The 288,358-nt window shown below is 41.0% G+C and overlaps 3 protein-coding genes across 10 annotated transcripts; all 3 read right to left on the bottom strand.

The window, feature by feature from the left end:
* Positions 1 to 23,506: 23,506 nt before the first annotated feature.
* Positions 23,507 to 39,095, bottom strand: LOC140913133 (opsin-5-like). The gene is made up of 5 exons (XM_073348925.1): positions 38,869 to 39,095; positions 38,392 to 38,491; positions 30,195 to 30,299; positions 29,348 to 29,571; positions 23,507 to 24,077 (listed from the first exon to the last, which is right to left on the bottom strand). Exons 1-5 carry the CDS (start codon positions 39,031 to 39,033, stop codon positions 23,622 to 23,624), a joined length of 1,050 nt encoding a protein of 349 aa, XP_073205026.1. The 5' UTR covers positions 39,034 to 39,095; the 3' UTR covers positions 23,507 to 23,621.
* An 11,565-nt stretch (positions 39,096 to 50,660) lies between these two features.
* On the bottom strand, positions 50,661 to 175,160 carry SCFD1 (sec1 family domain containing 1). 3 transcript variants are annotated; one of them, XM_073348922.1, is made up of 25 exons: positions 175,062 to 175,160; positions 169,578 to 169,648; positions 167,947 to 168,035; positions 167,075 to 167,165; positions 165,757 to 165,879; positions 163,970 to 164,057; positions 160,848 to 160,937; positions 157,199 to 157,254; positions 154,853 to 154,938; positions 150,983 to 151,082; positions 144,680 to 144,819; positions 143,345 to 143,435; positions 136,061 to 136,134; positions 130,001 to 130,082; positions 118,517 to 118,613; positions 109,509 to 109,579; positions 98,815 to 98,894; positions 98,022 to 98,084; positions 94,228 to 94,303; positions 83,887 to 83,940; positions 74,677 to 74,729; positions 65,456 to 65,489; positions 63,385 to 63,450; positions 52,207 to 52,275; positions 50,661 to 50,902 (listed from the first exon to the last, which is right to left on the bottom strand). In XM_073348922.1, the coding sequence occupies exons 1-25, from the start codon at positions 175,090 to 175,092 to the stop codon at positions 50,879 to 50,881; spliced, it is 1,899 nt and encodes a 632-aa protein (XP_073205023.1). In that variant the 5' UTR covers positions 175,093 to 175,160; the 3' UTR covers positions 50,661 to 50,878. The 3 variants fall into 3 exon arrangements, with proteins under 3 accessions (XP_073205023.1, XP_073205025.1, XP_073205024.1); XM_073348923.1 differs by lacking the exons at positions 50,661 to 50,902; positions 52,207 to 52,275; positions 63,385 to 63,450; ... (1 more) ...; positions 74,677 to 74,729; positions 83,887 to 83,940 and adding an exon at positions 93,430 to 93,495; XM_073348924.1 differs by lacking the exons at positions 50,661 to 50,902; positions 52,207 to 52,275; positions 63,385 to 63,450; ... (3 more) ...; positions 98,022 to 98,084; positions 98,815 to 98,894 and adding an exon at positions 93,338 to 93,495.
* Positions 175,161 to 183,932: 8,772 nt separating this feature from the next.
* G2E3 (G2/M-phase specific E3 ubiquitin protein ligase) lies at positions 183,933 to 240,767 on the bottom strand. Of its 6 annotated transcripts, none has more exons than XM_073348915.1 (18): positions 240,645 to 240,767; positions 233,315 to 233,418; positions 231,316 to 231,378; positions 224,122 to 224,219; positions 214,852 to 215,028; positions 213,691 to 213,792; positions 212,476 to 212,600; positions 210,941 to 211,106; positions 210,062 to 210,168; positions 208,369 to 208,485; positions 205,277 to 205,401; positions 203,419 to 203,551; positions 199,757 to 199,903; positions 192,394 to 192,704; positions 191,296 to 191,477; positions 190,793 to 190,965; positions 189,647 to 189,846; positions 183,933 to 189,364 (listed from the first exon to the last, which is right to left on the bottom strand). In XM_073348915.1, exons 3-18 carry the CDS (start codon positions 231,350 to 231,352, stop codon positions 189,132 to 189,134), a joined length of 2,433 nt encoding a protein of 810 aa, XP_073205016.1. In that variant the 5' UTR covers positions 231,353 to 231,378; positions 233,315 to 233,418; positions 240,645 to 240,767; the 3' UTR covers positions 183,933 to 189,131. The 6 variants fall into 6 exon arrangements, with proteins under 6 accessions (XP_073205016.1, XP_073205018.1, XP_073205019.1 ...); XM_073348917.1 differs by having other exon boundaries at positions 199,757 to 199,888; XM_073348918.1 differs by lacking the exon at positions 214,852 to 215,028.
* Positions 240,768 to 288,358: the final 47,591 nt, after the last annotated feature.

Below are 288,358 nucleotides of genomic sequence, written 5' to 3'. Positions count from 1 at the left end.
TAAAGGAAGAAATAATGCATAGAACATAAGAAAACACAGTAGAATTACATGCAGTCGAATGGCACAGCAAAATAAAAGACACAGACTATGTACAGGAAATACAGTGATTTCAATGTAACAAGCATATAGAGGACCTGCATACAGAAAGGCTTTTAGTTCTAGTGATACAATCTAATCCTATACTTAACACAGTGTAACATGCTTGGCCTCTATACACACACACAAGCACATTCACAATTTAAAACAAATACTTATTAACATTGATACTTAACATTTAATGCATTAGCTATTTACATTAATATTGACATTAAAATCCTGTGAGGTCTGATCAGGCTGTCACAGAATGGGTAGGGGAGATCACTCTCATACACAGGCATCCAGCTTTATTGACAGGCAAAACCCATATGCTCTTTAACAATAAATAGGAGGAAAAAATCAGACTTACACTCTCTCAATCAAACTGATTCATCTGTTGGTCCTTTTGCTCTGTTAATGCTGCTGAGTTGGTGATCGCTGTGGTGATTGAGGCTGGGGTCTTCCCAGTTACTGCTGCTGCTGGTGGTTGCTGCTGGCTGGTCTGGTCTGGAAGCCATTGCCATAGTGACTTTAGAATGCTGCTACTGCTGCTTCTTGCAGGTAGCTGTTCTTCAGAACCTTCAGTTCTTCTCCTCAAGTGTCTTAAGGATCCCAAGCCCACAGCAAGTTCAGCCTGCTAGCTGTCAGCTTTATATACTGGTTGCTCACTCAGGCTCAGCCAATCAACTTCCAGCTTTCCAGCTCCTTCCCTATGATGTCATACCTATTTTAGGTAGGACAGCCTCACCCTTATGATGTCCTACCTATTCTTAGGTAGGAAAACACCACCTCTAGTGCCACCTTGGATTTTAGAAGATCCTGCTGAGTTATTCCCTATCAGTTAACAGAATTTTCCACTATTCCACTCAGTATCTTTCAGGGATGGAATCTTTCATTACATCATCCCTATATCCTCCATTTTGGCCAGCCATGTTGCTGTTGGATTTTCTAAATTTAAACTAACATTAATTTCTACTTAATTAGTTTGAAGATTAAGGTTCTAACTACTGTTTTATGCAAACTAACGTGTCTCAAGGCTGTCAACACTCTTTTTATGTCCAATTAAGAGAATTGTAATTTTACAATATTTAAACCCATTTCAAGGTTTTTCTGAAGACTTCAGTCAGGATGCTGCCGGGTATCCTAGATAGAAGTACCACCTTAAACCTTAGTTCCTCCTGTACTGCTGACATATCAGGCACTGCAGGTCCTCCACTGAGCATGGTCACTCTGGTGGTACTTTCCAGTTGATGCCAGCACATTCAATGTTCTGTGTTGCTATCTTCTGCCAGGTCTTCCTTGGCCTGCCTCAATTTCTCTGTCCTCTCTTGGGTACCCAATTCAATGCCTGCTTCCATACAGTGTACATGTCCCAACTACCTGAGCAGTCTTTCTTTGATGATATTTTATAAAATATCCTGTTCTGTTAGATCCCTTACTCTCACATTTATTATTTAGCCTTTCTATGAAATATGTAATATCTTCTATCACCATCTGTGCTGGGCAGCTTCCAGTCTTCGTTATCAACTGTCATTGGCCAAGTCGCTTCTCCAAACAGGAGTGTGCTCAGTACAGTTGAGTGGTATAATCTGACCTTTATTTTGGCATGGAGACCTCTGTTTGATCAGATGTTGTACATCCTGCCAAAAGTGATGTTTGCTTTTCCTAAACTTTAGCTTAGCCACCTTCAAATGTCATCACCCTCCCCAGATAGCTGAACTCTTCTGGCTGTTCAATTTCTCTTCCATCCATGTACATCTTTGCATCTGTTGTTCAGTTTCCAACCTTCATCATATTGGTGTTCTCTGCATTTACTTTCAATCCAGTATATCCCACTTCCTGTTCTACCTCTGATGTAAGGGCAGTCATGTCACACAATGTCATATTTAGTAAAAGAATGTCATTGACAAAGTCCTGGTTGTGTAACTTGTCTCCACTAACCCATTGTAAGCCACCCATAATGTATTTTGTTGCGAGAGATCTGGTGGAATATTGCTATAAGCTACTTGATACCAGACAAGCTAATCAACATAATAAGTTTATATAATGGAAGTAGAAGCACAGTAAGATTAGAGATAGGCTTTTGTGAGTGGCTCAATATTGTGAGTGGAGTTAGAAAAAAGTGTGTGTTTTCACCAATCGTCTTTTCATTAGCAATAGATTGCGTGATGGAGTGGGCAACAAAAGACACCAGGGATGGTGTAAAATGGGTTAGCAGCGATGAGTTACAGTGTTGAAGTATGATGAATGCTCTAAAATAATATTTTAGAATGCTACTTTTAAAATATGCTTTTCTTTTTCTCCTCACTTTCTATGGTAAGATAGATGCTCATTTATCCAGAATTACAGGTGATTTTCACCCTTTACAGCTACCAAAACTAAAATATTTCATCTGATATTTCACCTTCTGCCAGGGCAGGCTTATTCTGGAAAATAGGCATCAAATTAAAAAACTCTTTTGGGAGAACTTAGAGCTCCAGAAAAAATGATGTGATCTCACTGCTTGAACATTTCCTAACTTTTTTGGCTCACCATAACTCCAAAACAGCCCTGCATAGAAGCTCCAAATTGATACGTTGATTTATTCTGTTGGTCTTGGCCAGTACTGGTGATTTTGACTGGGCAATAGTTAAGCTGTTGGTGGAATTACTGAGTTGCTAAAAGCAGTTTCCATGTACTTATGGGCTATAAGAGCTCACAAACAAGGTCAGTATATCCATTGGTTATATAGTGATGGCTCCCCAAATAAACCCACTTTGATTACCCATCCCACATAGCACTCTCCTTGTGATGAGAAGAGTGGGAGGTAAGGGGCCAGGTGAAGATCAGAGGGTCCACTTTGGGGATCGGGAAGGAGGTTATCTGGGGAGAGATACGATGAGCAGTTTAATGTATCCTTAAGCAGCCTTCAGGCTACAGAGTTTCCTGGCACTGCACTATACCTAAACATATTTTTAAAATTGAATAAATTCCTGGGGGTCTGGGACAAAAGGCCCTTAGACAGTTACTTAAGGGGAAAAAAATCTTAAGAGCTCTATCTCTGTGGTTTTCTTTAAAACAGCAATTGTTAGAGAGACTGGCCATTCAAAGTTAAAGTTCCACTTAGAACTGGATAACCTAGTTTCAGTGAACAATTTTATTCAATGAATTTAGTCACTCATTCTATTTGTGAATTAACCAGACACTCATTTATATGAATTGTTTTTATTCAAAATTCTTCTGCAATTTTTTTTCTCTTTTCTGCTACTATTGCTTCCAGTGGACTTGGTGCTTCCACTATTTGCAATGGACTACTTATTGTGCCTCTTATCGCCTAACTATGTCATGTGCTCTTGTTTCTGCTTCCTGATTGGATGACTCCCAAACCCACAAAGAGCTTTCAAGCTAGCCATTGAACACTTCTGTCAGGAATGCAGTTGCAGATACAGCATGTCCTGAGTCTAAATATTTGCCAAAACTGAATAATGGGGGCTCACAGATGTCACAGAAGTGATGCTGATGTTTTTAATTTGAGCGTTTGTGAATAGTTATTTGTGATATTTGCCGTATTCTAGTTACACTTGGTGTACATCTGCACTACCAACTGTACACGTGCTCATGTGTGATTTTTTGCCATCACCCCTCCCCATTGTGCATACTGAACCCCTCCGAAGCATGGTCTCAAGGTGAATAGACAGCAAGCAAGCTAGCATGCCCGTGTGGGTAAGCACATATGGCAGTTGTGGCACAGCCCTGTATCCATGCCAGTGTGCAGCATGGACAGGGGCAAGGGGTGAGTACCAGGTCTCGAGTTTCAATAATCCTCTACCCCCAGTCCCTCGGTGCCCTGAACCCTTATCTTCCAGACCCTTACATAATCTCTAAGGGTCTCCCTGCTTGCTCTTTTCACCGGTAGTAGCATGCTACACTGAGCACAGCAGAACAACTTTCAGCGGCACACGTGACAGATCAATACAGGTGACAATGGATCCAGTACCGAGAGCAGATGCTCAGCCTGCTGAGTACACCTGGGTGCTGATCATGACAGGGAGGTGAACATCAGCATCGTTCTATGCCAACGGGAGACCACAATAAAACTGCCTTCTTGAGTGGCAGAAGCTATGTCGGGGGGCAGGTGGGAAAAGGTTCTCCCACTGACCTAGCGCTGTGCACGCAAGCACTTATGTGGGTATAACATATGTTGCTCAGGGGTGTGTGGTTTATTCACACCGCTGAGTGACATAAGTTAGCCAACAGTCTGTAGTGAAAACACAGCCTAACAGTGTCTGGCCCTGGTCTCTGCCTTCTTCCCGCAGAGAGCCAGGAGGAGTAAACTGGGGGAGTGGGGAGAGAAGGAGTAAAAACTGTTTAGTGTCCCTCTCCAGTTGTGTTTAGCAAAGGCTTTTAGAGCTTTGCTTGGTCCCTGGGAACTTTCCAGAATTAGTGGTTGTCTCTGCTCTCTGGCCTATCCCCACAGAGAAACATGCTGCTAAAGTGGGGTGGGGGGAATGGGTCCAGTGCCAGTTATAGAAAATGCAGTGCTGTGTCCCCTTCCAGTTGTCTGAGGTGAAGACTTGTGCTGAGCTGGACTTTCAGGACACCTAAGAAAGTTGTGGTGTAGCTCTCCTTCCCTGTCCATTTCACCATCATTAGGCAGGCACAGGGGCAGGATTTTCTGGTGGAGGTAAGAGGGGGGGAGTCATGGGTCAGATCTCCTTTTGCATGAAGCATGCACATATGACATCCTTCATTTCCCTGGCCTGCTAGGACTTGTGTTCATGTGTGGGAGATCTGGCTGGCTGTCCAGCATTTCCAAACCAGATATGTCCTGAGCCCACTTGGGATGGAAATACTTTCTTTTTTTTCCCCTTCACCCTCACAAATGTTGTGCAGTGCACATCAGATGACAAACATATGAACTGCATTTGCCACCTTAGCATCAAGATGGGTGTGTATGTAGCACCAACAAGCCTTCAACCTATCAAACATGCATCCCACAACCATTCTTCAGCGACTTAGTTTTAAATCGAATGCCCTTTTCCCAGGACCCTTGATGCTGGGGTATGGTTTTGTAAGCCAACGCAGGAGTGAGAATGCAGGATTCCCTAAAATAACAATTGTCACAGCTCCATCATACGCTGCAAAATTGTTTCTGAGGAATAAGTCCCTTCTTCCCTCCCTTTAAGTACAGTTCTGATCTCCTCTGTATACTCGCATCATGAACCTTTCCAGTGTTCCCCACGTTAGTATACCTGAATCTGCCTCTGTGGTTCAGTAAGCCTTGCAGAATGATGGAATGGTAATCTTTTTGTTTCACATACTCACTTGGCCCTTGTGGTGGGCAAACCATTGGGACATGAGTGCCAGCAACAGCTCCTACACAGTACAGAAACCCCAATCTCTAAAAAACTGCAATTATTTCTAGAACTTTTCATTTGCTAACCACCCATGAGTAAACCACAGTGTTGATTGCCTCAAACACCTGCACTGCCGCAGATCTAAAGTGCTTTGTCCTGCACCTACAGCTTCCACAGGGCAATCGCAACCTGCTTCTGAATCAGTATGGCTTTTATGAATCAAGTGTCCTGCCACTGGAGAGTTGGAGCAAGCGCCTCACAAAGCTTCATGAAGGTCTGTTTCCTCATGCTAGAATTATGAACCCACTGTTGGTCAATCCAGATTTCCAAGCCAGTGTGATCCCTCCACACTGTGCTGGTTCTCCTGCAACAGAAGTGACAGGCAACTAAAGGGCATACCATGTCAATGCCAGCATTCAACATTTGTGACATGAATGAATTCTCATTGATTTGCAAAGGCCAACATTTCTGATGTGTCAGAAAATGCTTAACACATTCCACCCAGCATCTTGTCAAGAGCCTATGCCACTGCATAAACATTAGTCCTGCAATAATGAGCAGCAGGATCAGATCATTATACAACTGAGCCATGCGTTTGACTGAATTTTGCAGGGAACAAAAGTGAGGGAGTGACGTGATCAGGAAGTGCCATTAGTAAATGCACGGTAGCCAGGGAACAGTATCAACACCACACAACAAAATGGTTCCTAGAGCATCCCCCTTTATATGTTCTAAGGCATTTGAAAAGATGGCTGGCTGGCTGCTTGATTATAAATCCCAAATAAAGAATTTTACTAATCAATCAAATCTATAATATGAATGGTTAAGTATCTTAATACTGAAACCAAATTATTATTTAATGTCTGGAGCACAACCTCAGAACAAAGTATAAAGCTTCCTTCTTAGATTTTAATTCTTATGTGATGGCTCTCTCCAGTCTTCCCTCAACAGTGATATTACAATGCAGACTCTTGATAAGCTGAAGTTTGACAACTCTTATTAACCAGGAATTGTAGATGACAATCTCTCAGGACTTTTCGACACAGAACCCACTTAATTAATATCTTTATGAAACCATATTTAAGGCTGTTTAAACCTCAGGAACATTTCTTTCTGGCACCTTCCACATGACATGGACACACCACACTCTCTGGCACTCAGTAAAAAGGCTGGGGATACCTCCCAGTTAATAAAAAAACCCTAAGACGAGAGACGGGGAAAAGGAACAGTAAGGCTTTGGTTACACTGCAGAGCTTACAGCGGTGCAACTGAACTGATGCAACTGCGCCACTGTAGCACTGTTAGTGCAGCCTCTTTAAGCCGGCAGGAGAGAGATCTCCCATCAACTTAATTACTCCAGCCCCCTTGAGTGGCAGGTAGCTATGTCCACAGCGACGCTTAAGGCTGTGTAATTTATGTCACTCGGGGGTGGCTTATTCACACCTCTGAGCAACATAAACTTAGACCGCCATAAGCTGTGGTGCGTACGTAGCCTAAGATACTTAAGAAAATGAGGGGTTTGCAACTCTTCAGCTCTCACAGTCTTCTGGATGCCTGTGACGTAGGAACTGGACGTGCAGTCAAGGAACCACAAAGTGATGTTCTTCTTGTCAGTGCTTGATGTGCTTCTTGTCAGTGGGCCTCCTTCAGGTGCAGGGAGAGACTGGTTAAAGGCTGGAGTGGCCCAGTTTTTGATGTTGTGACTTCCTGGCCCCAAGTTGATCTGTTTTGGAGCTTCTGGAATGTTGGTGTCGGTCTTTCCTCAGGTGGTTTGTTGACAAGAAAGGTAATATGTCTTGGCCTTACCCTTGGTTCTTATGGTTTATGAATTTCTCTTCCTCTGCCTTGCAGCACCTCCCTTCAAGGTCTTGGGATAAATCAGATGCTGCTAATTTGGAGCAACGCAGCTTGGTCCAATCAGATTTGAATTAGATTATCATTAAAGCCAGTCATATTTAAGCCAGCAATTTAAATAATAGTCTGTGTTTTGCATATCAGAGCTCATTGGTCTGTGAACCCCCCATAATATCAAAATTCCACACACGACTTTGAGGACAATGGTGTGGTCTTATCTGGGTGAAAGGTTTTAAGATGATATTATGTCATCCATTTATGGAACATTTGATATAAAATCCCTATAGCAACAGCAACTAGGAAATACGATAGCACAACAAAACAAGTTTGGAACTGGACTAACAGGTCACAACTGTTTAACTTCTGAACTCTAAATCTTGTGCAGTCCTCAATGGAGGAAATGTCAAAAAGACAACCACACTGTGTCTGGAGGTGGTGTAGGGAGAGAACGACATGTGGAGAAGGCTGATCCAGGAGGCAATTATGTGAAAGGTCGGCAAGGGAGCAAGCAGCTTGTGTGATCTGAACTGTTCACTTGCCTGCGTTCTAGTGTTTGGGTATATAACTGTAACCTTAACTTTTAATTTTATGGCATTCTAATATTTGTCGGTTTTGAGAAAAGCGAAAAGCTCTCTGATAGTCTCTCCTGAACTCCAGCTTCATTCAGGTTTTTTCTTTTTGGCTGTGAATCAATGTATTTATTTTCCTACAAAAGTTGTGTTTAAGCCCCCTCCTCCCCCCAATATTGGTAACAAAGCAGTTTGGTCTCCTATCACTCACAAACACCAGACTTCATCCTGGAGATGTATGATTCAGGTGGTGGTCCCACATGTTCTAATTACAGTGGAGCCCATTTATATGTATAATACCAAGAGTGCATAAGTTTACCCAGTGAAATGTGCAGCCAACTCCTCTGATGTGGAGCAGAGACTCTTGGCTCCACAACAAATAAGATGATCTCTTTTCCAAACAACATTAAAAAACCCCAGATAAACAAAAGGGATCCTGTAATGTCTCAGGCCGGTATAAAAGCCTTTATTTATGTATGTTTACACCATGTATTTAAAGGGTGAGAGCCTAGTTTAAAAGGCTATTGCCACAACTGATAGTTTCTGTTTGTAAAGTTCATGTTATAAATTTTTTTAAGAATCTTCTGATGGATCAAGTCAAAATATTCCCTGGTATGGCTGTTGATACTAGCATACTCTCCTGAAATCATTAGGGCAGAGTGGTGACTCATAACAAATGTATATTATTTTTTAAATAGACATTGCATTAGTTTTTTTAGGATTATTATTTTATTCTGCTTCTGCGTTTGTACTGTGATTTGAAGGAAACAAGATTTCCTCCTTGTTTTAAACTGTGGTGGATCCATTTTTGATGAGTGCCGACTAAAGATTTGTAAATGAGAAATTAAATCTGTGAGGAAAAAAAAGTTAACTAGAGAACAAGCTGAGAGGGAAGGAATTAGGGCAGAAAATGAGAATGTGGTGGGGTGGCCTGCCTAGAGCAAATTCATAAGCAAAGGGTGGACACCCTCAGTACTAACAGAGGCTTTGTTTTAACCTGTTTTTTTAATTTAATTTCCTAGATGTCAGAAAATAAAGGTAACCAAATTAGGTGCAAAAGCTACAGCAGCAGATTATGAGTAATAAGTGTATACATGGGGTCATAGTATTTTGTTTTGTTTTTTTAATTTTAAAGACACTAGATTCTCTCTGGGATTGAATTAGCTTCCTTTCCACCAGTGTGGTCTTCTACACATGTCCAGTACGACCTGAAGGCCAACAGCAGACACTCTGTTACTGTGGGCTGGGATTTTCAAAGGGGCCTAAAAAATTTAGGCTTTCAACTTCCTTAGGCCCCTTTAAAAATCTTGCCTCAAAGGCATTATCTCTGTATAGAAGTTGCCCCTGTTTAACAAAATTGATTTCTAAACTGATGTAGTTAAACCAGTGCAAATCCTTACTGTGGACACTCAAATTGGTATACTTTGCCTGTGTGCTGGATGATGCATAATGGGATTTTGGGCCCCTTTATTCTGTGCTATTTCTTTTATTCAGCATAAAGGGGCCAGAGTGAGGGTCAACATCTCACCCTGTGCACAGCTGTGCACCCACATTACATGAAGTGGGATTTTCAAAGGTGCTTAGTATTGGCTTATAGGCTTGTCTACATAGAGAGTTACAGCACAGCAAGCCAAGATGTGGATTGACAGCGCAGCAGCTCGGTGTGCACTAACATCCTGTGTGGACACTACTACAGCTCACTGAGACTTACTGGGTACAGTTTAGTATACTATGCTTTCATGTACAGGATGCGAAGATACACTGTGGGACTTTCACTGAGCTGTAGCAGTGTCCACATGGATGTTACTGCCGGGCAAGCTGGCGGACTGTAGATTCACAGCCCAGTTTGCTGCATTGTAACTCACCGTATAACTATGGCCTAACTCTGCTCCCATTGAAATCAATTGTAAAACTCCACAATTAGCATCTGAAAAATAATTGGACATTCATCTACAGAACAAGGACATCCAGAGTAGTAAACGCTTAAAAAAAAGAAATTGTTGTCGGGAGGGTTATAAAACCTTCATGCTTGAAGAATGAATCCCGCCTCTAACTACTGTGGATTAGCAGGAATTTTGTTTTAGGGGCAGGTTATCCTGTGAAATTTCTTATGCCTTCCTCCAAAGCATCATGTACTGGCTACTAGAGCCAGGCTACTGGACTAGATGAATCACTGGTCTGATTGAATATGGCAGTTCCTATTTCCTATGTTTCATTAACTTCAATGGGAGCAGACGTGAGCCAATGGTGAGCATTTTTGAAAATTCCACCCATAGTATCCAGTGTATGCATAGATATACACTTTTTTTAATTAAAACAACTAAGCCATCTGCAAATGCTTTGAGTTTTCCTTGCAAACATTTAGAACACTGTGAAACTGCATGACTAAGTGATGATGAAAAGAAATGCAAAACAGACATGAGATATACATAGTTTTAAAGATGTTACATAATTAAGGTTAGTAGGCCAAAAATGTAACCTGCTTTGACTGCGGAACCATCTGTAAAGCCATCACTGTAGGTGTCAGTCTTTGAGTTAAAAAGAAAAGGAGGACTTGTGGCACCCCAAATTTATTTGAAAATAAGCTTTCGTGAGCTACAGCTCACTTAAGTGGATTTCCACTGAATGCATCCGATGAAGTGAGCTGTAGCTCACGAAAGCTTATGCTCAAATAAATGTGTTAGTCTCTAAGGTGCCACAAGTACTCCTTTTCTTTTTGCGAATACAGACTAACACAGCTGCTACTCTGAAACCAGTCTTTGAGTTGTTTTCATAATTATTCCCAATAGTACGAATATATACTTTTAGGCTCAAGATTTAAAAAAATTGGTGCACTTGTTAATATACTTTAAATGTTGCTAAAATTTGTAATTAGACGTGGAATGAAATGACTTCCTAAAAGCAAGGGATCAGTTTATGGTGTATTTTATATTGACACACATGGTAAATATTATCAAAGTCAATATATATTCTGAAATTTTTATTTTCAGGATTTTTTGGCTAAATCTATTTGTCTAATTCATAATTTTCAGAACCTTTAAGTTTAGATTTTACTACATTTGAATTAAAGGAATAGTGTTCTTGTAGTCATTAACAAACCTACAGTATTGTGTTTAGGATTTCACGTAAGTCGCTAAATGCCTTCACAAACACCCCTGTAAATTGAGGATAGGATTTTTCAGCAAGGTTCGGTATTTGGACATGTTTATCACTGTGACACAAATGGGTACTTTCACTCTCACACTGAAGAACTAGATCCACTGGGACAACTGCAGGATAAGCTTGAAAGGGCTCTTTTACCAGGGACAAAAAAAATAAACAAACCTGCATCTCTACTCTTAAGCAATTTTTAGTAACTAGACACCTGCATTTTAAATATTATACAGAATATGCATTTGAATATTTATAAGCCAACTGCTGCTTAGCCTGGGTTGAGATTCCAAATAAGTTTTTTGGTTTCACCCTGCAAAAACACTAGTTGTGCAGAAGCGCTAGGGAGTAAAAATCCTCTTCCTCTCCCTCCCCTCATTTTGAGCTGTGATGAGTCACAAATCAGTAGAAATACTTCAGGTCTGGTCCACGGGGAGCAGGACAGGTTGTGGAAAAACCTCACATGAGGTCTTGGCAGCACTGCCATTAGGATGGCCTGTGGTCTCCGAACTGCATGGTGTTACCGCCCACGTGTAAGGAGGAAGAAGCTGCAGACACTTCTACAGACTACGGATTGCAGTAATGGCCACAAACTGGCCATACAAGTGCCCTGTGGCCTGGAGCCAGATTGAGCAGACCCCATCTGTATTTCCCCCAGGCAAAGCCCATTTGTTCAGGCTTCACGTGGGAAAAGAGAGTTACCTTTTCCGTAACTGGCGTTCTTCGAGATGTGTTGCTCATGTCTATTCCACAATAGGTGTGCGTGCTCGCCACGTGCACCGGTGCTGGAAGTTTTTCCCCTACCAGTACCCATGGGGGGAGCATCTCCCGCGACCCCTGGAGTGGCGCCTGCCTGGTGTGGTATAAGGGGAGCTGTATGCTCCCCCCACCCTCAGTTCCTTCTTGCCAGACAACTCCGACAGAGGGGAAGGAGGGCGGGACGTGGAATAGACATGAGCAACACATCTCGAAGAACACCAGTTACAGAAAAAAAGTAGCTGTCTTTTCTTCTTTGAGTGATTGCTCATGTGTATTCCACAGTAGGTGATTCCAAGCTATATCTGTTGGAAGTGGGTAGGAGTTCACAAGTTCCCAGGACAAGGGACAGCCCTGCCAAACCCAGTGTCATCTGTGGTTTGGGGGACGATTGCATAGTGCGAGGTGAACATATGAACCAAAGACCATGTGGTGGCCCTACAAATGTCCTGAATGGGAATGTGGGCCACGAAGGCAGCCAATGAGGCCTGCGCCCAAGTCGAGTGTGCCCTCACAATGGGTGGCAGAGGGACACCTGCCAGCTCATAACAGGAGCAGATGCATGAAGTGATCCAATTGGAAAGCTGCTGAGTGGAAATCGGCTGGCCTTTCATGCACTCAGCTGAGGTGATGAAGAGTTGCGAGGACTTTCTTAACGGCTTGGTCTGCTCGAGGTAGAAAGCCAGAGCCTGCCGCACATCAAGCGTGTGGAGATTGCGCTCCTCACTGGACGTGTGAGGATTGGGGCAGAGGACAGGTAGAAAAATGTCCTGACCCATGTGGTAGGCAGAGCTCGCCTTCTGGAGGAACGTGGGGTGTGGGCGGAGCTGGACCTTGTCCTTATAGAATACTGTGTATGGTGGCTCAGAGGTCAGGGCCCTGAGCTCTGAGACTCACCTGGCTGATGTGATTAAAACCAGGAAGGCCAACTTCCATGAGAGGTGAGACCGGAAGCACGTGGCCAGTGGTTCAAACAGGGGCCCCGTGAGACGAGCCAACACCAGGTTTAGGTCCCACTGCAGGACTGGGGGTCTAGAATATGGAAAAAGACGGTCCAAACGTTTAAAGAACTGGCCAGTCATAGCATGGGAAAATACCGTGTGCCTTTGCACTGGCGGATGGAAGGCCGATATGGCTGCCAGGTGTACCGTGACTGACAAGGGCGCCAGGCCCTGGGCCCTCAGGTGGAGGAGGTAATCAAGGATAAGCTGGATAGGGGCGGCCACAGGAGAGACACCCTTGTCCACCTTCCACCGAGAGAACTGGGACCACTTCGCCAAATAAGCACGGCAAGTGGAGGGCTGTCTACTTTTGAGGAGAACACACTGAACCTGTTCTGAGCACGTCCTTTCCTTTCCACCTAACCACAGAGCTGCCATACCGTGAGGTGAAGAGCCACTAGGTTGGGATGGAGGAGGCGGTCCTGGTCCTGAGAGAGCAGGTTCAGGCAGAGCGGCAAGTCATTGGCGTAGCTACCGCCAGGCTTGTGAGGGACCAGTACCAATGCTGGGCCATGCTGGGGCAATCAGGAGGACCAGAGCCTTGTCCGTCTTTATCTTCTCCAGGACCCTGCTGATTAGAGGGAATAGGTCCACCTGGGGAGTTCCCCACCTTCAGAAGAGCCAGTGGGCCACTTTTGGGTGGAGGGGCCACTCCTCTTGCGAGGAAAAGTCCCTGCTCAAGCAACCCGCCCTCTCGTTCCGGGCGCCCGGTAGGTGGAAGGCCTGCAGATAGATGTCGTGGGCTAAATAGAAGTCCCACAGCCTGAGGGCTTCGTGGCAGAGGATTGGGCCCCACCTTGCCTGTTGATATAGAACATCAAGGCAGTGTTGTCCATGTGGATCCAGACTACCTTGCCCTCCAGGTGCAAGCGGAAGGCCATACACGCCAGCTGCACTGCCCTGAGCTCCTTGACGTTTATGTGTAGAGTCAGATCTTGAGCTGACCAGAGGCCTTGGGTCTGAAAGTTCCCCACATGGGCCCCCCAACCCAGGTCCGACGTACCGGATACCAGCTCCAGCGATAGGGCCCTGTCCCTGAACGGGACCACTTGAAGCATGTTGTTTGGGGTGGACCACCACCATAGGGAGGTGATCACAGAGTCTGGCATGGTGAGGACCTTGTCCATCCTGTCTGTGGCCTGGGAGAACTTTGAGGCCAACCAGAGATGGAGGGGCCTCATCCTGACTCTGGCGTGACAGACCATGTACATGCATGCCGACATGTGACCCAAGAGCTGCAGGCAAACCCTGGCTGTTGTCACTGGGAACCTTGTGACTGAGACAATGAGATCTTTCAGGGTCTCAAATCTGACCGGTGGGAGAGAGGCCCTGGCCGATACTGCATCCAGGAGTGCCCCAATAAACTCTATGCGTTGGACCGGGACTAAGTGGACTTGGTGTTGTTTACCAACAGGCAGGAGGAGCAGGGTGGACAGGAGGAGCATCACATGATCCCTCACCTGCAACCGGGAGGTGCCCTTGACAAGCCACTTGTCTAGATAGGGAAATATCTGTACCCCCCGCTATCTGACATAGGCCGCTACCACCGACATGCATCTTGTAAACACCCTGGTAGCAGTGGACAGACCAAACGGGAGGACCATGAATTAGTAATGATGCTGTCCCACCACAAAATGGAGGAAGCACCTGTGCCCCTCGAATATGTGGATGTGGAAGTACACATCCTATAGATCAAGGGCAGAGTACCAGTCCCCGGAATCCAGGGAGGGGATGATGGAGGCCACGGAAACCATGCAGAACTTGAGTTTCACCATGTACTGGTTCAGACCTCGCAGGTCCAGGATGGGCCTGAGCCTCACTTTGGCCTTCGGGATAAGGAAATAACGGGAGTAATACCCCTTGCCCATGAACTCCTCGGGCACCACCTCTATAGCTCCTAGTCCTAGGAGCCGCTCCACCTCCTGCTCGAGCAGAGCTTTGTGCGAGGGGTCTCCCAAGAGGGATGGGGGCGGAGGGGGAGGGGAGGAAGTAAACTGGAGGGTGTAACCGCGGGAGATGGTGTTGAGGACCCATTGGTCCGAGGTTAGCTGAGACCATTCTGGGAGGAAAGCACACAACCAGTTGGAGAAGAGGAGATTTATTGGGGGTGGATCCCTGAGGACGACCAGCAGGGTGCCCCTGAGTGTCCCGTCAAAAGCGCCTTTTCCCCGCCTGCTTGCCCTTGGAGGACCCAGGCTGGGGGGCAGGCAGAGACCGCCTCTGCGGGCGTCTCTTATAGTCCCGCTGCTTCTTATGGGTGGTCTCATATTTCAGGAGGGCGGCCTGGGTGGGAATCTGCTGCGGCTTGAACTTAGGTTTTCGCTGGCATCTCACCATCACGGGTGTGCCCATTGAGGCTGGGACATAGAGGCCCAGAGTCTGTAGGGTCATGCAGGAGTCTTTCATGCCGTGCAGCCTTGTATCTGTTTCTGCCACAAACGGATCTCCCGTTTGACGGAAAAACTCTTGCATGGAAGACTGAGCCTCGCTGGACAGCCCAGAGAGCAGGAGCCATGACGCCTGTCTCATGGATACCGCGGAGGCCATGGATTGTGCGGCCATGTCCGCAGCATCCGAGGCTGCCTGCAGGGACTCCCTAGCGGCTGCTGCCCCTTCCTTCACTAGTGCCTTGAACTCCTTCCTCTCATGCTCCTGGAGGGAGTCCAAACCTGGGCAGGGAGCCCCACAGATTGAATTCGTACCGGCCCAGGAGAGCCTGATGGTTTGCCACTTGTAACTGGAAGCTCGAAAACGAATAAATTTTCCTTCCGAAAGAGTCCAGCCTCTGAGAGTCTTAATTCTTTGGGGTCAGGGCTGGCTGACCCTGCCGTTCCCTGTGCTGGACCACTAGGGAGTTGGGCACCGGGTGGATATACAAGTACTCATGCCCTTTAGTGGGTACAAAGTACTTGTGTTCCGCCTTCTTAGAGACGGGGGCCAACGAGGCCTGTGTTTGCCACAAGGCATTTGAACTCTTAACCACCCCTTCATGGAGGGGCAAGGCCACCCTACCCGGTGCCGATGGGAACAGCACGTTAAACAGAGAGTCTGAGGGCTCCTCCATCACCTCTGCCTGGAGGTGAAGGCTTGCTGCCATCCTCTTTAAGAGTTCTTGATGGGCCCTGAAGTCCTACTGCGGGGCGGAGAGGGGCGGGGCCGCAATCACCTCCTCCGGGCGTGGCAAGGAGGCCAGTGTGGTGCTCTGGATATTGGCCGGCACCGTAGGGTCCACCACCTGGTCGGACTCCGGGCACGGTGCCGAGGATGTAAGGCCCACCGATTCCTTTCTCGGGGGTCTGGAGAGGGAGGCTGACGGTGCCTCCGAAGCGTCAGCCACCAAACGAGCTCCCACCAGAGGCCACAGTGCCCACTGGTACCATTGGGCCGGCCACGATGCTCGGTGCCACTGCACCTTCTGTGGCACTGGCGGGGTCGGCTGTTCGGGTGGCTGGCCTGGCCCATTGAAGGACTGCTACGCATGGAGACCGGGCTGGAGTAAGATCTGCTGCTGTCATAGAATCATAGAATATCAGGGTTGGAAGGGACCTGAGGAGGCCATCTAGTCCAACCCCCTGCTCAAAGCAGGACCAATCCCCAATTAAATCATCCCAGCCAGGGCTTTGTCAAGCCTGACCTTAAAAACTTCTAAGGAAGGAGATTCCACCACCTCCCTAGGTAACGCATTCCAGTGTTTCACCACCCTTCCTAGAGAAAAAGTTTTTCCTAATATCCAACCTAAACCTCCCCCACTGCAACTTGAGACCATTACTCCTTGTCCTGTCCTCTTCTACCACTGAGAATAGTCTAGAACCATTTTCTCTGGAACCACCTCTCAGGTAGTTAAAAGCAGCTATCAAATCTCCCCTCATTCTTCTCTTCTGCAGACTAAACAATCCCAGTTCCCTCAGCCTCTCCTCATAAGTCATGTGTTCCAGACCCCTAATCATTTTTGTTGCCCTTCGCTGGACTCTCTCCAATTTATCCACATCCTTCTTGTAGCGTGGGGCCCAAAACTGGACACAGTACTCCAGATGAGGCCTCACCAATGTCGAATAGAGGGGGACAATCACGTCTCTCGATCTGCTCGCTATGCCCCTACTTATACATCCCAAAATGCCATTGGCCTTCTTGGCAACAAAGGCACACTGCTGACTCATATCCAGCTTCTCATCCACTGTCATCCCTAGGTCCTTTTCCGCAGAACTGCTGCCTAGCCATTCGGTCCCTAGTCTGTAGCAGTGCATTGGGTTCTTCTGTCCTAAGTGCAGGACCCTGCACTTATCCTTATTGAACCTCATCAGATTTTCTTTGGCCCAATGCTCCAATTTGTCTAGGTCCCTCTGTATCCTATCCCTGCCCTCCAGCGTATCTACCACTCCTCCCAGTTTAGTATCATCCACAAATTTGCTGAGAGTGCAATCCACACCATCCTCCAGATCATTTATGAAGATATTGAACAAAACCGGCCCCAGGACTGACCCCTGGGGCACTCCACTTGACACCGGCTGCCAACTAGACATGGAGCCATTGATCACTACCCGTTGAGCCCGACAATCTAGCCAACTTTCTACCCACCTTATAGTGCATTCATCCAGCCCATACTTCTTTAACTTGCTGACAATAATACTGTGGGAGACCGTGTCAAAAGCTTTGCTAAAGTCAAGAAACAATACATCCACTGCTTTCCCTTCATCCACAGAACCAGTAATCTCATCATAGAAGGTGATTAGATTAGTCAGGCATGACCTTCCCTTGGTGAATCCATGCTGACTGTTCCTGATCACTTTCCTCTCATGTAAGTGCTTCAGGATTGATTCTTTGAGGACCTGCACCACGATTTTTCCGGGGACTGAGGTGAGGCTGACTGGCCTGTAGTTCCCAGGATCCTCCTTCTTCCCTTTTTTAAAGATTGGCACTGCATTAGCCTTTTTCCAGTCATCTGGGACTTCACCCGTTCGCCACGAGTTTTCAAAGATAATGGCCAATGGCTCTGCAATCACAGCCGCCAATTCCTTTAGCACTCTCGGATGCAACTCGTCCGGCCCCATGGACTTGTGCACGTCCAGCTTTTCTAAATAGTCCCTAACCACCTCTTTCTCCACAGAGGGCTGGCCATCTATTCCCCATGTTGTGATGCCCAGCGCAACAGTCTGGGAGCTGACCTTGTTTGTGAAGACAGAGGGAAAAAAAGCATTGAGTACATTAGCTTTTTCCACATCCTCTGTCACTAGGTTGCCTCCCTCATTCATTAAGGGGCCCACACTTTCCTTGGCTTTCTTCTTGTTGCCAACATACCTGAAGAAACCCTTCTTGTTACTCTTGACATCTCTCGCTAGCTGCAGCTCCAGGTGCGATTTGGCCCTCCTGATTTCATCCCTACATGCCCGAGCAATATTTTTGTACTCTTCCCTGGTCATATGTCCAACCTTGCACTCCTTGTAAGCTTCTTTTTTATGTTTAAGATCCACTAGGATTTCACCGTTAAGCCAAGCTGGTCGCCTGCCATATTTACTATTCTTTCGACACATCGGGATGGTTTGTCCCTGTAACCTCAACAGGGATTCCTTGAAATACTGCCAGCTCTCCTGGACTCCTTTCCCCTTCATGTTAGTCCCCCAGGGGATCCTACCCATCTGTTCCCTGAGGGAGTCGAAGTCTGCTTTCCTGAAGTCCAGGGTCCGTATCCTGCTGCTTACCTTTCTTCCCTGTGTCAGGATCCTGAACTCAACCAACTCATGGTCACTGCCTCCCAGATTCCCATCCACTTTTGCTTCCCCGACTAATTCTTCCTGGTTTGTGAGCAGCAGGTCAAGAAAAGCTCCCCCCCTAGTTGGCTCCTCTAGCACTTGCATCAGGAAATTGTCCCCTACGCTTTCCAAAAACTTCCTGGATTGTCTATGCACTGCTGTATTGCTCTCCCAGCAGATATCAGGAAAATTAAAGTCACCCATGAGAACCAGGGCGTGCTATCTAGTAGCTTCTGCGAGCTGCCGGAAGAAAGCCTCATCCACCTCATCCCCCTGGTCCGGTGGTCTATAGCAGACTCCCACCACTACATCACTCTTGTTGCTCACACTTCTAAACTTAATCCAGAGACACTCAGGTTTTTCTGCAGTTTCGTACCGGAGCTCTGAGCAGTCATACTGCTCCCTTACATACAGTGCTACTCCCCCACCTTTTCTGCCCTGCCTGTCCTTCCTGAACAGTTTATAACCATCCATGACAGTACTCCAGTCATGTGAGTTATCCCACCAAGTCTCTGTTATTCCAATCACATCATAATTCCTTGACATCACCAGGACCTCCAGTTCTCCCTGCTTGTTTCCAAGGCTTTGTGCATTTGTATATAAGCACTTGAGATAACCTGCTGATCGCCCCTCATTCTCAGTATGAGGCAGGAGCCCTCCCCTCACAGACATTCCTGCCTGTGCTTCCTCCCGGTATCCCGCTTTCCCACTCACCTCAGGGCTTTGGTCTCCTTCCCCCAGTGAACCTAGTTTAAAACCCTCCTCACTACATTAGCCAGCCTGCTCGCAAAGATACTCTTCCCCTGTCACTGGACCGGGAGGAGCGGCATTGTCAGGATCTACATTGGCCATGGGACAGCGATCTCGACGTGGAGGACCTGTACTGACGGTAACAGCCGCTTTGCAAATGGCCTCGATGGGTGGACCTGCGATGGCGAGACACCAGCAATCGATGCCCGGGGCTGCGGTGTCTTGGCGGAGACTTGGAGTGGGAGTTCGAGCGGGAATGGCGTCGACAACTGTGCTGTGACCGACTGCGGTACCCACTACGAGACAAGGACTGTTGGCGACACCTGCTGCGGTCCCATCAATATTCGCTCCTTGAGGACGAGCAGTGCTGAGAGAGGCCAGACAGTCTGGTCAGTGTCGAGGGTGGACTCTGGACTCTGCCCCCACATGGACTCTGCCCCCAATGGTCACTGGACAGTGAATGCATCGGGAATGTTCCCTCGTCCGAGACTGGTACCAGGCCAGAGGCGACTGCGGAGATCCCAGAGGCAACTTGCCTCTGGAGTGTGAGGCCAACATTGGTGGCGCTCCAGGCACCGGCATGGACATAACGTCCCAGGCCGCCTGGAGGGCTTCAGGTGTGGATGGCACCTGGACATCCAGAGAGGCCTGTTCCGAAGGGGCCGGGCTACTCCACTCAACATGAGTTGGAGGCCTGGGGCCCGGTGGGGATCGAGGACTGCCCAACATGGGTCTAGCCTCTGTCCCAGACTTCCCTCACTGCTGCTGCAAAGTGGGAGTCTTTGTGGCCCTCTTGGCATGCCCCGTGGACAGGGAATGGTGCCAATTGGTCGATAGCACCAGAGAGTCGCCGTGCACTGATGCCGTGGTGCTGGGTACTGGTTCGGAGCAGCGTGCTGGAGTCAGGGTCAGTGCCAACTCCATCAGGATGGCCTGGAGCCTAATGTCCCTTTCTCTTTTGGTCGGAGGCTTAAACGACTTGCAAATCTTGCACCCTTCGCTGATATGGGTCTCTCCTGAACAGCGCAAACAGTCTGCGGGCAGGTCACTTCTTGGCATAGAACGCCTACAAGAGCCACGCAACTTAAATCCCGGGATGCGGGGCATGCCCTGGCCTGGGCTCACTGACTAACTAAACAGCTAACTAACTACAGGTACTAACACTGAACGAACCAACGGATCTGGGGACGAGCGACAGCAAAGCTGGAACAGAGTAGTTTGGCAGCAAGAAGGAACGGAGGGTGGTGGGAGCACAGAGCTCCCCTTATACCGCGCCAGGCAGGCGCCACTCCAGGGGTCGCGTGGGGCACTTCCCCCCTACGGGTACTGCTAGGGGAAAAACTTCCAGCACCGGTGCACGTGGTGAGCATGCACTCCTATTGTGGAATACACATGAGCAATCACTCGAAGAAGAATTCAGTTAATCCAATGGCTTCATTTAACATACACAGATAAAGCAGATTTCCGCATTATGGACCATGCCACTGTGTTAGTACAAGCCTGTTTAAAATGAATTCTATCAAGAGGTCACCTCCAGTTCACAACATCATCATTCATCTCATGAAAGCAAGTCCAACAGGAAGCCCATTCAGACACCTGATTGTTGCAAAAATATTTTCGTAAAGCAAAAGCTTTTCTTCTGTGTCCTAGCAATGTTGGTTTTGAATTTAAGTGAAATACATTAGTTCGCTAAGGCTGCAGACCAATGTATGAAAACAGATAAGGCTAGCACTCTTTGTTCAGTCTGTAGAAATGAAGCATGTTTTGCTTTCGGAGGTTACCTTGCTTTTCCTTAAACAAAAAAGTCTTCAGCTACATATTTTAAGATCTGAAGTATATTTAAAAAATGATAATTTAACCAGTGTAGCCAAAATAGCTCTGTTCTGAAACAATTCACAGCATGATCTTTAGAGCAGAACACCCAGCTACTAAGCTGTTCAATGTCATCTCAAAACATTTGCTGAAAAACAAGCGTATAGTAGATGCATTGTTCTAGGATGAGGGTATGTGTTTTTTTTCCCTTCTTTTTTAAAAGGCTTGTTAAATAGCCTGTGCTTAATTCCAGGAGAATAGGGTCTTTTTCTCATTCCATAGGAGAAAGGTTCTCCCATGAAGGATATTGTAATTTTAGTGACACATCAGTCATTTACCTGCTGTTTGTGCCAACAATGGCAAACTCTACTGTGGCTACACAACTAGATTATCTGTATGCAAAATGCTAGGGAAAAACCTCACTACAACAGAAATTCAAACTAACAAATATGGGAATGCATTTCCTCAGCCATTATTTTTATTTCCTTCATCTGAAAATTCTAATAATCTCTATCCCAATTCTCACCCCTTCATTTCTGCCTGTGTCTAATATTGTCTCTTCTCCCTGGGGAAAAAAAAAAGCATCTCCTTTTCTTTCTACAACCTGTTTGCCGTTGTCCATTCTCTTGCAGTTCCCCCCGGTACACTCTGTCTGCACTTGTTTCCTCCCCACCTCCACTACTGCTGCTTCTCTCTCTTCCCTTTGGCTCCCCCTGTAGCCTATTGTCCCCCCACAACCCTCGCCCATCTCTCTCACTAAATAATAAAATAAGTGATGCATTCCAAGCCAATTTGCTTCTCATACTAATGTGCTGCTCCCCCACCAGAGGGGCGCAAATTGGCTGTACAGTAGCAGAGAAGGTAGCTCAATTAATTAGTCTGTGAAACTGCTCTCATGTTCTCCTCCAAATAAAATAATAATAATAATAATAATAATAAATAATCAGAGTGATCATGGCCCTTGTATGGATCATGGACCCCAAAGGCTGAGGCAGGAATGTCTGCAACAGGTAGAGGTTTTTAGGAAAACTTAATGACAAAGTTTCAACCCAAGCAGTTGGTTTACACTTTCAATATAAATTACTTTATCTTTGCAATGATAGGGCTCAAAGCTTACTTGTCCAGAAATGGAAACTGAGATTAGCTTTGACATATTTAAAATAGCAAGTAGGGGTGCATCAAGGATGGGGGGCAGAGGGCCCAACCTCCTCTCTTGGCCCCTGACTGGAGCTGGAAATTTGGCCCAGCTGCCCCTCCATCACGACGCTAAGTGGCATTACAACCCTGTGTTCCTGCTTGGCCCCCTACCTTTGCAGTCCTTCTGTCACTATGGGCACCAGACACCGCCATTTCTAGGGAGAAGCAGAGCAGGGGCACCAGGGAACTGTAGTCCCCAGAAGGGTGGGAGGATAGGATCCAGGCTTTTGGTACTTCCTGGGCAAGTGGAAATGCAGGAAGAGGTGAGGGTCTGGGGCTTGCAAAACTACTTGGCCCTTGGTAGTGATGGTGCTCTTCAGCCTGTCTGCCTCTTTGGGTAAGAGAGCTCAGGGCTGGGCGCAGGATGGGGAGACCACAGGACTGGGTGAAGGGTGGAGAGCACAGATCTGTGTGCAGAGGTGATGGAGGGAGGCATATGTGGGGTTGCATGCAGGGCCGTGGAGGGACAGCTCTGGGCCTCCTCCTTAGGAAAATTCTTGTTGTGCACCAGGTAACAAACTACCTAAGAAGGAATGTCCCTGACCAGTGAGGCTAGTAAAATATGCTTTATTCCGCTGAAAATCTCCCTCTTGTGGAGTGGTACAAAGCGTGCATAGAGCTGTGGCAGTTTGGGAGACACTGGAACTGTCACTGGTCACTAGCATAGCTGGGCTTCTTTAGCACTAGTCTTAGGTCTTGTCTACACTACAGGGGGAGATCAATAAAAGTTATGCAACTTCAGCTATGTGAATAATGTAGCTGCAGTTGACGTACTTAGATCTACTTACCGCGGGGTCCACACTACGCAATGTCGACTGGAAATGCTCTCCCGTAGACTCCCTTTTTGCCTCTTGTTCAGGTGGAGTACAGGAGTCGACGGGAGAGTGATTTGCGGTAAATTTAGCGGGTCTTCACTAGACCTGCTAAATCGACCATTGATGCATTGATCGCTGCGCGTTGAACCCCGGTAAGCGTATACAAAGCCTTAGACTGTATACAATAAGAGCCTGGATTTTGGACCAGTATGTAATCAAGCTATATAGGGAAATAGAGTAAAATAGAAATAGAGTTGGGTCCATGTACAGGACGCATACATTGATATGCACAATTTGTCAGAAATAAACAAATACCTTCATTTTAGTAATGTGCTAATTTAATTTTAAAAAGAGAAAATAGGCAAAAACTAATCTCCGTGAACCAATTCTAAGTTTTGCTATGCTTTTTATAGTCATTGGGAAATTGTACATGAGAACACTCGTAAACATCTGTGAAATATTAGCAGACTGATGAGGACAAGAGACAATGGTTGTTTGCTGTGGCAATCTAATCTTCAGAGAAAAAAATAGTCCTTATTTCACCTTCTCCAGATCAAAATCAGCCAGATCCACTTTGTTTCCTTTGAATTGTTTTTACTCCAAAAGTGGTAAGTTGATTAGAAACAGGAGAACAAAATGCAGGGTTTGGATTGTCTCTGGGCACTGAATCCATGTCTAAGCCTGGTGTTTCAGCCTCAGGAACTTTGGACGCAAACTCTCTCTGTGGTTTTAGGAGGATAGCTGCCTCATTTCTTTGATTGAACATCTGTACTGGCATTTGTAGGGCTGAATCCTTGTCTCGGTTGAGACACTGGAAAAGGTTTCTGACGTCCTTACGGAATTTAGAGCTCATTCCCATGTAGATGAGTGGGTTGTAAAAACTGGCAGATTTGGCAAAAAGGCTGGCTAGGACATTGGTGAGTGCTGGCACTTGAAACCCACATGCTGACCACATAGAGATTACTGCATAAGGAGACCATGCCAGGAAAAAGGCAAAACAAATTACAAATGACACCTGAGAAGGAAAAATAACATGAGATCATCAAAACTGTAAACACCACATTTCTAATGTCACGATTCTAGAACTACTTCAGCTTTTGGAAGAGCGTCTGCATTTTGTAACTACTAAAAGAGCTACTCACCCAAAAGTCATTTTCACAAAGCTCTAGCCATTATCTACCAAAATTAAAGGAAAAGTCTTCCTCACTTTCTCGCAGCTAAATAGAATCAATTAAGAAGCTATGGAAGAGAGTCTGGGTCTCCTTCAAACACACTGGGACTATAATTTTGGTCATTCATTCATATTCTGATGGCTGGAAAATGGGTTTGGAAAAGGAGGACAATTTAAGTTTTAACTCCAGTGAATAAGGAAAAGCTTCCATCAGAATAATTTGCACTGTATGCATCAGTTAGATAGAACACCATTGACACTCTTATAAAGTACATTGATTTTGGTAGGCCAATGTGAATACTCAAATGTACAAGCTATTTTGTTTAAATGTACTATATTTCATAATCAAAATGATTTATCCTACAGGACTGGAAATAGTAAAACAAAATTTTACAGTGGAGACCTTTTGTTGTTGCCAGTAATGTTGTACGGCCAGCAAATTTTGCTGTCATTTAAGGAATGTTTCAGGAGATACATTAACATGCAATATGGTGGTTATAAGAGGAGAGCAAATCTTTAATCAAGTACAAAAAACATTGAAAAGTCTAATTTAAACCAGAAATGACTCTGAATGACCAGAAGTCCCTGCTTTGGCTGCTTCTGCTCCTATCCATTGGAGTCTTTGACTGGTTCCACTGCACTTTTTCCTCAAGGTCACCTGGAGTCAGGGAGGCACCAGCTGGATCCTGGTGCCCACAGAGCATGTGCGAGATCTCCCTTGAACAGTTCTGGGTCCAAGGTGGTGCTGAGAGAAGGGAGGAACCCCATTTTAATCCCTCCAACCAGTGCAACTATCCCTGCTTTGTCTGCTTCTATAGCTGCAACTACACGCTGGACTATCTGGCTGGTTCCTATTTGAAACACTCTGTGTAGTATCTTAAGAAAAGAATAGGTCATAGTTAAGGCTACATTTTAGTCATGGGTATTTTTAGTAAAAGTCATGGACAGGTCACAGGCAGTAAACAAAAATTCATGTGACCTGTCCACAACTTGTACTATACCCCTGACTAAATTGGCAGTGCTCATGGGGACTGGGTTGGGGGGACGACTGTGCATGCTTGGGGGATGGCCTGGGGGGTGCCCCAAGTGCTGGGGGGGTGCCCTAGATGCACGGGGGTTACAGGCATTGCAGGGGTGGTCTGGTGCGCACCGCAAGTGTTCAAAGGGGTGGTCCCGGGGGCACTGCAGGTGCGAGCCATCCGGGACCCATGCTGGTGCTACGGAGGTGGGGGTGGGGGTGGGGGTTGGTAGGCTCCCTACCCGGCTTCTTGGAAGCAGTGACATGTCCCTCCCTAAGCTCCTCGCTCCGTGCCGCGCACTGCTAGCCCTGCAACTCCCATTGGCCAGGAACAACGGCCACTGGGAGCTGTGGGGGGCAGTACCTGTGGGCAGAGGCAGCGTGTGGAGCTAGGAGCTGAGGAAAGGACATGTTGCCGCTTCCGGGGAACCCCCTCAAGGTAAGAGCTGCCCCTCCCATACCCCAACCTCCAGCTCCCCCACCCAAACTCCTCCTGCTGCTGGGGGAGAGGGGCAGTGATCTGAGACTGCCCCAGCAGTGGCAGGTACGACTGGCCCAGGGGGCTGCCCGAGCTGCTCAGGGAGCTCCGGCACCAGCCACACCGGCTGTGACTTCCTTGACAAACTCGCAGCCTTAATTATGGTATAGATCAAAAGAAGAGATAATGGCTGTCCTTCATATGGGGAATCAGAGATTAGAGACACATTAAACCATCCAGTTTATCCTCATGCAGTTAAAGGATTGTTCCGTGCATTTCAGGGTATGGCTATGCAGACGTCCGAGATGGGAGTGCAGCATACGTAGCTATACCCAAGCTAGCTTTGATCTAGCTAGCTCAAATAGCAGCAGTGAAACTGCAGAAGCACGGGCTGTATAGCCCCACCCAGGACTTTGGGGAGGTACTCAGTCATCTATTCCATGTTGTTATCCATGCTCCCATGGCTTCACTGCTCCTGTCATTTGAGCAAGCTGGATCAAAGCTATCTTAGCTCCGATACCCTTAATGTGCTTACTGTAGTTTGGTTAAAATTATGATTCAGGATAGAGGAGGGAGAGGAATATAATCATTTAAAAGTATTTGAAGAACATTAAGACCATGATAGCTCATGGTTCAAGGGGTTTACTATGGATAGGGTTGTTGAAGGGTCCAAACAATAGGAATAATGGTATCACACTTTAGTGAAGGAAAATTTAGGCTGAATACAGTTAGGAAGTTTTTCCTAATGTCCAACCTAAATCCCCTTGCTGCAATTTAAGCCTATCGCTTCTTGTTCTATCCTCAGAAGTTAAGAAGAACAATTTTTCTCCCTCCTACTTGTAACCACCTTTTATGTACTTGAAAACTGTTATGTCTCCTCTCAGTCTTCTCTTTTCCAGACTAAACAAACCCAGTTTTTTGTATCTTTCCTCATAGGTCTTGTTTCCTAAATCTTTAATAATTTTTGTTGCTCTTCTCCAGACTTTCTCTAATTTGTCCACATCTTTCCTGAAATGGGCACCCAGAACTAGACACAATACTCCAGTTCAGACCTAATCAGTGCGAAGTAGAGTGAAAGAATTACATCTCATGCCTTGCTTACAACACTCCTGCTAATATGGCCCAGAATGATGTTTGCTTTTTTTGCTTGTGATCTATTATGACCCCTAGAACCCTTTCTGCAGTACTCCTTCCTAGACAGTCATTTTTCATTTTGTATGTGTGCAATGATTATTCCTTCCTAAGTGGAGTACTTTGCATTTGTCCTTATGTAATTTCATCCTATTTACTTCAGACCATTTCTCCAGTTTCTCCAGATCATTTTGAATTTTAATCCTATCCTCCAAAGCACTTGCAACCCTTCCCAGCTTAGTATCGTCTGCAAACTTTATAAGTGTCCTCTCTATGCTATTACGTAAATCATTGATGAAGTTATTGAACAGAACTGGACCCAGGACCGATCTCTGACGTACCCCACTGGATATGCCCTTCCAGCTTGACTGGGAACTACTGATAACTACTCTTGGGAATGGTTTCCCAATCATTATGCAGCCATCTTATAGTAGCTTCATCTAGGTTGTATTTCCATAGTTTATTTATGAGGCGGCCATGCGAGAGAGTATCAAAAGTCTTAGTAAAGTCAAAATATACCACATCTACTGCTTCCTCCCTATCCACAAGGCATATTACACTGTCAAAGAAAGCAATTAGGTTAGTCTGAATGATTTGTTCTTGACAAATCCATGCTGTTACTTATATTATTATCTTCTAGGTGTTTGCAAATTGATTGCTTAATTATTTGCTCCATTATCTTTCCAGGTACTGAAGTTAAGCTGACTGGCCTATAATTCCCCGGGTTGTCCTTATTTCCCTCTTTATAGATTGGCACTATATTTGCCCTTTTCCAGTCTTCTGGAATGTCTCCCGTCTTCCATGACTTTTCGAAGATAATTGCTAATGGCTCAGATATCTCCTCAATCAGCTCCTTGAGTATTCTAGGATGTATTTAATCATGCCATAGTGACTTTAAGACATCTATCTGGTCTAAGTAATTTTTAACTTGTTCTTTCCCTATTTTAGCTTCTGATCTTACCTCATTTTCACTGGCATTCCCTATGGTAAATGTCCAATTACCACTAACATTTTTGGTGAAAAACTGATATAAAAACGTCATTTAGCACGTCTGCCATTTCCCTATTTTCTGTTATTGTTTCCCCCCCTTCATTTAGTAATGGGCCTACCTGTCCTTGGTCATCTTCTTGCTTCTAGTGTGTTTGTAGAATGTTTTCTTGCTACCCTTTATATCTCTAGATAGTTTAATCGTTTTGTGCTTTGGCCTTTCTAATTTTGACCCTACATACCTCTGTTATTTGTTTATATTCATCCTTTGTAATTTGACCTAGTTTCCACTTTTTGTAGGACACTTTTTGAGTTTCAGATAATTGAAGATTTCCTGATTAAGCCAAAGTGGTCTCTTGCCATACTTCCTGTCTTTCCTATGCAGTGGCATAGTCTGCTCTTGTGCCCCTAATAATGTCTTTGAAAAACTGCCAGCGCTCTTGAACTTTTCCCCCCTCTGACTTGTTTCTGATGGGATCTTACCTACCAACTCATTGAGTTTGCTTAAGTCTGCCTTATTGAAATCCATTATCTTTATTGTGCTGTTTTCTCTCCTGCCATTCCTTCGAATCATGAACTCTACCATTCCATGATCAGTTTCACCTAAGTTGCCTTGCACTTTTAAATTCTCAACTAGTTCCTCCCTATTTGTTAAAATCAAATCTAAAACAGCCTCTGCCCTAGTAGTTCCACCTTCTGAAATAAAATATTGTCTCCAATACAATCCAAGTACGTGTTGGATAATTTGTGCCTTGCTGTATTACTTCCCCAACAGAAATCTGGATAGTTGAAGTCCCCCATCACCGCCAAGTCCTGTGCTTGGGATGATTTTGTTCGTTGTTTTAAAAAAGCATCATCCACCTCTTCTTCCTGGTGAGGTGGACTGTAGTAGACCCCTACCATGACATCACCCTCGTTTTTTACCCCTTTTATCCTTACCCAGAGATTTTCAACAAATCTTTCTTCTATTTCCATCTCAAACTCAGTCCAAGTGTATTTATTTTTTAATATATAAGATAAGGAAGACCTTATTTCATTTGTGTCATTTACAAACATTACAAATGTAAGGGATCAGATGGGTTAGCGGGTTTAGTAATAAGCCACCTTTCCTCTAGGTCACCAGTTCAAAACTGACCTGACTCAGTGGGGACCAGGGGTGTTCAATAGTCTAGATGAAATGAGGTGGTGGGTTTCAATTCAGGTCACAGACAGGACTCCACATCACAACTGGTGCTTATTAATATCCTTATTGGCAGGCTCAGGAGGATGGCTGAAGATGGAATGAGCAATGAGACCAAACTGTCCTCTCATCTCTAAAATGCTTAGGGTACGCTGGTAAGGAAACATGGGGGAAATTTTGCAATATCGGTGGTGTGCTTGTTCCAGGGATAACTAAAGGGATTTTCATTTTCTTTTCTCTCAAATCTAGCATTGTTCTAAGAGTTAAATTACATATATGTATATAACCTGCTATATTGTAGGCAAAGAATTGTCCGTTACCTGAGTAATATTTCGTTTCATGAGCCGCTGCCTTTGGCTAATTTTTTTACCTCTTGTGGTCTTGTGACTTGATTTAACAGTCTTTATTATGGACACGTAACAGAAAACCATGATGGAGACAGGAATAAAGAAGCCAAATATAAAGACTCCAATCACATAGGACTTATAGACAACAGAAAATGTTGCCTTGATCCAGTCTATTTCACATGTTCCATATTTGTGGTCTGGAAAAATTGAACAGATTAAGTATGAACAAATCCATTTATCCGAAACAGTTATGGATTGTATTAACTGATGTGCACTTTACAAAGTCTTTAGAGAGGTTTATACAAGAAAAATCTGCATTTCTCATCACTTCTATATCACCTATTTAAAACAAAATTGATTCCCCATTTAAGATGTACAGAAAATGTTATTTTCTACAATTGACAAATTGTTTGTAAAACAAAATTCTCATTTACGTGAAGGCTGTATTTACTCCACTCTAACAGTGTAACAAGGCCTTAAAGTAAGCATAAATTAAGTTTAAACTACCAGAGTGTTCTAGACGGGACTTCTTGCAAATGAGATTCAGACATTTCTGTCTTTATGTATAGAATATTATGTACAGAAATGTATATTAATTCCTTGCTTTGCCATTCATCAATCACATTACTCAACTATCAAAGGAATGTAGCATGCAGGAAATAAAGTAACTATTGGTTTCAGTATTATCTAGGTTACTCACTCTTACACTGTCCAGTAATATTCTGCAGAATTGCACAATGATTACTACTGTTTTTAATGGACACAGATGCTGGATAAGATTTTTCTCCATATAGGTAATTCTGTAGAAATGAACACTCACCTGTATAGCTACCCCACCCTAGAAGTGGTGCACTGGCCCAGAAAAGAGCAGTTGCCCATATCACAATCATGGTTAATGTAATATTTTTTCTATCAATTTTGTGAGCTGTAAGTAAAAGATAAAGATAACAAATTTGATCTCCAAAATAGATTAACAAGAAAGATTGTTTGCAGCTACACCTGAATTTTAGAAGAGAAAATGTTTAAAAAAATTAATGTTGTAAGAAAATAGGTATATTGAATTGTGCAATCTAACAAATGTTAAGAGCTGACGGAAATATTTCTTCACTTAATAGATTATATGAAAAAGAGCAGTTCCATTAATGAAATACTGTTACCGCCTTTTTTGTAAATACAATAGTTCAGATCAATGTTCCCTCTAATTTTTTACATCTGTGTACAGAATGAATTTTGTTATGTGCACCAATATGGAGGTGATGTCTGGCAGGAGTGGGGCCGAGGGGTTTGGAGTGTGGGAGGAGGCTCAAGATGGGAGGGAAGAGGTTTGGGATTCAGAGGGGTGGGAGTGTGGGCTCTGGGGTGGGGCTGGGGATGAGGGGTTTGGGGTGCAGGCTGCCCCAAGGCTGCAGCAGGGAGAGAGGCCGCGACAGTTCCGGCGGGGCTGGGGAAGAGGCGCCTCTCCCCAACCATGGCAGTTCCGGCAAGGGCTGGGGGAGAGACACCTGTGCACTTGTGTGGCTCTTATATCCTGCTGCACGGCCACACGGCCTCTCAGTTTAGAGGAAATTTAGGTCCATATTCCCATTTACACTGAAGCCCCTCTACATTGCTTTGACAGTATAAAGAGGGCTTAATGTGGGGGTAAATTTACAATAAACATTTACAAATATTTGTTTCCTTTGCTTTACAAATAAATAAGTAAAAAGGAATTTTCTGACTGAACTTGCAAAGATTTACTTCTTAATACTGTTGCCTGATCTGTAGAATACATATTAATTATATTGATTACTTAAGAATCCCCAGTTATCACTTTGAAAGGGTTGCCAGGTTCTTCCCCCGAGATAGTTGGGAACCCTGATGTGCACAGTTGTAACACTCACACTATAGGAACTCTTTTATATTTACAAATGTAGTTTATTAATACATTTAGCACAAACACCCCAAGTCAGTAAGGTAGATAGATATACTACAGAATATACACCTGCACACCCATATACTCACACCATCTCTTGTAGCACAACCTGAAATGTAGCCATCATCTTCCTCATCACCATCACCCATACCCGTCATTCTGGCACCTCCCAAGGACTACATCTCTCTCTTCTACCGCCCTAGGCTGGGATGCCACTTTTATATGTTACACTAGCACTGCTATGTTTGATGCATATTCAAGAGGGGATTTGCTCCCTTTTCCTTATTTGTATGCCCTTACCTTACTAATGTTGGAGTGTCTTTTTCCTATAGGTTAGTATATCAATGATCTCAACTTATCATCACATACGTCAGTTTGTTACCATGGCCCTTTTGTGATTAGGTATCACGTTTGTTATTTTTGTCCTAATTGGTTATTTCGGTTCTTTCCAAGTTCCAAGATGTGATGTACCTGTTAAGTTTAAAAGGGTATGCACTTAGGAAAGCCCCTGTGCCAACCTGCTTTAACGCATCTTCTATGTTAAAGGTTGCAGCCACACATGGACCTTATGCTTTAGCTCATTACCATGTATCTAGGTGAAAGATCCCAAACATATGTATGCTAACTTTGCCTTAGGTAACATACAGCATGTGGCCTGCAGGTTCCTTGTGTTAAAATATACTCTAATGTAAACCTGTAAATCTATTATAATAAAACAAATAATCAAACCCATAAGAAAATAAGGTAGTTATAAGAAAAGATATATAGGGAAGTAAGCAGGCTACCCTTAGATGTATCTCATGTACCTATAGTCAGAACTTCCCCTTAAACTCTGTTTTTGGCTCCCCAAATATCTGGGGTTTTTTGTTAGACCGTTTATCTGTCCAAAGTTCATAGGCCTCAAGCCTTATGTTAACTTGCTGAAGTTAATGTCTTACAGGATACAGGCCTGTAAGTTTCTTGCATTACTGCTAAATATAATGTAAAACAGTAAATATAATAAAGGCAAGCTTGCCCACTGGCTACAGTAGCAGTGAATATGACAAAGGCAAATTAGCCCACTGGGCAACAGTACCTTTTGATATATTTAAATCTGGTATACTTGTTAGGTGGTGAGGTTGGCTGGTAGCAACCAGTGAATTTTAACTCATGCCAGCATAGCATTTAGGAGAAATTTTCTGGGAACTTGCTTGACAAAAGAGAGATTTGGCTTCATTTCCAGGTGTTATCAGTATCATTGACTACTTGAGGACCCTTTTCTTTTGAAAATGAAGGACATACTGTCTTTGTCATATATTGAATAGGAACCTTCTTGTGGCGGTGATGAGGACGAACTCAGGCTCCTAACTCTGGCAGGAAAGTATCAGAAAACTGCTTGACTCTATTTGAAAGAAAGAGTCCTCTTCTTCATTACTTCCTTTGGTAATGGATGATCGTGTAATGTTCCTCCCTCACATCTTTCCCTAAAAGCTTTACATCTTTCTCCTAGTTTTATGTCTCCATCTGTTCTCTTGTGTGCTTTCCATGGTTTCCTTGGTAACCCTGTGTGACAGAGAGGCACCTTGGCAATGGGTCCTCTGTTCTTTGTGAACAGGTTTCACCTCAGACCTGACAAACACATATCTTGCAGGGTATTTATCCATAAGGGATGTCATATGAGGTGTCTACAGAAAGCTCATTATTTGTCAAGACTCAAATCTTTTCAAGATGTGTGTATAGCTAACATCGAAGGAATAATGGGTTTATGTTGAAAGTATGCTTTATGGACTTGGAGTAGAAATTTATGACCAGGAGTTGATGTGCCTAGGGTAGGGGTAGGCAAACTACGGCCTGTGGGCTGGATCCGGCCTGCCAGCCATTTTAATCCAACCCTGAGCTCCTGCTGGGGAGTGGGGTCTGGGGCTTGCCTCACTCTGGCACTCCTTCTGGAGAGCAGGGTCAGGGGCTACTCCACACAGCTCCCGGAAGCAGTGGCATGGCCCAGCTCCAGCAAGGGAGCAGGGCTGGGGGTAGCTCCATTCAGCTCCTGGAAGCAACAGCATGTGCCCCCCCCCCCCCAGATCTTATGCATAGGGGCAGCCAGGAGACTCCGCTCTGCACTCTGCCTCCATCCCAAGTGCCAACCCCGCAGCTCCCATTTGCCAGGAACTGCAGCCAATGGGAGCTGCAGGAGTGGTGCCTGCGGATGGGGCAGTGTGCAGAGCCACTTGGCTGTGCTTCTGCATAGGAGCCAGAGAAGGGACATGCTACTGCTTTCAGGAGCTGCTGGAGGTAAGCGCTGCATGGAGCCTGCACCCCTGATCCTCCTCCTGCCCTCTGACCCCCTCAATCCCAGCCCTGATCCTCCTCCTGCAGCCCAAACCCCTCATCCCCCGCGCCCGCAATCCCAGCCGAAGCCTGCACCCCTGCCCCAGCCCTGATCCTGCTCCTGCCCTCTGAACCCCTCAATCCCAACCTGGAGCACCCTCATACATCCCAAACTCTTCATCTCCAGTTGCACCCACAGCTGGCGCCCTCACCTCCACCCCCGCTCCTCCCCAGCTGGAGGCCCCTCCCGCACCCTGAACTCTTCATTTCTGGCCCCAGCCCAGAGCCCACACCCCCAACCAGAGCCTTCACCCCCTTCCCCAACCCCAATTTTGTGAGCATTCATGGCCTGCCATACAATTTCTATTCCCAGATGTGGCCGTAGGGCCAAAAAGTTTGCCCACCCCTGGCCTAGGGGATGGCCCATGTAAGCAAGAGGGAGTTGTCACTCCTCCCTAATTAGGTGGCGAGCTAATGCAAGACTCAACTGACCAGCTTTGCTCCCTCCCAAAACTATCAATGGAAAACCATCATAGGCACCACCAAACAAATGAAGCCTCCTTGAGGTGAAAAAGGAATGTTACAACAGACAGAGTTTTGCCTTGGCTGTAATTAGAAAGTAAAGGCTGTTTTCAGTATAGCACAGAGAAGGGAGAAGCACTCTGGATCCACTTTTTGGAGGTTTTATGAACCTTGTGTTGCTTTCCTGATGTTTGGGCCCTGCTCCTTGTTAACCCAGCCAGCTCTGCAAAAGACTGAGCTTTTTCAGGAAAACCTATTTTATTACATAGACAAGGTAACTATTGATAAGTGTAGATCCAAGTTCAAGTTTTATGATTTTGTTTTGTGTTGTCATCAGTTGTTTCCATCTTTCTCTCATTTCTAGTTAGATCTTTATTCTTTCTTAAATAATCCTTTGTTTTAAAACATTTGTTTTATTGTAAGTGCTCACAAGTGCAGTTTAGTTTAGAGAAGTCGTGGCTAAAGATAAAACTGGGGTACACAGCAGCTCTGGATAGATGGTATCTGGAATTTCTGTGAGTAGCCAGTCTCAGGGTGTTGTCTGATATATTGATTATGTATTGTTATATCGATTACTTATAAACCCCAATTAACACTTTGAGGTTTGATAGGTTCTTTTCCCAAGATCGGGCCCAGTATTATTTGAATTACATTTTAGTTGGAAGCCCCTATGTGTACGGCAATGGCCACAACACCCAAACTCAGGGAAGGCCTTTTGAAATTGTAAAATGTTTATAATTACTATAACTAGTCTTTAAGTAAAACAATCCAAACAAATAAGGTGAAGTGATACAGGAATGTAATAATGCCCAGCACCATCACATATGCATACTCACTCTATCCTTGGGGAGGACTCGAAGGTTGAGACAAATCCCAGTCTGAGTCAAGGGTCAATTCCAGTGGCCTAACCCATAACTGGATGTTTTATAGGTCTTGATGTTCATCATGCATATACATGAGAGGTTCCTCCCTCTTTTACCATATCACAACTTCCTCACCCTCATAATGTTGTGCTGTCTTATCCTATAGGTTAGTATATTCATTCATTTAAGCTTATTAGCATATGTCAGTTGGTTACTATGGTTACCTATGGTTGAAAATCTGCTGATGTTTTTCCCTCCAAAAATACCCCGAACTGGTACTGACTGACTTCTTGCAGTTATCAATCAGTAACTTTATGCTTAGTTTCAGCACTTCTGAATATTGCAAAACAAGCAAAACAATATCTTACACCATCTTGTGACTTAAGGACACTGCTGGCTTATGTATTTATGCTAATTCTATTAAACAGTGTACTTCTACTATGGCTATTGGGCCTTTCTGTTATGCTAACTGCTTACGCTAATCTCTTATAGACTTGGTACTATAGGTTTCTTGTGTTTCTGCAATATTATTCCTATCTTTTACCATACCAGTATGTGGGCTACAGAGGCTGGATATCACAGGGGAATGATTCAAAGGGATTCAGGGATTGGGGTGCGTGACGGGATCCCCGGGGTGCAGTCTGGGACTGTGGCACTGCTGTGCACCCCTGAACTCTCTCCGGCCTGGGCTGTCTCTGACAATGTCTTGCTAGTGACCCTCCCCAGGTGCTGTTATCACTTAGCACAACCACACGTGGAGCCCCATACCCAGCTAGATTGCATGAATGCTCCCAGACCCACTCACGAATCACACAGGAAAAGGCATCAGCCAGATCCCCCCAGCTCCCAGCACTGTACCCCAGGAATATACCATCTTGCACTGCTCAAAATGAGCACTGCAAATTTATTAATTGGTTCACCACTTCGTCAATGGAAAGTGGACATACACAAGCCTTTGTAAACCTGAGCAGTTTTGCTACACACTTCATACAAACTCACTGGTAAAGATAAACAGTAAAACAAATTTATTGACTACAAAAAGATAGATTTTAAGTGATAGGCAAAAAGTCAGAGTTAGTTACCAAAATAAAATAAATTATAAGCATGCAGTCTAAACTCTCCACCCTATTAGACTGGCCAAGATCTAGCTTAAGCAGTTTTTCTCACCCCACTTGATATTGCAGTTCATAGTATGCAGATTTCACCCTTGAAACCTGGGCCAGTCTCCTCTGCTTAAGTCTTCTAGTGACTTGTTGCTTGCAGCATGGGTGGGGGCAGGAGAAAGGTGAAGCATGGGCCTGCTCTGTTCGGTTTTATACCCCCAGTTTCATGTGCTTGGGGAACACACAAGTCCAGGAATGCCTGGTAGGCATTAGAGAGTCTCTAGGCAAGGTTGAGCAATTCCCCTGGTGTGGCCTCATGCAGATGAGTCATTGAATTATAACTCCCTGGCTGGACAATGGCTCTTGATGAGTTGTTTGATACCCCGCCCAGGCACTGGTTACTTTCCTTGCTGTTGCCTCTGGGGAACTAATATCTGGCGGACTCCCCAACTTACAGCATATTTTAGTGACCACCATGCAACACGATTCTCATAACTTCATATGCATTAACAATATACATATATGGATAGAAAAATCACTTTCAGCAGATCATAACCTTTTCCCTGATACCTCACACAGCCTGCTTTATATGCAAGATCACAATCATATATAAATGAGGAACATGGGGGTTACAGGGTGCTCCCCCAAAGTACAGAATGTCAGAGGGTGCACCTATTGTTAACCTGTAAGGCGAAGAAAGGGATGGTATTAGGCCAGAGGAGAATGTTTGAGTGGCTGAAGGGCTGGCAGCATCAGAGAGCGGAGACCCAGCTACCACAAGACAGACTCCCTTTTGCTAGAGGCAGGGAGTAACAAGGTGACTCTCAATTCTGGGTACCCTGAGAACCATCACACTCTCAAATTAGCCTGTACACTCTCAGGAGCAGAGACTAGGGGTTCAGATTCTGATTTCACGCTGCTATAAACTGGACTGAAATCAATACAGTTACTAACTCATAGCTTACACTAACGTCAATGGGATTAGAATCAAACTCCACATTGTATTCTGCATTTGTAAAACATCATGCACAGGTATAGTGCAATATAATTACATACCCAAAAGCCCTATGTTTAAACTATGTTATGAAAGTAGTAATATTCTAACTTTACAATGTTTGACTTTGCAACTCTAACAACAGTCTTTCAATATACAAAAATATATATATATAATTTCCCAAGTTTTTAAAAGAACATTCTGTTATGCACTTGACATACTCTGTCATAGGATCTCTTCATCGCAACCACAGATCAGCACAATTTGAACTCTGGACCTAGCAGCACTGCCGTTCAGACCTCTACCACTTGAGCTAAAAGACTATCTACAATAGATGGCAACATGAGTAGGCTGGTGTCCTATGTGGACAAGCCACTAGGAGGACAACACAACACACAACGGACTGAACGAGTAGCCCCATTTTACAGACACCAAGCATACTGCACACTGTCTGATAAGCCAGGCAGCAAACTTGATAAGACTTGTATATGATATATTAGAGACCTGGATTCTTTTTATTGACAGCTTCTATAACCTTGCACTGGAGTAGGAGACCTAGCTCAATAAATAAGGATTCTGAAGGACACAGAATTAGTAACACTGGTCAGTAGAAGAGGTGAGTCAAGAACTCATGGGATGGTGACTCCCAGCTCAGGGTTGCAAGGGTTGGAGGAATATTGTGTGTCCCCCATCTGGAGTTTCAGCTCAGGGGAGCTGCTTCAGAATGATTCAGGGAGTCACTGGGGAGCATGCTCAGTACCACTGGGGGGGGGGGGAAGTGTAGTGTAGGGAATGTTCAGAGATTTCAGCAGCAAGCCTACAATAAATTGTATTAATCTTAGGTAAATGAAGATTTTTAAACAGCTTATAACTTGGCCAAATTTGAACAGGTTTTCATAGACACAGCAAGAAGTCTCTGACGCCAGAACTATCTCCCTGGCAAATTTCGGATTCCTGTTTCAAAACAGAGGCACAAGAGCTCTTAAAAGTGGTTTGAAATTTTTTTTTAATGGGAAGTGTTAGGCGACCTTAATATATCAGTTGCTACCATAGGTCCTATAAAAAGTGTTTTTTGGGAGTGGGACAAATATTTAGATTTTCGTAAAAGAACAAAGCTTAGTATTGTATTCACAAGTGCACCTCTAATTATACTGGAAACATGAGTTTTAGTAAAGTAAAATAGACAATTGTTTGTATATTTTCAATCTAATTCTTTGGCTTGATTTTAAAGATTTCAAGTGTATAATATTGTCAACACATTTAATAAAATACCTTTGAGGTAGTGATTTGATGTTTGGCAAAGAAAGCAGACATACCTTGGTGGAGCTGGCATCCTTTAATGTATCTGATGACACTGATGGCTGTCAGGGTATTAATACTGATTAGACCAAAAAAGAGTATTATAAATCCATCCACCTGACAAGGAAAGAGTGGAGAGAAGAAGAAAAAAAATCCAAACTCTTGGTATAAAGGGCATATTTCAAAGGTAGAGAACACAGAAAAAACATGACATTTATTAATATTGAATATGTTTCTACTAAGTATTCTGAAAGAGTTCTCTTTAATATTTATTCACACTTTCAATTCTAGGCTGTGTTTGATCTTGCATGCACAGAAACAACTTAAGGACAGCAATTGAAAACGATTACTTTTTTTTTTGCAGGGGAAAAATCCAGGAGAAAGACTAAAACAAACCCAATGTCACAGGAATCTGTACATTCTCCTGTTACTAAATTAGGGTCTAAGTATTCAGAAAAAGATTAAGAATCTGGAATTGTAAATAATGCAGTTACCTTGCATGTCCATACTGAAGTGATTAGAAAGCCATCATCTCTAAGAACATTAAACAGCTCTAGAATGCCCCTTGAATAGCCGAAGAGGGAAATGCCTGCATCTGAGACAGCAAGATTGAAGGTGAGATAGTCCTGAGGGTCCAGGGAATGTCGTTGGTTGTACATGATGAAGATCACCCCACCGTTGCCAAGCCAAGAAAGCCAACCTATGCAATTAAAGTCAGTGCTGTAGGACAACTGGAGAACAATTTGAAAGAAAAATACTAATTGGTATTTTGCACTTCCTCTTTTGCAGGACAAAATGGGTCATGCCATTGGCTCGCCACTTTCCATAAGTTGTGGCATTGACTGACACTGTCTTGGAGCCCCATCAATTTTGAACTACAGGATGATGGCTGTGACAGAAGAGGTTAGACAAATATATTGAGCAATAATGGGAGGAAATCTCAGAAGTCCGACAAGAGCATAGAGAGCCTCAGGTGGTTGCCATTATTAAAATTAAACTTTCATTGCAAATAATCTCCTAATTAATTCACAATTTGTGATGAACATTCAAAAGACAAGTTGACTGAATATGGAGAGACTGGGATAATCTCCCTAAGACCGCTGTCCTGTCAGGATTTTCCAGTAGTGCACACATCTCACCAGTAATACATGTGACCATTGTACATAACATATTTTCATAAGAATATTTTTGAATGAAGCTGGAACAGATCTGAATAGTTTATATTACATTGGACATTTCACAAAAGCGCCTGTTTTTAAGGTTCACATACAAAATAGCAGTTGATCAGACCTTGCCCAGGAATTAAGGAACAGAAAAAAATCAGAAAACTGCCATTGTCTTTCTGATTTCTGCCGTTTTGGGGCAGAGAATTCACTGCTACTAAAACAGCTCTTTTGTAACAATGAAATACTCAGAGAGGAGTTTCCAGTACTTAATGGGCTTTCCATAACCTGGAACTACCTGGAGACTCAGCACTGCAAAATACCCCGAATGGGCTTTCCACATATCTAACCTCAATGAAAGAATCAAAGCCACTTTAATCAGTTTATGAGGAATCTAGAAACAGCACAAGAAGCCTTTCCATCAGGCTGAAACATCTAGAATGGACCGTCACTCTCCCAAAATACAAAGAGAAAAGGGTTTCTAGAAGTTTGACCAAAATGAATTGGGCTTTTGAATACACAGAACAGGTTTTTACACTCTGACCCACAGCCAGAATTGCTATTGCACAACACCTGGAATGTTCCATGAGAATCTCAAAATATATTGCAACTTTGAGAGGTGGTTGTTTATATGAGAAAAGGGGGTCAACTTCTCAGCTCTTTGCAGTCCAGAAATAATGGGTAACCCCACATGATTTCTGGTGACCCATTTCTGGAGGGTAGGGATAGGATACAGAGGGACCTAGACAAATTGGAGGATTAGGCCAAAAGAAATCTGATGAGGTTCAACAAGGACAAGTGCAGAGTTCTGCACTTAGGACGGAAGAATCCAATGCACCGCTACAGACTAGGACAGAATGGCTAGGCAGCAGTTCTGCAGGGAAGGACCTAGGGGTGACAGTGGACGAGAAGCTGGATATGAGTCAACAGTGTGCCCTTGTTGCCAAGAAGGCCAAAGGCATTTTGGGGTGTATAAGTAGGGGCATTGCCAGCAGATCGAGGGACATGATTGTCCCCCTCTATTCGACACTGGTGAGGCCTCATCTGGAGTACTGTGTCCAGTTTTGGGCCCCACACTACAAGAAGGATGTGGAGAAATTGGAGAGAGTCCAGTGAAGGGCAACAAAAATGATTAGGGGACTGGAACACATGAATTATGAGGAGAGGCTAAGGGAACTGGGATTGTTTAGTCTACGGAAGAGAAGAATGAGGGGGGATTTGATAGCTCCTTTCAACTACCTGAAAGGGGGTTCCAAAGAGGATGGCTCTAGACTATTCTCAGTGATAGCAGATGACAGGACAAGGAGTAATGATCTCAAGTTGCAGTGGGGGAGGTTTAGGTTGGATATTAGGAAAAACTTTTTCACTAGGAGGGTGGTGAAACACTGGAATGCGTTACCTAGAGAGGTGGTGGAATCCCCTTCCTTAGAAGTTTTTAAGGTCAGGCTTGACAAAGCCCTGGCTGGGATGATTTAGTTGGGATTGGTCCTGCTCTGGGCAGGGGGTTGGACTAGATGGCCTCCAGAGGTCCCTTCCAACTCTGTTATTCTGTGATTCTATGATTCTATATACCATATTCTAGCCGTGTCTGAAACTGTTGGGGTTTTAGGAAGGGTATATTTTTAGTCTTGCCTCATTATCAGCTGGCAGTTAAATCCAAATCTTTAGGCATGTATTATGTATTTTTGCAGAAGATACTGGCTTCCATAAACTGGAAATTGTCTGTTTGCTGTTGCTTGCAAAGTGTATTAAAGAATAATGGCCAAAGTATGATTCTCCCAAACCCGATCAAGTGACTGTCAAAACTGTTCCAGTTTTGGACTTCAAAAATTAATAAACTTCTTTAGAGATCATGTCCCTAGCATGACTCTGTTTAAGGAAACCAGTGAAGCCATATTAATAGCCTCGACACAAACCTTGGTCATGAAAACAGACTACAGTAAAAAAGTAAACATGGCTAGGCTAGGTAGAAGCAGCTCTAGGGAACATAAGTTATAGGCATAGAGTCTCCAGAATCAAAACAGGGCTGGTCAAAGTTAATTAAGATTCTAAAAGGCCTTCTCAAGGTTATTTCGAGTCCAACTCAGTCATATTTGGCCCGGGGGAGGCATGATGGAAAAAATGGCTTCACACATATTCCAGATGTGAAAGTATTTTTTTCACAAGTTAGACAATATCCTACAATTCCAATTCACTATTATAGACCATGTGAAGTTAAAATATAAAAGTAAACTAATTTGATAAAAAAATGTATGTCTAAAGACTATGAATAGATTTCTTCATTCAGTATATGAAGGAAGGAGACAGGGAGTTGTCCTGTGTATTATTCATAGTCTCAAAATCCTGTTAAATTTGCTGTGATTTTCACTCACTCCATGAATTAAAGTAGGTTTGTGTTTGCTATTTTATGAAACCATTCATGCACATAGCTATCATTTATTATATATAATTGAAACAGAATGTAAAAACTACTTAATTCAGCTTTAGTAGTAGGGCTTTCAGTATCAAAAATATTTGATTCATATCTATAACAATAAACAAAGATCTTTTTCCTTTTAACAGCGTTGTAAGTTTGCGGTTTGTATTTTGGACAAAAAAGAGCAGATGTTTTTGATAATCTACTCAGATTGTTACAAATAATGTGGAACAATTCCTGGAGTTGACATCTTCTAATTCTAAGGGAAAGAAAGAAATGTTGATTGTATCGTTGTGAATTCCTTAGGATGGTGTAGTACTATGCTATAAAGGGCATGTATGTAGAGAACTGGTCTTCACTTTTCATTTCCCACCCTACCCCAATTCCAGTTTCCATTTTACATTATTCAATTCATGTTTTAAATCTAGACTCTTTCTGAAAGCTACCAATTTCTCATTTATTTTTAGCTGGATTTTTATAATGATAAATTAACCTGAAATATCTTCAACAAAGTATAACAGCTGCAGCAGCAGCAACAAAAAGTAAATAAACGATCAGTGTCAAACTGTGAATTAGTCTTTGCATAACAAATATACAAGCATTATGGTAAGTAAAGTCCATTTCCTTTGTTTTTAAGTAACTGCAATTTCTAAACATACATAAGATTCAACTTTACCCTGGAGAAGACACAGGTATTCCGATTTTCCACACTCATGATGAGCCGACTGCACATCTCTCTTCAGAGCAAAGAACAGAAAATAAAATTTGAAACACAGCCTGAATTTGCTTTTCACTTACCTAGCGTGAGCAAGTAAACCCCAATGATGGTTTCCCAATCCTCTGAGACAGCAAAACCAGACTTGTTACTGTGCAATAAGCTGGAGCTGTCCATCAGCACCACTCTCTCACCTTCTGGAAAGTTCTGATTCAGAAAACACAGTCGTAGATGCAACTATTTCTCTGGCTCTCTTTTAAATAAGTGTCTCACAGAACGTCTTTGACTCTTCTTTAGCAAGACTAGGATAGTTACTTCTTTAGTAAGACAGCAGGAGCAACTATGTGGGAAGTGCAAAAAAGGAAGCTGAGCAAGGAGGTAAGACAGTGCTCTACCATCTACTGAGCCTCAGCTGCCACTCAGCATCAGCATAATTAGCAGCATCAAAAGTGCTGGGATACTTGGTTTAAAGTCTCAGGGTCTGATCCACACATGGCCCAAATCTGTCTTTTACATAAAGGGCTTTGAGACTGTAAAGGACAAGGTCACTGGATGAAAACTGACTGACTTTGCCAAGGAGCTTGTGCTTTCTCTTAACCTCAATGGCCCCTAGAATGACAGAGGAGACAGTCCTGCTAAAGATTTTCCTGCATGATCTCTTGCATTCCTTTTCTACTGCTGATCTCTTTTGGAGAAAGGCCACTTAACAGGAACATGTAATATTCCAGTGATGGTAGAAAGGACCAGTGAATGCTGTAGGAATTTTCACAAAGAGATGCCCCAGTGAAATACAGTAGAATCTCAGTGTTATGAACACCAGTGTTACGAATTGACCGGTCCTTTGGAGCTGGAAGTACACAATCAGGTAGCAACAGTCACGAAAACAAACAAACAAAAAGCAAATACTGTACAGTACTGTGCTAAACATAAACTACTAAAAAAAATATAAAGGAAAAGTTTAAAAAAAGATTTGACAAGGTAAGAAAACTGTTTCAGTGCTTGTTTCATTTAAGTTAAGATGGTTAAAAGCTGCATTTTTCTTCTGCATAGTAAAGACTGAAAGCTGTATTAAGTCAATGTTCAGTTATAAACTTTTGAAAGAACCATAACATTTTGTTCAGTCATGAACATTTCAGAGTTATGAACGACCTCCATTCCTGACATGTTTGTAATTCTGAGACTCTATTGTACTTTGTTTTGATGCTGACACAAAATATGAGGTATGGAATGTATCAAACATGAAAATCAAACTGTGTGTGTTGTGCGGGAACTATACATTTATTTAGAAATATATTAAAGCTTTATTTAATAATAAAATATATGCACTGCTCAAGTAGCAAATGACGAAGTACATACAGCAAAGCTTTAAGGAGCCTCTAGATGCTTGGAAGATAGCAAATGAATTTTACTGAGTATTTGACAATATGTCCCATGTCTAAAGATTTAAACATTCTCCCTTTTTGAAACGTTGTTTATTATTAATTATTATTATTATTATTTTACAAGCGAGAGAAACAAGTTAAGGAGAGAACAGATGACACAATAAGATATCCCATATGGTTGATTTCTATTAATCCCAGTGAGCAACCAAAGAGAAATCAGAATTTATAAGGTTGCATGAGAGATAAAAAGGTATGAGAGCAGTGGATGTAACAAGTGGAAGCACAACTATAATGCTTTATACAGTACTAGTCACTGCACTGTGGAAAGGACTTTGCAAAAATTGAAGAGGTGTAGCAGAGGGTAATCAGACTCAATTTGGCCTGCAAAAAGGGGTGGTAATTATAAGGAATGGTAAATTTGGTTGTGAAAGCTTGGTTAACTTGGTTAACCCAAGTTAACCAGAAAAAAATGACAATGTGAATCACACATGGAGCAATACATAACTCCAGAACATGTGAAATGGAACTAAATCTGCCTAAACTGTGCTTTAAATATTGAACAAACTTTGAAATCCGTAAGAAAAGCCACCTGGCACATATTAAAATTGAAAACAGTCTTAACCAGATTCAAGCCCATACATTTGACACTGAACCCAAGCAAACAGCAGAGTTTGTGCTGCTTGACAATGGAAGGCATTTTGCAGTAACAGTGCAGTGTCCTCTGAATATACACACCCACAATTGGTCAGTTCAGTCCACAGTTTAGGAGTACTCCTGGATTCCTTGCTGATGCTAAGTGCTCACATAACAGCATTCACGGATAATGCTCTTTGTCAGCCACATCACCCAGGCTCCATTATACACGTCCTGGCTTGAACACAACCACATCTACTTCTGCATGAAACCCTCAGCTATCAGGACACTCCAGTTACTGTTGGATGCAGAAGCACATAGCCTCAGCAATCTGGGCTACAGTGAGCCTGAGTTATCCTCTGCTCATTACACTGTCTTCCTATAGAATAGTGTGTCCATTCAAGATGTTGGTCCTTTTTTCCTCAAGGTGCTCAGGATAGCTAAGAAATTGCCAAAAGAGCTGGGATGAAATATGTGGTCAACAACATTGCTTCTCAAGCACTCAAGTATTTCACCAGAAGGGCAAAGCTCACCTGTGCAGGAAATGGAGCTTTCTTAAAGGCTGGCCCAAGATTTTGGAACAAACTCCCACAGGAATTAAGAACTACCTCAGAACTCACTCCCTTCCATTCCAGGTGCCAGATGTACTACTTTGACCTCGTTTTCACTAATCTTCACTAGTATAAACACATAGCACAGCATAGATATAATTTATTAAAAACAGACGAACAAACAAAACCTGCACGTGCAATTTCCCCTCTGGATAGAGAATGAGAGCAAGGATGAGATACACATAACAGATGTTCCAGAGTAACAGCCGTGTTAGTCTGTATTCACAAAAAGAAAAGGAGGACTTGTGGCACCTTAGAGACTAATCAATTTATTTGAGCATAAGCTTTCGTGAGCTACAGCTCACTTCATCGGATGCATTTCATCGGATGTATTTTCCATAGTATGCATCCGATGAAGTGAGCTGTAGCTCACGAAAGCTTATGCTCAAATAAATTGGTTAGTCTCTAAGGTGCCACAAGTCCTCCTTTTCTTTTTATAACAGATGTTAGTCATGTTGCTCTATGCACTACTGGTGCTCATATACTTTAGGCGCCTAAGTAGAAACATAGAATATCAGGGTTGGAAGGGACCTCATGAGGTCATCTAGTCCAACCCCCTGCTCAGAGCAGGACCAATCCCCAAATTTTGCCCCAGATCCCTAAGTCGTCCCCTCAAGGATTGAACTCACAAGCCTGGGTTTAGCAGGCCAGTGCTCAAACCACTGAGCTATCCCTCACTTCGGATGAGGTTAGTATAAAAATTGGAATGAAACAGAGTTTTTTTTTAAGATGGGGAGTGCCAGTAGTTACCGGTACTAGACCAGAGGTGGGCAAACTACTGCTCGCAGGCCGCATCCGACCCGTGGGACCCTCCTGCCCGGCCCCTGAGCTCCTGGTCCCTCCCCCACTGTTCCTCCTCCCCCGCAGCCTCAGCGCGCCATGCTGCCAGTGTAGTGTACTAAACTGCTCCGTGTAGGAGTGTGCTATGGGTAGCAGTTACGGAGAGCAATTTACTACACTACACCGCCCTGGGCGGCCGGGCAACACTCTGGGCCGTGCGGCTGTAGCACTGCCAGCCACCGGTGCTCTGTGCTGTGCTGTGCAGTAAGGTGGCAGGGAGCGGGGGGGGGAGGGGGTTGGATAGAGGGCAGGGGAGTTTGGGATGGTGGTCAGGGGGCGGGGGTGTGGATGGGGTTGGAGCAGTCAGAGGACAGGGAGCTGGTGGGGTGAGAGGTTGAATGGGGGCAGGTGTCCCAGAGGGGCAGTCAGGAAGTGGGGGGGGTTGGATGGGGAAGTGGGGGGCAGTCAGGTGCAGGGGTTCCGGGGGCGGTCAGGGGACAGGGTGTGTGTGGATGGGGCAGGAGTCCTGGGGGGGCCTGTCGGGGGGGCAGATAGGGGGTGGGGGCACAGCTTCCCCTAACCGGCCCTCCATACAATTTCCAAAACCCGATGTGCCCTCAGGCCAAAAAGTTTGCCTGCCCCTGTATTAGACAGACTGCTGAGTTGAGAAAATGAAAGAGTGCATATGTTGATTTTTATTTCCAATATTTCCTATGGATAAAATGGCACTAAATGATGCATTTGTTTTCCTGTACTACTTTGTACTCATGTTTTAAGGAGTAGATGAAATGCATTACTTGTGTGGGGATTTCTAAGAATTCACTGGTATCAGAAAAGGATTTCCCTTTGAACAAAATTAATGTTACAAAAGAAGGTAGTTGAAAAATTCAAAGGTTGTGGGAAGAAGCACCCTGAAATATTCCAATCATTAAAGCAATGAATCACAGAATCTCATAGTTCTTAAATAAAAATATTAAAATATGTATGTGTGCACACACAACACACATGTGAGATAGTTGCTTCCTTTCCCCCAAAGAATTTCACTTTTTCAGGAAGTTAGAACCTCCCTTTTGGTATGTTGTGTAATTATTTCATTTGAAGAAATGTTCTCCTCTCAAACTGTACTGATTTGGTCAGAGAGCATTCATTTCTCTAAATAGGGCAGGCTGAGACTCACCTCCTGTAGAGGTATACTATTTTGGGGAAGTGGCAATATTAATCCAGCCATTACAGGGCTGCTCTAGTTAAGAAACTCCCCTGTGTACTCTCTGGCTAAGTCCACCTGAGAAATTTGCATTAAAAAAAATCCCCTGAACCAGCATCCATCATAAAGTGCTATAATTATAATGTATTTCAATTTTAGACTTACAAAGCATTAAGAGCTGTACTGTGATTTTGTTTTAGTGTTCATTTAGAAGTTACATTTGAAACAGTTTCTGCTACAATATCCCAAAAAAACAGTTACACATTTAATGATCATGCAAAAAAGATAAATGTGAGTTAAGAGGACCATGGATTCTACCAGTTTCATGCTGAAATTTTGACTGGGCAGGCAGATGAATGGGCAGGTTAACAGCTGTAAAAATTTTCAGAATCTTAAACAGCCAAGTGAACTGCAATGAAGGCTTCTGAAAAACTGATTAGCGAAGACCGTGCACAGACATAAAGAGACTTGTAGCTGGGGCTACTTACAAACAAGGAAATACAGGACTACCTGGCAAAGCAAAAGATGGAACAAAGGCACACTATAAACCCTGAAGATATCTGTGGGAAAAAAGAAATAAGCTTCTGCCTATAATGAAGGCTTCTGTAGATGGCAGATGGGAAGTAAGTAGGCACCCAAGAGGTCATGAATCTTATAAGAATGATTAGAAGCATGGGAAAGCGCCCATATGACAAGAAACTGAAAAGAGTGGGACTGCTTACCTTCCAGAAGGGACATCCTAAAATTATACAAAACAATGAATGGCCTAGAGACAGTAAATTGGTATTTTCCATTCATCCTCTCTCATAACACACGAAAAAGGGGACATTCAGTGAAACTGAAGGGTGTCGTTAAAAAATGATAAAATGAAACATTTTTACTAGGGTTGTCAAGCAATTAAAAATCTCGATTAATCACACGATTAAAAATTAATCTTGATTAATCACGCTGTTAAACAATAACCAAATACCATTTATTTAAATACTTTTGGATGTTTTCTATATTTTCAAATACTTTGATTTCAATTACAGCAGAATACAAAGTGTACAGTGCTCATTTTATATTACAAATATTTGCTTTGTAAAACACAAATGAAATAGTATTTTTCAATTCACCTAATACAAATACAGTAGTGCAATCTTTATCATGAAAGTGGAATTTAAAATGTACAAAATTATGTACAAAATGTAATTATGTACAAAAAATAACTGCATTCAAAAATAAAATGATGGAAAACTTTAGAGCCTACAAGTCCACTCAGTCCTACTTCTTGTTCAGCCAATCGCTCAAATAAGTTTGTTTACATTTACAGGAGATAATGCTGCTCGCTTCTTGTTTACAATGTCACCTGAAAGCGAGAACAGGCATTCACTTGGGACGGTTGTAGCGGTGTCAGAAGATATTTAAGTGCCAGATGTGCTAAAGATTCATATGTCCCTTCATGCTTCAACCACCATTCCAGAGTACATGTGTCCATGCTGATGATGGGTTTTGCTCAATAACAATCCAAAGCAGTGCGGACCAATGCATGTTCATTTTCGTCATCTTAATCAGATGCCACCAGCAGAAGGTCCATTTTCATTTTTGGTGGTTCGGGTTCTGTAGTTTCCACATTGGAGTGTTGGTCCTTCAAGATTTCTGAAAGCATGCTCCACACCTCATCCTTCTCAGATTTTGGAAGGCACTTCAGATTCTTAAATCTTGGGTCGAGTGCTGTAGCTATCTTTAGAAATCTCATATTGGTACCTTCTTTGCATTTTGTCAAATCTGCAGTGAAAGTGTTCTTAAAATGAACAACGTATGCTGGGTCATCATCCGAGACTGTTATAACACGAAATAAACAGCAGACTGTGGGTAAAACAGAGCCAGAGACATACAATTCTCCCCCAAGGTGTGCAGTCACAAATTTAAATAACACATTTTCTTTTAATGAGCGTCATCAGCATGAAAGCATGTCCTCTGGAATGGTGGCCGAACGATGAGGGAAATATGAATGTTTAGCACATCTGGCAGGTAAATACCTTGCAAGTCTGGCTACAAAACTGCCACGTGAATGCCTGTTTTCATTTTCAGGTGACTTTGTAAATTTGAAGCGGGCAGCATTATCTCCTGTAAATGTAAACGAACTTGTTTGTCTTAGCGACTGGCTGAATAAGAAGTAGGACTGAGTAGACTTGTAGGTTCTAAAGTTTTACATTGTTTTGTTTTGGAGTGGAGTTACGTAACAAAAAAAAATTTATATTTGTAAATTGCACTTTCACAAAAGAGAGACTGCAGTACAGTACTTGTATGAGGTGAACTGAAAAAAACTCTGTTATTTTTACAGTGCAAATATTTGTAAGCAAATATAATAATATAAAATGAGCACTGTACACTTTGTATTCTGTGTTGTAATTGAAATCAATATATTTGAAAATGTAGAAAATTTTCCACAAATATTTAATAAATTTCAATCGGTACTCTATTGTTTAACAGTGCAATTAAAACCGTTTAATCATGATTAATTTTTTTAACTGCCATTAATTTTTTTGAGTTAATCACATGAGTTAACTGCAATTAATCAACAGCCCTATTTTTTATACAAGGCACAATTAACCAGCAGAACCCTTTGGTACAAAATATTGAGTCTAAAATTAAAAAAAAGAACTGGGTATTTATATGGATGACAAGAATATCTGAAGTTATAAGAAGAAATATTACAGTTTTATAAATTCACATATTTCAGGGCACAAACTGATCTCTATCACAGGTTAGAAACACAAACTTTGTGTAGGGTAGATTTATGACATAACCATTTTCTGCAGAGCTTGTTGCACCTTCTTCTGAAATATCTGATTCAGGCCACTGTAGGAGAGGGAAGGTAGTCCAGATGGACCACTGATCTGATTCACTATGGCAATTCTTATGTTCTTATGAAATGCTTAAAAACATTTAAAACAATTATCATTTATAACTGGTTCTGAAAAATTAATTTGGGTTCTACAAAACATATCCATGAGGTTCTTATGATTTTTGCTATTTCCTAGTCTTGTGGCATTGTTACTGGAATTTTCCGCTGATAAGCATACAGGCCTAAAAATGCAGTTTTGTCTTCTTCCATTTTCTAACAAAGATAGTCTGGCTTTCAAGAGGAGAACATATTTCTATAAGTTAAAGCAATTTTCTCTTAATTTTTGAATTTTTGTTTAAAATGGTTGTGTCAATTACTGTAACAAGAACTAAGGAATACATATGGTACCTGATAAATACTATTATCTGCATGTAGGCCTTGCATATACTACACTTTCTACTGCACTGAAGTCCCAGACATACCACAATTACACACATTTGCAATCTGAAAATGTAAAATGCACCAACCACAGAAATGTAGCAGCAGACAGAATATAGATTAAGTTTTATTTTCTGAAATGTAATTTTGTTATTCGTATATACTATGTTAAGTACAGGCCTTCCTTCAAAATTATCAGATTAATGGAACGGTTTAAGTTTTAATGTTATAACAAGGTTATAGATATGAAGGTGTCAGCTGATTGTTGTCATGATGTTTTTCTTCACACTTCCAAATTGCCAGGTAGTTTCAAATAATGGTGTTTTTCAGTCCTATTTCTGCCCAAGTTGGGACAGCTAAATACAAAGAGAGACAAAAGAAAAAAAAATCACATTGCCAGTATTATTTTTTAGCCCAATAATTCAGTTTAAAGCGCAAATTTTTGGTTTTGTCACAATATTTGGTTGCTGTTTACAAATAAAAGCATGCTAGTTAAGAGAAAAATGTAAAGTATAAAAAGCATTGGTTTATTTTTTCCTGAAAGTACAATAAAAATGAATAGCTCTGGAATGTCTACTAAAAAAACCAATCTTTCATAAAAAGAAAAATCTATAGTCATACAGTTGAGTACAGAGCTGTCGGCTTAATAGTGTACACTAAGTACTCTCATCCCTATGCGGTAAGAATGTGCTTAGTTGTGCCAGATGTATTTAAATACCAATTGATTTGCTTTAACTACCATGAAATGACTAACAAAGGAAGAAATATAGGTGATGGGAGGCACTGAAGTGCTAAGAAATGCTCAACAATGTCAACTAGGCTGAGCAGTTGTACATCGTTGGAAAGGAGTGCGGAGAAATTGATATTATTGTTAATTAAGTCTCACTGTCATTTAAGGGCTTATTCCAAAAGGTATGGGGGACCTGCAACTCCCACTGCAGTTCATGGGTGTAGCACTCTCAAGGTCAGGCACGCTGCTGCGATTGATGCACCGGGAGTCAATTTAACAGGTCTAGTAAAGACCTGCTAAATCGACTGCAGAGCACTCTCTGGTCAACTCTGGTACTCCACCGGAATGAGAAGAGTAAAGTAAGTTGATGGGAGAGCGTCTCCTGTCGACACAGCAAGGTATAGACACCGCGGTAAATCGAACTAAGCTATGTTGACTCCAGTTACGTTATTCACGTAGCTGGAGTAGTGTAACTTAGGTCGACTTACCCTGGTAGTATAGACAAAACCTAAATGTGCAAAGCTTAAGCCAAAGCTTTCAAAACAGTGTCAGATGAGGTGTTTACCCTCTTGGGGTATTTCAACAGATAATATGGATTGACATGCGAATTTGGAAGAGTTCTGTGAAATCAATCCCTCTTCTCCATAACAGTTTATGTTATTCAGAGACATTTAATTAAAGCATACTTAATTACAAACCATATTAATCTGTTATATGTGTACTTGCTAAATACACATTTACAACTCAGGCTTCTTAAATTTTATTAGAAGTTTTTTTTTTACTTTTACCAGTTGATCTATATTTCAATTTGCGTTTAAGTGTTTAAAATAGTTCACTTTCTACAACTGAATCCAACAAAATCAGCAATGGGATATTAAGGCAATTAACTCAAAATACTGAAAATTTAAAATGATATTAGTGGTAACTTACCTGTTTTATAAACTGTGCAGCATTAAAAAGTTCACTGCAGCCATATAAGACATGTTTGCCTTGTTTGCCCTGTGCAAAGAAAAGATAAGGAGAGATCAGTTTTAATAAAACAACGTGGGTGATTAACTAGTTGTGTACAAAACAACAACTTTAGCAGTCAAAATCATTTGAGGAACTTGTTCTTCTAGTATAAAACATATGTTGCTGATCAAGGTAGGAAAAGTAAATGCCTCACAAGAAAATAAACAATGCTGATTAAGTGGAAGAAATGCGGAAATGATGGGACAAAGTCAGAAAGCAGTGAAAAATGAGGCATTCTTCACACACGTAAATCAATAGAGGGCTGTCTAAACTGGGAAATTAATTTGGGTTAAGGTAGGGTGTGAATTTAAAGCACCCTAATTAATTAATCAGGACCAATTAATCAGGACCAGCCTCCCATACAGACGAGCTCAGAATCTAATTGCCAATCCTTTGTTACAACTTTTAAAAGGATATAAAATCTCCATCCGAAGGGCTTCCTCCCAAGCTCCCACAGAAAAAACATACATCCTTGTTTTATAATATTATAGGAATGGTAGCAATGCATTATTATTTGTATTACAGTACAGCCTAAAACCCCCAATCTACAGCCCATTGCATGACAGGGAAAAGTCTAATACCATAATACATTGACGATAAAATCCTTTACCCAAAACCAGAGGCACCACACTTATGCCAATCTACTACACAAGTCTTGCTCATTTAAATACAGTAACTTTGGATAAAAAATTTTCAAATTGCAGCGACTATAAATTGTTTTTGTTCCAGCAATATTTTCCTCATAGTTTCTAAGTCTGAAAAATCATCTGATTTTTTCACCTCCAAAATGCTAATATAAAATATATACGAAATATAGAAACAAAGAGAAAATATTTCCAGTATTAAACTGTTAACCAAATCCCTTCAAAAACTAGACCCACAAGTGCAGATTTGAGATCCTCCAGTATTTTTAAATAACTGTGTTGATGTTATTTTGCTTTTTCTCACTTTATATCCTATTTACAGTGACGAGGAGGAGGGGTTCACCTCAAAATGTTGTTTGCCACCTACGAAAACATGTAGGTCTACACTGGCTGTCTGAAGAAAGAGTGGTGTGCCAAACCTTAGGGAGGAGGCAGCCTGGCACCTTGCTAAAACATTTTATGTTTTTTTTAAAGACAGGGAGATAACAAAATATGTCTTCCAGAGAGAGTTAACTAGTTAAAGACACTGGGCATTCAATGTGTATTTGCATGTCTCTTTCTTTGGGGGTACTGCAAGTCTTATAGTAACGAATATAATGGAATGAAGAACCTTTTAAACTATGTCATTAGCTGAAATATAGCTCACTAGTCTGATCACTGACATTGTCATCAAATTTATTGTTATTTGAAAGCAGTTTGGTGGCTTTTTTGAGATGAGTTTGGGTCTCAACACGGTTCCTTATAGACAAATGCCCACATCATAAACATTTCCAAAAAGGGCATTCTTACTAGAGAATAAAAGATTAATAGCTCTGGAGAACTGATTACTCCAGATATAGTCTCTAAGAAGGAAGAGTTGTGGATCATTGGTGAAGCACTGCAAGGAAATTTGCACGGCTTCTACCCTGTGTTGTTTCTGTTCCATAGAGAACTACAATACCTGTGAGTTTAGTGCTTTTGATCTAGCTTTCAAATAAAACGGCTACTTGTTGTAACTGCGGTTCTTTGAGATGTGATAGATGTGATGTAGACGTGTATTCCAAGTAGGAGTGTGCGTGCGCCAGAGTCTTTTGCCTAGCAGTACCCATAGAAGGGTGGCACTCATGCCTGTAGCCCCTCCCCTGGCTATATGAGGCAGTGCCACGCTGACCCCCCCTCAGTTCCTTTGCACTGAATGTCCAGAGTCTACCTAAGCAAGGACTGCTCTTCTGATATTAGCGTCTGTTCTGGAAGAAGCAGTGATTGCATAATGGTCCATAAATGTGTGTACAGACAACCACGTGGCCACACTACAAATGTCCAATATGGAAATGCCATTAAGGAATGCCACAGATGTTGCTTGTGGTCTCATCAAATGCATCCGTATCCGCTGAAGAGGCATAGCCAAGGCCATCTCATATGTACACTTGATGCAAAACGTTGTCCATCTAGCGACGTTCTGCGCAGAGACTGCCTGTCCCTTTGTGTGGTCCGAATATGATATAAACAGATGAGGCATTAGGGGGAGATGGTTGGGAGATGTCCAGGTAATCTCCCCGCCAGAATTTAGCATTGAGAGGAAAGAAAATGAAGTAAGAAAGGATACAGCCGTGGGTAGGAGGAAGGGCAGTGTAGATACCAGTCTAATAGGTTATACTGGTAATAAAATGACCGTGCCTAATAGGGTACAGAATGTGACTGAGGCCAAACAGCAAAAATTAAGATGTTTGTACACTAATGCGAGGAGCCTAGGTAACAAAATGGAGGAACTAGAGCTACTGCTGGAGGAAGTGAAACCAGACATTATAGGGAGAACAGAGACCTGGTGGAATAGTCGTCATGACTGGGCTACAGGTATTGAAGGGTATGTGCTGTTTAGGAAAGACAGAAATAAAGGTAAAGGTGGTGGAGTAGCACTGTATATCAATGATGAGATAGAATGTAAAAAAATAAGAAGCGATGAAATGGATATGACTGAGTCCGTCTGGGCAAAAATTAAATTGGGGAAGAAAACTATTAGAGCCTCCCCTGGGATAGTGCTTGGGGTGTGCTATAGACTGCCGGGATCTAATTTGGATATGGGTAGAGCCCTCTTTAATGTTTTTGATGAAGTAAATACTAATGGAAACTGTGATCATGGGAGACTTTAACTTCCCAGATATAGACTGGAGGACGAGTGCTAGTAATAATAATAGGGCTCACATTTTCCTAGATGCGATAGCTGATGGATTCCTTCACCAAGTAGTTGCTGAACCAACTAGAGGGGATGCCATTTTAGATTTGGTTTTGGTGAGTAGTGAGGACCTCATAGAAGAAATGGTTGTAGGGGATAATCTTGGCTCAAGTGATCATGAGCTAATTCAGTTCAAACTGAATGGAAGGAGTAATAAAAATAAATCTGCAGCTAGGGTTTTTGATTTCAAAAGGGCTGACTTTCAAAAATTAAGGAAATTAGTTAGGGAAGTGGATTGGACTGAAGAATTTATGGATCTAAAGGTAGAGGAGGCCTGGGATTATTTTAAATCAAAGCTGCAGAAGCTATCGGAAGCCTGCATCCCAAGTAAGGGGAAAAAATTCATAGGCAGGAGTTGTAGATCAAGCTGGATGAGCAAGCATCTCAGAGAGGTGATTAAGAAAAAGCAGAAATCATATAGGGAGTGGAAGAAGGGAGGGATCAGCAAGGAAAGCTACCTTATTGAGGTCAGAACACGTAGGGATAAAGTGAGACAGGCTAAAAGTCAAGTAGAGTTGGACCTTGCAAAGGGAATTAAAACCAATAGTAAAAGGTTCTGTAGTCATATAAATAAGAAGAAAACAAAGAAAGAAGAAGTGGGACCGCTAAACACTGAGGATGGAGTGGAGGTCAAGGATAATTTAGGCATGGCCCAATATCTAAACAAATACTTTGCCTCAGTCTTTAATAAGACTAAAGAGGATCTTAGGGATAATGGTAGCATGATAAATGGGAATGAGGATATGGAGGTAGACATTACTATATTTGAGGTAGAAGCGAAACTCAAACAGCTTAATGGGACTAAATCGGGGGGCCCAGATAATCTTCATCCAAGAATATTAAAGGAATTGGCACAAGAAATTGCAAGCCCATTAGCAAGAATTTTTAATGAATCTGTAAACTCAGGGGTTGTACCGTATGATTGGAGAATTGCTAACATAGTTTCTATTTTTAAGAAAGGGAAAAAAGGTGATCCGGGTAATTATAGGCCTGTTAGTTTGACATCTGTAGTATGCAAGGTCTTGGAAAAAATTTTGAAGGAGAAGGTAGTTAAGGACATTGAAGTCAATGGTAAATGGGACAAAATACAACATGGTTTTACAAAAGGTAGATCGTGCCAAACCAACCTGATCTCCTTCCTTGAGAAAGTAATAGATTTTTTAGACAAAGGAAACGTAGTGGATCTAATTTACCTAGATTTTAGTAAGGCATTTGATACTGTGCCACATGGGGAATTATTAGTTAAATTGGATAAGATGGGGATCAATAGGAAAATTGAAAGGTGGATAAGGAATTGGTTAAAGGGGAGACTACAACGGGTCCTACTGAAAGGTGAACTGTCAGGCTGGAGGGAGGTTACCAGTGGAGTTCCTCAAGGATCGGTTTTGGGACCAATCTTATTTAATCTTTTTATTACTGACCTTGGCACAAAAAGTGGGAGTGTGCTAATAAAGTTTGCGGATGATACAAAGCTGGGAGGTATTGCCAATTTAGAGAAGGACAGGGATACCCTACAGGAGGATCTGGATGACCTTGTAAACTGGAGAAATAGTAATAGGATGAAATTTAATAGTGAGAAGTGTAAGGTCATGCATTTAGGGATTAATAACAAAATTGTAGTTATAAGCTAGGGACGTATCAATTAGAAGTAACGGAAGGGGAAAAGGACCTTGGAGTATTGGTTAATCATAGGATGACTATGAGCCGCCAATATGATATGGCTGTGAAAAAAGCTAATGCGGTCTTGGGATGCATCAGGAGAGGTATTTCCAGTAGGGATAAGGAGGTTTTAGTACCGTTATACAAGGCACTGGTGAGACCTCACCTGGAATACTATGTGCAGTTCTGGACTCCCATGTTTAAGAAGGATGAATTCAAACTGGAACAGGTACAGAGAAGGGCTACTAGGATGATCCGAGGAATGGAAAACTTGTCTTATGAAAGGAGACTCAGGGAGCTTGGCTTGTTTAGCCTAACTAAAAGAAGGTTGAGGGGAGATATGATTGCTCTCTATAAATATATCAGAGGGATAAATACTGGAGAGGGAGAGGAATTATTTAAGCTCAGTACCAATGTGGACACAAGAACAAATGGATATAAACTGGCCACTAGGAAATTTAGACTAGAAATTAGACGAAGGTTTTTAACCATCAGAGGAGTGAAGTTTTGGAATAGCCTTCCAAGGGAAGCAGTGGGGGCAAAAAATCTATCTGGCTTTAAGATTAAACTCGATAAGTTTATGGAGGAGATGGTATGATGGGATAACATGGTTTTGGTAATTAAATATTCATGGTAAATAGGCCCAATGGCCTGTGATGGGCTATTAGATGGGGTGAGATCCGAGTTACCCAGGAAAGAATTTTCTGTAGTATCTGGCTGATGAATCTTGCCCATATGCTCAGGGTTTAGCTGATCGCCATATTTGGGGTTGGGAAGGAATTTTCCTCCAGGGCAGATTGGAAGAGGCCCTGGAGGTTTTTCACCTTCCTCTGTAGCATGGGGCATGGGTCACTTGCTGGAGGATTCTCTGCTCCTTGAAGTCTTTAAACTACGATTTGAGGACTTCAATAGCACAGATATAGGTGTGAGGTTTTTTTTTGTAGGAGTGGTGGGTGAAATTCTGTGGCCTGCATTGTGCAGGAGGTCAGACTAGATGATCATAATGGTCCCTTCTGACCTAAATATGTCAGATAAATAAAAATATCTATGAGACGAAACATGAAACTGTTCAGATGCAAGGATAGACAGTATCTAACATCTAGCGTATGGAGGCCATTGGTGAGGCCTCATGTGGAGTACTGTGTCCAGTTTTGGGCCCCACACTACAAGAAGCATGTGGAAAAATTGGAAAGAGTCCAGCAGAGGGCAACAAAAATGATTAGGAGACTGGAACACATGAGTTATGAAGAGAGGCTGAGGGAACTGGGGATGTTTAGTCTACGGAAGAGAAGAATGAGGGGGGATTTGATAGCTGCTTTCAACTACCTGAAAGGGGGTTCCAAAGAGGATGGCTCTAGACTGTTCTCAGTGGTAGCGGATGACAGAACAAGGAGTAATGGTCTCAAGTTGCAGTGTGGGAGATTTAGGTTGGATATTAGGAAAACCTTTTTCACTAGGAGGGTGGTGAAACACTGGAATGCGTTACCTAGGGAAGTGGTGGAATCTCCTTCCTTAGAAGTTTTTAAGGTCAGGCTTGACAAAGCTCTGGATGGGATGATTTAATTGGGGATCCGTCCTGCTTTGAGCAGGGGGTTGGACTAGATGACCTCCTGAGGTCCTTTCCAACCCTGATATTCTATGATTCTAATGCAAATTGGGGAAAAATACTGGTAAATACATCACTTGGTTCAGGTGAACTGAGATACCACCTTGGATACAAACTTTGGTGTGGCTGAAGCATCACCTTGTCCCTGGAGAACTGCCCGACCATCAGGACCTACAACTCTTATACCCCCCTGGCAGAGGTAAAAGCTATCAAGAATGCAGTCTTCTGAGACAAGAGGGGCAGCAGGCAGGAAGCAAGGGGCTCAAATGGAGGCCCCATTATAGCTGCTAAAACCATGTTCAGGTCCCACAAGGGGGGCAGCTTTCTGACTGGAGTAAGCAGGCGGAGGAGAGCTCTCAGGAATTTTGTCACCATTGCATTGGAGAAAACAGATTTCCCCTGGATACGGGGATGAAATGCCAATATTTGGCCCAATTCCTAAAGGTGCTACAGAATGTCCTGGATGGAAGTCTCCATTGGATGGGACTGATGGGCCAAGGACCATGCAGAAAATCTCTTCCACTTTGCCCTGTAGGTCATTCTAGTGGAAGGTTTCCTGCTGTTTAGTAGGACCTGTTGGACAGCCTCCAAACAACACCCTTCCTCCTCTCTAAGCCATGCAGCAGCCATGCCACAAGGTACAGAGAGCTGATCACTGGAGCAGGGTGCAGCAATGATCCTGTATGAGGCTACAAATTTGTGAGGTTGTAGCAACAGCCTCACAGAGCTCCGACTATACCTGACAGGAGGTAAGAAGGAACTGAGTGGGGTCGAGGCAGCGCTGCCTCTTATAGGCAAGCTACAAGCATGAGGTGTGAGTGCCTCACCTCTGCGGGTCCTGCTGGACAAAAGGCTCCAGTGTGCAAACATCTACTTCGAATACACGTCTGCATCTAGCCAAAGAACCACCTCAAAACACACTTGTTTAAAATTACAGTTGTCATGTTGCCAGTGGTGCCACAGTCCTGGGTTTGGGACATCAACATTTCTTCCGTGCTGATGAGTTCTGATTCTATAAATATTAGATTGAAGTATCAATGAATGACTCAGACAGAAGAGTAGAAGAAGAAAGTCTTAGAGAATAATACTTCCATTTACAAAGACAATTTGGAATGACTGGAAAGAAATAAATGGTATTTATGCAGGATTTGAATAGGATTCTAAGAAATAAATGGTATTTATGCAGGATTTGAATAACATTCTAACAAAATATTAGGGTCAAAATTTTCAAAACTGTAACAGCAAGTGTGACTATTTGAGGTCTAATTTGCATAGACACTAAACTGCTTGTGTAACTTCATTTGTTTTGCATTCAGAGAACCTTAAATAAGACATGTATACACATGGGTAATTGTGCAAGTGCAATTTGGAAAATTTACTCCTAATTTTGTTCAACTTGAGTCTGGCTGTAGTTCTTTAAACACACTATGTATTTAGCAATGCAACAGCTGTTTGAATGAACATACAGTAGAGCTAATCAGAATATTTTCAGCAAAATAAAGTTTTGTCGTACTGTATGCTGATCCATCAAAGCCGAAATTTTTCACACAGACATATCAGTTTTGATGAAGTTTTTGTTGGATAGGTAGAGATACAGAGGCCCATTCCATAGACTCATGTTTAGGGTACTAGCCTGGGATATGGGAGACCCTGTTCAAAGTCCCTGCTCTGTCTGATTAATCTAGGATGAAAAACCCTGAATCAGGCAGGTTCAGGGACTTAAACCTGAGTCTCCCACATCCCAAACCAGTGCCCTCAACACCAGACCTCATCCACACCTTACCAAACAGTTCATATTTTGACTGAGAAATGGACATTTCAACAATTCTGCTTTTTCAAAAACAAACAAAAGGCTTTGTTTTCATTCCAGTGCAGAATGAAACATTTCAAAACCTCCAAAGTTGCCATGAAACAGAACTGTCATCCTTCAGTTCTCCAACTACACTGGATCTAAATCTCCTGTGATACAGCATACTATTTGACAGAGTTAAGGACTTCAACTTAATGCCATTCAGTCTTGTAAACAGGGATACAGTACCTTAAAATGGCTTAAGACTAAGAGCTTTATTACTAATACCCAATGCACAAAATTTTGTCTTTTAAATAGATCATCAAGACTAGTGATCTGCAGAGCCTATGACCAGAAAGTTTTACAACAGAAAACACAAGTTGCCTTTTTATGGAGTTGAAAAAGATACTAGGGAAAATGCTGTGTTTATGCCTATTAACCTTATGCAACCTTTTCTTCCATTTCCATATATGCATCAGATTACTGTGATTCTCTTTAATCCCTGAGGGCTGATTTTAACCTTCTTTTGAAGCTTAGTAAATGCTGCTATAGGCAAATCAGAAGATGAGAGAGGCAAAGCTATCCTTTCCTCAGACAGGAACAATCCTTGTCTGGCTATGCTGAAGGGAGGACAGGAGACACTGGATGTGGTTTAATTCAGGGGCTCTCAACCTTTCCAGACTACCGTACCACTTTCAGGAGTCTGATTTGTCTTGTGTACAACTGTTTGAGAACCACTGGTTTAATTAGCCTGCAACTTTATTCCGACACGTCTGGGGGTACTCAACAGATAAATGTGTACAGTGCAGGTAATTCCAACATTGTCTTTTTTCTGGGGTACAGGATCTGTGGATTGATATACCAGCTGTGTATCTCTAAGAATCTACTCTATCTTTCAAGAAGCCTGATTGCTCTTTAACACATTTTCATTTGCTAACCATACAGAATAGTGTCTGAGAGCATTTGTGGTGATCTTCACTTGAGTTGGTTCCCCTTTAATGCTTTAAACTGAAGTGTCTAAAACTAAGTTTCTGCCAGCAGCCCAATCCTCTCACCAGACTAACTTAAGCATGGTTCCAAAGAAGCAACCTCTCAGGGAAGCAACTGCTCCCAAATCCTTCAAGTGATTGGCAGCAGTAGTTGGCCTGGCAGTTTTGGTATTAGCTGGGCTTCAGCAATCAGCTAAGAGGAAAATATACATAGTTCATTTTCTTTCAAAGCCTTCAGAGCAAAACCCCTATTTGTGGCACCTCCTCCCCTTGATTTGAGGTAAGTAGAAATGTATAGGAGAATCTCAGCTTTTATTTGAAAACTAGTTTCTAGCTTCTTTTTGAGAAGAAAGCCTTGAACACAGTGTTTTGGTAAACTAATCACTACTGTACTCTAGTTCTGCAGAAAGTGACTGGGCTGAGTCCTAAAGATCTGCTTTGCCAATTCAAGACGTATTATGTAAAATGAGTCAGTTAAGTTTACATTATACCACAAAGAACCACCTTGCTAACCTTCTGAAGGAGTCCAGGCTCTTCACTGCAAAGATGAAGTATCCTCAAATAGCTTCATTTGCCATTTCTTATAATTATCGTTTACAGTATCCTGACATTCTTTTTAGTGTCTTCAAAATATTTCCTTTATTCACCTTATCTCCATTCACCACCAATTAGTTCACCAAAGATTAGCTGTTTTGGTGCTTGTTTCTCAACAACTTGTGGGACACAACTTGTCCATTTGAGATGCACATTCAACAGCATTGCCTGTATTCCAGCAAGTCCAACATGAACCAGTACTTTTACTTTTTTAAAAATTTCTCTTTTCCAACCTCAAGCAACTGGAAGCTAGTTCATGTCTTTGCAGCATATAGTACAGATGGAAAGCACTCCTATACTATACAGTTTGTTCTTTGGCAAAGCCAAATGTCATGTTGCTTGCACACAATCATACAAACAATCCAATAAAGCTTTCTAGGTAAATTACTTCAATACATTTTTTAGTGAAGACTCTTTCAAGGTGGGCTGTCACCACACTTACTGCTATACTGTTAATCCTCATGTGTATTTCAACAGCCTGTTTGGTGTTTGCAATATATTCAGCATTAGAAACTGTCACACCAAAATGAGGCTATTGTAAAACAAGATGCCATTATCTGCAGACCCTGCTCTGAGTAGACTACAAGTGCAGAGCAGTTTGCTAATAAGAGCTTTTGATGCATGCAGATTAAAGTTAATGAAGAAGATTCCTGAGTAGCATCTAATCTTTACTCACAGGTGGCTACAACTGCTTTATTTAACTACTACCAATCCAAATTTATCAAACAATGTTGTGAAATAGCATCAAATGCGATGGGGATTGGATATGTCCTACACAGAGTATTCCAACCATATTATATGACGATTTCATATAATTCAGGAAAAAAGAAAAGGAGTACTTGTGGCACCTTAGAGACGAAACATATAATTCAGGGTCTTTTACCTAGATCTTCATATTTCCTAGTGACTAGCAAAGCTGACAGTATTAAAGCTATTGACAGGGCAATACAGTTATGTATAAAGATCTCTGTTCCCTAAATATTTCTGACAATTACTAGGCCTCAAATATTATTTTAGTAGTGATGTATTGCAAATGAAAACTACACTGTGACTCAAAGCATCCGTGATGATGGTCAACAGTCAGTTGAGAAGAACTCTTGACAACATTGTCTGCAGTGTATATTTGAGTAATTCCTCTACAATTACAGTTACTCTTTGAGCCTTTTCAGCTGTAAAGAGTGATGAGGTCAACATTTTATCTAGAAAATACTTTTTCCTTGCTTCTGAACAGCAAAGAGAAATGAGGTTAATGATCAATTCATCTCATCTACATTTACAGATCTCAATTTCTCTATTATGTAAAACACTACTCTAAGGTGAAACAATGAGGAATGTAGAATGAGCTAATTCTCAGCTATACTGCAAGTTTAGTGGTAATAAAACTGCAGTCAGAGCTTATATGCATTCACCATTTCAAGACCAAAACCCAAATTTGCTATTGATATCATTTTTCTACATAATTTTTTTCACATCGTGTATAAACATAAGCATTCCAGGTGAACTTAATATAACAAACTCCTACAAGATTGAAAAGATAAGTTACATAGGCTAGAATTAATTATAATCAATTAATTACAGGATATAATTGGCAAAATGTACTTAACCTTTATGTAGTCAACAAGATTTTGATATTCAATGTAGTTGCCTCCTCCAACTACAAAAACAATTGCCTAAAACACAAACACATAGAAGAGGAGATAATTAGAATATGCAATCAAATTCCTATATAGTATATGGAGTTTAATAAAAAAATGAGACATAAATCAGATTTATTAAACAGCACCCTTTTTTTACATGGAGATTTCAAAAGCAAACAAACAATGAAGCAATAAATAATTTGGGCAGCTTGTGAATCTTACAAACTGAATTCTGCTTAAAGGATCTATTACTAAGGATATTACTTGAATTACCAATACTGCAATTACTATAATTTAGGGGACAGAAAACTACTGGCTTAGAACACAAAACAGGGCTGTACAATTTTCCTTATCTAATTTAGCATTTCAGAAGCTTTAGACATTTCAAATAATTTCTTGATCGAAGAAAATGGAATACTCTGAGTCTATGAGTTACTAATTTTTACTGTTGGGCTGTTAGAAATACAATCCTGTCCTAATAATGCCTATCACCACCAGATAAAGATGGTAAAAGAAAACGTAGTTTAATAGCATCCTGTCTGGCAAGAAATCACTTCTCAATGGTTTTGTGGTTGTGAAACCCTCATTTCTGTATGTTTTATCTTTATGGCTCCCACTTTTCTATTGTTAATTTGTCTGGTTCTCTAATTGTTTCTGTCTGCTGTATAATTAATTTTGCTAGGTATAAGTTAATTAGGGTAGTGGGATATAATTGGTTAGAGACTTATGTTACAATATGTTAGGATTGGTTAGGTAAATTTCAGTAAAATGATTGGTTAAGGTATAGCTAAGAATATTACTATATAAATTAGGAACAAACAGGAAGTAAGTTGGGATTCGAAAATAAGGAAAAAGGAACTTGGATGTAAGCTTGCTGGAAGTTCACGCTGATAAACATCAAATTGTTTGCACTTTCGGACTTCAGGTATTGTTACTCTCTGTTCATGCGAGAAGGACCAGGGAAGTGAGAGGGTAAAGGAATAAGCCTTCTAACAACGATTAAAAATACTTCCACTAATGGTTAAGAATTAATTTGATAAAGACGCTCTATCTTCTAACACTGCTGTTACTATTAAGATATTTTAACCATTTTTTATTTTCTTTTAGATTCTCATTTAATATTAGTAGGTATAATAATCTAAAAACCACCTAAGAATAGCAACATTTTCTGGGCTGTGTTCAAGAACACTGTAGAGGTGGATGAACTATGAGCCTCTTTTCCCCCACTATTCATCAATTATCCATGAACTGATTGATTTTTACTAATTTGTTCAATGTTCAAAATTATTTGAATACTTTCTGTGAACATATTTCCGTCTATAAGTTATTTGCAACATATTCACTTTGACTATTTGCTAGTTATGATGTATGGTTAGCCAAGTCACATGGTACTGTTTTTGGTCTCCAAGTGAATACAAACCAAAAGAGAAGGGAAACCAAAGACATTTCAAGATTGCTGTTCAAACATTTTCACCTCGAATCTTAGCATGAATGTGTTAAAATAAATAATCATGAGATTTTTTTTTTTTAAACAAACATCACTGTGAAAATAAAACATCCCTACCACTTTCCACAAATGTTTGTGGAAAATGAATTAAAAAGGCAGCAAATGATTAAATTTGAGTTGTTATTGGAACTATTGCTTAAAAATACTGTTTTGCAGCATTCAGCTGTGTGTAAGGACTTATGGATGACTAAATTTAGAGAGGTAGTGTGTTCTAAAGGACTAAGTATAGGACTGGGAGTTTAAAACTGCTGTGGTCTAATTATGGCTCTATCATTAAATCACTAATAATTACCTTGCAGGGGTATTGTAAGGAGTAGTTAATGCTTATACAACCCTTTGAAGATGAAAGGAGCTCTCCAGCACAACTGCTAAGTATAATTAATAATGAATATAATTAGACTAGTGATTTTGAAAACAGACTCTCCCATTTTCTGAAGTCATGACCATCAAATGACTGGAACTTTAAAAAATACTGATACTATAATACATAGACCCTGATTTGGAAAAAAATATGATTTCTACATGACTTACCTCCTGGAATGGATTTTTGTTTCTTGGAACTGAGCTGTAATAAAAATGAATTGCATTATAAATGGAATCATTATGGTTTTAACTACTGATATAAATATAAAAATATTAAACGAGTATATGTATACGCACAAAATTTGCAGGGTACATTCTGAAAGTTGGTGGTGTTTTGTTTTTTTACATATAGTTATAAAGACACTTTAAAAGTCATATTTCTCAAAAAAGATTTGATATAGAAATTTCATTCATTCAATTAGCTCAAATATATAAACCTTTTATTTCTTCAGTTTTGGAAGACAAGTGAATTTTGGATTTTTTTTTAGTGATGTGTGAACAGGTGAGAGCTCCATGGATTTTGTAAACTGTGATGCAGCTTGTGGAACTAATAAATTCTGTGACATAAATCACTAGTGTTCATAGAAATCAGTTAAATCTGTGACTGTTCGTCTCAGATGAACTGGGTTTCTGATTCACATTAGAAGGGTTAACAGGTTTTCCAGTCCATCAAAGGAAGATTTATGGGATAAATTAGACTGTCTCACACCAGAATAGCGGAAGATATTTCTGAATATTAGGAATAAGCTACAATGTGACCTCCGTATCACTGTAGGTTGCTGCAAACTTGGATCACTGAGTCTCTGGAAATAAAGTCTAGATGTTGGTATCTCTGAAATGGGAAGGAGAACAGAGGAATAGAGTGTGGTTGAGTTGGTAGATCACACTTTTTGGGTAGTGGTTTATGAAGATTTATATATAGAAAATATACTTGGGCAGAGGTTGGGTGAATATAAGCAGGCTGATCAGTGCACAAAGGAGAATGTAACAGATAAAGGGATGGATTTTAAAACAGGAGGTTGCAACTTTATTAGTTTTCTAAACTTTACTATGTGTGTGAGTGTGAGAGACCAACCAACCCTCAGGCTTTACTTCAGTCCCAGTGTGTATGTTAAATGGCCTCCATGCCAAATAACCAATGTTAATGGCTGGCCCCCTTCAGCCTAATTCCTAGGATTCAGCTCACCTCATAATATTCTTGCCCTTTCTCCATAAAAGGGGATGGGGGTAAATATAAAGGGTACCTCATTCTGCAAAAAATACATGGTCTGCCCTTCTTCCTGCAGGCTAATAGGTCCTACAAGTTATTCCGAGTCTCTTGCTCAAGTTGATTTCTGGGAGTTGTCTCTTTGAGCCTCTTATCCACACCGGACACCAACTTCGCAAACTTATAAACTTCACTTATAAACTTACAACAATTCCTGTCCTTACTCTTCGTTAACCTGAAACCAGGCCTCCTGAATGCTGCAAGGAAGGCAAAAACAACTGCTAGGCATCTTGTGAATCTTGCCCTGGGGGAAAAAATTCACTCCTGATCCCTAAATCTGGTGATGTGGTCAGACTCTCAGCAAACTATATTTCCATTGCAGGACAGGGAAAGTAGGGCTGCTGCATGTCCAGAGAGCTTCAGGGACAGGGAAAGCACACAAAATAATCAACTAACTCCCCCAATTGCCTAGCCAACAGACAGCTGGGAAAGTGAAGAAATCTCTTCCTCCCCTAAACCCCCTTCCCTGTACATTGTAAGGGAAGGTGGAGGGAGGAAAGAGATGGCTCTGGAGCAGCACAGCCTACCCTACCTTTCCTCACTCTTATGTCCCCAGAGTTTAATCAAACATCCCCCTTTCTGGCTCATAGATAGGTTGTGATATGGAGTCAGAGTTTATGGAATGTTGGCCATATATTCAGTAACTATAGGCTTCTAATAATGTTCTGTATAAATGTCCTTTTTTACAACTGTACAGTAACCCTCTGTCTTTTGGTCTGGAAATATGCAAACACCACAGAAAGGAACAAGAGCCCTAACCAAAAACAGTGGAATAACAAGCATGCAGATAATGTAGTTTTCAGAATTTACAGTTTGCAAGTTATAATGATTCCAAGAGAGGTTTGAGGAAAGAAATATATGACAAAGCAAGAACAAATTAGGATAAAAGAAAAAAAGAGTGAATTGATTTCTCACTCTGTTTTTTCAGGAATTCTTCCCAAATCCCTCAAAATTGCCTAGCCAATAGGCAGCTGGGAAAGTGAAGAAATCTCTTCCTAGATAACAGTTCAATCAATATTGCCATTCCTCAGAAGAAGCTCATTCTCCTATACACAGGAATCTATCCTTTATTACAGGTGGACTGACATTCTGGCATGAATGCAGTAGTAGCCTCTTCATTTACAACGTTGCTAATATAGTTCTCCCTTATTTAAATATGATCTATAAATACACATATATTCAACTTCATCCTTTTGGACAAGTCTCACAAATACTGACAGAGGTATAACGTGGGAAGAAAAATTTAGCTTTGCTGTGACTGGATTAGGTTAACATAATTCCTGTATACTTTTAAAAGTAATAAGTAGAAACTCCAACAGTCCACAAAGCAAAAGGGTATGTTGGAATGAAATTAGTTTTGTGTTAAGGAATACCTGAAAGACAACTTAATAATGGCCTTTCAGTAATCATACTACTGAACATCAACATTTTAAAGTTGAGTTTTTGGCAACTAGCTGGACTAGTTTCTTGGATCATTTTCAGCTTCCATCCAGGACACACCACACGATCCACTGTCTACAGCCAAGCTCTAAGATACAACCGCATTTGCTCCAATCCCTCAGACAGAGACAAACACCTACAAGATCTCTATCAAGCATTCTTAAAACTACAATACCCACCTGCTGAAGTGAAAAAACAGATTGACAGAGCCAGAAGAGTACCCAGAAGTCACCTACTACAGGACAGGCCCAACAAAGAAAATAGCAGAATGCCACTTGCTGTCACCTTCAGCCCCCAACTAAAACCTCTCCACCGCATCATCAAAGATCTACAACCTATCCTGAAAAATGATCCCTCACTCTCACAGATCTTGAAGACAGACCAGTCCTCGCTTACAGACAGCCCCCCAACCTGAAGGAAATACTCTCCAGCAACCACACACCACACAACAAACACTAACCCAGGAACCTATCCTTGAAACAAAGCCCGATGCCAACTCTGTCCACATATTTATTCAAGTGACATCATCATAGGACCTAATCACATTAGCCACGCCATCAGGGGCTCGTTCACCTGCACATCTACCAATGTGATATATACCATCATGTGCCAGCAATGCCCCTCTACCATGTACATTGGCCAAACCGGACAGTCTCTATGCAAAAGAATAAATGGACACAAATCTGACATCAGGAATCATAACATTCAAAAACCAGTAGGAAAACACTTCAACCTCTCTGGCCACTCAGTAAAAGACTTAAGTGTGGTAATTTTGCAACAGAAAAGCTTCAAAAACAGACTCCAACGAGAAACTGCTGAGCTTGAATTAATATGCAAACTAGATACCATTAACTTGTGTTTGAATAGAGACTGGGAGTGGCTGGATCATTACACATATTGCATCTATTTCCCCATGTTAAGTATCCTCACACCTTCTTGTCAACTGTCTAAATGGGCCATCTTGATTATCACTACAAAAGTTTTTTTCTCCTGCTGATAATAGCTCATCTTAATTAATTAGCCTCTTACAGTTTGTATGGCAATTTCCACCTTCTCTGTATGTGAATATCTATCTATATCTATCTATCTATTTTCTTACTATATGTTCCATTCTATGCATCCGATGAAGTGGGCTGTAGCCCATGAAAGCTTATGCTCTAATAAATTTGTTAGTCTCTAAGGTGCCACAAGTACTCCTGTTCTTTTTGCAGATACAGATTAACACGGCTGCTACTTGGAAAGAATATTGTTTGATCTGCGTAGTACTGTTCAGAAGATAAGGATGACTACAGACAAAAGCCTGTACAGCCATATTTATTCTGCTGTCTCCTTCATCAGACTTGGTTTAAAATGAGTTGGAACCTTTAGTCACTTAAGAGTAAAATTTGCAGCCCCCTCTAGTCATATACACAACATGCTTAAGATTATTCCTACATGTTTTATGGGAGGAAGAAAGAGACAAGAAGTGGTCTCCAAGAACTAATTTTTTCTGAATTATGTGCACACAACCTTGCATCTGCACTGCATGTTCCAGTATGATGATGCATGAATATGATAACACATGAAAGCACATATCTTTACTAACAAATTGTAATATGAACACACAAACTGTGATACCTGTGGTAGCAAATTAGGTACTAAAATCAATGTATATTTTTGTAAGAGAAAAAAAAATCAAGCTTGGCTTGATTTTAATAAGTTAAACAATTTTCTGTTCTAAGACAAAACTGCACTAAAACGAGATGTTTCACAATAGCAGAATAAAACAGGCTGAAAGATGCTGCTATATTTAAAAAAGGAAAACATACAGCACTGCCAATTTTAACTTTGACAGCTTTCAGCACTCTTTTTTAATCCCTAAAGCTACTTTTGAAAGTGCACGTGCAATGTATAAAACAGATACTTATACTATGAAAATCATTTTTCATTATTGTAAATGTGCTCATCAGGAGTGAAGAACACTGGAAAGGGGACAGCTGAAATTCTTATTGAATGTAAATGGCCAAGGACAGTGTTGGCCCTGCCTTCCCCAATGATAAAGCCCACAAATCAAATGAACTTGCTGTTCTCCCAGAACTGAGTTGGATTTTATTAAAGTACATTAAAACCAAAGATCTTCTCTATTTCTAGAGAGTGCTATTGCTGAGATTATCAGCTACAGATATTATTAATAAAAGTAGCAGTTCAAGAAACACTTTATGACATTTTTGCTGTAAGCACTACAATTTCTTCCTTTTTCTTTTTGCAAAATGTCTAGATAATTCTCCATTTCACACTCAACAAACAAGAAATCTATATGTTACTACCACTGTAGTTTACAGAACTACTATACAATGACATCAAAATTTGAGGTTAAAAATGGATGAAAATATTTACTTCTTTAGTAATAGGTAGGGAAGTTTAAGTACATTGTTAATGACCTATGACTTTAAGAAGTTAGAGTATGAAAAATTCTGAGATCAAACAGTATTTTTGTCAATGGTTCTAACACTCCAGAGTAAAAAAGTATCATGAGAAATCCTGCTGCTAAACATTAGGACCCATTCCTTTATCTGTGCTGACTATCTGTAAGGTATTAGCAGCATTCTCAGTCAGTGGAATGAGTGTATCAAACGCAGTATTACATAAATCCAGGGTGGATAAAAATCAATGATTAAAAAAAAATAATAAAAAAACCCAGAGGTTTTTAATTTAAATTGGATTTTTTTTATAAAATGCTTTTGAGGAAAAAACCTATCTAAAGATAGTTTTAATTAAGATACATTATAGCTCAAAGATATCTCATCATGGAATAGGGATTATAAATTCTAATTCTATAGTATGAGACAATATATTCCTGTAATGTTTAAGAAAAATTTGGAAAATGAGTTCATATAGCTCATGGATTAGAGACCCAATCTTATGGGGTTCCAAGGGCTTCTGTATAGATTTAGGTTACTCTTTCTATCTACCCAATGGTGCTCAGTCTAGAAGATACCATCAGAGATGCTTAGTTTTGCAGTTCTCAAACTGGATTTGTGTCTCCAGAGATAACAGCAAAAATGTTTTTAAATAAATAAATACACAATATATAGAGGTGAGAAATAACAGACCTCAACCCTATTGTCCCTCTGCAAATTTTTGTACACAGAGTCAATCCCTTACCTCTCTGTAAAAGTGCAAAGTTTCAAAAAGTTCAATTAATTGTTGGGGGGCGGAATAGATCTGGACAAGGAGAAGTCTGGAGATAAATGTGAGAAGGGAGGGACAGGCAGTAGAAACAAAAGTGAAACTGTTTGAGCAGCATATTCCAGAAGTCTTGAGGTCTTTCTGAGTGTAGCCCTCATTGATTTGAGATCTACCATACCATTCTCTCACTAGCAGGGAAAACCTATAATGGCAGCAGGCCATAAAAAGAGACCCAGTTTGGGAATATTTTAATGAAGTTCCTCTACCTGTGGGCAAGACAGGTATGCGTGCAAAATGCAAACAGTGCAACAAAGAAATGCAAGGCCTGCTTGCCTGAATGAAACAACATCATGAGACATGTCCCTTCTCAGGAGGAAGCTACATTGAAGATGATGAAAGGAACATGTCTGAACATGCAGGATCTTCAGGTTGGTAAACTTTTTTATTTCATACTTCTTTCTTAAGGACTGCCTGTCTTCCTTCTGGACTATTCTTGAATTCTCATGTTTGAGCAAAAAATATAGTTGTTACTCTATGGTACTATCATTTAGATGTAGTTGCGATAAAAAATAAATAGCTGAAATAGGCAGATCTTCTTTTACAATTTCACCTTTAAAGTAGTACTGTGTCAGTGAATGCAATGAGTGAGTAATACTAAATGAGCAGTGTGGTAATAATACTTAAATAACTGCATTGGCTTATTTTGTTTAGGAGAATCCATCCTCAACATATCAGTGAATGCAATCAGTATATCAGTGAATGCAATGAGTGAGTAACACTAAATGAGCAGTGTGGTAATAATACTTAAATAACTGCATTGGCTTCTTTTGTTTAGGAGAATCCATCCTCAACATACAGGATTCTGAAGACCATCCACCTTCAAGTCTCCATAATTTTCTATAGTTTCAGAGTTATCTGCCAATGCTAAGTGTTTCAGTCACATCATATATGTCACATAGCCACAGTATATCACTTGTAGCAAAAAGAAAAAAAATCTCCATCAACCAGAAACAACCATAGATAAGTTTGTGATAAGAACCAGCAGATTACAAAAAGAGGTAATTGATGAAAAAATTGCCTGGTTTGCTATGCAAGAAACTGTCCTTTCCGTATGATTGAGAACCCACACTTCATTAACATGGTTCAGTCATTAAGACCTGGATACAGTCCACCCAACAGAGCAGATGTCGCAGGCAAATTGCTGGATAAAGTGTATGAAAGAGAAATGGAGCAGTGTGCAAAAGGTCTAGAGGGTGAAATTGTTAACCTGAGTCTTGATGGATTGAGCAATGTCCACAATGATCCTGTTGTATGTGTCTGTGAGACAACAGAAGAAGGGAATGTCTTCCTTAAAGAAACAACTGATACATCAGGAAATGTACACACAGCAGAATACTTACAAGTAGCAGTAAAAGCTATAACAAACTGAAAAAAAATTCAACTGTCTAGTATGCAGCTTGGTCACAGACAATGCTGTAAATGAATCCAAGATAAGAAGAAATTATTTAGAAGAGAATCCCAAGCTAATAACATACGGTTGAGGTGCTCATTTGAGGCACCTCCTAGCCAAAGACTTCAGTGTTCCAGAAGTAAAGGCTAATGTTGTTGAAATTTCAAAATACTTCAGTAACAACCACTTTGCAGCAGCAGCTCTGAAAAAAGTGGGAGGAACCAAGCTAACGCTCCCACAAGACTTGCGATGGAACTCAGTAGTGGACTGCTTTGGGCACTATATCAAGAACTGGCCTAATCTGATGACAGTTTGTGAACAAAACTGTGAAAAAATAGATGGCACTGTCACAGCCAAAGTTCTCAACATCGGGCTTAAGAGAAATGTTGAACACATGCTGAGTACCCTGAAGCCTATTTCTGTAGCCTTGAACAAAATGCAGGGAAATAGCTGTTTTACTGCTGGCACTGTTGAAATTTGGAAGGAACTGAGTGAGATCTTAAAAAGAGAAATATGCAATGACAGAGTTAAATTACAAGCATTAAATAAATAAATGGGACAAGCACTATCTCCAGCTCATTTTCTTGCAAATGTTCTCAATACTCGGTACCAGGGTCAGACCTTAATTGCTGAAGAAGAGGAATTGGCTATGTCATGGACATCCAACAATCACCCCTCCATAATGCCAAGTATAATAAACTTGAGAGCTAAGGGTGAATCATTCAAGAAATATATGTTTGCTGATGATGTTTTAAAGAAAGTCACACAAGGGAACTCGTGGAAGTCACTTAAGCACTTGGATTTAGAGACTGTTGAAGTGACAATCTCACTTTTAACAGCAGTAGCTTCTTCCTGGTATAGAAAGAATATTTTCTTCCTTTGGACTAATTCATTCCAAATTGAGAAATCGTTTGGGACCTGAAAAAGCAGGAAAGCTTGTTTTTCTTGTCCAGATTATGAACAAACAGGAAAATGAAAGTGAAGATGAGTGAGTTAGCTGCTGAAGCCAATATTTTAAGTTTCTCAGGTTGACCTGACTGACATAGTCAATTTAATTTTTGATTTTTTTTAAAAATATTGCATTTAAAAACAATTTTAACAAAAACAAACCTGATTTTAAAAAACGTGAATGTTTAACTAAATTCAAAAATTCACATGCTTGTTTCGTTAAAATACTACAGGTTTGCTGTTGAATAAAAAAAATCCAGACTACATAACATTGTTGTTTTAGTTAATTAAAACAATTTAAATGTTTGTCTGCTGATGTTCTCCTCCTAACACAGCATGGCAAGAAAATCCTCCAAATATTAATGATTAACCTGTTAAATTGGAGATAGTTTACCTCCCAATAACTGCATAAATACCTGCTTCAGTTACCTTTGGTAAATGAAATAACCAAACCATCATTCATTTTCTGATATAGCTGTAAAACTAATCTGAAAAGTTTTCAAAATAAATCACTTTAAAAATGTATAATGTGTACTTTCTAAAAATCAAACCTATATCTATCTCTGAGTTGTGAATAATATGTATTAAGGTTATAACAACCATCAAGAATGCACCTTTATGTAGAAATCCATGATTAAATTGAGTCTTCCTGGCTAGTGATTTAAATCAAATGCACCCTGCAGAAATCTCTCTGGGGAGTCCAGACTCCAGGGAATTGCTTTTGGCTGCAAATTCCTCTAATATCAGCTGTCTGACTTAGAGGTTCTGACTATCATTTCAAGCAATTAATAAGAAGGGAAAAGTTGAATTTAAAAGACAAAAAAAGTGTGCCAAACAATAAAACTTATGGTGAGCAAAACACCCCAAAATAATTTTAAAATGCATGCCTTCCTTCTAAAAAAAAGTATACTTGTGATTTAAAGCACCATGTAAGTGCACAAAACTACAGAAAGTAGCTGCAAAAGATTCTGCAGAAAGTACTCTTGTAAGAGAATATTTTCTATAAAATAATGGAACTAATGCAGTTATGTTATGATCCAAATTAAGTACAAAATTCTTACAGTAGCTGCTCCAATATATAGAAAGTAAAAAAGAAAAAAATCATGGTAAACTCACCTGTCACTGCCTCGCAACATCTTGGGGTCAAAATACCTGTAGTCATCTGTCTCCTATTAAAAAGAAGGATTGTTCAAATCAGTACATTTTTATCTTAAACACTGTAACTTTGTTTGTGATTTTTTTGGGTAAAATTTTTCATTACACCATTTTCAAATCAATGTATTTTTACATTTAGAAGCTACATTATATAAAGTAATAAAAATTATGGGACCCATGTATATTTGCAATGTTTGTATTTCATTGAAAAAGGACTGAGAAATACTCATTCTCCCACAGCAATAAAGATGCTATGAAAAGGTGCTATTGAGCTGAGTTTTTGTTTTTGGTTCATTTGAAATTCATTGCAACCAAACTATCCAAAATACACTAGTTGCTTAATATATCCCAACAGCAAAAGCAATATGCAAAAAGAAAAACGAAGGTGTCACTAGCTTTAGGGGTAAATACTGTAGTTTGTTCCAGAAGTTAAAATTTTTCCAGGTCACAATAAGACCTACTATCTATTTATAACAAAAAAACCTTGTGGCACTGAATACTAAAATAGAGCACAGATCAAATCATCAAGTTTCCACTTGTACAATTTCATGTCATGATTTATGTCTCCTATTAAAACAAAAAGTTTGGGTACAAATGAGAGGAGTTATACAAAGGCTTGAAAAGTTTTGACTGGTTGAAGTTATTATAGGAAAGGATTTTTTCTTCATTCAAAGCATTTCCAAGACATATCCAATATTTTCATTGGCAGTGAGCAAGACTTTTGTCAAATACCGCAGGGGAAAAAAGGAAAAAACGCAAAAATTCTACTTAACTGTTTCTGACAGTTAATTGGCCTTCAACAATTTCCACACTAACTTTCATACTCATACTGCAAGGCGTAACGTGTGGATGGATAACTGTGCCCAGGCAGGACCCCATTAAACTTCACTGAGATTACATGCAGCTATAGCAGTCTACTCATGTGGTGGTATACATTGCAGGATTGGGGTCTCTGTGTCTTGTTGATTCACTATAGCATAGCAACTCCAGACCTTTACCCCCAATGATAACACAATATTTTATATACATATGCACAGAAGATATTTTAAAAATTTTCTTATTTTCTTTAAGGATCACAGAATAATTACATGAGCTTAAAAAACAGTATTTTACCCTAAAAATTAGGGCTTTCAAAACTCAATTTAGATCTAGTGTCACCCTGAGTCTCTGTATAGAGGTTTAATATATTCTACTGGGAATTTCAGCAGCACGTGCGAGGTCTCGCAAGATTCATGATTTTGGCAGGCTCATATATGCAGGTGGTATACCAACTTCAAAGTAACAACATAGTCTAGTAATATCTGTCAATGCCAAACTCTAAAATTGAGAAGAATTTATGACACTTTAACCTTGACAAAGAATTTCAGGTTTCCTGCTAATTGGAACTCATTACAGATTAATGCTAGGTAAAAAGCATACTTAAAAATCAATGCTATAAACAGTCCCAATGAGAATATTATTGTTGTATGTTCAGTGTAGCGTTCAAAGAGAAAATTGCTGATTCAAAGTCAAACATGAAAAGCAGATCAGTGGACTAGAAAACTGGCTGGCTAAATAGTTTAAATATTTACTTGAATGCTGCAGAAATCAGATCTTAGCCTGAGGAAAAAAGGTTACTCACCCTGTACCCTAACTGATGTGATGTGTGTTCCTACAGGTGCTCCACTGTAGGTGCAGTAGCGGCCCCTGCACCTAGGATTGGAGATCTTCGGTAGCCCTGCCCATTGGGCCGCACATGTGCTCCTCCCCATCTCGTGCTGTGACGTCCAACCGACCTCAGTTCCTTCTCCACATTTGAACTCCAAAGCAGAGGGGAGGAGAGCAGGTAATGGAGCACCAATAGGGACACACATCTCAAAGAGCCTTAGTTACTGCAGAGGGTGAGTAACCTTCTCTTCTCCTTCGAGTAGTGTCCCTGCAGGTGACTGTACAGCAGTGCCCCTAGAGGGAAGGCTGGGGCTTCAGAGTGATGTGTACCAAGGACGATAGGACAGCATGTCCTAGTTGGGCACATGATGCCTCATCATGGGTAATGGCATAGTGTTGGCTAAAAGTGTCTGTGGATGCCTGGGTGGCCACTTTGCAAATATTAGTAATCAACACATTGTTTAGAAAGGCAACTGAATGGACAGCGAGTGAGTGGAATGTGTTCAACTTCCATGTGGGGGTCACAATTTGTGTCATTAGTAGCAAAGGTAGACGCACTCTGAGATCCATTTGGAAGGTGTTGTTTGACTACGGCTGCCCCTTTGATCTTTCAGCAATAGAGGAATAAGCGTGGTGAATGCCTGAAAGATTTAGTTCTGTCAAGGTAAAAGGCTAATGGTTGTCTGACATCCAAGATGTGTAATGTGTTGGTTGCCATGTGGCTTTGGGAAGAAGGAGGGAAGGTGGACGGGTTGGTTTTGATGGAAAGAGGAGGGCACCTTAGGTAGGAATTTCGGGTTTGGTCATAACGTGACCTTGTCTTTGTGAAAGATTATGTATGGCGGTTATGCCAGGAGAGCACCCATTTCTCCTACCCATTGGGTGATGTGATGGTGATGAGAGATGCTGTTTTCATGGATAGGTATATGTAGGAGTACGTTGCCATGCTCAAACTGGGGGGCCAGTGAGACAGTGCAAAACTAGGTTGGAATCCCAAGGTGGGGTGAGGTCTTGTATTTGAGGATACAGGTTTTGAAGGCCCTTAAGGAATCTTTCTGTTACTGTGCGGATAAATATGGAATAACTTATCTTGGGGTGCAAAGCAGTGATGGTGGCCAGGTGTATGCGAACGGAGCTTGTGGAGAGTCCTGATCTTTTAAGTTCTACCTTGTAGTCTAGAATGAGAGGCAAAGGAGCACTCATTGCAGGGACATGTTTGGTGTCACATCAAGTTCAGAATCTTTTCCATGTATAGAGGTAAGTAAGGTGAGTTACTTACCTCTATAAAAGACAAGAGAACTATTAAACACTTTTGGTACAGTGAGTACATTATATATATATATATATATATATATATTTAGCTCCTTTGGCAGCTGACTTTAAGTAAAGGAAGGAAATGGATAAGAAGGAATTAATGTTCATCCCCCTTGACCATGGGATACATGATTCAGACTTTAGTTATCTAATCAATTGGATAAGATATGAACGATTCACTATAAGATTTCTGCAAGATAGGAAAACTTGATTTTGGATTTAAAGTCCAGGCTTCTCTGTAGAGCTTCAAAAGCACAGCTTTTAAAACTGTTAAAAATTCCTAGAAAAGCTAACTAAACACTCCCCTTCTCCCCCACTCCCAGTTACAAGATACTTCTAGAGGAGAGGTCTCATGAGTCATAAATACTGAATGAGTGCCAGTTGCCTACTAAAAGTAGGGCTGAATCCAACTTTGAGCAACTCAAAATACAAATTAAGATTTAAAAGTAAGAATATAACACCTCAGTTTTCAAGATGTAAAAGTTTTAGTTTAACAGCACACATATTCTTCCATTCCAGATTTAAAAGATTTTTCTAGACAAGCGATTGTAAAAGCTAACATTACTAATTTGATACAAATAAGCTCTCTGTTTTAAAAATAATTATTTTAATATACATAAGATAGATATGTATATGTCACAGAAGATGCATAATAAACCTGAAAGATATTACATTCATTGCAAGGGATAATATTTCTTCAAAGTCATATTCTTGAATACATCCCATTCAGGTATATCACTGCTTTAAAAAGCCTTCATTTTAACTATGTGGGAAATCAGAAATGCAAATAAATACAGGTTGAACCTCTCTAGACTGGCACTCTCTGGTCCGGCGTGATTTTAGTTAACCAGATGTCCGCTTATCACAGGAAATTTATCACCAAGTTTCCCGTGGTCTGGCAAAGTCCCGCCAGTCCTGGCTCTCAATGTTCTGTGCTGTTATTTAGCTCTAATTTACCCCTAAATGTGTCTTCTAAGAGACCAGCAAGCAGTAGAAGTGTTGGTAATTCTGCTAAGTGTAAGCATGTGTCAATATCCATACAGCAAAAAATGGAATTGCTGCAGAAATTAGAAAAGCTCACATCGGTACGTGCCTTGTGTGAGTTTTACAATGTAGGGTCACCTGCAGTGTATGATTTGAAGAAGCAAAAGAATCAAAACCTTAAGTTTTTTGCTGAAAGTGACAGTAAAAAAGTATTAGTGTTCATAAGACATTGAAGGAGGGGAAAAGCAGCGATTTAGATAGTGTGTTTATACATTGGTTCAAGCTTCGTAGGAACGAAGGTGTTAGCATTTCAGGCGAGATGATGATGGCACAAGCAAAAATATTCCACAAAGAACTTAACCTGCAACATGAGCGTAACTATTCACAAGGAGGGCTTCAGAAATTTAAAAACAGGAATGGCATTAGTCTACATCGTGTGTGCGGTGAAAAAAGAAGTGCAGATTCAGAAGCTGACACTAAGTACATTGAAGAATTTGCACAGTTAGTTGCAAATGAGAAGTTATCCCCACAGCAGGTATACAATGCCAATGAAACTGCGCTCTATTGGTTTGTATGCCTAAAAAACCATCGGCTACTGATGCAGAGGGGCCACCATCTCTTATGAAGGAGTCGAAGGAGAGGGTAACTGTCCTTGGTTGTAGCAAAGCAGCAGGCACACACAAATGCAAGCTCATGGTTATTGGAAAAAGTGTGAACCCAAGGGCATTCAAAGGGGAGGCGGGTTAAGGGCTGAAAACTTTCTTCTCTTTGACAGTATAACATGTTATAACCATATTACCTTTTCTTAAGATGAATATTTTAACAAACTTTATAACATTGATTAAACTTGCAAACATTTAAGCAAGTTATCCCTAAACAACACAATTAATTTCTCCGCACTAAGATTTATGAGTTAATTATCAAGAATTCTCTTAAAAAACAAAATCCTGAAGTTGTGACTTTTTATTTACACCAATATCTAGGACAGTGGTTTTCAAACTGCGGGTCGTGACCCATTACTGGGTCGCGGTGGCTCTGGTCAGCACTGCCGACTGGGCCGTTAAAAGTTCTGTCGGCGGTGCTGCCCGGCTAAGGCAGGCTAGTCCCTACCTATTCTGACACCACACTGTGCCCCAGAAGCGTCCAGCAGAAGGTCTGGCTCCTAGGCGGGGAGGGGGGGCCACAGAGCTCCGCGTGCTGCCCCCTCCCTGAGCACCAGCCCAGCCAATGGAAGCTGGGGGTGGGGGGGTGCGGTGCCTGTGGGTGAGAGCCTTGCAGAGCTGCTGGCATGCCTCCACCTAGGAGCTGGACCTGCTGCTGGCTGCTTCCGGGGCGCAGCACGGTTTGCGGTGCCAGGAGAGGCAGGAAGCCTGCCATAGCACCCCTGCTGTGCCACTGACCAGGAGTCGCCTGAGGTAAGCCTGCACCCCAACCCCAGGCCCCAATCCTCTGCCCCAGCCCTGAGCCCCCCGAAACCTGGAGCCCCTTCCTGCACCCCGAGCCCCTCATCCCCGGCCCCAACCCAGAGCGTGCATCCCCAGCCCAGAGCCCTGACCCCCTCCCACACCCCACACATCCCCTGCCCCAGCCAGAGCCCCCTCCCACTCTCTGAACCCCTCATTCCTGGCCTCACCTGGCAGCCCTCACCCCCGCACCCCAAGCCTCTGCCCCAGCCCTGAGCCCCTCCCACACCCCAAACCCCTCTGCCCCAGCTCTGTTGGGTCGTGGGCATCAACAAATTTTCTTCAACTGGGTCACCAGAAAAAAAGTTTGAAAACCACTGATCTAGGAAATATATGGTAAGGCCCAAGACAACAGAACAAATCACTCTAAAGTCATCAACAAACGACGTTACTGAACTAATGTGTTAAAATATTCTAAGAAAAAAGTGCCATTATAGTCAACCAACGCAGGCATAAGTTAAAAATATTAGAGGGTAGTGTTACTGCCCCTAAGAACTACTCTTAAGTTCCTGTTTCCGTTGAAAGGATCAGAAACCATAGGTATGGGGCTCATTTCTCCTTCCTGGTAGCTGTCCCTTTGGGAGAGGACAATCAGCAGGGAGGAGAGTATTTGAGAAACACACAATACCATATTTGAGGAGGATTTAAGAGAACTCTATATCTGTTTTGCTCAGCAGAGTTCTGAAAGTCCACATGGCAAAAAAAACACTGCACTCTGAAATGTATTCCAGAATAATTTAAAATTACAATTGACAAAGTAATATTTGTGGACACCGATAGTAAAAAAGCTTTTACATTTCACATTACTTTAATGTAGCATTTTATATTTAGCATGTGATTTGAATGTAGCTATATAATTCACAATGATTAATGTATCATTTCTATGTAGATAGTATTTTATCTAGTTTCTATGCAAGACGGACATTTATATCTTATATGTTTCACACATCTACTACGGAACCTAGCAGGTAAGAGTCCAATGCATTAAATGGAGATTTCCTCAAGTTCTGTGGAAAAAGTCAGCTTTTCAGCTTTCGTTTCTGTATCTTATCTTTTGCCAGCAGGAGAAGTGGCTATTTTTGCCTGTTTTGGGGATGGGAAGGACCCTATGCATTAGAACATGAACAAAGGTCACACTAGTGTAATTCCATGTGTCATTAATTTTTCCTTCCAGATACAGTTTTACTTTTCTACAATTGATGCTCCTATTGCAAGCCCAGATATATGACATCCCCCAAAGGCTACTTCATGCTTCTCTTTTAATCAGCCCAAAGGGAGTACTTGTTCAGCAAACTACTGGCGGCCTTTCACATAGAGGTTAAAAGAGTTGCTTTTTGGGGCTTGTCTGGTCTCCATTGGTTTGGAGAATGGGATTCCTGATTTTGGTCCTGAACCCTAGTCTCCAACATGGAAGCAGCTCATGTAAATCTCCACGGGATTGAATCAATAGTCCCCATGTTTTAATATGATCTAGTCAGAAGGTCAACATGAAATTATCTAAGTGATCTTTGCTATTCTCATGTCAGTACAATGTGAAAATACCAAGCCAGCAAAAATAAAGTATATGAAATGCGACCTTTTCCAGACCAGTTCTTAAACTTGTAGACTGAGGAAGCTGAATGTTTATTCAAAACTTTCCATTTTTCGTTTTAACTCACTTGTCTGTGATTTCTTAATTTTGGTTTTCCACTTTAATGCTCTGAGTGACACCTACTGGTAGATTATAGAAATATTCTATGAAGCATCTTGCCTTTAGAAGTTACTACAAGGTCACCTATACCTTTCCTGAGACACAACCTCCTTTCTTGGTTTCTTTCATTGACTGTGTTAGCCAGAGAATTTGTTTTTATTGTTTGTGATTTAGCAGTCAATTACATTTACAACAGGCTAGTTTGTGTGTTCAATTATTTCTTGGCACTTGTTTTAGTTATTCCCTGCACATCCCCACATGACTGATATTTGGGTGTGGGGAAGGGCTTCAGAAAAGCAAAATGATGTTGTTTTCCTGGGTTTGCCCAGCTCACCACTCTGTGCAAGAGGTGGAGATGGAATGGTGGGTGAAAGTGGCCCAGTTGTGAGCATCCCCAAAAGTGTCAACTAACTAATAGAGGGGGATAAAGTTCCTGCAAAGGGTGTAGTAATATTCTACCTTGTATTTTTTAAAGCACACAGTTCTTTGGGGAATCTGGTGGATTCAATTTACAAAAATTTGCTCAGATGATCCTTAGAGAGGATGATTTAGCAACATCCAGAGGAGATAAAGTCTATCACAGGCAAGGAAATCCCCCTCATCTCCTCATCAGCTTGAACAATGGTTTTTGTGAGATATTACATTTGTATTTCTGGCTATTTCTCTTTTTCGGTATGAAATCCCACCTGGATTATAGACAGAAAAAGAAGTAGAAATACAAATAAATTTGAAAACACTAGAATTTCCTGAAGTAGTTGCCTGTAAAAACATGTGGTATATATAGAACAGAATGGTGTGGTACAGAAGTTCAATTAGCATTTGTGAGTAATATGGGGATATGTCAAACTCATGCTGACAAAACCTAGAAGTTGAATCATACAACACTATCACATGTTCGTTATATACAATAATGGCAGATTCCAGATTATAGAATTTTTTAAAGCAAATATTTTCTGTAGCGAGGGTCATTCTGGGAAGAGCAAGGCAAAGAGGCAAATCTTGCATTGCCCTTTGAACATTGTCATATATGGGTTTGTTCTAATTTTTTCCAGTACAGAACGTGTTTGATGTTTTTCTCCTTCCCTTTCTTCCTTTCATTTTTGTTTGATTGTCAGCCTTGGTTTTTTTACCTCAGTCTCTCTCAGCATCTCTCTTTACTTCTCTCTAACCACTCCATATTTACCTTTACTTTTCCATTCCTTCCTTCTATCACCTTTCCCTCCAGTCTATTGCATCATCATGTCATCTTTTCCCCAAACTCTCCAATTATCCCCACTGCCAATCAAGAAAAGGGTTGCTGGTGGCAAGAAGCTATGGTGGCCTGGACTGGATTCCAACAGGAAAGAGGCAGTCCTAACCTGAACACTGTTCTTAGACTTGGAAAGGTCAGGAATTCCAATCCCCATCAGAGGAAAGGAATGAAATAGAACCACAGAAATATACTCTCTCTTTCAAGGATGAAGGGAGTTAGGTGGTGAACCATCTGGCTCTTTCCCTTTCCTCTTACACCTTGTTAATATGTTGTCTCTCCCCTCCCCCCGCCCAGCGGGCCCCTGCATCTTCCTTTTCCTTGTAACAGTGTGTGTATTTGGGGAAGCTTTAGGCCCAGACACCTGTGTACCAACGCAACATAGAAGTCTGGACTTGCCAAATTTGTAGATATGGTTACAGTTAGATCGATGAATGGAAAAAAGTTTGTTATACTATTACATGCAAAAAAACTATGGTAAAGAACATTAAGGTTGCAAAAATCAAGCACTCAAAAGTTAGCAAATGCCAGAATTAAAGTTACCTGTGAAACCTTAATTTGGATCCCTTATGAAGATGCATTGTAATACAGTCTTTAAATACATCATAAACTACTGAATGTGATCAAATTATTTTTGACTCGGGACCCCTATAGAAATAATACAATAACTGTGAAAACTGTTATAGTTTAAATCAAAATACAGGGAGACCAGAATTAATTGTTACTACATTAACAACAGCGTGGCAGCCATATTATGTGTACCACAATTGAAAAGATCTGGTTTTCCATTTCTCTCTGCCTAAAATGAATATAATTATACTCACAGGATTTGACTTCATCTCCATAAGGTTGTCGAGGATACGTGTGACTGGCAGATTCTGTGGAAGAGAATTTGAAACTTGAGTTGCAAAAATATTTACTAAGAAATACGCAGAAGCTGTTCTGCAGCCCAACCATATTATATGGACTGTTGAATTTTGTAATTTATAGCACACTCAAATTTGTTACTTTGAGCTGCTTTACTGTAATGTTCTGCAGGGAAAATAACTGTTCTAGGTTATTTTCTGTACAGAATAGTTAATAGGTCCAGAAATTTTAAAGTAACAAATAAAATACCAATGATTTTTTAAAAGGAGTAGGTAAAATTGCTTTTTAAATAGTAACCATATACTTGCCATATAAATGACTTATTTTATATTAAAATAAAATGAAACAATGAAGAACTATACTAAAATCTCCATGGAAGAGCACAGTGCATCTCCCAGAGCAAGACTACATTTGAGAAACATGCTCCTTCCCTTTCTTTTGCTATTCTTCCCTGGTCAAATAAGCAGCTGCCTCCAGAAAACAACAGATTTAAATTTCAATGTATTTCACAACCCCCACCACCCAAATCATAACAATTACGCAAGTACATGTACCACATGCTTGAAATGGTTTGCCATACCATAGGCCTAGTGAGGTTGGTCTTATTTAGCAGTTTTCAAGCAGTGCAAGGACATGCTTTAAAAACTTGATTTGTTTAAAAAATCTGCAGTTTGCTTCTTTAGACATACAGCAATTCTTTTTTCCAAAGATTGTGGCTGAATCCTTAGCTGCACTCAGTAAGCTGAGGCAGGAGACACAAAGGAGCCATTTACAACTTCTGAATCCTAGGGCCTGTTCTATCCACTGCACGGTTTAGGACAATCCTAGCTTATTTTGGCTTGTAACAGTCCCTAGAGATTGATATGAGGGTCGAGGATGGCAACAACCCCCCTCCAATCTGGTGCAACCAGAATTTTCCTGAGGAGGGGGCCCAGAGCTCTCCCTCTACTGCACCTGCACCCAGCCCTGAGCTCTCCCCTGCCACTTCCCCATTCCCCGGTCTGAACTCTCTCATGATGCCTCTGCAAGCAAAACTGTGCTCTCCCCACTGCACCCAGCTCCCTCCTGCTGCCTCTCACTCTTCCCCACACATTGCCCAGTACCCAGCCCCAAGCTCTTACCCAGATAGGTGGTCATGTTGAAGAGCACCCTACCCACTAGGGGTCAGGCAGTTCTGAGAGCCCCAGACCCTATACTCTTTCTAGATCTCTGTTGCCCCAGGAAGCACCAAAAGCCTGCATCCAGTCCTCCCACCCTCCTGGTGCCCCCTGGTCTGCTTCTCCCTGGGGGTGCCCAATGTCCATAGGTGCTGAAAGGAGTATAAGAGTGGGGGGTGGGACGCACACCAAGCAGGTGCATGAGGTTGCAGTGACATTCAAATTTAGCCTGGTTCCCCCTCTGTCATGATAGAGGTATGGCCAGGCAAAATTTGAACAAGTGGCTTTCAGACCTGGTGCAAAGGTTTGCAACACCACTCAAATTTGAACCGGTTGCCATTCCGTCATGCCAACAGGGATGTTATTACACCCCTCATCTCCAGTTGGCGTCTCCTTGCCTTCCTCCTCCCCTCCTCTGGTTGCATCCCTGCTCCATGGGGTTAAGGAGGCTGGGAGACAGTGGAACAGAGCATCTCCTCATGACAGACAAATCCTCACCTGCCACCTTAGTATAGCCACGGGACAAGGAAAAGGCCAAAATTTTCTGTTAGGAATTACAAAAGTTAACAAAATATACTATCAAGTTTATGAAAGACATTTATTTGTTAATATCAGGTTCTTTCATCATTCATGCCACAGATGTTCTCTGCATAAAGAGCAAACAGAAGTTCCATGTAAATTTGCAACACTGGCAGAAGATATAACAACCAAGTGAAGACAATGCTGATACAATAAATGGTTAACACTTTTATAGAATGCGTGCTGCTGTTGAGCTTCTCCTGTAAGCCAAACTAGTTGAATTTCAGGAAATGTGTTCAGCCAGCTGAAGGATCTGATATCCAAGTGTATTTACAAAGTTCTTTTCTAATGGCCAACAGAAATATAAGCCTTGAGCAGAACTCAACTGAGTAGCTTTAATTCTATTTGCCTGGGATTAGCTAAGAAATCAGCCTGCAAAATAAAATCCCCCAAATTCTCTTGATAGACCATTATCTTTGGTCCTAATTCTATTTCAATATCAGTGCAATATATAATGAGCTGTGTGTGTTTATTCAAATATTAATTTTTTATCTAAGTCATTGTTAAAAAGCAATCTACTGAACTTTTTACTATTACTCTGCTACTGCTTCATTGTCTTTACCGTATCAAGTGAAAAGCTCTCAGTGAAAGCCAGAGAGGTTTTTTTTTTTTTTTTTTAAATTATTATTATTACAGTACAATATACCCAAATGAAAAGCCAACTCAACAATGTAGGATGGGATTCTCAGTGAAATCTATGATCTTTATCCATTCAATATTAAATATGCCTTATAATTCAAGTTTTAGCTGTACCTACTTTTTGTACTCCTAATTTGCCATAAACACACCACCTACAGGTGGCAATATATATGTGCCATATAAAATGTACCACATGGTTCTGCACTTTATCATACAATTTTGATTGCCTCATCTGCATTCTGCTCACTAATCCATAAAACTGAAGTATAACAAATGAAACAGAAGAGGCAATGAGAAAGCCAGGAGCAAGTGACACAGGACAAAAGATTTTTTCTTTAAGCTAAATAGAATGCAGTTTGAGACCATTCATCACTACAATGTTATAGCATCAGGAAAACAGTGAGTCTCAAGGTTAAAGATAGCAACAAGGTTCTTTCCAGATTGTTTTAACTCATTTTTTATCATGAACCTCAAAATTTGGAGAACCACTGATCTGAAGGCATGAAAAAGATGTGAACAAAGTGGTAAGATTTTAAGTAGGAGATGGGAAATCTGGAGATGCTAGATGCTTGCTCTGTAAATGAACAACAACATAAAAAAGACAAACTAAGATGAAAAGGCTAGGAATATGGTAAAACAAGCACAAAAAATGTAGCCTTGTACTGTTAAAGGGTGAAAAACCAAACTAAATGCATCCAAAGATATTGTGCTGGAAAGGAGGCAATAATTCCCCTTGGAGATTTGCTGAGAGAAGGAAGGTCAGAGAGGAAGGACAGTCCAATGGCTAGGGCACTAGCCTACGACTTTGAAAACCTGGATTCAATTCCCTGCTCCACTAGAGACTCCTGTGTGATGCTGTGTGTCACTTAGCTTCTCTGTACCTCACTTCCTCATCCAGAAAATGGGGATAATAGCACTTCCCTACCCCACAGGGAAGTTGTGAAGATAAATACATTAGGTGCTTAATGACTTTGTTTCAGTTTTCACCAAGAAGGTTGGTGGCGATTGGATGTCTAACATAGTAAATACCAGTGAAAATGAGGTAGGATCAGAGGCTAAAATAGGGAAAGAACAAGTCAAAAATTACTTAGAAAAGTTAGATTTTTCAAGTCACCAGTGCCTGATGAAATGCATCCTAGAATACTCAAGGAGCTAACTGAGGAGATATCTGAGTCATTAGCGATTATCTTTGAAATGTCATGGAAGACGGGAGAGATTCCAGAAGACTGGAAAAGGGCAAATATAGTGCCAATCTATAAAAAGGGAAATAAGGACAACTTGGGGAATTACAGACTAGTCAGCTTAACTTCTGTACCGGGAAAATAATTAAGTAATCAATTTGCAAACATCTAGAAGATAGTAAGGTGATAAGTAACAGTCAGCATGGATTTGTCAAGAATAAATCATGTCAAACCAACCTGATAGCTTTCTTTGATAGGGTGACAAGCCTTGTGGATGGGGGGAAGCAGCAGACGTGGTATATCTTGACTTTAGTAAAGCTTTTGATACTGACAGGTTTCAGAGTAACAGCCGTGTTAGTCTGTATTCGCAAAAAGAAAAGGAGTACTTGTGGCACCTTAGAGACTAACCAATTTATTTGAGCATAAGCTTTCGTGAGCTACAGCTCACTCATGAAGTGAGATGTAGCTCACGAAAGCTTATGCTCAAATAAATTGGTTAGTCTCTAAGGTGCCACAAGTACTCCTTTTCCTTTTGATACTGTCTCACATGACCTTCTCATAAACAAACTAGGGAAATGCAACGTAGATGGAGCTACTATAGGGTGGATGCATAACTGGAAAACCGTTCCCAAAGAGCAGTTATTAGTGGTTCAAGGGCATAACGAGTAGGGTCCCACAGGGATCAGTTCTGGGTTCAGTTCTGTTCAACATCTTCATCAATGATTTAGATAATGGTATAGAAAGTAAACTTATAAAGTCTACGAATGATATTAAGATGGGAGGGGTAGTAAGTGCTTTGGAGGACAGGATTATAATTCAAAATGATCTGGACAAACTGGTGAAATGGTCTGAAGTAAATAGGATGAAATTCAATAAGCACAAATGCAAAATACTCCATTTAGGAAGGAATAATCAGTTGCACATGTACAAAATGGGAAATGACTGCCTAGGAAGGAGTACTGCGGAAAGGGATCTGAGGATCATAGTGGACCATGTGCTAAATAAGAGTCAACAGTGTAATACTGTTGGAAAAAAAAAACAAACAAAAAACCAAACATCATTCTGGGATATATTAGTAGGAGTGTTGTAAGCAAGACACGAGAAGAAATTCTTCTACTCTACTCTGCACTAATTAGGCCTCAACTGGAGTATTGTGTCTAGTTCTGGGCACTATATTTCAGGAAAGTTGGGGAGAAATTGGAGAAAGTCCAGAGAAGAGCAACAAAAATTATTAGAGGTCGAGAAAACAAGACCTATGAGGGAAGATTGAAAAAACTGGGTTTGTTTAGTCTGCAAAAAAGAAGACTGAGAGGGAACATAACAGTTTTCAAGTACATAAAAAGTCATTACAAGGAGGAGGGAGAAAAATTGTTCTTCTTAAACTCTTAGGACAGGACAAGAAGCAAGGGCTTAAACTGCAGCAAGGGAGGTTTAGGTTGGCTATTAGGAAAAACTTCCTGTCAGGGTGGTTAAGCACTGGAATAAATTGCCTAGGGAGACTGTGGAATCTCCATCACTGGAGATTTTTAAGAACAGGTTAGAGAAACACTTGTCAGGGATGGTCTAGATAATACTTAGTCCCACCATGAGTGCAGGGGATTGAACTAGATGACCTCTCCAGTGCTATGATTCTATGATTAAAACTATGAGGGGGCCATATAAATAGCTGGATAGCTTCCCCACTAGAATGAGGAAGGAATGGTAGAAAAATGTTTGAGGGAGAAAGAAAAAGAGCCAACAGAGTTGGAATGGATTGATAAGGATCCTGATAGAAAACAAACATAAGGAGGTAAAAGACTTAAATTGAGTTTAGGGTGCTTTCTCTCTGCAAGGAGATGTATTCTACATAACTCACATGAAAATGTTTGATTTTGATGTAACTTAAATAAGATCGTTTGACAACACTCAAATTCCTCAAACTCTGAGGGAAATGTTTGGGATTATAGGTGCTGGAACTAGGTTTCAAGTGGTTTCCATCATATACAGGGTTTACAGTTTTGTAAATGGCTATCAGCATCCCCACTATCAAAATTGTTCCAGCACCCTACAGTTGGGATAAAAGAAATCTAAAGTTGTTATAACAGGGGTCTTGATATCTGGGTTCTGTTCCCAGCTTTGCCACTGATTTTCTGTGGGTTTTTTTTGTTTTTGTTTTGCTTTTAGCACCTTACCAAATCTTTCTGTTCCTCTCTAACTATTTGTATAACCTTTTCTCATTTTCTTAATTTTAACCCTGGTTTGTTTTTATTATATATGCATCATTATGAGTTTCAGATAAAAATATCTGAAGTTAAATTTTACATAAATATAAAACTAGTACCAAAAATGTAAAATTGACTACTAATTAGCAAGTTGAAATTTATATGGAAAAACTGCTTCTTTTCAAATTCCTTAATGGGGTAAAAATATACAATATCACCATCAACTAGAAGGCAACTGGTTAGCATTTACAAAGGTATTATTGTTTTCTAGTTCTTCGGACACTTTTGTTTTAAAAAAGTATTAAAATTAAACAGGAAAAATACAATGATTAAACAAATAGAAAATAACCTAACTATACTAATATAACTTCAATAAAAGTGACTTCTTTTTAAAAGAATAGATATGAATGATGACAGGAAGAAGCAAAATGTTAATTTTACTATCACCATATACTTTGATTTATGTTTTAAAAGCACACATCTAGAAAAGTGAAATGATTGGTAACATTTGTATGTCTTATTCAGTTATGAAAGGAAAGGATATTATTTCTTATTTATATTATTTTCTATTATTCTTTGTTTTACGTGAATTAGAAACATAACACAAGTATTAATTTTTATAAGTACCCAGTATAAAAGAAGTTTGAGAATAAAAGACTTAATTATTCACTTTCCTTACATTAACCTTACGTGAATTTTTTGTGTTATTTTAGCTGAATGTTATTTAACTGGCACTAAAGATGTTAACACTAAAGTTGTAATGAAATTTCTGCTTATGACACTAGCCAGCCTTCAAAGTTAACTGTAACTGTTAAGTGAGGTAATTTTATTAACTCATGTTTACATTTGATTACATTTACACTTGTTGTGCTTAAATTGTTTGTGAAGCTAATTTTTCACCACTGAATAGTACTGATGAATTAAATCTTGTATTTTACTTTTAGCAGCCTTAACCCATAGTCTTATCTTGAACACCGTAAGTAAAAGTGGACTTTTCGTTATTATTATTTAATATTTATAATCCAGTAGTATCCAGAAGTTGTGGTCAAAATCAGGTGCCAGGATTAGTGCAAATGAAGATAGACATGAGGGCCTGCTCTTAAGAACCTGCAATCTAAGAAGGCAAGTAGCATATTAATCTTGGGATAAAGGGAGGCAAATATACACAATCTATGGCAGTTGCAGCCAGAGATTAAAAAACCCCCACTCATTTGTTATTTTACTTTTTTTTGTTTTACAATTATTTAAATATCAACCAACTGCCCCTGGTCCTATTCATTCCAAGTGGCTGATTTCTCGTATGTGTTGTGGCAGAAATAGGTTTCGAGTAGAGAACTGAGGGAAGAAAGGACAATAGCCTTACAGGTCAGTTCAAGGGTGATAATTATTAGTAAACATTTATATTATGTTTAATATAATTGTCCAATCCCCACTGCACTGGGAACTCTCTGGACACAAGTACGAGATCATGCCTGCCCTGGTGGGCCCTCAATCTAGAACACCCCAAAACACACATATATGTTGATGAATTGGCATAGCTTCGTTAGTTATGTTTTGTTGTTTTTATTTTACTTTTCAATTTTTTAAATTGGAAGTGGAGGTGGAGGGAATGGCAGGAATGGGGAAGTTATTAGGAGTAAGGGAGCAGGAAAAAGGAAGGAAAGGGAAGAGGGACAGTCACAGCTTATCACATGCCTAGCTATAACTGGACATCACAGCAGAAATGAGGGATTTGAAAGAGTATATGGTAAGCAGCTGTATAGATTATATCATGGAGCTTTCCATGCAAAAGGGGCATATGGAAGTAAGTGTGGAGATGTTTATGGGAGGTGCAGACAGGGCTGGCATCACTGATGGAGCAAGAAGTTGGGGTATGAGAAAGAAGCATAATACAAAAACAGGAATGAAAAAGTATGGGGCAGAATTCAAGGGTGTGCAGATACTATTGTGATGATCAGGATATAAGACCCTAAATAGAATGGAATGCTTTGAAGGTTAGGACAAGAAGCATGAATTTGATTTGGTGGAAGAATGAAAGCCAGTGTTGGAATTCTAAAAGGGAAGCAATGTTGTCAAAGTCATAGACAAGGAAAATGATCTTAGCAACTTTGTTTGGGTAGACTGGAGGGTAGTGATGTGGTTGTAAGGGAGAAGCGGTTGTAGTAATCAGGATGAGGGCCTGAGCAAGAGTTACAATAAGCTTGAGGAGAATTTAGATAATGACTGAATTGACAATGTCTTGCTGAAAGAATATACATCAGAAAAGGAAATTCCAAAGTATAAGTTAGATACCAATTAAATTGAAAAAGATGTTGAACAAAAAAGAACATAAACCCCTGCCTGAGTGCTGCCCCAGAAAAAAAAAAGGCTAACATTAAAACAAATGCCCCCCCCCAAAAAACAACAACCTTGCAGCATGCTTAAAAATCATGCAAAAAGGCATCTTATTTGGCTATCCCAAGGAGTCTTAACATATACAATACTGGGCACAAGAGTTAAAAGCCAGATCAGAAACCTTATAAACCTGCATTTTACAGCTTCTCAATCAGTCAATGAATCTCCAAAACAAAAAAGTCAGACAGTAAGTTCTGTTTCAACTTGTTGTCAACTAAGCTATTAGGTTTTAAAGCCAGGTATGTGTAAAAGCTTTTGTAATTTCCCTCAACAAGAGTCAGTCACAGTGGGTCTCATATGAAATATCACTATTAGACATTGTTGCAAGAAATAAATGTTTTAAACAGGTCTTTGGCAAACAATGTAAAAGCAGCACTTTTAAATTATTTTCTTAACTTATAAATATTTCATTATGTCTTACTGATCCTAACTGTATAATCTAATGCATAACCTCTATTCACAATCATATTCCTGTAGAATTAGCCTCACAAATTGCCTTATAAAAGCTATGGAAACCCGTTAAAAAGCTTTTTGTGACAGTTAATATTTTTGATGCACAAAAGATATTCTGATCATAAAGCAATAGAGTGAAAAAAATACTTAAGATCAGAAGAAAAATCAAATTGATTTTTTTTTCTTTTGGCTTTTGCTCAGCTACTAGATCAGCCTATACTAAGACCTTCTATTTGGAAAAAAAAAGTTTTAATTTTATTTAGTTCTTAGGTTGCAGAACCAAGGCTATTTAAAACAAAAATAAATGAGAAATTCAATGTATTAAAATCTGTTTATTCCATTCATTCTTCTATGGCCCATCATTTTAATGGTATTACTGCAACATTTTCATCATAGGTTTCAGAGTAACAGCCGTGTTAGTCTGTATTCGCAAAAAGAAAAGGAGTACTTGTGGCACCTTAGAGACTAACCAATTTATTTGAGCATAAGCTTTCGTGAGCTACAGCCGATGAAGTGAGCTGTAGCTCAAATAAACTGGTTAGTCTCTAAGGTGCCACAAGTACTCCTTTTCTATTTTCATCATACAATGTTCAGGAAATTCAAATGAATGTTTCCTATAACAATTTAGCCAATCTAAATCCCCCCAGGAGTTGACTTTTAACTTATGATAACCATAACCTGAGTTTAAGATTTCAACCACAAGACTGAATTTACATATAAACTGTATAAAGGAGTGATGATATTTTTGAGACAACTCATGATTGGCAGAGTTACAAGTGAGTTATACTATGAAATATTTTTCTTAAGTGAAGCTAAATGTCATAAGAGAAGGCAATGTGGCCTAGTCGATAGCACACTAGACTGGCACTGAGACAACCTGACTTCTATTTCCAGCTCTGCTGCTGGTCTGTTGGGTGACCTTGGACAAATCATTTCATCTCTGTGTGACTCGGTTTCTCCACCTGTAAAATATGGATAATGATATTTGACCTCCTTTATAAAGTTCTTTGAGATCTACTGTTGAAAACTGCTATATAAGACCCAGGTATTATTATTAGACTTGTTACTCTTTTCCATGCTACAGTTCTTCAAGGCTGAGGTTGTTTTATATTTTAGATGTGCTAAATTAGAAGTGCCTGATATGTGAATGAACAGAAGGATCAAAATAGTATTAGACTTTCAATAATTTTGGAATGGTTACTGACAAAATATGAGATAATCTAAGGAAAAACAGCACATGTCCACATATTCTGTGTTTATGAAGGTTATGGGTATTTATTAAAAAATACCTAAAGATGCATATTTACTCCTTTCATGGTGTTGAAATTAGTTTGCAGAGGGAACTGGTGGACCTAAGACATTTATTACACTTTTTGGGAGCAAATGCCCCTTGAGCATAGGGCCTCACAGGGATAATTTAGGATATTATTCATGGACGATAAGCTTCTCAACAGTGAAAAATAATCTGTTTACAAATTAAAAGCTATAATCAAAATATAAAAAACAAATAATGTATTTATACTATATGCATAAGGAGTCTTAGAGAAGGTCTGTTATGCTTAATTTTGTATCCTTAGCACCATTCATTTTAATAAAATGTATTACATGGATAAACTATGGTCAAATATTTGTCTGAAATGTGCCATCAAAGCAGTCTAAAAATATCATTTGTTGTTTTCCATTCTTAAACTCACTTGTTGTTTCAATACCAAATTCTTCACTCCTTCCATCACAAACTGTGAGCCCGTATTCATAACACGTGAAAACAGACTGAAAAACAAAGACAACACAATATATGAATTTGACAAGTCTGCAGAACTTTCATATAATTTTAACCTGCTATCCATTAAACAAAATGGTATGCTGTAGTAAAACTGTGCCCTCAACCATTATATTAAGTTTTTTTTTTGTTGGCAGACTGAACAAAACCAGCAGTTTTTAATATTAACTTTGTGTTTTCTCAGATGCTACTCCATATGCACATCCCCAAAGCCACTTCTTTGTCCTTACAGCTCTCCTCTGCCAAGTGCTCTACAAAAAACTTGACAATAGTTAGACAGCCAGTGTGCTGCGACCATCGCTTTTCATGATGTTCAGTTTGGTCTCATTGTTACCTTTTGCTCCACCTGTCTGCTGTATCTTGTCTTAGACTGTAAGCTCTTCAGAGCAGGGATCTTCTTTTTTGTTATGTATGTGAGCAGCATCTGGCACAGAGAGACCCTGATCCATGACTGGGTCCCCCAAGGTACCACAATAAATAAATAAATAATAAATAAACAAACAAATAAAAATAATCAGCTGATATGACTCAATGACAAGAATAAGTTCGAGGTACGTTACAGATTGTTGTAATAAGCCACAAATTCAGTGTCTCTGTTCACCCTGTGGGTGAACACTTTTTACAAAGCAATCTCTCTGTATCTGACCTATTAGTCGTTATCCTTAAAGGAAATCTGCACAAACACTTTCAAAACATGAGCCTGGGAGCTTAAATTCATAAGTCTGCTAGACACTAAAAATCATGGACTGGCCATAAATCCAGTATCTCCATTCAGTCCATGATTTTTAGTGTCTAGATGGTAGAGCTGAGTGGAGGACTGCTTCCCCAAAGGAAGCATCAGCAGAGGAGTCCTGCACCGAGGTATAATGTCTTACAGACATGTGAGCAAAGCTCCACATGACCGCTCTACAGGTATCAAGGAGAGGCACCTCCTGAAGTGATGCCATAGTTGTTGCTTGTGCTCTTGTGAAATGAGCTTTTACCCCCTGGGACAGCTGATAGCGGAGTAGAATGCAGCCAGAGATCCATTTGGAGACTCTCCGAGTGGCGATGGCATGCCCCCTGATTCTTTCTGTTATAGTGACGAATAGTCTCAGGGACTTCCTGATTGGTTTTGTTCTTTACAGGTAAAAGACCAAGGCCCACCAAATATTGAGGGAATGGAGTCTTCATTCCTCTGAGGAAGCATGCAGTTTTGGGAGAACACAGGTAAGTGAATCGATTGGGTGTGAATTTGGGGTATAGATGCAAAGAATCCTTATCCTTATGGAATATAGTGTAAGGAGGATATGCCATCACCGATCCAAGCTCGCCAAACCTTCTAGCTGAGGTAATGGCTACGGGGAAAGTGACCTTCATGGAAAGGAAAGACATGGAGCAAGAAACTAAAGATTCAAAGGGGGGACTTGTAAGTACAGAGAGAACAAGGTTCAGGTTCCACTAGGGAGCAGGCTTCTGAACAGGTGCGAACATTCTGATTAGGCATTTCCAGAATCTAGTGGTCACTGGATGTGTGAAGATCGAGTAGCCCTGAGAAAGTGGATAGTATGCACTGATTGCTGCCAAGTGGACTTGCAAGGAGCTAATGGACAGGCCTGATATCTTCAGAGAAAGGATATAATCCAAGATGAGAGGAATATCTGCAGTTTCTAGGAGAATGCTATTTTGATGTGCCAAGAAGAAAAGCACCTCCATTTAGCAAGGTAACAACTTCTAGTAGAGTCCTTCCTACTATAAGAAAGGATGTCTCGCACAGCTGTGGAGCATGAACATCCTAAGGATGACGCCCAACCAAATATCAAGCCCTGAGAGGTGGAGCAAATGCAGACCGGGGTGCTTGATCCTGGTGTTCCACTGGGTCAGGAGCTCGGCAAACATTGGGAAGATGACTGGTAGTCGGGATGCCATTAATAGGAGGTTGGGACACCAAAACTGTCTGGGCCAGTAGGAGGTGATCAGGATGACCCAGGCCCTGTGCTGCCAGATTTGTGTAGAACTCATGGCAGGAGCTGTAGTGGAGGGAAGGCATAGTTAAACTAGTCCGACCAGGGAAGCAGCAGAGCATCACCCTGGGAGTGGTGACCGTGGCCCCTCTGGAGCTATATGTTATGCATTTTCTCTTCATCTGAGTGGCAAAGAGATCCCTGGTTGGGGTTCCCCATAGAGCGAAAATATTGTGCAGGACCAAGTCGTGGTGCTCCCACCCATGGTTGACTGCAAAATGTCTGTGATGGAGCCTGGAAGCACATTTTGCTTCCCCGGAAGGTAGGCTGCTGATAGGTGATTCAACTGCTCACACACCAGCTCTATAAGCTGACTGCTTCTGTACACAAGGAGATGGTGTTATCTCTCTGGAGATGGAGGGGCCCAATGAAGGAGGGAATTCCAGATCTGGGAAAGTGAAAATGTCCTGTGGAGTTGCAACAGATTCAGATCTCCCGGGTGTGAAAGGGATTTTACTTGTTCAAGCCATTGGAGCTGGGGCAGACTGTGTAGCTACCAAGGCAGAAGGTGCTGTGGTTAGGTGAAACTCACGATGATTGGTCTTTGTTGGTGCTGGCAGATCCCGGGGTTTGGGAGGTACTGACAATGATGGTATTGATGGTTCATTACTGATGTAGCCCAATGCTTATGGGCTTTCTCGTCATGACTCTGGGACTTAGTACATCCTAAGTTTTCAGGGCTCTGAGCTGATGGGTGTGCTCAGAGCCTAATCTGACTTCCTTGAAGTGGATTTAGAGGAAGAATTAGTCTCATGCTTATGAGAGTGTTTCCTGGATTCTTACCAAGATCCCCCTAGCGGGTCTGTGGGGGCAGGTTCTCCTGCACCAGGGTCAGACTTCACAGTAGAAGGCACACGCCTTGCTGAATCAGGCTGATGTATGAGGTGAGAGGCGTGTCCCTGGTCTGGGTCCAATTGAGGCCTCATGACCTTCTCCATGAGGTATTTCTGGAGACAAAGTTCCTGCTCTTCTCGGATATGGCTGGGGAACAATTGGCAGATACTGCATCTTGCTGTGATGTAGACTTCCCCAAAGCAGGACAGGCAATGCTGGTGGGCGTCGCTGACTGAGAAGGATATTGGGCAGGAAGCACAGTTTGAAGCATGGAGTCCTGGGCATAAGCTGGTACTTGAAGGGGGTACGCCGGGGAGGAGGGGTGTCCCCCGAAAACACTAAATGTAAACTGTAAGAAGTCTATAAAATAGCAAATTGCAATCTGTAAAAACTGTACAAGATGTTAAAACTATGTACAAAACTCAATCTCATTTTGTAAGATGAAGCCAAAGCTATGAAGAACTGGAAGTTCCAACCCAGACCATGCAGCAGTGAGAAGGAACTGGAGAGAAAGTCATTTTGCCTAGCTCTTTATCCCCTCCGGTGGAGGTACAAGGTAAACCAGGGCGCATGCGCAGAACAACAGACGCTAATTTCAAATTCTTTGGCTCGGGGTACATGCGTACACCCATGCTGAAATGCAATAGGAACCATCACTCAAAGGAGAACTAAAAGATTGAGCTCATTTTTTTTTAAACTACACATAGCTAAATTTATTTCAACTGTAGTTTCAGCTTTATTATGTGGAATCTAATAAAAAACAGTCATTTTAAAGGTTATTTATTACTGAATGCTCTCAGTGCTTATAAAATAAATTAATAAATAATACAAGATTTACTAGGAATTTTGGTAAATGAATTAAAAAACTTACCCCAATGGTTTAGCTGTAGCATTTCCATAGCTGGTAGGAGCTGAAGCCATCTTGGCAAAAGCCCTATTAAAGAAATGTTATAATCAAGTGCTGAATTTGTTTTCACTGTTATACTACTACATCTTCTCTTTCTATGAAGACCATTGTGGAAGACCTCCTGGCCATCTGAGAATGGAAATGGCTCTGCCTCTAAAATCTGTCATTGGATAATTGAGCAAATTACAAACATCTCTCTCCTTTTATTAAAAACTGAATGCATCCCTTTCATAATAGCTTTTGCCATTCTCAAGCTTATAGCTATAATGAGATATAGTTAGAAACCCAAAGAAATTAGAGTATAGTACCTAGAATTAGAATTAGAATTCAGGATGAGGATGGATGAAAGATAGATTTCTCCTTTTATAAGATCTAATATTTCATACATAGATAAGCAGGATGGCCCACAAGACTGAACCAAGGATCAGAAAGCCAGGAATTCTGAATTTAAACTAGGCTCTGCTACGGAGTCACTCAGTTGCCTTCAGCAAATTACTCATTTGTGTCAAGAAAAACATATCAAGTGTATTGTTCAAAATCAAGTTTAATACCATTCTCACGTATGTTAGAGTTCGATTTAGAAGTGTTCACATGTATTGTAAAACAAGTGACAGCAAAATTATGTAAGAACCACAATTCGTTAGACATTAAAAGTAATACACAATTTGCACAAATCCTGGCTGCAGTAGTTTATGTATCTGTTTTCAACTTCCCCACAATTATCTGCAGTTTTATGAAGAAGAAAAATTTAACTTACTTCCATTGTTTTATATAGTTCAAGGGAGTAAGATTACATCCTGCATCCATCAATGCTTTTTTGTATTGCTCCAAATCAGCCTGAAATCATATATAGGAGAATTACAACTGCTTTCCACTATTCTAAATCAAACTGTCCTTGCATAGACAGATGACAAAATATGTAGATATTTTTCTCCCCTAAACATGTTAAATAAGCAGTATAAATGCAACTTATTTTGCTTTTGAAAAGAAAATTTAAAAAATTCGAACTAACTTTAGGAGCTGGCAAATAAAAACTACGTTTAGAGATAGTTAAGATTATGGCAGGACACATCCTTCAGGTTTTCACTTCCATCTCCAAGGGACACCCAAAATCAGTATGTACTCAACTTGCTTGAAATGCAAATCCTTCACAGTGAGTGACCTCATATGTTTTTCTATCAGTTAGATCAAGGAGCATGTGACTAACACATTCAATGCATTTGCGACATTATTTGGTGTCAGGTAACTATTACGGTTTTGAACTAGAGTGCAAGTTGTATGGGAATCTTATGCAACTACTGTACCATTTCCCCACACAGACCAGAACCCCCTAATCTTCATATCCCTAGCATAAGCCCTTACTATTTGAACAACAGGAATAACTGCTAGCTCTTTTGTTGACCAGCCAGTGGAGGAAGAGTAGCCACACGCTTTCCCAATGGGTTACACAATTGCTTGCCAGTATTCTATTCCTGACTCATAATCTTGGATTCTATCCATGGATCGTGGAGAGGAGTGTAGTTTATAGTGGTTAGAGATAGGATAACCACAAGTAATTTAGTGACTGACAGGCAGTGTGGCATACTGGATAAGATAAGGGTTGGTAATGTTCGAGACCTGAGTTCTGCACGTTCAGTGACCTTGCAAAAGCTCTCTGTTAACTTATTTAAAAGATGGTGAGAGGAGACAGGGCTCAGCAGCTCTTCTATAACTGTCACTTAGATTAGGGTTCATGGCTGTGTGTCATAAATATAAAGGGAAGGGGTTAAGATGCTCTGATACAGTACTATAAAATCGTCTTACCTGTAAAGGGTTAAGAAGCTCAAGTAACCTGGCTGGCACCTGACCAAAATGACCAATAAGGAGACAAGATACTTTCAAATGGGGAGGGCGGGAAGAGGGTGAGGCTTTGTTTGTCTCTGTGATACCTCTACCCGGAGACAGATCAAAAAAGCAAGCAATCCAAATCCTATAGAGTTAGTAAGTAATCTAACTAGAAAATGCGTTAGATTTTATTTTATTTTTGGCTTGTGAAATTCGCTGTGCTGGAGGGAATGTGTGTTCCTGTTTTTGTGTCTTTTTGTAACTTAAGGTTTTGCCTAGAGGGATTCTGTATGTGTTGAATCTGACTGCCTGTGAGATCTTCCATTCTAATTTCACAGAGGTGCTTCTTTTACCTTTTTTCTTTCTAATAAAGTTCTGTTTCTTTTAAGAGCCTAACTGATTTCTCTATGATCCTAAGACCCCGGGGTTTGGGTCTGTGATCACTTTGTAACCAATTGGTTAGGATATTATTCTCAAGCCACCCCAGGAAACAGGGTGTAAGGCTTGGGGGAATAGGAACTCCAAGTGGTCCTTTCACAGATTCTTTGTTAAATCATTTGGTGGTGGCAGCATACTGTCCAAGGGCAAAAAGTTTGTGCCTTGGGGAAGTTTTACCCTAAGCTGGTAGAAATAAGCTTAGGAAGTCTTTCATGCGGGTCCCCGCATCTGTACCCTAGAGTTCAGAGTGGGGAGGGAACCCTGACACTGTGGTTAATAAGCGCAGTAAATTGCTGGCTAACAGTTGAAGCTAGACAAATTCAGACTGGAAATAAGGCATACATTTTTAAGGGTGGGAGTTATTAACCATTGTAACACTGTACCAAGGGTCATGGTGGATTCTCCATCACTGACCATTTTTAAGTCACATTGGATGATGTTCTAAAAGATATGCTCTAGGAATTATTTTGGAGAAGTTCTGTGCCCTGTTTCTATACAGAAAGTCAGACTAGATGATCACAGTGGTCACCCTTCTGTCCTTAAAATCTCTGAAAGTTGCACTGGTCTTTACTTTTCTCTGAAATCTGGGGGAAAGCAGAGACCAGGAGTTCAAGTCTTACCTCTAAGTGTTTTTTAAATTCACATGCAATTTACTGAGCTGTAGCTCACGAAAGCTTATGCTCAAATAAATTGGTTAGTCTCTAAGGTGCCACAAGTACTCCTTTTCTTTTTGCGAACTGTTAGCCATTGGATCATGTTATAGCTTTCTCTGCTAAATTGAAAAGCCCATTAAATATTTGTTCCTCATGTAGATACTTGTAGACTGTAATCAAGTCACCCCTTAACCTTCTTTTTGTCAAGCGAGATGGACTGAGCTCCTTGAGTATCACTAAGGCAGGCTTTCTAATCCTTTAATCATCCTTGGGGCTCTTCTCTGTACCCTCTCTAATTTATCAACATTCTTGACATAGTCTTCCAGCAGCAGTTGCACCAGTGACAAATACAAAGGTAAAATAATGTCTCTACCCCTACTTGAGATTCCTGTTTACGCATCTCAGGATTGCATCAGCTATTTTGGCCACTGCATCAAATTGGGAGCTCATGTTCAGCTGATTATCACCCCCACCCCTAAATCTATTTCAAAGTCACTGCTTCCCAGGACAGTCTCCCATCTGTAAGTATGGAGTATGTTCTTTGTTCCCAGATGTACACATTTAGCCTTAATTCAGCCCTCCTGGACATATATATGATGGTCTTTAATTACATGATCATATACTAATTGGTCCAGAGGACCCCTGCCTCATTCAAAGCCACAGAAAAGACAATGCTCACTTAATGGTCAGCTATTCAATATTTTGTTTTTTCCTCATTATTCCAGTTGTGGCCTATGCCTTATTTACTGCACACTATTCAAAACCTGCTCTGAAGACAGAATTATTAATTTCCTCATGGGCTTTTCTATGGCGCTCATCACTACAGCATCTAAGTGCTTCATAAACATTAATTTATGTTTATGACAACTATGTGAAATGAGGTAGCATTATCACGCCCATTTTGCAGATGGGGAACTAATGCACTGAGAAGATTTGCCAGTCCCATCTGTAAAAACTGCCTCCAACTACTGTCTATCTCTTCACCCATTCTCTATAGCTAGAGTGGATTAATTCACCACTAGCCCACAGACTTCCTTTATCCCAAATGCTACTTTCTTCTACCATGAATCCTGGGGTTGAGGGGTAAAAAATTGCAGGTAATTACACAGTAATTATCGGTTTCAGAGTAACAGCCGTGTTAGTCTGTATTCGCAAAAAGAAAAGGAGTACTTGTGGCACCTTAGAGACTAACCAATTTATTTGAGCATAAGCTTTCGTGAGCTACAGCTCACTTCATCGGATGCATGCCGTGGAAACTGCAGCAGACTTTATTTATACACAGAGATTATCCTGGGTCTTGCTTTGTACATTCTTACCACACCTCCCACACAGCTAGGGGATTGAAATTGCACTTGGGGCTTTGTGTCTTGGGTAGGTGGCACAAAAAAATCTTAGACCTATCAGACCCCCAACATAAAGTGTAAATGAACTTATGAATATTTGAAAGCAAATAAAGTTAACAGACTGTTTTCGGTGAAATCTAAATCTAAATCCTCAGTCTCTTCCACATCTGCCAAAGAAAAGCCATCTTCACACAATTACTCATGATCAGAATAGCCGGTAATAAAAGTAGCATATTTTATTGTGTTCATACTAAAAGCAAAGCACATTCAGAAAATCAAAATCATATTTATTTTTCTTTTGTGCAGAATAAACTGATTCTTGTTATGTAAAAAAGAGCAACCAGACTTAAAACACTGGCAGAGAGTAGTTTCCATCAAGAATATAATTTATAGGATTACATTCTAAAAGTCACTGTATAACATTCAAGTGATGTTACTGAAATATAAATTACTTTCATACTAGGTAAATATCTAGCACGTGACAGCCTATTTGTCACTTGCAGGATTGTTGATAGGAGAAAGGAGAGGACAATCACCTTGTGCAGCAACTGGAGTTTTTTGAGATGTGTACCCCTATGGGTGCTCCATTTCAGGTGTGCATGCGCCTCATGTGCCTTTGATCAGAGACTTTCAGTAGCAGTGCCCATTTGGCCCATGCACAAGCTCCAAACATACTCATGGCTCACACAGAGGATATACGTAGCTGCGTGGGTGAACCACCCTCCCTACTATAAAGTCCCACAAGATGAAATGCTGAAGCAGAAGGGAAGGGGTGTGTGTAACTGAACACCCATTGAGACACACATCTTAGAGAACTCCAGTAATTGCACAAAGTGACTAACCTCTCCTTCTTCGAGAAGTGTCCCTATGGGTGCTCCACTTCAGGTGACTTCTGAGGATTAGCCACTAAAGGAAGAGGGGGCTTTGGAACTGGATCCAACACTAAAGAAAGGACTGCATACCAACAGCAGTGTCTGATCTACACGTGTATACCAGGATGTAGTGTTTGGGAAAAAAGTGTGCAGTGATGCCCAGATTGCTGCTTTGCAAATAGCAGCAACTGAAACATTTTGTAATAGTGCCATGAAGGCTGCCTAAGATCTTGCAGAATGGGCTATTATTCTGGTTGGGAGGGAGGGTGGGGCCGAACATTAGTAGCCTGGTAACAAATAAGAATACAACTAGAAACCCACTTTGAAAGTCTTTGGGTGGAGACTGTGGATCTGTTGGACCTGTTTGCAATTGGTATAAAAGCTCTAGGAGACTTTCTAAATGGATTGGTTCTGTACCAATAGAAGGCTAATGCCTTTCTAATGTCCAAGATATGGAGAGCATCTTCCTGGTGTGGCTTTGGGAAAAAAAAACACAGGAAGGCAAATAACTTTGTCAATGTGACAGGTTTCAGAGTAACAGCCGTGTGAGTCTGTATTCTCAAAAAGAAAAGGAGTACTTGTGGCACCTTAGAGACTAACCAATTTATTTGAGCATAAGCTTTCGTGAGCTACAGCTCACGGAGGTTACTTACCTATAACTGGAGGTTCTTCAAGATGCGTGGTCCCTATTTGTATTACAAACATGGGTGCACATATGCACAATACGTCGGAAGATTTCTGTAGCAGTATCTGTTGACCCACACATATGTCATACGTAGCCTTGTGTTCCAGGAGAAGTTATGAGGGTGTGCGGGATGGCGCCCCCTCAGCCACCCTCTTAACATTGAGCAGTATGGTCTGCAGCAGAGGGGATGAAGGGTGGGTATTGGAATACAAATAGGGACCACACATCTCAAAGAATCTCAGTTACAGATAAGTAACCTCCTCCTCTTTGAGTGAGGGTCCCTATACGTATTCCAAATGCGGGTGAGTATTACGCAGTGATCAGTGTGGAGGAAGGGGTGCAAGGATGCAAGAGGTATTGCAGTCTGCGCGATGGCATGGCTCACAGCTGCAAATTATGCTGCCCTCTGGGTGGAGTAATGGGTGGTTAAGGTATGCATTGAATGCCACGTTGCTGCTCGGCAGATGTTGTGCCAGGGAGGCAGATGTGACCACTTGCACCTGTGTAGAATGTTCCATAATCCTGCCAGGCAGTGGAGTGTTAGCCATGTATAGCACACTTGGATGCATGCAGAAACCCACTTTGAGATGCACTGAGAATATAGGGCTTATCCCTGGGGTCTGTCCACAATGGCCATGAACAGGCATGAGTTCTGTTGAGGAAGAATGCAAGCACATAGCAGACGTCATAAGTACATATGAACGGCTATACTGGGTCAGACCAATGGTCCATCTAGCCTAGTATCCTCTCTTCTGACAGTGGCCAAAGCCAGATGCCCCAGAAGGAATGAACAGAACAGATAATCACCAAGTGATCCATCCCTCGTTGCCCATTCCCAGCTTCTGGCAAACAGAGGCTAGGGACCCCATTCCTGCCCATCCTGGCTAATAGCCATAGATGGATCTATCCTCCATGAACTTATCTTGTTCTTTTTGGAACTCTGTTATAGTCTTGGCCTTCACAACATCCTCTGGCAAAGAGTTCCACAGGTTGACTGTGCGTTGTGTGAAAAAATACTTCCTTTTGTTTGTTTAAAACCTGCTAATAATTTCATTTGGGACCCTTAGTTCTTGTGTTATGAGAAGGAATAAATAACACTTCCTTATTTACTTTCTCCACACCAGTCATGATTTTATAGACCTCTATCATATCCCCTCTTAGTTGTCTCTTTTCCAAACTGAAAAATCCAAGTCTTATTAATCTCTCCTCATATGGAAGCTGTTCCATACCCCAGTAATTTCTGTTGCCCTTTTCTGTACCTCTTCCAATTCCAATATATATTTTTTGAGATGGGGCAACCAGATCTGCACGCAGTATTCAAGATGAGGGCGTACCATTGTTTTGTATAAAGGCAATATATTTTCTGTCTTCTTATCTCTCTCTTTCTTAATGATTCCCAACATTCTGTTAGCTTTTTTGACTGCCGCTGCACATTGAGTGGATGTTTTCAGAGAACTATTCACAATGACTCCAAGATCTCTTTCTTGAGTGGTAATAGCTAATTTAGACCCCATCATTTAAAATGTACAGTTGGGATTATGTTTTCCAATGTGCATTACTTTGCATTTATTAACACTGAATTTCATCTGCCATTTTGTTGCCCAGTCACCCAGTTTTGTGAGGTCCTTTTGTAGCTCTTCACAGTCTGCTTTGTACTTAACTGAGTAGTTTTGTATCATCTGCAAATTTTGCCACCTGTTTACTTCTTTTCCATATGATTTATAAATATGTTGAAAAGTACTGGTCCCAGTACAGACTCCTGGGGACACCACTATTTACCTCTATCCATTCTGAAAACTGACCATTTATTCCCGAGTGAGTGCAGGGACCTATCCACAAGAATGGCAAGCGGCTTAAGACAGAAGACTGGGAAGTGAATCGATTTGTTGAGGTGGAACTCAGAGACCATCCTCAGAAGGAATTTGGGTTGAAGGGTGTAAGGAAATCTTGTCTTTATGAAAAACCACATGTGGGGGGCATGCACAGTTGGCCATCATAGCTGCTAATTTGCTGACTCGCCTAGCAGAAATGATAGCCATGAGGAAGATGACCTTCATGGAGAAGTGGGAGAGGGAGCACGTGGTCAGATGCTCAAAGGGGGGGCCCGATGAGGGCGGAGACCACAAAATTGAGTTTTCTGGGTGGGGGGGAAGGGGTTTGAGCACAGGCGGGAAGCTGTTCAGCACCTTTCAAGGTGCCTTTCAAGAAGTGGGTGGTGGTGGGATGAGTAAATACCACGCACCAATCCACAGGTGGACCCGGACAGGCCTGAGAGGAAGGCCTGATGTCTTCAGTTCCAGGAGGTAGTCCAGGACAGTAGGGATCGAGATGGTGTTGAGGTGATGGCACTGAGCCCAGGAAGTGAAACATTTCCATTTTGCCAAGTGGAGACATTTTTCAGCTTCCAGTTCTAATGGTGGTACTATCGGAGCCAATGGAAGAGTGTAAAGCATCGGTGCGAAGGGTGAGGGAACCCTTATTGGAAGCAGTCTCTTGGTGGAGATATAATCACTGTAGAAGTGGTCTGGCCTGATGGAGGGGGAGATTCTGGATCCAGGAAGGTCTGGGTCCAGCTACGGTTTCGGATCTCCCTGGTGAGAGGCACTCTCTTTCCCAATTATTGGTATCAGCACTGTGATCTTTCCTGGTGAGAGACGGTCTTGTGTCTTGTGGGGTGCCAGAAATGGTGGTACCAAGCGTTGGTGTCCAGAACCTCTGGGTTCTATTGTTTATGTGTTTTTCTCTCATGCCTGTGGGACTCAGAACGTCCTCTGTGTCCTTGGGCCGAGTGGGTGGAAGGAGAATCCATCTTCTTTGATTTGGACAAAGATTTAGTCCCATGCTTATGGGAGTGTTTCCTTTTCTCCCAACTAGAGATGAGGACACAGAGTTCTGATCCAGACCATGTGCGGTGTGAGAAGGAACTAAAGACTTGGTCAGTCTGCCCGACCCTTTATCGCCTTGGATGGAAGCACAGGACAAGCGAGGGCATATGAATGGACCTGTTAGGGAAAAAGGGTTCCCCTCCCGTCTAGGGTTAGGAGGGTAGCCTTCCCTGGACTTCTGTATTAGCCAAACAAAACACAGAGTCTTGGCTCTTTGATAAAGTGAGGCACTTTATTGCTAGCAAATACGACAGCTGAAGGGCTCACCAATTCCTTTTCAGAGGAAAATGGTGAAGCCCCGAACAAAGAACAGGGATGAGCTTTTATAGCTTGGTTCAACATACATTGTGATATCTCTTCCAGTTCGAACCGGTTAACCCAGTCTGTTTGAAGTTCTGGGGTAGGTACGAGCATGGAGGCTTATCTGTATAAGGAATTCTCTCCCCAAAAGCAGGGAGTGCAGGTTACACACAGTTCACATTCTTTCTATCCATAAACAAAGTAGAAAGGACAGATAAGCATAGAAAAAAGACAGCAGCGTAGCTTTACATGATTATAGGGTCGTTTTCTGGGTTTTTTCCCTATCAGACCAATGGACACTATTTTCAAATTTTCCAAATCTGGATGCATGGTGAACATGCATAAACCTTGTGGAATACAATAGGGACCATCACTTGAAGAAGAATAAGAACTTATAAATAAAAACAAGTGACCATGATCACCACATGCCAGTGAAGAAGTCCTATTCACACTGAATTAACTTTTGTAAAGTGTTATATTACAGTTATCACTACAAAAAGAAACAACAACATTCTATCACACTCTTCATGGTGACTTATTTTGTTCAAATATTTATTCTACTTTTCTCTATCTGAATTTATCAGAATTGTTTCAATAACAGCTTCTAGAATCACCTGATATATTGTAATGAATTTTAACACTGGATTATTTTCAGTATTGACAAAAATTATTTCTGTATATTCTACTTACCATATTAAAACATTAAGTGGAATTAGATATATAGTTTAAATAAAATAACAGCAAAAAGTGAAGACAGATTTTAGAAAAATCTAGGCTGCTTCTGAGATAGCCAAATCTTTCTAAACTTTTCAAGCAGATGTTCAAGCAGTTACATTTATTTGAAAATTGTAAAACATGACAGTACAGAACACATTGCAGAACTATCTGCATTAAAATTTTTTCCCTGCAGCTGCTGGCATTGTTAAATGAGCTATTCTTTATGATAAGCTAATTATTTAAGATATCAACAAATCCCAAGCTACAGTTTTGGTAGGTAAGAAAATAAGGAAATTATTTCCAACTATTATGATTTCTAACAATGCTTGAGAGCTTCACCTCCATTTGTTCCCTTCATTTCACATAAAAGGGCAAAAGCAGCATAAAGAGACCCTAAAAGCCCTGAATCTGGCTTGGGGAGATGTCCCCTGTAGCACACTCTGATGAACATAGCTGTAAACCTGCCTCCTAAAGATTCCTTTGCAAGCCCCAGTGAAGGATGTATGCTGGGAGATGCAGCACTCAGCACTGCAGAGATTTGGGCAGTGCTACTGCCTGTCGGGTAACTCAGACAGGGTTGTCTAAGTTATGCTGGAGATCTGGTCAGTCCCTGGAGCAACCCAGGATCAGAAGGGCATAAGACTGCTTAAAACCACCATATGCCTCCACACTCCCTGAGCTGTGAGTTCTGTGCTGAGCCTCTTAGCCACAACATAAGAGCATAGGACTTAAAATGTCTTAAAAAATAAGTTGGGATTTTCAAAGAAGCTTAAGGGAGGCAGGCATTGAAATGGCAATGAACTTCAAGGTGCCTAACTACCGTAAGCTGTTTTGAAAAACCCCAACTTTAGTTATTATGTTATTTAATGTTGTAAATAATTCACACAATTAAAACATCACCAAAATATGATTTGTAATTCAGGCTGGATCTATTTTAAAACCTAGTTTACATTATACTGGAATTTGACACAGTAGAGTTTAATTAAATGTATTTAACAGGAGCCATATGGTTAAATCCTGTGCACTAAGAATTAGCGAATGTGTCAGATTAACATTTAATAATTACACAGCATGGTACGGCTTGTGTCTTGTGGGGTGCCAGAAATGGTGGTACCAACACACTGGTGTCCAGAACCTCGGGTTCTATTGTTTATGTGTTTTTCTCTCATGCCTGTGGCACAAAAACAAACAATAATAATCTGACACAGATTAGTTTCAGAAGAAATATATGCAAAAAATGCTTTCTGGGTTACTAAGGGATCAAAGCGTTAGAAACCATTTTAGTGCACAGTCCCAAGAAATATATTTGTTGTTCAGTAAATGCAACTCTTTCTGGATAGTCACGGATGGAGTAAAAAGTGGAAAGTGTTTTGTAATGTCCATCTCAACTGAATAATGTACCCCAATAGCAGAAACTGTACCAAATTTTGCTGGTGTAAACTTGATTTAAATATTTTAAAAAGTGACATTCTTACTATTTGAATCATAGCCACATTATAATGATCCAAGTGTTTAGCTATATTTTATAACTGTGCAGTAATATCCCTGGTGGTAATAAATATGTCTGTAAAACTTTGACTGTAAATAGATTCAATCCTACAAGACTGTACTATATTTTTCTTGAGAAGAAAAAATAGGTGTTTGGCATAGGCATTCATTTCATTCCTTATGAAATACCAATTTAGCACAAATTTTCCCAATTATTTTTGTTTTATTAAGATACAAAGAACATACCTCTGACGGTGCCTGCACTGAGTTTATGTAATAGATAAGAAACAATCGCATCTTGTCTTCTGGAGTTCCAGCTATGGAAGAAAACAAGGGTTTCTTTTTTTCAAATCAAGTTATAAACTATTTTACTATGTAGTATACTATTCTGTATTACATATATTGAGTCCTTGGATCATAACAAAAATTGTAATGAGTTTAGAAAAGGTTATACAACAAAAAATGTTTATGTTGTCTATAAAGTGATAAATACCCACTCAACAACTTTACTGAAAAACTGCCTTAGAATAGCTCAAAACCTCTGAAGAGTAGTTATGTATAATAACTGGCTTGGCTTGGACTAGTTCTGCTGGGGTAATCCATGATGTACCAAACTTCTGTAGTAGAAGACAGACCATATCATAATTACTTTTACTCTATGAGTTATTCAGTTTTGAAATGAAATCTTTACCCTCATAAACGTCAGAAATTTACATGAGGCTTTGGCAAAAAATAAATAAATAAATCTTAATATCTCCCACACGTTTATAGGGTTTTTTCATTTCATTGCCCACGGGAATGTCATACCATCTGGAGCCCAACAATATCTAGGATTTCATAATTTCCTCTGTCCTACTCATTGACTCTGTTCTTCACCTCTCTTATCCATGAGTCAAAATGTAAATACTCTGTCACCCCCATAAGTGTCTGTACACACACAAGTGCACAGAACAGAATATAAATGCATGAAACTTGGAAATGGAAATGCAACCAAAACAGACGTGCTTAGCAAAAACAAGGATGGCACACAAAGTTGTAAAACTCTTTCCTAAAACTGAAATGTGTGTTTTAGGATGGGGAAGAGAGGTGGAAGATACAAGTTCTGATTTTACTGATATCTCTAGAAAAAATAATACAAATTTCACATAGAATTAGGGTGACCAGATGTCCCAGTTTTACAGGGACAGTCCCGATATTTGGGGCTTTTTCTTATATAGGTGCCTATTACTCCCCACCTCCATCCCGATTTTTCACACTTGCTATTTGGTGACCCTACATAGAATGGAAATGGTACCTGAAATATGACAGAGAGTCCTGCAGGTATCTGATACAAATAAACAATGCAAACGTCTGGCATATAGAAAACGACTGTCAACTCTTTAAAAAATAACGTATTGATGTTGTTGCAAAAACAGAGTAAACATAAGTAAAGTATCAGTGGCACAAAGGAGAAAGTACAAAGTTAACACTTTAAACACTTAATTCCAGATATGTTTAGAAAAGCCCACCTACATATTTTATTGGACTAGAGTAACATTTTACTTTTCAGTTAAAATAAGACTACTGAACAAGAGACATTTGGTACTGCTGATCACTGTCTATTTGGAAATTTACTGAAGCAGGTGTCCTTGGCTAGACATTATTCAAGCCTCCCTACTTACGTCAAGCAAACACTATAAATACAGCCATTTTGACCTTTTTCCACCACCACCCAAAAAAAAAAAAAAAAGTTTCCAGCTCCTTTACTGCATATGTGGATATGCTAACAAAACAGACATTCTGTTAAATTGAAAAAAACATTGCAGAATCAGATGAAGTTACTCAGACTTCTTTCCAAATGCCATAATAGCTTTAATAAGCAAAGTCAACGTAAGGAGGACTACAATATTCTTGTAAAATAGGAAGTAAGCTTAATATCATTTTTATGCACATTTGCATGAGGCTCAGACTATGGCACATTTTTTGAAATAAAACAATTTTTAACAATGTAACAAATTTGTTGGTAGGTTAGCTACCAATTATGTATAAGTATGTTCCAATTCTGAAGACCATTGCAGTTTTCGCTGAGGAAAATTATATAACATTTAGACTATGAAAGTTGATAATACAACATGTCTGGATAAAACCTTTATGGATAAGTTGTTACCAATTACACTCAAATGCAAGTCTTTCAGAGGGAAAATAAAATGATATATGGCACAAACTCCTTCCCACTATCCTTGTCAGTCATCTGCACTTCATTTCAAGCTACCTGTAAGTCTGATGCACATTGGAGTCAAGTCTTAGCATCAGCATCACCACTACATTCTTGTGCATCTATTCTCATTTAGAATCACACACCTAGCATTCATTAGCATAATTAAGTTATTTATGTGCAAAAATGTGATTATTTGTGTTGTGGTACTGCTTAGGAGTCCCCATCACTGACCAGGACCCCATTGTGCTAGACACTGTACAAACATGCAGCAAAAAGACAGTCCCTGCTGCTGTTGTAAGATGGTCTGGGGCCAAAATTGGGATATGTATGCCATCTATCACTCTGCTGCAGTTAGGGAATCCCATTGCTGCAAAGCCATCCACTATTTCACGCACATTATCAAGAGTCACAGTCTTTCGTAGCAGGATGCAATTAATGGCTCTGCACACTTGCGTTAAGCGCAGCCCCAGTGGTGGACTTCCCGACTGCAAATTGATTTGTGACTGACTGGGTAGCAGTCTGGAGTTGCCAGCTTCTGGTGTGCTTCTCCACCGAGAGGGCAGCTCTCATTTGGTGTCCTTGCATCGCAGTTCTGGGCGAGCTCCACACACAGTTCCTGGAAGGTGATTTTCCACATCCAAAAGTTCTGCAGCCACTGCTCGTCGTCCCAGTCCTGCATAATGATGTGATCCCACTACTCAATGCTTGTTTTCTGAGCCCAAAAGCGATGGTCCACCGTGTGCAGCTGCTTTGTGAATGCCAAAAGTAATCTGGTGTTGTTTCTTTCCATGGCACACAGCCGGCAACTCTGATCCTGTTCAGATTGGGAGTTCACGATACACTGCATGACCATTCACAATGTGTTCATAACAGTGACCACAACAGGAGAATGCAATGTGGGATCCATCTTTTCAGACAGAGATGGCAGGTGCACAGTAAACAGGGGCTGTTGAAAAATGCCATGAAACCCAGTCGGAAGCCCATCGAATGATCAGACGGAAAAAACTGCATCATGGGACATTGAGCCTGCGCCCATGCTGCACTGTGATCCACTCCACCTTCCCACAACTCCTAGCTACAGAAGGTGGCAAGTAGCACAATTGAATAGCTACCCACAGTGCACTGCTGTCACTGTTGATGCTTGAGCACCAACCGCGGACGTGCTCTGCCAACACGCACAAGTGACGTAATTATAGCAGTTTTTGATCGTTGCGTTGACAAACCTGTGTAGTGTAGACAAAACCTCAGTCTCACTATCTTTCTCTGACCCAATGACTATTCATTGACAATTCATAGTCAGTTATGATGACACTAAATAAGCTAATGGGCTAGGACAGATAGTGAGAATGTTTCCTTAGCCTGGTGTCTAGAGAATTCACCTTGGATTTGGGACATCCCTGCTCCAATGACTATTTATACAAAATATAACAGCTCCAACAGGACAGACTGAGAAAGACCCACATCAGAATATCCCAGTGCCTAGGGCACGATCACAATGTGAGACACCACCTCCTCCTACTGATGTTTTCTGAACCCAGTTTCCTTCACTTGTTAAAATGCCTAAAATCTAAAGAAAAAATGCCAGGTTTAACTAAACATTTCATTCAACGTGATTCAAAATGTTTTCCAACTTTTCAATTCGCCAAAAATTTCAAAAACATTTGTTTTCCATTAGACCCAAAACAAAACTTTTTAATTTTTTCAGAGTTGCCAGAGAACTGAAACATCCATTATTTGCGGAGTTTTACTTTACACTCCTTCTGCTCTGCCACTGGTATAGTCAATCTCACTTTCACCTGCTGCTCCTTGCCCTCCTCAACAATCATTACTGTACACAAGTTTCATATCCCATAACTTCCACTTGCTTGCTATCACTGAAACTTTACTGTCTACCTCTCACTGTTTCAGAAGCTGCACCGTGGGAGTTCTACTCTTTCTCATTCTCCCGTACTGTAAGTAGCAGTGGCCTTGTTTCACTTTTCTTCTCATCTGCCATTTTCAGTACATCCCACTTCCTCCCTTCCCTGGAAGTCTATTCTAACAAAACTCTTCTCTCACCTCTCTCCTTGTCAGTATAATTAACAACTTTCTCCTGCTCTTGATTTCAATGTCAGGTTTAGCTCGTCCTCTATATCACCATACTGTCTCCAACTTAATTATGGCTCCACCTGTCACTTATTCTTAATCAAGGACTGGATCTTCTACCTACTGAGGTGGAACTCAGTTGACCAGTTCATGGTGAAGACATCCTCTACTACCTTCCCCCAACTCAGAGTTCCCTTTTGTCTAATCACCACCTTATCTCCCCCCCATATTTTTAATTTTTCCAGTCACTTCCACCTTCTGGGACCACCAATTTTCTGATTTTCTCAGCTCTCATTAGTCTTCCTTCTTTCCCCTCTTAACCCATCATCTGGGTCAGATCATCATACAAACATCTGCCATCTTTGTCTGTTTGAGGTGGTACTAAGGTCCACCTGCTTACTATCTTTGATGCAATCCATTCATTGCTTCCTCGGCATTCCTCAGGGTCTCTTTCCTACCACCCTCTCCTGCCATGCTATCTTCCCCAAGTTCTCTTTATTCATCCGCTTTATGTGCCTGAACCAGTGAAGTCATGCTTCCTGGATTTTGCCAGCCACACCATGAACTTTGATTTCCAACCTAATGCTTTCAATCTGTCCCTTCGTGTATCTCTTTTCAAACACCTGTAGACATTGAACCTGCCATTTGTTTACAGCCCAGGCTTCTGCACTATATAGTATAGAGGGGTAAAACTGTTTTATATAATCGGGATTTCAGTTTCAGTGGCATATGCTTGTCATATACAACATCTGGGATGTTATTCCTCACTCTTCCAGCATTCTCCAATCTAGACTGTATCTCACATGCAAGCTCATTGTTTTCTGTTATCCAGCTGCTCAGGTGCTTGAACTGCTCAGCCAGGCTGAGTCATACTCCATTAATCTCTATATCCAGTTTCCCCGTGCACCTCTTCTGACCCAAATGACCTCAGTCTTAGTCAGACTCATTTTTATTCCATGCCTACTTAGTTGTTCATACCACTGGTTTACTATTTTCTCTATATCTTCTTTTGATGATGCCCTCATTACTTTTGTCATCTCCATGTAGCAGCATCTCACCTTTTCTCATTGGAATCTTCCTGCTGATTAGGTCCATCAATAGGATAAACAGCAGCAGGTTTAGGGCCAACTTCTGGTGCAATCTGACTTTCACTTCAAAGGAGCTTTCTGTTTCAAAACATTTTTGCATCACTATATATATAGCATTCACTATAGTTATTAAATCTTCAGACACAATCGATTTTCTCAGCACCACCGTGAGCATCCTTCTGCCCACTTTATTGTATGCCTTTTCTAGGTCTGTAAAAGCCCAGAAGCTATCCTGCTGGTGCTCTAGCCACTTCTTTATCACTTGCCAGATTACAAACATGGAATCTGTGGTTCCTCGTTCTTTTCTAAAGTCAAACTGTTCTTGCTCAAGGAGGGGTCCCACCATCCACCTAATCTTAGCATCTAACATGTATTCCATAATCTTCAGCCCGTATGACAGTAACTTTATCCCTCAATAGTTTCTGCTTTCATGGATGCTTCCGTTCTTACGTATTAGGACCAAAATAGGCTTGTGATTGATCTTTGGGAATGCTTTTGTCTTTCCATAAGGCTTTAACCACTATGCTCATCCATTTTATTCTTCTCTTGCCCAGGACTTTCACCCGACCCACTGTCATGTCATCACATCCAGCTGCTGTAACAGTCTTCGTTATCTGGTCATCTTTTACAAATAGTGTTGCAATAGCACCGTCCTTCCCTTCACATCTCTTTGCAATGCTATCCGTCCTTTTGCCAGTTACAGGTCATTTACAAGGTAGCTGCACAGGTTATCTAGAGCATTCTCTTTGACCTCCTTCACTTCTTGCTTGGCAGCTCACTTTGCTTCTTTGTATTCACTTTAATTTATGCTCCATGAATTTATTTATTTTTCTTTACATGCCATTTTCTTGTTTTGGATTGTCACCTGCACTTCAGTCTACCATCGTTCCTCTGTTTTCCCCATCCGTACTGTCCACGAGCCTCTTCCACAGCCACAAACCAGCTTTCCTCTTCAACAGATACCAAATTTATTTCCCAATATTTATCCTGTACTGCTTGCATGAGCTTCTTTGCTGGTCTTTTCCCTTAACAAGCCCTTCTATAATCTTTTTTGCTTTCATGAACAGAAATTGGTCTCATGAAAGGTATCTCACCCACCTTGTCTCCCCAATATCCTGGGATGGACAAGGCTATAACAACACTACATACTTTAATCCTGTTTCTTTTGAGCTTAGTTCCTTCCTAACCAGGTGCTGAACTGCAGTCTTTGCCACAAGAGGCTTGTGCTGATTTCTCACTAGTTATCACTTTGCAGTCCATAACTCCACTCCGCTGAGATTTCCTCACTAACCTCTTATCGATCTGGCTTTTGTTTGCACCACTGAAGTACAGAACCACATGATTCGTCCCCTTTTGGAACCATGTATTGGTTATCATCCACTGGTTGGCAATATATAATATCTAGTATCACTTTCCCTTCCTCATTCATAGTGCCTAAGTTGCATTTTCCTAAACATGTTTCGTTTTTTTGGCTGTGCAGGACACTGCTTTTCGCCTCACTCTGTTCTAACCACTGGTCTCCAACTCTTTAGAGGACAGTTCAGACGTCAGCTGCTAGGCTTGATGGTGGCAAACTTCTGGCACAGGAGTGAGATGTCCTCCCACTGTTAGCAGTAGTGGCTGGCAGGCATACAGGCCAGACTCACTCCCACTTATCACCAGTATCGACTACTCCCCTTAGACAACTTGCCAAAAAGAAAAAAAAAACTGCTTGCACTGTCATAGTCACCTTGCACCAAACCTCTATAGTGTATCAGTTGGCATCCCTGACAGAGTGCAGTATAAAGCAGCCTTTTCCCAGCTGAACTTAGAGCTTGACTATGCTACAAAGTTAAGTCGACATAGGCAGCTTACATCGACCTAACTATGGAGGTATACACAGTGCAATGCTCCTCCCACTGGTTTAACTCTCCTGCTACGCCAACATAATAAAACCACTTTGAGGAGGCATAGAGCTTAAGGTGATGTAGTTAGAAAGACACAGCATCAGTGTAAATGCTGTATTGCTTATGTCACCCTAAGTAGCCTCCAGGAGGTATCCCACAATGCCCACCGTGATCGCTCTGGTCACCGTTTTGAACTCTGTTGCCCTCCAGCCGGGTACCTAGGCATGCGCCCCTCCCCTTTTAAAGCCCCAGGAAGTTTTGAAATTGCTCTGTTTGCTTGCTGTGGAGAGCTCACATAGCAATCATCCAGCCGAGCATGCCAGCTCCATACAACTCCTGCCTGGAGTGTATGGGAGGTGCTGGATCTCCTGGGTCTGTGGGGAGATGAGGCTGTGGGTCTGTGGCTAGAAATCACAGTAGGGAGGCAGAGGGAGAGAATCACAAGGACTTCCCTACATCCCACCTCCCATTCCACGTATCTTCTGGGGCCACAGCAGTACCCAAGGCACTCCACCCCACAGAAGATTAAATATGACAGCCGCATGTGCACTCAGCTGTGAGAGCCTCATTGGTATACAGGCTTGTGAATTCCCTGTTCCATCCCCTTTAAAGATACTCTCCCCTGCATGTATGAAGTTTACCTCAGCATTATATAGGTATGTTTGCATGGGTGTGGAATAAAAATCTACTTACAGAAACTGAATTTATTGTTATTATTCATCATCACATGGTGACTGCTGCTAACATTCAAGACAACAGTAATAGGTGTATGTGCATTGTTACAGTTGGGCACATACAGCAATCATTACAAGGCTCATAGCACGGTGCAAACAAGCAATGCCAGGCTCAGCACACTACTGTAAAACATATTACTGTGACTCATTGGTAACATACTCCTTCAAGGCCTCCCTCAGCTCAGTAGTTCCCCCGCTGGACTCCTCTTATAGCCTTGTGTTTATAAGGCACAGTACAATACTGAAGAGCAATTGAGGATCCATGCTTTCTGACAGAGATAGTTGGCTTGCAGGTTACCAGGGCAGGTTACCAGTTGAAAGGCATCTGGAAACCTAGTAGGATGCCCATGGAATGATGGGATGGAGCACCATGTGATGCTGAACCTGCTCCTATGAGGCATTGCAAACCCTTCCCAAAACATTCTCCTAACTTCTCTTTAACCAAGCTTATCTCTTAACCTCTCCATCCTTCACCCACTCCCAATATAGTGCCTTCTTTCATGCCCCAAATATGCTTTGAACAGACTCCAAATTAAAGTACTACAAGCACAGTTTTAGTTACTTCAAATATTGTTTAAACACACCTATTTTGCAAAACATATTATTTTATGTTGTACTGCATTTTAGCAAGTAAGCTCTTTTGAGATTTTGTGGCACAGTTAGTTATCTCCAGTGCCATATATACTGAGAGTACAATGTAATCATAAATATTAATTGTGGGTAAAATTCAATGTCAAAAATATTTACTTGACCCAATAAGCTTTGATCCACGGTAACTGTCTTTATGAGACTATTTTATAGATTATATATTGATAATTACTTACGTTCACAGCTATCAATAGTGATATATTCATGTTCAGTCATGAATAAATTGTTACTATTTCCAGTCTTTACCCAGCATAATTTTCTGTAAAGCTTTTGCACAGACCTCTTACCAGTCAGCTACTGACTTATTTTTCTTGCATGGCTTTCTGCCTTTTCTCTTAGTATTGTCACTTGACAAGCTCTTTTGGTGCGAGAGCCAGAAAAGGTTTTGTAGGAGTGGCAAAATTCCTGTCATGATTTTGGATTTAGTCTAAAGAGTGACTTTCCTAGCTGTTTTAAAAACCTCTTCTCATTACAAGTCTAGTGTATTGTATATGCACTCCACTAATCTGACTGATCAAGTGAGATGGAAAATTACAGAGTCAATGGGCCCCTACTTGATTCTCCATCAAAAACAGAGAAAATTGGTTTATACCGAATTCAGATTTTCAGTACTTACCATCAGGGTCAGAAATCATGTCCAAGAGAGATTTATCGAGAGTGGACTTGCTCATTATTTTTTCCTCATACTCAAAATACACATCCAGTTTCCGTGCCTGTTCAAGAATAAATGTTAAAATTAAAATGATTACATTGTGAAAATATACTTCCCTATTTTAACATGTAGATAAATTAGTTGATCACAGATACTTTCAAATTATTCACTTTTTCTACTTACTGAAGGAAAAAAAAATAAATCACTCAGCATGACAATCACTCAGTTTTTCATTATGATGTTAACACAAAAATACTTCTGTGCCTCCTTAGTGCAGAAAATCAATCAATCCTCTGAATAATTTTGTTCAATATCAGTAGTACTCCTTTGAATCAATATATTAGGGTGCAGCACAAAAAAATCTTAAAAACAAATGACCAAAAACTTATGGGTTGGGGAAAAGCCAGACATAAACTGTGTTTTGAGCTGGACAACAGGCAGCATTGTATCGTTACCTATGGTGCTGTATCACAATTGCCCAAGCAGCCCTATCAGAATGTTGCAATAAATCATTGTGAAAGCTTAGGTTAAATCTACAGCATATTTTAAATAAGTCTGTCAACAAAGCAATTAGCAAATGTGCTATCCAGATAAACATAGCAGGTCCCCAGACATAGGAAGACATGATTCCAGAGAAAAAGTCTGCAGTCTTCCATACAAATGATGAAGGCTAGCATTAAGATCACTATGCCATCTGACAGTATACCAAGAATTCATTAATATTAAGGCAGAAGACTTTGGAATAAGGTCATTTGGCTTAAGTTGGAAAAGATGTCTCTCTATTTCAACACCAAGTTTTTACATAATCACTAGGCCAAATTCTGGAGACCCTTTCTTAGGGGAAACTGGGCATCCATCACTTGCACTGAGCAAGTGGATGACCTGTGGATAAAATGGTATGTTATGTGATCATGTAATTAAAGACAGTATCATAATGCCTATGCACAAGAGGGCCAAGTTAAGGATGAATAGGCAACCATACAACCAGCATTTTCTATCTTTCAAGTGCTTGATTTTGTAAACTAAGTAAGGTAATCAGGCATCCCAAATCCAGCAGTAGTGGCTGGGTAGCTCTGACTACGTAAGTAGGGTTAGAGCTGATCCCTACTTGATAGGAAACCTATCTAGCTACTGCAAGAAGTGGTGATGACAGCTGCGTAAGATGAGCTTTTTTTAATTTTCTTTTCCTTTCTTTTTTGCCAGAAGGGCAACAGGGGATGAATCACTTGATGATGACCTGTTCTGTTCATTCCCTCTGGGATACCTGGCATTGGCCACTGTCGGAAGACAGGATACTGGGCTAGATGGACCTTTGGTCTGATCCAGTATGGCTGTTCTTATGCTTTGAACTTAATTTTCGAATTATTTTAGGAAAGAAAAATGTAAAAAATTCTATTATGTGCAACTGAAACCCTCATCATGTGTCATTAAGGTTTACAACCTTTAGCTTTGCAACAGACTGCTACCACTTGAGTTACAAGACCAAATACATTGGCTGGCAACAGGAAAAAGCTGTTATTCCAGAGAAGGGATGGATTGCTGAGTCCAGGTGCTGAGTTCTAGGGGTCGTTGGTGTTGGGGGAGCCCAGCCAGGTAGATCCAGTATGTGTGTGCACGTGTGCACACATGAGAGACACTTTATCACTCTCTTCACCCTCCTGCCTTGGGAGTTGGGGGAGCTCCTACCCCACAGATACCACATGGGACTGCAGAGCACTTATGGGGGAGGCTGGCCCAGTTTTTTCTTCACGTGGGTATGGGTCACTGGAATCATGTGCTGGCACCTTCAAGGCTCTCCAAGTACGGTAACTGCTACTGCTGCTTTGGTGATGGCAACATGAACCCAACCTTAGGAAGTCAGTGTTAACAAGTTTTGGCATACTGCCAAAACTTTCATGAAGACTGCAAGTGAAAGAAAGAAAAAGGCGACTTCTCGTAGTTTGTATCTCAGTGAAGCGGAACTAAACTTCATAGGACAAAAAGGCACTTCTCTAGTCCAAAGGCATTTCTCTTGCTGAATATCAAAGATTTGCTGCAAACAACAGGTACGAGAACTACCCAAAAGAAAAGGCTGCAAGAATCCTTTATAATGGAAAGTGTTAGGCAACCTAAATACAGGCATTGTTACTAGTTCCCCCTATAATATACAAGCACTAGCAATAATCCTCACTAGCTTCCACCAAGCCTTCATTTATTTAGGAAAACAACTATTTCCAGAACAGCAAGCCCAATTAAAGTCCCTGTGCAGCTGAATTTCCACAGTTATTGGAAATACCCATTTCTGTAAAAATCAGTCTCTGACCATTGTTATGTCCAACTATATTCACTTGTTCTCAAGGCTCTAAGCTGTGGCCCTCAAGGGCAACTGTTCTAAAAAAAAATAAAAAAAAAATGGGTATTTGACTACAAATTGAAAATGTATCTTCTGAGCCATGCTGTGTATTTTTAAAATAGAAGTGTTTGAATCAGACCCATCACTACAGAGAGAAGGTAGACTGCACCATCTTCTGCCACTTTTCTCTGCAGCCCGAGGAGTAGTTCTGGTATGAACTGGGAGTTCTCTGAAGAGCAGCTGTGCCTTCCCTGATGAAGCTGCTCAGCAGCTCCCCTGCTGGCTGGCTGCTCCATTGCAAGGCAGGGAAGAGAAAGCAGCTCTGGTTTCTCCTTTGTCTGCTTTCCTGCGGAGCGGTAGGAACCTGAGGAAGAGTAGGACAGGTGCTCAACTAGCTTTGCCTAAGCCTACGGAAGCACCACGTAACAAAGGATGTCTCCCTTCCCTCCCACAGTCTCATACAGCAGCCCAGGAGAAGAGAAAAAAGAGAAGCTGAGAACCCAACAACCAGTTAAAGCTCCCAGACTCTCTACCCTGGCCCAGGTTAGGGGCTGCTTGAATTTGCACCAGATAGCAATGGTTTCTTAAGGAACTATATGACAACTAGGGCTAGCTAGAGTGCAACATGCTCCACCCACTCTCCCTTTCTCTGTATCCAGAGCAAAAAGGGCACAGGAGGAATATTTCTGTAAATTCATGCACATAAATCCTGAGGCAAATTTTGCCCTCAGTTATATCACTGTAAATCTGACATAATTCCACTGAAGTTATTGTCAATTACTCAGGATTAACTCTAGTGTAACAGAGCAGAATTTGACTGCTGGCTTTTAACCTCTTGATCCTTACTGCAGTTCCAACCTAATATCCTAAATGAAAAATGTGCTGAGTCAGAACACACAAATATAATTTAAGAAATCATAGAAATACAATTCTACATCATCCCATTATACTCCTTGATAGTCTCCCATGAAATCTTCCAATTTATGTGGCGACATGAAAAACAATTATCTTAGACATTTGCAGCTTTTCTAGTCTACCCTGTATGTTAACTTTGTCGCCATATGTTTGACTACATTTCTCTCTGTGGCATCTAAATTCCACACACCTTTAAAAATGCAATTTCCCCCCACTAACAGAAGGTGTCTGGTAAGCAAAAGAATTTTGAATAAGACATGAAACCTTTATCTAATTAAAAAAATGCTTTAGTGTTGAATTTGGCATCAAGAATAATGTGTTAGCTGGCATCCCAGCTGAGACTGATTTGTATCATTGTAGTATGTCAAAAATGAACAGAATAACCCATTAAGAGTATTTGGTTGATGCTCAACTTTACTTTTTTTTAAATAAAATGATATTCATCGTTTCAAGGATCAGATGGCATATACACGCACACTTATCAATCATAAAAATATGGTCACAGTTCTCAACTCATTTTAAACTCACACTGAACACAAGTTCTTCTTTCAATCCATGAGTAGTTTTAAACTGTTTGGCAAGGTGACTGATCGAAATAGGTTACTACAATAAAGCAAACCCACTAGTAGTGATTTAAATATACCTTTTAGACTCCAAAAATGTAACATCAGCAGCAATGGTACAGGGACATATACTCCCTTCAAAAGCTTAAGCTAAGGATTTTTAAATGTGAATTTGATGCTAATGAAAGAAGTCAGATTGAAACCCTGGTGAAGGAAGTTCTTGATTGATGCACGCAACAGGTCTATAGCCTGAGTAGCAGCAGTGCAAACTTCCCTACACTGCTAATGTGTCAACTTCCGGCCAATATGTCCCAACCTTGAACCTAGAAGGGGGTCAAAAATCTAGGGGTGAAAGAGTAGTTAAATCTCCATGCATTCTCAACGGCTGGCCTGTCAAGACTGCCATTACAAGGGTGTCAAGTAGTGTAGTGTTTTTTGTGATGCTGATGCTTGTTCACTTGGAACTGGAATGAAATCAAATTAAATTTCATAAACTTCTGGATAACTACAGATGCTACTAACCACCCTGTGACATATGTTGTAGATATGCCTTATCAATCCCTCAAGACATCCACTTCCCCATGAACTGACAGTTCTCAGAAGTGCTGATATAAAGCAGATAGTGCTTACTTCATTTAAGCATAACAGCTGCTCATTCGTTTGGATGCATGCAGACACACTAGAGGGCAGGAGTAATCTTCTGGACTCTGACAACAGGCAGAGACAAAGGAGAGATCCTGATGTGCAGTGGGACTAACAGTCAGGATGAGGCAAGAAATGACTGGCCAGGGCCCTCTGGTAACTTAAAATTATGGATTTCAGCTTTCTGATCTATTTAATTATTGTAATTTATATGCTATCATTGATAGGAATGCATCCGATGAAGTGAGCTATAGCTCATGAAAGTTTATGCTCAAATAAATTGATTAGTCTCTAAGGTGCCACTAGTACTCCTTTTCTTTTTGTCATTGATAACATAAATAATTTTAAATTTTGTTTTCCTTTTCTCTTCCTGGGAGAGGCCTGGACCCTGGTTCCGCATCAGTATGGCAGAAGCTGTGCTACTTGAATATCACTCTGAGTTGCCATTTACACAGCGGTCTTTAAATTATGACTCTAGGGAACAACCAAAGATGACTTTGAGCAGTATTGCACCACCACTTGGTAAAACAAGACATTTTTCTCTTTACATTTATCATCTTTGCATACAGCACTGTCTATATTTTTAATGGAAACTTTCCCAATGTATACTTAAGCTATTTTTTTATTTCCAATAGAAGGAGTTTAGATGTTATTCCAACAGCAAACTGTGGAATAACAAGTTTCACTTTTGTTACTTATTCATTCTTTAGAGTATACTGATAATGGTATTTGTGTTTTCAATTCATTGTTTTTCCAGGTTCTTGTATAATCAAGAAGAAGAAAAAACACACCAGCAAGTCCTGACACAAATCACAGAGCAAGAGACTAGTTATATAGGAGAAGCACTGAAATAATCAAGTATCAGGGAGTAGCCGTGTTAGTCTGTACCCACAAAAACAACAAGGAGTCCGGTAGCACCTTAAAGACTAACATTTATTTGGGCATAAGCTTTCGTGGGTAAAAAACCACTTCTTCAGATGCAATAACTGAAATAATGATACAAGTAACAAAGTGGGTGGTATATATTTTGTATGAATTCTGTACCGTTAAGGTGTTGCCATGCAGTTAAATATACTACATAGATGTCTTTTTGATGCTTATAATTTTCCTTAACTAAGTTTTCACAAATTATTTATTGCTGGAGATACTTGTAGAAATTTTTCCACTATGAATTATAATGCTTGCTTTGAGAAATACTCAGTGATAAAGAAGGGCATAATACGGTACACAGTACACTGTATCAGAGACCAATAAAACCAGTACTGGTGCTAGATTATGTTGAAAATAAGAAAGCAGTGATGAGCAATTTGATTTCCAATAATGTTTATGTGGATAGTTCCAAAAAAGTTATTAACATCTCCACTTCCACCACATCATTACCAATAAAGGTTAGAATCAGCTATACGCAATATTTAGAGTAGTGGATGTAAGTAACGCAGTGTTTACACAGACACTGCGTCACCCTAACTATACCGACATAAGCCTTATGCCTCTTGTGTAGGAGGAGTTATTACGTTGGTGTAGTAGGGCACTTACATTGTGGGAGAAAGGCTGTAGCATAGACAATGACATAATTAGGTCAACATAAGCTGCCTTATGTTGACCTGTATAGTGTAGACCAGCCCTAAGATTCTGTATCAAGGTATGAATCACCAGCAGAGGTGAAGAAGTCAGTTTTCTTTGAGACTACAGATATTTATTCACCTCTCTGTCAGATATAAATTAAGCATTGTAAGCTAACACAGTGAATGCCAATTTACATGCAAAGTCATCGAAGAGATGTGAAGTGAACAGGGAAGTAGTGCACAGGAAAAAATAAGCCATGGGTGTCTATCTTCAGTGATGGAGAATTCACACAACTCTCGGTAAAATTGTTGTGATGGTTAACTACTTTCACTATTAAAAATGTATGTCTTATTTCCAGTGTGAATTTGTTTTCTAGCTTCAACTTCCAGCCACTGCTAGGCTGGAAAACTCATTATTAATATTTGTTCCCACGTAGGTATTTGTACTTAATTTACCTCTAGCACTAATCAATTTCTCATAAGGACAGTTTCTTCCTCTTCCTCTAGTTTAAATAAAATGTTTCAAGATTAAATATCTCCTATTGGAGTGGGTTTTTTTCTGTTCATAAGATGTTTTATTGTAAGAGATTTATAAAGAAATAAGATAGTCCTTGGTCACACCCATTAAGGTTTTCCACTGACTGCCCTGCAAAGTTTGGGGTAATTTGTGTTCAAAATATGAATGATGTTTATAACTTTCTACCCGTAACTTGTGTTCAAGTCTTAGATTTACTGATACTTGAATATTTACTGGAGTGTGGTCAGACCAAATTTAGGACCTAATTTAACTTATGGGACTGACGAAGAATTTGAGACTATTCTTTTGAGTAGAGATAATAGTAATGGAATGTAAAATAAGAAGTACACTCTTTGGCACTTGAGGAAATTTCTCCAAAGCATCCAAAGAGAAATTAACCCCCTCTAAAAAGAGGAGCATGAAGAGAGCAACTGAAATCTGTTTCGGGAAAGTTTGCCAGCAGGCTTAAACTCTTACCCCTAGAAGTGCGGGGGAAAGTTGGACAAGATCCCTATATAAGCATTAGTCATTTCAGGATTCTGGAGTCCAGCCAATGTTTACATGTAAACCACTTAAACCATTCAGAAACATGCACAGAGCCAGTTGGGAGTGAGTTGTGGGGCATATTAATTGAAGAAAACTATTTTTTAAATTTTTCATTAATTCCTTTCTCATAACAGAGAACAACTAAAACTATTAGTTACTTTTGTGGTGAAAGTTGTTGGATGGGATTGTTCACATGGTTTTTGTACATGAAGAAACCTTTAGCTTTTATAAATTTCATTCATTATAAGAGAAATTTTTCTTCATAGATTTACCCGTGAACAAGCAGGTTACAATAAGGCATAGCAGACTTCATAGCTTAGTAGTTTACTGTCAGCTTCCCACAGAGGCTTCCATTTTCTAGCAAGAGAAATCCTGAAATAGGAGAGTTCTTTTCTCTCTTTGGAGGTGGGTCCCCCCCCACACCATGAAAGCTGAGGTACTTCAATAGGATTGGCTTGAGTCTGTCTCCCAGTTAGGACTTTCTCAGCCCTTATCCATTATCAGAGACGAAGAGAAGCTAAGGTTTCTTTAACATAACAAAATATATTGCACCTCATTTATTTACCTGTATGTATATCCAACAATACGCACACTGGAACAGTGGTAAAAATTTTCAAGATCATAAATTCTATTTTGCAGTAACTTTTTTCTCTTCTCTCTCATGCAGTAAAGTATTGATGCAGTTTAGAAGCAGCTTCTGGTTGTCAATTCAGATATTGGCTTTGTACTGAAATTATATCTGCACACTTTATGTTATTGTGCCTTTTTTCTGTATTTAAAAATCTTGGAAATTTTAACAAATTATCTCTAAGAGTAGGCTGCCATGAGCTGGAACTACTTTTCTGTGACTGATATTGGGGGAAACTTTTGGTGCTAATGCAACCTATCCTACACTGCACTCCCAAACACCTGCAAAATTCCCTCGAGTGTGGAAGCTGGAGCAGGAGCCATTTGATTTTGCCAGTGGGGCCACTCAATTCATTAAAAGGACTGGGATCTACCATTTGACTAGGGGAATTGCCAACTCTCTTCAAAAAACTTCCATGAAGAACCTCTCCCTTCTGGAGAAAGGGCACACTGGAGGAGAAAAGGAGAAAATTTTCAATGAGAAAAGAAAACTAACTGGAATAAATTTCCCAGGGGAAAAAAGTCCTTGCTAAAGACTAACAGAAAGCAATAGGAAATAACAGCTCCCTTCATGAAGTCAAAGATAGTGAAGAGGGGGTGGTCAGTTCTGCAAACATGCCCGCAGGAGGAATTTTTCTTGATGGAGGAGACAGACAGACAAAAGATTCTGCCTCTGTTCTCCTGAGTCGTACAGAAAGATCCATGACTAATGATATATGTTAAGTACAGTGGATTAATCCCAAGAAAAGCTGTGATTTTAAGGAAGTAAATCAGCTGGGAATGATCAATATCTTCTATATAGAAATAGCCAGTTATGATTACTAATAATTTTAAGGGGTTTTAGCGATTGTACTTTTTCGGCTGGTAAGGTAAAAATTTTTTTTACTTGTCTTAGAATAGTGAAATAGCTTTATTTTGTATAGTGGAGTAAGAAAGGAGTTAGAATAGTTTTACAAGCTAAGGGCCACATTCTACTATCAATCCATACACAAACTCTCCCACTGAAGTTAACATATAGAGATTGATACTAAGATATGACCTCACATTAACACATTAGTAAAACATCATGGGTGGGTACATTTTGTTTCCAAGTGGTAATTTAATACATTCTAGTATTCAGAATAAAAATACATTAATATTGTCAAACATAGGTATAAAATAAAGCTTTAAATAAAATTCCCAGAATACTATGTAAGAGCAAATCCATAATTTTATTCTTAACACTATTAACTTCAGGCTACATTTCTTAGGTCACCAGCCTCCTAAAAGCAAAAACAGTGTAAAACAAGTCTTCATTTGTTCAAAGCTTCAGTGATAAATATTTGCTAGTCTACTTTGTGAAGAACTGGTGCATTCTTTCCAACTTTACACTAAACAGATATACCAGAAAACTACCAGGACCCTACAGCTGGTGATTAATTTCTGGTTTCCTCTTGGTGTGTCTTAGAAAATGATCCAAGGCAATGCGGAAAGCAGCTGTAACTGGACATCAAAATCATGAACACTAAAAATAAAAATTAAACTCCTGAAGTATACTAGCAAACAAAATGTGAGCTACACATTTCTGACAGTACAATAGTTACTAAGGAATTTTCACACTCATTTTCATAAGAGATAAAAATATTTAAATAAATATTTATAGTAGATTGAAGCTGAAACAAACTCTAATGTACAAAATGGACAAATGTATCTATTTTTAAAATGTAAATATTCTTCTAGCTCATTTAAAAAGTGAATTTGCAGAATAAATTGAGTAGAGCACAGATATATGTGCTGAATTGCCTAAATAACCTGTACATTCACCATTCTGCCCTGTTCTGAAATCTTTGGTACTTCCTGGTTTATTATTTTATTTATTATAATTTATACAGAGCCCATTACCACAGTATCTAGGTGCACTGGGAATTTTATTAAAGTCAAAACATTTCCAAGGGGGCTAATACCCTACCACTCCCACCTTTATGTACCATAACTTTAAAAGGACAGAGACTAGAAAGGCCTTGTCCATAGAAAAATGACTAGGAAAAACAACTCGCAGTTACAGTAATGCCATATATCAATCTTTATGTCACCAGACTTAGATTTAGGTAATTCCAGAGACCAAGCTCTATCACCTGCATCTTATTTAGATTGGGTTTAAGATACTCAAACTTAACCCAGGCCTTTATCAATGCCAATTATTTGGAGAGCAAGGAAATGGCTCCTTCTGGATCTAACAAAAAGGACACACACAAAGAAGTGTTGTTAGCAGATTGATGATATTGCATGTCTTTTGTTTCATGATTTGCTCCAGCAGCTGCACATACACAATAAGGTGGTAAGAATATTGAGCTTCTTGAAACCCCACATCTGAGAACCATCTAAGAGGAAAATAAATCATCCTTCATCAATCTCTGGGAACTTTCCAATAGGAGGAGAGAGGGGGACCAACCTAAGGTAATTCCTGCCACTCCTGATAAGTCACACAAGTGAGTCAATGGCACCTAATGGAAAATTAGCAAGAACATATGACTTCTATCCATTTCCATGAGGGGAAAGTCAACAGAGACTAATGTTACTTCCATTCTACATCCCCCTCTGAAAGCTGGCTTATGTCCAAAGAAGTAGAAGATGTAAGATGCTGCTGGAGCTGGCTTGCCACCACCTTCTCAATTATCTTTCCAAGAAAAGGGAGGTTACTGACAAGACTATCATATAAAAAGTCGACACTGCCAACTGTCGTTTTCTATGAAACTACTGTACTGCCTTTCAATTACTGAGTGTGAAAGCTGGCATGCCCGACTCCATGCCAACTATTACAAGAAAACATACTACAGGTCACCTGGTAGCTGAACCAAATTCAAAGAAACATTAACATTCAAAACAAAAATCAACATAGTGATAACTCATTCATAGACATGATGTTTAAAATAACTTGAATATCATCTTGCACTGAAGAGCTCAAAACACTTGACAAATGTTAGTGGAATTAAGCCTCAAAACATCCTACCCCTTGTGAGGCAGGTAAGTAGTATTGAGTAAAATTTTCTGAAGTGCTTAAGAAACTGCTGCATCCACATGGAACCTTACTGACTTCAATCGGACTCCATGCAGACACAAGGGTCTGCCCAGTCAGATGTCATAGGATCAGGAACCAAGTGATTCATTCAGCAAGTCTTCTGCAGAAACAGGAATAAAACCAGTTTCCTGATGCCCTGGTCTACACCTTAACCACAAAAGACCATCCTTCCTTACCCCCTCCCTATGTGGTTTACCATATAGTCATGAACTTCTTTCATATCAGCACTTTCAGATTACTAATACAAGTCCATTATATAAAATGTTTTGAGAAAAACCATTAACTAATGACCTAATCTTAGCCTAACTAAAGCACAGCAAAAATATGCTTTAAAATATCATTGTAACAGGCTTCACCCCACATTAAAATTTTAACACTAGAATTTAGCCATCACAGATAAATGAACTAAATTTGTGAGCAATTTTGACCCAAGATTGTCATAATACATTTATTTCACCCTGTTGTGCATACACACTGAAATTAAAGTTCCTCCCATGGTTTTATCTTGCAAGACCAAATGATGTCATACAATGTGTAACTCTTTCCAAGGTATTATTTTTGAAAAGACATGCGATTCTGATCTATTTCTCCAGTTTTAAGTAATGTCAACCGTATTGTGGTTTGACAGAGATAAGATGATTTATAAAGGAGTTCTATATTTTTTTAACAGACAGTAGGGATACCTTTATATGCTCCAAAACAGCAGTTGCAACGTTTGTATGAAGATCGATGAGCCTTTTCTTTTCAAGTAGTTCTGGAAGAGAGCTGAAAAAATTAAATATAAAGTAAAACACTGAGTTGCACATTCTAGTGGAATTGTTCATTCACTATAATAAATGCATAAAATTATGAGAAGCAATGGTGAAGGTTACAAACTGAAAAACAAAGGAGTCAGGAAATACAAGAGTTAAGGTTCTCATAGAAACATTTACAGTATATTCAATGTGGGTAATTTAAGTAGCTGTAGTTTAGTGATAGAAAACAACTAACGTATATACAGTATGGGGAAAGTAATGCACCTAAATGTAAATGTATACAACTAGGAACAAAGAATACAGACCATACTAATAAGATGGGGGGACACTAGTCCGAGAAGCAGTTACTCTGAAAAAGACTTTTGGGCACAGGATAATCAGCTGAACATGAGATTCCAGTGTGATGCTATGGCCAAAAGGGCTAAAGGCTTCCTCGGATGCATAACTAGGGGTATCTCAAGTAGGCGTAGAGAGATCGTATAACCTCTGTATTTGGCACTGATGCAACCACTGCTAGAGTACTGTGTCTAGTTCTGGGGTATGCAATTCAAGAAGGATTGATCAGATACACTGTACTGGTGACTCATAGCCCCATAGAAGGTGCTCGGCACTGTGGCATCTGAATAATCACTTATTAGTGATTATCCTTGATCACAGGGATAACTAATAGAGGTCAGGACCTAATTTATCAATAGGAAGTGGGAAGAGTGTGCAGCCTAGCCACAGGCATAAATTTAGAGGCCTCCTGCAAGTTGAGTGAGCTGCCAACATAAGGAAAGTTTGGCTGCAAAGAGAGAAGGCCAAGGGATAACAATTAGAAAGGCACCAAGTCCCCAAGAAAAGTAACTGACAGAAGAAACAGAAAAAAAACCCAATACACCTAACAAACATACCCTAAATGTAGGCTATATAAAAAAAAGCCACAAGAGTAAAAAAACAAAAAACAAAACCAAATAAAACACCATAGGTAGAAGATCAGCAGCAGAGTGGGGGCTACCCATTTTAGAGCACTTAGTGCAACATGTATGACTACTTGCCTTGGGAGCAGGTGGTGTATGTACACATGCGGTGCGAGCAATTCACATCCATCAGAGACAGAGTATGGGCTCTTGAGGCCAGAGTGGCTGAACTGGAGGACAATGAGAGACGGTGGGGTATACAGAAGAGACTTTTAGAGACAAAGTAGGGTGGTCCCACCTCCTGTCCAACAGCCCCTATGCTGTTAAGGAGGATGAAAATCTTGGGGCAGGAGAGCATCAAGCTGGAGTAGAAGGAAACAGTCCCATAGTTGGGACCCACCTTCCAGATGATGTCATGATATCCTCTTGCACTGAGGATATCCCTCCGGGGTGCAGGGGCTTACTAGGAAGAGACAGGCAATTGTAGTGGGGATTTGATTACTAGAAACAGATTATGATAACCAGGAGAACTGCATGGTAAATTGCCAGCTGGATGTAAAGATAGCAGATCTCACGAGATATTAAGACGGCCCTGTAGGTAGTGCTGGGGATCAACTGGTGGTTGTGCTACATGTAAGTATCAATGAATTGGGAAAGGTAGGAGAGAGGTACTGGAGGGCAAATTTAGGCTGCTAGGTAACAGATCAAAGTCCAGGACTACCATGGTGGCATTTTCTGAATTACTTACATTTCCACATGCAGGGCCAGTAAGACAGGCAGGACTGCAAGGTCTCAATGCATGAATGAGATGATGGTACAAGGAGGAGGGATTTAGGTTTATTAAGAACTGGGGAACATTTGGGTAAGGAGTAGCCTATACAGGAGAGATTGGCTCCACATAAAAAAAAAAAAAACGGAACCAGACTGCTGGCATGTAAAACTAAAAAGGCTGTAGTGGATTTTTTAAACCAAGGGATGGGGGAAAGCTGACACGTGCATAGTAGTACACTGTTCAGGCAGACAGTGGAGTGGACGAAGATCTAACTCTGGAAGGAGAAAGCAGTAAAGAAAGATTTTCTAAATGGGAGCCCAAAATGGCCAAGATTGCATGCTATAATAGTACAGGGCTGGAGGACATGGGGATAGAAACCAAAAAGAATGTTTCCCACAGGAACCCTGACATGTGCTTGGAAAGATGATCTGGGCTCCCTATCAGATCATACAACTCCCAAGAGAACAAAGTATATGGGTGGCAGATATCTTCCAACTATGTTTTGAAGAGATGGAAGAAAATGAACACTCAAATAGCGAAGTCACACTATTCGGGTGTTTTAGGGCCTTCCCGAAATCCAGTCACAGTTTCAATTCCAGAACTCATCGGTCCAGAGGCAGAAGCACTTAAAATGGCAGATAAGGATAGCAGGGGTGACTCTAGCTGTGTCATCACCATAAGATGACTCAGTGCAGGAAACATCTTCAGTATTGAGAAAGTCTGCACCAGAGACATCTGAACCATGAAGGTCGGTGGCCAAGTCATGGGCTCAGAGATGATTGCTAGCAAGTGTTACAGTATTGACACTAGTACTGAGGAGTTATTACTGGGGAAAATATGGTCCATCGGTACTCTGTGACCAGTTAATACATCACAGGGATCCAGTCAGGGCTGCAAACTGCTTTTCCATTGAGGGGCATGAGCCAACAGAGAGACATGGCTCATCTTACTAGGCACTAGGGAGGGTGACCTTTGTCTATGCTTACCCTGGGAACTCTGTTCCTTCCCACCCCTTCCTGACAACAACTGGGCGTAGACTCAGTGACCTAGGGGTTCAATGTCTTTGATGAAGAATGAACACAGAGACTTGGTGTACGGCTGCATCTCACCAGAACATTAGCCAAGAGCAAATGAGCCAGCTTGACAGGATTTTTAGCTTCAGACTCTGAAGAGGCCCTTTTTGATAGCTCCAGAAGAAAGCTTGAAAAGGGCTATCAGGCCTTTCTGCATTCTTTTGGAAAAGGAGAGACAGATTAAACATTTGTCAGAGATGTGTCCCTCACTGAGACAAAACAGACACCTGGAGTATTCACCATGGTGTAAGTATGGACCACAGTTTCAGGTGGTACCTGTGGGTACTTGGTGACCAGCCATTGCACGAGAGGGACACAATATGGGCCATAAGGCCATATACCAGCCTTGCAAGAGGGATATGTTTAAAATGTCAGGGTTTTGGCTCAGCCATACTGGGTCAGACCAATGGTCCATCTAGCCCACTATCCTGTCTTCCGACAGTGGCCAATGCCAGAAGTTTCAGAGGGAATGAAAAGAACAGGGCAATCACCAAGTGATCCATCCCCTGTTGTCCACTCCCAGCATCTGACAGTCAGAGGCTTAATGACAGCCAGAGCATGGGGTTGTATCCCTGACCATCTTGGCTAATAATAGTCATTGATGGACCTATCATCCCATGACCTTAACTAATTATTTTATTAAACCAGTTATAGTTTGACCTTTACAACATCCCACTGCAGTGAGTTCCATAGATTAGCTGTGCATTGTGTGGAAAAAGTACTTCCTCATGTTTGTATTAAACCTGCTGCCTATTAATTTCACTGGGTGACCTCTGGTTCTTACATTACATGAATAATCCCTTATTCACTTTCTTCACGCCATTCATGATTTCATAGACCTCTGTCATATCCCTCCTTAGTCATCTCGTTTCCAAACTGAATAGTGCTAGTCATTTTAATCTCTCTTCAGATGGAAGCTGTTCCCATACCCTTAATCATTTTTGTTGCACGTCTTGGTAACTTTTCCATTTCTAATATATATTTTTTGAGATGGGGTGACCCAAATTGCATACAGTATTCAAGGTGTGGATGTACCATGGATTTCTATAGTGGCATTATGACATTTACTGTCTTATCTATCCCTTTCCTAATGGCTCCTAAACTTGTTAGCTTTTTTGACTGCTGCTGCACACTGAGTGGATGTTTTCAGAAAACTATCCACAAGGACTCCAAAATCTCTTTCTTGAGTGGTAACAGATAATTTAGATCCCATAATTTTGTATGCATAGTTGGGATTATACTTACTTTGCATTTGTCAACATTCAATTTCAATTGCCATTTTGTTGCTCATTCAAGTACTTTTGTGAGCTCCCTTTGTATCTCTTTGTCTCAGCTTTGGACGTAACTATCTTGTGTACTTTTGTATTGTCTGCAAACTTTGCCACCTCACTGTTTAGCCCTTTTTCCAGATCATTTATGAATGTATTGAACAGCAATGGGCCCAGTACAGATCCATGGAGGACAGAGCTATTTACCTCTCTCCCCTCTGAAAACTGGCCATTTATTCCAACCCTTAGTTTCTTGTCTTTTAACCAATTACTGATCCATGACAGGACCGTCCCTCTTATCCCATGACTGCTTACTTTGTTTAAGAGCCTTTGGTGAGGGACCTTGTCAAAGTTAGTATTTTTGCAATTTCGTATTTGAGTTCCTTCAAAACTCTTGGGTGAATACCATCTGGTTTTGGTGACTTATTACTGTTTAATATATCAATTTGTTCCCAAACTTCCTCTACAGACACCTCAATCTGGAATAGCCTCTCAGATCTGTCACCTAAAAAGAATGTCTCAGCGGTGGGAAACTACCTCACATCCTCTGCAGTGAAGACTGATTCATTTAAAAAGAATTCATTTAACTTCTCTGCAATGGCCTTGTCTTCCTTGAGTGCTCCTTTAGCATCTTGATTACCCATTGGCCCTACTGATTGTTTGGCGGGTTTCCTGTTTCTGATGTACTTAAAACGTATTTTGCTGTTAGTTTTTGAGTCTTTTTCCTAGCTGCTCTTCAAATTCTTTTTTTGGCCTGCCTAATTATACTTTTACACTTGACTTACCAGAGTTTATTCTTCTGTTTTCCTCAGTAGGATTTGACTTCCAATTTTTATATGCCTTTTTGCCTCTAACTGCTTCTTTTACTCTGTTGTTGAGCCATGGTGGCATTTTTTGGGTCCTCTTACGATTCTTTTTAATTTGGGGTATACATTTAGTTTCAGCCTCTGTTATGGTGGTTTTTAAAAAGTTTCTATGCAGCTTGCAGGCATTTCACTCGTGACTGTTCCTTTTAATTCCTGTTTAACTATCTTCCTCACGTTTGTGTAGTTCCCCTTTCTGAAGTTAAATGCTACTATGGTAGGCTTTTTGGTTTTCTCCCTAACCCACAAGGATGTTAAAATTAATTATATTATGGTAGCTACCAAGAAGTTCAGCTATATTCATCTCCTGGACCAGATCCTGTGCACCACTTAGGATTAAATCAAAAATTGTCTCTCCCCTTGGGGGTTCCAGGTCTAGCTGCATCAACAAGCAGTCATTAATGGTATCTAGAATCCTTATTTCTGCATCCCTTCCCGAGGTGACATGTACACAGTCGATTTGGGGTAGTTGAAATCCCCCATTATTGTTGAGTCCTCTATTTTTATACCTCTCTAGCCTTCCTGAGCATCTAAGTACCCGTTACATGGGGTAACTTCACACCTAAACGGAATTCCTAGTGATTAATCTTATCATTTTGCCAATGAGTGTTAAACTACAACAACTGTAAATTAATGCTAACTACACTAATTATTCAAGTATAATAAACTAGCCTAACAACTAGTTTCACAGTGTGAAGAGTAAAGTGCGTGGTTCGGTGTCACCCCCATAGGTGGTAAAAAGGAAGTTAAGGAACTGAGGGGCAGTTGGGCCCACTCCACACCTTTAGTCCTTGGATGGGGGTGTGGCATGTGACGACATCTAATCCCAATGGGTTCTGCTGGCCAGTAGAATCCAATCTCACACGAATGGACTGCATGTGCACCAGAAGCAGAATCCAAGCAGATAATCACTGAAAGAACAATCTCCTCCAAAGTCTATTTTTTGAGGTTTTGCCATACCGGGCAACAAACATCTAAATTCTTGCTTAACATTCCAATTGATATTTTGAAAGTTGGTAAAATCATCAGGAGATATTAAAATCAGAACAGCGGAAAATATACCTAATGGAAAGCTATTTTATCTACACTACTAGTGCTTTATTAATTACTTACCTAACAGCTGAAGTTAGCTTAGCTGTATTATCAGAAAGCATACTTATTGCTCCTTCATCCTCCCCTTCAATTCCCTGTGGAAAGAGTTTCATTAAGGTACATCCATGTATACTGGAGACACAAAACCATATTTGTAAATATGTTAATTTATTTCTTCTCTATTTTCTCACACTGACAGTGTCGGGAGAATAATACTTCTACTACGCACATCCATAAAGAACTTATTGGCCAAAAAATTTTAATTAAAATTATAAATGAAAAAGTCTAGGAGTTAGAAAAACCACATTGTACAGATGTCATTCGAAACAAAGAGGAAGGTGGGCTTCCTAAAGGCCATAATCCATTTTAGATAATAATTTGAAGAATTTCACAGATCATGGAGAAGTCCCTGACCACTTTGGATATGGTGGTACAGAAAGAACATTATCAAGGTGTTTGGATCAAGACCAAAGTCTATTACCACCTTACAACTAATTTAGGAGGGGCTGTTTTCAACATGTTTGTCTTCAAACCCGACTCAGATTAAAATTGCTGTGCATTTTTGGAGTGGCTGTTAACATATGAACCTGGTTACCCCACATTACAATTTTTTTCAAATACTTAAATAATTAAGTCTCTTATACATATTAAGAGATCAGTGTTGTTAAACTGATTATTTACAACAGCAGTCCTGTAACTCTGTGAGTCACTGAATACTTTTATGAACATATCCTTCTGAGTCTCATTTGGACATGCTGCATTATCATCACAATAAATTCAGGCACATAATCATGTTTACGTATTTACAATAGTGCATTCACTTCAAAGGATGAAGTGATATTTCACAATGGCTTGAAGTCTTCCACATGCATGATCTTCTTTTATTAATATAAGTTTTCTAAAAACCTGTTTTTAAAGTATACTTTATCTGGCTGCATGCTAAAATGTTCATTTTCCCCCAAATTCATGGCACCCTTTGCCCTATCATCATTTTACATCCAAAGTGCTTCCCTTCCCAGAATGTGACGGTCAAGATAGTGAGAACTGGCATAAGCTAAAGGAGAGGGGGTTAGTTACTATAATTGGAAGTTCTTCAGAATGCGTGGTCCCTATGTGGATTCCAGCGTGGGTGCGCATGTGTGCCACGTGCTGAAGCCGGAATTGTTCATAGTAGCATCCATTGAGCTGCGCGTGCATAGTGCATCGCCGTGTGGTGTGTCAGAGGCTTTAGGAGGCTGCGTGGGTTGACGCAGAGAAGCCCGGAGCAGAGGGGAAGGAGGGCAGGATTGGAATCCAGATAGACCACACATCTCAAAGAACCTCCAGTTACAGTAAGTAACCTCTTCTTCTTCGAGTGATGGTCCCTATTTGGATTTCAAGCATCAGAGAGTAGCGAGCAGCGCTCAGGTAGGAGGCCGGCGCAAGTGCTCGAAGAAGTGCGGAGAACAGCATGGCCCACTGCAGCATCCATTGATGTGGTAGAAGCAATGGCATAATGGGTGGTAAAGGTGTCGACCGAGGCCCATGTGGTTGCTCTGCAGATGTCATGTCATGGGACGTCTGCCAGGAAGATGGATGTAGCAACGTGAGCCCACATGGAGTACAGGAGAGCATGTAGCAGTCCGTGATGCAATAAGGGAAGCGTTGCGACGAAAGGGCGCAGCCACGGCAACGCTCCGCAATGGCAATAAAAAGCCAGGGGAAGGCCCGGAAGTCATGGGTGTGCTGGAAGTAAAAGGCCAATGCTCAGTGAACATCTAGGATGTGAAAAGCACATTCCTGGGAGAGGCATGTGACTTAAGGTAGAAGATAAGGAGGTGCATACACTGATTGAGGTGAAATGGAGAGGCGATTTCGGGGAGGAATTTGGGATGGAGATGTGGGAAGACCGTGTCCTGGTGAAAGACTATAAAGGGGGGCTCCGCCATCATGGCCACCAGTTCACTAACTCATCTTGCAGAGGTGATGGCCACCAAAAAGATCACCTTCATGGAAAGATAGGCAAGGGAGCAGCTTGCGAGTGGCTCAAATGGCAGTTTGGTGAGGGTTGAGAGGACGAGGTTACAGTCTCAGGAAGTAGTAGGCTTCCAGACGGTGGGAAAGGCACTGAGAAAGCCGTGAAGGAAACGGGAGGTAATCGGGTGAGTGAAGATGGAGAAAGCATCCACAGGAGGAAGGAAAGCACTGAGCACTGCCAGGTGGATGTGGACAGAGGAGTGGGCAAGACCTCACTGCCAAAGATGGAGGAAGTAATCCAGAATGGTGGGAATGGAAACAGAGTCCAACTAGAGCTGGTGGTGCTGTACCCAGGCAGTAAAATGGTGCCATCTGGCTTGATAGATGGACTAGATACAGATCCTAGTGGATGGACGGTGACTATGCGTAAGGATGTCACGAATAGGAGAGGAGCATATGTTGTCTATGCGTGAGCCCCATCCAAATACCAGGCCATGAGATGGAGAGGACTCAGGATGGGATGATGCAGATGGCCGTGCGCTTGTGTGAGGAGATCTGGAACGTCTGGGAGATGGATTAGAGGACGAACAGAGAGATGGAGGAGATCCGTGTACCAATACTGGTCAGGACAGAAGGGGGCTATAAGAAGATGATTCGCGTGATCGTGCTGCACTTTGCGGAGGACTTGGGGAAGCAGAGGAATAGGCAGGAAGTCATAGTGTAGCCCGGGGTCCAGGGATTGAGGAGGGCATTGCCCTGGGAGCTGAGGCCGAGGGCTCCCCAGAGCAAAAGAGGGGAAGCTTGTGGATCTCCGGTGTGGCGAAAAGGTCCCAACTTGGCATGCCCCACGGGCGGAAGAGGGACCAAAGAGTGGGGTAGTGAAGTTCCCACTTATGATTGGCATGGAAGGAGTGGCTGAGCACGTCAGCCAGGGAGTTGCTGCTGCTGGGGTGGTGAACAGGTCTTCAGCGTGATGTTGTGCCGAGGCACCAGTTCCACAGGAGGATGGCCTCTGTAGAAAGGACTGGGCTCCGCCTTGTCTGTTGATGTAAACAACTGCTGTCATGTTGTCTGACAAAAGTTGCACATGGCGAGATCGAAGGAGGGGCAAGAAAGCCCAGCAGGCAAAGTGGACGACCTGCAGTTGTAAGTTGCTGATATGCATCTGCACCTGCCTGGGTGACCAGAGGCCCTGAGCCATGTGGTTGGCCAGATGAGTGCCCCATCCGATGAGTGAGGCATCTGTCATGACGGTAAAGGGAACGGTGGCTAAGACTGTGGATGGGTTGCACCACCAGGTGAGAACTGGTGGGGGAATGAGGACCTGTTTGTTGAACTGCAGGTTGTAGACAGAGTGGAGCCACAGTTGGAGGCAGCGCAGATCGAGATGGGCGTAGTGTGAAAGACGTGCAGGCCGCCATATTGTCCAGAAGGGAGAGGCCGTGACGGATGCATGTGCGAGGGCGGTGGCAGAACTGTGCGATAAGGGCGGGGAGACCAGTGAAGCAATCGGAGGGAAGGAAAGGGCAGGCCACGACAGAGTCCAGGCGAGCACCTACAAAGGTGAGAGAGCGGTTGGGGCGATGATCGTCTTCTCCCCGTTGATGAAAATTCCTAGGGTGTCAAGGACGGCACACAGGATATGAAGAGTGGTAAGAAGACGGAATAGGAATGATGCTGCGAGGAGCCAATAGTCTAGGTACGGAAACACCGAGTGACCTAGGTGGCGCATGTAAGCTGCCATGACAGCAAAGACCTTTGTGAAGATGCAGGGGGCAGTAGCAATCCCGAAGGGCAGAACCCGGAACTGGTAGTGAGAACAGTTGACCGTGAAGCAGAGGAATTTGCAACGAGCAGGCTGGATGTCAATATGGAAATTGTACCAAGAGCTGTGAACCAGGCTCCATGGGAAAGGGAGGGGATAATGAAAGGGAGGGTGACCACCCGAAAATGGAACTTGCAAATAAATTTGTTCAGAGGTCCAAGATAGGGCAAAAGCCATCCCCTTTCTTTGACATGAGGAAATAGGAGGAATACAAGCCGTGGCCATGGCAGCACTGTGGAATGAGTTCTATAGTGCCCTTCTGGATGAGGGCATCCGCTTCCTCTCAGAGGAAGTTAGAGTGTGATAACATGGCAGGGTGCTCCTGAGGTGGGCAGCGAGGCGGGAAGGAGAGAAATTAGATGACGTATCCCTGGTAGACAATGTCCAGCACCCAGCCGTTGGTGGTAATCTTTCCCCAGTTGCGAGTGATGAGGCCAAGGTGACCCCCGAAAACTACCCGTGGAGTAGTGAGCAGAGATGGGGGAGGTTCGTGGGTCTTGGGGAAGGAGGCAAAAGGGCTGCTTGAAGGAACCTTGAGGCAGCGTGGAAGTAGAAGGAGTAGCAGTAGTAGAGTAGCGAGGTAATTGGGAACACAGACGATGTTGAGAAGAATATGGTGGGTGCTGGTGGTACGGGCTGGTACGTGGCATAAGGTGGTACTAGAGTCCTTGAGGGAATGGAAGGACTCGTCAGTTTTGTTTCTAAACTTGTGGTTGTTGAAGGGGAGGTTCTCAAGGGTGGTTTGGACCTCTTTTGGGAAGCCACTAGATTGGAGCCAGGAGTCCTGGCAAAGTATGAGCCCAGATGCCAGAGAGCGGGACGCAGTATAGGCAGCATTGACCATGTCCTGGAGAGTGACCTTGGCCACTAACTTGCCTTCATCCAGTTGACGTTGGAAGTCCTGCTGCCTCTCTGGAGGGAGGAAGGCCTGGAAGTCCATGAGTTTGGAGTATGAAAAGAAGTCATACTTGGCCAGGATGGCCTGGTAGCTGGCAATGTGGAATTGGAGGCCAGCAGAAAAGTAGATCTGGTGTCCCGTTCTTGGCGGCCTGACCAGGGGGCTTAGATCGTAGGTGTTGCTGGCGGGTGTGCTTGGTCACGGCTTGGACCACCAGGGAGTTGGGGGGCATGTGGGTGAAAGGAAAGTCTGTGCCCTTAGAGGGCATGAAGTACTGGTGTTCTGCCTGTTTCGGTGTTGGGGCACAGGGGTGTGCCAGATGGTCTGGGCCGGTTGTAGAAGGGTGTTGTGAACAGGGAGTGTGGTACACGAGGGTCCAGAAGATTGTAAGATGTCTAGGAATTCGACAGCAGACTGAGGGATGTGGCCATTGACCAAAGTAAGTCCTGGTACGGCATGAGGTTGGCAGGAGGTGAGAGAGAGGAGAAAATGATAGCATCGTCCCAGAGACGAGGAGGCGCCCATATGGACTGGTGCTGGCGAAGGTGCCTGCTGGTGCCACCAGAGCGGAGATGGCTGAAGGGTCCTCGAAGACAAAGGGAGGGGCTGTGTGCATCAGGGACACCCAGTGCCATGAGTGAGATGGCATTCCATGCTCATGATAGGGCTTCCAGGCAGCCCAATAGAGCCAGGCATAGGGGTCACCAGGCAGTGGTGGTGACAAGGTGTAGGGGTACCACGGGTCGGCTGGTGGGGCATATATTGGAGGGTACAGTTGGCACCAAGGGTCCAGACTGAAGGACCGCATGGGTGAGAACGTGGGGTCTGGGTAGGAGGATCTTAAACTTAAACTTAGCCATCAGTGTGTGTGTGTGGGGGTGTAGCGGGGTGGTCACCTGCTCCAGCCTTAGAGGGCTGTGGCTGGGAGCAAGCAGTTCCCAGGCTGATTGGGGAAGCAGGCTCAGCTGTGGCCACGCCCCAATCAGGGCCCAGCCGGTCCTTATAAGAGGGCACTGGGCCAGGAGCATATGTCTAGGGAGATGGGCCTGGCTGCTGGGGAACTTGAGAAGGTACCTGGAGTGGGGCAGGGCTGGGGAAAGCCAGAGGAGCTGGGAGGCTCCAGACTGGAAAAGCCCCAGGCTGCAGGCCTGGCAGACGGCCTAAGACAAGATACTGGGGTTGCAACAGAGCAGCCCACGGGTAGGCCAAGGCAGCAGGTCCAAACCCCTCTTGCCTGTGATGATTGGCTTATACATTGCAGTCCGCCCCAGTGTGCGGGGGCTCAATGTTGACTGGCAGTAGCCAAAACCTGAGGCAAGGTGGGGATAGCAGGTGGGGGTTCCCTGGGGAGGGGAGACCCAGAGACTGTGGGGGTACTGCCAGGGGGCAGCACCCTGGGTAAAAGAGGTCTGGGGGTCCGGGAGGGACACGGGGCCAGCGGCAAGTGGGACACCGGCCTGCAGAGGGCGCTCTGGAGGCTGGAAGAGCTAATTCCCTGAGAGACCAGCAGGAGGCGCCACAGGGGTGAGTCCCGCACCGTGACAGTGGGGGGACAAAAGTCCTGGCATGCACGGCACCAGGCAGGCAAGTCCAGACAGGGCCGGTGGAGTGGACGGAACTGGGGGCACCGGCGGTGAGCCAGTCACTGGGGCTGGCACCAGCACAGCTTGGACTTGTGCTCGGAGCGGGACTTCTTCAGAGCGGGAGTGTCCAAGTTGGCGCGCGACTTCTTACCCAATCTGGCATGGCTTGAGGAGGCAACACTGAGCTTGGGGGCTGTCCCCGTTGGGGAGCCACCCTTGTGCCCATGGATGCGCTTTATGTGCACACGGTGGGCTTTTGGTGGGTGCACCAGTGCTGGGTGGGAAGACCCCAGAGAGGTGCTCACGCCGGTGTCGAATGCCATTCCAGTGGATCCATGGGTCCTGGATATGGGCATGCACTTGGGCGCATTATCTCTTCCATGAGGTGTTTGCGGAGGCACAGTTCTCTAGCCTCCCGGGTGCATGGTGGGAATAATTGGCAGATGGAGCAATGGGCAGCAATGTGAGCCTTGCCAAGGCAATTAAGACAAAATTGGTGCTCATTGCTCACAGAGAAGGAGCACGGGCATGAGGCGCAGTATTTAAACCCGGCTTACCAGAGTACAGTCCCAGAGCTGGGGGGGAGGGGGGAAGTCCCCAGAGAGAAGTCCAACGGAAAGTAACCAGCCAATTAATTAATAATGAACAGACCACTACTAAACTAAAGAAAAACTATGTACAATGGACAAAAGCAGTTCTTTTATCAAGCTAAGAGCACCGAGGAAGAGAGATTCCAACTCTGGCCATGCAGTGGTAAAAGGGAACTGGAGCAGCGTTGACCTGCACAGCCTCTTAAAGCCTTGGACGTGCCACGTAGCTGATGCACATGCGGATCAATGGATATTACTAGCAATAGTTCCGGCTCCGGCGCATGGCACCCATGCACACCCATGCTTGGAATCCATGTAGGGACCATCACTCAAAGAACAACATTTGTTGATGCTGATGTTTCCAAAGCATGGAACAAAGCCCTATACAAGTATTCTCATAATTTATATAAAAACAAAATATGTTAAACAAAATATATGTACGTTAAACCTTACCATAATACTTTTAAGCCTTTTGACCTCATCTTCTTGAGCTCTGTAGGATTCCAGCTCTTGCTGAACAGACTCTGCTACCTCTGGGAAAGGACTAAAGCAATATTACATATCAGGTTCTGTTAAACAGTCAAATTTAAGCAGAACCACCATATGGTTTGTATGATCAAAATAACGGTTGAAATGCCTTTCAGATAGGTTTATGAAATACCAATTCACTACTATAATAATGAAGCATCAAACATACAGAAAATAACGAATATATGAAATTAATCAAACATATGATTAAGCTTTCAGTACAAATATCCATTACTTTTTATATGCTTTATTAAATCCACTTATAAAAATTAATACATAGTGATGGCACCATAGATGCATACTCTCTACATAATAAAAAAACCCCCCCAAAGCAGATGAATACGAAGAGGTAAAATTACTATCCCAGCAGATCCACTAACATCAGTGTTTCAAATTGCTGAAGACATTATCTGTATTTCCACAAAACCCTAAAAGTAAAGCTACTGCAATAGGTAAGGATTAGTAATAAAGCAATTCCTCAACTATTTTACCTGAAGGAATTAAATCTACTAGTCATGAGGTCTCTATCGTAAGTAATTTCATTTTCATAAACATTCGGAACAGTAAAATACTGGGATATCCAAATGGATCAGATTGACATCTTTCTTTAAATCTAATAATGTGACCAGACCACACTACACAGCAGAGTTTCAGTTTCCATTTTTTTATAGCTTTAGTCACATAAAACTTTCTTAGCATATCCAGTGCACTCTACTACCTTGTTTATGAATCATAAGAATTAAGTGATTATGTTTAATTTAGCATTTTCCGTATTATCAAAGAACTCCATTTCTCCCTATAGATCCAATCTGATTTTCCCCCTGAATTGGGAACACATTTCAAAGCTTTTTCACAGATCAAATCTTACTCCACAGGTACATGAGAAACTGGGCTAACAGTACCTTTAGAATTAAATAGAAAGCATCTACTCAATTTGCAAACAGATTTGTCACTTGTACGCTTTATTCAAAAGAACATTTAAACATTCCTAAACTAAGTAAAACTGCTAGTGAATTCCTTAAAATGAGATTAATTCCTCTACGCTATTTACATAGATTGCACTATACCAGACATACCTAATTTTATGAAATTACACAAAGTTCTTTGGGTAGAGTAATGTGGCTTATGACCCTCATTTGCACAGATATGACCCTCTATCAAGCTTCCTCAAAGATATGGAAAAAATATTAGTATGTTAAGGGTAATTCTTCATTAGAAGTTGACTAATTTAAATATAAAATCTGGAATTGTTCCGCTCACCTGCCTTTATGCTTTTGCCAAAATTTATCAGCTGGAGTTAAGTCATATGATTTTTTATTCTTTTTCTTTGGTCTAGCCCCTGCTGGAGAATTTTCCATTCCTGAAGATTCCTCTAGATTAACTCTGTTCAAATGGAAATCCTAGAAAAGAATAATCTTAATTAAACATCCACAATTTCAATCCAAAACTGAGAATCAAAAATATTCTTATCATGAATCAAAATAACTAGAAGACCTCTATATGTTTATTTTGATGAAATCCTATGATAGATCTTCCAAATGAAATGGACAATTCAAATTATTAGCGGGCTTATTCCTTCACCCACTTACTTCCCTGGTCCTTCTCGCATGAACAGAGAGCAACAATACCCGAAGTCCAAAGGTGCAAACAATTTGATGTTTATTGGGGTGAACTTCCAGCAAGCATGATTCCAGTTTCCTTCCTTAGTGTCCCCCTTCCCAGCTCTGACACCACAGAGCCTTACACCTGTGTCCCTGTTCCCATTCCTGCCCTTAGCCAAACATGATTCCAATTTCCCCACCCCCATTCCCTGTTCCCATTTCCCCCACACACCCACTCACTTCCTGATTGACTGCAGACTATATAGTAAAACTTGAGTTCCGCTTAGCTATACTTTAACCAATCGTTTTCCTGAAATTTAACTAACCAATCCTAACATATTGTAACATGATCATATCCAATTATATCCCACCACCTTAATTAGTTTATACCCAGCAAAATTAATTATACAATAGACAGGAACAGTCACAGAACCAGACAGAGATTATACAGACAAACAATAGGGAAATGGGGACTACAGTGACAGAACAACAAAGACATGAGGATTTCACATCCCAGCTATTGATAAGTGAGTTCTTGCCAGACAGGATGCTATCAAACTAAGTTTCCTTTTACATTTTCTAGGCACTTCCCTTTCTCTGGAGGTGACAGGCATTATCAGGACAGGAGTGTATTCCTAACAGCCCAATAGCACCTTCTTTCAATGTGACTAGTTTGGAATGTGAGGATGTGACCAGTCGCTTCCCAGCTTATGGCTGCCTCTGTTGCTTAGCCGAAGATCTTAGCCTAAGAACAGAACCTCACACTGTCACAGTAAGAGAAGGACCTTACACTGGCAGACAGTGATTTTGATTCTTTCTTTTATACCTTTAACTAGCCAAGTGTTAAGAATACACCTAAATTCTTAAAGTATAGGCCTTTAGAGACAGGCCTGAATATCTATATCCTAACACAAATCCTCTCTAAAAATCTCTAGGCTGTATGTATAATCTTTCTTCCTTAATGTTTTAAAATAGACTATTTTGCCACCAGTCTTTTCCATTGAGCAAATGTTTTATTTTACTATTTATTCTAGGGTAACCAAAAGCACCTATTTTTGTTAAATATCTGTGCACCAGCCCGAAGAAGTTTACTAACCAACCTAAGATAACATAAGCAGAGTTAGGAGCCTGGTGTAGTTTATTCAAAGTCAAAGTAATTTAAAGCTATAATAGAAAAAGAATTTCCAGTGAGTGCAAGCATATTTGTCCTGTCCAATTCACATTCAAGAGCACACACAGAGATTTCCTAAGTAGACATGATAACCTACTTTGCTTTCTGTATGTAAACTGGAGTTGTCTGACTTAAAATGATTCTATAAATGCACTGTAGAAGGTGCACAGGTTTTCATATGGGATTTGTACAGGCAATTCAGTAATTTAGAACGTATTTGTACAGGGCTGCCTTAGGTTTCCTCAGTGTTGTAGAGAAATGTTGTAGTCTAATGATGATGATCCAATTACACCAAAATTGTGGATGCAGTACTGAGAGACCAAGTTTTTCCCTGCTGCAAAAACCTGAACAAGATGGACCTGGTGGAGATCACCGAGAGGAAAATTCTATGGTTATACTCAGTATTTTCAACAGATGATTCTGTCTGAAGAATCCACATGGAAACAGGCGAGATTCTGACCCCAGAAACTACAGATCTCATTCAGAAGACATGGCTGTCTGAATGTTTCCAAAAAGCCTCTTGTAACCCTCTCCCCATTCCCTTGTCAGTATGGCATCTCTACATTGACTATAATGATTGAATGGATTCCCCCTGGTTGTGGAAGTAAAAAATGTAGGTGAGCAAATGAGTCACACTCACTCCCTACAAACAGATCTCCAATCCTGAACACCATCTGGAGATAGGGCCGCAATGGTGACACTCCCCCACTCCACTCACCATGTATGGTGAATCCCTTCCTCACAGAGTTTTGAGATTAATTCATTCATGCTGAATGATTAATTATTCCTCTCTCCCCCCGCCCTCATTTTGAGTGATTGGGGAGGGGAAAATTCTCTTTTAGACAAAATTTTAAATTCTACACATGTCCTCTGCTCAGCCTTCATAACTTTAGAGGAAAATGGGTCACCTTTGGGTTTCATAAGATTAAACAAACACCTTCTTTAAAAATATGAAAGGGGCTTGTAGGGTTGCCAGGTGTCTGGTTTTCGACCGGAAAGCCCAGTCGAAAAGGGACCCTCGGGCTCTAGTGAGCACCACTGACTGGGCCGTTAAAAGTCCGGTCCGCTGTGCATCGGGGCTAAGGCAGGCTCTGTGCCTGCCATGGCTCCGCGCGGCTCCCAGAAGCAGCAGCAAGTCCCCCCTCCAGCTCTTATGCCCTGGGCAGCCATGGGGCTCTGCGTGCTGCCCCATCTGCAGGTGCTGTCTTCGTAATTCCCACTGTCCAGGAACTGGGGCCAATGAGCTGTAGGGGCAGTGCCTGTGGATGGGCAGTGTGCAGAGCTGCCTGGCCGTGCCTTCACGTAGGAGCAGGAAGGGGGACATGCCGTTGCTTCCGGGAGCTGCTTGAGGTAAGTGCCGCCCGGAGCCTGCCCCCCCCCCGCACCCAAACCCCTGCCCCAGCCCTGATCCCTCTCCCACCCTCCGAACGCCTTGATCCCAGCCCGGAGCCCCCTACTGCACCCCAAACACCTCATCCCCAGCCCCACTCCAGAGCCTGCACCCCGAGACGGAGACCTCACACTCCCCCCGTGCCCCAACCCTGATCTCTCTCCCGCCCTCCAAACCCCTCTGTCCCAGCTTTGCACCCTCCTATACCCCAAATCCCTCATCCCCAACCCCACACCAGAGCCCGCTCCCCCAGTCAGAGTCCTCATCCCCTCCAGCACTCCGAACCCCTCGGCCCCAGTCCAGAGCCTCCTCCCGCATTCTGAACCACTCAGCCCCAGCCCAGAGCTCCCTCCCACACTCCAAACCCCTCATTTCTGGTCCCACTCCAGAACCCATGCCCCCAGCTCAGAGCCCATACCCCCCCACCCCCTCGGCCTCAGCTCGGAGCCCCCTCCCGCATTCTGAACCTCTCAGTCCCAACCTGGAGGCCTCTCCCACACTCCAAACCTCTTGGCCCCAGCTTGTAGCTCCCTCCCACATTCCGAACCCCTTTGCCCCACCTCTGAATCCGCATCCCCGCCTCAGCCCGGAGCCCCCTCCCATACTTCGAGCCCCTCAGTTCCACCTCCCAGCCCAGAGCACCCTCCTACACCCCAAACCTCTTATCCCTGGCCCCACCCCAGAGCCCGCACCCTCAGTCGGAGTCCTCACCCCTCTCCCGCATACCAATCCCCTGCCTAGTGAAAATGAGCGAATGAGTGAGAGTGGAGAGAGCGAACAACAGAGGGAGGGGTGGGTTATGACAGTTGGCAGTTTGGTGAAAGGTCCCACACTCACCTGCGGTGGGAAACGGAACGCTGCGGCTGGGAGCTGGCGGAGTGGAGCGGGCTGGGCTGCTCCGCTTCCGCCACTGCTGGTGAATGCGGGGGGGAATCCCTTCCCCCAAACCACCTCCCCTGAGCGACACGGCTGGGGCTGGGGCCAGGGCAGCAGAGTGGGCTGCTCCCGGCCCCCTGCTAATCCCCCGGGCCACTCTGGGACTGTGGGGCCCCCAAAAGTGCCCCCACACAGCTCCTGTCTCCCAGACCTGGGGGAAAGGGGAAGCCCCTGATCACCCCGAGACCCTTTGCCCCTTATCCAACCCCTGGGCACCGGCCCGGCACCCTTAACACGCTGGTTGGAGCTTTACCACATTGTATGCGAACCAGCATTATATTGGGTCACGTTATATAGGGGTAGAGGTGTACTTATAAATGTCTATAAATCTGGCCCTAGGTTTTTTGTTTTTTAAACTTTTTCAAAATACATGATGATTCTGAAACAGTGCAGGAATTGCAAACTTCACCCAAAAAGTACTAGAAATGGTTTTAACACAAACCATATCTTTAAATCCTTTCATATTGGAACTTGGATTTTTCCTGGCTTAAAGGTGACTGCAGGCAATGGTGCCCCTAAGCCACAGGCCCCGTGGAGTTGAACTTGGCAAGACATCAGATGTAAACAAATTACAACATGCAAAGAAATGGGAAATGGTGAAGATGCTTTCACATACATTTTCATAAAGGTTACTCCATTCAGGAAGGATATAAACAGATTATCTTAATGACATTGTGTACAAGATATTTGGAAACTAAATACTAGAAAATCTGATGACTTTTGCTGGAGAGTGATGTCACTGTCACCTAATCATCACCTTGGTAACTATTTTCCTATTACAATTTAGAACCCTGTCAACAAAGTCATTCAAGCCATTTCATAAAATGTTGTGCTCATTCAGTGAAGAGCCTGGCATGATTTTTTTTTTCAACTGGATACTGCGCCTGCTTTTGAAATTAAATTTTTCCCCTTGATACTAAACTAGAGATCACTCATGTTTCCAAGGGGTGTACAAACTTTGCTAACAGGTTGAACTAGACATTTTAAGAACAAAACATGCATATTCAACAAATGTTGACTTTACAAACAATCTTACAGCCTCAAAAAGGCAGTGACTTTCCATCAGCTGAAAAGTGTAAATGCAAAATACACACCACATGCACAATTTCTATAAAAAGAATTCTATAAAACCCCACAAGAGATTAAAAAAATGTCACCTCAGTGATGCAACAGTTTTCAGACAACTCTATGTGCCCGTACATAACTCACAGTAACTGAGCATGTAGGAATGTATATTGCACTTTTAGCATGAACTACAGATTGTGGATGTATATCACAACCTCAGCAACAAATACAAAACACTAACTCAGAGAAGTTACATTAGTAGGTCACGTGACATTCATTTTAATATATGTTAAAGAGAACTAATATCCTTCCTGATTTTTTCTATGCAGTTAAATAAAAATTTTATTAGCATATTTTTACATTAGGTTTTTATAGTTATGTATTTTACATATATATAAATAAATTTCTCCAGTTAAGTAACAAGATTTCCTTCTATTAAAATAAATTTCCAATATAACATGCAGCTGAATTAGGAATTAGGTTGCATATCCTTTTCACCATTAACAATGGAGCTCTAAGACATATTAGGTCAGCCAGACATTTATAGAACTATGTTAAAAAAAAAAAAAAAGCCTTTAATTGCAAGTTGTTTTATAAAATCAGCTCTGGAAGATGTAAATGTTCTAAGCTCCATGCGACTTCCAAAACAAAATAAATATTTATGAAAGTTCTTTCAGCAAGTTCATTTACCAGCTGGTATTTCTCTATATAGAACATCTACACCATCTTGTGGAGAAGAAAGGTAAAGTAAGAAATCTCTAAAAACTCAAACTGATACCAAGAGCTGTTTTAAAACTTACTAAAACAATACAAAATATTTACATTTCAGAATAGATAGAATTAAACCATTATAATCTGTACATTTCATAAAACATCCAAAAAGCAAGCTAACAGCAACCTCCCATCATGACAATTTAGTGTCATAAGCATTTGTCTTTGTAGATGGGGAATGAGAGAACACAAGATTTGTATAGGATAGCTGCAGAACAAACCTCAAGTCTTCTTATCTTAGAAAATGACAAACATGAAAATCAGTGACAAAACTTAGATCTAACTGATTTAAGACAAATTTTTGCATTAAGAGAAATAAAGCTAACACAAAAAGTATGATTCCAAACTTCTGAAAAACAGCCCTGCATAACTGAATTACCAGTATCTTAATAACTACAGCAACATTTTAAATAGTAAATGTTTTAAGAAGGTACTGCAATGTCAAAACTCCCAACCCTTTACAATAAACCTTCCAGATTTGTTTTAGATGAAATAGCTTCCAAATAAATTCAGTATATAAAATACGATTTTGATTAAGGGCTGTTACTATAAGGGCTGTTACTATATTTAAGAGTAAACTGAAAATGCAACTGTACTTTCAATAATAAAAATGAAGTTTATTCTCCTACCAGTACGTCATGCACTAAGGCCTGGTATGTCCAAGTATGGTGTAGAGGAGTTGCTAAATCTATGTTTCTGTCAACAAGGACTAACAAAGGCCTTTGGAAGCTGTAAATAAAAGACATTTTGTCAGTAACTCTTTATACATATTTGGAGGAGTCTCTCAGTCTCTTCAGAAATATCACAGATATTCTTTGCAGTTTTTCTGTACTGCCAATCTCTTTAAAATCAGTGACCTCACACCTTAGTGATTCAGGGGCCAAATTAGCAATCAGCATTACCCAAAAGAGTAACAGTATTGTGAATTCATTGTTTCATTTACTATGGTACTACATATTCATATTTAAACAATATGACAGGGGAAATATTTTGTTTATATATATTATTCTCACAGCAAAATGACTGACCAAATATTATTTTATCAACTACAATTGGTTAATAACACAGTAAAAGCATCCTGATTGGTTAATAATTTAGACTGGTTAATAATTAAATCACAGTGTTTTAATACCATGTGCTGCAAAGAGCCGCAGGAGACACACTGAACAGCCACTTACAACTCGGGAGCCTGAGTCTGAGTATCACTGCTTTAAATATTATTCTGCAAATTGTATGTACTACCATGCTGAATTTACAACTTTAGGGAGTTTGCCTTGGGACATAATTAACTGAGAGAATTCACAAAGATAAGATTGAGACCAAGAAATCAGCAATATTAAAAAAAGACTGAAAGTTACACTAAATTCTCATCATCCATATAAAAGCCCAAAGACATATAAACCTTCATATTTCAGGGCAAAAGCCAAATCCTAATTGGCAGGTATTAGAAAGAAACTTCCTGTTTAGGCAGATTATTCCATAATTTTCTGTTACAGAGTTTGTTTCACCTTCCTCTGAAGCATGTTGGAGCTGGCCACTGCCAAAAATGGGATACTGATTAGATAGACATGGGTCTGATGTGATAAGGCAACTCTCACGCTTCTGTTATAACTAAAGAGCTACCACACACAATTTTAAATCCAAGTCAAATAACCAACACCGACCAGCCTTCTTAGTTAATAGCTTAGTTACACAGATTCATGACTGATTATTGAATAGAGACTGTATTAGTATCAATGGGTGATAATCACCTTCTAGCAATGGACATTAATAAAATATTCAGGATGATTAGATTAGATTTGTCAGCAGCTTATGAAATTATTGACTCGTCCACGGAAAGTGGTGAGGTGGACGGATGAAATAGTTTGGGTGGGTTTGGTTCTTCTGAAAAAGATTCTAGGAGTAGTACTGAATCACTGCTTGTGCCCCATGCCCCAAAAGGAACCTCACATCTGCAATCTCTCTCTCGGGGGCCCATCATGCCACCTCTCCTGTTTGATTTGTACGTGAAGCCACAAAGAGCTTATGGCTTACATTGTCATCAACATGCTGATACTCAACTCCGAGTAAAATTTTCAAAAGTGCCTAAGTAGATTAGGAAAAATCAGTGAGATTTAAACTCCTAAAAGGGTGTTTTTTCCTACTTCTGAAAAGGGGACTGTCACGGTTCCTCCCCCACTCTGAACTCTAGGGTACAGATGTGGGGACCTGCATGAAAAACCTCCTAAGCTTATCTTTACCAGCTTAGGTCAAAACTTCCCCAAGGTACAAAATATTACACCTTGGACTGGCCGCTACCACCACCAAACTAATACTGGTTACTGGGGAAGAGCTGTTTGGACGCGTCCTTCCCCCCAAAATACTTCCCAAAACCTTGCACCCCACTTCCTGGACAAGGTTTGGTAAAAAGCCTCACCAATTTGCCTAGGTGACTACAGACCCAGACCCTTGGATCTTAAGAATAATGAACAATCCTCCCAACACTTGCACCCCCCCTTTCCTGGGAAATGTTGGATAAAAAGCCTCACCAATTTGCATAGGTGACCACAGACCCAAACCCTTGGATCTGAGAACAATGAAAAAGCATTCAGTGTTTTACAAGAAGACTTTTAATAAAAAATAGAAGTAAATAGAAATAAAGAAATCCCCCCTGTAAAATCAGGATGGTAGATATCTTACAGGGTAATTAGATTCAAAAACATAGAGAACCCCTCTAGGCAAAACCTTAAGTTACAAAAAAGATACACAGACAGAAGTAGTTATTCTATTCAGCACAATTCTTTTCTCAGCCATTTAAAGAAATCATAATCTAACACATACCTAGCTAGATTACTTACTAAAAGTTCTAAGACTCCATTCCTGTTCTGTCCCTGGCCAAGACGACTACAGACAGACCCAGACCCTTTGTTTCTCTCCCTCCTCCCAGCTTTTGAAAGTATCTTGTCTCCTCATTGGTCATTTTGGTCAGGTGCCAGCGAGGTTACCTTTAGCTTCTTAACCCTTTACAGGTGAGAGGAGCTTTCCCCTGGCCAGGAGGGATTTCAAAGGGGTTTACCCTTCCCTTTATATTTATGACAGGGACTTCAGCACTTTTTGAACGTTTTATCCCATCTCCTTTTCAATGAACCCAAATACTATCATTTCATTACTCTCCAAGGGTCTGAAGACTAAGCTACAAACTCTGCCACGTCACTGTTTACTCTTTTCCCATCTCATTTATGAATATTTCTTCCATGTTAAAATGAATTACGTATTTGAGGGCCAGATCCTGCACAAATTTGTGTGCTGTATAAGCCAGTGCATAGTGGATTTGCAAGCCACATACAAGAGAACAGGCTTCTACAAAGGCATAGCCTATATCACAATGCACTCCAGCTTATCCCCTACATATCATGCCGTTGTTTCCCAGCACATAAAAAGATACAGTGTGTGCACTGTGACTAGATTAACATATCAGTAATTCACATCCTTGTCAATAAGGTAAGAGGTGTAACAACCATCATCAATCAAAAGCAGTTAATACAACTGCTGTATTAGGGACAGGAGAATGAGGAGCCAGGGCAGACAGGTCAGAGTAGACCAGTGGACCCAGAGCAATGTGCCACTACGAGCAATAAGCCTACCTAACTGAAAGACAGTTATTGTTCTGTTAGTAAGAGGTATCTTATGTCTGTGAAAGGCAATGCAAGATGCTTTGTATCACCAGCCCAATGATACATACAGTATGAGGGCACCAAACAGAAGCAGCCTCACCACACAGTCCCAGAAGGTCATAGGGATAAACAGACATGGAAAGTGGTGATCCTCACAGTCCCACAGGGGTAGGTAAAAGAGTAGTGGAAGAGAATGGTAGTTGCCAAACCCCCTCCCGGCCCTCCAACGAACGTAAATTCACGTTGTTGGTAATGATCTTTAAAGGCTTTAATAATCCTGGACTGGGATATTAGAGAGACCGTTTCACTCCATACCTGCCCTGTGGCAATTAGGATTAGCTGGGAAGAACTTGCTGTTTGTTTGTGAGGCTGAAGTAACCAAGACCAATGGCAGGACTCTCTGAGAGAGTTAGTCTGCCTTTTTTATTACCGACTAAATAAAAGGAAGGTTCTGAATATGTCTGAAAGCAACACACCATTCATTCTCATTCTGTAAGTTGATATAGTAGATATTTTTGCAGTATATTTGATTTTTCTGGGTCTACAGTTGAACAAAATGTTTGTCTTCTTTAATTATAAGAAAGTTTTTAGCTCAGGATCTGAGGGCTACATTCTGTCTACCCATAGTGTTTAATCTGATGGGGGTTTTGTTCTATTAATATGAACTGACATTTATTTTCCTTAATATTTCTGAAGACTTCATAAAAGCAAGTTACTCTCAGGCATGAACCACGTCTTTGCCTGTGTCTGTACAATGTCTAGCTCAAGAGTCCAAGCCAAATGGGGCCTTTTAGTGTTACTGCAACAAATATATAAAAATAATGCAAAATAACTGTAGCACACTACCTGAATTGTCCAGCCCCAAGTGTGTCACCTGTGAAAAGACTGTTTCTGGCATCTCTGAGGTTCTCTCGGAGTTTCTTATCTAGTTTCTAAAAAGCAAAGCATCTTTTTACACATCGGTGAGGTTAGCGATTCTCTCAACCAGTTTGTACAATGGACAAAGTTTAAGACAGATGAGCTTTTGCTGATGTCAAGACAACAATTTTCCAAATTTTAGTTTTTCTAATAGTCATGCTACTGCTTAAGTCACACTAACTTACTTTGGACACAGTTTCTCTTACTTGCCATATTGCTATCTTGACAGTTCTGGGCAAATTCCTGATTTTCCAGACAATCCAAGTCCATCTTTAGTGGAGTGTCTGTCTCTCTCTCTCTAAGCACATATTAGTTAGATTAAAAAAAAAAAATTAAGAGAATCATGCAAGTTTCAAAGTCAGGCACTTGAAAGATAGACAATGCTGGATTTATGGTTACTCATGTGAACTGAGTTCTGCCTCCTTTGTGTCCAGCTTGTGCACTGAATGAGGCAAGGGTCCAGTGGAAAAAATGTGATTATGTAATTAAAGCCTGTATCATAATGCATATGCACAAGGGGAAGAATTAAGGCTGTACTGACAACTGTAAATATGGCATTTCCCAGCTTTCAAATGCCAGGTGTTCCCACTACAGTCTGCTACATTGTTATTGTTTTGCATTCTGCCAAAAGTTTTCCTAAGGACTGGAAGCGAGAGAAGGGAAATGATGATTTTAAAAAGAAAAGGAGGACTTGTGGCACCTTAGAGACTAACAAATTTATTTGAGCATAAGCTTTCGTGAGCTACAGCTCTCTTCATCGGATACATTCAGTGGAAAAACTAGTTCAGTTACCATTAAATTTTATATTCTATGAAAAAAATCACATCTCTAATCTGATGTCATTAAAGAGGTAAAAAATTGTAACTGTAGTCTTGTAAAACATTTCAGATGTGCTATTGACTAAGTAACTAAAAACAACAGTGTTTTGTTTTGTTGTCTTTCCAGCAGTCTCTAAACTGGAGTCAGAAATTCTACAACACTCCCTTTGTTGTTTTGGGAGTTATTTGGATCTCTCCCTTTTCCCATCCCTCCCCCCCATTTGTTTTTGTTTCATTTTTTTAAAAAGGAGGAGACAGACATAAGCAGTCAAGTAACCTAGGTTCCCATTCATAGACCTGAGGGGAAGACTGCTGCAGTGAGGCGTTAGATATCTGGGGCCAGCTCCAGGAGGAAGCTTGCAGAGGTGGCTTCAGCTGTCAAGGAGGTAATGAGGGAAAAGGTCTGGCCAAAGGAAAGGAGAGACTAAAAGATCCATTCATCTTCTTTATATGTACAGGATATGGGAAACCCAAAGAATTCAGCATAGGCCACTGCAGCTGCTTCATCACTCACGGTTGTCAAACTAAGGAAGAGTGAATCCTATAAGTCTGACAGCATACCATAACAATTCTCACTATGCCAGCATTTGCTGCATTGGCACATTTGGTGAGTCATATTTTAAGGTTGAAGCTGCTATTATTTCCATTCACATGGGAAAGATTCCTATTGCCCTGTCTTAGCAGGATTTTGAAAGGCTGTTTTAGTCATTTATTCTCCATAGACTTTTCATAGCCAAATGCAGATAAAATATTTTTTCTACATAATTTTAACATTATTTATAATAATGTGTCTAATTAGGTCATATAAGCCATATTTAGATAAGGATAATTGTAGCTGAAATTAAAATTATATCAGCTTAAAGGGACAAATCTTTCCCATTACTAAGCAATATTGCAGTAAGTAAAGGAGACTTTCTCTAAACATTTATTAACAAAGCAATTATCTACTGTACTCATTCTCCAATTACCTTTGCTTACTATTAGCACATTCCCAATTTACATACACCAAAATACTTCGTTCTACGATCATTGCACAAATTCTGATGGGATCCAGAGATCCAAACAAGCACATAAAAACTACAACCATTAACTAAAAAGTACGACTACAATTATTTACACAAGCATTTTACACAATGCTAACTACCATCTGACAGAGCAGGCAGGGACACGTTCCTAGGGTGCTATGTCTAGTGGAAAAGGAGAAGATGAGGGACATTTTGCGCTGGAGAGACATGTGCACCTCCACCCATTGGAGTCTGCTTTCTAAAGATTCTGTGTCTGTGTGACTAGTCACACAACTTCTACAATGAGGCTCTGTGGAAGCAATGTCAGGAAGGAGAACCGTGGCCATTTTCTTTCAGTTTTCCTCTCTGATGTTAAATGTTCAGGGTTGTAAAAAATAAAAATAAAATGCTATTAGGACATTTATTTGAAACAATCATATATTTAGTCTTACCACTGCCACCATTTCTGCTGCAGTTCCTCTTGAGCATCTGATTATAGGAATAGCTCCTATTAAAAGATACATTGACCTCTATTTACATTATAATTTCCAGGTCATAAATAATTATACTGCCAAGTTGTGATTTTTATTTTTTAAAGTAAATGATTTGGGGTGCCAAATTTTCAAAACACGCTTCTAAACTGTATATAAAGTATGGCTCTAGTAGTCACTAACCATGAGATCACAAAAAATGGTTTATATCAATACATTTAAACAAAGTATTATAAAAACATAGTAAGAATGATAAATACTTAAAATCATGTTATAAATATATATTAGCAGTACATTGAGAGTTACAGGAATTGCCAGCTAAAATAGTCAAAAAAACCCTGTTCTCTTACCTATCCCACATGCAAATATTAAAAGTTGGGGTGCCAAGCTATTAAAAATATTAATCACACGATTAATCGCACTGTTAAAGAATAATAGAATACCATTTATTTAAATGTTTTTGGGTGTTTTATACATTTTCAAATATATTGATTTCAATTACCACACAGAATACAAAGTGTACAGTGTTCACTTTATATTATTTTTTATTACAAATATTTGCACAGTAAAAAACAAAAGAAATGGTATTTTTCAATTAACCTAATACAAATAATGTAGTGCAATCTCTTTAACATAAAAGTTGAACTTTCAAATGTAGAATTATGTACAAAAATATAACTGCACTCAAAAATAAAACATTGTAAAACTTTAGAGCCTACAAGTCCACTCAGTCCTAGGTCTTGTTCAGCCAATCACTCAGACAAATGAGTTTGTTTACATTTGCAGGAGATAATGCTGCTTGCTTCTTGTTTACAAGGTCACCTGAAAGTGACAACAGGTGTTTGCATGGCACTGTTGTAGCCGGCGCCACAAGATATTTACGTGCCAGATCCATTAAAGATTCATACGTCCCTGCATGCTTCAACCACCCTTGCAGAGGACATGCGTCCATGCTATGATGGGTTCTGCTCGATAGCGATCCAAAGCAGTGCAGACTGATGCATATTCATTTTCAACATATGAGTCAGATGCCACCAACAGAAGGTTGATTTTCTTTTTTGGTGGTTCAGTTCTGTAGTTTCCACATCGGAGTGTTGCTCTTTTAAGACTTCTGAAAACATGCTCCATACCTCATCCCTCTCAGATTCTTAAATCTTGGGTCGAGTGCTGTAGCTATCTTTAGAAATCTCACATTGGTACCTTCTTTGAGTTTTGTCAAATCTGCAGTGAAAGTGTTCTTAAAACGAACAACATATGCTGGGTCATCGTCCAAGATTGCTATAACATGAAATATATTGCAGAATGTGGGTAAAACAGAGCAGAAGACATACAATTCTCTCCCAAGGAGTTCAGTCACAAATTTAATTAACATATTATTTTTTTTAACAAGTGTCATCAGCATAGACGCATGCCCTCTGGAATGGTGGCCAAAGCATAAAGGGGCATACAAATGTTTAGCGTATCTGGCACTTAAATACCTTGCAATGATGGCTACAAAACTGCCATGTGAACAACTGTTCTCACTTCCAGGTGACATTGTAAATAAGAAGCGTAAATAAGAATTATGTCCTGTAAATGTAAACAGACATATTTGTCTTCGCGACTGGCTGAACAAGAACTAGGACTGAGTGGACTTGTAGGTGCTGAAGTTTTACATTGCACTCAAAAAACAAAACAGTTACATAAAAAAAAAATCTACATTTGTAAGTTGCACTTTCATGATAAATAGATTGCACTACATTACTTGTATGAGGTGAATTGAAAAATACTATTTCTTTGCTTATCATTTTTACAGTGCAAATATTTGTAATAAAAATAATAATAATAATAATAAAATAATAATAAAAATAATAATAATATGAAGTGAGAACTATACACTTTGTATTCTGTGTTGTAATTGAAATCAACATATTTGAAAATGAAGAAAAACATCCAAAAATATAATAAACTTCAATTGGTATTAACAGTGCAATTAAAAGTGCGATTAATCGCAATTTTTTTACTCAGGATTACTTTTTTTTGAGTTATCGCATGAGTTAACTGCAATTAATCAACAGCCCTAATTCAAAGTTAAGAAATTTTAAAATATAATTTACATTATTTATGCTGTTTATTTACTTTTTCATTTCTCGCTGATTAGACAATCAAATAGATTAATCAAGTTTGCTTTTGCTTGGTTGTTTTTGCTTTTGATGCTCAGGGTCTCTTCCATTATGACAATACTGCTAGATCTGGGTTGCAAATCATTGCAGGGGAATATTTATTTATTAAAATAAATTTTTCATTGGAATTTCAGGCTTCACCTGTCATATACTGAATTTTTAAATACATGTAATTTGAAACGCTGAAGATTCAAGGGGCTCTGTAAGATACATTTTACTTCTTGCCACAGAAACTAAGGCATTCAACAGGTTCTAAGGATCCTTCTAATTCTCTGAGTGCCCTGGGGACTGCTAAACTCTCCTCCTCAAGAAGTTACAATTTTAGGCACTGAAAAGGGAAGTAAATCTGAGAGCTGTCAATTAGCACTTCAGTGCTTATAATTTTAAGCATGTTAAATTTTACTCACTTAGTTGCTATTAAAATGGACATGTACACTTTTCAATAATTTCTCTGACAGTTATCCAACCATTAATGAAAAACATTGATAATATCTTGTATGCTATCTAACAAAAACTTGTTTATCAGCAAAAACCCTGACAATCTCTCAAAATCTCAGAATAAGAGACATTTTATTTTGTTGGTTGTCATCAAGATTGGTTGTTTGTCATGGCAAAAAATGACAGCAATTTTATTGTAAGAAAAGGAGAAGTAATGGAACAACATATCCTTTATTTTACAATATGAATTATTTAATATTTTCATAAAATTAAAAACACTCCATGACCAAGCTAGTTATGGTGTTACTGACCATGAACTTTTATGAAAAATATTAAGGGTGGGAATTTCAAAATTATTCAGCATTCACTCAGCTCTGTTCCTAATTAAGCAGTTTTCAGCATGAAGCACTGAAGCAGGAGCATTTTTACCACTGACTTAAACAGCAGCAGACTTATGCCAACAATAAGCACTTTTGAAAAGCCCACCTTAAAAGTCATGGTTTGTGTTACAGATGTCATGACTGTGACAAACAGAGAGGTTTAGAAACAGTTTTAAAAATCTACAGTAGACTATGAAATCCTCTTCTATCACCTTTACAATCACAAACTCTGTGTAGGACATGACTGAAATAATAAGGTAAAGGTTGTTGTGAACTATGAGTTTGAGTTAAAAGAATATCCAGTTTTCAGTGAAAAATATTAAACTAACACCTTGCACTTCCTATAGCACCTTTCATCCAAGGATCTCAAGACAAAATTTTTCAGACACTAAGACTCCACTCTTATAATGGGAATTACTGCCTATTCAACAGTGTTTTCAGAGCAAAACCCAGGCCTAGTGACTGGCCAAAACTTACATATCAAACAGAATCCAGGGGTCTTGCATTGACCCTACTTCCTCTCACAGGCTGCATATGTGGAAGTTTAGAGACTTACAATATGTAATTAAAAATGCAGATCTCTTAGAAGGAACAGCGCATTGAGAAATATACCGGAACTTGTAAACTTACCAAGTGTAACAAAAAAGCAGAAGAGACTATCAACCACAGTGTCCATAATGGCCTCCATTTCAGTGTCCATTATATCTGGTCTGTTAATGGCTAAAACATTGTAAAATAAAGAAAAAAAAGTGGAGTTACAGTCTAAAACTAATATAAAACACAGTGAGGAAATCTCCTACAGCAGCCAAGCAGTGACTCTCAGTCATCAACACTGAAGAAGTGACCAAAGTAAGAAAGCTGTGATGAAGGCCCCACTTAATGCTTCCACTCCTGTTCCCAATTAATTTTTTAAAGTCACGAATAATGGAAAAACATGAAGAAGAAATTAGTTTTACTGATTAGAGCAAAACCAACACTGTGCAATCTTCTTCCACATATCTTACAATACATGTCAACCCTGACCTTACCCTATTACTACCGCAGCTATGGGTGGAGATGGAGAATCAAGACAATGCGTGTGGTGATTTTGGACTAACATCCACTTGGAAACCAGCTTCCTGAGGTGGAACGCACTGTGCTATCTAGAGAATAAAAATTCTGTATCTGTACAGATATTACAATATGTTATTTTATATATTAAGAAAGTTCCAAACTCAATGATCTGTAACATATATAATAATTACTCCATTAATGGTTTAAAAAATATTTTGCTATCAATGACAACCTGCATGCAAATCTTCTGATCCAGGAATAATTCCAAAGTATTTTATAATATAGATAGGGAGATACACAGAGTTTGTGTGTGTAAAACCTTCCCTATAGCTGCTCTACTATAGCGTAATACATTTTATCTTTAACTAATATTTCTGATTCTAATAAAACAGTATTAGACAAGCTTGGCTATCAACTTCTGTTTATTTAGAACATTGTGGTAACAATCATCATTTTACACAACAAACCTAAGTTGGTTACGTATACACTTTTTTTTTCTTTTTGGTGGGGCAGGAAAAGATTGTGAAGTTAGTTTACTCTAGGTTCATCATATCTTAATTGAAATCTACGGAATATTACAGCATTTGAATTTTGAAAAATGAATTTGTTTAGAAAGGAAGCAAAAAATTGGGTGGACCCATTCTAACAAGTTGATAGGGGAAAGTATTTAATGACTGGTTATTGCTTAGAAGACTGGTAATTGCTGTCATAATTAGAAAACTATCCTCTCTCTGATCTCCCAGCCTCCTTAGTAGATCGCTGGTAAAATAAAAAAGGCAGGGATCAAACATCTGCACCTCAGATTTTTAGGTGCTTCTGTTCAAGAAGTTATGTTCTCCATGGCTAATACTTGAATAAATATGCAGCATGCACCCATGTACAAAACTAATGAAGAGTGACTCTAAAAACTGACAGGTTTCAGAGTAGCAGCCATGTTAGTCTGTATCCGCAAAAAGAAAAGGAGTACTTGTGCACCTTAGAGACTAACCAATTTATTTGAGCATAAGCTTTCGAGAGCTACAGCTCACTTCATTGGATGCATTCAGTGGAAAATACAGTGAAACTCATCACTTCATCGGATGCATGCTTATGCTCAAATAAATTTGTTAGTCTCTAAGGTGCCATAAGTACTCCTTTTCTTTCTAAAGACTGACTTGTTAGCCAATTTCTATTCTGGTTCCAACTCACTACATTCTGGAATAAGAATGTCTATACAAGGAGTTATTCAAGAATACCTGTTCCTGAATAACTCCATGTGTAAATAAGCCCTGTGAGTGTGTACAAACCTATAGTAGTAGGTTTTTCTATTTGGAGCACTAATTTCAATTTTTTTTTTTTTAGAACTGTACAATATTCTTAAAAATGTTTACGTTTAAGACAGTACTCTTCCGCCACTAAAAAAACATATACAGTAACTCCTCACTTAAAGTTGTTCCAGTTAATGTTGTTTCATTGCTGATCAATTAGAGAACATGCTCGTTTAAAGTTGTGCAATGCTCCCTTATAAGGTTGTTTGGCAGCCGCCTGCTTTGTCTACTGCTTGCAGGAAGAGCAGCCCATTGGAGCTACCTGGTGGGGGTTTGGAACCAGGGTGGACGGGCAGCCCTCCTACCAGCTCCCTCTCCCCTAAGTTCCCTGTATCGCAGCCGCCCAGCAGGCTATCAATGGCTGGGCAGCTCAGCTGTCCCTCCCCTCACTGCCGTGTGCTGCTCCTGCCCTCTGCCTTGGAGCTGCTCCCGGGAGCCTCCTGCTTGCTGTGTGGGGTGAGGGGAGGGTAAAGAGGGGTGCTAATGTCAGGGTGTTCCCTCCCCCCCCCACGCCTTTACCCCATTTCCACAGAGTGGGGTTGGGTGGGGTGTCGACGGACACAGGACAGGGCTCAGGATGGAGGGAGCTTGCTGATCTACTTTAAAAGGCAATGTACTTAGAGTGGCGTCAACATACTTAAAGAGGCAATACGGGTCTCTCTCTCTCTCACACGGTGTGTGTCTCTGTCTCTCCTCCCCCCATTCGTGCTGCCTTGTAGAATGTGAAGCTACATTAACAACATGTTAACCTTTGAGGGCTCAGCCAAGTGCTAGTTCATCATTTAGCAGTAAGGCATTCCCTGGGAAATGTTCCACCTTCTGACTCCACCACCTCAACCAAGCTTCACAATCATCATTACTGTGTACAGTATTAAATTGTTTGTTCAGAACTTATACTGTGTATGTGTGTGTGTAAATATATAAAATATAGTCTTTTGTTTGGTGAAAAAAATTTCCTTGGACCCGAACCCCCACTATTTACATTAATTCTTATAGGGAAATTGAATTCACTTAACATTGTTTCACTTAAAGTAGCATTTTTCAGGAACACAACTGCAACATTAAGCGAGGAGTTACTGTATTTTCACTCAAGATCAGAATAACCAAGTGGTCAAGGCATTGGATTTTAAGATCCTATTAACATGTATCTGCATGGTTTTGAACCTCATTTCTAGTAAATTCTTGTGAAGTCAGATTAACTCATCACAGAGACCTCTTCTGGCCTTAAAACAGAAAAAGATTTTAGATTTATATATCTGCTAAATTGGAAATCCTCAATTACAGAACAGAACTCATTTAAGATCATTATTAGATATTGTTTTGACTTCAGAGTAAGCTTACATTTTAGATATTCAATGGTAACAAATGTTATACAAATAAAATTTTACCTACCACGATATGAGATGAGCTCCTTATTTTGATTACACAATACAAACATATCATCTTCCAAAGTAATAAAATTGAGATACTGATCAAAGACCTACAAATTAAGGGACAAAAAAAGAATTAGTTTAGTTCCACCAATGGCTGTTAGCCAAGATGGCCAGGGATGCAACCCTATGCTTGGGATGACCCTAAATCTTTGACAAGCAAGGGGAAGACAGAGGAGGATCACTCCAACTACCCTGTTCTGTACACTCCTCTGAAGCTCTGGTACTGGCGACTATCGGAGACTGGATACTGGGCTAGATGGACCATTGGTCTGACCCAGAATGGCAGTTCTTATGACTAAGACTGCGATTTAGCCACGGAGGTCATGGAATCTGTGACTTCCAAAAAGCGCCAGCAGGGTCCCCTGTCACCTGCGGAGGCAGGGAGCTGTGGGGTAGCCCTACTGCCCCAGGTGGCTGGAGGGACCCTCCACTGCTCCCACCCTCCCTGGGAGGGATCTCAGAGCTCCTGGCCACTGATGGTGGCAGGGGGAACCCCCACAGCTCAGAGCCCTCAGCAGAGGGGGACCCTGGAGCTCTGAGATGCTACGGGTGATGGGGGCCCCTAGAGCTCCCAGCCATGCACAGCTGCCCAGGCTCCCCATTTTGTCACGGATAGTTTTAGTAAAAGTCAGGGACAGGTCACGGGCTTCCATGAATTTTTCATTACTGCCCGTGACCTGTCCGTGACTTTAACTAAAAATATCTGTGACAAAATCTTAGCCTGAAGGATGACAATCATTACAATATGCTAAGAATAAAGTGTGAAGCTGTCTTGTCTTAAACATATATTCATGACTTGTTAAGCTTTAATCTGAAACTGAACAATACCAGATATCCATCTATAGTAACTACAGCATAATTTATAAGGTCTGACATTCAAATAAAGAAACTGAATAAGATACAACTACAGCTGAAATATCTTAGAGAGTGCTGCTCAGAACTATTAAGAAGAAACAAATATTAAATGTTTCCAGGGCACTAATCTACTAATAAAAGCTAGAATATAAAAATTAGACTTTGCCTTTTGTTGAGATGTTTAGCACTCAATCTGGCTGCGTTGAAAGATGTTCATCTTCACAAAACGATGAAATAATTTCAACACTATCATGAGTGTGCTGTATAACACCTTTTGTTTATTCATATGTTCAGAAAAATAATAATGGAAAATACAAATATCTGGGTAATGCGTAAAAGGGAAGAAACAGATGTCTGAGCACTGAAGCCAATGTAGATATACCAAATTACACAAACTGAGGATGTGACCATGAGAGTTTAATAGTAGTTCTTGTTTGAGCTGAATTAAAAATTTGGTAACCGCTCCTCTCTCCCCAATTGTAAACTATAAAAATGAGGAGAGAAAGTGAATAATGTGATCTGAAATATGAAGAGATTTCTTCAGAAATATACATCTTTGATATGTCTGCTGCATGTCAATCTTTACTCTAAGTTTCCTCGTTTTTTAATAATTTAGCGGATAATTTTAAATATAATTTGTGCATGGATTGTCTGTCCATTCCAGTTGTACATTCTCAATTTCCAACAAAGATTGCAATCACAAATTATTTATGTCAGTTTGGGAGCAGAAAAATGAAGCTAAAAGGATATATGGAATTAGGTCAGCCCAAATGAAATGAACATTTATATTTAATTAATATTTTAATACTAAATGCTTTGTGAAACATTAAAAAAATGCAGAGTTTTTAAAAGTGAAGGTCCTTTAATATCATAGCCTGCACAATTTCTTACCTTTGCTACTTGTGTTACTGCACTAGCCCCTAAAGCAGCATTTGCAATATCTTCCAGTTTACTTCTTGAAATGGCAGAAATAAAATTTAAATAATATGATTCATAAAGCTGATTTCGAAGATCCTGAAAGCAAAAATTAATAGCTTTTACTCTCAATAGGTACTACAGAGCAACTAGCTAAAAATGAAGATACTTCTTAAAAATTCAATAATCTTTATTACCTAGTGTTCTAGTTATCATTGAAATGAAATTATTCTGTTGTGCTCAGCTGACTGTTGATACATAAAAACACTATATTGTATATTACTGGAGGTTGCTAGATGTAGGGATAGTTATGAAATTAAAGAAGTTATCTTAAGTTTCGTTAAGAAAATAATGTATTTGCGGGTATGTCAGAAAAGGCCCTAATCATCAAATAAAGGAAGCTGGTGAGAATAAGAAGTTATAAGACCAGAATGTAACGTGCAAAGAATGCATGGTTCAAAAAATAATTAATAAAATAAAAGGCTGCAGTAACAAAACAAAGAAATACGGTCTGAAAAGAAGCAAGCACAAACTTTCCCATTGTTCTGCAGGTAAGCAAGGAAAGGGAGGAGGAAGGACTGGGTTTTTGCTCAAGCTAGCAAGTTAGCTGAAGCATACAAAGGGCCATGAATCTGAAGGTTCTTTATCAGAACCATTCCAACCATGCTGAGACAAACAGGATGAAAGGACTATTCTCTGGTCTGGTCTATCTGTGAGTATAATTGATCATATGCTTACAGATGTGTGTTACTGTATTGGGTATAGTACATTGCTTATTATTTACGGTTTTTTAGGCACATTTAAAGCAATCGCACAACTATCATCTGGCCTTTGGACTTAATAAAGGAATTTATGGGGCAATGTCTGGTGGTGCCCTGTCTTATTAATATTCATAAATAATAATTCCAACACTGGACACATAACATACCTAACACAAAACATCAAAAGCAAGGAAATGAAACTTAAGCTATTTAACAGTGCATACGTCTCTACTTTTCCACCCAAATACAGACTACACCATGGAGCATAACCAGCAAGGATGCCTATGTTCAAATCACCCTCTTCCCACAACTACATAGCCCCTCCTGGCTATTGCTCTCTCTTAAAGTTCTGGGAAACATCAGCTTCACAAATTACAGTCTGGATACAGAAGTAGTTTTATAACAGAATTTCTTTTTGTGGCAAATATAGATTAATACATTCAGTATGTTAAAATTTGATAAAAGATGCACTCAATCTCATATGAATTAGTTATGGACTCCTATTTCAAACATTAAGTGTGCAAAGTAGTTACCTGGCACATTCTGTCAATATTTTCTTCTGTTGGCATTACAAAGTATACTGCTGGAACATCTGGAATAGGATCTCGATCAGAATGCAAAAGCCTAAGGGAAAATCAAAACTAAGTTACCTTTCCAATTACTGTTGTTTCTCTTATTATTCATTTAACACCATGAACATCAGAAAATAAAATGTTTAGTTTTATAAGGATGATCCAATTTTGTAGAATTCCTCTTTATGTCTTATGAAGCTTGATTTCAGCAATATCACCACACACACAATGGTCAATTATTTCAAAAATTAAAAAAAAATTACTTGCTAGATGAACACTAACCCTAAATTAACAGTTGAGAGCTCCAGGATAGCAGGCAGACATAGCTAAGTTCTGTCTCTGTTATGAAGAGTAAGAAGGAACAGAGAGGTGGTTGGGTCTATTCAGCCCTTTATGGGGGCCAGAAGGAAATGCAAGGGCACATAGGATGCACATACATCCTCAACATTCACTTGACAAAAAAATCCTCTCTGACGAACATGCAAACTCACAGTTGGATCAACGTGGATAAATACTTGAAGAAGAATACTGGGTTATTTTATTTTTATTTATTCATTTGAGAGGGAGTCCCTCATCTTCCACTGCGTAGGAAATGCTTCTGACTAGTTTGATAACTTTACCCATCCTTTAGCCACAGTATTCCTACTGGATTTGGGCAGTGGTAAGAACAGAATCTTCAGTTAAATTTTTAAAAGCGCCTTTGGACTCTTTGTACTGATTCAATAGACTTTGTATGTGATTTTTTAAGAATATAAACAACTGGAGTCTTTGATACATGGTTTGAAGAATAAGTAAACAGATATAACTAACAAATGTACACACAAAGTACTCACAGATGCAAGGTGATGCCCATGTCTCTCAGCTCTTTCACTGACAGCAAAGGAGAGATGATATCTTGGCCAAATCTGTCATAAATGAGAACCTATAAAACACAGAATGAAAATGTTAAAATATTTATTAATATGAAAATTTTATTAAATTTTGTAAGTTCTTTCATTCCTATCATTACTGTTTACTAAGAGAAAATAAAGCAGGAAAAAAAAACAAATGAGCAACAAAAAAGAAAGATGGGGAAATCTTGCCAGAATCAGTGCTTTTTGTCAGTCAAACAAGAAGCTCTGCATCCAGAAAAGTAATTATTGTGAAGTGCACAAGTATCACACAAGGCCAACTCCTCTGACCTGAAAAAGAGAAAACTGATGGTACAGGACTGAGTGGAAGAAGAGAAGGAAAATATCATTTGGGGGGAATTAAAATCATTCCAGAATGCCATATTGAAAAAATAGTAATGAAGGAATCTTTGGCTCTGCTTGCCCTAGATTTACTACTTTAAAAATTCAGTTTCTTCCTTTGAGTTCCCTTCTCTTTCCCATTTCTACCTATTTCATTCTGAATTTTTGCCAGTGCTTACCCCCATGTTACAAATGAGTCTTTGCCACTGGACTCCAATAGGTCCTAAGTTTCTTCCACTAGTTTCTTCTCAGGTTCTCACTTAAAATATATAATAAGTTTTCCTAGAACTTCAGTTTGGCATTGCTTCCTTAAGATGCTGTACTTTTAAACATGTATCTTTTCCATCAACCAGAATGTGCAATACATAGGATAAAAACCCTTACAAAGTAAAAGAATTTAAGTTCAAGAACAGAACAAACACTATTGACAACACAAAGGAGAAAAGACTAGGCCAGTGGCTCTGAAACTTTTTTACTGGTGACCCCTTTCACACAGCAAGCCTCTAAGTTCGACCCCCCCTTACAAATTAAAAACACTTTTTATATATTTAATACCACTATAAATGCTGGAGGCAAAGCAGGGTTTGGGGTGAAGGTTGAGCGCTTATGACCCCCCATGTAATAACCTTGTGACCCCCTTGGGGGTCCTAAGCCCCAGTTTGAGAACCTCTGGGCTAGGCATAATTACGCAGTCTCCTATGGGTGTTCAGTATTTCCTGTGCACAATGGCTAAATGCATCACATCATAATTAAGTTGTAGGTATGTCATTGGAAACTTGGCCTGAAAAAGGTGAATTTTTCATGACAAATTTTCAGAAGATAATTGGTGAAAGTAATCAAACTGTACGCAACCAAGCATCTAGATTAAAACTAAAACTTTTAAAAGGGAAACTTATACACCTTCAATGATTTGTTACTACCTCATACCCAATTCTGTTCTTTTGCTCCAATACTATAGTTTGTTTTCTAATGTAAAGAAATTAAACTATTTTAATAATTAAAAAAGCATCAGCCCAATGGAAAGATAAAGTGCCTATAAAATGTCAATTTTCTCAAAACATGACAAATTGTCAGAAATTGCGGGTTACTACTATAATATACCAGAAACACTTGGTCTGATTCTACCTTACGGTTGCCAGATTTTTACCTCCAATTGGTTAAAAACTGATAATCTAAACTTTTGGACATGCTGTAAGGTTGCCTTTTAGAGTAAGTCAAGTAGTTTCTCTTACCTTCCATACAGGTTCTCCTGTGCTGTTTTTAATAGGAGGAACATTAAAATTCAGCATACGCTTCAAGGCCACTGAAAAATAGTGAGATCAAAACATCCAATTACTATTATGTTAGTTTTACTTTTTTCCTTGATAACCGTTGAGACCAAATATGTTTCCAAGGACAAAAGATGCTTTTGTGAGTTAGTTCAGTATTGGTTTTTTCCAAAGGTCCAAAGCAAGAAGACAATTTTAAATTCCTTTTTTCCATAGACTTACAGACTTTAAGGTCATAAAGGACCATCACGATCATCTAGTATGACCTCCTGTACATTACAGGCCACAGAACCTCACCCACCCACTTCTGGCTGAGTTACTGAAGTCCTCAAATCATGATTTAAAAACTTCCACTTACAGAGAATCCACCATTTACACTAATTTAAACCTGGAAGTGACCCATACCCCTATGCTGCAGAGGAAGGCAAAAACAAAAACAAAAACAAACAAAAAAACCCCCAAGGGTATCTGCCAATCTGAGCTGGGGGAAAATTCCTTCCAAATCCCAGATACAGCAATCAGTTAGACCCTGAGCGCACGAGCAAGACCTACCAGAAAGACACCTGGGAAAGAATTCTCTGTAGTACCTCAGAGACCTCCCCATCAAGTGTCCCATCACCAGCCATATAATCTTTGAGTTAAGTCAAGAACAATAGATCTCAACATGAATTTATGAAGTTCAACTAACTATTGCTGACAGAAAGGAAAAAGTCTTTAAACCTGAAGACAGAATCTCTTCTTCCTATCACTGGAACAAATTGTAGCCAAATGAGAATTTTGTTAATAAGAACAGGTGCCAGAAGAGGTCACACAACTCAGCTCAGCTCAGCTCTGTCCATTAGATCTATGACTTCCCCAATCTCTTAGCAAGTTTGAATCTTTTAACAAGGAAAGTTACCTTTCTAGCATTTTCTATAGCAGAAAGAACACAAAACATAATGGCCAAAAAGTTTCTTAAGACAATCAAGGCAGACTATAGTAACTCATAAACAGATGGTGGGCACCGACATATTGAAAAGTGCACATTCTAGCGTGTGCACCTTTAAAGAAAAAGTAGTAATGGTTAAGTTATGGGAGGTAAACTCAGAACTAATAAAAAGGAAATATTTCACAAAGCATGCAGTCTGGAATTCACTCTACAGGTGGTGAGCAAGTTAAATACTGTGAATGGATTTTAGAAGATGGAAGATTAGATAGTCATAAATTACTAAAGTTTAGAATTAAAATACATTTATGTATTGAAAAATGCTTAATTTTTGACTCAAGCAACAAATCACATTTTAATATGTGATATGTCATTCCAACAAGTGTATGCTAAAATAAATCTGAAAATACGAAAAGAATGCTGAAAATTATGTGGGCAGAGGCACTCTTTTTACCTTTTCTGGTGGAGCCATACAAACATGCGGACAGAAAAATAAAAAAAAATAAATATTACTACCTCAGCAGCCCCAGAGCTTCCTGCAGCCACAGGTTGCTGGATATGGGTCTGATCTCCCCACGAGAGTGGCCATGCAGGGGAAGAATAAGTCTGTCCCTCCCCACCCTGGCTAGGACTATCAGCCAGGAGCCCCGGGCTAGGCTCCCAGCAGCACAGGAGAAATAAGACCCACCTCCAGGAACCTCCTGTGGCTGCAGGAAGTTCCGAGGATGCTGCCTTCAGATCCCAGCTCTGAAAGCAGCGCAGAAGTGAGAGTGGTAATCCCATGAGCCCCCCTACAACAGCTTTGCAACATCCCCCCCCGTCCCACAACCTGCACACAACACCAAGAAATGGGTCAGAACCTGCACACAACACCAAGAAATTTCAGATGTAAACATCTGCAAACATGAAATTGACTAATTTTCAAATCCTATGGCCACGAAATTGACCAGAATGGACCCTGAATTTAATAGGGCCCTATTAATAAGTTACAGATAACTGCTCTGAGGAGTCTACAATCTAAATTAAGACTGACCACATTGTGAAATATCAAACAGTAGGCAGCAATACTGGGAGATGAAGATTACATCAGTCAAAATTCATAAAGTGTACTCAGTACTCTGATGTATCTTTTTTAGTTGATCTGGACTTTTAAAATAAGTTAGAGGATTCATGGATTGTGCCCAGAACAGAAGAAAAAGTGGAGTTTAGTGATAGCGACTGAAATAAATGAGTAATGAGGATAAATGTGGAAGGAGGAGGAGGTGGTTGTACAGAAGAAAGGATCAAGGATAACTAGATAAAGGGCAGCATCGAAGGATGGAATTGCTTGTAGTTTAAGGAAATTAAAGGAATATCAAACTGCACTATTATTGCAAAGACTAAGTACTGGTTGAAGAGATAAAATAGGAGAAGATGAGATTAAGGCACAGAAAGGGAATAACAAGGACTGAAGGAGATACTGTAGCTTACACAGGAACTCAAGAAGTAGGTTGAGATGGTTAACACAGAAAACAAGGAAGATGATTTTAGAACAGAGGTAGGCAAACTACGGCCCGCGGGACCCTCCTGCCCAGCCCCTGAGCTCCTGGCCCAGGAGGCTAGCCCCCAGCCCCTCCCCCACTGTTCCTCCTCCCCCGCAGCCTCAGTGTGCCATGCTGCCGGTGTAGTGTATTAAACTGCTCCACGTAGGAATGTGCTACTGATAGCAATTACAGAGAGCAATTTACTACACTACACCGGCGCAATGCTCTGGGCAGCCAGGCAACACTCTGGGCGGTGTGGCTGTAGCATTGCCAGCCACTGGTGCTCTGTGCTGCATGGTAAGGGGGCGGGGGGGGGTTGGATAGCGGGCAGGGGTCCTGGGGGGGCTGAATGGGGACAGGGGTCCCGGGGGGGACAGTCAGGAAGGAGGGGGGGTTGGATGGGGCAGTAGAGCGCAGTCAGGGGTAAGGGTTCCAGGGGCAGTCAGGGGACAGGGAGCGGGGAGGGGGGAGTGGATTGTGGCAGGGGTCCTGAGGAACAGGGGGGGTTGGATGGGGCAGGAGTCCTGGGGGGGTCACCAGGAGGTGAGAAGCAAGTGGGGGCAGATAGGGGGTGAGGGCACAGCCTGCCACAGCCTCCCCTAACCGGCCCTCCATACAATTTCCGAAACCCGATGTGGCCCTCAGGTTAAAAAGTTTGCCCGCCCCTGTTTTAGAAACAATGTGTTGAATAAACTTGCAGGGCACAACGTGAGTCCAAGACGCCTGAAAAGCAATTATTGCAATAGTCAAGATAAGAGATGACCAGAAGATGAACCAAGGTTTTGGTGAAACCACAAGCAAGGAAAAGAAATAAACAGGATTATGATGCAATATGCTTCCCATTCTAACAGTATGCTCCAACAGATGGCTCAAGGCTCCACAAAGCTGGATTACTCATTCAAGTTTCCCTCATTTATATATATGGCTAAATGACAACGGATGATTGAAACTTCAGTATTATTACTGCTGCTCAGTTTTGAAAAGTTACAGAATGAAAATTGACTAAAAAGTCTTGTTGACGAATTAAGACCAGAAAAAAGGAAAATGCACAAGGGTAAAGTGTAGAAGAGGCACATCTCAGAGACATTAATGTCTAAGGCTACGTTTTCACTACCCGCCGGATCAGCCGGTAGTGATCTATCCCTGAATCGACGCCTGTACTCCACCTCAGCAGGAGGAATAAGCGGAGCCGACAGGGAGTTGCTGCGGTTGACTCGCTGCCGTGAGGACGGCCAGGTAAATCGAACTAAGATACTTCGACTTTGCGCAGCTGAAGTTGCGTATCTTAGTTCGAACCCCTCCCCTAGTGTAGCCCAGGCCTAAGAAAAGGTTGATTAATTAGCCCTATTATCAATAGTAGTCCCCTCTAATGTTCACCCTAGTTTTAAGAGTCAAATCCATCCTAGTTTCTACCTCCTTGACTCTCATGCCTCCTATGTCTTTTGTTTAATCCTAACAGCAAAGTCACGTAAGAAAGATGTGTTCTTCTGTCTTCAAATCATATTTTATGTCTGCTCCGGTTAGGGGGACTAGATGTCCTGATTTTATAGGGACAGTCCCGATTTTTGAGTCTTTTTCTTATATAAGCTCCTATTACCACCCCCCCCACACACACTCCCTGTCCCAATTTTTCACATTTGCTGTCTGGTCACCCTAGCTCCGGTCACATATAATCACAACAAACAGAAATTGTTTCCAGAGACAGCAAACGTAACCTACTAATCACCTTCTTTCCCATAATTTGTGTCATCTCACTAGGGTGACCAGATGTCCCTATTTTATAGGGACAGTCTTGATATTTGGGGCCGTGTCTTATATGGGCGCCTATTACCCCGACCCAGATTTTTCACACTTGCTGTCTGGTCACCTGACATTGATCATGTAGGCAGCGATTGATCCAGTAGGGATCGATTTATCGGGTCTAGTACAGATGCGATAAATTGACCCCTGAGCGCTCTCCGATCGACTCCTGTACTCCAGCTCCGCAAGAGGCGCAGGCGGAGTTGATAGGGCAGCACTCGACTCACTGTGGGTGAAGACACCACGGTAAGGATATGTCTACACTACCCGCCAGATCGGTAGTGATTGATCTATCGGGGATCGATTTATCGTGTCTAGTGTATATGCAATAAATTTATCCCCGATAGATCGCTCTGCTGTCGACTCCTATACTCCACCGCCGAGAGAGGCAGAGTCGACATGGGAGTGGAGGCAGTCAACCCCGCGCCGTGAGGACATGAAGTAAGTCAACCTAAGATATGTCGATTCAGCTACGCTATTCACATAGTTGAAGTTGCATAACTTAGATCAATCCCCCCACCAGTGTAGACCAGGGCTTAGTCTGCAACAGCAAGACCAAAGCCCAGCGATTTTGGTGCCCGTGGCTCTATGCAGTTATGATTTTATTTATATTTCAGAAAAGTCTCTGCAATATGCAATATAGTCTTCTTCTGTCACATTAACAGTCCAGGAAAGCTCATTCTCAACCATTTCCATCCGCCCTACTCGCTGGGAACTAACAGTACCACCGAGCTGGCAGAGTTGGGGCCACTCTTGGGACAGCGGATCTGGGAGAGGCCGAGCTCCGTGGTGCGCTGGGGTAACGGGAACTGAGCAGGCGGCGGACAGCAGAGGGGCGGTAGCGGGGACCCCTGGGCGAGGTCAGGCGAGAGACTCCCCCCCCGCCCCCGAAGCCAGCGTTACACAGCTGGCAGGGCAGCGGCCCCCGGGGGGCGCCAGGCTTCACAGCCCCACCTAAAAACAACACACGCACCCGGGGGCGGGCCCCGCGCTGCCACCCCTTTGCCCGCGGGAGGGGTGTGTGAATCCCCCGCTCCCCCAGCCACGGCCACTGCCGGCCGCTCCACGCCTCCTTACAGCCACGGCTACCGGCCGGGCGGGGTCCACACGTCCCCTGCTCGCGCCGCCAGACGGGAAAGGCCACGGCCCTAGGCCGAGCCCTCGGGTGCCCGGCAGGGGCTAGAAGGGAAAGCGCCTCACCCGTCTGCTTCTCCCGAATACCGGCCGCCATCTTCACGGCCAGCCCCGCCCACCTCCGCGTACGCACCAGGCAAGCGACGTGGCGCGCCGGCGCACTCGGAAGCGGGTCGGGAGGGGGCGGAGCCTCAGTGACCTCCGCCTGGCCCCGCCCTCACCGGCTGGCCACGCCCCCGAGCTCTGGTCAGGGTGGCGGGGTGGAGATGGGGAGCGGAGCCGGGGGAGGCGCCTGAGGGGGCCGACCCACAGCCCGCGTGCGGGGGACTTGTTTGTTTCACCTCCCAGACGCGGAGAGCTGCCCGCTCTCAGGCGTCCTGGCTCCGAGCCCGGACCCGCGTATTCTAATGAAAAGAAATCGCGCCTGCTGCCCTCAGCGTAGAGCGGAGAGCCTCGCATGCCAGCCTGCACCTCTTGAGTAAAGGCGGATAGTGTAAGAACCGGTGTGAAATGAAGTCATGAATAGAAATTACCAGTTCCAGGGTGCAGTACTCCATCCTGGTTAGGGGGGAGCAGTAAATTTAGGGACAATAGCATGTATACGGAAACATAGCCTAGGATCGGGTAGGAAGAGGATAACATACACCATGGACAAAAGGAAAGCGGTTAGGGGAACACATCTTAAGTACCACCTCTTCCTATCTTTGATTCTGCAACCAGAATGCTCATAGACTCATAGAATATCAGGGTTGGAGGGGACCTCTGGAGGTCATCCAGTCCAACCCCCTGCTCAAAGCAGGACCAATCCCCAACTAAATCATCCCAGCCAGGACTTTATCATGCCTGACCTTAAAAATATCTAACAAAGGAGATTCCACCACCACCCTAGGTAACGCATTCCAGTGCCTTACCACTCTCCTACTGAAAAAGTTTTTTCTACTATCCAACCTAAACCTCCCCCACTGCAACTTGAGACCATTACTCCTTGTTCTGTCACCAGCTACCATGGAGAACAGTCTAGATCCATCCTCTTTGGAACCCCCTTTCAGGTAGTTGAAAGCAGCTATCAAATCCTCCCTCATTCTTCTCTTCCACAGACTAAACAATCCCAGTTCCCTCAGCCTCTCCTCATAAGTCATGTGTTCCAGTCCCCTAATCATTTTTGTTGCTCTCCACTGGACTCTTTCCAATGTTTCCACATCCTTCTTGTAGTGTGGGGCCCAAAACTGGACACAATACTCCAGATGAGGCCTCACCAGTGTCGAATAGAAGGGAACGATCACGTCCCTCGATCTGCTGGCAATGCCCCTACTTATACATCCCAAAATGCCACTGGCCTTCTTGGCAACAAGGGCACACTAGCTCATATCCAGCTTCTTGTCCACTGTAACCCCTAGGTCCTTTTCTGCAGAACTACTGCCTAGCCATTCGGTCCCTAGTCTGTAGCGGTGCACGGGATTCTTCCGTCTTAAGTGCAGGACTCTGCACTTGTCCTTGTTGAACCTCATCAGATTGCTTTTGGCCCAATCCTCTAATTTGTCTAGGTCCCTCTGTATCCTATCCCTACCCTCCAGCGTATCTACCTCTCCTCCCAGTTTAGTGTCATCTGCAAACTTGCTGAGGGTGCAATCCACACCATCCTCCAGATCATTTATGAAGATGTTGAACAAAACCAGCCTTGGGTCACTCCACTTGATACCGGCTGCCACCTAGACATGGAGCCATTGATCACTACCTGTTGAGCCAACAATCTAGCCAGCTTTCTATCCACCTTATAGTCCATTCATCCAGCCCATACTTCTTTAACTTGCTGGCAAGAATACTGTGGGAGACCATGTCAAAAGTTTTGCTTAAGTCAAGGAACAACACGTCCACTGCTTTCCCCTCATCTACAGAGCCAGTTATCTCGTCATAGAAGGCAATTAGATTAGTCAGGCATGACTTGCCCTTGGTGAATCCATGCTGACTGTTCCTGATCACTTTCCTCTTCTCTAAGAGCTTCAGAATTGATTCCTTGAGGACCTGCTCTGTGACTTTTCCAGGGACTGAGGTGAGGCTGACTGGCCTGTAGTTCCCAGGATCCTCCTTCTTCCCTTTTTTAAAAGATGGGCACTACATTAGTCCTATAAGAAAAGGGGAAGAGTCAATAGAGACTACACCAAATATGAGTCCCAGGAGGATACAGGATGGGTTGAAGAGGATTACAAGGGAGAATAGGAATAGAAAGAACTTGCAGGCAGAGGGAACAGGGGATAGACTGGAGAATAGCACAGTCACCAGGAATAGGCAGGTCTACGTGATCGGGGATTCTTTACTGAGAAGAATAGACAGGCCTGTAACGAGAGCTGATCGGGAGAATATAAGGGTGTGCTGTCTTCCAGGTGCTAAGATACGGGATGTAGACCTGAGGTTGAAAAGGATCCTAAAGGGAGTGGGAAAGAATCTCCTAATTATCCTTCATGTGGGAACAAATGATACCGGTAGATTCTCGCTGGAACGTATCAAGGGAGACTATGCTAGGCTGGGGAAGACGCTTAAGGCAATCGAAGCTCAGGTGATCTTTAGTGGGTTTCTGCCTGTTTCTAGAGAAGGGCAACAAAGGTGTGACAAGATTATGACCATCAATAGATGGCGTAGGCAGTGGTGCTATAAGGAGGGCTTTGGGATGTATGGCCACTGGGAGGCGCTCATGGACAGAGGAGAGTTCTCTCGGGATGGACTTCATCTGAGTAGGGAAGGAAATAGACTTCTAGGATGGAGGCTGGCACAACTGATTGAGAGCTTTAAACTAGGAATTTGGGGAAGACGGTTAGGAGATGTCCAGGTAATCTCCACGCCGGATTTTAGCATTGAGAGGGAAGAAAACAAAGTAAGAAAGGATACAGCCGTGGGTAGGAGAATGGATATAAGGCGGAAGGGCAGTGTGCATACCAGTCTAATAGGTTATACTGGCTGTAGAATGACCGTGCCTAATCGGATACAGAACGTGAGCGAGGCCAAACAGCAAAAATTAAGATGTTTGTACACCAATGCGAGGAGCCTAGGTAACAAAATGGAGGAACTAGAGCTACTGGCGCAGGAAGTGAAACCAGATATTACAGGGATAACAGAAACATGGTGGAATAGTCGTCATGACTGGACTACGGGTATTGAAGGGTATGTGCTGTTTAGGAAAGACAGAAATAAAGGTAAAGGTGGTGGAGTAGCATTGCATATCAGTGATGAGGTAGAATGTAAAGAAATCAGAAGCGATGGAATGGATAAGACAGAGTCTGTCTGGGCAAAAATCACATTGGTGAAGAAAACTACTAGAGCCTCCCCTGGGATAGTGCTTGGGGTGTGCTATAGACCGCCGGGATCTAATTTGGATATGGGTAGAGCCCTCTTTAATGTTTTTAATGAAGTAAATACTAATGGAAACTGCTTCAAAATTGATTCCTTGAGGACCTGCTCTTTTAACATTTTACTTTTCACCCATAGCTACTGTCCGTAGTGCATGTAGGATGGTACTCTCCAATATGCAGCACTGGCAAGAGCTTTTTAGGGGGTACAGGGTACCAGAAAGACTTGGGGTAGAACAGGGTTAGGGAGGGCATTCATTCTTTATAGAGCTTTAACAGCACAATGCATATGCTTTGTTTAAGTTTGTTAGCGTATGTATGCGTTGTGCTGCTAAATTGGCCAGGAGTCCTCGAAGGGGGAGCGGGGGAAGGGGGAAGAGAGACAGGACAGAAGGTGTTTAAACAATGGTTTTGATTCTGTTTCTTCCCATTGATCTGAATTATCAATGACATTCATACTGCATCACATCATGTCCAAATTATTAGAGGAATGCCTCTGCTTGCACTGACCAGAGGATGTTTAGATTTTAGATGTGAGCCCCGTTCTGCAGCCTGACAGGTATCAGGTGTTGTCCCCAGTGTACAGAAAATTCTTCTTTGCAGCCTGTCAGGGTTCCTTCCCCACTCTGAACTCTAGGGTACAGATGTGGGGACCTGCATAAAAGACCCCCTAAGCTTATTCTTACCAGCTTAGGTTAAAACTTCCCCAAGGTACAAACTTTTACCTTTTGTCCTTGGACCTTATGCTGACACCACCAAGCATGTTAAACAAAGAACAGGGAAAGAGCCCACTTGGAGACGTCTTCCCCCCAAAATATCCCAAGCCTTACACCCCCTTTCCTGGGGAAGGCTTGATAAAAATCCTCACCCATTTGCATAGGTGAACACAGACCCAAACTCTTGGATCTTAAGAACAATGAAAAAGCAATCAGGCTTCTTAAAAAGAATTTTAATTAAAGAAAAAGTAAAAGAATCACCTATGTAATCAGGATGGTGAATACCTTACAGGGTAATTGGATTCAAAACATAGAGATTCCCTCTAAGCAAAACCTTAAGTTACAAAAAGACACAAAAACAGGAATATACATCCCATTTAGCACAGCTATTTTACCAGCCATTTAAACAAAACAGAAATCTAACGCATATCTAGCTAGATTACTTACTAAATTCTAAGACTCCCTGACTTTTTGGTTCCCAGCAAAAGCATCACACAGACAGACAGAGCCTTTGTCTCTCCCACCCCCTCCCCACAGCTTTGAAAATAACTTGTCTCCTCATTGGTCATTTTGGTCAGGTGCCAGCGAGGTTATCCTAACTTCTTAACCCTTTACAGGTGAAAGGATTCTGCCTCTGGCCAGGAGGAATTTTATAGTTCTGTATACAGAAAGGTGGTTACCCTTCCCTTTATATTTATGACACAGCCAAATTAGTCTAACAGATTCCTGAAACTCTTACTATTTGCATGTCTTATGCACCACTTTTGTGGTAAGAGTTTCAGTAGTCTGTTCTGTTCCTATAAAGGAAGTTGAATCTCCCATTGAAATGCAATGTTTGGGTATAATACCATAATGCAGTTTAGGATACTGTTCTACTTAAAAATTGTCTTTTAATAAGTCATACATATGCTGAAATGGCTCCTCACCCAACTCCCATATTCCCTATAAACAGACTACATATTTTGGGGGAAAGTGAGTAGTTAAGTATGTTGATGTTTGTATATATAAATACCCATTTCATCACTGTACTGGAAAATATAGCTGAACTGAATTTTCTATGGGATTTTAAGAAAGTTTAACAGCCCCAATTGTTTTCTGTGTTAATCAGTGTGAACATGAAAAAATTATATGCCTTCTAAGAGAAAAAAATCAGTACACACTTACTGAAAAAAAAAATCCTTCCAACTGGTGCTCAGAAGAGTGCTACATGACACATATATAACCTCCTGAGCAAAGGGCGGAGAGGATACCCTCCCACGATATGACCAGCAATAAATAAATAAATAAATAATAAAATCTCAGAGGCAGATTTGCAAACTAAAAACCTGTGTTGTGCTTTAAACCACCTCAGCACATAACTTTTTAATGTTCATAAACCTGGTAACTGCAAAGAAACACTAAAGCCCATTAACCGGAATGTGTGCCAGCCAGTATGCCCTCAATGACTAACGGTGCAGTCACACCAGAACAACTAAAAATTAACCTTGCCCTTTTATGCTAAACGGAGTCATGTCACTGGCTCCATCTCTGTTGTTACATAACAGATAACAAAACTCCAGCGGGGCATGGTGCTGTCACATAGGGTCTCAGGTATGTGGTGTGATTTTTCAGAATCGCTTTTGGGAATAGTCATGTAGGTGAAATAGCTGGTACTTATGATTATGCTATTTCTTTGCATGTTTTTTCATCTCTCTATCTGGAGTTATGAATATTAGCTATGTTTGCTCCTGTGGTAATGCCCACAAGGCATTTAGCCAGCACATGAAGGGACAAGTCAAATTGAAGGCCCATTAAGGAACACTTAGCTCACAATGGACCCTGGAAAATGCCTGTCTACACTTAATGGACTTTTTGTGAATGTTCTAACTAGAATATGGGTGGGAGTGATGGACATGTAACTTGCCCATGTGACTCCAAACACCATCTTTCACAGTAAGTACAGATTTCCCTGTACTTGGCAGAAGCTAAAAAGCCCTGGCAGTTGTAAAATTTTACACAGGAAAGGAGGAGGGTGTCACAGGGGATGGGAAGAGCGTGGGGGCTCCAGGCTGGGAGGAGTCACATGGAGGGTCATGTGCCCTCCCTTGTGTGCAGTACCAGCAAGAAATGATTTCTACTTGCACCACTGGCTACTGTGAAATTAGTAGTTAGCCTAGCTATATAAGGAAAGCAGTCTGCAAGACTCCTGTAGCTGCCCTCTTTTGTAAGAGTCATCTCAGTATCTCCAAATGCACAAAGTACAATTCTGCTTCATATTTATTAGAACATCACCTTGGTTAAGCAATAACTTTTCAGTCCATTGGACAGTTGCTTATGTCTATGTCTATTTAGGCTGACATACTTTATCAGCAGCTATAAAAACGCTATTAGCACTGGACACAACTGACAACCAACAAAGAAAGCTTCAAACACTCAAATACATGGTTCTGTCAAACCTATTTTTATGCAAATTAAGTCAGATGAGCAAGCATACCTTCAAGGTAGTGCATTTCTTGAATGGTTTGTCACCTTTCCTTTTGATCTACTAATTAAACAGTAGTTAATTTTTCATTCATGAAATTAAATGTATTCAATGACTATTAGACAGGATGGGCAGGGATGGTGTCACTTTATGATTACCAGTTCTATTCCATTACCTCTGGGTCACCTGGCATTGGCCGCTGTCAGAAGACAAAAAGAAAAGGAGTACTTGTGGCACCTTAGAGACTAACCAATTTATTTGAGCATGAGCTTTCGTGAGCTACAGCTCACTTCATCGGATGCATACCGTGGAAACTGCAGAAGACATTATATACACACAGAGACCATGAAACAATACCTCCTCCCACCCCACTGTCCTGCTGGTAATAGCTTATCTAAAGTGATCATCAAGTTGGGCCATTTGCAGCACAAATCCAGGTTTTCTCACCCTCCGCCCCTCCCACCCCCCACAAACTCACTCTCCTGCTGGTAATAGCCCATCCAAAGTGACCACTCTCTTCACAATGTGTGTGATAATCAAGGTGGGCCATTTCCTGCACAAATCGAGGTTCTCTCACTCCCTCACCCCCCTCCAAAAACCACACACACAAACTCACTCTCCTGCTGGCAATAGCTCATCCAAACTGACCACTCTCCAAGTTTAAATCCAAGTTTAACCAGGATGTCGGGGGGGGGGGTAGGAAAAAACAGGGGGAAATAGGCTACCTTGCATAATGACTTAGCCACTCCCAGTCTCTATTTAAGCCTAAATTAATAGTATCCAATTCGCAAATGAATTCCAATTCAGCAGTTTCTCGCTGGAGTCTGGATTTGAAGTTTTTTTGTTGTAAGATAGCAACCTTCATGTCTGTAATTGCGTGACCAGAGAGATTGAAGTGTTCTCCGACTGGTTTATGAATGTTATAATTCTTGACATCTGATTTGTGTCCATTTATTCTTTTACGTAGAGACTGTCCAGTTTGACCAATGTAAATGGCAGAGGGGCTGGTGGATGTGCAGGTGAACGAGCCTCTGATAGTGTGGCTGATGTTATGTTATCAGCCACACTATCAGAGGCTCGTTCACCTGCACATCCACCAATGTGATATATGCCATCACATGCCAGCAATGCCCCTCTGCCATTTACATTGGTCAAACTGGACAGTCTCTACGTAAAAGAATAAATGGACACAAATCAGATGTCAAGAATTATAACATTCATAAACCAGTCGGAGAACACTTCAATCTCTCTGGTCACGCAATTACAGACATGAAGGTCGCTATCTTACAACAAAAAAACTTCAAATCCAGACTCCAGCGAGAAACTGCTGAATTGGAATTCATTTGCAAATTGGATACTATTAATTTAGGCTTAAATAGAGACTGGGAGTGGCTAAGTCATTATGCAAGGTAGCCTATTTCCCCCTGTTTTTTCCTACCCCCCCCCAGACGTTCTGGTTAAACTTGGATTTAAACTTAGAGAGTGGTCAGTTTGGATGAGCTATTGCCAGCAGGAGAGTGAGTTTGTTTGTGTGTGTGTGTGTGTGTTTCCGGGGGGGGGGGCGGGGGGGCGGGAGGGAGTGAGAGAGCCTGGATTTGTGCTGGAAATGACCCACCTTGATTATCACACACATTGTGAAGAGAGTGGTCACTTTGGATGGGCTATTACCAGCAGGAGAGTGAGTTTGTGTGTGTGTGTGTGTGGGGGGGGGGCGGAGGGTGAGAAAACCTGGATTTGTGCTGGAAATGGCCCAACTTGATGATCACTTTAGATAAGCTATTACCCGCAGGACAGTGGGGTGGGAGGAGGTATTGTTTCATGGTCTCTGTGTGTATATAATGTCTTCTGCAGTTTCCACGGTATGCATCCGATGAAGTGAGCTGTAGCTCACGAAAGCTCATGCTCAAATAAATTGGTTAGTCTTCTAAGGTGCCACAAGTACTCCTTTTCTTTTTGCGAAGACAGACTAACATGACTGTTACTCTGAAACCTGTCAGAAGACAGTATACTGGGCTAGATGCACCTTTGGTCTGACCCAGTATGGCCGTTTTTATGTTCACTGAATACTTAAAATCAATGGCATGTTGGAGGAAATGGGGAGAAAGCGAGTCTGAATGGCACAGGGATGTAACAAAGGAAGATACCCTGGTCAGGTCAGGGAATGTGGGTGGATATTAAAAAGCCTACGTGACTTAAGCACTGCCAGATAATGGAACTTGTGCTCAATGGGAGTTAGGTGCCTACGTACCTTTGAACATCTAGGCCTTAGGCACTTTCAGAAATTCCACCCTGTGCCTATTAGTATGGTACTTATTATGTGATGGATGCTACATAAATGCCACAACCAAGACATTTTCAAAATGAAAAAATGAAGTTAAACTGCTTTTGAAGAAAATACATATTTAATACAACTGCTTACTAACTGATTCATTAGTTACTTTATTGCACTTCAAACATTTTATACACATGACAGTTGTCTCCCACAATTAATGTATTTACTTCATGGAGCAACACTGACATATTATAGCTGTTAAGTATGTTACTTGAAGCTGCAACAGATTTCAGGCACTGTATCCCACAGCTATGGCAAAAACCAAAGCCAAAAATATTTATAAAATTGCAAGTTCCATAATGCATATTATTATACATAACGGATGTTAGTTTTTCTAAACATTCGCTTTGTGTTACATAAAATGCTAAGTACTACACTTTTTACCAGAGAACATTAATATTTCCACAATTCAGATATTTATTCATTTTTGTTAGCAAACCAAAATATATAACATGCTTCTTTTCATAAACTAGTTTTTGATTCCCATTTTGCTATTATGGAATTGGCAACTCCCTTATGTTAAACCAACAACATAATACCACAACTTTAAATCATTAACTATATAGCTGATAGAGGGAAACAAAGCTACTCTAAAATAATATATATTTTGCAGCTTCTGGAGTTTATTTAATTTATTGCTTCCCTATTTGAGGAAAAAATACTAGTTTATATCAATTGGCACTTTAAAAAAAGTATAAACCACAGAATTGGAGGAGGTGGATTAATGACCCTATTTAGGACAATTTTCCATTTTCTGCTGTGCATATTTTGAACACTCCTCTTTAAATACTAAACTCTGTGTATGTATATCCAAGTGTGAGGAAGCTATTTAATGAGGAACTGTAAACCTAGTTTGTTAAAGATTTGCATTGCATTTAATGCTGTAGAGCCTGAAGTAGAACATAAGCTTGGTTACTTCTCACTCTTAATATATTTAGCTAATAACAATAAAAAAAAGACACCAGACAGATTTTTTGGCAAGACTTCCTCTCAGCCATCTTATTTAACTTTGACTATTCCTAGTTTCAAAAATGTAGATCCACAAACTTCAAAAGACTAATATTAGATTTTTAAAATATTGTAATCTAAGATTATTTGTAATAAAGTTTCCAAGAAAAACAAATAATAAATTGTTTATAAAATATGGCAGACCTCAAACAGAAGTTATGAGCGTGACACAGAAATTACTGGGTGAGGTTCTATGGCCTCTGTATGAGGGTAAGACTAGATGACCATGATGGTCTCTCTTCTGACCTTAACCACGAATCTTATCAAAGGTATGCTTATTATACAAATTGTGTAGTAAGTAGCCATTATATTGTATGTATAACAGATAACACACTGTTAATACTGGAGATTAAAATAAGCAGCTTTCCTAACTCCTAGTTTTGCTTCAATTGAATATTTATTTTTTGTAAAATGGCAAATTACCTGAGCATATTCAATTTTAAATGTGTTATATAAATTAAAAATTTAATTCTAGCAGTTCCTTGACATAGTAATATAAGTTGCTCACTATTTCTACACCTCAACTTTCTAATGAAAGAGGTTTGTGCTTCAGGAAGATAACAAACACACTACAAGAAAAGAGATATTCTTTACCAACTTTGCGAAGTCATAGTTCAGGAATGAGAACACAAACCACTATGAGACTTTCAAAACTAAAGAAGTTAAGATCTTTCAAAGCTATATTCAGGGCCCTGAGTATTCTAAAGTTGTAGAATTCTCTAAAGATTCCACCTTTTGCCACACAATTATGCAGCAGAATCTAAACTTAAACCATAATGAAAATGTCCTGCTTTTTTAGTTGTCAAGATAGCCTTCTAAATGTTACCCAGAAATAAATAAATTAACTGTTGTCTTAAATCAGCAGAAAACTTGAAACAATAGCACCCAAAAAGATCAGATGTGTACTGTTTCCATTCATCTCAATTTGAGATCTATCCAAAATCTAACATTTAAATGTCAATATTGATTTTACACTTCCTGTGCCTTCTCAAGTGCTTAATGCCCAACAGTTGTTCTTTTGCCAAAAGCACCAGCTCTCCCCCTCATTACATCCACAAGTTACATACTTCTTGTCAAAAAAAATATGCAGCACACCACAAAATAAGTGAAACCTCAAATTAAGCAACAACAAACAAGGAATATTGCACTAGCTGCTGCATTAATTTTCTTGTTTAGTTCAATGTAAGTATAGTCTGCTGCAGAATTCTGAGCAATGGAGCACCACAGAAAACAGAAACCTTTGCCATGAAAGTTAGGTAAAACTTGCCAGAGCACATAGGTCTTCACTATAATGGTAGTAGACATTTCTGAAGTCAAGCAATAGTATAAAAAGTAGAGCTGAGATCCTCAGAATAATGGAGAGAAAGAACACATGGAACAGTTCCTTGAGAAAAAACAAGAATTAAAATCAAGAACATTGCGTGTACAATAGCAGAACAAATGGAATAACATTTTCTAATAACTAGTCAGTGGAACTCGGAGATACAATCAGTTTTGTTTCAAAAAGAGAGGCTACCAGACTTTTGGCCCACAACCAGAGTAAGATCCTGACCTACTTCAGTATGCTTTTTAAATGTTGAAGAAAGGGAGACTACTTTCAAAGTAGTTAAAGAAATAATGGCATGGAAGAATACAAATAAATGTCTATACTTCAGACATTTTCAGAGATTCTAAGATGTAAAATCAAAAACTACACACCCTCCAGACATTTCCTGACAGATACGGTTTGTAGTTTTAACAATGGAAAAAAACAATTCAGGGAGAAATGCTTGAAAAAAACAATGTAGTAGTTGCAAGAATCTGAAGAAAAGGTTTTTTTGGCTTAACAGATAAATTGTACCAGTCATTAAAATAGTTTTCAGCTATCTTAAATGTTTAAATAAGCCAATCTGAGCCTGAGTCTGAGAATTCTCCAAGTTTTTCATAATGTGCCAAATTTTAACAGAGTGTCTCATGGACCACCTCAAATTCCATTCATACTTGTAGACCATTTCAGTGGCAGCTAGAATAGTTTACATGAACTAACTAAAGATAGTTACAAAGTATTATACATTTTAATATAGTTTAGTAGCTGAAAACAGAGAAAGCATGCAACTAATCTGCTCCCATTTAAAAAAAAAAAGTCTTCAGCCAGTCAGTTTGAAAAAACTGCATTAGCTGAGATTTCTTTAAAATGGATTCATCCATTGCATCACTAACAGGATTTTCTTTCCCACAAAGAGTTCCTTTGGACTATATTGGTATTTGTGCAGGATTTTTTGGGGGGGAGGGAGGGTGTATTGGGTTTTATTTTGTTTGTTTTTAAACACAAAGTGGTGAATCTTGCCTGTAAGCCATTAGTAAGCTTGCTTCTAAGTGAATAATATATATATATATACATATATTTTAATCTTTCAAGGAATCTGAATAGTTAAGAGTCAATGTGGAATTATAAATAAGATGGTCTTTGTTTGAGATATAGAGTAGATAACCAGATTAATAGGAAAAAATGATGTCTAAAAGTAACAAAAAGCAATTGAATAAGAATAAGCTCAATCTACAATTGAATACTAAGAAAACAGCTTTTAAGAGAAATATCAAAAGTGTAAAACAATCAACTAACAAAGTATACAATCTTATTTCTCTCCAACAGGAGATTTCTGTATAAATACATAATCAAGTTACTCATCTCCATCCCCCTCCTAATTAAAAAAAATCTTTAAAATTAACAACATCAAAATGTTTCCTGTACTACTTTAATTATGAATGAGCGACAGTGCACCTCAATAAAAACTAAACATTAATTGATCCAGATATCCATGGCCACTGCAGTATCTTTGAAAAGAGAATGGTACCACAATTACTATAGAATTGCAAATATTAAGTTTGTTAAATGTACCTACTGTAGCTGATGCTGTTCAAAAGGCAGTAACAATTGAGAAAAAAAACAGTGTTTAGCATAAGGGCATAAAAAGGAAGTGCTGGACCTTGATTGCAATGGAATTTTGGGACAAGGATCAGGATAAATGATAATAAGCAATTATAGTGCAAGCTATTATCAAAATTACTCTCAATTCAGTGTACGTAAAATGTGAACATCCTGTTCTAACTAGCATAGTGGGAATAAACTATAGAAATATCTGTAAGGCTAACAATTTCATGTTTAGTTTTTAAACACTTATTAGAGTCACACTTTCAGATCTTTTACTTCTGAATTTTATTTATTCCTTTGACTCTGTATAACAATTTATAGTGTAACACTGATATATAAAAATCCATGTGAAAATGACAAAGATTTGATTTAAATCCCGAAGAATCAAGAAATTTAGAGTAAAAGCAAATTTAGTTCTCAAACTTCATTATTTTCCTCGGTCTCCCCTGAACTGTGGTTGATTTCTCCAAGGACACAGTGTAATAGCCTTAAACTCCAAATTTTCTGTCTTTTGTGGATTGAACACATCATTAATATTTAAAAAGGAAAAAATATTTACTGAATGTCATTAAACTGAAAAAACACCCACAGAAGAACTGATGCAGTGCCCTATCACCGCTATTTCAAAGACATTATAAAAATCTAGAACTGATCACCCTTAAAATGTGCCTGCTTTGACTTTAATAAATCATGTTACCTCAATGTGTAGAGCATTACCTATACTTACTGATAGGGAACAGCATGCTGAAAATACTTATAACCTTGCATATTTATCTATAGCAAAATTGGCAGTTTAAGTGTGATGCTGACAGTTCCCCTTGAAATCAAGGGGAAAACTCTGACTTCAACAAGAACATGATTCAATAGATATTAAAAATATTACATACCCAATTTGAGCCTGAAAATGTCTTTTATATCAATTTTAATTTCTATAACTTGTAGTATAATCTTCTAAAGTTCAGAACCCAAGTACACTAACTACTGACTTTCCAAATTTAAATGTATTTTTAGCCTATTGGTCTAGTGACTATATTGTGACTTGTCCATTTATATTTTTCCACTTGAAAAAACTCCAAACAAGTCTGACTTGTGAGCATATGCATTAAACCAATATAACTTTTTAAAACAGCTTTGTAATTTAAAATGACTGATTACAAAAATCCTATTTGGGCTGAGACTATCTGGTAAATTCCAAACCAGAGCAATATTATGGACAAACAACAAAAGCAATTTTTGTAAACCAGTGGGGGAAAACTGAGATGGGAAAAAAGGGTGTCAATGCTCGGAAATGAAATAGCAGCTCACAAGGAACATCCCACAAACAGAAAAATTGAATTTGCAACATAGACTTTAGTAGCAAAAAAAATTTATTCTACTTCTAGTCTTAGTGCGCTGCTGATGGCAAAGTCCATTTTGTTTTTAAACTGTTCATATGTCTTTGTTATTGGAACTTCTATGCAGTTAAGTTGTCTGTTTCCAACAGGGTATTTTATATGCAGAAATTTAACTGAGGGGTCAGGCTCAAAACCAATGGGTGGGATAGAACTGGTACCAGTTGCAAAGACAAGAATATCTTCCAGTGTTGCTGCAGACTCACCACCTAAAAGAAAAAAGTTTAACGTTATACAGTTACTCATCAGTTATCCCGAATAGGCATTTCAGGGAAGAACACTGATTAACAGCCTTTTGCATATCCATAACCTGAGTATACTTGCAATAAGAAAAAAAACTACATTAGAAAAAGTTTTCACTAAGATGCAAAGAAAAACGTTGGGTTAATTGAGGGAAATCTAAGGTGGTGATGCAGAGGAGGGATTGAACCAAAAAACCCACTCCTGAGGCTAACTGAACTAAGTAATGAGGAAAAACAGAGTTCACTCACCTTCCACATCTTGTAAATAACCCATCCAGAAATCAACACCTTTGACTTTGTTTACACCTGATAAACAGTGGATTGTAAAGAGATCACCAAGAATTCTTGCTGAAAGTCTCTCGGGTTTGTGACACAATATGCTAGAGAACGCATCAGGATGCATCTGTATTTTTTCCAGTACACCAAGAGTTTTCAAACCTTGCCTAAAGCTGGAATTATAAAAAGAGGTGGCATTAGAAAGTCACCAAAGAACTAATTTTGCCATAAAATGTTTCACAATACATTTTGTTTTATGAAAGCTGGTACATATAAGTTTTCTATAATTATGAGAGTCCTGCCTATGAGAAGTATTTCCCTACTTTACATTTACAGTATTCATTTAATTTTTTTTTAACCTATGTTACCAACACCAGTTGAGATTGTTAAAAATGTAACAGTTTTGAAAATCCAGTTACAAGTAGTTGGTTTACACTATAAAAAACACAATTAAATCTGCCACTTTCAGGTTCTTTGACTGCCTGGGAATGTTTGTTTTTAAAAAATTTACTTTATTTTTTTCAAAAATTGAGGAGACATCTGTTAATCTTAGGTTTTATAAAAAATATTTTTATAAAATTTATAATTTGGGTTTTTGTCCTTTTAGGACTAAAGTATAAAATTCTTAAATATTGAACTTCCTTGATTTCCTCCATAGGGGTTTCTCTTGGCTTCTTTGTAGATACTAAAGGATATTAGAAGTTTATAATGACTGACAGGTTTACAGATCTGAATTCTCTACTATATGCTAACAGATTATGTGTTTCAAACTTTAGTTTTGACTAAATGTGATAGTTATATTAAAATCTAAAGTAAACTTAAAGGGAGGGGAGACAGGTGGGTAGGAATCCAACATAATTTTAACTGTATTTGGCTATCCAAAACAACTTCAGAAAAATGTATAATGCAGTACAAGACCTGGTTTGTAGAATTCAGTGTGCATGATCCCATGCCCAAAAATGTACATGCAACTGTGTACAAAATTTGCATGCACAATTACTATAGCCTCTCCCACATTGAGTAGTACCTTATTCCACAACTAGTCGTAAGCAATTTCAATGCTTCTCCATATTTTAATAAGTAAAAATAAATACTTTAAACTTTCACAACCAAACAAACCTTTCAAAAGGTGAATGAACTCGCTTAATTACATGATAGATCAGTAAGTCGTTCACCAACATATCCTTATCACATAGAGTTGTCATAGGTCTTAAACATCCAGCAATAGTAAGATATTCATAGCAGTCACTTATTGTAGATTTTAAGCTGGCCAAAGTTCTTGATGATTTTATCTACAGCAGGAAATAAAACATTTACTAGGTCTTTGTTTGCTTCATATATGTTCCATCAATAAATATAAAATTTAGAAGTCTGGAATCAGTAATCTCTTCCTAGCAAGTACTTCTACGACCCCCATAATCTTAGTATCTGAGCAGCTTTGGCTGAGGCATATGTATTGCCAATAGGATGGGGAGTATGTTAAAAGGACAACAGTCATACATTGAATGTGATCAATCATATACTATTCCTCAATACTTGCCAGAAACATGCCTATCACAAAGTCTAATCTCAAATCTAGCATTTCAAGGCTCCAAAGCCATTGGGTGGGGCACTTTATTTACCATTTTTATTGTTTGTGCTACATCAAAATCTGCAACATCTTCCACTTTTGGTTTCACATTCTCTGGTCCATAAACAAGACAGTTAAACAGAGTTTTGGAAAAGAAACTGGGAGGTACACCAACGTGAACCAAAGAAACTGCAATCATTTTGCCAGCTTCATAGTATAAATTCTCTTTTATAGCTGCAAATAAAGAAAGTATAGTTGAATTAATAATGAACTATGATCTGCAACAGTTATCACTACTCTCTCATATTAATATGCATACAAGACAAACTCTTAAGGCTGAGACAATAACACTGACAAAAGTTCATGGATATGACCAAGAGAAGGAGCAACTTGCTCTCTGCTCCATCCTTCCACCCCTCCTCAAGCCAAGCCCAATCACAGTGGAGCTCCCCCCGCCCCCATCCTACACAGCACTCAGCTTTGAGGCATAGAAATAGCACTTCAAGCAGCTCTGGAGAAGTAATAAATACAGTGGAGTGGAGGAGATAGATAAGAAGAAATAGAGGGAAGAGAAAGTGAAAAGAAGAAAAGGTACCCTTTCTGAGAAAAGATAAACTGAGTGTTTCCTGTTTCAACTTATTTAGGTCCAGAGATCAAGAGTTCCAAGTTTGATTGCAAGTCTACATCCATATAGTAATGTTACTATCAAGTATTCCAACCACACCAAATAATAGAATCATAGACTATCAGGGTTGGAAGGGACCTCAGGAGGTCATCTAGTCCAACCCCCTGGCTCAAAGCAGGACCAATCCCCAATTTTTGCCCCAGATCCCTAAATGGCCCCCTCAAGGATTGAACTCACAACCCTGGGTTTAGCAGGCCAATGCTCAAACCACTGAGCTATCCCTCCCCCCCAGCAGTAAAGAACTTAGACAACTTACTCATTGCCCAATTCTTACCCCAAAAACTCACTTTTTAAAAATAGTAAAAGGAAAAATTAGTTTGGTACACATCTACTTCTATTTTGTGGGGCTCCTGGTCATTTTATCTTGTTATCAGAATTAACAGGGCTGTTCCCCCCCACAGGTGTCTATTATACTGAAAATTACTTTTGACAGACTGTTTACTATAAAATTTATGCTGTATTTACCTTGAGAATCAAGAGATAAGTTCTTTGAGGAAGAGCCCTCAAATAGTGATGAGTTCTGAAGATGAAGCATTAATAATCGGAAAAACTCATGCTTTGATCCATGAAAAGCATCTGTCTCTACTCTACCCTTGCAATTTGTGAACTTCACTTCCATAGTGTTTGCAGGATTGAAGTTTCGCCCTCTGAATCCTTTTAAGGCACTATTCCAGATATTGTCTCTGTTGATGTTCAGTCTTGTGGTTTTTGTATTAACCTGTAACTTTAATTCCCTCAGTATATTAGAAGCTTCTCTTTTTTGTATTTTTAGTTGCCTACAAGACACAAACGAGCACATTTCTGAATGAAACAGGATATATGGTTATTGAAAATTACAGTATAAGGAATCGTAGATCAACTTTTCTGAATCAGAAAGTCTATCCTTCTGCCACCCCATCTGCGGCTACTGAAATTTTAGCAAGTTCCTATCAGTTACTGCAAGCCAATGGGCAGACTCACCAGCTGGAATAGTCAAAATAAAGCCTAAACTTTCAAGTTCAGTGCCATGTCCATTTTCTCAGGGCTGGTTTTATTAATTAACAAAAGATACAAGAGTCTCAAAATAAAACAAGACACTGGGTAATGGAGGCTTGTCCCACTTCCCACCAAAAATGTAGTGAGAGGATACATCCTTCCTCTTGGTAGTCTTTCCTGGCAATCCCCTAGGATTTCTCTCAAGGTATTTTCTCAACTCTTGTTCTCCTGAGAATAAGCCAAGAACTTTCCTTTAAATACTCTCCAACAAGTAGTCACGTGATGCTTGACTGACTGAGAGACCCCTTGCCATCACTTGCACTGCCTGGAGACAACAATTCCTTAACCTTAAAAGCTAGTGTTGCCCTCTCTGCAGTACAAAAAGAAGAAAAAAAAAAGGGGGATAACATCTGAGATGAGCCTGAGCCCATAAAACTGGACAGCTTGCCAGGTGTACAGAGCACACTTAGAAATTTCTCAAGTTACTTATCTCAAAAAAGGGATGATCCTGGGGAAAACCTAGACAAGTGGCAACCCTATAAAGGACCACAGACTGTAACAAGTACATTGGAACATACTGCCCTGATGGAGTTACATGAACATTCTGGACGCTAGTAAAGATAAACACTCAAAAGCCAAATACTTAGTCTGATGTAAAATCTCTAACTTAAGAAATGAACACAATTTCAATAATTTCTGAGATATACTAATAAATGATTTCAAATAGAACACTGTTGGAACCATATATTTTAAAGTAACAAAAAATTAGTTACAAAGTTACAATCAAGTTCCATTAGAATTGATAAACTGCCTTAGCTTCACTGTATTTATTACTTCTTGCAGTAAAATTCTCACCTGAGCCAAACTATCACTATATTATTTGAGCAATGTTCAAATAAGTGATAAAGTATATGAAAACATTTGAAAAGTTTGTAATTTGAGAGTCTGATCAAGACAAATTTATAACGAAGTTAACATTCACTCTTTAAAAAGTGTCATATATCAGCCGTTCACTAACACTGTTCTTTTTATCACTGTAGAATCAAGAAACATATTTAAAAGCAAGAAAATAAAGATGACACATCATCTATAAAAAATCCAAACACCAATCAAAACGAGACTCCTTATCCATTTCTTACCCCCAACCAAATGCATTTTTAATTTGTGCACCCTGTTGGATGGCTTTTTTGAACATTTCCCTAACTCCTGTCGGAATTCTTTTTACCTCACAAAAAATGTATCTGAACTCAGGATGAAAAATGAGCAATAAGGAAAAAAGAGAAAAATCAAAATTTGTGTAATTACACAAAAACCTTCATGAAAAAGGTTATAATTGTGACAAACTGCTAAAAGCAATTAAACACAAAATTCAAGGGGAAATCTTTTTTTTTTTAAACATAAGTTCAATAAGGTAAATTAAATCTGGAACATGTAAAAAAAAATAATGTGGTGTCTTGGCACTGGGTTGGTTTCTAAGTTTGTAGAAGTGCAAATGTACAGTGCACAAAAAAGAATACAGGTTTATTTTCAGATTGAGTTTTTAGTGCTGGTTGTTTTGTGTGTGTAAACTGAGGAAGTTAAATACAGAAATCATGGAAGAGTAAAGATAATTTTTCCAGTAATTTCTGTACTAGATATGCTTTAATAAGTACATATGTATATTTTCTGGCTACGTTTGTTTTTTTCCCCCTCAAAAAACATTAATACTTGACAGGTTTCAGAGTATCAGCCGTGTTAGTCTGTATTCGCAAAAAGAAAAAGGAGGACTTGTGGCACCTTAGAGACTAACAATTTGAGCATAAGCTTTCGTGAGCTACAGCTTACTTCATCAGATGCATTCAGTGGAAAATACAGTGGGAAGATTTATATACAGAGAGAACATGAAACAATGGGTGTTACCATACACACTGTAACGAGTGTGATCAGGTAAGGTGATCTATTTCCCCATGTTTAAATCCCCCGCCCCGGCTGTTCCTCAGACATTCTTGTCAACTGCTGGAAATGGCCCACCTTCATTATCACTACAAACCCCCACTCTCCTGCTGGTCATAGCTCACCTTACCTGATCATTCTCATTACAGTGTGTATGGTAACATGCATTGTTTCATGTTCTCTGTGTATATAAATCTCCCCACTGTATTTTCCACTGAATGCATCTGATGAAGTGAGCTATAGCTCATGAAAGCTTATGCTCAAATAAATTTGTTAGTCTCTAAGGTGCCACAAGTCCTCCTTTTTATTAACACTTGACTAAATGCCCAGAGGAAAAAATGGTTACCTACCTTTTATAACTGTTGTTCTTCAAGATGTATTGCCCATGTCCATTCCATTCTAGGTGTGTGTGCAACCACGTACGCAGTTGTCGGAGACTTTTGCCTTAGCAGTATCTGTAGGGCTAGCTGTGGCGCCCTCTGGAGTGCTCCGCTCATGCGGCGATAGAGCAGGTGCCGCCAGCCCAATGCCCTCTCAGTTCCTTCTTGCTGGTAACTCGAACAGAGGTGTAGGAGGGCAGGTAATGGAATGGGCGTGAGCAACACATGTCAAAGAACAACAGTTACAAAAGGTAGGTAAACGTTTTTGATTCTTCGAGTGCTTGCTCATGTTGATTCCATTCTAGGTGGCTCACAAGCAGTATCTATGGAGGTGGGCTTGGAGTTCACCGCTTGGCAGCTTGCCGTACTGCACTACCGAAGCCAGCATCGTCCCAGGCCTGCTGGGAAAGCACATAGTGGGACGTGAAGGTATGGACCAATGACCAGGTGGCAGCCCTGAATAGACACTTGGGCCAAAAAGACTGCCGAAGAGGCCTGCACCCTGGTAGAGTGGGCAGTGATGATTGCTGGGAGGCCATACCTTTGCTTGACAATAGTAGAAGCGAATACAGGCTGTGATACAGGAGGAAATTCTCTGAGTGGAAACAGGGTGACTTTTCAGCCTGTCGGCCACAGAGACAAATAATTGCGTCAACTTACAGAATGGTTTGGTCCTGTCAATATAGAATTAGAGAGGCTAATATAGAGGCTGGAGCCCTCTGGACGTCCAGGGCATGCAGCCTGCACTCTTCCTCAGACTTGCGGCTTTGGAAAAAAGACCGGTAAGTAAATGTTTTGGCTAAAATGAAACTGAGAAACTACCTTGGGAAGGAAGGTGTGGTCTTAGCTGGACATTGTCCTTGTAGAAGACCATGTAAGATGGTTCTGAGGTGAGTGCCCAAATCTCAGATACCCGGCAGGCCAACATCACCGCGACCAGAAATGTCACCTTCCAGGAGAGGAGAAGGAGAGCAGGAAGTCAGAGGCTCGAAGGGGGGACCTGTAAGCCGTGGCAGACCAGATTCAAGTCCCACAGAGGAACAGGATCCCTGACGTGCAGGTAGAGGTGCTCCAGGCCCTTAAGGAATCCAGCTGTGATATCCTGAGAGAAAACCGACCTGCCTTCGAGGGGTGGGTGGAAGGCTGAGATGGCTGCTAGATGGATTTTGACGGATGAGAGTGACAAGCCCTGGAACCTGGAGGTGCAAGAGGTAGTCTAGAATGAGCTGCAACGGGGCTCGCTCAGGACAGACCCCCTTATTCGCCATCCAGCATGTGAATCGCTTCCATTTGGCCAGGTAGGTGGCCCTGGTGGAGGGCTTTCTACTGCCCAGCAGGACTCACTGGACCTCGGAAAAGCACTGCCATTCTTGCACATGAAGCGCCACCCGGTGCAGGGGCAGGAGACTGCCATGATTCTGGGACAACAGGTCTGCCCTGAGAGGCATCCGGAAGAGGATTGCCACCGAGAGATCCAGCAGGGTGCTGAACCAGTGTGGTGTGGCCACGCCGGCATTATGAGGATGACCTCGTCCCTGTCCTCGTCCCTGTCCTGTTTGATCTTCATGAGGACTTGGAGCAATGGCACGGGAGGGAAGGAGTACATCAGAGCCCCCAACCACAGGATGAGGAAGGCGTCTGACAGTGATTCCCTGTCCTTGCCCTGGAATGAGCAGCAGATGTGGCATTTTCTGTTCTGCCTGGACACAAATAGGTCCATCTGGGGAGTTCCCCACCTGTGGAAGATAGAGCTGACCACCTCCAGGTGAAGGGACCACTTGTGGCAAGACGAGAATGTCCTGCCGAGGCGGACCACCCAAGTGTTCCTGGTCCCTGGGAGGTGAGCAGCCACAAGATGGATGTTGTGCTGCAGACAGAAATCCTAGAGCCGAAGCGCTTCCTGGCAGAGGGCAGATGACCTGGCACCCCGTCTGTTGATATAGAAGATCATGGCTGTGTTGTTGTCCGTTAGGACCTGAACCGCCCAGCCTTGTATGTGAGTTCGAAAAGCTTGCCAGGCTAGGCGAACCGTCGAGTTCCCTGACGTCGATGTGCAGGCCCAACTGAGAATGGACCACTGGCCCTGAATACTGAGATCACCCAGGTGGGCTCCCCAAAGCGTGAGAGATGACCGTCACCGACAAGACTGGGGCTGTGAATTGGGACTCCCTCCAACACCGACGCGGGATCTTGCCACAAGGTAAGGGACGACAACACACTATCTGGAATCCTGAGCACCCGGTCCATACTGTGCCGATTGGGTACATAGAACAAAACCAGCCACACCTGTAGGGACCTAAGGCAGAGTCGCGCATGCTGAACCATGTAAATGCATGCTGCCAAGTGACCCAGCAGTCTCAGGCACATGTGGGTGGTGGTGAATGGATGGGCACGCAGAGACGAGATGAGGTCCACCATGGCTCAGAACCGAATCTCGGGAAAGAAGGCTTTGGCCTGAGTGGAATCGGGTACTGCCCCAATTTTATGCATTGCACTGGAGTGAGGGTTGACTTTTTGTTGTTGAAAATTAGGCCCAAGTCGCAACAGGTGGAATAGACCAGAGCGAGATGCCTCCGCACTTGATCCGAGGACTGGCCCCTTATCAACCAGTTGTTGATGTTTGGGTAGATTTGGACCCCCCCAGACGTCACAGGTAAGTGGTCAATGGTGCTATACACTTGGTGAACACTCTCGGAGCTGACGAGAAACCAAAGGGCATCGCCATGAACTGGAAATTGTGCTGGCCCAAGGTGAAATGGAGGAAACACCAGTGCCCCGGGAATATATGGAAATATGCGTCCTTTAAATCGAGGGTGGCGTACAAGTGTCCTGTATCCAGAGATGAGAGGATGGAGGCCAAGGAGACCATAAGAAACTTCAACATTTTGAGAGAGATGTTGAGGAGACACAGGTCTAGAATAGGTCCGAGGCCCCCTTTTGCCTTCAAAATGAGGAAGTAGCGGGAGTAAAATCCTCTTCCTTCCACGCCTTGCAGAACCTCTTCCACTTCCCCTAGGCACAGAAGGTTTTCGACCTCACGAATGAGGAGCTGCTCGTGAGAAGGGTCCCTGAAGAGGGATGGGGAAGGGGGATGGAAGGGTTGGTTGGCTACAAACTGCAGGGTATAGCCCAACAAGATAGTGTTGAGCACCGAGCGGTCCAAAGTGATATGGGACCAGGCCAACTGGAAAGGGCGGAGGGGGTTGAGGAAAATGGGGAACGAATCTGGTACAGTGACTAGGGCATTGTCCTCGTGAGCACCCTCAAAATGACTGCTTTTGGCTGCCTTTGTCCCTGGAAGGACCAGGCTCGGCAGGTGGAGGAGACAACGACTGGTGGAGTCGCTTAAAACACATCTTTGTCCTTCTTTTTGTAGGAGTCGGATCGAGGGGTACCCCAAGACCTTGATGACGGTGGAGGAGGAATGGCTTTCTGGCCTGCTGAGGAGTATGTAGACCCCGGCTGGGCTAAGGGGTCTGATCAGAGATACCCCTGAGAGCCTCTGTTGCTGGCACAAGGCCTAACTGAGGTCCTCTTCCCAACCTTATGCGGTGCCTGCGATGAACTGCTTCTTCGGTACTGGCAAGGGGGAATGGTGCGGGGCAGAAGCCGGTACCAGTGGTGCACTGTGTACCAATGCCGAAGTACCAGACATGGAGTCTGAGTGTGAGGGCTCCGATGCCGGGCGCAGAGTAGCCTCCATGACGAGGACCCTTAATCAAATGTCCTGCTCTTTTTGAGTTTGGGGGTGAAAGATTTTGCAGATCTGCCACTTGTCTTTTCTATGGGACTCCCCCAGGCACTTCAGACATCTCTCGTGTGGGTTGCTGATGAGCATTGGCCAGCTGCACTCAGAACGTGTCTTGAAGCCTGGGGAGCACGGCATGCCCGCTCCAGGACAAAGTCCCAGCCCAGGCTCTAACTACTAAACTGCTACTAAAACACTTAACGGCTCACTAATCACTGACTAAATAACAAAGGGAGAACGACCTGAACAGTGAAGAACCGCTAATGCTCTTGCTAAGCGAGACCAGACGCTACAACGAACCGTCCCGGGCGGTAAGAAGGAACGGAGAGGGTGTAGGGCTAGCGGTGCCTGATATATCGCAGCATGAGTGTGGCACTCCAGAGGGTGCCACAGCCAGCCCTATGGATACTGCTAATGCAAAAGTCTCTGACGACTGTGAATGTGGGCACGCACACACCTAGAATGGAATCGAAGAACTTCATAAATCAGGATTTTCAGCAAGTTCTTAGGGTAAGCATTCTATTTTGCACTTTCTATATAGATAGATATGGATATATATCCATATCCATCCTGGAGGAAATACATTTCATTTTATACAATCTAGAGTAGACCCGGACTGCCAGATGCTTTTAAACAGAACACTTTTCATTTACTTATTATCACTATTATTGCAGTGTGAAATACATTTCTCTGGAGTCTGGATCTTGACCAAGAAATTTGAGCCTTGATAAAAAAATAATTGACTACCCCGATCTAGAGAGCCTTGTTCGATATGAAAGAAATATTAACTTACATTCTTCTTACTGACAGATTCCTTGATGAAGAATTGATCAGCGGGGATATGGACATAACCATTTTATTAGATGCTGGAAGGTCTAATAATGTACAAGGAGTCAAGCTATTCTGGCACAACATCTTTGGTGACCTGGAAGGGGAAAAGCTATTACAAAATTAATTTCTCATTCTGAACTTTATGTAAACATTCATTTGAAAGTAACAGTAGATCTGTTTATCTCAAATGTGATTTAATGAACCCTACATTACTATAAAGCCATGGACTCAATCTGTTTCTTTACCACAATTTTCAACATATAATTGATTGCCCCAACGACTAGAAGACACTGAAGTAAATTTTGTCATCAATAATTTACCTTGCATTCCTCAGACCCAACTCTATTTTATATAATCTAATAGTTTCTGAACCATAGAAATGCTGACATTACCACCACCATTCAGTACTAGAAATGGAATAAATTCTGTCTTTGGAAATATTGTAACTTCCATTTTTTCAGTGCATAATTGTTCTATGGTTTTCTACAGTGTTATATCCCAGATAGGACACACTGAAATTTGAGAATCCTTGAGATCCATTAAGTAATGATAAAAAATGAAGTTATGTTACTCCCATAGGTAGACTGCATTGTATGATCCAGCGCTGGTATTAGTTGGCACCAGCTCAACACACACTACCGAAATAACTTGCTGCAATTTTTATCTCGCCTTTTAATTACTAAGTAATGTTGTAAGTTCCTGTTAAGTCTTCTAGAGTTACACATATTCTGATTTTGTTTAGCTCCAAAGATGGCAAAATTCCTATATTTACATGCAAAAAAAATTAAAGCAATGTTAAGGTTGCAAAATTAAGCACTCAAGAACTAGGAAAGAAAGAGGAATGCTGCATGTACAATTTCTGTGCACAACAGTCATCAGTTATTTGATCTCTTATATGCCCCAGAGGGACAGTTAAACTTGCATGTACCCTCAAAAGAAAAATAAAATAAAATAAAATAAAAAAGTAAAGTTTCCTGGCATTTGAGCCCTTAGCACTGAAACTTTAACTTTCCAGAGTCTGCAGTTCAGAGGTGATAAATCGCACTGCCATCTCCCGCCACATACATGTGTGTTCTTGTATTGCGGAAACCAAGGGAAGGAATGCCAGCTGATTAGTACATATGGAATGAGGGCAGTAGTCCCACAGGAGCCTTCAAAAATGTAACTTAACCTTAACTACAGTAGGTGTGTTACCACACCATGATAAACAACGGTTACTTATCTTACAGTAACTCGGGTTCTTTGAGATATCAGTTTGGGTCCCACTGTAGGTGCACATGCACCTCAAGTGTGCAGTATCAGATTCTTTAAAATAGTGACAGGTATTTTCCACTGATTGCATCTGATGAAGTGAGCTGTAGCTCACGAAAGCTCATGCTCAAATAAATTGGTTAGTCTCTAAGGTGCCACTAGTACTCCTTTTCTTTTTAAAATAGTGGTGTTTCTTTGGGCAGTGCATGCACCCTGTGCCTTATCATGCTCCTGGACTTGTTAGGGCATAAAGGGCAGAGCAACTGTGATCCTCCCTCAGTTCCCTCACGATTCAAAGCCCACATTAGGTGTGACTCATAAACTGGGGATAGAGTGCAGGTTGTGAGAGCCCACATTGACGACAACATCTGAAAACCCCCCCATAATTACTGTAGGGTATGTAACCATTCTCCCTTCTTCGAGTAAATGTCAGTGTGGATCCTACGGTAGGTAACTGGCAAGCAGTAACCCCTCTGGATGGTGGGATGAGACATATCAGCTGCATCAGTCAAACAAATTGTAGTACTGCTCTAATAAACATGGCATCTGCCCTGACAGCTAAATCAAGTGTACGCTGCTTCACAAAATGTAACGGGTGCCTTGTGAATCTCAAAAACTGGCTCATTTCTGAAGCTGGCAGAGAATGACACTTGAGTTCTTGTGTAGTAAGCATTCTTGTTCAGTGGAAGAGGTACATCACCCAACTGGTAACACAGCAAGATACACTGTATTATCCACTTAGATATTCTTTGTGATGAGATGGCCTGGCCTTTGGAATGGCTGGGTACAGCCAGAAACAACCAGGGAGATGCCTGAACAGTTTGGTTCTGTCAGTGAGTAAAATAAGGCTTTGGAGATACCCCGCATAGGTAAATTCCCCCTGATGTAGCATTGGGCTTTGGGAATAGGTTGGTTCAGATGGAAATCTGAAACCACCTTGGGATGCACTTGGAGTAAGGTTTCACCACCACTTTGTCCTATGAAATGTTATGAAAGGAAGAAAGGTCAGCCATAAATACTTGGAGCTCACTCATTTTCATACTAGGAAGAGCACCGAGAAAACAGTCTTCTCAGGCACATCACTAGACACTTTGTGAAGATTCTTAGTGCTGTGAAGAATCTGAATGTCGGTACCTTATACTGAGAGTTATTTGCTCCTCCCTCCTCACCATGAATCTCAAGTACTTCCTGTAGGCCAAGAGGATATCTAAATCAAGAGCCATGAACCCATCATGAGGATGGAGATGGTTGAAGCACGCGTTACTCAGATGGCATATGTATTTGTTCAGTCTCTTCAGGTCTAGGGTAGGATAAAGATACCCCCCTCTTCCCTTTCTTCTTTGGGATACGGAAATATTGGGAGTAGAAGCCTCTCCCCTGTGCTCTTGAGGTATCTCCTCTATAGCTCCCAGACAAAACAAAAAGACCCTTCTTTTTGTAATGGCCTCACAGGAGAAGGGTCCCTGAAGAGGAATGGGAAAGTAGTTTGTGTGTGGAAATGAGCATAGCAACTGTGGGAGATGACACCCAACACCCACTTGTCTGTTGTGATAGTAACCACGCCTGGTGGAAAGGGGCAAAGTGATCCCCAAAAACAGAGACAGGCTTTTCACACGGACACATACTCAAAGAAAAATAATTAGTCCTCCAGCCCATCTTTCTGATATTTATGAATGTTTTCATTAACTGTTTAGATGACAAGCAGACAAAGTATCATGAGATACTGCAGGCAAGAAATTCTTGGAATTGCCTCAAAAGCAAATGAAAGAACTTTATAAATACAAGAGTAATAAAGGCAGGCTCATATTTTTGAACTGCAAGCCCTTATAAATTAATATTTCAATTGCTATGAGAACCTTATCAGCTGCATTTGTTTTAATTTCAAAACTGAACTACAAAATATTAAAACTGCAGTTAAGATATACTTTATTACTAGAGAAAAGAAATTTGGTATACATTTTAAAAGCTAATTTTCCACTGCAGCATTAAAATTAAGCTAAAAATGGCCTAACTTTAAATATTCAAGTTTCTTTTAATATAGCTTTTGTAAGGGCACTTAATATAGTGCTCAACTGAAGGATTATTAATTCAATAGACTGGTTTGCATATCAGTCTCTGGTTAGTGAGTTAAAACTAGAAGTTTATGCCCAACTCACGAAACATGTACCACAAGTGACTACTTCACTCATAAATATGGATGCCTGGGAGCCTAGTTCTGCAATTCAGTAAATGAAGTATTTGACGTAGGATGAAAATAAGTGTGGTGTTCTCACATCTAAATTTCATAAAACAAATATTTTCTTCTATTTCATATAATAATTTCTTCTGTATTTTTTTCAAGCAGTTGCTTCCATCCCATGCAAAATTACACACCTGAGAAGAAAGCCATGCTGGGATCCAGGTGACTGTCTGGGACACTTGGGAGAGGGCTCTTCCAACAAATGACCAGTAACGTCTATTTTTTCTGAGGTAGCCAACGAGCGTTTTTTCTGATTTTGGTAATTCCCTGTACAATTAAAACCTGATTATTCTTCTGAAAAATATACTGGTGTCAAGTTAACCCAAAACAAACATAAAAAACACGAGGCCTGTTGATTAATTGCTATTAACTCACATGATTAACTCAAAAAATTTAACTGCGATTAAAAACAACAGAACACTAACTGAAATTTATTAAATACTTTTGGATGTTTTTCTACATTTTCAAATATACTGATTTCTATTACAGAATACAAAGTTTACAGTGCTCACTTTATATTATATTTTATTACAAATATTTGCACTGTAAAAATGATAAAGAAAAATATTTTTCAATTCACCTCATACAAGTACTGTAGTGCAATCTCTTTATTGTGAAAGTTTAACCTACAAATGTTGATTTTTTTTACCTAACTGCACTCAAAAACAAAACAATGTAAAACTTTAGAGCCTAAAACTCCATTCAGTCCTACTTCTTCTTCAGCCAATTGCTAAGACAAACACGTTTGTTTACATTTACAGGAGATACTGGTAACTGCTTCTTATTTACAATGTCACCTGAAAGTGAGAACAGGCGTTCACATGGCACTTTTGTAGCTGGTGTTGCCAGATATGCAAAACATTCATATGCCCCGTCATGCTTTGGCCACCATTCCAGAGGTCATGCTTCCATACTGATGAGGCTCGTTAAAAAAATAACACGTTAATTAAATTTGTGACTGAACTCCTTGGGGGAGAATTGTATGTCTCCTGTTCTGTTTTACTCACATTCTGCCATTAAAGCAGTCTCGGATGATGACCCACTACAGGTTCGTTTTAAGAACACTTTCACTGCAGATTTGACAAAACGCAAAGAGGGTACCAATGTGAGATTTCTAAGGGTAGATACAGCACTCGACTCAAGAGTTAAGAATCTGAAGTACCTTCCAAAATCTGAGAGGGATGAGGTGTGGAGAATGCTTTCAGATGTCTTAAAAGAGCAACACTCCGATGTGGAAACTTCAGAACCTGAACCACCAAAAAAGAAAATCAATCTTCTGCTGGTGGCCTTTGACTCAGATGATGAAAATGAACATCATGAACAAATAAGCATCAGTCCGCTCTGCTTTGGATCATTATTGAGCAGAACCCATCATCAGCATGGACACATGTTTTCTGGAATAGTGGTTGAAGCATGAAGAGACATATGAATCTTTAGTGCATCTGGCATGTAAATATCTTGTGACGCCAGCTACAATAATGCCTTGCAAACGCCTGTTCTCACTTTCAGTTGACTTTGTAAACAAGATGTGGGCAGCATTATTCCCTGCAAATTGTAACCAAACTTGTTTGTCTGAGTGATTGGCTGAAGTAGGACTGAGTAGACTTATAGGTTCTAAAGTTTTACATTGTTTTATTTTTGAATGCAGTTATTTTTTGTACATAATTCTACATTTGTAAGTTCAACTTTCATGATAAAGAGATTGTATTACAGTACTTGTATTAGGTGAATTGAAATATACTATTTCTTTTGGTTTTTACTGTGCAAATATTTGTAATAAAAAATAAATATAAAGTGAGCACTGTACACTTTGTATTCTGTGCTGTAATTGAAATCAATACATTTGAAAATGTAGAAAACACCCAAAAATATTTAAATAAATGGTATTCTATTGTTTAACAGTGCGATTAATCGAGACTAATTTTTTTAATTGCTTGACAGCCCTAAAAAAACCCAAACATCAAACTATGTCCCAGCATTTCATAATATTACCTGACTTAGCGAAGATACTTCTGCATTCTAGACATTCCCAGTTTTCCTCCCATGACTGTATTGGGGAACAGGCCAAATGAGTTCCACGGGAACCACAACACTGACAGCATTTGATTTCCCATTTACTAAAAGAAAAAACACACTGTACTTAGAATTAACAGAGGAAACGACAGAAGTCAAAACAAAGGCTGTTGGGCTGTAAATCCAATCCACCTACCCTTATAGGATAGCCACAAATCCCTTATTATTTACCAAACTCTAGTTAAATTATATATAGTTAGCCCCTTGGGTTGCACAGTATCCTCTTTCAAAGAGGGTGCACTCCCAATTCACACTAAGGGTATGTCTACACTAAAAACTCAAGTTAACCTATATTAGGTCATCTTACAGCCATCACAGGAGCACTTCCACTGACCTAAGAGGGGCAGTGTGGGGAGCTGTAAGCCGAGGCTCCCGGCTCTGCTGGCAGCTCCCTGCCAGGAGCCCAGCTGCCCCACAGAATCCTGGTGGACTGTGCTCCCCCTCCGTCTCCCCGTTAACCACTGGGAGAGGGGGAAGCCGCGCAGGTCTTCTTGTCTCCACGTTCCCCACTGGTGGGCAGGAGGACAGAGCTGCCCAGGGCTTCTTGCCCCCAGGAAGCGAGGTTCAGCTGCCCTGCCTTCTTGGCCCCCATCCTGCACCAGGAAGCCTTGTAAATTGACAAGACAGCCAACATTCCCTGGTGAGGGGTTGGGAAGGAGCCTCCCAGGGCTTCTCACCTTCCCATTCCCCACCAGGAGTGGGGTCCAGCTGCCCGGGCTTCTTGCCCTGGCTGCGAGCCGAGAGTGGGATCCAGCCACGTGGACTTCTCACCCCAGCTCCCTGCAGAGAGCAGGATCTAGCCGCACACAGCTCCCTGCCTGGAGTGGGGTCCCGCTCTCCAGGGGCACCTGGGCTCTAGCTGCCCGGCTTTCTTGTCAATTTCACAGCTAACAGCTGACATAAGCAACACAGCGGATGCAAGTAACACAGTATCTACACATATGTGTAGCCCTAACTACACTGTCATAAGCCCTATGCCTCTCATGGAGGTGGAGTTATTATATCAGTGTAGTAGGGCACTTACACTAGCAGGACAAGGCTGTAGTGTAGACACTAACATAATTAGGTTGATGTAAGGCAGCTTACATTGACCTAACTGTGTAGTGTAGACCAGGCCTAAATCTGAATGCAATGATTAGAATGCTAGTCAGTTTTGAAGAATATCCAGTTTTAAAGAGGCTATGGAGCAGTTAGTGTACCCTTTTTAAGCCAACACATTTGCACAGCCAGTTACTTTCCCCTTCACTACTTTGTGGGATCCACAGCCCAACTTTTTCAAAGTCCCCTGGCTGTTTTTTCCAAATAGCATTTTGTATGATACAGTATTTGATAACCTAACAACTTTCCAAAAGCTGGGACTGTTCTGTAAGAGACATTTAAACTTTTTTTTTTATTAAAGTATTTGCCTAGATCTTTATATTATATATTTGCTTGCAGTAGCGCCCACAATGTACTAGGTGCTTCCCATACAGAAAGCAAAAAGGCATGATCCCTGCTCAACGGAGCTCACAAACTAAGACAATTATGAGGCAGTGTACACATAATTAGAATGGGCCATCATGGTGTTTGGCCAAAACTTTATAATCTTGTCAATTTAAGCCAGCAAGATTTCCGATAGGCAGTACAACAGAAATGGTTTTCAAGAGGGACTTATACATGGAGAGGTTAGGGGCCTTGTTGATGAGCTCAGAAAGCTCCACACTGATGGGAACTGTGGAAGAGAATACTGAGACATTTATGAAAGAAGCCAACAAGGTGACAAAATAAGGCAAAGCAGAAGGGATGCGGCTGGTGATGAAAAACAGTGCAGGAATTTGAAGGTGGTGACCAGAAGCTTGGATATTGTTGACAGTGATGGAGACAAAGTGAATTGGAGAGGACTTGGGAGGGAAGATATGGAGTTCAATTTTAGGGATGTTAAATTAGAACTGAAGATGAGACATCAAAGAGAAGATAAAAGTGAAAAGTGTAAAGCAAAGAGAATAAAGAAGAGGACAAATTCCTGGGGATATCCAGAGGGAAAGGAGAAGGAAAACCCATTGAAATAGATATTGAAAAAATGGTCAGAGAGGTAGGAAGAAAACTAGGAGAGGAGAGTATTTTGCAAACCCTGTGGAAGAAAAGATGTCAAGAAGGAAGATGATCAACAGTGCTGAAAAGATCAGGCAGGTCAAGGAGGATGGACAAAATGAAGAGCCTGAGATCTGAGCTGGAAGAGGTCATTAGAGATCCTATTGTGATTGGTTTCAGTAGACTGGAGAGGATTGAAGCTTGTTTGGAAATTGGAGGAGGATTAATAACAGCCATTGTAAATGACTATTCAATGAGTTTAGAGGTGAAGGGAAGGAAGGAAATGAGATCAAAGTAAGGTTTTGGGAAAGTTCAGAGTATACTTGTAAAGTGAGAGGAAGGAGTCAAAGGACAGTAAGAAGCATAGGTTCCCCCTATTAACTAAAAATCCCAGCACCTGGGTGTTTCTCATAAACTTTCTAATCAGATAGCTGGATCAACTGGAACTAGTCAATTTTGCGATATGTCCAATACTTTAGCCAGGTACTTTCAAAGATACCTATTTTAGATATTCTAATACACTTGATATTTTAGCAGCTAAGCATAAATAAAAAATAATTTGTCTTAGTAGTTTGCTACCTCTCTTTGATTTTTAAAGGATGCTGATGATGGTATTACTTCTTTTGCTGCTTTATTTGTGTTGGAGAAGAGATAGAATATGGAAGATAAATCCTGTTGTCTAACTCTCTTGGCTCTTATACTCTGGGTACACTAAGTCTTATTGGTCAATCACTTTTCAAAATAAGATGCATGTTGTAAAATATTGATAAGATAAATATGTCCAGCTTGCGATAAATTATTTGAAACTGCCGTAGCTTTCATTATTTACTTTTTAAAAACCTCTTCAACATTCTATCTGCGACAGATGCCTGTAACATACCATACCCATCCCATTATTTTAAACATATTGGTCTTCAAAATCTCTGTGTGTATATTAATACCTATCAGGTTTACTATAGTCTCTCCCATTCCTGCACAGACATCTTCTAGCGTCACAGTGTTGGTAACGCTGCAGAAGATCTTGATACGCATTCTCCTCGAGTTCCCAGGATGCATCTCTGTAAATATTGCAGACATGGATTAAAAAACATTTTAGTGCTATAATTTTAGCTTTATGTACTGAAATAACTTTATTTTCCTTTGCCACGCATTAAAATTGGAGCTCCCAGAGCATGTAAATATGATTGATAATAATGGCATAATTTGAGATAATGCAACCATTTAGCAGTGTAATAACAATAAGATAACAGGAGAGAAAGGACCTATTTGGATAAACAGTCCATCTTTATGCAAGATTGTCCTCTGAACTAAATCCATAAGTGTTTTATATAGTTTGACAACTCTAGAGAAAATATCTGAATGTTTTCTTGATAAGATGTTGGAATAATCTATCAACCTTAAAGTTGGAACCTTTTGTTCCCAATGTCTATATTTTCCTTTCTGGGTTTATGTGGAAGAAATTCAGACACTATAGCAATAAGCAGCAGTAAAAAATAATAAAATAGATTAATCCATATACCCTAGGAAATCATCCTTAGGCATTACAAATACTTTTTCTCAATTCTGGAAGTAGAACTGACAATGTTTGTAGTAGTACTCTTAAGGGTTAATTAAGGGAGGAAGGGAGGAAAAAGAAAGATGAAGAAGAGAGAAGTCCTGAGCAGATCCTAGAGAAAGAAATGAAGACAGCTAGGACTTGACTACAGTAGAAGCTCAGAGTTATGAGCACTTCAGGAATGGGGGTTGTTCATAACTCTGAAATGTTTTTAGCTCTGAACAATATGCTATAGTTGTTCTTTCAAAGTTTACAACTGAATATTGACTTAATACAGCTTTGAAACTTTACTATGCAGAAGAAAATGCTGATTTTAACCATCTTAATTTAAAAGAAACAAGCACAGAAACGGTTTCCTTACCTTGTCAAATCATTTTTTTTAAACTCTCCCCCGCCTTTTTTTTTTTTTTAGTAGTTCATGTTTAACACAGTACTGTACTGTATTTGGTTTGTTTTTGTTTTGGTCTCGGCTGCTGCCTGATTGTGTACTTCCAGTTCCAAATGTGGTGTATGGTTGACTGGTCCGTTCGTAACTTTGGTGTTCAGACCTCTGAGGTTCTACTGTATAAAGGGGGTGATAGCACACGTTGGCCAGACAAAGAAAGTGAAGAAAATACAGTGTGGAGAGGATGAGAGAGCAGTTGCTGGGAAATGCACCTGCTTTCCCATATTAAATTAAACTGTCCATAATTTAAAAATACTCTGGCCATATTTAAAAATGAACTGCCCATATTTAAAAATACTAGAATTTTTAAAAATTCTAATACATTGCATTTATATATATAGAATATTATCTCTAAAATGTAGATTAGTAGTAATATATCTCTATCCTACTCTACACATTTGCAGCTTCTCTTAATTTAGTATTCTGCAAATCTGAGGAACGTTCTGAAAAGAAGCAAATTGCACCTAACACAAAAATAAACTGCTCTCATTGCTAGTAGATACCCAGGAAATCCCAATGATAATTCAATTTTTAGTTATATTGCATAAACAAGTACATGGTTTTGGATTTATCATCCTACTTAGAGTTCTATATAGAATATGGATTATTTGTGAAATTATTGTTAGTTACTTACTTTTCTGGAATGTGTATTCCCATTCTCAACATTTCATTCTGAAATTTGTCTTTATTATTGCACACTGTGCACCTAAAGAAAAATACCCCAGCACTCAGAGCTTGATACTGTATCAGAAAACAGAAGAGAAAATTAATTGAACTATTCACATTTACTCTGTTTCCATCCTTTTGTATCCAATAAGTTCATGGTACCCTGAAGATGGGCATTATACTCATGGATTCTTTTCTGGCACTGACTTGTTCAGTGCAAGGATCATCTTAGATTTATCACTTAGAAGCTAAAGGTGGCCCATTCTATCTTTTCACAAGGGAAATTGCTGACCCAGGGGCTGGGCTTGTAAGATCATCTCCAGGAGGAAAGCATGTGCTTTCCTTTCAATGACCTCCCGTCTCCCGCCCCCCAATTCACTCCGCATCTGAAGAGATTCCTACACCCATGTCGAGCCATGAGAATGAAGGAACAGAAGTAACTAAGGTCACATCACCCTTTTATGATATAGGCTCTAAATGTTCAGGGCTGCAAGAGGGCATTTATGAAGTCCCAACAGACTTTCTTTCTGTAGAAGCTTCCTGAAGACAACCTGAAGTGTGAAGATCTCAAAGAACATCTTTAAAAAGGAATCTTCCCAATCTTGCAGTCCCTAAGAGTGTATTTTAAAGTTGCTGGTCTGATAACATGGACAAACCAGTTAGTTTTTTCCCAGACCTATAATCAACAGAATCGCTAGATGAAGAAGTTAGTTATAGTCTTATATTTTTGATGTGGCTTTATTACATTTATTGAATATGAAAATAAGAATGTAAACATTAATTTGTTCTATTATTCTAAGTACAAAACAAAATGTTGTGAGCATCACAGAATAAAAGGTTGTCTTACCTGCAAGCAGTCTCTATGAAACCAAGCATTTTTACAGCAAGGACTTTTCAGTATATTGTACATTGGAAAGTGCTCAACAAATTCCAAGCATATTGTGCACTGTGAAGAGCCTCTAGATTCATCAGATGGAAGTTTCTGAACTGGCCGGTGCTCCCAACAATATGACCTTAAAGAGAAAATTAAAGCTCTGCTTAATGACACTAAACTTCAAAAACAATTAAACTATTGTTTTTAATACTAAAGAGAGTAACACTATAACCTGTATCATAACTGCAGACTTTACTAATTTTAATTTTTCACATATGTAGTTTAGAAATAAATCATTTTAGAACAGGTTAAAAAACATATATTCAATATGCAAAAATGTTCACAAACAAATTAATATAAAATAGCAAGAAAACGGATTCTCTGATTCCCAATCAGTTGTTCAAAAAGATTACTAAAAACACCAAAGGTTTTGTATTGGTCTAGCAAAGCATTTCTGGTCCTTAAAACAAAAGTGTCGCCTAATTAAAATAACAATACATTACTTTGGTGTTATCAGATTTTAATTTTTAAAATCTCTCAATAATTCCACAAAGCCCACACAACAGCCAAAGAAACTAAGATTTAATTGAGACTTTGAAAAAGCATGTGTTAGACTGAGAAAATATCAGTAATTTAAAGTGAGGTTCTACTCTAAAAATAAACTTTGGGTTTATATTTATTGTATCTCACTGGTTCCATATAAAACGTGTTCAGTTTACCAGTTAAATTATTCTTCATCCCCCATTGCCAACCCTGCAAACTCAACCTGGGATAAGAAGAATCAACTGTTCTTTTTATGCTCACACACTATCGGCAGGAGCCTGGATACAACTGAACAGTAGATGTAGTTTCAGTGCAACCAAGGGGAGGGGGCTTTTTGTTGTTGGGGCTTTTTTTGTGATGATGCATTGAAGGATAATTCCGCTTGACTTTCAGGTCCCAGGATGAAGTTGAAGGACTGGCAGTTAAAAAAAGAATATTTTTCATTTGTAAATTGAGCAAATTTGATCTGAAGTCAAACAACAAAAATGGAATCATTATTATAATTACTTTTCAGAGTTTAAACCTGATACTTAAGCTGAAGTCCAACTTCACAATTTTATGTAGAACATTAAAATGTGTGCTAATATTAAGAGTTAACATTTAGTTGCATCCTAAAAATACTGAAAAACTATTTCACAAATATTATATGTATGCTGTAGTAATGGCATGGCTATCAGATGATCCATTCGCTGCTTCTTGGTTCAGACAGGAGCATTTCATCCCCCTCGGGCCCAAGTGGAAAATGTGAGGAAAATTTAACCAGAAGACAATATACCTCAAAATATGATTCTCTAAACTGTAAGAAAAATGATAGATTTTCTTTCTTCTATTAAATAGATAATTAGGAGGCCATTTATAATGCCCACACCCGCTTCTTGTAGGAAAAAGAAGAGCAAGTGTATTTCAAAAAGAAGCACCTCTCATTCAGTAAGGAGTGTAATTATACCTGACAATAAAACACTTACCCAAAGTGTTCCATGAATTGGAAAATGCATTCCCTTTGAACCCCACAAGGGAAATGATAACTTCGTTTGCATTTGGGTGCTACACATCCAATCGAAGCACCTTTTTTCTTACAGATATTACATTTCTAAGAGAAAGTTTTAGAAATGAAAGCCCATTAAAACTTAAGTCCAATTAAAATTGCTGGAATTATAACATTAACAAAAGAAATCTGACATAAGGAGTATAGAAAAGGAAATGGCGCTATACTGAACTGTTCCAGAGGATAATCTAGCTAGACTGAATGCATCCGATGAAGTGAGCTGTAGCTCACGAAAGCTTATGCTCAAATAAATTTGTTAGTCTCTAAGGTGCCACAAGTACTCCTTTTCTTTTTGTGAATACAGACTAACACAGCTACTACTCTGAAACCTAGCTAGAATTGTAGTATTACTAATTTACTTCTGTTTTATGTACTTTTCAAAGACTTAAATAAACTCTGACAAATAAGTTGGCATTCCGTATTTTAATCATGGTATCCAAGGTTGGTGTACAAGTGCAGCCATTGTTAAAATATGTTAATTCTATCAATAAAAATATACAAACAGTTTGGGGCTCAACAGATGCTATAGAGGCAATCTGGATATTTTAGACAACCTGCTCTCTTAACTGGTTCCTGCTCAGCTATTCGAGTTAGACTTATCAAAAACATTAAATGTTTTTGTTTCATCCTGAAAATGTAAGGGTCTACCCACACCATCTGTTTTATAGTCCTTTGTGTTTTGTCCCAAAGACTCTAATTAATTTGACACCCAATCTGTTGGGCAGGTGAAAATGACATTTTCCTCATTGGGTTTTAATCACTGTCTCTTCTGTAACAAATATCAGCCAACTTCCATTGTCAATATTTACTATATATGTGTATACTGTGTGTGTGTGTATATATATACACACACACACACACACTTGCCAATATACACAATCATTTAAAAATAAGAATTCAGACTCTTGAAAGTAGGATATACCTCCCCATAAAATGAATCAAATATGACACATAGTACAGTACGTACTTATGAAAAATGCAACGGTCAATATTTCCCATTTGTAAAGAAAAATCATTCTTTAATTTAAAAAAAAAAATCTAAAGATTCATTACAAACCAGATTTGTTATTCAGTTTAAAGTGCAAAAATGATGAAACAAAGATTAACAGTGATAATACTGGAGCTTGATTCTTACCAGTTTTGCAGCTCTGTTTACTTCTTTCCTAATGTCTTTGATTAAAAACCCATAAACTCCTTCATCTTCTTCACCCCTCTGCCAAATTCCACTTGACATCAACTATAAATACAGTTAAAATTAGTAAGAAATTCCAATACACTAAACCATTTTTTAATCAACTTTAATGTCTAGGACTGGACTATAAGATCTGTTGGTATCAATATGGAAAACTCTAATAGACTGATTTAACAAAATGTTTAAGACAGTGATTCTTTTATTGCAGAGGCATAATAGTCTTTCCCTTCCTCCCAGCATACTGCTGCTAAGAAACTGCAGGAATCTATTTGACTAATTCCTAGGACCAAACTTAATATATTCTAGGGTCCAGGAGACAGTGGCTGCGGACGTTGCAGAACAAGCAACACTAATTTAGGAAAGTTTTAGAACACATGGATGTGCCCAGAATGAGAAAAGCAATCTTATCCTAGTCACTTTAAAAAAAAAACAAAACAAAAACCTTCAGCAATTGACTAGTCTAACTTCCACCTAAACAAGAAGAGCATTTTCACACACCGACTCACCAACCTAGCGAGGAGGGCTTTAAACTAGGTTCAAGGGATGCAGGTGACTAAAGCCCATATTTAAAAAGGTGACCTAAACAGAGGGCTACATATTGGGGGGAGAGGAGCGGCAGGGAATGGAAAATTATAGTAGGGTCATGGGAACAACAACAACAAGAGGGAAAACAGAGGGGAAATTTGCCTTAGATGTCTGTACAAAAATACAAGTAATATGGGGGACAAACAGGAAGAACTGGTAGTATTAGTCCATAAGCTAAATTATGACTTAATTCGCTTTAGAGAGACTTGATTGGATAAATCTCATGACTGTAATATTGGTATAGAGGGATACAGTTTTTCAGGGAACATGGACAGGGGAAAAAGGTAGGAGGTGCTGCATTATACATCAAAAATACGTACACTTGTTATGAGGTCCAGAAAAAGGCGAAAGGGAAGCTAGTTGAAAGTCTCTGTGTAAATAAAAGGGGGCCGGGGGAGGGAGAGGCCGGGGGAGGGAGAGAACAGGGGTGATACACAACCGATCTTCTCACCAAATCAGGAGGAAGTTGTGAATGAGGCATTTCTAAAACAAACAACAGAAATATTCAAAACACAAGACCTGGTAGTAATGGGGGACTTTAACTATGCAGACATCTCTTGGAAGGGTAATGCAGCAACGCCCAAAATGTCCAACAACTTCTTGAAATGTATTGATGACAATCTTTTGTTTCAGAAGTGGGAGGAAGTTACCAGGGGAGTCAGTCATTTTAGACTCGATTATAACAGGATTATGAATCTGAAAGTTGAAAGCAATTTGGGTAAAAGTGATCATGAAAAGCTAGGTTTCATTATTCTAAGGAAATGAAGGAGCATGAGTAGGGTGAGCAGATAGCATGTGTGAAAAATCAGGACCAGTGGGGGTAGGAAGAAATAGTTGCCTATATAAGACAAAGCCCCTAATATCGGGACATCTAGTCATTTTAAGCGTGAGCAAAAGAATAAGCACAATGGATTACAAAAAGGCAGACGAACTCAGAACTGGTAGTAAGGTCCCATGGGAAGAAGAGCTAAGGGAAAAAGGAATTCAGGAGAGCTGGCAGTTTCTCAAACAGACAATACTGAAGACACAACAAGCTAATCTGATGAGAAGGAAAAATAGAAGAATCAGAGGCCAATATGGCTCTTTAATCACCTGAACATCAAAAAAGAATCAGACCAAAAGTAGAAACATGGAGAAATTGCCAAGGATGAGTGCAAAAGATTAGCACAAGCATACAGGGACAGAATCAATAAGGGTAAGGCACAAAATGAATAACACCTAGCAGTGATCATAAAAGGCAATAAGAAGAGATTCTATGTAAACACATTAGAAGCAAAAGAAAGACAAAGGAAGGAGGGTTACTCACATTCTGCAAAAAGTAAAGGAGTACTTGTGGCACCTTAGAGACAAACAAATTTATTTGAGCGTAAGCTACAGCTCACTTCATCGGATGCATTCTGCAGTAACTGAGATACTTCAAGAATTGGAGATTTTGGGTAGCAGTGCCCATTTAGGCCGCACATGCAACCAAACTGCCCTCAGGTCCTTATCTACTGCAGAGTCTATGTCTAAACTCTGAAGTAGAGGAGACAGGGCTCGTAGTGGAGCACCCAAAGGGACACACATCTTGAAGAACTTGTTACTGCACAAGGTGAGTAACCCTCTCTTCTTCTTCGAGAAGTATCCCTATGGGGGCTCCACTTTAAGTTGCTGCAAAGCAGTGCCCCGTGTTGGGCGGATGGGGCTTCAGAGTTGGATTCTTTATGGATGATAATACAGTTAGTCCCAATAGCGCATCAGATGCTGAGTCTTGAGTGACTGCATAATGTTCTGTAAACATGTGAGCAGATGCCCAGCTTGCAGCTCTACAAATGTCTGTGATGAGAACATTGTTGAAGAAAGCTATAGAGGTCAAAAGTGATGTTGCAGAGTGTGTTCCAGTCCCTGGTGGGGGTTGAAAGTCTTGTTACTGACAGCAATAGTTAATACAATTGGAAATCCATTTTGAGAGTCTTTGTTTAGATATGGATAAGCATTTATATCTCCCCACAACTGAAAGGAATAGTCTAGGTGATTTTCTGAAGGGTTTTGTCCTTTCCAGGTAGTAGGCTCCTAATGTCTATTGTGTGGAACATTGCCTCCCTTTTATTCCTGTGTGGTTTGGGGAAGAACGATGGAAGATGAATAGGCTGATTCAAGTGGAAGGATGAAGGTATTTTAGGTACAAAATTGGGTGTGGTCTCAAAGTAACTTTATCTTTGAAGAAAACTGTAAAGGGGTGGGGGCTAATCCATGAGAGCTCTTATTTCCACCACTCTTATAGAATCATAGAATATCAGGGTTGGAAGGGACCCCAGAAGGTCATCTAGTCCAACCCCCTGCTCAAAGCAGGACCAGTTCCCAGTTAAATCATCCCAGCCAGGGCTTTGTCAAGCCTGACCTTAAAAACCTCTAAGGAAGGAGATTCTACCACCTCCCTAGGTAACGCATTCCAGTGTTTCACCACCCTCTTAGTGAAAAAGTTTTTCCTAATATCCAATCTAAACCTCCCCCACTGCAACTTGAGACCATTACTCCTCGTTCTGTCATCTGCTACCATTGAGAACAGTCTAGAGCCATCCTCTTTGGAACCCCCTTTCAGGTAGTTGAAAGCAGCTATCAAATCCCCCCTCATTCTTCTCTTCTGCAGGCTAAACAATCCCAGCTCCCTCAGCCTCTCCTCATAACTCATGTGTTCCAGTCCCCTAATCATTTTTGTTGCCCTTCACTGGACTCTCTCCAATTTATCCACATCCTTCTTGAATTGTGGGGCCCAAAACTGGACACAGTACTCCAGATGAGGCCTCACCAATGTCGAATAGAGGGGAATGATCACGTCCCTCGATCTGCTCGCTATGCCCCTACTTATACATCCCAAAATGCCATTGGCCTTCTTGGCAACAAGGGCACACTGCTGACTCATATCCAGCTTCTCGTCCACTGTCACCCCAGGTCATTTTCCGCAGAACTGCTGCCTAGCCATTCGGTCCCTAGTCTGTAGCTGTGCATTGGGTTCTTCCGTCCTAAGTGCAGGACCCTGCACTTATCCTTATTGAACCTCATCAGATTTCTTTTGGCCCAATCCTCCAATTTGTCTAGGTCTTTCTGTATCCTATCCCTCCCCTCCAGTGTATCTACCACTCCTCCCAGTTTAGTATCATCCGCAAATTTGCTGAGAGTGCAATCCACACCATCCTCCAGATCATTTATGAAGATATTGAACAAAACTGGCCCCAGGACCGACCCTTGGGGTACTCCACTTGATACCGGCTGCCAACTAGATATGGAGCCATTGATCACTACCCGTTGAGCCCGACAATCTAGCCAGCTTTCTACCCACCTTGTAGTGCATTCATCCAGCCCATACTTCCTTAACTTGCTGACAAGAATACTGTGGGAGACCGTGTCAAAAGCTTTGCTAAAGTCAAGAAACAATGCATCCACTGCTTTCCCTTCATCCACAGAACCAGTAATCTCATCATAAAAGGCGATTAGATTAGTCAGGCATGACCTTCCCTTGGTGAATCCATGCTGACTGTTCCTGATCACTTTCCTCCCATGTAAGTGCTTCAGGATTGATTCTTTGAGGACCTGCTCCATGATTTTTCCAGGGACTGAAGTGAGGCTGACTGGCCTGTAGTTCCCAGGATCCTCCTCCTTCCCTTTTTTAAAGATTGGCACTACATTAGCCTTTTTCCAGTCATCCGGGACTTCCCCGGTTCACCACGAGTTTTCAAAGATAATGGCCAATGGCTCTGCAATCACAGCCGCCAATTCCTTCAGCACTCTCGGATGCAACTCATCCGGCCCCATGGACTTGTGCACGCCCAGCTTTTCTAAATAGTCCCTAACCACCTCTATCTCCACAGAGGGCTGGCCATCTCTTCCGCATTTTGTGATGCCCAGCGCAGCAGTCTGGATCCACTCTTTGTGTGGATGTGATGGCCATGAGAAAGGCAGTCTTCACAGAGAGATGTATGAGTGAGCAGGTCACCATGGGCTCAAGTGGGGCACCAGTGAGGCATCTTAGAACTAAGTTAAGGTCCCAAGGTGGTGTAGCATCTCAAATTTATGGGTAGAGGTTCCAAATACTTCTAAGAAAACTTTTTGTTGTGCGATGCGTGAACACCTGTTGATCTTATCATGGAAGGCTGAAATTGCCATGAGATGTTCCCTCAGAGAACTTGATGATAGTCCTGATATTTTTAGTCCTAGGATATAGTCCAGCACCAACATCAAGGGAGAGAATATAGCTGTGATGTATATATTGTCACACCAGATTCAGAATCTCTTTAATTTCTGAAGGTAAGTAGAACGTATGGTGGTTTTTCTGCTATTTAACAATATCTTTTTCACGTCTTCAGAACAATTCATTCGACATCTTGGAACCATCAAAGAGCCATGATTTCACATAGAGAACTTCTAAATTTGCGTGGCAAATCTGGCCTGCATCCTGACACAGGAAGTGTGAAATCGGATGAAGAGTGATTGGTGGGCACATCGTCATTCATAAAAGGTAAGGGAATCATGTTTGTCTGGACCCATGTTGGGGATATCAAAATGATCATGGCCTTTTCTTCCTTTATTTTGTGTATTACTTTCGGTATTAATGGGAAAGAGGATAGGCGTATAGAAGGAAAAGGCATCCCCCAGAAATTGATGATCCAGTCCTGCTTTTGAGCAGAATTGTGGGCACTTGCTGTTTCTGGCCATGGCAGAAAGATCTATGCTTGGGAATCCTCAACGCCTGAATATTTTGTGTAGGACCATGGTATCTAGTTCCCACTCATGTTCTTGTGAGAATTTCCTGCTGAGCGTGTCCTGCTGTCATGTTGGAGCAAGACGGGGAGAGCATGTGCGGACCAAATGGGCACTGCTATCAAAAATATCTGATCCTAGGCGCAGGGATGCAGACACACTCAAGTGGAGCACCCATAGGGGCACTACTCGAAGACGATGTGTAGGTTCATACTTAGCAGGGAAGGAGCACTAATAACAGATGATATCAAGAAGGCTGAGGTGTTTAATGCCCATTTTGCATCAGTCTTCACTAAAAAGGTTAATGGTGATGAGATACTTAACCCAATTAATATTAACAACAACGAGGAAGGAACACAAGCCAGAATAGGAAAAGAAAAGGTTAAAGAATATTTAGAGAAGTTAGATGTAGCCAAGTTGGCTGGCCATGATGAAATGCACCCTAGGTACTTAAGGAACTAGCTGAAACAATCTTGGAACCATTAGCGATTATCTTGGAGAACTCATGGAGGATAGTTGAGGTCTCAGAGGACTTGAGAAAAGCAATCATAGTACCAATCTTTAAAAATGTGAACTAAGAGAACCTGGGGAATTCTAGACCAATCACAGCCTAACTTTGATATCTGGAAAGATATTGGAACAAATTATTAAACAATCAATAGGTAAGCACCTAGAGGATAATAGGGTTAAAATGAATAGCAAGCATGGATTTGTCAAGAAAAGATTATGCCAAATAAACCTAATTTTCTTCTTTGAGAGTGTTATTGGCCTAATGGATAGGGGAAGCAGTAGATGTGATTGATATATATATACAATGATTTTATTAAAGCTTTTTACACAGTGCCACATGACAAATAAGCCAATTGGGGAAATATGGTCTGGATTAAGCTTCTGTTAGGTAAATGCATAACTGACTGAAAGACCATACTCAAAGGATAGTTATCAATGAGTTATCAATGATTCGCTGTCAAACTGGGAAGGTATATCTAATGGAGTCCCACGGGGTCTGCTCTAGATCTGGTACTATTCAATATTTTAATTAATGACTTGGAATAATGGAGAGGAGAGAATGCTTATAAATTCTGTGAATGACACCAAGCTGGAAGCAGCTGCTAGCACTTGAGGATAGGTTTAGAATTCAAAATGACCGTGACCAACTGAAGAATTGGTCTGAAATCAACAAATGAAATTCAATAGAGAAAAGTGCAAAGTACTACCCTTAGAAATTGCAAAAAAGTCAAATGCATAACTACCAAATGGGGAATAACTGAATGGATGGTAGTACTGTTGAAAAGGATTATGGGGTTACAGTGGATCACAAAATGAATGAGTCAATAGTGATGCAGCTGTGAAAAAGATGAATATTTTGAAGTGTATTAACAAGAGAGTTATATGTAAGACACTGTTCTGCTCTGTTCGGTACTGGCGAGACCAGTACTCAGCTGGAGTACTGTGCCTAGTTTTGGTCACCACACTTTAAGAAAGATGTGGACAAATTGGAGAAAGTCCAGAGGAGAGCAACAAAAATTGGTCAGGTTTTCCAAACCTTTTATCGTCAGGAAAGGTTAAATAAACTTGGCAAGTTTAGTCTTGAGAGAAGATTTAGGGGAGAACCTGATGTCAGTCTTCAAATATGTTAAAGGCTATTATAAAGAGGACAGCAATCAATTGTTCTCCATGTCCTCTGAAGGTAGGACAAGCAATGGGCTTAATCTTCAGCAAGGGAGGATTCGGTTAGATAGTAGGAAAAGCTTTCTAACTATAAAAATAATTAAGTACTGGAATATGAAGGGAGTTTGTGGACTCCCCACCACTGGAGCTTTTTAAGAACAAGTTGAACAAATGCCTGTCTGGGATGGTGGTCTAGGTTTACTTCATCCTACTTCAGTGTAGGGGGCTGGACTAGATGACCTCTCGAGGTTTCTTCCAGGCCTACATTTCTATGAGTTCTTAACAAAAACCCAGATTACAATTTATTTGAAAGCACAAGGAACAGGTGAATCTACTGAGTAACGCCAACAAGGATTTTAGAAACAGATCATACCAAAATAATCTGATGGCCCTTTGATACTGTTACATATTGAGTGGACAAGTTAAGTATTCAAGATATTTTATTTGTATTTTAGCAAGGCTTTTTATACATTACCAGACTGGAAGCTCATTAAAGAAATTGGAAGAGTATTGTCTGAATATTAAAATAAACAGCAAAAATTCATCAGAATAACTTGGAACTCTTGTTTGACAGGTGGAAAATGAGATAACACAGAAGTGTACAATGATCTATGTTGAGAGAAAAAACACCAGGAACACAAATGTGACAGTTACCTGTAAGAATCATAAATACAGATTTTTATGAAATATCTGAAACTGTGATAATAGAAAAAAAATATCAAGGAAATAATTCACCTTGTGTCCTTTTTATTTCTTAAGGAGCCTATAGCTCTTAGTACATCCACAGGACTTAAGTAAAAACCATAATTGGTTTAAAGACACTAACACAGTGGTGGGCAACCTTAGGCCCACCAGGGTAATCTGATTGCGGGCCATAATACATTTTGTTGAAGTTGACCCTCTGCAGGCACGGCCCCTGCAGCTCCCAGTGGCCACAGTTTGCTGTTCCCGGCCAATGGGAGCTGTGGGAAGCAGCGGCCAGCATGTGCCTGAGAACCGCGACCACTGGGAGCTGCGGGGGGCCGTGCCTGCGGACAGTCAGTGTCAGCAAACGTCTCGCGGCCTGCAATCAGATTACCCTGATGGACCGCCTGCAGGCCGCAGGTTGCCCAACACTGCACTAACACGACTCATGTGGATAATTCACTATGCAGCAACGATAGGCTATGTTTTATGTTGTTTCCTCAGAGGCACTCAGAACTGAAGGCGCTCCCCAGAGCAAGAAGGTCAATGGCCAAAATGGCCCCTGCAGTAAAGAAGCTGTCACTTACAGTAGCGTTACCCAACTGGCTTTGCAGCCCAGAATCTCTGAAGCACTTAGTGCTACAAGCATGCCCCTTCCCACTCTCCACATAGAGATCTGTGAAAGGGGACTGCACAGGGCCTCTTACATCAGCCCTATGCTGATTCTGCATCAGGAAATTCTCCCATAGCCTCCTTACATGGCCAAACCAGTGAATAGGGGCTTCAGTGAGAGCCAGAATCTATCCCAATACCTTAAAAGTAATCTACAACGAAAAACTATGGGCTTTCACCTTTTTGCATCTTCATAAGCTGTAATAGCAGCCTGCAACCATGTGCACACACACAAGTGTGTGTACATTTAGTAGTTTATTCCCCCCCAGATTTTTACATTGGAACTTCAGGTCTTGTCTGCCCAGGAAACCTGATGACAACTAAAGAATTAGTAAAACAATAATACCATAAGAAATAGCAAAAGAAATTTTAGTGGGACTGTTTAAAATTTTGTTTAACTTTATAACTTCAATGACGATTAAATTTATTTTAGAAACAGGATATCTTTGTTAAAGGTTCAAAACCCAACCCATTCTATCAATGCAATTAATGGAGACATCTATGAGTTCCTCCAGCAAGAACAGGGAACACTAGACTTGATATTCCTGACACTTCTACATTAAAAAACAAACAGAAAAATAGATGTAAGACTTTCAGGTTTTATTTATCCATAGAGAATAAACAGGGTACCCCACCAGCTTTTAAAAACCATTTGCAGATCATCTTTAAGCCTCGAGTTAAACAATCATCATGGTCCCTTCTGACCTTAAAGTCTATGAGTCTAAATGAAATATTAATTCTGGAAAGTAACAATTGTAGCTGATGTTGTCACAGCGAAAAACATTAAAATCTCGTTAGCTTGTATCCATAGCTGTTCTCAGTTTAAGTTTTATTATTAAAATGGCTGCATTACTGGACCTGTGACCTGATAAGACTCAAACTTACTAAGCTGAAACAAGGACTATTTTTCTAGTGCAGAGGTTCTCAACCTTCATTGCACCGCAACCCCTTCTGACAACAAAAATTACTACATGACCCCACTACCAAAGCTTGAGCCCACCCACGCCCCACTGCCCTGGGCGGGGGGAGGCAAAGCCAAAGCCCCAGCACCCAGAGCTGAAGCCCTTGGGCTTCGGCCCCGGGCGGAGGGGCTCAGGCTTTGTCGGTGAGGTTCAGGCTTCAAGCCAGCTGTAATGTAGTATCTGGACTTGATATTCCTGATATTTCTACATTAAAAAACAAAACAGAAAAATAGATACAAGACTGTCAGGCTTTATTTATATAGAGAGAACAAACAGGATACTCCACCAGCTAACGCCAGCCGTGGTGACTCCATTACAATGGGGTCCTGACCCACAGTTTGAGAACCGCTGCTAGTGCTATAATGAAGCCAGATAATGCAGAGTGCGGAACACCACATAACAAACCAATAATTACATGTATGCTGCTAAAAACAGAATTATACTGAAAGGGGTAGGGGAAATATTTTAATGAAGGCTTGAGTTCTTAGATCCTAAAATTCTGAAACTAAATCTTCATTTAAATGAAGAGTCAGATGGGATAAAATGGATCCATTACCACCAATTTTTAAAAACGCTTTCAAATTTTTCAGAGTGGTAGCCGTGTCAGTCTGTATCAGCAAAAAGAACGAGGAGTACTTGTGGCACCTTAGAGACTAACAAATTTATTTGAGCATAAGCTTTCGGGGGCTAAATCTGATGAATTGGACTTTAGCCCACGAAAGCTTATGCTCAAATAAATTTGTTAGTCTCTAAGGTGCCACAAGTACTCCTCGTTCTTTTTACCAAGTTTTTATGATTTGGGAATGTGCTAATTGCTAATGTGACTATTCAACAGTGAGTAACAACCTATTATGGTGTGTTTTCTTTTTGCTGCTGTATCTTTAAAATAACTGAAAAAGCTCAATAAATCTCCCCAAAAGCAAATAATTTGGAAATTAGAAGAGAGATCTTGGAATTTTGCAGACAAAGAGTTGCAGGTTCACTGCTGTTTAGTTTACCAATTCTCATCAGAAAAATAGATAACTTCCTAGAATTCGGTTCAGGATCAATATGAAATACTTACCAAGCAGTAGTAATGAACAGTGAGACTGTATTCCTTGTAAGTTCTCTTTTCTCCATATTTTTCGGGACAGTCATCAGTTCGTTGACAGAGGACACAGGCTAAAATAGTAAAACACCATTTAGAAACACTTAATGGAAATGGTCCATTAACAGAAGATGCTGGTTTCTAACCCTTAAATAAATTAAGTATGAGGTAGGCTACTGGATAAGTGTAGTAAAGCCGGTACCACCCATCTGATATTCACCAGATGGAATTCAATGTTGTGTTTGTTTACCACACTCCACTTAAATTAAGTGGCTGATGTTTCTCTCCACTTTTTGTAGGTGCTTTCCACTTCCATCCCCTAGCCTTCCTTCTTTTTTCATGGGTAGGCTTGGAAGTGCAGAGCAGAAAGAGCAAGAGAGGAGAGATTGCAGCTTGCGCCTTCCCTGGCTCCCGCTGGATCCTAGTGAACAAGGGATTTTGCTGACCCAGCAGGCGCCTCTCAGAACCTATCAGCAAGCCACACACCACCAGTTGAAATGCCCTGTTTTAAAGGCCAGCTAAGGTGGTATCTTCAATATTGTGTCAATTGAATGCCTAAACACTATGGTGAGCGGTACATTATAAATGTGTAGAGTAACTGGTATCTGAATATAAACAGATTGTACTCAACTTTTTTTGTAGAAATATAATGGATATATTGATGATCTCAATAACATAATAAGATCAATGCAAAGAATCATACTTACCTGTTAGTCACTGTGGTTCTTGGAAATGTTCTGCACATGTAGATCCAGCTTATGGTGTCCATGTGCCCCAGCAAAGGAGTTCAGAACATTTTCACTAGAAGTGTCCAACAGGGATCATACATGCTCTGAGGGCATAAAGGGCACAGCAACCCCAACTGCCACTCAGTTCCTTCATCACCCAGAATCCTCATTTGTGGGACTCTGAACTGCCAGTATGGAGGGCAAGTCATGGGATCTTCATGTAAAGAACATCTCGAAGAACCCCGGTTACCCAGATTAAGTAACTGCTCTTGAAGGAGGTGGAAACTAGAAGTTATCTGTAAAGAGACTGCAAAATAGCTCTTCCAAAAATGGGCATCAGATCTTGAAACTGTGACTTAATAATGTTTTGTAAGCATATGAGCTGAAGACCAGGTAACTGCTCTACGTACTTCTGATATTGAAACCCAACTTCAGCATGCTATTGAGGCTGTTTGCACTCTGGTGGAGTGAGTTTGCATGTTTGATGGAGGACTCTTATTAATATCATAAGCAGTTCTAATACCATCCATACCCATTCTAGCCATCCCTTTTGATTTGTTATCATAAACAAAGAAAAGTCTTGGCATTTTAACAAAAGATCTAGTGCTACCTAGGTAATAGAACGGTGATCTCACATTTAATGTATGTAATTTTGAAGGTGAAGAATGAGGTTTTGGAGAAAAGCTGGAAAATTACTGCATCAGTAGATATGAAAATTTGAGTACGTCAGGAATAAAAAAAGATGGATGTGGTCTCACAGTTACTCTATCCATCTAAAAAACTGTATGGAAGATTTATCATTAGGGGCTGTAAATTTGCTTATTCTACATTTTGATGTAATTGCCACCAGGAATGCCACCTTCACTGACGGTAGATGAATTGGACAATTTGATAGCGGTTCAAGGCGCTCAGGTGCGAGTGGTCCACAAGTGAAGAAAGCACTAAATCTGAAGTCCCATGCTGGAGCAATCTTTCTCACAGGAGGAAAAATGTGGGGGAAAAAATTTCATAAATCTATTCACTGATTGATAAAGTTGCACCTCCCTCTTCTGGAGGATGAAATGCGGATATCATTACCAAATAGACTTTGATTGAAGAGATATATTTAAAGCACTTGGGACTATCTAAGAGGTAATCTATTATTGGACCAGAACTCTGACATGGAGCATAACGTTAAGACTTTCCTCATAAAGAAAAGTATTTCCATTTGGCCGTACAAACAATCCGAGCAGATAATTATCTACTCTGAAGAAGAATACTCTGCTCCTCTGAAGAGCACTCTGTCTGTTGAGGACATCCAGATATCATCCAAGTCATGACATGCAGAGAGGCTAGATTTGGGTGGAGAATCAGACTGTGCTATCAAGTCTTCATCAACTTATGCTCCAAGTTCAAGATCTGACAGTAGTATTAGATCTGAGAACCAAAACTGGCAAGGCCAAGCAGTAGTCAATGTATAATTCAAGCCTTTTCTTGCCTTATTTTCCGTAACACTATTGGAATCAATGCAAATGGAGAGAAAGCACACATCAAACTGTAGGAGTAGATTTTCCAGCCTGTTTTGATTGTTCATTAGTTGCAACAACCATCAGTGACAATGGTGTTGAACGAGTATAAAAATACTCAAATCCTTTAGATGGCACCTGACATTTATGATCAATAGCTGATCTTTCTGCAGTAGCTGAAATGGAAGCAGGAGTAGCCCAGAGATCTTCTGCCAGATCCAATATTCCTTCGTTAATAGGTAACACAACCCTGCTCTGGGATGCTGGCTGTAGAATATCAAAAGGTTTATATATGCTTTTTCCTGAACTGTCTCCAAAGGAACTTCAATAATTCCTGAAAATTTTTTAAATCATCAGCTGAAAGAGGTGTAGCCGGAGACATGGTTCCATCAGGTAAGGAAGAAGAACCAAGTATAGCATCAGATGGATTGTCCTGATGGGCTGGTATTTCACCATTACTTAAAATTTGCTATTCCTCTGTATCTTGAACTCGATGAAGACAGTGATCAGACTTATAAGAGTTTTCAGCAGGTGATTGTCTATTGTAGGAATATTGTTCCTGAAATTGCGGATATCGAGGGCATAAGAACCAATATGGCCACCTGGGAAAGGGACATTGTGGCCCTTTCAGAGGGAACCAAGGTGCATAGTGAGAATTAGCATCTCATAGACTTTAAAATCAGAAGGGAACATCATGATAATCTAGTCAGATCTCCTGTACATTGCAGGCCACAAAACCTTACTCACCCACTCCTGTAATAGACCCACTATGTCTGGCTGAGTTACTGAAGTCCTCAATTCATGATTTAAAGACTTCAAGTTACAGAGAATCCACAATTTACACTAGTTTAAACCTGCAAGTGACCTGTGCCCCATGCTGCAGAGGAAGGCAAACCCCCCACCCCGCAGAGTCTCTGGCAATCTGACCTGGGAGAAAATTCCTTCCTGACCCCCAAAATAGTGATCAGTTGGGTTCTGAGCATGTGGTCAAGACCCACCAGCCAGACACCTGGGAAAGAATTCTCTGTAGTAACTCAGCCCTCCTCATCTAGTGTCCCATCAACAACCATTGGAGATAGTTGCTGCTAGTGGCTACATGCTTGTAAGGAGTCCCATCATACCATCCCCTCCATAAACTTATCAATTTCATCAAGCTCAGTCTTGAAGGCAGTTAGATTTTTTGCCCCCTCTGCTCCCTTGGAAGGCAGTTCCAGAACTTCACTCCTCTAATGGTTAGAATCCTTCACCTAATTTCAAGCCTAAAATTGTTGATGGCCAGTTTATATCCATTTGTCCTTGTGTCCACATTGGCGCTTAACTTAAATAACTCCTCTCCCTCCCTGGTATTTATCCCTCTGATATATTTACAGAGAGCAGTCATATCTCCTGTCAGCCTTCTTTTGGTTAGGCTAAACAAAACAAGTCTTTGAGTCTCCTCTCATAAGGTAGGTTTTCCATTTCTCAGATCATCGTAGAAGCCCTTCTCTGCATCTGTTCCAGTCTGAATTCATCTTTCCTAAACATGGGACAACAGAATTGCACAGTATTCCATATGAGGTCTCACCCAGTGCCTTATATAATGGTACTAACACTTCCCTGTCTTTACAGGAAATATCTCATCTGATGCATCCTAAGACTGCATTAGCCTCTCTCACAGCTGCATCATATTAGTGGCTCATAGTCATCCTGTGATCAACCAAAACACCCAGATATTTCTCTTCCTCTGTCACTTCCAACTGTAAGTCCCCAGCTTGTAGCAAAAATTCTTGTTGTTAGTCCTTAAGTGCATGACCCTGCACTTTGCACTATTAAATTCATCCCATTTCTATTACTCCAGTTTTCAAGGTCCTCCAGATCTTCTTGCATGATATTCCGGTCCTCCTCTGTATTGGCAATACCTCCCAACTTCGTGTCATCCACAAATTTTATTAGCACACTCCCACTTTTTGTGCCATGGTCATTAATAAAAATGTTAAATAAGATTGACCATCCCTGAGAAACTCCACTAGTAACCTCCCTCCAGCCTGACAGTTCACCTTTCAGTATGACCCCTTGTAGTCTCCCCTTTAACAATTTTCTTACCCACCTTTCAATTCTCATATTAATCCCTATCTTTTACAATTTAACTAATAATTTCCCATGTGGAACTGTATCAATAGCCTTCTTGAAATCCAGGTAGATTAGATGTACTGCATTCCCTTGGTATAAAAAAAATAAATAAAAAAAATCAGTTATCTTCTCAAAGATTGGCACCATCTTCCTTTTGTAAAACCATGTTGTATTTTAACCCAATTACTGTTTGCCTCTGTGTCCTCAACTATTTTCTCTTTCAAAATTTGTTCTAAGACCTTGCATACAATTGAAAACAAACTAACAGGCATCTTTAGGTCTATTAGGAGGCTCTTGTCCATATGCCACCCTAAACTTATTTTCTTTCTGTCCGTGTGACTTTCTCTTTGAGGGAGGACTCCTGCTAGAGTCTATAGAGGAATGAGAAGCCATGACAGGAGACTGAAGGATTTGAGTGGGTGTTAAATCCTTGATTGTATTGACATACTGGTTCAAAGATATTTTCATTAGAGGCACCCTAGTTTTCTTTTTGAGGAGGGGCTCTGTCTGGTATTGAGATCAGGAAAAGCACCAGGACTGGTGACTCAGGTGCTGGAGTGACCCTAAGGTCTAGTGAAGACACAAAAGAAGCTTTTGGAGCTGCAAATTTAGTTATAAAAGGTCCCTGCAAGGAGGATGCTATAGATGTCCCTCTGCTTTGAAGCTTCCTCTGCAGTTAAAACAATTGGTGCACAGCAGGCTTTGATCAAAGCTGCCAGTGCTGACAAGGAAAGCATTGCAGAAGACTGTCCGGGGCACTCAGTCCTCGAACAATAAGGGTCTCTGACTACTCCAATGGACCCGAATCTTTTTAAATTGCTCCTGAATTAGGTGTCACGTTTCTGGTGACAGAAGCCTTGGAGAGATGAGCTGGGAAAACAGAAGCCTCTATATCAGGTCTGTGCTGAGTCAGACATAACTCTCATGGACCTTTCCCTAAGATAAAGCTTCAGTTTGGACTACCACTCCTAGTGTGCGCACTTCTTGAAGGACTTGCAAACTTCACACTTAGCCATGACAGATTCCTCACCCAGACAGTAAAGGCATCTATTGCGATCTCCCCACAAGAGGACACGGCTTGAAGCCTTGGCTCTGCCATAAGCTGCTGCCTTTTTTTTTTTTTAAACCTACTAAGAACATGCTAATTGAAACAGTAACAAGTAAATTAGCTACTAAGCATAAACAAATTATTAAGTAACAAGATTACTACAAAGGGACAGTATGTTGTTCTGACTTTGCCTCATGGGAAGAAGGAACTTAGTGGTGGTTGCTGTACCCTTTAAGCCCTGGGGGAAGGGGACACAAGTCACAAAGGGCATATGTGTGACCCCTATTGGCAATGGTAGAGTATGAAACATTTTCACCTGTGATTGGGCACATGGACACCAGAAATGGGATCCGCCTGTGCAGTAACTTGAAGAACTGTGTTACTACTTTTTAGTCCATTGCTTTTTCATATGTATGTGTGGCAACCATTTGGCAATACATGATTCAGTGAAGGGGTTCCATTGACTGCATTAAGTCACATATTAGAAATGCCCGTACAATGTACAATAGTGTTTCAAAACAGATCCATTAGCAAATTCGAGAACACCTTGGATTTAACAAATTTAAAACACAAAAACAAACTATTAAGGTTACCAAGAAATTCAGAAAATGAACAAAAACTAAAAGCTAGAAACAGATAAATTAATTTCAGATATCTTAATTTTGACCCGCAGTAGAAATAAATTAAAGTTTTTCTTCAATTTACTGATACTTCCATTAATCTAAAGGTACCATTAGCATTAAATGAATATGGTTAACAGTCACAACAGAGAAAGAAAACAGTGCTATTTTAAACTCTTCTATTTTCAGAAAAGTGAAGTCTCAACTTAATAGATATGTCTCACACACAGCTAAGTTTAACCCAGCAGTTGCACTTCCAAAGTGATTTTTTTAAAGCATTTATTTGCTTTAAAAAACGATCAAAATATGTTTTAAGCATAAACATAATTACGGGAAGCCTTTAACAAAATTAGGAAAATCAGTCATCAAGAATATCATGCCACCTTGAACTCACCCTGAAGTGAATCATGTTTCAACACACAATTTTACTATTGAAATTTCACCCATTCTTTTAAACCATTGCATTACCAAGCCACATGCTGGAGCCATACTGTTGAATTGAAATTGAAATCCTACATTAAAATTATTGCCTTTGTATTGCAGCATCTACAAGTTCTGTAAACATTTAAATACAGTAAGTTAGCTAAATCAGTCTCTCTCAATCAGGGATACATGTACCCCTGGGGGGTACGCAGAGGTCTTCCAGGGGAGGGTTACCAGACAGCAAGTGAAAAATTGGGACGGGGATGGGGAGTAATAGGAGCCTGTATAAGAAAAAGACTCAAAAATCGGGACTGTCCCTATAAAATCGGGATATCTGGTCACCCTATCCAGGGCATACATCAACTCATCTAGATGTTTGCCTAGTTTTGCAACAGGCTACATAAAAAGCACTAGTAAAGTCAGTACAAACCAAAATTTCATACAGGGAATGACTTGTTTATACTGTTCTATATACTATACATAGAAATGTAAGTACAGTATTTCTATTCCAATTGATTTATTTTATATTTACATGGTAAAAATGAGAAAGTAAGAAATTATTCAGTAATAGTGAGCTGTGACACTTTTGTATTTTTATGTTTGATTTTGTAAGCACGTAGTTTTTTAGTGAGGTGAAACTTGGGGGTACGCAAGACAAATCAGACCACTGAAATTGGTACAGTAGTCTGGAAAGGTTGAGAGCCACTGTGCTAAATCATTTAAATAGCCTTACTTACCTGGGCTTTGGAAGCGGCAGAGGGTATTTTCATTCATTCTAGTACCTTTCTTCTAGCTGTTTACTATGGAAATTAAAACAAGATGTCAAAAGTATTCAGTTTGTTGAGGATGGTATGCTGCATTTTACTGTATTTAATTCAATTTTCTTTTAAACTCTAGTCTTAAAAGACTAAGTAACCTACTTCTACATTTTTCCTTTTACAATGCTTCCCAGATGGCCTCAAAGTCCTAACAAATTAAAATTCAGCTTTCACTCTGAAAGGTAAAAGTTGAAAAGAATAAAGGCTGAAAAGGTGAAATCTGATCTCCCCTTTGAAATCTGATCTTTTCTGTACTTTTATGCTATACTATACAGCGTTTCTCAAACTGGGGATCCCAACTCAAAAGGGAGTCGCAAGGTTATTACAGGGGGGTTGCAGTATTGCCAACCTTACTTCTGTGTTGCCTTCAGAGCTGGGCAGTCAGAGAGCGGCGGCTGCTGGCCAGGCACCCAGCTCTGAAGGTAGCACCGCCAGCAGCAGCACAGAAGTCAGGGTGACATGGTATGGTATTGCCACCCTTACTTCTGCGCTGCTGATGGCAGTGGCACTTCCTTCAGAATTGGATGGCCCGAGGGAGGTGGCAGCTGGCTGAGCACCCAGCTCTGAAGCCAGTGCCACCACCAGCAGCAGCATAGAAGTAAGTGTGGCATGGAATGTGGGGGCCGGAGGTTGTCACTTTTTGGCGGTGGGGGGAGGGGTCATCATAAGCTTTACAAGTTTGTATTTTGCCATTTTCAAATACATATTCATGCTTTGTTACAACACCAAGAAATTTAAGATTTAAATATCTGAAACCATGAAATTCAAGATTTTTAAAATGCTATGACCATTACATTTATGAAAATAGACTGTGAATTTGGTAGTGCTCTAACAATAAGCCTTTCATTAATGCAATTTGCCTCTGACTTCCGCAGCATTTGGGAACCAAATCATGAACAACAAATTTTATGTCCACTTTCCAAAAGATGCTTTTGCAAATACACTGGCAAAGAACTTGCAGTTTGCCTATCAAATTAGTAAACTATGCATTTATTTAAATGCAAATTTGTTCTCAATCAACTGACAAGATTTCAGTTTCTGCAAAAAAATACCCCACGACACAGTGGGCCACACTTTTCCCTGATATAATTCACTGGACTTTAGTGGAGTTACACCAGGAAGAAATCTGATCCATTTTGTTAATTGTTCTCCAGAACTTTTAGCTATTATGCTTATGCAGAAAACTTGATCCAAGTATAACTGATGCAGTGGTGTTTCCCTGAAGTTGCAGACAGTGTAGATTAGATTTAAGGTATGAACTATCCCAATCATTTAAATGATTAAAACATGTGACAAAGTTGAGGAATATCATATTATGAAGATCTACAGAGAGTGACCGATTATTCTGGATAGACCTGTTCACATTTAACACCACAGTAGGGCTAAAGGTAGTTGACTTCATCTTCCTTACTAAGGGCTCAGCTTCCAAAAATATGGGAAACACTGCTTGACTAAACAAGAAACATGCAACAAATCTTAAAACTATAGCCACTCTTCAAGGAGCTGCTGGCAATGCACATGGGAAGAAAACTGTAACATTTCTAGGAATCAGAAGACAGACATAGAAGAGACCTATTGGGTCATGTAATCCATCTGCTGGTGCAGGAATATCTATAGAAGTGAAGGCTTGTGATTGGAATAATCTGAAATCACTAGTTATACAATTTAATGCATCAACCTTTTTATTCAATCTCATTTTGTTTTAATACTTTTGGACAATTTTAACTTCAGGTTATATACCTACATAATGTAGATCACATTTATTATGCCCTTACACTGCCAAACAAATCAGCTAATCAAGATGGTCACTTAATGCCATTTCTGCCAATTTAACTGAATCTGATAAGCTACAAAGAAGTTATTTTTCCACCCTTCTTTAGTGAGGGAGTCAAGAACAGAGTTTAAAACAGTATCTTACCTCTTTGGAACTCCCCGTGAAAGATGTTTTTTTCCTCACTCAGCAATGGCCACTGGCACCCTCAAGGTCTTCAGTCTTTTAGGGCACTCGAACAGAGGGACCATCTGTATAGGCAAAGAGGATCCAAGACATCAGTACCCTATGGCTTAATTAAATGGTGAAAAATCCTGATAGATAGGGGGAACTTAGGTTTGGTTGGCAATGAGAAGCACAAATGTCAGAACCTAACATTTCATTCTCTCTTTTGGGTTTTGGGGAGAAGAAAGAGGAACTGTTACTAAAAGCAGTGCGTTGCTCTCTTATCTCAGTGTGGTGTGCCCTGGAGTTTTTAATTCACAAATTAAGGATCTGTGAGAGCAAAACTTTGCTTGCGCACAAAACCCCCAACTCCAGCGAGGTTCCATACAAATGCAAAGGTTGTCCTGCATGGATCCAGTTGCAGGATTCGGGCTAAATCATTGCTCACTGGGTACAAAAGTGAGACAATAGTCAACTATTTTGCCTGAATTATTGTTTCCTCAAGTCTGCCACTAATTTTGAAATCAAGTATTTAGTCAACAGCTGAAGTGTATAAGAAATGGGGACTTGCAGGCAATAGGTAAGATGACTCCGAAGGACTGTAGTACATTTAATACAGAAACAAAAGTTGTTTTAAAAATGAAATTTGTTTACAATACCTTGCAATTGGACTATGTTTACTTGGGGGGAAAAACAGAGTAAACCTAAGGAAATGCTAGGCAAGTTAGTCCATAATAAGTGATTTAACTTGTTTTTGTGCTACTGGCCTAGACAATATTTTAGTGTCATGTCTATTTACAATTAGTGTATACCAAACCTCAGAAACAATCCATATGGCATCTCTCTAACTCTACTACATCGTTCTCCAGAATCTAAGCTATCAGTTTCAAAATAAAGGGCAAGCCCACATTACAAAACTAAGTTGACAGAAGTTAATAACTGCGACAGATGTACGTTTATGTAAGTTGCTTTTGCATGGCCACCCTAAACTTGTGTCAGCAGTGTGTCCTCACTAGCAGCGCTTGCACTGATGCAGAGCAGTCCACTGTGGGTAGCTATCACACTGTGCAACTCGCCATCATCTAATGCAGGGTGTTTTGGGAAAGGTTTCTGATGTCTCATGGAAGCAAACAAGTCACACAGGGGTGCCTGGGAACATGGTTTCAACATCACATGATGCAGTTTTCTCCAGCTCATAATTTTATCTGCATCCCATAAAGTTTTGGCCTCTTTTCAAAAGCCCTGCAAACCCACGTCAGCCATCTCTGTGAAAAGCATGGATCCTGAACAGCTCTGCACTACTGTGATGAGCATTGAGCATACAACGCGCCTGATCCCGCACACGGAGTCACAGGCAACATGACAATTTCTTGGAGGCTAGCTTGCTGTGGGATATAGAAACAACTCAAGTTATTGTTGGCATTCACAGAGCAGCTGCAGATGGAGGAGCACCAGTTCTGGGCCCGGGACTGGTGGGATCAAATCATTATGCAGGTATGGGATGATGAGCAGTGGCTGTAAAATTTTGAATGTGCAATGCCACATTCCTGAAGTGCGTGCAGAGCTCACCCCAGTCCTCTGGCAGTGACACCGAACTGAGAGCAGCCTGACAGTGGAGAAGTCAGTGGCAATCGCTGTGTGGAAGCTTGCAATGCCAGATTGGTATCAATCAGTCGGGAATCAATTTTGAGTTGGGAAATCCACCATGAAGGCTACTATGATGCAAGTGTGCAAGGCCATTAATTGCATCCTACTACGAAGGACTATGAATCTGGGCAATGTGCAGGACATAGTGGATGGTTTTGCAGCAGTGGGGTTTCCGAACTGCAGTGGGGCAACAGATGGCACACATATCCCTATTTTGGCTCTAGACCATCTTGCCACAGAGTACATCAACAGAAACGGCTACTTTTCTATGGTATTGCACGCTCTGTTGGATCACTGGGGGCATTTTATTGACATCAGTGTGGGATGGTCAGGGAGGGTGCATGATGCACACATCTTTAAGAACACAGGCTTCTACAGAAGGCTGCAAGCAGGGACTTTCCAAACCAGAATATAACCATTGAGGATGTTGAAATGCCAGTAGTGATCCTTGGAGACTCAGTCTACCCCGTTACTCACATGGCTCATGAAGCCATACATCAGCCACCTCAACAGCAGCAAGGAACGCTTCAACTAAAGGCTCTACAGGTGCAGAATGACATTTTAATGTGCCTTTGGCCATCTGAAAGGCCAGTGGTGCTGTCTACTTATGAGATTAGATCTCCGTGAAAACAAAATATCGCAAAGGTTATAGCTGCCTGCTGTGTGCTTCATAATATTTGTGAAGCTAAGGGGAAAAGTTTCTGCCAGGGGGGAGGTGGAAAAGCTGTCTGCTGATTCTGAGCAGGCAGATACTAGGGCTATAAGAAGAGCTCAACATGGAGCTATATGGCTCAGGGAGGCTTTGAAAGACCATTTTAGTAGTGCAGAATGTGCATTGCTGTAGTGTGCTCTGCCTGGCTTTGGTTTTTTGCACCCCAGTGTGAACCTTATAATGAGTGCAGTGTATGTAGTAATATCAATAGAGGCATCTGCAATGCTGTATTATCTGTGAATGTCAGCCCCAGCCAGCATATGTTGTGAATAAAGATTAATTAAATTTCTACAAATAGACTTTTATTGCAAACCCAGACAGACATATAATTTAATGAAACTTTATAAACACAGGGAAAAGGAACCTTTGAAGGGAAATAACGGCCATTTTCATTTCACAAACACATACACCAACCATCTCTCTCAGACGTCAGCATATGCATGGCTGTGATTGTCTGTACTCTCCCCAAGGGTGAAGTGGGAGGGGTCCTGCAGCAGCCCCAGGCGCCACATAGAATTTGGGGAGGGTGGGGTGTAGGGAGATGTGGGATGCAGTTGTCCATGGGCTGCAGAGAGGCAAGAACAGGTCTGTTGAACCTGAAGGTCAACAAGAGTCACCAGCATGTCTGTTTGCTGCTTGAGAAGCACTAGCATCTCCTGTTGCACATCTCTCTCCTTTTCCTGTGCTTTTCTCATCTCCTCTTTATCCCCGTCCAGTCTGTCTGCGAGGGTGATCCTTTAAGCCCTGTCCTTGATAGGCAAAGCAACAGAGGCCTGCAGGATCTCTTGAAACATGTCATCACGCTTCCTCTTCCTTCTTCTTATCTGGCTGAGCTGCTCCGCTGGTGTGGATGGAGAGCCCCTCAAGGCCACATTTCAAGCTGCAAAAGATACAATAGTACCTCTGTGTGTTGACTATATTCACAAGATAAATGGAAACTTGGTATACCGAACTTACTCCTCCTGATCCACACAAATTACAAGCACTACATTCTTACTTCTTCTTGGGATTCATAGAGCACGACAGCAGTCCCAGCCATGGTGAGTACAGCTCGGGGATGAGTTGGGACAATGGGATTGGGGGGCTAGCTCTGGGGTATGAATATATGCAGATAGGGCAACTGAACATTAGCATGATTTTCCATAGGCAGTGGGGATTTTTGCTGATATCTCACTCCTGAGGGTAACGGAGGCTGAAAGGGAATAGTTCCTACATGTGTGTGACTGCAAATCAGGGTTCCTATGCTGCTAGCCTGTGTGCTGCAATGGTGCCTGCTGAATTAATTCCTGAGTGGTGTTGGAAAGTGTCCTGCCACAGAAGAAATAAGACAGCCCTCCCTAGAAACCTTTAGCAGGGGATTGCAGACTACCTCCAAGCAAGTTTTCTTGAGATTTCTATGTAGGATTCACGGGACATCCAAGTGCACATAAAGAAACTGTTCTGCAGGGCGCCCTCTGCCTAACTGTACAGGGAAATGAGAAGCAGATAGTGAAATAACCAATAGAGGTAGAATTGCTGTCTCTTCTAGCATGATTAAAAAAAAGAGTAAATGAATAAATAGATGTGTTCCTGCAATATCAAAGCAAACTACATACTTACCAGAGGTTCCTTCCCCTGCATCAGGCTTGCCTATGCTGGACTCTAGGGACTGGCTCAACTGCGTCACTGGATCCCCCGATGGCCTGTTCCCCATACTCCTCCTCCTCACTGTTCATTCCGGAGGCCTGTGACTCCAACTCCCTCGAAGTATCCCCCGGGCCCTTGGGGTGGTGGAGGGGTCTCTGCCGAGGATGGCACGCAGCTCTCTGTAAAAGTGGCTCTGCACCAGTGCAACTGTTAGACTCCCTTGCCTTCTGGTACGCCTGTCGCAGTTCCTTGGCTCTCTCATAGCATCGTTGAGGGACCCTCTTGTAGCCCTTCTCCCCCATGCCCTGAGCAATCTTCTCATAGATATTGACATTTCTTCAGCTGGAATGGAGCTGTGCCTGCACAGCCTCTTCTCCCCACAGACCCAGGAGAATCCACCACATCCTGTGTACTCCAGGCAGGAGCACGTTTGCCGCATGGAGCGGGTTACTAAGTCAGCTCCCCAGGTAGTGCGAACAGGAAATGGAATTTCAAAAATTCACAGGGCTTTAAAAGTGGAGGGACGTGTACACGTATACCTGGCCGCCCAGCAGCCAAGTTCAAAACTGTGACCAGAGCAGTCACAGTGGGGCATAGCAGGATGCCTCCTGGAGGCCACTAAAGTTGATGAAAGTACTGCGTCACCCTAAGCATTATACCTCTTGCGCAGATAGAGTTAAGTCAGTATAGCGGGCGAGTTACATCGGCAGGAGCAATATTTTAGTGTAGATGCTTACAGAGTTAGGTTGATGCAAGGCAGCTTATGTCGACCTAACTCTGTAGTGTAGGTCAGTGGTTCTCAACAGGGGGTCCGAGAACTCTCTCAGGGGGGTTGCGGGTCCCCACGGCTAAAACCCAGAGCCCAATCCTCAGCACCCCCCCTGGGGCTCGAGTTGGGAGCAGCGGGGCTGAATTCCAGAGCCCCGGTGCTCCCCAAGGGGCAGAAGCCCTGAGCCCATGGGCATAGATGGGGGAGACATGGGGGTGTTGCACTCCCCCCCTGCCCCGCCAAAACTACAGTGCAAGAGCAGGGCAGTCCCGGGAAAGCTCCACACACCCACTCCACCTCCTCTCCCCGCTCCCTGGCCATGTCAGAGGTGGGAAGCCAGAACCAGGCAGTGAGGGACAGTTGCTGCTCTGGCTGGTGCCATGGACCAGGCAGCCGCAGCGTTCCCTTGTTTCCTGCTGTTGCAGAGGTTTGAAACTGCTCCTCAGGTCCCAGCCCCATTTGCTCACGCAGCCAATAAAAGCCGCCTGGGTGGGGGACCCGGCTTCATGGCTGGCAGAGCCCTCAGGGAACAAGGACTGCAGGGGAGCCCTCTGGACACACAGTTATGAACCCCCCCCCCCCCCCGCACCCTGAGCTACACACCTCCCTGCACCCTGAGCTACCCCATGTGTGCACATGGCCCCTAGCTACCCCTGCGTGCACCCTGACTTATTCCCCTCCCCGCACACAGCCCTTAGCTCAAAATGTTTGAAAATCGTTCAGGGAGAGGGTAGCAAAGCCCCTCCCCCTTTGAGTTATCATTTTTGTTGTGCCCCCCCGCCCCAAACCCAACAGGATGGGTGGCCTACTGAGGTGAGTCAGGGAGTGTAGGTGGTGCTCCCTCCCCAGACCCTACCGTGCGGAGCTAGCTCAAGCCTCGCTGGCCCCTGCCTACCCAAAATAGAAGTCAAACTACACCTATGCCCCCACCCCAGAATCCCTCCTCCCTCACTGGGCCCTGGAGTTTTTATAGCATGTTGTGGGGGGCCTCAGAAAGAAAAAGGTTGAGAACCCCTGGCATAGACATGGCAGGAGAGCCAACAAACAACAAGTACACTGCACGACTTTTAGCGGCACGGCAGTAGCAACACAGCCATATCGCTAAAAGCTGTGTAGTGTAGACACAGCCTGAATCAAGAAGGAGCCAAGCCCAAAGAGCCTAGTTTAGCCCACTGGCATATTCTAGCACCATATAACCTTATTTTCAATATTTGCACAGCCTATTGTGAGTGGCACCTCATGTTGACAATTCCAATGGGTAAACCTTAGTTTCTAAGAAGAGACTGGAAGAGTACGGCCACTTTGTGCCCCGCAAACTGCTCTGCACCCCCCCGCCCCAGCATCTTACAGCTGTGTGAAAAGCAGGGGTATTATTGAAGTGACATCATATCTGTATTAAAAGCAGCTTCTGCTCAAGACACCTACTGCACCTACTCTTGGGGGGAAACACTCATTCAAAATAAGGCTAAATTGATCTTTTGCAAACTGGCAAAGTTTGTTCTTTAATTTCTGACGTCTTTATGATTTTAAAGTAAAAGAAATGTCAATAAATGAACAAAGGGAAGATGCTTTCAGGTGCATGCTTTCCATGCTGTTCAAACAACAAAGTGCTATATGTGGCTTTCACCGGTGCTATTTCAGTTCACACTGTGCCCCCTTAATTTAAATATGAAAGGATCTTAGGTTCACACTGTGGTGTGTGACAACATAATGACAGGTCCTGCAAGAAAGCCACTGGGCTATTTGTTCAGCAAACGATACTCAGACTTCAGCAGAAACGTCCATGGAGCATTTTGAAGATTAACAAGAGCTCCTCCGACATCATTCAGTCCAAGCTAACAGACCTTAAGATGCTTGAGCCTAAAGAGCATCTTTTAAAAGTTTAACATAAAATAAAATCTTTACTCCATACAGCATATTCCCTGCACGGTTCAGTCCTCTCAGAGATGCTTCAGTTAGCTTACACAGGGAAAAGGGGGAATTACTTCCACTGGGGGTGCATTATGCCTTTACAATCTCTCTCTCTCTCTCTCTGAGGGGCTCCGTTCTGCCTCTGGGGAGGAGAATGTTGGACTTCTCCCTTCTGGGGACGGGATTTGGTTGTCTCTTCTGCCCCGTGTTCCCTATTGAGACAGGAGAGGGGGCTGGGGTCCTATTCTGCACGTTAAACCCCCTCCCCAGCCCATGAGACGAGGAAGATCTTGATCTGTATCAGCGTACGGGTGGGAGTGCCATGGGCCGGAGAACACGAGGTCGATGGGGCAACCCCCCCGGAATAGAGTCGGAAAAGGGGGGAGGTGTCGGAGGCAAAGCCGCACCCCGCGATAAAATCGGAGGAAGAGGGGTCCCGGAAGGAGAGCTGCCCCCGCACCCCGGGGACAGGGTCAGAGGAGAAGGGGCCGGAGGGAGCGCGCCCCGGGGCTGCAGACGGAAGGCGGGGGGGGGGGGGGGGGTCCCGGCGTGAAGCGGGGGGTCAGGGCAGGCCCAGCGGGAACCCTGTTCTCGTTGGCACCAGCCTGCGGGACACGCAGCGCAGGGGAAGAGGGCCCGTTACTCACACGGCAGCTCCGCAAGCAGCATCGCCAGCTCCGAGCCTCACGGCGAAGGCTCAGCAGTGTCATAACCGACACCCGATTCAAACCCCAACATCCGCTGGCGTCCCGGAAGCGAGGCGCCAAAGCCCGCCCCAAACCTGGCAGGCTGTCTCGGCCGTCGGCTATTTGCGCTTGGCTGGTGATCGGCGCTCGGCTGTTGCTGCCTAGCAGCTGAGCGCTGTGGCGCGCGCTCCCTCGAGGCAGATTCCGAGGAGCCTGGCGCGGGGGCGTGTCGGGCTGCGGCCCTGGAGGCAGAGCCGGCGCTGGGGGGGCGAGGGGCGAGGCATGGCCTACGGAACCCCAGCAGAGGCAGGGTGTAGTGAGCTGCGGAGCGCCCTGTACCACCGCTCCCCTGGCCCAGGCGTGGGACTGGCCTGGGGCTGGGAGTTACCTACATCCTCCTTGGATAAGTGCACAGCCCCAACCGGTACTGATGGGACTGCCCGTGTGCAAACTGCAGAGCTCACATTGGTCATCACCAAGGCTAAGATTTTGTCGCACATATTTTTAGTAAAAGTCACGGACAGGTCACGGGCAATAAAGACAAATTCACGGAAGCCCATGGCGTATCTGGGACTTTTACTAAAAATGTGCATGACAAAACAGGGAGCTACAGGCTCCCCACCCCACCGGAGCCTAGCTCAGAGCTGCAGGGTTCCCCCACCGCCCGCAGTGGCTCGGAGCTCCAGGGCACCCCAGCTGCCCACAGCAGCTCCATGCTCCGGGGCTCCCACGGCAGCCGGGAGCTGCGGAGCACTCCCGCCGCCCACGGTGGCCAGGATCTCACAGGGGCCCTGCCACCCACGGGGACCGGGAGCTCGGGGTCTCCCTGCTGTCCACAGTGGCCAGGAACTCGGGTTCTCACCCCTGCTGCTTTCTGCGGCTGGGAGCTTGGCCCCACAGTTCTCAGGGGCCAGCGGTGACAGGGGGACCCTACAACTCCCAGGTGCTGGGGGCTCAAGTCATGGAGGTCTCCGTCATGCTTGTGCCCCTGCCCGGCAGTTGCTGTGGTCAACACAGGATCCGTACATTGGTATACCAGTAGCACAGTGCTTTGGACTGTGCGGAATGTCCATCTCATGTGATGTACATATCTGTTGGTTGTATGCAGTTTAGCTGTATCAGTCCCAGGATATTAGCAAGACATAGTGGGTGAGGTAATATCTCTCTATCAATGAGGTATCTGTTTACATTCTTGTTTTGTTTCAATGAGTGGTTTTGCCCTGCTGAAGGATCTGTATGTGCTGGGCAAGGGATGTGCCTTGTTACATACTCTGACACTGTCAATCAGGTGGAGAACCATCGGTCTCATCCTGAGTTGCTACCAACTATACAGGGCTTGGAGATGCTATTGTGCCAAGCACTTTAGCATGAGCCTGAGGAGGAAAGGAGATTGAGTCTGTTATTTCCATTAATTTATTAAATATTTTTACATTTCAGTTTTGTTTAATTTTCTGTCAATTTTTGCTGTGTTTTGTAGCTGAAAATCTATATATTTATCAATTAAATAAAAAAGATATGTAAAATGTATTTTATAAGCTTTGGGAATTCTTGGTAAGGCTGTGCCTCACTTGCCTGGGCTGATGGGCCGCCTCTGGTAATACCACTTCCTTCCTCCTTGCTACTCCCTATTTTTATCTATCTATATGGGTCATATTAGTTTTTCTTAGCCACAGCATCACAGTTGGAGCTGATTTGGTTACCCATTGTGTATCCTAAATTCTTGTCAGGAGACCTGTAAATATACAGTCTTTGTTCCCAGACCTGTAAATATACAGTCTTTGTTCCCAGACATATGACTTTCATTTGGCTGTGTTAAAATGCATGTTGTTTGACTGCAATCGGTTTACCAAGTGATCCAGATTACTCTGTAAAACTGACCTGTCATTATTATTTAGTACTCCACCAACCTTTGTGTCATATTCAAACTTTACTAGTAATTATTTTATATTTTCTTCAAGATCATTAGTAAGGATATTGATTAGCATTGGACCAAGAATGAATTCCTTGTGGAACTCTATTAGAAAGAACCACATTTGAGGGGGATTCTTCATTAATAATTACATTTTGAGATCTATCAGTTAACCTGTTTAAAATCCATTTAAGGCTAAACCAAACCTCTTATGGCCAGATTTTTGAAGGTATTTAGGGACCTAGCTCCCATTAGGTCTCTGCTCCCTACCCCGCTTTCTCTCCTTGCTACCTCTTTTCTTTATCACTGTGGACACCACCACCACCCTACCAGTCACTCAGGTCTGTTACCTGGGCATTAACTTTGACTCAGACCTCTCTCTAGGTACTCAAATCCAGGCTATGTCTAAATCTTGCTGACTCTTTCTGCATAATATATCTAAGATACGGTGTGATAGGGCGTTCAGAGGGCTGAGCAGCGTAGTGGTTAGCGCACACAACTTTCACCCTTTTGTCTCTCTGTCAGGGTGGTAGAGGTACCTATCCTTAGCTGGGGATCTTCTGTTCTCAACTTACATCTGGGCCTCAGCCCATAAAGGGGTGGGTAGAGGGACTCGGGCCCACCCTTTCCACTGCACCCAGACCAGGGCCCTGCGGGAAACAACACCAGCAGGGTCCTCCCTGCAGCAAGTCTAAGTCCGTTGCCCTGGGCTACTTCCTACCTATCTGTCCCTTCAATCTGGGGCATGGCCCCTATAGTTCAAACAGTCACTCATTTCACACAAAGAGTCCTATGGTGAAGAGCCCTGAAAGACCTGATGGTTCTCAAAGGGAAGGTTGGTGCCAGAAGGCACTGTCTGAGAGCCTTATCCGCTCTGTGGTGCCCACTCAAGCTCAGCCCACTCAAGCTTCATCTGACTTCCTAGAGAAAGATTCCTCTCTCCTGCAGCCTGTCCAACCCTCTTTGCCTGGGCTTCTGAGCTCTTTCTAACCCGCTTCTGCAGTTGGAGCATTCTCGGCAGCTCGGGGGGGGGGGGAAGGGGCGGCGGTTATCTGGGCCCAGGATTGTCTTTTAACCCCTTCAGGCTCAATGTGGGATTTGTATACCCCACCACATACAGCCTTTCCTGTCCATTTGCATAGCTAAAACTATCATCCAGACTCTTATCTCATGGATGACATCACTGTAATGTCAGTGTCTGTGACCTCAACAAATGTGATCTCGCCCCACTAATACCTGGTTCAGATGGCTGATGCAAAGATAATTTTCCTAGCCCCTTGCTTGAACCATGTCATCTCTCTCTTTGCATCCCATTTCTCTATCACATCAAACATAAGTTTACTTGTCTTCACTTTCAAGGCCCTTCACCACCTATCCCCTCCATACCTATCATCTCTCATTCAATATCAAAAGATCAACTAACACCTCTTTTTGGCCCATGATGCCAGCCTCCATCACCCCCTTGTTATTTTTTTAAAGGAGCAGTTTCATACTTTCTCCCATACTGTCCCTCATACTTGTGAGGAGCTCCCCATAAAAAGCTGCAAAACTAATGCATTATCATCCTTCAAAACGCTACTTTACCATGATGACTACAAAAAACTTGACAACGGTTAGGCTGCTGATGTTCTGAGACCACTGCCTATCATGCTGACCAGTATTGTCTCATTGCTTCCTTGTGCTCACCCATTGGTTTCTCTGTATTCATCTGTTGTCTCTTGTCTTATACTTAGATTGTGAGCTCTTTGGGGCAGGGACTGTCTTTTTGTTCTATGTTTGTCTAGCAGTTAGCACAGTGTGGTCCTGGTCCATGACTGGGGCTTCTAGGTGCTACAATAATACAAATTATTATTATTATTTTATTTAACCTGCCACACTGATTTTGTAAAGTAATTTTTTAATTAGAATGTCATGCAATAATAAGTCAAATGCCATACAGAAATCCACGTGCATTGTATCAACACAGTTATCTTTATCAACCCAAATTGTAATCTCATAAAAAAAAATGATAGCAAGTTTGTTTGACAAGACCAGTCCTCCATTCCACCACATTGATTGACATTCATTATGTTACCACTATTTAATTCTGTATGGATTGAATCTCGTATCAGACATTCGTGATTACTGAGGCAGTGCATGAAGAAACTGCTGTAGAAACTCCCAACGAAATACATGCATTGTGTGAGGTGCTTATGCGTGTGCCCATATATGTGTTTAGCCAGCCTTACTTTTTGTCCTTTGTGGGTTTGGGCTTTTCTGTAAAGCAGGTGAAACCCTACAGGAGACAACTGTGGGTTTTTTTCATAGTTTGTAAAATTTGAATGTTTAAAAAAAGTCTGTTTCTGTGTCCTCCTTTGCTGCTCTGGGGATTTGAAATTAGCCCTGTAGAAGGGACTGGGAAGACTACTTGAGTATACTTTGGCTGTTCTTGGGCCTGTCCTGAATAGAGGGGCCTTAGGGGCTAAGCAGAGCATGACTAATCAAGAACCACCTTAGCATCTCTGAGACCTGTATCCAAACAGCTTGACAGGGGACATAGTTAGTTCACTGAGCGGTCAAAACTGCCATTGAAAGGGCAAGAGTATCATGGGATTGCAGCGTAAGGAGTAATTGTTCTGTTGCCTCTGCTGTACTAGTGCTGGCTGTGTACAGTCACTACTACTATGCAGGTCAACACAATGGAGAATGACTAGTTAGGCTTTCTCAGAACAAGTGCATTCCCAAAAGTGGTGTGAAGGCCTCTACACCAGCGGCAGAGGCTGTATGTGTGTTTGTAGATGTGCTGGGGGATTGTAGCAACATTTGCAATATCAAAATTCTATTGAGGTAGCCCATTTCTATTACAAAATGTCAAACCTGTGCAGCTACAATGGTCACAGTTCACTCAGAGGAAGAAGAAGGTGCTACCTTTGGGTGCTACTAAGTAGGACGCAGAGGGAAATAAAAGCCCCAACAAGACAGGTTAGGATCCCAACCTAAGGCTTAATAGACATTGCAATGAGCCCCATGAAGAGTTGTCAGCAGAGGCTGAAATTAGAACTTTCAGCACCAAAAGCACAGGTGTCTACTACTTGAACTAAAAGAAAAGGGGTCAAATTCTCTGCTTCTGTAAACTGAAGTCTGTGGAACTATACCAGTTTACAGTAGCAGAGAATTTTACCCTGACTCTTTTAGCTGGTAGCATTAATAGGATCTTATCCTCTAGATAAACAAACAATCTACTACCTGGGAACATGAGACAGTGTTTTCCACTTATTTAAAGCAGAGCCGTGGTAGTTTTGTGAGAGAAATTCAGACAGACAATTTCACCCTTGATTATATTAAAAATTGTGACTAATAAATACTAATCTCCTCTATAGACCCTACGCACATCTTGCTGCAAAAAACTCCAAACTGTATACCATACTGCTTTACATTGGCTCAAACTAGGTTTTTCTGGACTCATCATAATAGTAGTGTATTACATCCACTCTGCACTGGTGTAAATGACTACAAGGCAGGGCAACAGTGAGTCAGGTCTGTAGTCTTGATTTAACCTTTAAGAGGAAAGGTAGAAAGTTAGGTCAACTCACCCTTCCATCCTATTTACCACTAACTTTCACAGTTGCTAACTTTGTCCACCACCCTTTGAAAAGTATCTGCTTGCTGTTTATCACAATACATAACTTTTTCTAATTCTCTTTCATTATCTCTTACATCTTTGTTTGAGTTTTTTTATCTAAAATTTCTCCTGACTGTGCTGGGCGACTTCTAAATTCAAACACACCACCTTCTTGGCAGTGGGAATTTCCTCACAAAATAGCAATATCAGGTCTCTTGTTACAGGTTGTTCAGATAATAAATAGATACGTGAGCAGCAGTGTTTGGGAATGATATTTCTCCTACTGTGTGACCGTGTGGTTTCACCAAGGAGAGCTCAGATGTTGCCTGAACGTTTGCGTTACTAGGTTCTCATGTGGATCACAAGTATAATGTGTTTATATGAATGCAGCACCACTCTGCCACATTCCTAGGTCTGTCAAACAGGGCACAGGCTAAATTGCTTTTCATTTCTTCCTCCTTTGTTCCTAGGTTTTAATGGTGCTTTTTCACTGGTACCTTTGAACATCATGAATTTTCAGATTGATCAGTAGCTCCATTAAATGCAAGCCAGTTGGTTCCAGTAGATACTTATATGCATCTGGAGCTGTGGGAAATAAATCACAATATTGATGCAAAAGTGGTTAGCGATAAAATATCATTTTTATAATTTCAGGTTATCATCATTCCTTTTGCCTTTACTAAATTTTAGGAGATATCATCTGTATGAAAGTAACTGTAGATACACAGAGAATACTTGCTCACATTTATGTTTCTGGTTGCTTATTTTTTTTAATAAAATATTCATTCTAATTCAAGATATTCCTAGGAAATCTCTGCTTTTTTCCATTAAATGACAGGCCATGGAAAGTTTTCAAGAGAAAAACTAAGTTATAAATCTGTGCTTATCACTTCCAACTCTGATTGTGTAGACTCTGGAATGCCCCTGTATAATTTCAATTTTGTTTTAATAGTCTCTAGAATTGATTTTGTGATACCTTGGGAAGATATATCTAAATGTTAGTTTTTACTTTGCATGTAGTGTTTGGTAGGAGTTTAACTGCAAACTGTAGGTGAAGCTACTGTCGGTTGAAATCTTGAGAACTGTTGGTTAAGGAATGTGAAGATATTCTTATTCTGTGATCTCAAAGAGAATTGATGTGTAGTACCTGGTTTATCAGTTTCACAAAAGCTAAGCCAAGAGCCTCTCACCGCTCCTTCTCCCGTTTCTTCCACAAAAGAGTAAATCTTAGTTTTAAATCTACATAAAGAATTCTGGAAGTTTTCTCATTAAAATGATTTCTCTCATAAGCACTCTAATGTCTTCATTCATTTAACTTTAAGGAAAACACGTATAATGGGGAATAGTTTTGGCTAGTTGTGGCCCAATCTTTCCCCTTAAAGGTGAAAACCTTTGTTTCTTCCTTAAACCCTTAACATGGTTCTTTTGTGATGTTCATTTGCAAATGTTTTGTACCTACATGCAAACATCTAATATAATAATTGTGATACTGTTATTACATGAGAAGTAAGATGTTTTATCAAGCAATATGGAATACAATTATCTTGGATAACTGGTTGATAATATAAGAAGCCATTGGAGTGTAAAATATTTATATTAATTTGGGAAATATTTAGTTATCTGGCAATGCTTAAGCAACTCCCTTACCAAACTCAGAAAAACAAGAACCACCTCTCCAAAGGTTGTTAGGAAGAGAAGACAAGAAAAGAGAATTTCAACTTCAATTAAACCTTAGAATTAAAAGGAATATCTCAGAAAATGAACTGAATAAAAGAATTAAAACTCTAAAAATGTTCTGAGAATCTCCTCCTACACAAAGAGCAAATAACCTTAACATTGAAGATTTAGAACCCTGCTGCATATGCATTAGCAGATTGCATGTTCATGAGCTGAAGATTCTACCAAGACCATCAGATAAAGGTGTTCAGCCAATGAAAAGATGACATTGTCTGATATTTGGATCCAGCCGTGCTCGTGAAAGAGGTAAGTAAGTAAGTCTCACCTTCAGTAAGTCTATGGAAAGAGAAGAGTATAAATATCTCTGAAATGAGATAGCTACTCTCATAGCTCATCCTGTTCATCTCAGCTCATCCAAGCAAGCAAAGAAGACAACAAAGAAGCCACAATGCTTCATCAAGAAGAAGCAACTTTCCAATTCAGATATACTTCTGCAACATGATATTATCACAAGATTTACAACATATTTTGTGAGATGATGTTTGTAAAAGTACTGCCAAGGGATTGCAAAAATAAAATAATTTTAATGGGATATGGAAACGCTACTATAATTTGAAGTATTAACAGTTTCTCCTGTTAAACACCAGATTATTTAGATTCTGTACTCCTGGAGACAAAGCATAAATGAATCATGGCCAACAGAGAGAAATATGGGATTTAATTTCAATTTAAGATTCTTAATATTAATTTGCCTGTGTTAAGACTGTTTCTTAAGGTGAGTTGGTGGGTTTATAAGAAACGTTGCCATTTCAGTTGAGTAACTCTTAGATAGCTTCTTTTAAGAAACTGACAACCAGACCTTGACTGGTCTTAGAACTTTATTAAACACCTTTTTGTGGGATGAGGAGTGCATGAACACCTCAAGGAGGCAGCAGGAGAGGAAGAAGATCTATGTTTCTCACTCAAAACCAGCTTCAGATCCATGCCACGGAGGGGTACTCCCTGTGGAGGAACATTCCACTCTCTCATGGTCAGGGTCAGGCTCTGGAGAAGTAGACATTGTGTTTTTGAGAAGATGAACTTTAAAGGTGGAAATCCCTCTGGTTCTTCATCCTGATGGGGAACAAGATACAGATAGGATAGGGATGTCCCGTCCCTAAGAAAATTAGGCAACTTTTGTGTCTATCAGTTACAGGGATAAAAGCCCTGCATGTGGCACATTGTTTAAATCCATAGGATTGCTGCATGGCAACTTCCTCCCATTCCAACCCCGCCCCCAGCTATTAACTAATTGTACTAAAGTGAACAATAACTATGTATAAAGGAGAAAATCTGTTTCTAATATATATACAACTGAAGCTGAAGAGCATTGGGGAGCTCCAACAGTGAGAAGCGGCAGTCAAGCCCCTTTTATGCCCTCAGCTCCACACACAAGGATGATAGGGACCTAGTGGTATTGCTTGCAAAACTTTGACTTGAGTGCAGTGGGGGTATACACATCTGCAGTGGAATGTATATGTTCACAATCACTTGACGGAGAACTTCTTTGTGACATGCCGGGGTACAGTTCAGACCAGTGAGGGGCTGTGTCATCCTGGCTACGCAACCAGGGGTGCCTTACTGAAGTAGATCCCACCTGCGCCATTCACAAACAGCAAGCTACACCCTGAGTGTTTCCGTAAGTGCCGCTTGCCATTTATACCATGTCTCTCTCCAGCCTTGCTTATACTGCAACACACTCCCAGTCCCAGATTTTTCCCTGAAATGTATATCATGTACTACCCAGCCCTCTCCTGTGTAGTACAAATATTTTAAGTCTGTTATTCCTTTAAGAAAATAATATGTCATCTTATTATCTTAAATAGATTTACTGAGACACTTCAACTTAGATTAGATAAAAGAATAAAACCAGTTGATTAACTACAAAGAGAGAAATTTTAAGTGAGTATAAGTAATGAGGCATAAAAGTTAGAAATGGTTACAAGAAAAATAAAGATAAAACAGTTATTAGTGACTAACTTAACAAATTATTTTAGATTCAAACAAAATTCCTTACCACCTTCTTCCAGCAAGGTTACTGACCAAACTTTCAGGTCAGGATTCCTCCCCCCAGAGACTTATGGCTGTTTCCTGTTGTCTTCTCAGGTGTGGAGAATGAGGTGGGCAGGGAAAGAGAGGGGGTCCTTTATGGTGTTTGTCCCTCTTTTTTATAGCTCAGTCCCCCTCTTGAAAAACATTTCCAGCTGAGAACCAGGAGACAGAGTCTATGTGGAAGGATATTCCCTGCTGGATTTTGTCACCTGTTTGAACTTCTTTGTTTTCCCTTCAGGCTTGATGACTTACTACTTAAATGCAAATTAAGGCAAACACATTTCTTTGTTTTGGACAGACCTATTTTCTGATGTCTGCTTGGGCAGAGGTGTGGGGTTTGGAACATGCGTTAATAACATCATACAGGGGACTCTTCTAATTTCTCATACAAAGTTGCCACACATTTTATCAGGACAATACTGACCAAAAAGTATGACTTTTCAAAGGCTACCTTACAAGACATAACTTGTCCAAAGATTATTACAATAGTGCATAGGGAGTGAATGCAGGGGTGTATTCCATCACATGCTTGAAACTAAACATAGAACATGTGAAGAATTTAGTAGGATTATGGTTCAGCAAGAAGTACATAAAATCTATTAATGTACTATCAGTGGTCTTCTCAATGTTTCAGATGCAGCAAAACTCTCTCTCTCAAAAACAATCATCAAATTCCGTGTCTTCTCCAGTTATAAAATTAAGGTTACAAAATCCTGATTATTCCTGTTAGTAATAAGCCTTGTGTAGAAAATAATAGATTGGTTAATGTCTTCCCTGGTCATCTTTTTTTTTACATGACTTGAAAGAATTTCAAAGATAAAGGAGTAGGATTCTAAATTTTCTTTATATGCGACTGATGATCCAGTTTGTAACTACAGAGAAAGAAATTTTGGTCTTAGTTTGCTATAATATTTTGTTGGAAACATAAAGAGCCATACCGTAACATAAAATACTTATTGCTGCTGAAGCAGGAAGGTGGGGTTAAATTTCCATCTATCAAATGCCTAAACTGCCCCTTAAATCTTAAATGTATTAATGACTATGTTATATTGTAACCATAAGCTTAGCTGTTAATGGAAGGCCGACAGGCCCCAGTCATAGCTGGGCAGGATTGAACCTGGGAACCTCTGAAGCTAAATGCAGTAGAGGCTCATGCATGAGCTAAAAGCCTATTGCCTCTTAGGTAAGACTGTAGAGCAGACTCATTACTCTCTCTTTAAGTGGTCTTGGTGCTACTAGATGGGATAGAACACCACATCCAGGAGGTGTGGTTACATAAACATTAAAGCAAGTATTTCACTGTCTAATTTTCCATTTCTTCTTTTATTATAATGGGGTCATGAAATAGACATAAGTAAATAGGATGGCTGAGATGTAATACCATTAAATGTTGGAGACAAATGATATAATTGCAAAGATTTAGACCAGAAGTTCACAAACCCAATTCATAGTCACCCACATCTTCTACACATTACAAATTACCTCACCACCAAAAATTGGATAGACAAGGGTTAAAAATAACCGGAGATTTTTATTTTGGTTCTCAAGTACATTCTCTTGGATCACAGATGAGGGAATACTGCATTCATCCTTGTCAAACATTCAAATGCTTACCAATAAATCGCTTTGTATTTTAAGATATAGGCCATGTCTACACTAGAGACTTTACAGCGGCATAGCTGTACCAATGCAGCTGCACCACTGTAAGATCTCCCCTGTAGCTAGTCTATGCCAACTGGAGAGTGCTCTCCTTTCGACATAATTAAACTACCCCCAATGAGCTATGTAACTGTCCACAGCAGTGTTGCTGTCAGTGTAAACTTATGTTGCTCAGAGGGGTGTTTTCACCCCCCCCGAGCAACATAAATTATACAGACAAAAGTGTTAGTGTAGACAAAGGCTTATTTTATAACAAGCCTCAAAAATGCTATGTATCAAAATGGCTCTTAAATAGTTTAGGCATTTTTCCCAAAGTTTTTCATTCTATGATCTCTGTGATATGAGTGGAACTGGAGAATGAGGATCAGATTTCAGGAGGGGGATGTGTTATCGTGAGATTATAGGATCAGGAATACATGCCTCAGGGCTTGCTCTTGGTAGTGGCTTGAAAACAAACAGAAAAACTTCAACCTGCAATGCTGGCCTTTTTAGTGTGCAAAATAAAACACTGTATCTTACAACATTATCTGCATCACTTGTTGCAATGAAACAATCGCTCCTATTTTAGGTTCTGAATTTCATAGGTTTATAGTAATGCACATTAAAAATAAATGGTAAGCTGATCTACATATTAGTGATGACACTGGTTAAAGAAGATATATAGCTGAAGTACTTTCTCCTCTCAAAATGCAGAATATGTAGATTACAATACAAGTGGGTTTCTAGACTAGATATGTAACTTTATATATCTGCAATAATGAATCCTCTTTTAGACTAGAGGATTAGTGTTTCCGTGGTCCTCCCTCCGAGACAGAGGGATTCTGTGGAATTCCAGAATACTTTGAGGGCATTTCCTACTCAGCTATTAAGTTACGCTCTCAGTGTCTAGTGGAACATTTAACAAACTGGTATCCATCCGCAGCCATTGATAATAGTGGCACTTAGATGCCTCCTCCCTCACATTGTGCTCACAGGCCACCATGGAAAAGATACCTCAACAAATAAAAAGTGATATGGGAGGAAGACAGAATGCTAGTGGCAGAAGACTTTCTGCTAGTCCAGTAATTTTGTACTAGTGAACTTTATACATGCCTTTTTAAAAGCAAGGACAGTTTTGGGTATCTAGGCTATTAGATCTGCAAAGTTTATGAGACAGTCCTGTGGCCTGTACAGCACCCCTGCACAGACAATTGACTGAGACATTTCCATGTCAGTATAATACTTCATGGACAGGAGGCATCCTCAAGTGAGCATCTATGCATAAACCTGGATATAGCTCAAAATCGTTGTAGGTGGATTTAATGCTTGAGAAAGGTGACAGACTTGAGTTCCCAGAGCTACAAATCCTCTCTTCTCTACAGGATAGATGGGGCCTGGGCAGTAGGAGTGCAAGTTTCTCTCTATGGCTCTGCCATTTTGACTCAATCCTATCCTAGAAGTGAGGGGATAGGTAGTTCAAGTTCTCTGATCCGCTCGGTGTTTGTGTTATCTTTTAAGACGGTCAACTATTATAGGTATTTGTGACAGATATGAGGGTGGTTTTTGTGATGAACTAGAGTCACCATTTCATTTCACATATTATGTTAAGGAGTTTCAGTTATACCATATTAGTCTGGAGTTGAACCAATGACCCCAGCCTGAGGAGAAAGCCTCCATCTCCTTATTACCAGCTCCCTGATCAATTCAGTTATTTCTCAGATGTAGTCTATAGAAAATTAAAATTTAATAGTTAAAAGTAACCATATTTTTCATGCTATCAAAAGGTATAAAACAGCAGTTCATACATCACTCCAGTTAATTGCTGTTATCCATTATTGTTTCCTCAAACATAACAAATTAGAACTAAAGCCTGGAATATAGCTCATGAAGTAAGTGAAAATTATACATGATTACCACTAGATGGCGCTAGTGATTTTCTAAATTATTCTAGATAGATACATTATACAGAATTGCAAAATGATTATGATCACTGTTGCAGTTGTTAAGTGGAATGTGATCATTTAAACAAATCACCTGTCTCTTGTATGATCACATCTATTCTTTTGATTTTTATTTTTTTTTTTTACAATTTTATTAAACTTTTTCCCTCATGAAAATTACACAATTTAATAGAAACTATTAAAAATATTACAATAATGCTTAAGAACCAACCAAGAGTGGGGCCACATTGTGCTAGTTGCTGTACAAAACACAGAGTAGCTGACAATCTCTGCCCCAAAGAGTTTACAGCCTAAACTTACAAGACAAATCCCAGAGTGGGGGAAGGAATATATTACACAAACAGAGTTAACAATATGGTGGAAGCAAAGGGCATATTATTTCCATGGGGGTGGGGGAGGGGGAAAGAGAAGAGGATAAGCTAAATGGAAAGAAAATTGAAGGGAGAAAGGACTTTGAAGGACAGGAAGGTGAGGAGGACAGGGCAGGGCAGATTTAGGTAAAAGGGGCAGGGCAGGTATGGATTGAAGATATGAGAGAGAGACTGACTGTGAGGGATGAGTAGGTGGAGTGTTAGAGCAAACACCCAGTCAGCACAGGGCAGAGGAAGTCTGTCATTTCTACAGAATTTGTAAACACACCTATAAAATTCTATATCCTCCATTCACTTCTATAGTGAATAGACAATTATATCTAAATTCATTATTTTTAAATATAGAAGTTGTCATTTTTAGAAGAGTAGTTTCAGTAGAATGCTATTGCTTTCATCCTTATTAAATTCTGAAGGATTTTTCCTTGAGGGAATTACAATGTGAAACATGAAATTAAAAATATAGCCCCAATCATACATTTTAAAAAGGGGTGTTATACGCTGGTCTGAAAGCGACTTGCAATTATGGGGCTCCATGATTGCCAATAACTTTGAGATAGAATGTGGTCAGCATAGAAGTAAAAAGATGCCATCAAGCCCTACAAGCTTCGTCTGAGATCTTAAAGTCAGGCTGCATCATTTTCAGCTAGCGCATCACGCTTAATAGAAGATTTTGCACCTGAAACTTAGTTTTGCTGATGCACTAACCAGAAGAGAAGCCGGCTTGTTCTCCTAGGGCATTGCCTGAAGTAATAATGGGTATAAAAAAAAAAAGAGCTTATTGCTGTCAAAAGCCATCATCCAATGTGATGTGTATGCTGACCTATGTCCTCTTCATGGGCAGTGTTCTCTGGCCCTCTGCTACCAGACCCAGCTCAGCAGCATGTATCTGGGATGCAGTCCCTGAACCCTTGTCATAGTGGTTGGACTCAGTATGCTGCAGATATATTATGGTTTCCTTTTGTACATGAGCGGTAAAGGAAAGGAAGGAGCTCCCTTTACACACTCCCCCTATTAGCTCAGACTTAGTTTGGCTTAGAGTTTGTAGGAGAAAACCAGTTCAGTTCTGAGTGAATGAAGTTGTACCAGGTGAAAGAGTTCCCTTTTCAACATGTTGTAAGTGTCACCACTAGTGGACAAATCTATTGACAACACTGAATTTTTCTTAATTAGCTCTTCATCATGCTATTGTTTCATCTTCTCTAAGAATAATTAATAGTAAAATCCAGTCAGTCATTCTTGATGTTCCTGTTTCCAGGCCAACTGTTAAGTTTTAAAAGTAGTAATTTTATACTGCAGTTTTGACCATTTATTTTAATACAGCAGAACTCTAACATTACTCTTACTGTAATGTAAATAAAATGTAATTTTGGGATTTGTCTTATTTAAGATTTAATAAAAACTACAACACTCTTTGGAACAATTAATAGCTTAATTAATACCAGGAAAATAAGATAAAGTTGAGGAAAATACAGCTTGAAAGTCTATTAGTGAACATGACAAATGTGTTTTTGTATTGCTATTGAACAAATACAATACCATAACATTTATCTTTAATTATCCCTAGTAAAAAACTGATTATAACTTTTCCTTTATTTAAATCTCATTTTTTTTTGCTTTTCTTCATCTTTTATATCTGCAAAAAGAAATTTAACCAAAAAAATCAGCAAATAAAAGCAGAATAGAAACAGATTTTTCTTGAGTCAAAGAGCCTACACTTTATTACATGTCTAAAATCCTGGGTATATTATTCTTATAAAATAGTCTCAGACATTCCAAATGTTCATTTCAAACCTATTTATACCCAGTGAAGTGTATGATTTTTCTATTCAGGGTTGCTGAAACCCACATTGATAAATTATCTAAATTCAGCTAATTATGTTTGGTCAAGTATTGTCTTAGGCACAATTATTCTGCAGACTCTAAATTCATGTTCTTTTAAATAACTATTGCTGCAGGGCTTTAGGTTTAAAAATCCACTTTAATACACACTGATGTAGCTAAGACCATAATAGTTTGTGGTGTCTCTTCACATCTAAATAAATAGATGGGTTTATGCAACAATTCTATCCTAAAGAGGTAAAACATGAACAAACAAAGTGGAACATTTCAGAATCAGTAACTTGTATGTCAGTGCAATTTTGTAATGTTTACAACTTTGTTTTTAAACCACAGGTAGGCTCTGATAGTCAGTTATATTGTGTATCATATGGGCTGCTTGGTTTCACCACCCAATTAATTTTTAAGTTATAGCACATGGAATTGACATGTCCTCTATTCATTCATAGCTGTGATCAAGATCTTTAATGGCTCACTAATCCCCACCTGTGAAAAAAGCTCTCTCCTTTGTAAAGCCAGGAGTATGTGGCAGAATAGAAGCAGGCAGAGTTTTCACACCTCCTCTTGTCAGTCTAGATGGTTCAGTAGGCAGGGTAGGCTGTGTGCCCTGTATCAATACAATTACATAATCAGTACCTGTAAGTTAAATCACTCCTCACACCCACTAGTACAAATATGACAGTAAAGCTATTCTCATTATGATTTTTTTTACATTGAAAGTAATTATAGATAGTTTTTTAAACTATAGCTTCAAGCTTTATCTTTACCTAAAACTTTGTTCTCCAGAGGCAATACTCTGCAAAAAGAAAGCACGCATATCTGATGAGGTACAGTATATACATCTATTTTTTTTTTACAGGAATATAATGCAATAAAAAGCAGTAGGAAATTTTGTTTTTTATAGAATCCCTGCTGGAACTTACAGGACCATCAATTAATCAATCTCTGATTGAGGGCTAGTTGCACAATTTAAACAAACATCAGTAAGGTAGCCATATAAAGATTCTTAAAGTGGAGCACTGGTACACTTAAAGATACTTATTCTTATGGATAAACTGCAAGACAGCATAAGTAGTCAGATCTTTGAAATAATTCCTTGTTGTGACACAGGTCCATTGGTAGTCCCCTACTCCATGTCAGCAGCTATTGTCAGGCCTGACATACTTACAAATTATTACAACAGTGTGTTAGGAGTAGTATCTAAAAGGTGTCATGTAAGATATCACTGGAAAACTACCAATCATTAATATTCTTGCTTGAGGTATGTATGGGATGTGTATAAAGAAATATGTGCAAGAGTTATGTTCTTAAAACGTGTTTAGCAAGCAACACGTAAGCACTGTCCGCCCTAGACAAAGGAATGTGTATTTGCTTGTCTGTCTCTGCCTGGTCAGACAATGAAGGGCTATTTGCATATAAGATAAACAAAGCTAGCAAGCAGGGGAGAAGATGGCATGGCATCTACAACCCAGCAGGAGAAAGAAACCTTCTCTGGGCTATAAAGACAAGGGGTCTGAACCTCAAAATGATAAGCAATTGAATCAACTGATTGAATACAATATTACTGTATTATAAAAGTGTATCAAGTAATATGTAATATTATATGTTATATAAGTAATATGCATTAACGTTATGAGAAATTATGACTACTCACTTATATTATGCTTTAAAGTATATGCCTAAACAGGTGGGAAGCTATTTACTTGTCTCCATCAAAATTAAGTAAGATGTGACTAAAAACATATTAACCAGCAGGGAGATGGGAAATCCACAGGAAGGGAAGAACAGCATGAGGCCACCCTGCATCTGGGAACAAAATGGTAGGTTTTAGAAGACATAAGGAAGGAGAAGAAGCCATTTCACATCTATCACTAGACAGACACCAGAGGCCAGAGCTTTTGCAAGCAGAGGAAGTTGGGCCCTTCAACCAAGGAGGTTGAAGTCTCTGGGAACTGAGTATATGTGAGAAAGCTTCTTAGGCAAAGATCTTTCACCTAGGAAGAGAAAGGAAACCATCACCTTGTACTTCCCTGGAAGGCCCCGACTGAGAAAAAGATCACCTATAGCTAGAAAGAAAAAGATTCATAATAAATCTCCCTTGAACCAAGGCTGTAGCATGTTAAATTAGGTCTTAGCCACTAGAAAGCATATTTTTACTTTAATTTGTTTGTAACCCATTTTACTTTAAATTCCTTCTGTTTAGTATGAACTAATCCATGCTTTTTTGTTAATAAGCTTGTTTTACTTTTAATCTAAACTAACCCAGTGCTGTGTTTGAATTGAAGTGATTGTTACTTCCAGTTAAAGTAGCAAGTTGTGCTTTGGCCTCTTTAAAGGAACAGCAAACCTTATTAATTCTCTGAGAGTTCCAGGAGTGGGTTGGATATTTCACAACAGATGGTTCTGGGGAAGTTTAGGTCACGGGTATGCTGGAGTTACCCTGCAAGTACTAACCAAGCCTACTGGAGACTAGGGTGGGATGTGGTGTTGCAGGCAGGTTGCTGGGGTCAGAGTGCTGAATCAGCAGTGCACAGAACACAGACACTCAGGGAACTGGATGCTGGTCTGCTAGCTGTTGGTGTCTGGGCTGCTGTGAGCCACAGCAGCAGAGCATTTAAGGCACCCAGGAGTACAGGGCAGGCAGTGACACAACCTTTCACTGGTCTGGGTTGCACCCCAAAAAAGGACACTTTTACAGGTTCTTGACAAATCAAGGGATCTGGTAATATAAAGCCTATTATTATATCCCTTCCCAGCACCAGCTGTGACAAAGAGTGTTACCATCTGATGGCTGTGATGCAGCCTATGTGAAATGAGCTTTTATCATGAAGGTGGATAAATACCTTATCACAAAAACAACCACATGCAAACAAACAGGCACCTTTATCAACCTGCTGTACAAATGGGTCCATACACCAGGTTGTCACAAGGGGCTCTACTCACTGTAATCCTCCCCTTCTGGGGCATCAAAATCTCTCAGGACCCACTACCCCATAATGACGCCACTACTCAGTGGCTGGGAGAGGAACTCAGACCTACCCTCTACACTGGGTTCTAGCCCAGGAACCCTACAACAAGCAATTAAGGTCTGAACAATCCAGAATTTTACTGCTAGATCCCAAGGTTACCCCCCTACCTTACCTTCTCTCACCCCAAGAGTGACTGCACTTTTCCTCCCTACAGCTCTCATCTATGCTCAGCTTCTGGGCTTTATAAAGGCCCCTCCTGTTTGTGTACAGCTGAGCCTCATCTCTAATTAGCCCTTTCCCTCTGGCTTCTCCTTCAGGTGCAGCCTAGGTGGTTAACTGGCCCACTTAGCCATTTAACATCTTCAGGCCTTTTGTGGGGTAGACACTCCACTGCACAGATGAAGTCCAAACTCACCATCCTCTTAAATAATAAAGAAAAAATAGTAAAATAACAAAGAATAGCTTTCAGAGTGGTAGCCATGTTAGTCTGTATCAGCAAAAACAATGAGGAGTCCTTGTGGCACCTTAGAGACTAACAAATTTATTTGGGCATAAGCTTTTGTGGGCTAGAACCCACTTCATCAGATGCATCCAAGACTGGAATCACCCTGGAATGGAAAGTGATATGGAGTTTACCAGGTTTGGAGACATGGGCAAGGCATAAACATCTTATTTAAATACATAAGAGTTTCTGGTCCAATTATAATGGAGTTACTCCACGAGGGGAAATAATAACATGAGGAATAGGGTGTGAGGCTGAGGGAGGAAATCTTAGCAACAATGCAGTGAAATCTGGGCTTTTGTTGAATGAAGTCTGAAAATGAACAATAGAATGAATGCAACATTCCTTTTTACAATGTAATTAAGCAAATTCAACTTATTTTACATGTGCTGCAGAATTTTGTATTTAAAACACATCACTGTACTGTAAATGGTGTCATGGGGTAGAGGGTGGGGAGTAAGGTTGGAGGTTTTAGGGACAGGTGGGGCTTTCGATGCCTGGGAAAGTGTGAGAGATTGTTTTGCATTACAGGAAAGTTCATTGCCTGGACACTTATGCTAATATGATCATCAGTGAAAGTTAATATTGACATTAATATTGCCACTTTAAGGAGTCAGAGTTAACATCCCATATTAGATGAATGGGGGAAATTAACATATCTCAGAGCAACTGTTTAAGGCTGTCTGCAGAGTTAGGCAGACAAAACTACATTGGTTGCTTTCAGTTCAAGCTTGGAAAGTTTTGTGCACAACCACAAGAGCTGGACATTTTTTTAAAAAACTTAGTTTCTGGAACAAAATTTTGGTGCAAAGGGCAGATTTCATGGCTGATGAACCTTATGGGTTCTGGTACTGGCCAACTGGTTCTTACCAACATAAATTAGAAATTGCATGACTGTAGTATTACCGGGCACCAGCTGGCCAAATGGTGACTAGTGTCTGTTAAGGCCCTTATGCTGCAATGAGTTCTGCATAGGCAGATCCTGTGAAGCCCCATTTCCTAGACATTCTAGACTTAGCTTTAAGTGAACCTTTATTTTAGAATAATTCTTAAGCAGCTTGTGACATGACTTTTCCAATACTAGGTGTTGTCCATATTCACATCAATATGTAATTAGATCCTAGCTGACAAAATTTAAGTGGGTTTCTGCCAGTTAATTTGCCTGATCCTAGACAGAATTCAGGCACAAATCAACAAAACTTTAGGTCACTATGTTTGTGCCAACTCTGATAGGATAGGCAGGTTTTCTAAAACATTTGTCCCATTGGGACTGGACTGTGAAGGGGGTAGACATTCTTCAGTTTATGTAACACAGCAAAACTCATTGAAGTGGCCTTCTCCATATTTAAAGTTGAAAGATGAACAGATACTGAAATTGAAAATTACTTCATTTATTTATTCTACAGTGAACCATAGGCATAAGAATACAGATGGAATTCCTTTTGAGCTGGATTCCTGATTGATTAATGTTGCAAGAGAAAGAAGTCAGTGATATTCAATAGCAGGTTTTTTGGTGTGCAGTGCAGGTGATATTTATGAACACATAGTAGGTGTGCATAACTGAGTATGTTTGTGTGCATGCAAAGTGGTATTTTATGGAAGAATGCGAGGAAGGTTGTCATGGAGATTAAAAGCCTTGAAGTGCTATTCATTGGTGCTAGTTATGCTTGCTGGGCACAAGGATATTAGTTCTAGCATCTTGAATCTTCCATTGTTATAAAAATAATTACACTTATCTTCACTGCAAGGGCTATTTAGTAGGATAAATAAATATAGGTACATAGACACATCTAACTTAAAGGTGAATACAGTAACCTGATGACCCATCTTGAATCAAAATTGTGGTTGTAGTTGCTGGACCATTAAAATCCTTGTTCTTCATTGCATAGTCATTCAGGCAGTTTACAAGGTGTCATTATAAAATGTACAGAAGTAGCACTTGCATCAAAAGGCACAAGAAGAACAAAAAGGTATTGACATTCTGTATGGACACTGGTAAATATAAAAGGTCTCTTTAGAAGGACAGAAAATAGAAATGAAAAACTTGTAATGTGTTTTGTTAGAAAATGCTTGAAATAAGAGTATTTATATAGAAATTCCAACATCAGTTAGAGTTCTGTATAGAAAGTTAAGCAATTTCTGGCATTTTTTTCTTGACTGAGTAGAGAAAAATGATATTGACAAGTTTACCTCTGTGAGAAACTCTGTACATGGACACTTGTGTTTGGCAGAATCAGTATGGCTAGTTTTTTAGCCAATAAATCAATAGATAAAATTGCAACATAAGCTTCACCCATACACAACACAACATAGATATTGAGTGAGTAATACAGTTTTCAAAACTGACTTGAAGTGATGATTATTAACTAGAATTATATATATATTTATATTTAAACTGACACCACAGAATTCTTTTGAGTCTTGACAGATATGTGGAATATTTAAATGCAGTAATTGCAGTTACCATACCTCCTGGGATTAAGCTGCTGGAGAGGGAGTGACATTTTGCAGAGAGAAAAATGAATTTATAATGTGAAAAAGCTAAAATGAGGTTATTCCATATCTGTTTATATCCATTCAGAAGGAAAAAAGTTTACATAGTCATTAATACTCTGTAGTAACATGCATCATTTAAAACAGCTTACTATAGTCGGATTTAAAAATGTTATTGGTATTTATGTTTCATGAAACAGCATAGTTAGAATAAATCCCAAATTAAACAGATTTAAATGAGTGTGGGGGAAAAAGAATGATGCAAGAGACAGAAATGCCAATCCCAACAAATGTACCCCAGATATTTTCTGGATAAATGATGTGCCCTTCAGTTAAAAGGAGGAGTTATTCTGTCAGCTTCTTTTTTAAAGTAATATCTTCAGTGGAAACACAACCTGCTAATGCTTATCCAAGGTTTCCATATTCCCTACATCACAGTGTGTTATAGCCCTGACAGAGTTACCCCTTGTGGACAATCAACAGGCTGCTGTATTAGACCCCAACCATGGATCTCATATGCTTTTAAGTAAAGCTGTGTGATTAAAACTGTTTTTTTTTTTTTGGTTTGCTGGCCATACAACAACAACAAAACAAACAGCCCCCCAAAATTTCTTGAGGTTGACCTGAAAAGTTAAAAAAAAAAATCATTTGGGATTGAATAAAATGTTTCATTTGACCCAAAATGAAATATTTAATTTGAGCCTTTTAAAACCTTATTTTTCATTTTAAAAAATAAAATTGAAATAAATTTCAAAAAGAAAGTCATTTCAGATCAAAAACTCATTGTTTCATTTCAAAAGGTTGAAATTAAACATTTTAATTCTTTTTTTGGGGGGGAGAGGGGTTGATCTTTTCATTTTTTCCCCTCAAAAATAATTTGGTGAATTTGACATGAATTCATAAAAAGTTTCAGTTGACCTGAATTTGCCTTTTTCTCAAAAAAAGTTTTGACTGAAAAAGGTTACCCAGCTCTATTTTTATTCCCACTGGGTTTTACCAATGTCCAGACATTGTCTCAGTTTGATCTTTCAATCACACTCCTAGCATACAGACTCCAATGCTGGTGTTCCTTTTTGGAAAGTGGGTTCCTGCAGTCTGCATAACGTAGACCAGTGCTGACCTCCCCCCACCATTCTCCCCATTAGCTTAAGCACACCCTCTCCTGAGGACCACTGTTGTGGGTACTCCAGTTTATAGTTTAACACTTTGGAGACTTTGTGACAGTTAAAGCAAATAACACACAGACTTTGCAAAGGAATTTCTAATGTAAACACACTTTACTCATAGCCAAAGCACAAGAGATATACAGATGTATGGAAAAATAACTGACACCTACACACAAAACTCCTCTCTTTAGTGTTGTCACCTCTCTGAACTGTTTGGGTTTTGGTTAGTGTCCTTTAAGGATTTCAGGACCCTCCTGCACCCCACATCTCCTGCTCAGTCTTCCTGCTGTCAGCCAATGAATGGCCAGTAAGAGACCCCTTTCTTGAGAAGATACAGTTCTTAACTTAAGTTCTGGTTTCCTCTGTCAGATGACCCCTCCCCAAGGAGCTTCAACTCTCCCATCAAGTGATCAGTTGCTTAACTCCAGTCTGCTCCATAGTCCCAGCTGGGAAAACTGGTACCCTATGTGTGCAGCCAGCACATCCTAGGATTGATCCATTTGAATTGAGTACTGTCAAGATTGATGACTGTTGGTGGCTTTTTTATTGTTAGCTGCTCTCCCAGGTGTAAGAAATTCTCTTGAAACCTCCTTGGTTTTTCAGCTTAAGATGGAAGCTACAGCACAAATGTGAAAGCCACAGTGCAGTTCACACTGTAAGCAGCATTCACAAAACAGAATGGAGTTTTCAGAATGAGAATGACATAAACTAATTCATCAGAGAGTGCTCACTTCATCTTCCCAAGAAAATATTCAGAATCTCATGACCTAAATAGCTTGAAAATATGGACTCAGGCAGTTAAAATACAGCTATATATTCCTGCCACAGTCTACCCTATAGTCCACAGTCTACCCTATAGTTTAAGCAGTGAGAGTTTTATTAATCCAACATAAGTGGTTAACAATCACATTTATACATAAGTACTGTTCTGAGCTGTAATATTATAAAGACATAATTCAGATTCAACATGAGTTTAACACATTTGATGATCAGACTGATAAATGCGTGCAATTTAAATGTTGCATTATTTCTATAACCCAAAAGTTTAAAAGTTGTTCTTGAAAATCTGAAGCTTGGTCTATGCTAATTTAAATGGCCAAGATTCTTCATCTGGCTCCTAATATTGTAAAGCTATTAAATAAGTCTTTAGAGCACCAACAAAATATGAAGATGCGTTGAGACAAAAATTTCAATGAGGCCATATTATATGCAGTTGGGAAACAGATTCTTAAAAATCAATTTATAATAGGTCTGTGGATCATCATAATAGGACAATTCAATTTGAACCCCATGTAAAAAGGGGATAATCTTAATCTATCCTCTATAAAATGGGTCTGATGAGCACCAATACATACTAAAAATACATGGCAAAAGTGCTCCAAAGTATCACAGTACATTAATGCACAAAATGTGTTAGGAAATATTTTGAAATATTGCTTGAGGCCCATACACTCAAACGTGTATCTATGACTTGCAGATTTTACAAAGCTTTTCAGAACTATAGGCTGGCTAGAAGCTATTGTTTTAATGAAAAGATAATCATCACCTTTACACTATGTCAATATTAGAGTGAAGCCAACAAAAGCAATGAAATTCCAAGTTAAGGCTGATATTGTATTTTTTAATTAGTTCAACCATACCAAGATATTGAAGAGATCTCAGTTCATGGTGAATGATGATTTGTGGCTCTCCATTGTAACCAGTGATGGTGTCATGTCATCACATGATTTCACATAGCTGTATAGTCCAATCTGTTCATGATCTTGCTCTTCACAGATATTACACAGGAATGTGCAGGCTCCCACTGAAGACTTGTCATGATGTTTGGCCCCTTTTTTTAATCGTTTTTTCACATCCTCCTCAAAGTATTTACAACCTTTATTGATAATTGCTCTCCATTCAGATCTGTCCATGGCAATCAAAGTTATCTATATTTATGCTTCACAAGGTGAGATTCTGCTTAAGGGTGTCTTTGAAGTGTTTTCATTTACTACCCCTCCTGCACTTTACAAGTTTCAGATCACCATATTAAACTTTTTTCGGGGGGGTCTATCATCACCCATTCTGACAACTGACCTGTCCATTTAAGCTGAGCTTTGATGATCATTGCCTTGATGCTTATTGTTTTTGAGCTTTCAAGGAAGTTAACACTTGAGACTTCGTCTTGTCAGTAGACCTTCAAAATACAGTGGAGACAGCGCATGTGAAATTTTTCAAGTTGCTTAATGTGCAACTTGGCAGGTAAACAGACCATGTTTTGTGCCAACCACGAGGGGTGCTATCACTGCTGCATTATATATCATCATGAGTTTGTTGATTGCTTGATGGAATGCTGGTTGAATATCCTATGGCAAAGCCGTCCAAAGGCCTGGCATGGCTTCTGTATTCTTTTTGATATTTCTTAATCCAAGGCAAAATGACACAATCAACATACAAGAAAGGTAAATTCAAGTACCTGCAAGCCAAGGCTCAAAAATGGTTCTGTGTCCTTCAGGCTAACTGGTGGGGGAAAAAAGCAGAAGAAATAGAGCATTATGCTGATACTAAACACAAATATATTGTATGATTCCCTAAAGGCCATTTATGGCCCATCAAAATCAGGACCAGCTCCATTAAAGAGTTCAGGGGACACCACTTTAATCAAGGACAAGTGAGGCATCTCTGAAAGATGGAAGCAGCACTTTACTGAGCTACTCAAACATCCTTCTATTGTCAATCCACAGGTGCTAGAGGAACTAACCAAGCATCCCCATATACGAAGAAATCACCCAGTCACCTACCAGTGAAGAAGTGCAAAAAGCTAATCAAACAAATGAAGTGGAGGATGGAGTATACCAGCCATAACTTTTGATTTTACTGCATTTTTAGTTTGTCACAGCCTTTACATTATGTACAGTAAATGTAGCTGTATTTGTGTTAATTGTGACACATTTTGCCTAGTTTTAGTGTTGTCCAACTGATGTGCATAGGAGCTCAGAAGAATTCAGGAAAAACAGAACTATTTGTATAAGACTTTAGGTTTTTATATAAACAACGAGGAGTCTGGTGGCACCTTAAAGGCTAACAGATTTATTTGGGCATAAACTTTCGTGGGTAAAAAGTCCACTTCTTCAGATACATGGCGTGAAAATTACAGATGCAGGTATAAATATACTGACAAATGAAGAGAAGGGACTTACCCTACAAGTGGAGAACCAGTGTTGACAGGGCCAATTCAATCTGGGTGGATGTGGTCTGCTCCCAATAATTGATGAGGAGGTATCAATACCAACACAGGGAAAATTGCTTTTGTAGTGAGTGAACTACTTCCAGTCCCTATTCAAGCCCAAATTAATGATGTTCCGTTTGCAAATGAATTGTAGTTCTGTAGTTTCTCTTTGAAGTTTGTTTTTAAAGGTTTTTTGTTGATGTATGGCTACTTTCAAATTGGTTAGAGAATGTCCAGGAAGATTGAAGTGTTCTCCTACTGGCTTTTGTATGTTACCATTCCTGATGTCTGACTTGTGTCCATTTATTCTTTTAAGGAAGTGCTGTGGTGTTAAGCAAAGTGGTGATTCTGAGTTGAATCTTGCATTCTGGAGAGATGTGGACAAACTGGAGGCTGGAGAGCAACAAAAATGATAAAAGGTTTAGAAAACCTTTTATGAAAGGTAAAAAAAGATGGACATGTTTAAGACTTGAGAAAGGAAGACCGAGGGGGAACCTGATAACTGGCTTCAAATATGTTAAGGGCTGCTATAAAGAGGATGGTAATCAATTGTTCTCCATGTCTACTGAAGGTAGGACAAGAAGTAATGGGCTTAATCTGCAGCAAGAGAGATTTAGGTTAGATATTAGGAAAATCTTTCTAACTATAATGGTAGTTAAGTTCTGGAATAAGCTTCCAAGGGAGGTTTTTGACTCACATCATTGGAGGTTTTTAAGAACAGGGTAGACAAACACCTGTTAGGAATGCTCTAGGTTTACTTGGCTCTGCCTCAGCTCAGGCAGCTGACTTGATGACCTCTCGAGATCCCTGCCAGCCCTACATTTCTATAAATACCTCTGTGAGGTCAGGAAATACTATTATCCCCGTTTTACTGATCCTGCACCCATTACATGTGGTATAAGACGAAGGGAGGATCCTAAATAGGTTTTTGCAGCCTGCTGGTCAGGCCAGAAAAAAGCCAATTAGAGGCTTAAATTTGTTTTGGCCTCTACTGAGGCGGCATCCTGTGAAGTGGCAAAGGACATCATAATAATGTTTCCCTTTCAGCACCTTCAAATCACTCAGTCTCCTAAATGACTCATAAAAGGCAAATCTTATTTGTTAAGTGAATACAACTCAGAACTAGATTAACAATGGCAAAACACCTTAGCCATAAGTAACTATACTCAGGATGGACAGCTGTCTGTATTTCTCTGGTCATGGTATCCTGATCTTTTACACTCATGTTCATCTGTGAGAATGGTCAAATGGTGATGTCTATACTCTGGCAACAAACTCCCATGGGCTTCAGTTAGAGTGTTACCTGAGTAAGAACTTCAGGATTTGTTCCATTAAAATTAAAATGGATTCCCAATTCTGCTCCAGGCAAAGCCATCTTCAGGACTGGTTGGCCTTGCACAAAACTAACATATGTGGCAGTAAGAGGCATTTGTTGTTGCATATCATGAGCCCAGGATTAAAGTTATAAATGTAAAATTATGGATGGGATACTCCATGCTCCACATCTCTCATGATTCCTGTAAGGTGTAAAATATATTCTTCCCCCTCCACAATATTCACATCAGAGTGATATTAACTTAACAGCTTACTTGGACTATTTCAATATTAGCTGCCTTTATTAGTTGCCCATACTAACCTCTGCCCTGGATCCTACCCTTCTGTAAGAGAAGCAAAATTTCATGAGGAACCCCAACCATTCCCATAGGATAGGAATAATGTGACAATCCATCTGTCTGTTCAATCCTGCACCTGACCTGCCCATCCAATCCTGTACCTGGGTTCCCCATTCTCATTTTCCTTGAGTGGATCCCAAACAACCTTTGTAGGTTTTCAGAAAGGAAGATGGGGGAAAGGGAATGATGCTGCAAATGTGGCTGGCCCTCACTCACCTCAGCACTTGGCAAGGGGAGCTGTATGGATGGATCTCCATGGGATGACCTGGATCACCGGTATTAGCAAAAAATAGCAAATCCTAACTTGTTCATGGCTTACAAGCATTAAAGAACTAAACAAAGAGTGAGGAAGAAAAGATTAAGAACATGAAGTAATAAAAAGTGGTCGTTAGGTATGTGGTCAAATAAACATTAACCTTCTCGCACCCTCAATCCTTATACAGCATCCCATCCTCCACCCCTTTTTGCCTGTAAATTGCACAATTATATTGTAACCTTCATGATACAGGAACATATATGTGTACATACCTAGAGCACCCAGCATCCTCTTGGAGGCCATATAAGTAATAATCAAATCTCACAATAGAAAATCTTCCTTCTGGCCTGTACTTGCTTTTGCTTTCATGCTCCTGTCTCATCCTCAGCCTTTTTCCTACTATCTTCCAGGTCAGAAAACTATTAATTAAATATAAGACTGTATATAAACACCCCAAACTTTCTATTCTAATAAACAGTCATTTAAACCAAAATGAGCTCTCTGTGTGGCCCACTCTGCATCTTCCGGGATTTGAGACCTATATGTGACCCCTTCTCCCTCCAAAACTCATCATCTTGGTAATTTAGCAGCTAGCACCTGGGACATCACCAACAACAGTGTTTGTTATTAGCAAAAATCTTTGCCTTCAATCTCTGATATTAGCAAAAATCTTTCCCGGCACAACCACTTAGCTTCTACTGAGAGCTGCACCCATACTGATATAATGCTCTGCAGTAGAACTGGTTGGAAACGCTGGTTTGCTGGAGCAAAATGTACCATCAAGTCGAGTGCAGATTCAAGGAAACTTTTGCTGAATCACAGGCATGTTTCTATTGAAAACCTGCCAGCATTCCATGATGGACAGCTCTGCAGCAGAAAGCCACATCTCCTCCCTCGCCAAAGTCCCAACTGGAGGATGTCTGGTTTGCTGAGAAATGTCAGCAATTTTGCTCATGTTCCAATTGAGAACAAAAGCAAAATCTGAAATACTGGAACTTCTCCCAAATGAAAATCCCCAAGTTTTGGTCAGGTCTACTCTCTGCTACCATCTTTGGCTTTCATCTCCCAACTCCAAGCTCCAACCACCAGTAAGCAATTCTGAAAATGACTCTACACTGGACATTACTCTATTAAACCATGCAACCTCTTTTTAACTTTTTTTTTTTTTTTGCAAAATATCATTGGATGGTCTCTGCAAAGTTCCCCCCACTGCCCACACCCACATCCAATCCCAGTTATAGAAGGAGCATTCCTTCCCACAGAAATAGCCACAGTGGAGAACTTTGAGGGAAGGAAATCCATGCAAGGTTCCTCTTCAAATATATTTATTTCTAGTTCTTATACTGCCCTCTTCACTATAGTATATGAGCATCTTCCAGTAGAACATTAAACAGTGTGATTAATGTCTGTCATGCATGATTGATATTTTTGTCATCCTTGCCCCAGGGATAGAATTGTGTGCGCAGTGGAGTGTTGTGGTGGGTTTTTAGTTCTGTGCTTTATTTTTTTTAAATTTATTCAGAAGACATCTGCATTGCAATACAGAAGGTTGACAGAGTGATAGACTCAAGACAGAGAATTACAGAGCACAGGAATGATTACTAGAGCAGCATTTGAAATTCTAGTAACTACGGGCCTAATAATATCTCAGCCTATACAACTGTAAAGGGGCAAAAGGCCTCCCTCCTCCCTGTTGCATACAGCCATGTGTGACATCCCCAGTCCTTGGCTGCAGGTGCATAGAAATAGGCAGATGGTGTATGCCCAGTATTGCCCCACAAACAGGTGGGAACTGGACAGAACCTTGGTGTTGCCACTCCAGTTTTCCAGCCAGCACAGATGAACTGGCATAGAGGATTGTAGTAATCTACTGCTGGTAAAGGCGAGTAGCCAAATATTATGGTCCTGGAGCAAGGGGTAAGTGGAGAAAGAATTGTTTCTTTGAGGACTTCATATTGTTCCTTATGAACAACAGATTCTGGAGACATGATCTAGCCCTAAGCAAGCAATACATTTTTTCCTTATGTTGGAGGTTGCAGGGAGTTTGATCAATTATGAGAGTCAAACCATTAAAGAATGCAGATAATGCAATGAGACATAACTCTAATACCTGAATGTTCAGCACTAGTTTATAAAGAAGGTTAGAGTGGGAGCTTCCTTCCTTTTTTCAGTCATGCGCCTGTTCCTTTTGGAGTGTGACTATGAAAAAAGGTAACATTTCCTCAAAACCAGAAAGGAAGCTTAGAGAAACACATTGTCACAGGACAGCCCTACCTAGAGCTCCCTCAAGGGGCAGGGCTCCACAGAATAGGCACACTTGTCTCACTTTTTCCTCTTTCAGAGGCCCCAGTAACTCCACAGAAGCTTTATTGACTCACTAATTCCCTCCTGGGGGCCTGTTTATTACTAAAACATAGTTCAAATAATTCATAACAAGAGTGCCAAACATAGTCCATTTCTAAGAACCCCAGTTAATATTGTAACCCTTCTTCCAGGTGGAGCCAGCAGTACAAGGGCCGGGTTCAGTATCTAGGGGTTACTTTTCACCAGTACAACACAAAACTGGCTCGAGCCCCCACCCAGTGATCTGGGACAATTACACACCACCCCCTGGGCACCTCTAAGAGGCAATACTTCCCCTGTCGCAAGCACAGAGTCTGAAACACTTTTAATAAAAGAAGGGAAGTACCTTAGCATTAATTTGAGAAAACACTGCAACTCGGTTTCATAAACATAATCAAGCAAGTTGGGCAGTGTCCTTTTCCCCTCAGGTTCTTAAGTCCGGCCATACAAAAGTCCCTTTAATGTGCCCGTCCCTTCTCTGCACCCCACTCACAGTTGCTGTCCTTGGCCAGTGCAGCCCCAGAATTCAGAGGTTTCTGCAGAGTTCACCTCCCACCCTGGGTGGAAGGGGGAGGTAAGGAGGCACCTTACACACTCCTCTGCTCGGACACTCGCCGCCCCACCAGTCGATTACTAGGCTTGTCTGCAGGGCTTTGCTCTGGCCCTCTCTGCCAGCTGCTCTGCTGGCCAGTCACCAAGAAGTCTTCAGGGCCTACCACTTAACACAGCTCTCAGTGATTTCAGCTGTTAGTGGGGGAGCCTTGCTGCTGGTGCACCCAGGGCAGTCTCTTACAATAGAGACACTGTCCTACAGTAGGTCTAATAGTTAGACCTAGGTATCAGTGATTTCAGCTCTGCAGTGTGTCATAAGACTCTCAATTGAGTCTAAATTAGCTCTTTTATTATACCATGGAGAGAGAAAAGGTCAATGGTGTCTAGGACCCTTAAACAGGTCCCACCTGTTTAAGTTACCACCAAATACAAGTACCAAGCCCCACCCTCTCACAACTCATTGGGCTTTGGAACTCTGCCTAGTGAGTGCCATTCAGTTGAGGGGCAAGTCACCACTTCAGGGTATGCCAGGTACAGTTCTGCTGCTCTCGAGTCACACAACAAGGATAATAACCTTTCATTACGCCTGCCCCAACAACAAGGAGACTGGGGATCCAATACCAGCCACGAGTGATCATTTGGGCATGCAGTCCCATCATGCTGAGCACCTAGGCATGGTAGGTGTGCCCATGCAAATCAGATTAGCCCCTGAAGTCCTTTTCCACAGCTCACTACTAGATGTCAGGGGAGAGCTCATTCAGACTCTGCTTACGTATAGTTCTTAAAATATCACAACCACTGGTCCATCAACATAATGCATACCATGCTCTGGCATCTTCCATCACAGCCAAGCTCTTCTTCGGTCCTCTCCTGTCCTTTTGCCAGGACATCCACCCCAGCTCTTCCACAGCCACCCTGCTCTTCCCAGCAGAAATTCCTGCAGTCTCTCTGCAGGCAGATCATCCTCACCAGGACAGGATCCATCACTCTCTCTGACCCTCTCACTATACTGCTAGCTCCAGCTCTCCAGCATGAATATATCAACAGGTAAGCGATTCTCCTCCCTTCAGCCCTCTCTGGATCTTGGCTTCAGCTCTCTGGCTTAGAAGTCAGGAGGCAACTCCCTCTGTTGCTATCTTGCCTGCGTCATTCTCAAGCTCTCCAGCCCTGTCTCTCTGGCTTGGCGTGGTCACCTGTTAAACCCCTCTTGCTGCTCTCCTGCTTCCTCCAGGAACCACGTACAGCTTCCATCAAGAATCTCCTATCAGTTCCTGGTCTGTGGAAGTTCTCACCTGCCTTTCTCTTACTTCCAGACATCTCTCACCTGCTTTTTCCAGACTGATCCAGGCAGCTCTCACCTGGCCCTTTTCCTGACTCATTGTTGATCTGGGCCAATGATATGCTGTTGCTTAAACCCAATTAGGAGACAGTGGATGAGTCAAAAGTACACTGGCCTCTTCCTTCTTAAAAGGTCAGTGTCACCCTATTACACACATGTACATCTTTCCTTTCCAATGACAGAGCTTTCTCGTTCCCTGGTGTAATCTTTCACACCGTGCAGCTATTGGTAGGAGGTTTTTAAAAGGGGAAATAAAAAGACAAAGAGGATAGTAAAAATATTTGCCTATTATGAAAGGGAAAGTAATAAAATGAGCATTCACTTGAGGATTAATGTCAGGGAACAACATTACCTTGCACAGCACTCTAGAAAATTGTAAAATGTGCATAGGTTCACAACATATTGTGAAGTAAATTTGTTAGAAGTTACTGTTATCTCAGAGGTAGCAGACATACCATATGTGATGTCTGGCAGTTGCTATGACAACCACTTTTAAAATTTAAGCACGGGAAATTGTTGCCTAAACTCTCCATGACTTGAGGCCAAATCTTGCATGATGCTGAGTGCCTTGAACTGAATTTAAATCAATGGGAGATTAAGGTACTCAGCATGAAGCTGGACTCAGTCCTCAGGGGTGTATTAATGAAGTCTCAGCATATATTTCTTGCTACCTTTCAATGTTTTTTATTTAAGTTACATCATACATGTGCAGCAGGATGACAAGGACAGGATCCGTGAGGGAGATGGAGGGGCTTGTTACCCCTGCTTTTTCTGACATGAAGAGACTTGAGGAAAACTAAAGTGAGCACAGTGCAAGCTACTTAGAATGCAATAACTGGCAAAATCCTAATTTGTCCATTTTAACCAATCCACTGGAGAAGGAGTAGGAAGGAAGAGCAAGTGAAAGTGAAGAGAAACTAGGAACTGACGAGATAAACAAAGGAAGGAAGGAAGGACTAGAGAGTTTGAGAGGCAGGGATGGAGTGAAAGTGGACATCAGGAAAACATTTTGAAACAATGAAATATTGCCTGGAAGGTACATTCAATAACAGAGCCTGGATTTGGTTTGGGAAATCAGCTTTTTATTTAGGTTGCCTGGAATACTGGTACCCATTGTAAGTGGAGTCCATAGTATAGCCTAGTGTGACTGCTCTAATTGCTTCCCAAAGTTTAAGCAAAATAAAATGAAACTGAAGACAGGAAATAACCTGTGGTTAATCAGTGATGGAATGTGCACAACTGCCAGTTACTCTACTGGCCCTCCTTAGTTCCTTCTTGCCAGAAAAACACCAATGCACAAGAGTAGGAGGTCAGGTCATGGGATGGACATGTGCAACTCATCTTGAAGTACAACATTTCAGAACAGGTTAGCAACTGCTTTTTCTTCATCAAGTGATTGCACGTGTGCATTCCACTCTTAGTGACTCACAAGCCAGGAAAACAGGTGGCGGAATTGGAGCCTATCTGAAAAGGAACTGATGGACAACTCACCTAAATCTCTAGCTTTCTGACTGATGGCATAACGGGAAGCAAATGTATGCACTGAAGACCAAGTTCCCACCTTACAAAAGTTTAGGATGGGAACTTTAGCCTCGAAGGCTGCAGAAGTAGCTTGTGATCTTATCAAATGTGCTGTCACTCTGCTTGGTGGGATGACATTAGTCAAATTGTAACACAAGCGAATACACAAAGCTATCCAAGATGATATTCTCTAAGAAACTGGGAGACCCTTCATCTTGTCTGCAATTGCTTCAAAGAGCTGGAAAGACAGATGGGACTGCTTGCTCCTGCCTAGGTAGGATGCCAAGACTCTTCTGACATCCAGAGTGTGCAGCCTTTCTTTTTCTTTATTTGAGAAAGAACGAAGGTAGGTAAATCACTTGGTTGATACAAAAGTTAGATGCCACTTTTGAGGCAAACTTTGTATGAGGACACAGGTAAACTTTGTCTTTAAAGAAAAGAGTATAAGGAGGGCCAGATATCAGGGCTCACAACTCACCTGCTCACCTAACAGAAGTAATGGCCATCAAAAATGCTACCTTAATTGAAAGATGCAATAAAGAACAAGTAGCTACAGGCTCAAAAGGAGGATTCATAAGCTTTAGGAATACCAAGTTTAAGTCCCATGGGGGAACATGATCTTGATACAATCTTTCCAGGCCTTTCAAAAATCTTATTGACATTCTATTAGAAAAGACAGAATGGTTATCCGTCTGAGAGCAGAAGAACAAGATATCTGCTAACTGGACTTTGATTCCAAAAGAGCAGCACCACTATGCCCAGTCAACCTGTGGAACTCATTGCCCGTGGATGTTATGAAGGCCAAAACTATAACCGAATTCAAAGAATTAGATAAGTTCATCAACGATAAGTCCATCAATGGCTATTAGCCAAGATGGTCAGGGACACAACTGCATGCTCTGGATGTCCTGAAGACTCTGACTGCCAAAAGCTGGGATGGGATGACAGGGGATGGATCACTCAGTAATTGGCCTGTTCTGTTAATTCCTTCTGAAACATCTGGCAGCGACTAGATGGACTATTGGTCTGACCCAGTATGGCCATTCTTATGTTATGAGATTGATCAAGTTGGCAATGCTAAAATCCCATAGACAAATTGCTTCTGGTCAGAGCAGGGATGAGCAGCCCCCTCCTTATCTGTTAAGATAGAACATTGTCACTGTGTTGTCTGTGAAACTGAACAGGCATTTTCCCTTGAAAAGGGAATAGAAAACCTGGCACGCCACCTAAGGGCCTTTGCAGACCATAACTCCTGCAACTGAAGGGAAACCAGATGAGCTCTCCCTACCCACGGAAGTTGCATCATTATTAACATTAGCAATGGCTGAGAGACAAATTGAACTCATCCACAAACTTTGGCAGGGTTTGTCCTCCAGCCTAGAGAGTCTAAAATGTGAAGGAGCACTCTGAGCACAGTGTTCAGTTGGTGATGACTCAGTTAAAAATATTGAGGCCAGTCAAACTTGTAGAGTCCTGAGAGGCAATCTGGCATACTAGATTACATATGTGTATGAAGCCGTATATCCCAGAAGCCTCAAACAATTCTGTGCTGTTGTGATTGGGGAAATCTTGAGATCTAAAACAATGGATCAAAATGTCTGAAATCTTGACTCTTGAAGGAAATTTCTGTCTTGGCTAGAGTCCAGTACTGCTCTTATAAATTGTATCATCTGAACTGATGAGAGAATAGATTTTTCTGAGTTAATCAACAGTCCCCATACCTTGAAAGTTGACTGGATAAGAGTTACACTGGACAGTACCTGAACCCTGAAACAGCCTCTCATAAACTAGTCATCTAGGTAGGAATAGACTTGTACTCCTAACATTCTTAGGAAGGCAGCTAACACTGCCATACATTTTGTAAAATCTTGGAGAGCTGCTGAGAGGTTGAAAGGCAGCACAGTGAACTAGTAATGAGACTGATAATCTAAGATACTTTCCTGTGGCCTTGATAAATTGCCACATGGAAATAGGCATCCTTTAAATCCAGGGCAGCATACCAGTCTCCATGATCCCGGGAGGGAATAATAGAAGCCAGCATGACTATATGAAACTATATATTTTATAGATATCTGTTGAATTGACATAGGTCTAAAACCAGCATGTAACCTCCATTTGCTTTCGGGATTAGAAAAAAATGGGAATAAAACTCCATTTGCTCTTTGACATTGAGGAACCTCTGCTATGGTTCCCACCTAGATGAGAGATCAAACTTCCTAGAGGAGGAGTTCCTTGTGAGAGTGGACCCTGAAGAGGGACAGGGAGGAAAGGTGGGAAGGAAAGGAAGAAACAAACTGAAGGGTGTATCCCACTTCCACAGTGCATAAGACCCATCAGTCCAAATTAATTTAGGACAAAGCACTAAAGAAATGGGATAGATGGTTTGTGAAAAAGGGGAAGGAGCAATTGGAATCATGGAGACTAGTCTGGCATCCTTGGCTGAACCATCCAAATGGTTGCTTAGTAGCCCAGGGTACTTTGATGGAGCGGGAGGTGCTGAAGAAGAAGCAAGAGTCCATCTGCATCTATAACTCCTACTCTTTTTCCTCGATAGGTCTTGGTGAAGTACAAAAGTGGAGTATCTGTGGGACAGCTGAGGACAAAAGTGCTTCATGGACATATGCCCAGTGACCTCAGAGTTGCCTTGGAGTCCTTTAAACTGTGAAGTTTATCATCCATATGAGATGCAAAGATAGATAACTCTTCAAATATCAGGTCCTGCACAGTCTGCTGAACCTTTTGGGGCAATCCCAAAGACTGTTGCCACAAGCACCTGCACAGAGGCCATAATCCTAGCAGCTGAGTTAGTCATGTCCAAACCAGCCTTAAGTGAAATTCTCATCACCAATTTTTCTTCATTTACCAGCAAAAGGAACTCCTACTTAGCCTCCTCAGGCAATTGTTGTTAAATTTTAGAATACCATCCCAGATATTAAAACCATGCCACCTGGTGGTTGGTGATTCTAAGCTGTAACCCTGCCATGGAATACATTTTTCTACAGAACAAATCTAACTTTTTAGCATTCCTTGTTTTAGGGGCCAAGATGACAAGTGATCCCAATGGAGAGTAGGCATAAAAATGCTCAAGACTCTGGGAGGGTACATAACGTCTATGTTTTGCTCATTTAGATGTGCGAGGGAATGAGGAGGGACTTTGCCAGAGTGCCTTGATAGGTTCTAAAATTGCCTCATAAATTCTCAGTACCACCTAAGAGGAGCAGCTGGAAAAAGCAACAATGCACTGGTCGTAAAAATGGTTTCAGTTCTAGTGTGGACTTGTCCTGCTATTTACAGTGCCAGTTTAGATGGCTGTTACTAAAAGCCACGTTCATTTTCCTGGCATCAACAAGGCTAAGGAGAAAGTCCCTTCCACAGGTATTGCAAAATTCATAGATTCCAAGGCCAGAAGGAATCATTGTGATCATCTAGTCTCACCTCCAGTATAAAACAGGCCATAGAACTTCCCCAAAATAATTCCTAGAGCAGATCTTTTAGAAAAACATCCAACCTTGATTTAAAAATTATCAGTGATGGAGAATCCACTGTGACCCTTGGTAAATTGTTTCAATAATTAGTTACTCTCACTGTTAAAAAATTGTCTTATTTCTAGTCTGAATTTGTCTAGCTTCAACTTCCAGCCACTGGATTGAATTATACCTTTCTCTGCTACATTGAAGAGTCCATTGTTAATTATTTGTTCCCCAGGTAGATACTTATAGACTGTAATCAAGTCACCCCTTAACCTTCCTTTTTAAAATCAATAGATTGAGCTCTTTGAGTCTATCACTATAAGGCATGTTTTCTAATTCTTTAATCATTCTTGTGGCTCTTCTCTGAACTCTCTCTAACTAATCAACACTTTTTCTGAACTGTGGGCATCAGAATAGGACACAGTATTCCACTCCACCAGTGGTCACATCAGTAACAAATATTGAGTAAAATAACCTCTCTTCTCCTACTCAAGATCCCCCGGCTTATGTATACCAGGATTGCATTAGCTCTTTTGGCCACAGCATTGTACTGAAAGCTCATGTTCACTATGACCCCCAAATATTTTTCAGAGCCACTGCTTCCTAGGATAGAGTCCCCCATCCTAAATATGACCTTCATTCTTTGTTCCTACATGTATACATTTACATTTAGACATATTAAAATACATATTGTTTGTGCCAAGTTCACTAATCGATCCAGAACACTCTGATTCAGTGACCTGTTCTTTTAATTATTTACCTCCCCCAAATTTTTGTGTCATCTGCAAACTTTATCAGTGATGATTTCATATTTTCTTTCAGGTCATTGACAAAAATGTTAAATAGCATAGGGCCAAAACCTGATCCCTATGGGACCCCACTAGGACACAGCTGTTCGATGATGAGTCCCAGATTACAATGACATTTTGAGATCTATCAGTTAGCCAGTTTTTAATCCATTTAATGTGTGCCGTGTTAATGTCATATCATTCTAGTTTTATAGTAAAAAAAGCCATGAGGTATGAAGTTAAATTCCTTAGAGAAGTCTAAGTATGTTACATCAACACTATTACATTTATCAACCAAACTTGTAATCTCATTAAAAAAGATACTAAATTAGTTTAATAGGATCTATTTTCCATAAACCCGTGTTAATTTGTATCAATTACATGACCCTATTTTATTTCTTTATTAATCCAGTCCCACACCAGCCATTCCATTATCTTACCCAGGATCAGTGTCAGGCTGACAGACCTATAATTAATTGATCAACCTGTTTACCCTTTTTAAAAATTGGCACAGTATTAGCTTTCTTTTAGTCTTCTGAAACTTCCCCAGTGCTCCAAGACATATTGAAAATCAATATTTGTGATCCAGCGAGCTCCTCAGCCAGCTGCTTAAAAACTTCTGGATGCAAGTTATCTGGATCTGCCGATTTAAAAATGTCTAACTTCAGTAGTTGCTGTTTAACATCCTCTTAAGGCACTAGTGGAATGGAAAGAGTGTTATGATCACCATGTGAAAATATATCATTTGTTTTTTCCCCAAATACAGAACAGAAATATTTATTGAATATTGCTTCCTTTTCTGCATTATTATTGATAATTTCCCCATTTCCATCTAGTAATGGACCAATACCATTGTCAGGGATTCTTTATGTTCTTAATATATTTTAAAAACTCCTTCTTACTGTCCTTAATTCTACTAGCCACAGATTTCTCCCAATGTCCCTTTGTTTCCCTTAATAATTTTTAATTTCTGACATTCATTACTATCTACTTCCCCTTTCTTCCATTTGTTATATATTATTTTTATAGCTGCCTTCACTTCCCCATTAAATCAAGTCTGTTTTTTTTGTAAAAAAACATTATGCCTTCGTCCTTGATTGTGGCTTTTTGGGCATCTAGTAAGGTGTTCTTAAATGATTCCCAATTATCATTTACATTGTTTTTGATTAAATTTTTCACTGAAGAAATCCCTTCACTATGCATCACTGCAGGGGAGAGGAATGGAGATGGAGCCAGATGCCAGTCAGATTGCTGGAAGGCACTCAAATAACACAGTGGTGGGTGTGGTTTAAGAAGCTAACTGGATACAAGTCCTTGGGTGGTGAGGAAGGCAAGTTTCTTCCGAGGGCACATTTCAGAACTCATACAGTGAGAAGTATCCCAGTAAGGAAAGCAGTGCTTTGGTATGGCTTGAGGGTTTCTGTCTTTATTGCATGAGAGAGTTGTAGTGACCTCATATTACATAACTTGCCTGGATTTTCTTGGAGCAGGTGAGTCATTACATTGCCTGGATTAAAAAGATAAGGTGAAAGAAAGGCTAAGGCTTTCTGAGAGTTAGTGCTATCTCATTATTGCTGGTTTTAAGTTTTGTCTTGAGTATTTCCTAGGCTTGATTTCTTCTCCTGGTACGGAAGGAGGTGAAAAATGCAGTACACCAGTTATAACAGTAAAGGATTCACAGACGGTGGGTAGTGTTTGCATTGTTATCCACCTCCTGGGCATTCTGCCAGTGGAGGGCAGTGTAACTTCTGGTGAGGGTGCTTGTAGCGCAGTGAGACTCACCGGTGTGGCGCCTCCTGCTGGTTGCCCTGGGAATTAGCTTGATTCCAGCTTAGGGCACCCTCTGGTGGCCAATGGCTCACCTGCCTCAGGCCCCCCCCACCATGTCCCTCCCAGACCCCAGTGCCCCTGACCCTGGGGTTCTGTCCCAGCAGTACCCCCACTCTCTGGATCTCCCCTCTTCAGGGAACCCTCAACTCTCTAAGCCCACCTTGCCTCAGTGGCTACTGCCAGTCATCATCTAGACACTGTTCACTGGGGCAGACTGCAGTGTAATGGCCACTCATCATTGGCAAGGGGGGGTTTGGACCTGCTGCCTTTCCCTGCAGCCCAGTATCTCTCTAGGCCTTCCTGTCAGGCCACAGCCTGCAAGGTCACCAGACCTGAGGTCATGAGGCCGAGGCCCCAGGCAGCTAGGTCCATCTCTCTCCAAAGCTAGAGAGAGACTGACCCAGCTCCTGACCCACAGCCCTTTTATAGGGCCAGGTGTCTCCTAATTGGGCGTAGCCCCAGCTGTGGCTGCCTTCCCAATCAGCTTACCTTTTCTCCTTGTTTTTCAGGAGTGGGGTAACTGCCCTGCTACAGTGCTTCATCTGCAGAGAATTTCAGGAAGATGCACTGAATCTGTGCCAGAACTGCCCATTTTCAGCTCTGTTCTGGCCAGTGGCACACCCTCCAGTGGAATGGGGATGTGGGCTCACTGGGCCACTGGGACTCCACTTCAGATGGCTGATCTTGGGGGAAGGTTGTGTAACATAATCTGGCGCAAAATGTTTAATCTGGCCCAAATTACCTATATGTTGTTATATTTACCAAATTGGTATCTCTGTCTTTTTTAATACTTGGTAGATTTACGCTCATAGAAGAAGTGTGGAGGTAATAACTACAAAAAGAAATGTACATTTCCTTCAAATACAGAATTCTGTACAAAAGCCCTTCCATACATTTTGCATAGTTTAGATTGTTAATAAAAAATTTCTTATAGCCAATTACCCTAATTCTAATCAGAACAGTAGCCTAATCCAACACCCTATCTATGACTCCAGAAAATCTTGGACAACTGCAGATTAATAGGAAGGAGTCTTATATTTCAAAATATACAGAGAAAGGGAAAATAAAGATTAATTCTGGCTGCCAGCTCTTTTCTTTGTGGTTAAGAGAAATTCAAATACAGTGTGAAAAAATAATGGGGTCCTGGAATGGTAATCAGCAAAAGAGCAGGGTAACAACAGCTGTAGCCTTGTTGCCTTTTTTGTACTTGAACATAAATAGCTCTAACCTTACCTTTGCAGGATTAAGTTTAACAACATTATTCTGAATACTCGCAATTATACTCCCCTAGTTTTTCATTTCAAAACTTTCAAGCAAGTTCAGGTGGGTGTTTCTGGTTTTCTATGGCTGGAGACCACAAGCACTTCTCTCTCATGAACAATTTTTGATATAACATTTCTGTGGCATGATATGTTAAGAACAAATCACCTAATTGTGAACTCTTTCATTGAGGAATCTAGTACATTCTTATAAATATTCTTAAAATTGGGCAGTTCAAAATTCCACTGCATATTACAAATTTAGTGTGTGCACATTTATTTTTAAGGAAGCCATCTCAAGCATCTATTTGTGGGTTTGTTCTATGGCTCAAGGCATCAAATATGAGGGAAACGCTGAGCCTAACTCTGATGGGGCACACTGACCTTTGATGAGTGCCTCCTGTCAGCGGGGTATGAACCTGCACTCTCTCTGTGCTCCCGGTGCCCCGTACCGACCGTTGTCCTCATCAGGTGGGTCTTCAGTGGCTCAGCATTCCGGCTAAGTCACACATAGTCTAAAATGGATGAATGAGCCCCTTCTGGGGTAAAAGAGGAATGGAGATGGAGCCAGATGCCAGTCAGATTGCTGGAAGGCACTCAGATAATACAGGGCCTGTCCCAGTGCCCTTGTTAACATCTTTAGCCCTGTCTCTGGGCTCAGTTCTCAACCCCTTCTGGGCTATCTCTAAGTCCATGCCTGCTCTGATATAGAGCAGCCCTCCCCCAGGGCTTTCTTGCTGGAGACTCTTTGCCTTTATTGGTTCTTATGGCCCCAACTCTCCACCCATGTCACTCCTTCAAGTTCAGCCACCTTCTGTGGTAACAAAGTTCAACAAATGGTTGGAGCTCTCTGGGGTCTTCAGTCCCATCTCTGGGCCTGTTTAAATTCTAGCCCTTTCGTGGGATTTTAATACACCCTGCCACACTAACCATCAGAGCAACTAAAATGCAGGGGACCCTTCCTTACCTCCTCTAGAAAAGAGCTGTTGTACAAAGTTACATTGTAACCTTTTGCAAATATTGCATGGCAGCTCAGCTATGCTGCTTCAAGCACACATAAATACAGCAAGGTATATATTCTATACCTGTCCAGATAACAGGTGTGGACTCCATGAGGCCATTCATCTTTCATTCCAGGATACACTGGTTAGAGTCATCATGTCGCTAAATGAAGCTACCAGAAGAAGTTGAGTAGTCTGGGTTAGGGGCCATTCACTAAGCATATGATCAAAAACTCATTGAAGTCAGGGGGGTTCTTTCCATAGCCATTACTAGGCTTTGGTTCAAGCACTATATATGTTGATAGCACATCACAGTGATGTATCAGCATGATGGTTCCTAAAAGTACCTTTTGTCTCATAGCGTAAGTGAAATCACCTTTAAGAAAGTCGATGCAATTTTTTGTTTGAATGGGGTTATATCACATTGTAATGATCCTCACTTGGGGTCTGATTGGGGAGCATGGCCTATGTGGTCATGGCCACAATCTGGGACTGCCAAGGAGGTTGTGAGGACGGGAGACCAGGCCTTCCCACCCCACTCCACCAGGCTCCAACACAGGGTCCTTTGGGCTACCAATGGTTTGGCAACTGAGGCTGCTTAAGGGTGTCCTCCCTGGGCCTCTTCCTCTCCTGCCCCCACTCCAGGTCAGCTTAGTTCAAGGCTTTCCCCGTTGGGGAAGTCCAAACCAAAATAAGTAAGAGGGGTTTACCCATGTCCAGGGTCCACAGGTGGGGGAGAGAGGGATATTTCTCTCTCTCTCTGATTGTATCTGGGATGAGTCCTTCCTTCCCTCAGGGAAGGCTCCTTTGGGCAGCTGCGTGAGAGCCCTTAGGCTTCCCTCTGCTCTGCGTGGCTAGCCTGTGGGCTGCAGGTCAGCTCACCTCCAGCTTTGCCACCCAAATGAGCTAATTCCCTGTCTTTTAATTCTTTCAGCAGATGGAACATTTGCTACAGGCATGACAGGATGGGGCTGGCTGAACCCAAAATAATCCCTTAGCTGCTTGTTGCCTGTTGTGGGGTTTGTACACCCCATCACACACATCAAAAACAGAAAGTACAATCGGTCTCAGAAATAAAGTTACAAGCAATTGTCTCAGAACTGTTCATGGTGCATAGTGGCAAACATTTTCTCTAAGCTCAAGCCCAAAATGAGGTATCTACCCCTGCAACCCATATTCACATCTGTACTCCTACTAAATCACCAGGATTATTGACAAGAGGAAGGGTTTCAAGGTTGAACCTGGTGTGTGAGGGATGCATAGACTGAATTAAATCATTTTACATTTTTAAATAAAATAACTTGTTTTTTCCTGGATGGGTAAATATTCTCCTCTCCTATTCTCCATTCAACTCCCCCATGTGCACTGCTGTTTGCTTTTGAAGGAAATTTAACATTTAAGAGAAAATTATGAAGGATATTCTGATCTTTGGTTTAAATCACTTAATTCCAGAGATTCATTGTATATGCAAAATTCCTAGACTGGCAGAAGCAATACAAAGGTGCAGATGCAGAGAAAAAGTATGGAACTATGCTTAACAAATGATAACATGAATGACAGCAAAATACACGGAGAAGGGGAAAGTACATTCTGTGGCTGACAAATTACTGAATATGTAGGGCCAAGAAGTGGGAAGTTTAGAGGCTTGTGGGAGAGTGGAGGAGGGTTTCTCTGGCTATCCTCTATCTGCCTACAAAGAAATCACTTCCCGATACAGTGCTCAGAATTGCAAAGAGACATACATGATTTTACTCAAGACCTGGTGACTCTGCGTGACACAGGAGAGTATTTGCTTGCGGGAGCCGACCTGATGCTGAGTATACATTAAGGCACTGATGTTCACAGTATAGCTGATAGCTGGTGGAAATGAAATAATCTGTATTGACACATTTGGAAGTTTCACATCTTTTTTCCACCTAACATGCTAACGTGATAATTGCTAGACTGATGATTTTTCCAGTGACACGTCTCCTTTTGTCAATATTTAGACCTGTGTATAGAAAGCTTATCTAACACACCTGGCTAATTTTCACTTAATTTAAAAATAAATGGAACATGTTTAGCTTGCAGGGTTAGCAGAACAAAAAGAGAGTTTTATAAACATTTTTCTTGAAACAGCCTTGCAATGATAAGAAATTAGTGGCAAAAAGGATACCAAATCTGACACTAAGGAAGTTTGGTCCCATAAAAACTGTAGACAATGATTTTTCTGATTAAATTCAGTTAATTCAATAGTGAAGTTAAGATTTCATTGGTTTCAGATAATTTAATTTGTTTTTGACCAAAAGCATAAAGTAGGTTTGATTTTTAAATGATTGTCCTGAATTTAGTGGCTATATAAGATATTAGGAACATTTTGTTTTTTGTATCCTATCCATTGTTTTAAAGACAGTCAGCCATTAATTCCTGTACGTTTTGTTGTCTTGTAATCTTCATTGCAGGTGACCTTTACAAAGCAGGCATCAGTATACACTGGCTTTGTGGCTAGTGTTGCATTTTCCTCTCCCACCCCACCAAGTAAAAGGCAACCAAAACATACAATCAAGTAAAAATAACAATGAACACATAATAAAGCCAACTATCAACACAAAAAAGGAGACATCTAGAATGGAAGTCAGGACAGATAATCTTATAGATGAAAGGATTCTTCAGTGTATTAGTAGACATTTGTCTGTAATGGCTAATCTTTGAATCTCATTGGCTTTCAAATAACATGACCAATTTTTGTCCCCAAAACGATCCTTTTTAATATGGTCTGAGGTGGACTGCTGCTCAGAGCCTGCGTTTGGTAAGTCTTATGTTTTTCATTGTCAGGGGCTGTGTGAGCATTTGTCGTTTTGTCAGTTTACAAGCACTGTCAGTAGCATTCAGGAGAAGACAGCTGGTGAGTCGGCCTTGGTTTTGTTTAGATGTCTTCTGTTCCTCCTGCAGGACTGAGCCTCTGGAGTGGTTATAGTTATAACCAGGGTGTGGATGGTCTAGTCTTGGGGGATTCTGAGCCACTCTCCATTTAATGTAATGTTCTCTCTCCACAGCAATGAGGGTAATTGTTTGGCAATCTTGCTGTTGTATTGTTTCTGTACTACTTCCCTGCCATATAATTTTTAACTAGCTGGGTAACTGTGAGGTGCCAGACAGAATCTATCCTCTTATCTTTAATAGCAACATGTGTGCCTGGCCAGAATAGGACACTTCGGACTCTATTCTTATATTGATCAATACTCAGATGGGCACTATGGATTATGCTTAGTGTTTGTCTCCATCCTGTGTGGTGTAATGTTACCATGTCCTTTATACAGAATTCCTCCCCATCTCCCCCCGTAAGCAGCAATTTCTTCTCTACAGTTTCATCTCTACAAGTTTTTATGCTTGGAGGCGCCTGGGGTTTTTCTGTTGACCACCCATCTACAATTACTCTCTTATGCTTTTGTAAGGTTGACTCATCTTATGTTTCACTTTGAAACATCTTATGTTTTGTTTTTTGTTTCAGAAATGTTGTGTTTTATTCCAAAGGTCTCCTCCCGAAGCTCTCTGCTTCAGTGTTCATAGGTGATTTTGAAAGCATGGCCACAATAAGAAAATCCATACCAAACCTGTATTACATTATCATTTTCTAAAGTGTAGGCAGTATACTGCACCATGGTTTCTGTAATATGGCTTTTAACAGTTTATCATCTGTAGCTATCTTGACTGATTTTCTGCCCATAAATATTCATGGAACCATTCACAATTAATAAAAAAGAATAAATTTCATTCTGAGCATTGTTCTGTTGTGTTTTGTCATCTTTATAAATATATGTCATTGGGCTATCATATTATATATGAGTTTGCATCAATTGAATTGTTACAGCTCTTCATTAATCTTGAAATATTTCAGTATAGGAGTTTCTCTGGCAACTTTTTACATTTCCAAAATATTTTTTCTTGCCAATCACTCCGTGATTACCACAAGCATCATTCTGAGTAGAGCATTTTATTGTGACAAATTAAAGATGAATTTGTTTAGACGTCAACATATCTATGCATCTCTTTAAGGTCTTCTTGGACGATTGTCTCCATTTTAATTTGGTCCATTCAAATTCCTTTATCATTGATTATTTGTCCTACATAACACATCTGATTCAGCCTAATCTGGCATTTTTTTCTTGTTCAATATCAGTTTCTTCTCTTTGGCATACTGCAGAACATTATGCAGTCTTTCTTTTTGCTAAAAAAACAATAAGGAGTCTGGTGGCACCTTAAAGACTAACAGATTTATTTGAGCATAAACTTTCTTATGCTCAAATAAATCTGCTAGTCTTTAAGGTGCCACCGGACTCCTTGTTGTTTTTGTGGATACAGACTAATATGGCTACTCCCTGATACTTTCTTTTTGCTGTTGATAATGTTTCATCACATTATCAAAAATAACTTCTACCTCACCTTCACCAATCTGAGATAAGAAGCTTTTGTACATTTCAGGAGCTGCGACAATCTTGAAGGTAAGGTGCTTAAAAATATGTGTATCAAAAGAAAAATTGAAGGTGAAGAGTTTTGCACTTTCTCTATTGATTTGGACCTGCCAAAACTTTTGCCTTGTACCCAAATACTAAAAATACAATTGCATTTTTAAGTTTCAACATGACATCCCTACTGGTTCTTATAAGGTAGCACTCACATTTGATGGTCTTAGTCAAATCTTTTGATCTATAAATATTCTAACTTGTTTGGTTTTATTATGGTGACCATAATGTTAACCAACTCAGATGGTGTCAGAATTCATTGAAGTTCAGCTTTTACTTTCTCAGTGGTTATGGGATTTTACATGAAACACATATTTCTGGCAACATGGGGAATTATATCAATATGATAAATTATGACTTTCATGTGCTATAAACATTTCATCAAGTTAGTTCCGAATATCTTTTGATCTTTGTTCTTCAGACAAGTCATAGCTCATTTGATGACGTGTGTTTGAAGATGGCGCTTCAACACAAGCACATATGAAATTTCCTGTCCCATTATTTCAAACTCTGAATGGTATTTCCTGTTATACAGCCATGCCAGTATGGCTTTACTAAATGGACTAATTTTTGTGCTTAGTGTATGAAAGAAGCTTAATGTTCAGCCAGTAGCTGAATGTCTGTGCTGTCACATGGGTGTAGTTTGTAAAGTCATGTGTATAAAAACATGTGTGCCAAAATTGGCAGAGAACTTAAACTGGATGGTAACAGACCGCAAAACCTAGTGATGACTGAACTTGACGACATTCTGAACAAAAAGAGCTCTCAACCAAGCTTGTAGCTGGTTCCATCATTTCATGTAGACTCAAGAGCCATTCTAGGCTTCAGAGTGACACACAAACAGAGTGACAATCCTGGAATCTTATTATATAGATTTTAACACTGGGTAGTCACTAATCTTTTTTTTATGCTGAGTATGATTGTGCTTTATTCAGCTGCAGTATCTGTTTTGAAGTTCATTTTTTTCATTTATTTCTGATGTCATAAACTAATTTCTTGTATAATCTTGATTTGTACATTTATTATAGGATTCAACATGAACTTTGTTTCTGCATTATTATCATCATCATCGAAGCTTTGTCTTCCAGCTGCATGTTCATTAATTTATTTTGCTTTTGTCTGCCTTTGTAATTTGTGCAGAGAGAAACACATTTTTTGCAAAATGGTTGCTTTTACTGCCTGCCTGACATCATACCCCTTGTGCTGGAAATCTTTGCATTGTGTTGTGATTGCCTTCAAATTTATTAGAAACAAATCTGGTCTCTGCCATTTGTTTATGCTCATATTCTGTTGTTATGATTGGATATGCAATTTTTACTTAGTTGTATTTTACTTCTTTCACCGCTTGCTAATTAGCACTTTCATTTGGGAAGCACAATTTTCACTAGCCCTGCTCGTAACCTACAGTTCTTTGCAAAGTCAAGTCCATTTTGTGCCCATTTTTCAAATTAACTTAGCTGTGACCAGGTTATTAGCTATACCACAAATAATTCACTCTTATTAGTACATCTATTAGCTGTTCAATTCCACATTACTTTCCTTTATTATACAGGCCTGTAACATATTGTTTACGTGAAAAGAAAATATCATTTACACAATTGTTATTCCTGTATGAATTAATATTCTTGAATATTCTGAATGACTTTGTCCAGCAGTTTGCAGTCCCCTTAATACTCTCATGCAAACATATCATAGCTCTCCAATACCTGTGGACTTGCC

Source organism: Lepidochelys kempii, chromosome 6, assembly GCF_965140265.1.
Source record: "Lepidochelys kempii isolate rLepKem1 chromosome 6, rLepKem1.hap2, whole genome shotgun sequence".
In the NCBI taxonomy this organism is placed as follows: Eukaryota; Metazoa; Chordata; order Testudines; family Cheloniidae; genus Lepidochelys; species Lepidochelys kempii.
Note: the sequence above shows the minus strand (reverse complement) of the source record. Positions and strands in the feature narration are given on the sequence as shown.

Coding starts and splice junctions, on each gene's coding strand:
- SCFD1 (XM_073348922.1), bottom strand. CDS start 175,092: ATGGCGGCCGGTATTCGGGAGAAGCAGACGG. Junction 144,820..150,982: donor CCTTAGTGCATGACGTACTG/GTAGGAGAATAA, acceptor ATTCTTTTCTAG/GATTTCCATTTGAACAGAGT. Junction 98,895..109,508: donor CAGTGCAGGCACCGTCAGAG/GTATGTTCTTTG, acceptor ATATGATTTCAG/GCTGATTTGGAGCAATACAA.
- LOC140913133 (XM_073348925.1), bottom strand. CDS start 39,033: ATGTACAACCAACGACATTCCCTGGACCCTCAGGACTATCTCACCTTC. Junction 38,492..38,868: donor CTTCAGTATGGACATGCAAG/GTAACTGCATTA, acceptor TTTCCTTGTCAG/GTGGATGGATTTATAATACT. Junction 24,078..29,347: donor TGAAACGAAATATTACTCAG/GTAACGGACAAT, acceptor TTTCCTTCTCAG/GTGTCATTTGTAATTTGTTT.
- G2E3 (XM_073348915.1), bottom strand. CDS start 231,352: ATGAATGAAAATACCCTCTGCCGCTTCCAAAGCCCAG. Junction 213,793..214,851: donor AAGTCCCCCATTACTACCAG/GTCTTGTGTTTT, acceptor CTGTATTTATAG/TTGATGTCAAGTGGAATTTG. Junction 190,966..191,295: donor TAGCACAAACAATAAAAATG/GTAAATAAAGTG, acceptor TTCCTGCTGTAG/ATAAAATCATCAAGAACTTT.